Here is a 231,823-nt window from a genome sequence, read left to right on the forward strand (position 1 = left end):
TCCCTGGATTAGAGATGAGAGACATGAAACAAACAGGCTGCTCTCAGCCCGAATGTCTGCTGCCCTCTCCTGCCTGCTGCTGTGAACACACACATCACACTCCGGTGCCTCGTAGAGTAGCTGGTGCCGTGAAGCTGTTTCACTGCCAGAGTGCATGGTGTTTATCTGCATTTAATCTCCAGTAATGTGAAACACTGGGAACATGGTCACTCTTCTGTGCTCAGGCAGCATGCCTGTAAATTCCACCAAACAGGAAAAGTGGGAAGGTGCCCTGCCCCCAAAGATCCAGACTCACTGTCTGTCAGCTGGTTTGGTCATTTTATCAGTTTACATGACAAAATTTCAATACTAACAATGCAGGTTCTTCATTATGAACTCTGCTGTGGTCCTGTCATACCTCCTCTCTGCCCTGTGTTACATGCGCATCTTATTTTAATTCATGTTAGGCTCACATTTTTCAAAATAAAGCTGTGTTTAGGCAAGGCAAGGCAAATTCATTTGTATAGCACAATTCATACACTAGGCAATTCAAAGTGCTTTACAGAAGCATAAAAATACATTAAAATCATACATTTCAAAGAAAGAAAGAGATTAGAAGAGAATAGAAAAATAAAAATAAAATAGAATTAAAGGAAAATTAAAAATCAAATATACAGCAAACTAGCGAACACACAGAAAACCTGAGGCCAGTTTCATTTCCATCTTAGAACTGGTTTGTAGCCCTACAGCAGGTTAATCCAGCTGTGACGCATTCAGATCTGAATCTCAGTCAGTATGACAATCAGCTTTACTGGCCAAGTTTCAGTTTACAAAGAGAGAGATGGTTTCCAGCAGCTCCCAGAGTACTCCACAGGGTCAAAGACAAATGTGTTCAATATATACAGTGTACAGTTCACCCTGCTAAACATCTGTTTTGACAATACGTTGATTATCATGCAGCATTCAAAGGCTGATATGATTCATTTAGTTTTTAAATAAAGCCACTGATGGCTGGTATTTCTGGTAATTAGCAAAATATTTTTCTATTTCATTCATGAGACACTGAGCTTCTCCATTAGTCAAGCTAATGAAATCATTTCCTGTTGGCAGCTCCTGGAAGCAGGTTCTTAGCAGGTTTCTTTCTTAAATACAAATTAAATACAATCAATAACTGACAATAACTGTTCCTTTAGGGCTGCCAGAAGGCCTTCTGGGAAATGTGACGTATATTACTGCAGTAATCCCATTCAAGTCTGAACCTACAAACGCAGTAACAATATTCACTTTTGTTTTAATGGCAATCAACTTGTTTCCGACATTGTTTCCGACACAAGTGAATTTTTCAGTGACTTGCCTTGTGCCTTATTTTTTTAGGACATTGTTGGAATAAGTTGGTATTTCCTGGAAGCAGGCTGAAATATTCTTATCTAACAAGCAGATGTTTAAAACCTGTTTTAAAATGATGTTTTTAGGTCTTATTTATAGACAAAAATGACTGTAATGATAATTATTTAAAGTGAGTAAAGTAGAAGTAGACAATGCATGTTGAGGAAAGTGTGCACAACTCGAGATTAAATAGAATATTTATATAAAAAAGTAAGTGTTGTTGAAGAAATGCAGAAATATTTAATAATGTGATCTCAGATTTCCTTTAATCTTTAGTCACACATGGCATGCCAAAGCTAAAAGGTCTAGGTCTCTGGAGCAAACAAACCAGGTGGTGCTGAATCATTTCGAGACAAAAATAGCAACAAAAAACAACATGGCAATAAGATATTGCGAAAGGTTAATCAATGCTGACTTGTTGACCGTTGCCGTCTATGAACCTGAACAGTATGTGAGGAATAACCTCTCTGTGGATCACTGGTGGAAGGTGGAAAAACTGAAAAGTGAAGTGGAAAAAATGGAAAAAAAGAAAATGCTGCATTCAGTTTATGACCTAAGTAAAAGTAAACATGGAGGAGGTAAAATTTACTCAAGCGTATGAAGTAAACACTGAGGAAGACTTTAGTCCCAGTGAGCGAAGAGACCTTGAACCTCCAGTTTGCGAGATTTTTGTGCTTTCAAATCAAGAAAGAAAGAAAGAAAGAAAGAATAGATGTTCGAGCAGGTGAACTGTTATGTGTACTACACTGAAGCCACTGGAAGCCATAAGATTAGCAGACAAACTGCTGTTAATGGCCAGCTTGATTACTTTCATTTACTGCCACATCGGCCTAAACCCTTCTCTGCTGTTCTCTGCTCCATTGTGTCCCCAAATAATCTCACCACTGGACATGTAAAGAAGTAATCTTGAATCTCGAGTGCTAACTTGTTTCCCAGACCCCAGATCTGAGAAAAATTCCATCAAGTTTAATTGTCCCTGAGGAATGTTTCTGACCTCGGTCTGCAGTTACCGAAAACAAAACCTCTCAGACAAAAGTGCAGCACTGTCAATAGATATGAGAATAGGAACAGTGCTGCACACAGTCAGTGCAACCAGAGGCTGAAATACTGTACATTGTTCTAATTTCTGCTCCATTCAGCCCTATTTTGATTGACTTTCGGAGCAGCAGAGATCAAAGGCAGGAGGAGACAAAAGATGAAAGAAGATAAAAGAAGAGCTGCAGGAAAGACATCCTAGAGACTGTCACCTCGCCATGTTGCCTCCAGTAGAGTGGCAAACAGGTTCTCCAAAAAAAAAATCCTGAAATGGATGAGAAACTCTTTCAGCAGTTTCTCTTCGTATTGTTATGCAGTTTTCTGAAGGCTACCTCATTCAGGTATTTACAAAAGTCAGACCACACCATGGCTGCGTGGAAATGACTGTCTCCACTGATCTGTATTCTGCTTCCTGTCCACGCTGAGGAATGAACTCAGGGAGAGTGGCGTGGCAGACAGGAGATTTTTAATATCCTGACAGAAATTCTCCTCATGTTTAGCCTCTCCCGCGTCTGCCGAGCCTCATGTCCTTGAGACACGGTGTGCCAGATTCCTTCTGCTGTGTGTTTGAATTAGTCACCTCCCTCTGCTTACTGGTTCAGACTTGTTGTTGTCAAAAACACACAGGTAGGGGCGCCTCACCCCATCGGCCTACAGGACGCCAATGTTGGTAGATGATGTCGATGATGCTGATGCTGATGATGATGATGATGGCACTGTTACCTCAGAGCAAACTGTTCCATGTGCTTTTAAATCAACAACCTTCAAAGTGGATCACCTTAAAGGAGCATTGCAGCAATTTTACACATCAAGATTAGTTCACTTGTCATGATGAGTACTGTTCAGTCTGTGTAGTCTGTTCTGCTGTATTCCTCTGTGGCTGTGGATGACCTCTGTCAAGTCTGAGAAAATATCCCTGGTGTAACTTTAGCTTGGGCATGGCGAGTACAAATTCTTAACAGAGAGCCTGAATTACAAACTTGGACGTGTGAGGCTTTCATACTTCACACGTCCAAGTTTGTAATTCAGGCTCGGGTGGGCGTTTTCTAATAAAGAGATGCTATCAGATTGCATCACTGGAGTTAGATTTTGGAGTGTGACTTACATTAAAGGTGCCCTGTGGAGTTTTCAAACAAAACATAAAAACTGTGTTCACATCCAATCACTGTCTGTATCCTTGAGCTCCTTAAGAGTTGGTGCTATTTATATTTTAAATCTTGCATTGTTCAGGTCATTTTGTGCTACCCTCTCCTTCACTGCCTTTATTGGCACATTACTGGAGCTCATTGGAAGAGCTAGTGCGAAACCAACAGCAGGAATGTGTATCATGTCACCCAGATACTTGCATACCCTCATAAACATCCTTGTGCGCATGTACAACACTAACAAAACAGGCTCCCACTCATAAAAACATCACTAAAGAGCACTAACAGTTGCCAAAAACCTGCTCTCATTCCCTGAAGGTCCAACATCAATGTCCCTCTGCGTCTCATACTGACACTCACGGTGCCCTTGAGCGTCAGTATGAGGTGCAGCAGGCTCTCAACTAACTCCAGTGTAGACCACTAATATTAGATACTCAACTGCTCCGGCCATCCAACAAGTTCTCATCTCAGCAACTCAGAAGGCCTTTCTAACACATGGTTAATGCTATAGTTGCAGTTCAGTCTAGTCCAAAACTACTTGGTTAGGTTTAGCAAAAGATTGTCCAGCTTTAAGCTAAGCTGATGCTGTACAATTGTATTACACAAACTATGCATTCTAATTTCGCTGTTCAGCATGGTCCAAACACAGCTTGTATGCTTACACTACACCGATCAATCGACCAAAACTGGTCAACTTTTTCGGACTATTGATAAGGTGTTGCAACCCTGCTCAAACTGACCATCAGACAAAAGCTGGTGAGGTCTACATGTAGTCTCATTGTAAAACTGCCAACTTTTGGGTTAAAACTGCATTTACTCTGTGAAGAAGCCCCTCAGGTTTGGAGACAAAGACAATTTCCAATTTCAGATTGTTCAGTTTTATAATGCATCCTTTTCTCTCCATTTCAGCCCTCCATATACACCCAACAACGATCTTAAGTCACAATATCTTTGTTTTGCCATTTTGATCTTTTTTATGTGCTGTTTTTTTTAGATGACCTAATATTGAAATGCAGAGTTTTTTGCAGTGTGCAGTATGAAACTCATTATTCTACGTTCTCTTAGTATTAGAAGTAATGGCAGGGGGCCTGTGTGGAGCCACTCAGAGCCCCACAGACAGAGAGGTCTTCGGCCTGAGGGTATGTCTCCAATACTCAATACTTGTTGCTCAACAGGGTTGAAATGGTCACCATGCCTGTATCAGACAATGGCTGTTTCACCTTCCAGCCGCCCACTCTTTCTCAGCCCTCACTCACTGTGTGCGCTTTTTTCACATTCTTTAGAAACTGGAGGAGTGAACTGCTGCTTGCAGCCAGGACTGTGTGATTCAACTTTTGGGAAGTGGACTCCTTTGGGAATAGGGAGGAGGCTGCAAAGGTCCAACGAACTTGGGGGGAGTGACTGAAGAGGGAGGGTGTGGCGGTGGTTTGGGGGTATAAACAGCAAACCACCACCGCTGCCCCCTCCGTCAGAGCAACTTTGCACCCTGCACATCAGTCTGTGTGAGTCCGGCCCGCAGTGGGGGTAACAGGCTGGAAGTGCGTCCTCCTCCGGTGCAGTCCGGTCCGCTCAACTTGTCCCGCTGCATGCAAAGCAGCGACTCTGCTCTGCAGACATGGCACCTGTCCTCAGAATGCTTGCTGTCCTCATCGCATCAGCGCTGATGGGAACTGCGACATCGGCCCACCTCAACGACACGTAAGTAAAATAAAGTTTTTCAACATCTCATGCTGTCTGCAGAAGTTTGGATTGTGCGTTAAGCGAGTAGACGCCGAGCGCACGCGCCAGTATTTGCGGGAGATGCACGTGATGAAGTTAGGCAAAGGTTGAAAATCACGTACAGCGTGTTTGGTATCACCAAGCACTGAAATCCAGCATCGTCCCGCTGGTGAGGCAGAAAGTCCAGAGCTTGGCCTCAGGGTACTGTTATGCAATCTGGAGAGGCAGTCCCACCACTGTGTGTGTGTGTGTGTGTGTGTGTGTGTGTGTGTGTGTGTGTGTGTGTGTGTGTGTGTGTGTGTGTGTCAAAGTTCCCCCATCTGCTACCATTTACCACCATTTGATTATAATCTGCTCACAGCTGCTCATATTATTGGGACTAAGTGAAACAACAAGTGATCACTGATAAGGATTTATTTGCTTAATCCACTAAATGATCTGAAGTGGAGACCAACAATCAGCTTAGGCTACAAAACCAAACAGCTCTGATAAAGACAAGAACTCGCTGTCTCTGCATATTGATTTGTGTTCTGACCTTTGTGTTGCTGTCCTGTGTGTTCATCTGCGCTGTGGTCACCATGGCTCAAATGCCTTTCATAGTTTACCGTCAGAGTCAAACGACTTTTCATGCAACTTCCTCTCTGGCTAAAACGCCATCAATATTCTCAGCAGCACCACACAAAACTCAATTAAATGTGTCCTTTATTTCTCATTGGCAGCAGCAGGCCCCTGTGTGCCAGCAAGCCTCAAACACACAACATTCAGCAGAGTGGTTGATTGAGTCGAGATAATATGGTGGTTTAGGCTGTCCTTCCATGTCTTTTCCATGGAAAACATACTGATTTGCATATGGCTTTCCCAGTGGTGGAAGAACTACTCAGATCTTCTTTTACTCAAAAGTAAAAGTACAGAAGCATTGTAATCAAAGGTACTGATCTTATTAAATGTCGCCTGAGTAAAAACTTTCCTTCTTGAGTGGCTGAATAAATAACTGAGCAAGTTGCTTTCCACCACTGGTCTTTTTGCACATTTACACCTGTAATGAGAGAGGGCTTTTTTTGGCCACTTGGGGGCAGCAGAAACAAGCTGTAAGCAAAAGTCTGACATCTTTAAGGATTATCTATGTGTTTACATACATTTTCCTGTTTACACGTCCAACACACAGGGTGCACTCATTTGGACTTGTGTTTCATTTCCAACCCATGAATGTTAATTTTATCACAGACTCTCCTTTCACACTCTGTTTTGTTCTCCACCAACTCATGAGAAAAATATCAGGCTCTTTAGCTGCTAAATGCTCCCACTGACTTCCACTGACTGTATGCCTGCTGTTTGGTGCTGTGCACGTAGTTTACATTGTGTTTTTAGCTTTTTCACTACATACGGCTGCCTGCTGTGACAGGACATAACATCACTATGAGCACAGTGTCACTGAGTGAGCAGTAGCGTAAGTAGATGTGGAAAACCAAAGCAAACAGCTGAAAGATGCTAAACGCTCTGTAGAGCTGAGAGCTGCAGTCAACACCTTTCACTTTTACATAATCATGTGACTGACCGGTATTATAAAAGTTATGATTATAGCCCCTTTAATGGTATAATTCCAGTTTCACCACCACCTCATGGCTTATTTAATTTACCAGGTGACTCTAATAATACCTTTAGCTGCTCAGCCTCAGAGGGGACTGGAAAGGACAGGATTGCAAGAATTGATGTGAGAACATTACTGCAATCACAACAAGTGTAAGATTGTCCAAACAGAATGTTTATAATGTTAAACAGAAATGCAAATCTTAGCATCTGCAACACATCATATCCTTTTCTGACTCGTTCTATGTCCTTTCTGTACCTGCAGTATATTTGCAGTGACTGTGAGCTCCCAGGTGAGAGGAGGGAAACAGGAGACCCTTTGTGCCCAGATCCACGGCCCCACTGAGCCCATCTCTTTGACCATCGCCCTGGAAGTGGACTCTGGCAGCACTGTCATCCTGGAGGAGGCTGTCAAACAGGACTTTTACCGCTGCCTGAACTTCCAGGTCTGACTCAACACGCGTACACACACTGTGGCCATTTGCAGAGTGGTGTGAAATCTTTCACTTTGAATCTAAAACCCATTTGATTTTTGGAATTTGCTTCTGCATTTTCAGTGGCAGCAACACAGAAGGGAGAAGAACTTCACTTTTAATGTTTGTGGTGGTTAAATGAATGTGAGGTTTCCAGGCACAGCGTGCTTTCCTCTCCTCGTCCCGCAGCCGTCCATTGAAATGAAGGCACAAATACTGGAGTTGTTATGTACCTAATTATCCAGCCAGCACCATGACAGAGGCTGTCAACACGAATGGTTCCCTGTAAATTACTGCTCTGGTTTCTGTCACACCGCTGCTCACTGTTATGCAACTTACGGGCCTTGATCCATATTGATGTGAAACGACCCGCTGACCCCAATCAGCTCTGTGACAATAACACTTAGTTTCACTTCGCTCCCCAGATTTTGGCCCTGCTGCAGGCCTGGTCTGGTATTTGTCTATCTGCAACTAAACAAAGGCTGCTTTCTGCCAGAGGCTTACTATGTACCTGCATTCCTCTGGAAAACACCCCCTGCCCCCTACCCTCAGACTCACAACACACACATACAAAAAACAGCCCTCACGACATTTGGAAGTGGTTCCAGTCCCTGTTATATAATAGCAGCTCCATTAGCAAGTGAAAACATATGCTATGCAAGTATGACGACATTTCATAATTAACCTTGCAAAGTGGAAGAGGCCTGCTGTTGCTCAATTTCAGCAGAACTCAAATGGATTTGCTTCCAAGCAGTTATGCTAAACCATTATAGTTGACAGATGTTGCACTGCAAGCACACTCCAAAAGAAGGAAAATGCGCAATCTTGAAGTCAACTGGGCACAAGTTATACAAAACTAAATGTAAAAGTCTTCCCTCCCTTCTTTCCTCTCCTACTGTCCCTTCAAATGTCCCCTGGTCCTCTCTGACATGCATGTTTTCTGGTGTTGCAGGTCCCTCCAGTGCGCACCAAAACTGTGGCAGCCATTAATGTCACGATTCAGGGTGAGAGCGCCTCTTTGAGCAAGAAGACCAAAATCCTCATTGAGCCTCCTGCCTTCATCCACATCATCCAGACTGATAAACCTATCTACAAACCTGGGCAGACTGGTAAGAATTTCATGTTGTGGACTTATTACTCTGACCATGTCCACTAGGAGGACATGGAAAGTGCTGGAGCTTCCTGATGCTGCCGCTCTGCTGCACTCGTACTGTTCACACAGCCCACATTATCCTCTCTGCACTGCTTACCAATTCAGCTGCATTTGCAAAATTTTGGACTACATTAGAATATCTGCATAATGCTGAGCCGCTACTTGACAACTTTAGGAATTATATCTATATTCAGCAGACAGAAGAGTGGTAGTTCCTCAAGAGGTGTTGGTGGAAGCTGTGCTCATTAAAACATAAACAGAAAACATCAAATCACAGTTAAATACTCTCTGCACTTCCAAAAATGTAGATTTGGATTGTTTTTCTTAATTTTAATCTATTTTTTGGTATGTTATTGCCAAATTAGTATGCAGCCAGCTTGTGGTATTATTAAACTAGTATGATGCCATTAAGGTTACTTGAGATGTCCCTCCTCGTCCTCCCTGCTGCAGTGCGATGGAATATTCAGTGTATTTGCTGTATTTCCTGTCTGCCTTATTCATGTATTGTTGTGTGTGTTATATTTTGACATAAACAGACGTTATTTTTTTCCACTTCTTTCCTTTAAAGTCCAGTTTCGAATCGTCTCCATGGATGCCAACTTCATCCCTGTAGGGCGAGTGGTGAGTTTTATTTATTTACTTTGACCTTGCAGAATTCTGTGATAGTGTATGATGTGTGTAATTCCCACCAGTGAACTTTGTAATCTGGTGTGATTTCTGCCGAGCAGTCAGTGAATCTGAAGAGCGAGGTCTATTTTGGTTCAGGAGAGTGGGAGGTGAAAGGAGGGATGTTTGTTGATTTTGAAGACAGCGTGGGTGTGAAGCGCTGTGTGGAGTAGTGTGATAAACATGCTGTCAGAGTTCATTTGGCACACACTGCGTTTGACCCAAACATCTGAATCAATACGGGCTCAAGGCCTTTTCCATTTGTCTTGAGAGGCTGAAAACACAAAGGCGTGAATGTGAAATTCATTCAGATGTGTCATATGAAAAGTAGCTTGTTAGAAAGTAGTAAGTCCCTTCAGCTCTAAACGTGTGTTTCAGATGGTCCCATTGGAAACAATAAGGCCATTGTTAAGAAAACGTATGTGTGGTTTATACCCACACTGTGTGTGGCCGCTGCCTCCAACAGTTCATCCAAGATATGTGAAAAATATTCAAAAACCTAAAATGCATGTAAAAATATTCTGCATGTCATGGACATCATTTTACACACATCTCCATCCAATATTAGCCTGATGGTTTTAGTATCTGCAGAAACTTTGGCATCGTGACTACAATTTAGAATAAATTTACAAAGGTTGTCGGGAGTTTTTAGGTGTTTTGGCCTGAAAAGGTGAATCAGAAGTGTCTTGGATCAGATTTTCTGTTGACATGGTGAATATTGCTAACTACCCAGGTCTTCTTTTCATTTAAGAAAATAAAACTTCAGTGAGTTAAGATATGGAAAAACAGACAAGATAAGCTCCTGTAGATTCAAATTCTGAGGGTGTGATGAATGTAAACATGTTTCTACATGTAAAAACAGTAGAAAATTGACCCATTAATGGGTAAACTTTACAGAGGTCTCCTAACGACATGTGTGTATTGTGCACATTCTATGTGCTTTAATCAGTTTTTCCCTAATTGTTGTGTTTTTTCTTTCTTTTTCAGTACAAAGTGGTGGAGCTCCAGGTAAGTGATCGTATGAGAGACCGGCTCATGCAGCCTGCATGGCACCTCTCCTGCCAACCACTGACTAGTTATAGACCACTTACTATTACAGTGAAATAAAAGAGCATCCTTCACTAATGGGACAGATTTCTGAGTGAAGAGAATATGTGGGGCGTGAATCATCTTGAGGGGGCTGTGATCAAACAGTTCATGGATTTCATTAAATACTGGGATCAGATTAGTCTGCGTGAATCTCTGGAGAATTACAGCAATAATTGTATTTTAAAAATTTTCAGGAAGGTTTTTGATATGAAAATACTGTCATATACTATAATACATTTTGAAGCCCCATGTGCAGGATTTTATAACCTATTAACTTCGATAGCCCCCATTTCACAAAGAAAACGGGATCAGTACTATCCAGTCGAGGGACTAAAATGGGCTGAAAGATGCACAGAGGCCACACTAATCTTCACCAGCATTAGATCGTGTTTCTGCAAACAAAAACTTTTGCCATCAGAATAATTTGGACAGTGTTATAATTGCATAAAATTGAACACCTTGGGAATGGAGGAGGATCCATGTCGCCGTATTTCAGAGGATGAACCACAAAGCTGCTATTTGGTGCTTATACACTATGAAACATTCCATCAATCTACAGCGTATTTGTTCCTTCCTTCCTCAAATTCAGTTTTGAGTGCTGCAGGTAGCCATTAGCTCTGAACTGTGTCCCTCTGTCTTTATGTAGGATCCCAATTCAAATCGCATTGCCCAGTGGTTGGATAAGGCCATCGATAGCGGCATCCTTGATCTGTCCCACCCCATGATTCCTGAGGCGGCACAAGGAAGCTACATCATCACCGCCTCGACGGACAAAGGAGAGCAAATATCCCACAGCTTTGACATCAAGGAATACGGTCTGTTGCAGTTGCATGCTGAGGAAAAAAAAAAATCAGAGAATGTCTCACATTTCCCAAAATAATAACATTTGATCTGTGTTCGTGTTCAGCTGTAAGATTACTGATTCGGTTTCTTCTGCTTTAGTGTTGCCAAAGTATGAAGTTAAGGTTCATCTGCCCAGTGTGATCACCATCCTGGACAAAGAGGCCACGCTGCAGATCTGTGGAAAGTGAGTGTCCCACCTGAACAGGCCAGAGGTTAACACTGGCACTGAAGTGTAGGACTTTATCAAAGTCAACCTGAAACTTTAATTCTCCTGCCTCTCTGTGCGAGGACATATAAACTGTAAAGCTACTGCATCGTTTTCTATTTTCTAAAGACAGTCAAACCAATTTAAGACACTGTGTCTGAGCTCCAGGTCTCACTGTGTGTCTCCCATTGAAGGGGCTCACTGGCACCTGAGGGCCAGACACGTCATCAGCTTCCACTTTGAGCTAATGTCTGTCCACATAGCACAAGCTGTCAGCTGTGAGTGATGGAAGCTGTCTGTCCCTTTACGACATTTGGGAAACCCATTGTGCCCTTAAATTCGTATTTAACGTGCTCGCTAACGTGAGCTTTGATGTTACTTTTTATTTACGTGTGAGCTTGTTTGCCAGAAGATTTTGACCTGAAAGGCCTTCTGTGAATCAACCTAAAATAGGGACCAGTTCCTAAAAACAGCATCTGCGTATCCTTGTGTTTTTTTCCTGCAGATACACCTATGGGAAACCAGTTGTTGGTTCAGTGAAGGCTGTGTTTTGTAGGAACGCCATCCGGTTTTACTGGTATTCAAGTGTCCGAGAAAGTGACCAGTGCAAGACGTATGAACTGACAGTGAGTCTTCCAGATAAAAAACAAATTTGCAGTTGTCAAAGCTCTTCATTCATTTGATATAAATATATATATATTTTTAAATGAGCTTCTGTTCTTATCTTGTAGACGGATAAAAGTGGCTGTGCTACACAAATTGTGAACGTGACGGAGTTTTCCCTCAACAAGAGCATGTACGATGACAGCTTTGAAGTGAGCGCTGAAATGGAGGAGTATGGCACAGGTAGGCTGACTGAATGCCGGATGCTGTTCATGAAGTAATCAGCACTGGTTGCTGATGAGCTGCCTTCTGTTTGTTCGCTACCATCTAGGGGTCGTTCTTAAAGGCAGCGGGCGGACCAGCTTCAGCAGTCACATCAGAACTGTCTCCTTTGAGGATGTACCCGCTGCATACAAACCGGGCATCCCGTTCGAGGGAAAGGTAAAAAAAAATATGGTTGAATGCTACTGATTTTAGTAATTCCTTAACGTTCATGCTCTCAGGATGAATTCTAATAACCTGATTTAATAACTAGTGATCCTCTGACTTTTCATGAAGGGCCGTCATCATCATCATCATCATCAGCACTTTGCTTCATGACTTTGTGTTCAGTGCTATTTAGTAAATATTAGCATGTTAGCTTGCTGTGAAATGTGTCTTTGTACTCGTACCCCTGATTTCTTGTACTTATAGAAGCATGTATGCATTCACTGTGTGCATGTGCGCAGCTGTCTGTACTGTGTGCATACTGAAGCATGATCAAGACTTAAGGGGTGCACTATAACTAGATTCAGACTTTTTAATATTCACAGATATTATGGGAGCCTCCTGGATAACATAGCAATACTGTCCTCTGGTCATCAGTTTTAACTTTCAATTTTATTGCTGAGACATTTGTTTTATCCATCAGTTTGACCAATGGCTCTACCAAACACATCAGTCACATTAAATACACATACATTTTCATTTTCAGTCCTTCTGGAAATGCTGGAGAATGAGGATAATCAGTAGTATCAGTATCCGTAGTAATTAGTATATTGGGCAATGGTGAAGTTTTTGTCTCAACAGATTGTGCTTCTGTGGCTTAGCTTCTGCTTTCTGTCTTGTTGGCAGGTCAAAGTGCTCGGTCCAGACAACAAACCTGTCGCTGGTGAGCCAGTGTACCTGTTTGCCAGCAGCTCCCAAAACATAACGCTCACTACAGACATGAAAGGCATGGCTTCGTTTTCTTTGGACACCATCCTCTGGACCAACGTTGTCACTCTAAGGGTTGGTCACTTTTTTGGAGTTATTCTTTTTTCTGGACAAATGAATTCAGTTTAATCGTTCCATCCTATCGCTCATGTGAGGTGAACAACACAGACCTGATTTCTTATTAGATTTATCTATTTTTTAGATTTGGTTTAAAGCTTGTTCATAGTTAAAAATTAGAGGTTGACAGAGTGAAGGTTGTTGAGTGAAAGATTGACCTTTGACCTGTGGCTGTTTTGTTCGACAGGCGAGTTCTAGAAAGACGGAGGATAATGAGCCATACGTGGCCAATATGCGTAGACCAGAGTACAGGGCGGCCTACCACCACGCCGCAGCATTCTACTCCAAGAGCAGCAGCTTTCTGAAGCTCATGCAGGTCAACGAGAAGATCGCCTGTGACAAAGATGCGACTGTGCGTGTCCAGTTCATCATCCAGGGGGATGAGCTGAAGAAGGGACAGGAAGTCCTCGACTTCTTTTACCTGGTAAGATGATGAGCTACTGTCAGTATTTTAAGACCCAGCTGGTTCAGGCCGTATCTTAACTCTGTCACTGTCAGCACAGCTGTAGAGGGAAAATGGAGCAGCGTCCTGCTGAGTCTTTATATTTTTAGAAATCAATATGGCCATCGCTGTGCTGTTCAGAGTGTGCTTTCTATTCATTGACTTTGTCTCTTAAAAGGCTTTTTGCACAAAGGGGTGGACCTAACTGTGTAATGTGCCTGTGCTGTGTTTCCTTATAGGTGGTGTCCAGAGGTGGAATTGTGCAGCACGGTCGTGTCCCAGTGGCTGTTAAAACAGGAACTGGTAAAGAACGAATGTTACTGTAACTAAGACAGCTATCTTGAAGGAAAAGTCTGGTGATAGTCTGCATTTCTCTTATTGTCAGCAAATGTCATGAAAACCAACCAACAATGAATTGATGCTATGAACATGTTTTTTTCTGTGTGGATAAACCCACTGTAGTTTATGTTACTGTCACTACCTGCTCAGCATCAGATATACAGGCAAGAGGGACAGACAGGCTGGGACTATTGAGTGTATGTTTTGTGACATGGACAAAGATTTTGTTGGTTTTAGTCTTGTCTTGGGATTTGTTGACAATAACAGTATTAATCCTTTGATTTCATGGGGTGAACAACTCGAGGACAGCCTGAAGTAGCTAATTTGTGGGCCGGTTTCATTATCTTAATGGTTTAGGCACAATGTCAACCCTGGTGTTTTTTCCTGCTGGGGACCTACATACCTACATTAGCTTCAGGCTAACCTAGCAGATTATTATTTGCCCATGTGGAGAAAAGGTTGTGGTTTAAAATGTCTGGTTTGTTATGAGCAAAGTGAGAAAATGTATTTTTGTGTTTTATGTTTTTGAAAAGGGTCTCATGTCACATCTTCTTGTTTTTCTGTGTGTCTGCCTCAGTCAACAAAGGGGAGTTTTCCATATCACTCCATCAGGTTACAAACCTGGCACCGTTTGCCCAAGTGGTAGTTTACACTGTGATGCCCAGTGGAGAGGGTGTGGCCGATAGCCAGGACTTCCCCATTCAACTCTGCCTCAATAACAAGGTACAACCTCATTGACCCATTTAGACTTTTTCAACATACAGTTACAAGAAAAGACTCAAAGTGTGTATGATATACAATAACATATGAAGACATATGCATTGTCTAGTAGTTGTGATCTGACCTCTTCTAATCAGCTGTCAGACTAATGACCCTACTCTGGTGTCTCCTGTGCAGGTGTCTCTGAAGTTCGCCTCCCTCCAGGAACTTCCAGCAGAGAAGACTACACTGACTCTCCAGGCTCACCCAGGCTCCATGTGCTCCGTCAGAGCCATCGACCAGAGCGTCCTCCTGCTGCAGTCAGAGCAGGAACTCACTGTGGACTATGTACGACACCGATCCTCAGTGCTAGCTTGACCCATGTTAACATCTGCACCTCAACCTTCTGTTCTTACTGGAACTTGTCTTGTGTCAGAGTTGAGAGGAGTGGAAACAGTTCTAATTGATTTATGTACAACGTATAGTGTACACTGGCACCGTGTACCTGCTGCATACACTGATGGCTTACCCAGCTCTGTGTTCATGTGTGTTTTTGTGCAGGTGTACAACCAGCTGCCTCTGCAGAAGCTGTCAGGATACAACTATGAGGTTGAAGACTTTGAGCCATATCCCTGCTACCCCATGCCAGTGCCAGAGATAGAGCCTGACATAGAACCAGAACCGGAACCAGAGGTCCAACCACAACCAGGACCAGTAGTCCAACCACAACCAGGACCAGAAGTCCAACCACAACCAGGACCAGAAGTCCAACCACAACCAGGACCAGAAGTCCAACCAGAACTGGAGACTGTGGTCGACTTGGGGGCAGCTGGTCGAGCAAAGCGCTCAATCTACTTTGGACCGCCCAGTCAGAAGAATGATGTCTACAGCATCTTTAAAGTAGAAAATTGGTCATTTTGATTGGTTTTTAGAGCGTAGGCTACAAGAGCTGATCTGTCTGTCTGCATTTAGAACAGTTGTGGTCTTTATTCTGTGTTCACCATATGATCAACTCATTTCCAGTATGTGACTTCACAATCTCTAATTTGGTTTTATCCTCTCTCTGTCGCTGTCTCTCCTTCTAGGAAATTGGAATCAAAATCCTGACCAACTCCGATGTGAAAAAACCTTATAACTGCCATGAAAGGAACTATGAGTTGTTTTACTATGATGCTGGTATGTTTTATGGCTTTGCCACTGTTGATATTGACCCTCAAACAGGAAACTACCATTATACTGTAAACTTTATGTAGTAGATGCACCTGGAGAGATAGCGTTCCGAAAGGATTTGGGGCCTCACCCTGTTGAAGATCAAGCTGGAATGACCAAGGAGACTATTAGAACACACTTCCCTGAGACCTGGATCTGGGAGCTGGTTACTGTTGGGTAAGTTTAGTTGTGTAATTGTCGTTTTTATTTTTTTTTTTTTGTCCATGTGTTCTTAGATCTCTTAGACTCTCCGGTTCCCATGGCCTTCAACATGATGCCACAGAGTTCAAGTGGTGTACTGAGAGGTAAAGAGGAGGAGAAGAAGGAGACCGTCAGGACATTCTTCCCTGAGACCTGGATCTGGGACCTAGTTACTGTGGGGTAATGATAATATATCCCCTGAAAAGGGTCAACACATTAGAATTCATTTTCAGACATTTGTGCCTTTTAAACACTGACACTTCCTTCAGTTTCTTACATCATCTCAGATGTGTTTTCAAATTATGTCTTATTACGTCTTACCTGTTAGACTGATGATTTGTTTTTATTGTTTGTTCTTTTTATCAATTAACCATTTAGTTGAGACATTTCTAAAATGTCATGACAGTCAAGATATCCAGTTTACAAGGATATTAGACTGAGAAAACGCACATGGCCAGCAGTTTGTAAATGCAGGTTCACCAAAAATTGCTGAACAGAAATATCTGAACTGTTGGATGGTTTACCATGATATTCTGTACAGACATTCATGATCCCCAGAAGTAGCTATGACCTTTGTGACCACCAGCAAGTTGACGTCATCTGGCATGAGGTGGACATTTGTGGTTTGACTACCATGTCTCAACAACTATCCTGATATTTCATGTTGCACCACTTTCCGGGCAAAATTCCAGTTTATCCAGTACTTTGGTTATTGACGCAGCTGTACGTTACTTCTTTGCAACTTGCTAAATAGCAAACGCTGACACACTAACATGCTGCATTAAGCTGATGACATAAACATTATACCTGCAAAATATCTGCCTATTACCATTGCCGTTTTACACATGTTAGCATGCAGACATTAGCATTAGCTCAAAGCACAACCTCACAATGCTACTAGCATGATGGTAGAATTAATCATGTTGAATGAAATGTCTTGAATCCTTCAGCTTGTTTGTGCAGACATTCATGGTCCCCAGATGAAGCGTCCTAATGACTTTTGCAATTTCCCGTAACTCTGGAGATCCATCATGCTAACCATCATTGCAAGTCTCAGAGGCAGCCTCACAGAGCAGCCAGTGCGCCTGTCGACTCTTGATCTTTTTAGAAGTGAAGACATCGTATTTAATCTTTGTAGCTCAGTCAAACTCTCCAGAGGATAGAGCATTCCTCTTGCACCCCACCGAGCCAAACACACAAGATATCTCATCATGTGCTGAAACAGACTGTCACAATATTATCAAAGTGTATGTAATATCATGCATTCGTGCTTTCACCGATAGATGTTTAAGGTGAACTCTGTTCTACCTGAGCTGTTTTCAGTTTGGCACTTGCTTGTATGTTCGTACAGAGACAGTGGGTCAGTGAACGTGGAGAAAACGGTCCCTGACACCATCACCAAGTGGGCAGCTGGAGCTTTCTGTGTCTCCTCTGTGGGCTTCGGCGTGTCGCCTAACACTGGGCTGACTGCCTTCCAGCCGTTCTTTGTCAGTCTCACCTTGCCCTACTCTGTCATCCGAGGGGAGGTGTTTACACTCAAAGCCACTGTCTTCAACTATCTCTCCAAATGCATTATGGTAATTTCTTAAGGTCTTATAGATGGAATTTATTTAAATGGATTCATTAATATGAAAAATATCTGCTGATTTTTGTTTGTGAGTTTTTTGTCTTTGTTTCCATCTGCAGGTGAAGATTGTACTGGCTGATTCAGACCAGTACACCTTCAGAAACTGCGAGGGCTGCCAGTACAGTGTGTGTCTGTGCGGCGAGGAGAGCAGGACCTTCTCATGGATTGTAACTCCAACTGCCCTAGGTATCTTTAGATAGCTGACCAGAAACAATGCTACCTCAATGCCATTCCAGTTGGAATATTTTTATTTTTATTTATTTTATTTTTTTTTTTGCAAATCACATAAGCCTATCAGTGTTATTCACCTCTATGACATGCTGTATTTGCACTGTTAGATTGTGTATTGTATGTTCCTTTGGCAGGCTTAGGGTCAGGGTAGGGTAGGCCAAAGTGAATATGACTTGAATAATCTGTGCTTTAGTCCAGAATATCAGTAGGAAGTTCAATAGGAATTTACCAGAGTTTTTTGTATTTTTCAGTGAGTTCAGCAGCCTGAAAGATAAATCTATCTTTCAGTGTTCAGAAGTTATTAAAAAATCTCAGCATCCAGTTCGCTGCCACGGCTGCTGCTGCATTGAGGACTGGTTTCACATCTTTCTTTTCTCTGGAATTTGGAGACTAGATTACGCTAAGAAAAAAAACAGTGGAAAAAATAGATTAATAAATACAACAACTATGTATGTATTTTTACTAATTACAAAAATGGAATGAATTGCACATGAAAATATATCCAAAATGAAGAGAAGTTTGTAGAGAATTTTCAGGTCTCTCATAATTATTATGGGATGGAGGGGCTGTTTGGCCCTGACTACAGCCCACCACAATCTAATTAGCTGCTTTGTGAACTGGAGCCTTTTTACGTATTTCTTTAGAATGTTAAATATGTCTGACTAAATAGCACTCAGAGTTTTAAGAAAAAAAATCTTAAATGTTATCTATCAAATCACTTTTATTAAAAGTATTGCCAAATTCTGATTGATTGACACATTTGATCACCTCTGCCCACTCCAAACCTTTGGGAAGAGCACAGAAAAAACACATTTGGAAATCTCTTATATAAAATAACCAAAATGATTTGAAATTTGGCACAAAAAAAGAGGTTTTCATTTAAGAATCTGTCAGTCTGACAAAAAGCTTATTGAGGAAAATATGATTTCAAGGACTTCCTTTTAGCTTAAAAATGCATAAAAAACAACATTCATATTGGAAATAGTACTACAACCTAAATTTGACAAGAATAAAGCACGATGATGGTTTTACACTTGATGCACTGATTTCATACTGTAATGAAGTGAATGGTATGAAATGCATGAATGTGTATGAAACACACACTAAAGTCTAGTGATAATGTGCTCGTGTAGAGGCTTTTCAAGCCGAGACAAAGAATCGGGCGGAAAGACTAATTATAGAAAACAACTTCACTCAAAATCAATTCTAATTGTGATGTTAACATCTGTGCAAAATATCACCGGTTAGTTTCCATCCAAAAATATTGATTGAACATGATTTCAAATGGTGTCAACCCCTCCTTGCTTCCTCACTACCTACCCTCCATCTGACTGTTATACTGCTGTCACTAATAATATAATGCAATCCTCACATCTTTCTAATTAAATCCTGTTGTTGTTTGTTCCGTCCAATACCAAAGTTAGACTTTCAGTCATAAAGATGAGACAGAACAAGCTAATTAATCTGTATTAAGGGCACTGACAGCTGTTGCGTCGGCACTGCTGGAAGCAAAGACTGTTGTTGTAATGCTGCCTAGCAGAGGATTTCTATCAGCCTCCATCAGCAGGGATGGAGACGAGGCCCTGATGAATGTCAAATTGCGCTCCTCTTACTCCCCCTTAGAGGAATGCTGACAATTACTTGTACTAACAAGTCAGGTAGTATCTCTGACGAAACACTCAGAAACCTCTCCCTCGGGGGGTGATCTGTACTTGTCCTCTGTGTGAAGGTTTGTGGGCTGTGAAGAAAGGGAGGGAGGGAGAGATAGAGCAGTATGGGGGAGAGGCAGTATAATAAGGCAACAAATAGGGATTAATGAGGGTGAATAAGATAGGAAACGGGGGAGGAGAGAAAACGGAGAGGAGGGATGGAGGAACAGGGAGGATAATGAGTCGGATTGAAAAGCCGATGGAAAAGCTGTTTTGCCTCGGTACACAAAATGTGACAGTTTGACAGGGAGCGGGAGCGCTAATCAATACAGCCACGCTCTCAGAATAAGACTGTATGTGTGCACACAGGTCAGGTGAATCTGAAGGTCAGCGCAGAGGCCCTGAAGACTGACATACTGTGTGGCAACGAGGTGGCCACCGTCCCCAACCAAGGCCGAATCGACACAGTGGTCCGCACGCTGCTGGTGGAGGTCAGTGACCCTCAAACGCATCACCAAACATGGCACAAGATTGTAGTGTGATACGGTTAAAAACCCCTGCTAGCAGTGCTGCAGCTAAGAATTTATTCAGAATTGATTATTCTTTTACTTTGATACTTTCTTTGATTCGTTCAATTGATTCATTTTAATTGTCTGAAAAATGTCACAAACTCAAAGTGAGTCTTCAAATTTCTTATCGAGAGTAAAAAACTAAAGGATTAGCTCTGTAATAAGTTTACATGATACATGACAAACCATTTCAACTCATGAATGTCCTGAAATATCAGATTTTTATTTTCATCTCTACCTGTTCATTTTCTCTTCAGTACATGTAAGAAATTAGGTAAGACTTTATAAATACAATAATAACACCTGAGATTTTGACAGAATACTCAGACATGAACATATAAATAAAAACAGGAGATTGCTGTTACAAGCATAAATACACATTAATACAAAGAAGCATCAGGAAGGTTCCTAGTGTGATGTGCCAAAGTTCAAACAGTCACATATCCATTTAATAAGGAGGCCTACACTTGTTTTTTCTGGAGCCTTTAACATACATTGAACACACTTGTGTTACTCCTGGCTGCCTGCTCTGCTCTGTTATTTTATTCAAGTTATTTTACAGTCTTCATGTCCTAAAAGCAGTAAAAATAATGTTGTAATAATGTTGTCGACTGGCTCATCAACATTATATACCCCGCTTGTGGCCATTTGTTCCTGCTGAAGACATGCATCTTGAATAACTGGCCATATAAAGTATTATTACTCAAAAAGAAGCAGTCGCTTTCTCACCACTGGCTTCAGTAGTTCTTAACAAACGTTACTCAAAGGAAATAGTTTTTAGAGGACTATTTTCTGCAGTGGATTAATCCACATTTTGTGTTCTAGTCAGCTTTTGGGCCAACAGGAGGGTGTATGATTAAATCAAAACAAGCTGCATGGTAATGAAAGAACACGTGACCCAGTGTAACAATGGAGCTCTATGGCACAGAGGAATAACATGTCAGCCTGTGGTACACACACCATACTTGTTATAGGACTTGTTCTGATGCCTTTTAATGGTACTGATATCCTTCACTAAAATCACTCTCTTTGTGTCTCTCCACAAGGCTGAAGGAACGCCACAGATGGTCAGCCATAACGCCCTCCTCTGTCCTGCAGGTGAGCGCTGACAAACAGCCTGTGTATCAGCGTCTGTTATCTCACGGTGCCTCAGGGTGAACGGCCATGTGGATCCTCTCGTGCAGAAAACTTGATAAAATACATCTTTAACTGTCATTCTGTTGCGCTTGTACAGTAGAGGATGATTGATTGTCATTATTGTCAAGAAGAGTCTGTTTTTGTCAGATCAGAGATAAGAATGGAATGGATGGTTGTTGTGAAAATCCACCGAGTCAGAATAATGAATAGCGAGCACGCTAACCCACTGACTTTTAATCCACTCGTCAGGGCAAAAAATGACAAAGCCAGGATACCTTTATCTTAGCTTAGCATAAAAACTGTTAACCGGGGGAAACGGCTGGCTGTGTCCACCAGGAGAAAATCATTCTCTCATCTCTAAAACTCACTCACTCACATGATACATTTTATTTGTTTAATGGGATTTTATGAAGGATTTGTGCTAAGCTAACCAGCTGCTGGCTCTAGCTTCACATTCACTGTACAGACATGAGCGTGGCATCGATCCTGTCGTCTAACTCCCAGCAAGAAAGTGAATAAGCGTATTTCCTGATGTCAGACTGTTCTGTTAAGCTCTCTCCTTTGTGTGTCATTGATGTGTGTCTGTCCTGCTCTCTGTGTTGCCAGAGGGGCCTGTGGAGAAGAAAATCTCTCTCCTGATGCCTGAGATGTTTGTGGCTGGATCAGCCAGGGCCTCTGTCTCTGTACTGGGTTAGTGACTATTTGGAGAAGTCATTTCTTTGCTCAGGCTTTATTTTCAGCTTAAGTCCTGCTAAGAATAAAATCTTGGCAGGGTTTAATCTTGGAATCTGTCTCATCTCTCTGCTGTTGCTTCTGCAGGTGACCTGATGGGCCGGGCCATGAAGAACCTGGACAAGCTCCTGGCCATGCCGTACGGCTGCGGGGAGCAGAACATGGTGCTGTTTGCTCCCAACATCTTCATCCTCAACTACCTGAAAAGCACGGGTCAGCTGACCCAGGAGATTCAGGACAGAGCAACACGCTTCCTGGAGAGCGGTGAGTTGATCTGACCCCTGTGGGACTGCCAGTGGAGAGACAGCCCGTCTGGAGCATTGTTCCAGTCTGCGTATTATCTTTGGTTGAAAAGATCCATCAATTCCCAAAATGTTTTTCAGTTCCAGAAAATCATACCTTTGTATGGTGTCAGGTGTCTGGTTCAGACTGGTTTAAACCAGTTTAGAATAATGAATGTCCCGCTTAGAGTTGCCTGGCTGGGTTCAGACAGGGTCATCCAGCAACAAAAGGGGATGTGGCTCAAACCACTGAGCTGACCAATCAAATACATGAAAGTGACTGTAGCTATGTACAACTATGTAAGCTCAATGCCTTATATCCACTGTTTGCCTCACACTCATGTGTGTGTGTGTGTGTGTGTGTGTGTGTGTGGTGTGTGTGTGTGTGTGTGTGTGTGTGTGCGCGTGTGTTTGTGTGTGTGTGCGTGCGTGCGTGTTGTAGGATATCAGAGGGAGCTCACTTTCAAGCATGACGACGGTTCCTACAGTGCTTTTGGGAAGAGCGATGAGTCTGGAAACACCTGGTCAGTAAACCAGCCTCAGTAACATCATGAGTGAATGCTGCTTAGGATGCAAACACTCCATAATGACACTGTGTAAGAGCCATGACATTTACATTTTCTGTGAACATATAGGAACTGGTTACGAGCTTGAAAAGTCAGTTGTTACCCAACAAGTAATATTTCAGCTAATATGAGAACATCTCTGGTCCTATATTGTAATGTTTTTGGAAATAATGGAGCACATATCCTACACTATCACACATTATACAACTCTTTATTTCAAATAGTGATATTTATTATATTGCATTTTACATATTAAATAATTTCTAACACATTTAAATTTAATAAAAAGTCCAACTACAACTGTCACTAAAACTCCAAAACATATGAACCAAACTAATATGAATAGTACAATATGTTCATGATTATATAACTCATAATATGTTTCAGTTGCATCAGCGGTTATAGAACATTTTAAAAGCTTTGCTGCTAAACTGTGAACATTTTCAGCTCAAATCTCACACTTGGTTTGATGGGAGAATAAAAACGACATGCAGACACAGTGGGAGGTGTTTGGCACCAGCAAGGATCCTAATAATTTACTTTATGGGGAACCTGCCAGAAAATATTAATATTTGCATTTAATGGGCTTAAAGCACTGTGCCTCTGGGGATTTAACAAACCCTTTGCTGTTTGAAAGGGTGCTGGGCAGTTTGGCAGTTGTTGAGTGTGTGTGTGGGTGTGTGTTTGAGGTTCGGAGAAACTAGGGCTCTCAAGTGTTCAGTTACATTAAAATTCTATGAGGAGATTGAGTGGAATTGTCCAAATCACTTAAAATAGAACAAGGACTTGGTTTTTATTTAAAACTGCACTAATCAATATTTTTATACCAACTCACAAGACTAATTGTAATGTGACAGGCGATGATTATAGAGATGAACCCACAGCTTTTTTAGCCTCTTTTACCTCATTGTTTTGGTTTTCAGGCCCACAAACTCTCTCTCATCAACCCTGTTTCCAGACAAAGCATACAGCTGTTTTCAGTATAAATGCTCTGTTGAATGTTGTATGCTACCTTTTCAGCACCAAACCGCAAGCAAAGTTAGTGGCTAGCTGGGAACATAGTGGAGCACTTAGCTGCTAAAGAGCCAGATGTTTCAGCATGTGGTGGAGACCAAAGACAGAGCTAAAAGGAAGCTGAGTGTTGGACATGTGGTCACAAATAGGACTCAAAAGACTGCATATGTTGCTATCTGCTTGCTGTATCTGTAAATAAACAATTGGTGGCTAACATTCAACTCTATAAGGCATGCCATTGTTCTGTTTACAGCTTGGTTTGCTGCCCCCAAGAGGCCAAAAATTAAATGAATGCAGCTTTAAGTATTTTTGTGCACATTTTTAAAATATCAAAGTGTGAAACAGAGTTGACTGTATCCATACTGATTATAGAGCAGTACGATATGTTTACTGTAGTGCAAGGTAGCATGTCTGTAACTGGTTTCCTCAGAAGCATTATCTACGAGTATGTGTGAATACATTATTCAAATATACGGGGTGTGACTACTTGCTGCCTGTCTGTCAGCTCCAGCTGTCTGTATTCTGCTGGGCTCACGTGTTGCACAGAGGAAAAGGATTGTTTTGTTGTGGATGCAGCTCAGACCAAGTGCCCGATGTTGGTGTGAGGCTGGTTATGTAATTGTCCTGAAGCTGGGTTCATTTTGGGGTTACCAGCACACGCACACATGGTTAGATTTGTTTTCTAAAAACCTTCTGTGTGTGTGTGTGTGTGTGTGTGTGTGTGTGTGTATATGTGTTGTCTGTATGTGCGTGTATGTGACCCTGCAGGCTGACTACTTTTGTGATGAAGTCCTTTGGCGGGGCCAGACCGTACATCTTTGTGCATGCCAAGCACATTAAAGATGCCAGGCGGTGGCTTTCCAAACTCCAGCGGCCTGATGGCTGCATCAGATCTGTGGGAAAACTCTTCCACAATGGCATGAAGGTAATGAGATCAGTGTGAATGTGGTCATTTTAGATGGAAGAATTGGGTTTCACATCCGCTGCTTTCGGCCATTTGGAGCTCTGCATGGGTGAATTTCTCCTATAAGGCAAAATCACAAAATTAGCTTAATGTGAGGAGCAATTAGCATAGCGCTGCGAGTGTGCAGAGAGTGCCCCAGGCCTGCAGGCAAGAAACACACACACACACACACACACACACACACACACACACACACACACACACACACACACACAGAGCAGAAGAAATGCCCCAAACAAATTATTGCTAGCCAGTTCCTCACAAACTACAGCATCTCCTGAGTCTGATTAACGCCAAAAAACCATGGCGACTGTGTTTGAGGAACAGAGCAACAACCACAGAGCTTTTCCTAGGAGGGAGCCAGGTACCCCTGTTTTAGAAGTTATGGATGAAAAGCTTTTTCCAGGCACAAGTACTGGCTGAATACTGTGCACTATGTTTATAACTGGTAAAACACACCTATATATAAAAAATAGGACATCCAAGCATTTGCTGAAAATATTAACTCTTTGCCAATATACAAGCTGTTGACAAGCTTAAACTTGGGTTACATTTCGAGTGCCTTGTGAAGAATAGAGAGGTGTGTGTTTCATTCTTGAGTTTATTTTCTCAGGAAAGGAAAAAAGGAGCAAGCAGAACTCTGTGCGGCTTTGTTCGCTTAGATTTAATCAAGAGTTTAATAGCCAAGGTCCCTCCAATTAGCAGTAACTGAATCACTTTTGCCACCAAGTGAAAGCACACATTTAGTGCTCGATGACACTATTAAGTTTCACACATTGTTCCAGGGCAACAGAGCCTCAGACGAAGTGCTGTGTTGGAAATAATGAATATCTGTTGATGAAAAGAGCAAAATATGGGGCACTCTGGTTGCTTTGTGGTGTAAGGTGTCAGTCTTGAACCACAATGGCTGCAGTTTGTGCCCAGACTGGGATATTTGTTGCAAGTCATCCCCCATCTCTCTCCTGTCCTTTCCTGTTGTCTCATTGGCAATGTGGTCTGGCTAATAAAGGCATTAAATTCCCCCCAAAAATACTTTTGAAATAAAAAAGAGCTATGTGTGGAGAAATGGATGATGTGGGAGGACAGGAATAAGAGTTCTGAAAAGGAAAGAGTTTCATGTAAGGAGGTTGAAAGGAATCTGAGCTTGGCTGTAGGTGTATTGTAGCATCTGTGAGAACATACAGAACAATAAGAGCAAATGTTCTGAAAAGTCAAACAAAAACAATCTAAAATTTCCCATTTAGTGACACTGACTGAAAGGAAAGCACAAACCAATCTGCTTGCTCCTGCTGTGCTCCTGTTTCCAACAGGGAGGAGTGAGTGACGATGTGTCCCTGACGGCCTACATCACCGCTGCCCTGCTGGAGCTGGGCACCAACGTCAATGTGAGTCTGACGTGACTCTCCTCCTCCTCAGGCCTTCACGTTCACCTTGCTTCATTCTTATGACTGGACCGCCAACGCTCATTGATTTCTTGTCACGTTTGCTTACTGTGCTGGCAATTTTCTGCAACCAGGGTCCTGTGTTTATGTTGAATGACAGATGGCTTCATTAAAAAGAGATTGTAGACAGGACATTTTGTAGACAGCAGGTCAAACTTATGAGCATGCTCTGTAATGATCAGCATCCTCCAAAGAGATCTGGAAAGAAACGAAATGTGGCATGTTTCTAATTTCTGTTTGATTTTCTCTTTTTTTTTTTGAGATAACTTAAATACATTTTTGATGCGTTTCTTAGATGTCCGCAGTTCCTCATAGCTTTAAATAGTCCATCTCAGGGGCTGCGACTCTAATTTTTGGAATCCTCATCTTTGTGTTTTCCTGCGGCGTGACAGGACCCCATGGTGCAGAAGTGCCTGAGCTGTCTCAAGGAAGCAGTGGCCGGCCGGCTGGACAACCTGTACACCACCGCCCTGCTGTCCTACACCTTCACTTTGGCTGGAGAGGATGACATAAGGACCAAACTCATCACATACCTGCATCAGAAGTCCAACACAGAGGGTAAGACGGTAGAACCATCGGCAGCATCTGCACTTCTGACCTGAAGTCTTTAGTTGAAAATTTGCAGTTTAAACACAAAAAATGGCTGAAATAGTTAAGCAGTTGAAGTGGACGCCATGAGACAAATACTGAAAGTTGTGTAAAGAAAGGTGTAAATAGAAGTGCAGAGAGAAGTAGGAATTTGAGTTCAAGAGTGGGCATTGAAGGAAGTTGAAGCATCAGTTGCAGCTGAAGCACTGAAAGCAGTTGAAATGTCAGTCAGAGTGTAGGTGATGAATCGCGCTGACAGTTCCAGCTGAAGTGGAAGTCCTGAAAGATGTTAGCTGAAGTGTGACCACTGAAAGCAGTTGTAGGAAACTGAAAGCTGAAGAGATGTTTTTTTGTCAGGTAGCAACATGACAAATGATTTCAGTGTAAGCAATCAATTAATGCAGTTGAAGTGTCCGTTGACATGCTGGTGTTCAAAGTAGTTGACATTTTCGTTGAAGTGGAAGCACTGAAGTGTGTGCACTGTAAGCAGTTGAAGTGTCACTTCAACTGAAATCTGTTCAAATGACAGTTGACATGTAGTGAGTGAAAGCAGATGAAGTGTCAGTGAAAGTGGAAGTGATGAAAGCACTTGAAATGTCTCTTAACGTTAATGAGTCAGCCGTGTGATGCACCCACTCCAGGTGTGAATGTTTCATGCATTGAGCACCAATGTGTTCTTTAAAGTTGTGGTCTGTCATTTTTATGCTGTTTATACTATCTTGTGCTTTCTTTTTCACTGTAGTATTTATGTTCTTATTAGATGTCATCTTTGAACTTCCTTCCCTTTCATCTCACGATCTCTTTTTTTCAATGTTCAGGGTTATTTCATCGTTTGGCTGTTGGTATTATAAAAGTTAAACAGAGGAGATGGTCATATCCGTGATGGAGATTTTTAGAACCAGTCCTATCTAACACATTAAAACAGCTTCTGTAACAGACTTAACTGTATGGAAATGTGTAGACTGTACACCTTCATGTGCTCATTCGTTACTGGATGACTCCATTGCTCTGACTGGCAGGTGGCACCCGTCACTGGAACAGAGCGGGGGCTTCTGGGAAAGGCCTGGACTCTTTGGAGGTGGAGATGACCTCCTACGTGCTGCTGGCTCTGCTCTCCGGTTCAGCCATGCCAGAATTTGGTCTGGATTACTCCTCCAGCATCGTCCGCTGGCTCGCTCAGCAGCAGAACCCGTACGGTGGCTTCTCCTCCACACAGGTAGGACAGATCACACACAGGGGGTCTATGGGAAGCCTTTAACCCCTCTAACTGCTTTTAATGACACGTCTAACCTCTCTTCTCTTCAGGACACCGTGGTGGCCCTCCAGGCTCTGGCTAAGTACGGCGCTGCCACCTACAGTGAGGAGGGCAGCACTACAGTGACGGTGACATCATTAGGAGGACTGAACAAGGAGTTCACGGTGGATCAGAGCAACAGGCTGCTGTACCAGGAGGAGAGGCTGAGCGAGGTCCCTGGAGAGTACACGGTCAAAGCCCAGGGACAGAGCTGTGTGCTGGCACAGGTACGAGCAAGCACACGACGAACACAACCCGTGAAGCAGGAAGCTGTGACTGAAGGGAAACGGCGCCAAGTTAGGGATGAAAGAGAATATGAGGAGAAAAGAAGAATGACTGGCCGAGTATGAAGTAAAATAGAAAAAGGACATGATATCAGTAGATGAAAGCTGTATCACACCGTTAAAAACACTCATAAATATATACTGATAAGATATGTAAGTTCCTCTAATTTAGAGCCAAACCAACACATCAGCAGACTGATATCAACCGATAAAGTTTCAGAGCAGGAGACAACAGCATTATATTTTTGGCAGTATTTCAGATATATTTGACTTTATTCATTTATCTTTTTGTATTTAAAGCTGTAATTTAAAATTAGATTTTTGTTATCAGAAATCTGTATTGACCTCAAAACTTCACTATCAACCTTGCAGTAATCCTGAATACGTCATTCAGTGCAAGTGCTTCATTAAACACGAGCAGTTTCAGTAAAACAGCTCTTGATATTACACATTTCAGAGAAGTGGCTCTTTGATCCGAACCACATCAAGCCATGCAGGTAATGATCAGGTGTGTGTGTGATATTATAGTGTGGATAATGGATCTGTCTCTCCACAGATCTCCATGCATTACAACATCCCTCCTCCCCCTGACTTCTCTGCCTTCAACATTTCCACCAACATCATGGCCAAGTGCAACATCAGCCGGCCTCAGCTCATCCTCTTTGTGCATGCCAGGTAGTGTGTGTGTGTGTGTGTGTGTGTGTGTGTGTGTGTGTGTGTGTGTGTGTGTGTGTGTGTGTGTGTGTGTGTGTGTGTGTGTGTGTGTGTGTGTGTGTGTGTGTGTGTGTGTGTGTGTGTGATGACTGATGATTGGTTACATTTTTTTATGAACTGACCAGCACACACTAAGTTTGAGTTGACCTCAACAAATTGTATTACTGGTACTATTCTCTGTGAACAATCACTTTGGACTTCAGAGGAAACTTATTCTACTCGAGTTGCATCAGCAAGTAATAGAAAACACAGATTTAATGCACAGAAATAATATGACAAAAAGCAGCTGCGTGAACGATGTAGTGGCTATAGTTCACTGTTTAATAATGAGGGGAAATCTGCTGGCCTTCAATAATAACTTTGACCTTTACACAAACCAGCCAGCACACAGACCTTTGTTAAAGTTACACTTGCTACAACCACAGTTCATCACCATTTTTAAATACTGTTAAATGAACAGCTGATTTTTTTTAAGTTAAAATTCTAGAAAATGATTGCTTTAGTAGTTTCAGTAGCACACTGTACTTTTAGATGTTTGGCTTTATTCAGATTCCAGCTCCGTTTTCTCTTGATGCTCTTGAAGGAGCAGCTTTAGAACATTCTGTCCTGACAGCAAGAGAGAAATGTTACGTATGACAGAGCTGTAGAGACATAAATCTGCCAGATCACTGAGATTTATAATGTTCAGATATTCGTTTTGTATAATTTCAAGATGCTGAATAGTGTCAAATTTTGTCCATCTGCACCTTAAACTACAAGGACAATCCAAAGTGTCAGAGCAGCTGATAAACACAGCAGATGAAGTGAAGCTGCAGAATGTGAGTGTCACAACTGTAGTGTTTGACTGTGTGTGTGTGTGTGTGTGTGTGTGTGTGTGTGTGTGTGTGTGTGTGTGTGTGTGTGTGTGTGTGTGTGTGTGTGTGTGTGTGTGTGTGTGTGTGTGTGTAGGTACCAGGGCAGGAGAGAAGAAACGAACATGGTCATCATCAACATCAAACTGCTGTCTGGATACATTCTGGATCAGAGCTCCCTGCAGCTGGTCAGTTCTGCAACATCTGTGCAACATTCAGCTGTGTTTATGTGTTTGACTTTACTGACGGCAGCGTGTGCTTCTGCAGCTGAAGAGCGACCGCTCGGTGAAGCGTGTGGACGTGGAGGAAGGCTTCATCAACATCTACTTAGATGGGGTAGGAAACCCCGACAGTGACTGTGTCTTTGTTTGTGTGTGTGATGATAGTGACATATTGTTCATGAACATCAAAGTGCAGCCATGATGCTCTGTGTGCTGACTTTACTGTGTATATACTCAGTGTGTGAGGCTGCAGCGAACAGCAGAGCACACAAGGAGTGCTGTTCAGTAACGTAGCATAGCCGAGCAGAGAAATCCTCCTGTGCGTATGAGTGAAGAGTGATGTTGTAAAGAGTGTTTGTGCTTGCAGATGAGGAAGGATGAGACAAAGATCTACAGTGTGACACTAGAGGAGGATCAGCCGGTCAGGAACCTGAAGCCAGCCGTGGTCAAAGTCTACGATTACTACCAGACAAGTAAGAGCTGCATTCTCGTCTCGTGTGTGTTTCATGTTCCGTCTCCTTTCTGAAAATGATAGCGACACTGTTGTCTTTTCTCATTCCCCATGGTTGTGTATGTGATGTGTGTGTGTGGTCGTATTTGCAGGTGATGAAGCAGTCACTGACTACACCTCCCCCTGTGCAGAGAGTAAGTAACAGGTTATCTTTGCTGTATTTGATACATAACTGCTAACACCCCTGTTCCCATGTTACAGGCTTTGATTACAAAATTGTGTCTGAACCAGTAATCAAAGTGAAAATTACAATGAAATATCATCCCACTGGCTTCTAGATCATCTAGACCGTCAGTGGTGTAAATGGCTGGTTTGAAAATTTGTGCACAAATAGTGTCACTCATTGATCACAAAGTATATTACTTACTTGCTTTGGCTCAAGTTTCATTGTTTCAGTGTGCAAAATACTACAAATTATCCAATTTCTATATTTATAACTGTTGGCATTCCAAAATAAAATGACGATCAAATAATCAAACAGTTACTAATTCTCAGCTAAGCGGAGTATTAAGCCGTCATTTGATCAAGATTCTACAAATAGCAAAGACAAAAAATGTGCAGTTTATGCACAGGTCAGTAAAGTAACGTAAGACTGACCTCTGAATGTTTTCATTGTATTTATTGGGTGTGTATGGCTGTAAACATACTGTAGATGATGAAGTATAAAGTCTGCTTTTAAACTACAGTCAATCTTTGACTCATACAAGAGAAAACATGATTGTGCTTCACTGCATCAGTTCAAGTTTTTATCACTTATAAATCACCTAAAACAGACGGAGCTACAGGAATGCTGGAAATCACTAAATCACCATTTACACTCCCAACAAACACTCAATACATTACAGCATTTGACAGTAATCACAAGGAAAGAAATTAGATTTTTTTATTTTACCACTGTCATATATCGTGAAGCAGTGGTGGTGAAGTAATTAACAACGATGTTGTAGTTCTGCTCATTAGTATAAAATGAAGTTGAAATGCTTGTAAAAACATGTTGCATTGATCCACTAATATGAGGCGTCTGTATTCAGAGCTGAGCCTGTGATAAAGACGGCAGTTTGTTTGAAGAATTTAGTGCCGTGAGAGCGTGCACTATGGAAATGAGGCAGAACAATTATAAAATACTGTCAAAGTGGTTGGATTTTAGGGAAAAGGGGATTTAAGCTAAACGTGGTATTTATCTCTCCACTGCAACGTGTAAACAGTGTTAGTACTGATGAAAAGTGAAACGAGGCTCTGCTCACTAACGTCAGTAAATGTTGTCACTGATAATTGGCCTTGCAGACCAGGTCTGTGCAAACAGTGAGTGAGGCTGCACATGACTGCAGGTAGTTTCCAGGTAAATAAGAGACTGTTTACTTTCCAGGTGACACCATCAACGAGCTGTAAAACCCACAAGGAAATCCTGCGAAAAGCCCCGATGGGACTTCTTTCAGATGGAAGAATCACTGTGTCAGAGAAAGAAACTTCTAGATGTTTATTTTTTTTTCTTAGACCATTTCTTTCATTTTTTTTGTTTTTTTTTTACTTCTTTTAAATGTTTTTAGTTGTGTTTCATTGAGTGAATCCCACTTTGGTGTAATTTTAGGAGCAGATTTTTCCATTTGTTTTAGCTTTTTGATTGTTGTTGTTGCTCTTGCTGTCCCACGATAGGCTCGTCCTCGTCCTTCCACTTATGACCGTTAGTAATGAACCAGTAATCAGTCAGCACGAGAATCCACACAGCAGTCCCTGCTGTCGCTCTCCTCAACACTGGAACCTTCACATTAAAACCCGCCGAGCTCAAGACAACAGACGACGTTCTGTAACAGTTCTGCTTTTAATAGATTTGACAAAATCCATATTATTCATACGTGAAAGTAACGCATGAGACATACAGGGTACCAATAACACAGTATGGTCCGAGTATCGATTGAGTGTGTGTGTGTGTGTGTGTGTGTGTGTGTGTGTGTGTGTGTGTGTGTGTGTGTGTGTGTGAGAGAGAGAGAGACAGGATCTACTTTCTAGAAAAACAAAAATACAGTCTTGTGAGTGCTACGTGAGTTATTCTGTGTGTGTGTGTGTGTGTGTGTGTGTGTGTGTGTGTGTGTGTGTTTTCTGCTGTACCAGTAAAAAAAAAAAGGTAGATTGATACATCACTACCATACAATTTGAAATGTAACTGACTGACAATAAAATTTCTAAAATGACAAAAATAAGTAAAAACTGTACTTCTTTTCATACAATACTGTTTCATTTCAGAGTATTTTTTCCTCCAGGCATCCTCTTTACAGTATATTTAGTTTCCTTTCTTTTCCACATAGATAACGACAGTAACGTATATACCACCTACTATCAACAGACATGATTTAACAGCCTTGCCAGTGTTGAATAGTTTGGTTTGCACATGTTCACTGTGCAGGGAGAGTAAAGGCAAGGGGGACAGAATATATTAAGGTCTTTTCACTAGTCTTCTTTTCAAAGTAAACGTGTCACTATCTCAGGCACCACAACCATAAATTAGTATCACTGTACCAACACATGAAACTAAACGACAGTTCCACATGCTCCAAAATCACAGCCTAGTTTGTCCTCTGCTTCTACAAAACTGAAAACAGCATCTGTTCACTACGAACTGTTCACGCTGCTCATGGCCGATCGATAGATTCACAATGTGATGATCAACACTGGACGACACAGAGGCCAGGCGAGCCCGGCCAGTTACAGTCTGTTAAAGCTGAACTTTTTTTCTTTTTTTATATCCATATCATGCAGGCAGACCTCAGCTCAGTGGGGATTCAAAGAACTTTTCTCATTGATGATGGAATTAAGTGATGTTATTAAATTAAATAACAGATTTTCTCAGAAGGCAAACAATGGCAATCAATAATGACTAATGTAAAAAAACTATTATAGATCTTACAACCAGATTTCAGGAGGGTGCATAGTCTCATCTCACCATTTGTCACCATCTACTGTAGGAACCCATCACTGTGCAAATGCTCTGTGTGATTGACGGGATGATCTGAGGACTGATGAAGCTGGCAAACTAAGTTGTGATGAGTTAACCTTTCACTACTGTATGTACAAAAACATATCCAAGCTCCTTTTGAGCACACTGGTTTAACGTCCTTGTGGAACTTACTTTCTGCATCTCTGATTGGTTCTGATTTAAAGGAGCACTCCAGCGATTTTTAGTATTGCAAGTCGGGGGAACTTACGAGAGATGGATTAAAAAAAGAACGTTTGAAATTGATGCAGCTGATGATTGAAGCCACAGAAGACATTATTCAACTGTCCCCTGTGATGAGTAAACTGACTTTGACATGTAAAATTGCCAGAGTGTTCCTTTAATAATATAAATGAACATATTTTGTACACTAAGAGTTGAAATTAGAGCAGTGAACGAGCTGATCCCACTGAGCTCTGAGCCTTTCGGTATCTCTGCCTATGACAGGCAGACGTCCTCATGGTGTTGTAGAAAACCTCATGCAGACCTGTCCACACACGGCATCACAGCTCAGAAACACAAATGAAAATGCATTCACACATCGTAGCCTTCCAGCAAGGCTATGCTGGACTCAGACACGGCATCAATAACAACACATAGTCAAGGCACAGTTCAGAATTGCATTAGTCCGTGTTTTTCATCCTGTGTGGTCCTGCGTCGGTGTAGCGCCCTCTAGTGGTTTTGCTTCAGGCTGGCAGTGATGATGGCTGCTTCCCAGCTGTGTAATAGCATCATCAAGTTAGCTAAAGGCTACTTGGCAAATACAGCTTTTACTGTTGCGTGCGCACATAGGTATACAGTTTGCACCTTGAGTTGGCAACATAGCGGCATCAGACAGACAGTGAAATATTCATATTCGTCATATTCACAAGTACACTGAGAATGTTGCAGCTATGGTTAGACCAATATGCAGGCTGCCTGGGCTCAAATCTTTGAGTGTTGGATATCATCCAACTGAGAGGATGCAGCTCTTTTTATTACATTACAAATTAAATTATTTAAAGATTATTTAAAGGTATGTAGAGCCTCACTCGTTCAACCTAGCTTAGCACAAAGACTGCATGCAGATGGCTACTGAAAAAGCTGTCAAAGGAAGAGGTGATAAATGAAGTGTATTTCACAAGATGCCAGACTTTTTAGGAAATACTTTGACAATTTTTGGAAACGCACTTATTGACTTTCTGACCAGAGGACTGATAAATGTGAGCCAGGAGTTAGTTTAGCCTAGCATAGCACTGGACACAAAGGGAAAAGGTTAGCCTGGCTTTGTTGACAATTCAACAGAACCTGCCTACCAATTATACAAGTGAGCTATAACATGTAGTGAGTTTTACAACAGACCCAGGCTAGCAATGTCCCCTTGCAAGCTAAGCTAACTGCTGGCAGCAGCTTTATGTTTAGCATTCAGATATGTATATCCAACTGTTGACAAGAAAGCAGCTAGAGCTTAGAGAATGAAGCAAGGGCCAGGATGCTCTTAGCTTAGCTTAGCTTAGCTTAGCATAAAGACTGGAAGCAGTGGTAAAACTCACTGGCCCAACGAAGAAGTTCCAGCACGAAATTTGAGCTTGTTATATTTACGTTCTAGCTTTTAACATTCTTTCACCTCCTCTCTTCTTCCAGTCTCTAAGCTAAGCAGTCTCCTGGTTCTAGTATTCTATATTTTCAGTGCTCTGGGTTAAGTGGAGCCTTTTTACTAATATTTTAAGATTTTTTTTAAATATAGGCTACTGAGTAATGTTGATCAGCAGCTTCCACACTCACATTAGTACTGGCTTTTCGCAGCCTATATCAGTCGAACCATAGAGAGAACTGCAGAGTGAACTCCTGAGCTGTAGTCAACAAAAAAACTTTCAATTACTTTGGTAAGCCTGTGTGACGTAATGTGACTGGGACGTCGCTTAGTGATGCCTTAATGGACTGACAATTCTGCATTCAGTGTTAGTGTTCAGTCTCAGAGCAGCACTGAGGTGAGGTGACCGTGGATGCCATGTTTTACTGTGTTTCACTGTTACAGTCATGTGTGCTGGACTCTTTTTTTTTCGGACTAATTTCTATTATTTCTCATAGATTCATACATTTTGAATAAGATTCTTTTGAATATATTTTCTAAATTGATTACACCCTTTGATTGAAGATTCTTTTAAACTCTTTCTGTCTAAACTGAGCATCGCCATGATGGAACACTCAAACGAAACATTGGCATTACGTCATTTGGCAATTTTGTCTATACGTAAAAAGAAAGAAAGAAAGGAAACAAATGATACAAAAGATTCAACAAACAGTAACTACAAGATCTCCATTTGGCAATATAGAAAGGCTTTTTAAAAGTCTTTGACAGGTATACATTTTGGTTTATATACAGATGTGTGTGTAAGTGTGTGTGTGTCCTCCAAGGGCTCCCTTTTTCAATCCAAACAGAATCATGTAGAAAATGTGGAGGTGAAAACATCTACATAGTAAAATCAAAATGTGAGATTAAAAATGAAAAGTAACAAACAAGGCGCTGTGTCCGCAGTGGACTGGAAACAGGGAGGGCCTGTCGAGTCTGTGATGGGAGAGTCCCTGCCCAAACGCTGTGTGTCTCAGTTCATAAACTGCGTGTATCCCTCCGCTCCTGTGACGATCACATCCATCCAGATCCTCATGGCCTCCGCTGAGGGGGCCACCACGTAGTAGAGGCGGTCGTGGGTCTTCACGCAGAAGGTCAGGGAGGGATTCGGACTCTGGAAGACGAGACAACAAAGAGGACACTGGAATCACAGGCAGATTCATAGAGAACACCCTCTCTGCTTTCTCTCTGTTCCCTACGCTGAAGCTGATCAGGCTGCAGCTACAGATGTATAATACAGGCTGCTTTCAGCCTTTCACAAACTGCTTATCAGAACTGCACTAGATGTCAATGGAGACATCTTCAATTTAACTGACTCTAATGAGGCATTTGATGGAAGAACACGTTTCATAACTGGAGTATCAGTCTGTAGTAAAATTCTGAGTTTGGTGTCCAGTGAACTAAGTGTAGAAGCTGTCCTGCCCTAACTCGAGTCTGTGCCTCTAATCTAATCCCCATTATATTCAAGTCACAGTAGAGCTGACCACATTTTTTCTAAATAAATAAAATAAATGCTGGCTGGTGTCGCTGAATGCTTACTGCTGTTCTGAACATATTTCCAGAATCCTTAAAGCTGCACTGATGATTCTTTTTTATTAACAACAAACAAAAAGCTTGTAGCCTTAAACCAACAGTTGACCTCAGTTCCACAGAGCGTTTCAGGGCTGAGACGTCTTCAGTGCCTTAGCCTGTTCTGCTTTTCTGACTTTAACTTTATTGTTGGTTCAGCTTCACCACTCTCACCGAGCTCCCCGCCAGCTTCAGCAGGCAGCACTTTAAACCCACTGCACAGCACACTGGCTGCCCTGCACACAGGCTAGGTAAGTGACCAGGAACTGTAAGGCAACTGTTCGCTAACAGCTATGAACTACGTCCATGTCCAGTTTGCTGTGCTGTGTCAGGACTCTTCAAAAGATCTTTATTTATTGCTAAATTTATCCTCAAGATCAAGAAATAAGTTTCAGCCTCTGCTCCTTTTTCTATATCAATGTTACTTCCTATTATTTCATAGTTTCATAGAAAATGTTCATTTTCCAACATGGTAAAAAGGATTAAAGATCTTTGATGGTTTGAAGAGTCTTTGTGTATTCTGGAAATACTTTGAGAACAGCATAAAATCTTGTTAAAGGACCGTCTGGGTTTTTCAGAGGTCACCAGGTATTTATTTATTAGAAAGAACAGATACTAAGCCGTGTGACTCAAATGCAATGGTAATACATGAGGGTAATACAGTGGGCTTTTAATACGGAATTCAGCACAAAACAACTGAAGCACTGATCCAAAAGTACTGGTACTGTAAATGAAATGGTGTACAGCAACAACCGCTGCAGAAAAGCACATTAAAAACTGAAATTTACAGGTGTTTTCCCCATGAAATTGTTGTTATGTCTTTGGAAGCAACCACATAACTGCAAAAGAGATTTCATGCTTACATGTCCCACTCATCTGCGTCACTTTCCCTTTTTTAAAACCATCATCTTTCTGCCTTCGCTAAGTGCCCCAGACTTTAAAGTTTTCCCTCTGTAATGTGACATTTGAAGTGACAAGTAAAATCAAAGTTCCAGAGTTGATCAGAGCCACACAGTTAGTCAGAGTGCGGTGCATTGCGACAGGCCATCAAACACAAACACTGAGGATGAGGAGGCAGCGGCAGCTCAGCTTTATGTTGGAGATAAAAAAAAAATGACAAGACGTGTAAGGCTCAAGTCAAGCAGCAAGCAGCTCTGATCATAAAGAATAGAATTATATAAAAAAAAAAACTACACCTACGGCTCGAAGGGGGAAAAAGACCTCTTCCTGAACAGAGGAAGTGTCTTTGAAAATTAGTAAAAGGCGAGGAGAGCTATGAAACAGGGTCGTCCTTCTGTCGAGCCTTAAAATGACTGAAAACGACTTTGTGAGTTGAATCTGACAGGAAGTGCTGACCTTACCTGGATTTCCTCGCTAAGAAAAAAAAAGTAATATGGGTGTTTCCTGCTATACACACATTTAAATAAACAGATTCTTGTTTTCTAACCACTTGACTGGTTTACACTGGGAACACTGGGATGGACGGAGGGATCAAACAGGATTATAGGATTATGCAGTGACACTACAAACCGACACAAACTAGCACACTGAGTCATTAAATACAAGTCTTAACCATGCATCGACAGCCACTGGGCTGGCTACTGTCTCGGTCTATGGTTTGGACACACAGGGTTCAGTGAGGTGAGGTGGGTGAACACACAGCTTGGATACATACACTGGTCATATTCAAGTTGAAAAATCCCTTCTGTGACAGCAGCCGGCCAAAGCAAAAGCACGAACGGGGAGAGAAGAAGCAAAGCGAACAGTGTGCAGAAACATGTGGAAATGAAAGAGAATGTGAGATGAAAATAAAGCGTGGAATAGATGAGAGAGAACGATCGTTTTCAGAGTTCGTTCACAGCGTACCTTTGTGGCACTGCGGAGGTGATCATAATAGACCTCTTCTATTGCCTGGAAGTAGATCACGCCCTTCAGCTTGGTCTCATGTTTGTCTGCAGGAGGGAAAATAACACGTGCTTGTTTAAAAGGCTAAAACATATTGACGGCGGCAGACTTTTCTTGGCTGGGAAAGCCAAGGCGCTTCGCTTCCACGTCACATAGAATAACGACAGGGACGCGGTCGTTAGAAAAACAGAAGAAATCAAACTTTAATCATGACCAATTTATGGTTTGTGATGATGGATGGAAAAAGACAACCACAGCACTTTTTCTCTGTTTTTAAACCAATGGTGCTCTCATTGTATTTTCACACTTGACTGCATTCTTACGCTACTCTGGTACATCATTGCAGTTTGTTTCATCAGCCGCTGCAGAACTGCAGTAAGGAACCGGTGGGGAACTCAACACCCCTCTCTACCTCCAGGCACAAACACTCCACAAGCCAACTTAAGAGTAGTAGGTAGAAAGGCTGCGCTTCATTTCGAGGAATAACACTTTCCTTTTAATACGCAGCTATTATCTGCTAATGACCTCTTTAGCATTCAAATAGCCCAGCATTTGCATCTCATTTGACTGCATCTAAATTACCAAAACTCCGGTTGCGGTTGAGGTCGATTCACGTGAATTCGCGGCGCTCATGACTTATGCTCGTCACCTCTCGTTCCTCATTGTTCAAGGTCAAGAGAAAAGGGCAAGTGATGCATCTCAATCAGCCTCCTCAGAGATCGCGGCGCTGTGCGCATTTTAACTACTGCCAGAGTAATCTCAGTACACCTCCTCACCCTGGCTCGCTTTCAACAAGGTACGCTTTAAGCAGCTTTAAGCAGAACCTTCTGAGGACTTCAAAGGCCTGACAGCGAACAAGTGTCCCAGAGCTCACAGTGCACGATCAAATTACACGACCGCGCACGCTACATACTACATGCGCCGCTGCTCAAGGTCCTGAGGACGCATGTTCTGCCTGCCACTCATCCACGGCAGGAAATTTTTGCCACTTTACATATTAAAGCTTTTAAGCTTATTGCAGCGACTTCACCATTTTACAACTGTAACCTCTGACATTTCCATATCATTGCTCCAATATTTTGAAAAAGTCTCTTGTTGTGACACAGAAATAACCACAAAATCTTCTAATGCAAAGGAACTGAGTGCATCACATGTCATCATGTTAACACAGAGTGAACAAGTGAACAGGAACGGCTCGCAATCGAACGCAGAGGACTGAAATATAAATGAGAGGTACTCTGTCTGGAATATTTCCATTTCACTTTACTTTATGCCTACACTTTTGAATCAGTTACATGAGCTTTTAAAATAACCACCAAACATCACATGAAGAGGTTAAAATTAGCTCCAGCTCAACCACAAAATTAAAATGCTGTTTAAGTATGAAGGCATCAGTAATAACAATCCAATAACACACTGTCATATATATTAATACAAAAAAAAACACACAGGCATTTTTTCTGCGTTTTGAGTGCCTTTACATACTACACACACACACACACACACACACACACACACACACACACACACACACACACACACACACACACACACACATACACATATACACACACATATACACACACACACACACACACACACACACACACACACACACACACACACACACACACACATATACATAGCAACATACGTTTAATTAAGTGACATTTTTAATGCAGGACTTTCATTTGCAACAGAGTATTTTTATATTGCAGTATTGCTACTTTTAGACAAGTTAAGGATGTGAGTACTTCCTCCACCACTGAATGTGTGTGTTTTCAATTTCACAGCCAATCAAATGCAACATTTTTTGTATTGGTCCAAATAGAAGGCCATCTTTATTTTTTCAAATAGTGCTTGAGAAAGTTAGATCATTTTTGAGGATGAGACATTTATGCATTCAGATATTTGAATGAGTACTTGTGTACTATAACATTGGCTCCGACAGAGTGTGTTGCATTATGGGTTGCTTGTAGCTTTAATGCTGGAGTCGATCGGGTCTGAAAGTGTTCAGGAAGCCAAGTTTAACCTACAGGAGTTTCTCAAGGCTGCATAATGTTGCCGCTGACCAAATAAACTCGTAAAATCATCTGTCTGACAGCCGCATCTCCAGTGTCATAGAATGTCACGCTGAAGCTCAAACAGACTAAAAAAATCATCCCGCGCTTCAGGAGGCTGACAGGACAGCCTGTGAGAGTGTCACTGATGGACAAGCTACACAATTGTGAGATTCAGTCCGCTTTAATGTAAGTATTTCATATTTTACTACTTTTACAAGAGAAAAGGCTTCAGGAATGAGGACTGTGCTCTCCTCAGAATAACAGTGTCTCAGGGAAACTTTCCCAACAAAGCTAGAAAATGTCTTGACTTCAGAAAGTCTTTTTCCAAAAGCTGTGAGTAAAGGAGGGTTGTCTTATAAAGGGGCTCGTCTTACACTGGGGCCAATACAGCATCTTTAGACTTATGGAAGGTTGAGATATGGGCTTACAAACATGCATGAAAATGTTCTGTGGCCTAATAGTTCAGTTTTCTGCTTCAAAAACATGACAGTAATGACCCTGCAGCACCAAATATTCAAATAAGATCTTGCGTCTTAATGCTTCTTACCGACGTAGTAGGAGAAGGTCCTTTTGAGGCGGTCGAAGACGAACCAGCGTTTCTTCCAGGACTTGATCTTGCCTCCCATCTTCACCAGGTAGCCCTTGCACATCTTCTCTGTGAGGATGACGTGGTAGCAGGTGTCAACGCTGTGGCCCGACGACTCGACGTGGGAGCGCAGGTCGAACTCTTCCTTCCGAATGGGCAGGTAACGAGTCATAGGACGGGCCTGGACCGAGCAAAAGGACGGACACAAACACAGGAGGATAAACACGCAGCACCGCAAGGCAGGGGTATTATCATTGATAACAGAATAAATACTAATTGAAAATTAAAGACTCACTGTCAGTCAGACAGGCAAACAAAGTCAAAGTCCTCACATGTATGAATATTCAGATTGAGAATATGTTGTCTTGTTTACATGTTTGTCTTTAGTGTGTTGTGACGGTGCAAATGCTTCTCTGCAGATTTACATGTAAAGGAAAAGCTGAAACGGGTTACTTTGGCATGATATTGAATACTGGTACAAAATAGAACCAACCAGAGGCTTCTCTTAAAAATCCAGGCGCCACCCTCAGAGGTGTCGTGTGTAAAACAGGGCAGCAGAGACAGACACAGTCATTTTCCACTTTTCCACCATGAAGACTCAATTACGTCTCATTTTACTGACCTGAGAGAAGTTCTTGGCCCTCATCTTGACCTCCTTCTCCACAAGCTGCTGCCTGTGGAAAGTTTCATCCTGCAGTCTCTTCTCCGCCTCCTCCCTCCTCCTCCTCTCCTCCTCCAGCATCTGACGGCGAGCCAGGCTCTCTCGCTCCTGAAGGAGAGCGCGCTTTCATTAAATATTTGTTTGATCTGTGCGAGGGCTTTGCGGAGCAGCACGCGCTCTTTTTTTTCAGCAAGAACTCAGCTTGACATTCATGCATTTATGTTTGGGTTTCCCTGCTGAGAGCTGCTGGCCACCATGCAGCGGCCCCACAGAGAGCCGTTAGCTGGTTGGAGAAGTAATGATCTGCTATGAAGATACATATGTACAAGTCCCAACCTCACCTGTGCAATGTTATTGGCTGGGGGCTACACACATACACCCAAAGCTTGCAGGCCAGAAACATCCCACCACACACTTCAGTGGATCATACATGATGATCGAGGGGGAAGAAAATCCTGCACAGCATACCTGTAAGTGTTGTGTTTAATCTAACCCTGACAGTGAAAAAACAACAGATCCTTTCCTAACAATCTTTGATCCTCAGACCTTCATGAGGTAAATTTGCAAAAAGACGCGAGGAGAGAGGAGACAATGTTTTCACAGAAATGAGACGTTTCCCTTGAACCGTCATCTGACCCGTCATTGGTCTGTTTCTGATGACAGCGGCTCAGCTGGATCAGCTTTGCAGCGACTTCTGTTTGTAAGTTTTGAGTTTGTATATGTGCGCTATCCAAATAAGAAGGGTGGACAGTAACTCTTAACTCTCTTTTTACGTTATACAATAAATAGTTAAACATCAGCACATTTATGGAAAACCTACACTGATCTGTACGCAAACTGTGTACAGATCAGCTGAACTATAGTGGATGTCAAGGTCAAGAGAGGAGCGAGGACCAGGAGCGATCAAATATGGGAATGGGTACATAAGCACAGTCAGAGATTTGGACTTGACACCCTTATAAATAAGACTTTGTGGTGTGCATGAGCTTTGAAGTCATTTCATACAATCCTTTGAGTTTTAACAGATCCATAATTTGTCTCTATAGATCTGCTTGAGAGTCTGTAACCTTTTCCCTCTAAACCTCCCTTAAATCAAACTGAAAAAGGAGCTGCATCCTTACAGTGAAGAGGGACTGAACTAGGCTCAGTGACGCACTGCAGCTACATGTACCCAAAGAGAAATGTGAGAGAAAAGGCTTCAGACTAGAACATTGATTTAATCATCTTCCTTCTCTTCATCAGGACATAGGGATGAAAACGTTTGAAACACGAGGCCAATAAAAATGAATGAAAGCCTCCACTTGCTGTCCTGAGCCTTTATTTTTCAAATTCACATTCAAAGCTATTGACAAGAGCACTGCTAGAACTCTCATCAATCACCAGGTATGGACTGTGACTTACCCGGGATTCAATAAGTCTGGCTTTCTCCAGCTGCGCCTCCTTCAGCATTTTCTCCATCTCCTCAATCTTCAGCGCGTCCACTCCTCCGACGCTGTCCGACACAACAACACAGTGTTAGCACGCAGCCTTCGCCTGCCTTCAGACGGGTTCTGAGAGAGCACATGCTGGCAGCCCTACATTCAACAACACATCACTGAATATCAGCTCAGCTAACCTTTTACTTCAAAGGATGGTTCAAACGTGATCTGTAGGGGAGGTTCACTGACAGCATTTGTGAGGTCACTTCCCTACAGAGTGTATACTCTCTGAAAAAGCTGTTATTGTGCTCTGAGTATCTGTGTATAGAGATGTGATGGCATGCACACATGTTCTGCAGGTCTCTTTGTCCTATTTGGAAATATGCAGTCTGTCCTAACAGGCTCACAAACACGGATACATCCTGTGATGCTTTGTACACCTCTGACATGATATTCATTTCAACAAACTACTACGGACAGAACTTTGCAGAGTTTCTGATGCCACGCTATGAAGCCGTCAAAATGTGGCTCATAAGCTTTGCTGCTTTATCATTTCCTCCCTCCCTCCTGTCTCCACTGTGCACTGTTCATTAAAGAACAAATCCCATTAAAGCATCTCAAAAAACATGAGTAATAGTTTTTGGAATTGGACTCCTGCGAGCTATAAAAGCTATTTGAACAATAGGTGCTGCTCCAACATGCTGTGGTGAGCACCGTGGTAATACAGCACACAGCTGGGCCACATTAACAGATGGTCCACAAATGAGCCGACCTGTGGACAAAGACTTCACCTGGTGGGAGTCCGTGTGTCTCTTCTTAGGGTCTCATTTTAATACTTCTTTAATAGTACTTTAATATTCAGACTTCATGCAGTTGCTTGATATGCACACTGATATCTTGGGACTGCTGACGCTGATCGCCATCATTCTTATTTGAACATGTGGCGTAGTTCCTGATGAAATATCATAAAAAACAGACTCTGATAACATGCGCCCTCAATTAAATGATAACATTTAGTGAAAGTAGCAAATAAGAAAGAAAACCCTTGCTAAAGAAATGATACAAGCAGTGATACAAATGTAATTAATGCCATTAAATGATATTCATGGGGTCAGAGGATAGACTGAATAATCTGCCCATGACTGTGTGTGTGCCTCTTCCTTCACTCTACCTGGACATGTTATCTGGCGAGCAGGCTGAGTTGTTCCCCGTGGACACGCTGGTGTCCATGCTGTCGGAGCTCTCCAGGCTCAGGGTGTCATAGGGCTGCTCTCCAGCTGATGGGGGCTGGTGGTGCAGGATGGAGTGGTGAACCAGCGGGGGAGGGCCCATGGAGCTGTGGCCCAGAGCGGGACTGCAGGCCATGATTGGGGAGTAGGAGGGCGAGGAGGAGGACGAGGTCATGAGGTGGGTCTGGGAGCCGTGGAGCGCCTCCCACTGACACTGAGCCTCAGCCGCCGCTCTCTGTTTGAGCTCGGCCAGGCGACGGCGCTGCTCTTCAATCACCTGCTGACCTGGAGGAAGGAGGGCGCTGATCAGTGGATGGTTCAGAGTTTCAACTGAGATGGAAGGTGGAACGACTGAACTCTCAACCCACAGGCAACTCCATCAACAAGTCCGCCTGTTTCCTACAGAGCTGGGAGATCTGCATTTAAACACACATGCCAGCTACACAGCAGCTCATCCCAAGCATCCTGAACCAACTACCACCAGCACCAGCCCACAAACCACGAGATAAACCATGCACCACACATACAAGTATGTGCTCTCTCAGTGACACAAGCTCGGAGATTACTGCAAAAACCCGTGAAGTCTCATCACCACAAAGTTCAGCATCTATCCAACTTCTCATATTTCAAATCCATGCTGCTGTGCGCCTGATAATGGGCAAACACATCTGGAAAGAAGAGCCCAGGTCGATAACTCCAAAGGAGGAGCTCACTGAACGCTGAACATGCAAGATTTATTCTCCACCAGCAGGAACATTCATAGAAGATTGATGGAAGAAGAAAGGCTGCTCGATGTTGCAGACAAAAGACAAGATGAAAAGAAATCTTTGGGGGAGAGGAGTTAATGACACACCAGAGATGGAAGAGGCTGAGAGAGGAAGATGAAGCGAGTGGAGTTAGGTGAAGCCAGGGTCTGAAATTAACAGCCGCCAAGTGTCAAGTTCTGGAAAACATTAGCTTTGATGGATAAATCAATAAAGGTATCCTGCCAGACTGGCTTAAGTTTTGGATAAGACTTGAATTTTTTAGGTACTCAGTCTTTGGTCTTCACCTGTGCTGAAGCTTTCAAACTGGCTCCTGGTTGGCTGCCTGTTAACCTCTCTGTAAAGTGAGCAATCCTCTGCTTCTCTTTTGTCTGGTTAATGTTGGCTTCAACTTATCAGAATGATCAATCGATGCATGAGTTTACTCATTGCTCAGCGGTTCAAGTAATACAACAGACAGGGAGACATCTGAACAAGAGCTGCTTCCCTGCAGGCTTTGTGTTGACCCTTGGCAGGAGAGACCGTTCACTTCAGACACTGCATGTGACGCACAGAGGCACAGTGGACGAACAAACAGGATGAATCCCACTGAGCAAAGTGAAGACAACAGAAGAAATCATCAACTCCTGAACGCTGGGATCCGTCTACCTGCTGAGCTGCCCTCTATGGCGTTCTGTCTGGAGGTCTGGGGCTCTGTGGTGCAGCAGCGCAGGAAGAGTCAAGTCCACAGACAGAGACAAACAGACAGACAGACAGACATGAAGAAAACCTGAATGATGCTGCTGAATGTGACTAACTCAGGCTTCCAACCCAGCCCCCGTGGGTGGCAGCCAGCGGAGCTGAAACACCACACTGCTTTCCTCTGATCCACTTAGTCAAACAACACTACGGCGTGCGGAACAGAACTCTAAAACACACACACACACACACACACACACACACACACACACACACACACACACACACACACACACACACACACACACACACACACACACACACACACACACACACACACACACACACACACACACACACACACACACACACACACACTGCTCCATGACAGAGAGCAACCCAACATTATAACCAACACTGACCAAGTTGAGGAGATTATGCATCACTAACCACAACTGAATGTCAGTTAGCTGACGATCGCTCCGTCTGCTCGTGTTGACTCCAAAATGAAACAACACTGTTTACCATCTTGTAGCTTTCTAAAAGTGGAATCAGTTCTCTGTGCAAGTATAACAAGTATTCCCACATGCTCGCTGTAATTAGCAGTCTCTCTTTGCTTTCTCTGTCCCATTTTTTTGTGTAACACACTTGAAGCTACATTACATGCATAACTCATGCTATGTAAAATGTATTGTTATTATTGTAATAATTATTTGTTAATCTCTGAGGAATAGGTGCATCCAGGCAGTGTTCAGCTGGCGCTTAGTGGGTCATGAACCACTGAACTGGAAGATGAGAAGAAACGCATGTGTTTATTTAATGTCTGAATAACTGTGGCTGTGTATTGATGGCTGATTTGTGCTTTCAATTGCATCAAATCATTTCACATTACTGAGTAACCATGTGGAGCATCCATGTGGTGTTGTTAGTTATTAGTAAATGCTTAGATGATGATTGGTGAACACTGCTTTGTGGGATAGTCGGTGTTGGTTTGTGTTCAGGGGCAGAGCAGGTCACTTACCTTTCTGCTGCAGAGCGAGCTGTCTCTTGGTCTCAATGTCCTGCAGGGTTGCAGCCAGGTTCCTGGGCAGACTGCCAGTGCTGTTGGCTACCAGCAGGGGGCTCTGCTGGGTCAGAGGGAGCAGACATGAAAAGAGGGAAAAACATCAGACACAGGTTTATGTGCGGTTGAAATAATGATCTGGATTTAAGGGAGAATTGCGGTGGACATTCAAAGAAGACTATGATTTAGCTGCTGAAAAGGAACAACCTGTGTACCTTTGAGCTTGTGTTGCGTCCCAGTGTTGCTGCTCCGTGCTGCAGAGGGGATGCAGAGCCTGATTTAGGCTGATGAAGAGACAGACCTGGATCGCTGTCCAGCTTAGAGCGGAACACCTGCCCGAGGAAGCAGACAATGAGCATGAAGCAATCAGTGTTAGGAAGTGCCAATAACACATGTAAAAAAAAAAACCATGTGATGGCAGATGAGTGTTTTACAACAATGTTAGAGGTACAGCTGAACTCCACCATGGATGAGTTACAAGCACCTGCTGGATAACAGTGGTTAGAAGCATGATTAGCTGTGTGCTGATAGTGTTATTGAACACCGATGTGGTTAAAATAAAAAGGTGCAATTGATAAACCAAGGTCCAATCAGCGGTTTAAACTTCAGCATCAGAGACTGACACACACACACACACACACACACACACACACACACACACACACACACACACACACACACACACACACACACACACACACACACACACACACACACACACACACACACACACACACACACACACACACACACACACACACACACACTGTAACAGCCGCCTAGTCCCTTTCATTGAATAGCTCTTTGATCAGGGCCCCTTTAGTTAATGCTGCATTCATGTAATATGGGAGTATCAGTGTGGAATGACTTAATGTTCAAAGAAACAACTTGAAAGCGTTCACACATTCTAAGTTTCTTTAAGTGGTGATTGAAGTTTGTGGATTTCTGCTGCTCGAGGCGAGTGCTCTCACAAGTGAACACACGTAAACTGACTTCATGTTTGACACCAAAGCAAACAGTGAGTTTCCAGTCACAACAAACACTCCAGCACCAGCTGTGTCCTGGGCGTTGCTTTCATTTGTCACACTGAAGTGAAGACACCCTCTCTGTACCTAATGACAGGTTTTTTCAGCCAGAGTCATTCATCATCTCAAAGCATGGTGAGCTTGTAGTTTTCAAGAGGAAAAGACAGTCTTTTCCATATGATGTGAGTGCAGCATTATTAAACACTGACAGCCTGTAACACAAACATCCAGCAAAGTTGAAGGTTGGCAGAGGAGCAACAACACACACAAACAGCAGAAGAAGAAGTGGGAAGACATGAGGAGAAAGAAGAAAAGCCCTCTACCTGCAGCGCAGGCCTGCGGCCTGACTGTGACTTGACTGGCAGAGGGGGAGGACAGAGCTGGCTGGAGCCAGACATCAGCTCCTGGTACCACTGCTCTAAATCTAGCTTGGTCAGGTGAGGCCTACTGCCCTCAGACTGGTACTGGAGGACACACAGAGGAGCAGCAACGAGAGGCAGGACAGGAGAAAGGGTGGAGGAGAAAAGAGAGAAGACAAGAGGAGATTAGAAAGCATTCAAAGACAGTCGGAGGAGAGAGGGAACGCTTGTTTTATACACCCTCAGAAGCTGTAATTACGCCGTTTTTTTACTTTGAAAATGATTCTTAAATATCTTCAACATGTTATTGTTGTCAGCTGCATTATCCGTTCTCCCCTCCAGCTGCTATATCCCTACTTTACATTCTCTGTTCTAATTCTATGTTGCTGCTGCAATGACCCAGTTTCTCATAAGAACATTTAAGTTTTCGTCTCATTTCATGTTTACTTCACTTCAGCGATCCTTGGAGCCTAAAACATAAAGTATTTCCACGGTTTAGAATGTACAACATACACCAAAGATTTACTAGATTTATTTGGTTTTGGGAAAACTTCAATACACGTGATATCAAATGTGATGGATCACATCAGCAGTGTGACTGTGAGCCACCTCTGATGAAGCTTTGGGAACAATGGGAATGACTTGAGGCAAAGCTGCAGCACAACAGACAGTATGAGCTCTGACTCTGACAAATACAGTAAGATCACACAGTTTCCACGGGCTTCTATAGTGACAGGAGTGTATCTGTAAGAAAGTAAGTAGATAGTTGCACATATCCAAAAAATAATAACATTATATGTGGACAAATAATACAGTTCACAAATGTAGGATTGAGCCTTCTGTTGTAAGGTGTCAGACGCTGTGGATGGAATACAATTATGTGCCTTTATTGCCTTTCAAAGCTACACTGATTGGCTGAAAGGGGGCGCTATAATTCCAGGCCAAAGTATGACTTTGTGTCCCAAACCCAAACTACACATAATTCTAAGCAGGTTTTTCATATGTAGTGTCTTCACACTGGAAAAGCGACAATATGAATAAAAAAGGACATTCAAACTGATTTTTTCCTGTGCTGTTAAATGACATTTCAATAAAAAACAGGTTTTTGGTTGAACTGGTGACAGCCAGTAAACAAATGCAGCCAAAAAGGAAGGAGGGAAGGAAGGAAGGTAGCAGCAGAACACACCTCCACAGAGAGAGAGAGCGAGGAGCCGTGAGGAGAGGGGAGGCAGGAGAAGACGGGGTCTACGGCTCCAGACCGCAGGGGCTGACGAAGGGGGGAAGTAGGGGATGACTCCACCTTTGGCATCCCATACATCTGATTTAACTGGCCCACTGTCACATACTCCTTCCCATAGGTATCACACACACAGCGGGAGAAGGGAGAGGGGAGGAGAAAGACAGACAGCAGTGAAGACACTCGTCAGCAGCAGGAGGGAAACATATCATAACACTCAGTGACCTTCTGCGTCAAGACTGTGAGGGAAGGAGGGTCTGAAAGGAAACACTGAGCGTAATACAACACACAGCGGAGGACAGCACAAGTCACACACTCCACATTAGGGTTCGACTGATACACGGAGCCAGCGCTGGCCTCTGATCATACCGTCACCCCGACAGGCCACCATTAACATTCTCTATACAGGCAGAAATCTCCTTCCATGTATCTAGAATTACTGTGGGTCATGTTTTTAGGACTGGGTATCGCTGGGAGCCAATCAAAACCTGTTCAGATACTCCCTCATCTTAAATCTGGTCATCATTTCATCATTTTACTCTACATTAACATGAAGTACGGATGCATTTGTCAAGGTCTGCTTATTATGTCATTCAGAATAGTAAAGATAAATAGAATAACATGGCAGGGCTGTGACTAATGATTAGTTTCTCCATTGATTGGTCTGTCCATCATTTCCTCCATTAATCAATTAGTTGTTTTGTCAAAAAAATGTCAGAAAATGGTGAATAATATTGATCATCCTCAAATGTCTTCTGTCCACAACCTGAACATAAGAAGTTAACTGTCACAGAGGACTAAATAAACTGGAAACATTCATATTTGAGAAGCTGAAATCAGCGAATTTGGACATTTTTTCATTAAAAATTACTCAAAACTATGTATAAACAATTAAAATAGTTGGCAATTGATTTAATAGTTGACAACAAATTAATTTATCAACACATGTCTATACTCTCTGCTATTAAATACAGGCATAGAAATGCCCCAGAAATACCTTGTTTTGCAAGTGCAAGTTTACTAACTGCAGATATCAATACAACATACCAGCCTCTGGTTGCTTGAGAGCAAACCTGCATTCATCAGTCAAACCCCAATGAAAGCCTCTATGGCTGACAATCACAGATCCTAAGAGCAGCTGCAGAAGGAAAGAAGCTGCTCACACCACAGGCTCGTGCAGCAGAGAGCAAAGCCGACAGTACAGTCAGTTTGATTAACAGCAAACCAGCAGAGGGAGCAACATGACATGAAAATGGAAGGATGAGAGAGAGAGAGAGAGAGAGAGAGAGAGAGAGAGAGAGAGAGAGAGAGAGAGAGAGAGAGGGTCAAGACAGTAACCAATCAGGAGAGAGACAGACAGGAAGTGATGGTACCTCACAGGCGCCAGCTAATGCAGCATCTACGGCAAACGGGCGGCCATGAGAGGCGGGCTTGCTGCGTTCATGGTGGCCACCACTGCCGTACATCTTATAGACATCCGACAGCTTCATGTACTCCTGAGCACCAACAGCCAACGGCCAACAACAGTCAGACAGGATGAGAAGCGGTGAGGAACAACGCTGTGCCGTACCACTTACGTACAGCACATAAACACAAGCACAGAGCCAGGAGAGGTTACGTGTTGAGGAACAAAGACACCTGGCTGTCCACGTGCTGTTGGGACAGCGAAAAGGTGCATGGGACAACGGACAAACAGGAACACACCAAGCGACAGGAAGTGCATCACAACCGGCTGACACACAGGACGACACACACAGGTACCTTTGTAGGCTGTCACAACAACCAGTGATGTAGTGGTGAATGAGAAGATGATGACCTTGAATTGATAATCGCCACAAGGTACAAACAACCTCTAAAAAGCACTGATGTATGCTGCTCCAATTGACACTGGTTGCTCATAAAGACATGAGATTTTATGTGGCTTCCACTACATCTCTGGGCCCAGAACAGACAAAACAAAACTTGAACTGAAAGCTACTGCGCTGGCTTTTAATACAGTGGTTGTAAACTATTTTCAACCCAGCCAGGCGCAGTAAGTCACAGGTGCAATTAGAGTGGAGGTGTGACCACAACACTAACAGCACAATGGGTGACCTCTGGGGTGAGTGGCACAGACAGCAGAGGGGGAGCAGCGGGCTTCATGCAGGGATCATTAGTCCGGTTACCTCCGTGGGGCTGCTGGGGTACAACTGACAGGGAGGGGAGGGATGTAAGTAGGAAGGAGAGGCTCGACAGAGGGAATGCTGGGAGGAGTGGACATCCTCCAACAACAGGTCTGCCTCGCTGATATGGAGCGCTTCCTGTTTTAACAATTCGGGAATAAGTGTTTTTAATGCCCACAGAAAACGTATGGGACACTACATGCAAGTTAAAGCGAATGTGTCAAACAGGTGATCTGTCTCTTTGCTCTCCCTCTGCTTCAGACAGAGTTGTCCAATGTCTTAAACACTGTCAGCTAATGGAAGGACCATTACAATTAGTTTGCTCACACTGATCATCAACAGCTCCACATTATAAACACATAACCGCCAGAAATCGATTAGTCTGATTACGCCAGGTGTGCTGAACCGTTGATTTGCATTACACGATTACACACCAACACATCACTGCAGTTAAAGGAACGGGCCGAGTCAGCAAAGCTGCCCTGTGCTGTCATAGTGTTTAAGTGTGAGTGTCCGCTGCATACACAGACAGGTTCAGTCGTTCTCTCACCTCTCTCATCGCGGTGGAGGACTTGGGGAAGCTCTTTCCCCCCGTCAGGCTGTGGTATCTCTTCTCCAGGGCCGACAGCCTCTCCTTCTCCTGGAACATACACACACGTTAGCAACATTGTTAACTGCTCACTTTTAGAGCACTGCCATTATCTGTAGCTGTACTTTCCCTTCAAAATCCCCAGTCTGGGTGAAAGGTGATTCGGTGCAGTCACAGTGTGAGTACCTTCTGGAGCATTTGCAGTGTGAGGGTCCTGTCTTTGGCCAGCCGCTCACACTCCTGGGATGCCTGCAGGCCGAGCTGGTTGGCCTGGTTCTCCAGAGCAGACACCTTCTCCTAAATGAGGCAACAAAGACAGAATTCAATCTCTAGTGGCAGCAAAGACAATAAGCTTAGAATGTGTTGTATGACTTTCTAAATACCACAAGACTTTAAAAGCACCATGTGGCAACAGCAAATGTCTGTGCTGGCATTTTGTTGCTGTAAATAATGGAAATGTTGAGAAGAAATATTCAATTCCTGCGCTGACTCTGCAGCAAGAACCCAAGCAAAGTGACTCCAGATGGTTGAAGCTTGGTTGGCCGCTGCCTCTCTGCCTGGTATGTGAGTGCTCTGTGTAAGCTCCACGCTGTTTATATTGTTTACATAGTGATATATTTGCCATTGGCAGCTTTAGCTTGAACACAAAAAGCCCGTATTGTTGAAAGTATCCTCAGAGTAGTGTTGAACTGCAGATGGTGCGCAGCCTGTCAGTGTTTCCTCACCTTCCTCTTGGCCACGCTGCTGTGGTACTCTGCTCTCTCCTGCAGCAGCTGCTGGCTGATGGTTTCTCTTTCCTCCTCCAGGCTGCTTTCTCTCTCCAGCTGCTGAAACTCTAGGTCCTCAAACTTTTTGGTTCCTGCTTCCAGCGCTTCTCCATCCTGATGGAGGCCCACATACAACATCAGCGGTTACATCACGAACAGAAAAACACACTGTATTAGACTACACACTGCTCATTTCAAAGCCATCCACTATTCTCAGACTAGCGTAGCTGCTGACAGCAAAGCGAAGACACCTTGACTTTTACATTTGAAATAGTTAAAAACATTTTCTCAGCATGTCTGAAGCCCTTTTTTTGTGGGGTCAACTAACAGCACACCGTGCTAAGTTAAGCAGACAGCTGTGAAGAGCATGCTTCTACTGCAGCACAGCCACTGGTGTGCGTGTGTGTGTGTGTGTGTGTGTGTGTGTGTGTGTGTGTGTGTGTGTGTGTGTGTGTGTGTGTGTGTGTGTACTGTAATACATAAGGAGAACAAAACTATTCTGCAGCTTTCTTTAACTTGTTGCCATGTGACTCTCCTCCATCACTAGCACTGCACTCTTCTACTTAAAATGCAAAAAGAATAAACACCTACAGCTACTGTACAACTACCATATTGACTAATGAAGTTATAGAACAAATAGCACCTAGTATTGGAATAATCTGTGGAAAATCTTAATTACAAAATGCATGTATCACAGTGTCTATGTTCAAAAGAGTGATATAAAAACAGTGCTGGCTTCAGTGTAGATATACTAGTGTGTATTCCAGGTTTATCTCAGGCATTGTCCTTCCTGTTGTTGCTATGTCACTGTGGAGTTGCTCAGTTTTACAGCTGAAGGGAGAAGAGTGTTTGAGTCTGAAGGCTCTTAAGCAGCTCTCCTGAAGGACCCGACAGCCTGCAATGTCAGTTCACTGACATGCAGTCTGAAATGAAAATGACTCATTTTAGCAAGTGGGCAAAATGGGAACAAAGAATTCAAACTGAGACAAAAGTCAAACGCTTTGGGAGCAACTTTTGTTCTATGTTGAGACGTTATTCTAGATTGAAGCGTACCTCAGCTGTGCAGACTGGGCCTGGAGTCCCACCCTGCTCATCAAATAGTATCTCATACTTTGGTACTCTCTGAATATGAGTCAAATGAATGAATAAACTCTTAGATAGAGCTAGACTGAATCAAAGTGTCAGATTGTGCACACGGAGCATCACTGTCAACAGATAAATGCAGCCTACACTAACTGGTCAGAATTATTCAGCGTTTTTTCTGTCTAAGGTGGTAAACCAAACAACAACATTAATTTCCATGAGAGAAGTCACAGGATGAGAGCGAGGAAGACAGAGGATGATCTAGTCAGGCCTATGTTAATTGATTAGTGAGCAGTTACACATCTTAGGCGAGCCATGACAAGCCACAGAAGAGATGCAGATCAGATTCACACATGCAGTGCAGCGCGACCGGATCACATGACGCACGTTTGACCACAAATGCATCGCCAACAGCTGAACTGACCGGGAGCCTTTTGTGTGCTCCTTTGTTGACCTGAGGGTTTCAGTAGCATGTAGGTGTGACGAGGAGGAGGGATAATTCCTGCGGCTGGTGGCAACAGGCTGTCCATGAGGGGCACTGAGAGGACTGTGAAGGAGTGTGTGCGTACGTGTGTGTGTGTGTCGGTACACCATATGTAGTGGGCCCCTGCTAAAGGGTTAAAGGTGGTAGCACTGTGTGTGATGGCATGTGCTGAGTGCTGGCACATACAGTGTACTGCCCTTCAGCCTGGCAAACTATGTAACAGATGCAATGCTTTAGTTCTCCGCCTTTTAGGCTGATCATTGACCCAAACAATCACTGCCAAAGATGTGTGTGTGGTGATGGACTGGGTCAGGTTTTATAGATTCAACAGGGCATGCTACTGCAAACTGAGGTCCGTAGGTGGGGGGGTGGTCTAGGTGCTGCTGTTTCACTGACGACCCACCCTTTTGAGCTGTTCCTGCAACTGTTCCCGCAGGGACTCGGGACAGTTATGAAGCTGGTTCTTCAACTCAGCGTAGCCCTCCTGGAGGCTCTGCAGGGCCCGGCGCTCTGCCTCAACATTAGCCCTCTCCTAGAAAGACACAACACACACCCACACACAGAATGGATGGACGAGGGGAGAGAAAGAGAGAGAGAAACACACTGCTCAAAATCCACGCCATGCAAATAAAAAAAGCCGTAAGGTGTTAGCAACAAACACGGCGTGACAGATTTTTAGGGCTCGGCAGGGCACAGAAAGCAGGTGCTGAATTGTCGGGATTCACAGACGACTCACAGCCGGAAAAGCTCATTCCAACTGTCACATTTTACTAATGCAAATCAATTAATTTAGATTTAAGTAATGGATCTGAGGACTAAAATCACTCTGTGTGTCACTGATGACTATTGGCTGTAAATGTTCTGAACGAACCAATACCCACAAATAAAACATCAATAAAGAGTGAGAAAAGTGCCCCATAAATCTTGACATTTATTGGCCCACAACATTTGGAAACTCACTTGTTGAACTTCATGTCTCTTAGGTGTTGCTCCAGTTTCAAGGCCAGGAATCAATCAATAACCAACTTTGCTGTTATTGGCTGTGTTGGAGCTTGGCTGGCTTCAGCATGTCACGTTACGCCTCTTCATTTTGATGTGTGAAACTGAATAGGCTGAGAGGTCTTTGAAGACTACCAGCACTGACACTCTAAAGTAAAAGGTGGCTTCAGAGCACATCGTGTGAAGCTTTGAGTGGTTCTGAGACAACGCTGATTCATTCTGATACCATAATGCCAAAAATCTTACAGCCAATAGCAGCACGCAGGTTCAGGGAGAATCTACTAACTTCTGGGTTTTCCGAGTCGGATGCTGATCCAATTCAGGAGAAACATTCCCACATAAGATAACTAATTCCAAGATTTATGGTGTAGGAGTGGGGTGACACTGAGATATCGGATCAAAGATTTCAATCTGGGTTTACTGACTCAAACAATCATGGATGACACATTTACATTTGGCTGGGAACCCTGTGGAACCCTCACAGGAGACACAGACAAAACCTTTTAACAACCAAAAGGTCTACATTGCTGCAGTTAACATGTGGTGTGTGTAGGTGAAAAGGAAAAGGAATCCCCATAAGACCACTACAGAGAGCATGCTCGCAGTTTGAACTGTCCACTACCAGAACACCTTTTTCAGTCTCTCATGGAACCCGTGCACTACAGAACCAGAGTCTACAGAGTCCAAACAGCCAACAGAGGGCAGCTTTCCTGGCCCGCGGGGTCTGTCATGCACACACAGAAGAAAGGGGCAAGCACAGTGGATCAGAGATCTAGAAACTGTGAGTGCTGAAGAAGCAGAGCAAGAATTAGAGGTTAAATGTTAGTTAGCTACAGTTAGCTTAGAGTCCAGCTACAGAGACAACAGATGAGAGTGAACAGCTAAGGTGAAAACATGCACGAGACAATACCCGAGGATCCAATCCTTTACTGAGCCCTTGAAATGCTTTCAAATTCTGTCTGTGCAACACATTCAAATCTACCAGTCAAAGATGCTGGTACAGACAGGAGTGCTGACTCATGTGAGGACACCGACAGTGATGAACCAGCAGGGAACGCACGAGATGAGAGAAGACAGTTTAGGAGACTGTAAAAGCACAGGCAGTGAGTGTATGTGTGTGTCCGCTCTCTTTTCTCAGTGTCGAAGGATGTACATAACCTCAGCAAATATTTGAATCCTGTATACGTGAATGAGTTTGCTGGATTCAAATAAAGCATTTGTCCACTGCTCTCTGTACCTTGTCCTTCTCCCTCTGGATGGCGCTCTCCAGCTCGTCCACCTTGTGCTGCAGCTGAGCGATGATGTCCGTTTCAGCCTCTATCTGGTCGAGCTCCGCCTGCCTCTCGCCCTGCAGCAAGGCTCGCTCCATCTCCGCCTGGAGGACCAGACAAAGTGACACAGAGTCACCGGTGAGAGATCAGCCTGAGCTTCAGGCCTGCTCGGAGGAACAGGACCACATAGCAATGATGCTGCGACCATGGGGTGCATTCAGCTGTGGACACTTTGTCTCTTCTATACTGAAGTTTTAGTTCAGTAAAAATGTGCTGCGCTCTACCTCTTGTTTGGACTCCTGTAGTTGTTGCTCCAGCTCCATCAGCCGGGTTTTGAGCTCATCGATACGAGCAAGAACGCGAACCCGCTCGTCTTCCAGGTAACCCAGCTCCAGACGACCTGCACTGCCTGAACCGGATGAGTCCTCATGCTGCAGGGAGGGAGAACATAGGAGGTCAGGGTACAGGGTAGGAAGGGAGAGACAGATGTACAAACCTTGTGTCTCAGGTCTACATACAGTTTCAGTGAATTTTCCAGCCTACAAGAAACAAAATTCTCTTTTGCTACGAAATGATTAATTCAAGCCAATTCCAAATGACTGGATAATGGCACGATAAAGGCCAGTCTATTGGCAGCTTAAATGCAGAAATGCTGGCATTAAGAAACCCTTTCTTGTCACAACAAACAGAAAGACAGAAGAAACGAGGGAACAGATTGGTCAATGAGAATCACGCAGGAGCTAATGTAAAAACAGAATTCCCACAACTAAGAAGGCAGCCTGCAGCCCAACAAGCCAGTAAATGAGAATGAGAGCAGTGCAGAGAGTGGCTGAATGCAGCTCTGTGTGCAGCTGACATTCTTTTGCAGACTTTCCCCACAAATCCAGAAAATCAAGTCGAGTCATGCACCTTAATGTCTTCAGACATTATTGCACTACACCTTTGTCTTCACTCCTCATGCTTCTTGTTTTTCTGCTCATGCAGAGTCACTGATACACAGGACGTATGAGTTCCACAGTACATAACATGCATGATGTTCACATCACATGCAGCCATGCGAAATAATATTCTAAATAATAACAGCAGCTCCAAACAGGCACACATATCTCCAAACATCACCCAGTTTGATTGGATTTTATGTAAGGAGTCAATATGAGAAGAACGTTCTTGTTTGGGATGAATCCAACACTGTACTCTGTTTGAAAGTGTACAGATGAGTGGAAGCAGATGACGTAAAGAGCGAGAGCAGAGGACACGCTAAGAGCCTCGCAGTGAAGTTATTAACAGGAGATCCTTCAGATGGCTACATTGTATAATGCTTTATGTCCAAACAGCTGGGTGCTTTAATGGGATGTGAAAAAATCTGTGTTGATTTTGGGAGGTTTGTTCTGTCAAAGAGATCTTAGGAACAATGTTTCATGGATTAGATTTTCACTAAGTACATAAAGCATACAGTATGCTCAGATATGAGAGTTTACTGTGGGTGAACACATTCTGCTAAAGTGGTACTTCGCCTGTCTGCAGGATCCCGTGGAATCCCCTGAACCTCACTTTGGGAGCGCCTGTTTAGCAAAGCCGAGCACATCGTTTGCATATGCTGGTTCCACAGTGGCATGCAGAGAGCGTCTTTGTTGGGAAATAAGCTTTCCCTCTGACCTGTCTGTCTCCATTGTGCAGTGCGGATGCTGTGCTGGGAGCAGGAGATGTCCTCACCTCCTGATGAGTGCTCTCTGTACTACTACACTCCTCCTTCAGGTTCTCCTCATCGCTCTCTCTCTGCCTCTGCAGCAGGCGGAGCGTGGCTGAGGACGGCGTCCCTCCGAGGACATTCTCCATGGACGGTCTCCGGCCCAAGCCATCGGTCAGACCCCCAGGGAAACCTGTTCTCCCTGAACCCGGGGGCTCCAGGCCAGGGCTCTCTCCTTTGTTGTATTCAGCACAGAGGTTCAGGATGGTCTCTAGTCGCTGTCTCTCCTGTGAAAGACACAACCAAAGAAGGACATCAGATTAGGGTTGGCTCTTTAAATGTAGCAACAGAGTTTGGGTCGAAAACACAGTGTCAGCTGTACAGGAGTAAATATATGCTAACGGCTGCTAAGCTACCCAAACTATGTCTTGCTGACCAGTATGAACTTTTTAATAAAGAGCAAATATTCACTTTGTATTTGATATATCAATGTACAGCCACATCAGATTACATCCAGCCATGGTCAGGAATATGTCCCTGCCTCCCTCATTTCCTGTCTGAGTGCTGGTTGGTGGGGTTGATGACAATCTGAAGATGGCCAGCTCAGAGAGCAGGCCTGATGCTGACTGGCAAAACATAAAAATATAAGAAGAGATAAAATATAGAAAACAAACTATATCACTCAAGAAGAAAAAGGCACGACTGCCATCTCCCAAATATTCCATTGGAGCTGAAAAGGTGAAGTGAACTGCAGGTGTTCCAGGTTGCCTAGTAGTGTGAGAGGAATCCCCAAATGAGCACAGTGCCTCGTTGATAAGCACATTAACAGTAACATCAATCTGCAGGACATATTTTCCACCCAGCCTCAGTGTCAGTGAGAGCAGACATGGAGCTTGTCATGACTTCTCTCACCCCTGAAACAACACAGCAGCCCACGCTGCCCTCTCCCCGGCTGCTGCATGGGAGTCAGACTCCGTGACTGGTTGTCCAGCTGTCACTATGAGGGGTCAGCCCTATGGGAGCCCTGGCAGACCAGGCCAACGGGGTGACCTCTGAACTGTAAACGTCAGCTGCCGTACCCTCTGCTGCAGACACAGCGTCTCTGCAGAGCGACACCACACTGTCAGCTTTAAAGCTGCTCAGGCTACACACTCACTTTATAGAGCGACAGTAACATTTAAAATGCAAGAAAATGACATTTGCATCAGCATGAAAACAAAAGTTAATGTTTGAAAGAGCCTGATGAAGTGACTGATGGGAGCTCATGAGTGGAAGCTTGTGTGGGCTTGTATGTAATGTCGTAAAACCTCCACTGCTGAGCATGAAAGCTCGTTCTGACTTCAGAAACAGCAGTTTGACCAAAAAACAAAACAAAATAAAACAAAACAACCCCCAGCCCCCAAACTCAAGGTGCACTTACTAGATTTCTGCGGAGCTTTCAAAGGCTCTGCTCCACATAACAACAGTGAATGCTTTGCTTGTTAAAAGAGGGTGAGGGTCTGGAGCCAGAGGAGCACTGTTACTTTACGCTCTTATGATCGAGTTCAGGCCGTTTCTTTTCGCGTAGGAACACTTGGCAGACAAAATTGCTCTCACCCACTTCTAAATGCCCCGGTGTGTTTTCTCCCTCAGACTGCAGTGAGCACAGTTCTCCCACTGAGGGAGCATCTGCGTGATTAGGAGCTGCAGCCCCGCCGCTGGCTGTAACCTGTAATCTGGGACTGGTTAGCTTTTAACTGAGTGGGTGGGTTAAAGACCCCTTTGGGCTGTGGAACAGTGCTGTGTATTCACAAGAAAACAGTGGAACTTCAAACATTTACTGGCAAGTCTACAACTACTCATGAATCCTCCCACTCAGCATCTGCTTGAACGCGCACACGGATTAGACCACTCAGCGTTCTGACGCCTGTCTCGCTGTTGTCAAGAAAGCTGATTGAAAGCCAGCGCTGTTATTGTCTCGTTTGATTTCCAGACAGCCTTTAAGCTAGCAAGCCTGCGTGATGGATGAGGAGCGGGATCACAGACAGATTTCACACCGTTCAGTGTGTTTGGCCTCGACGTAAATCAACTTGACGCAGCATCAAATTGGACACCTGACGTGCAAACTGCGCTAAAATTATGCTCCTGATCAACTGCATGTTGACGGATATGCGTGAATCCCGTCTTTTCTGTTTTCTCACGTGTCTTTTAAATGCCAGAGGAGTTTTTATGTTTTGAGGCTGTCGCTCCTACAGGCGCTAAAATCCTTTCATTTCTAAGTCTATAGGTCTCACTGTAGATATCATTAGCAGGTCCCTTAGGACTGTGAGTGCTGGCTGGAGGGAACAAGGTGGTACACAACACGTCAGTATGTTAATCCAGACCTTTTTACTAGGTGCCAAGCTTCCGTGTCCCAGTTGGAAATACTCAGAGTTTTGGCTTGAACAACATAATTCCACAATAGTTCAATGAGGCTCTGCAAATATAGGCCTTTCTGGTTCTTCCCGATGATTTCTAACAAATATTTCCCCAAATATTGCAAATAGCTTCTCTTTCTTCTAATTAACATGATGAGTCTATTAAAAAGGTTTCCCATCTGGAGTCAACAGTTCACGAGCTTCTCGGTTGGAATAAAGAATGAAAATATGGGTTTACTCACTCTCATGGTGGACACTGTGAGAAGCCAACAGTTCGAGCCTTGAAATGAGGCACACGCTGAAGCCGAGACAGCTTGGTGAAGAGACAGATGAACAAATACTGGCCTTTTAAAGCCAGTAACAACCCCCCCTCCATGACAGCACCATAACAACACCCCCATCCACAGAGGGTGATGGTGGCAGAGCTCCACAGCAACGAATGGCGTCCCAAAAGCAGAATTTTAAACTTCGATATAGAACTACCATGAAAAAAACAACACTCGAAACATCTGTAAACACCACGGGCTAAAGAAAAGAAATGTACGAGTCACACAAAATAAGAAGAATCGGTGCTTTTAACAACATCCAATCTGATGTTCAGAGAAGCTTCTCACTCCCATATATTATATCTATATATCACATTGATTCATATCTGAGCTGTTTCAATGATCAGAATGTGGCTGCTGTGCAGACTGTATCTTCACTAACAGGATGCTAAACCAGCAGATTTCACATGTACAACAGTGACCAAAACACCAAACACCTGACCCAATCATATCCCACACACATCGCCCTGCATTCCACCTCGTTCACTCAGGTGTGCCAGAGAACTCTGAGGGGGGAAAAACACATTTCTATAGAACTCTGTAATGTGCTAAAGCCTGGATGCACGTGGGTTTCCATTGTTTGGAGGCCGTCCTATCCCACCTTATCCTGACCTGCATTGTTCTCATCCAAAGGAAGCAGATGTGTATCTGTTCGGAGCAGAAACAGCCTCTGTGAGCCGTGCTGTGCCACCAGGGCACACAGAGAAAAGCCAAGCACCAAGTGTGAAACCACCAACAATGTAAGGCACACAAACACATTAAGCCATGTTTGCTAAACACCTCCTCCAAAGCAGTGTAGTCATACACTGAAGTCATGTTTAATAACCATCTGTGAACACAGACATCAACTTTCCTTCCATGATTCATCACTCATGTCAGCCTTCTGTGCAGACTTTAAACAGCACCGACTGACTCAGTGCTTTCCTGTAAACAGCAGAACCAATTAACAATGAAAAATTGTTCCAAGACAAGTGGTCAACTTGACAAAATACAGCAATAAAACTTTAAAGTATGTAGGTCACATGAGGCGAGTGTACAGCTCATGTAAATCCCATACATGTGAGGTTTTATAGAAAGCCTTCGCGCAGGGTCAAAGTCCTCCAGACTCTGAGAAGGGAGGGGGTGAAACTTCCAGACAACCGAGAGTTTGTGGAGGAATGCCAGAGCGCTCCATGCTCCAACCTGCAGCCACCCCCAGACACCCGTTCACACATTCCACAGGCCTCCACGTCTCACCCAGTGGGTGGCTCAAGACAGCTGGGACCTTTGAGGTGGAGGCTGCTGTTGATGATGTGCCTTTCGACGTTTAGCAACTCCAAGTGTGGTTGAGGTGGGGTTTACGAAATTGGTCGTACAGGTCACAGCAGACAACATATGACAGACACAAACAACAACAGTGGTAACGCTGACACGCAAACTAATGCATATTCTCAGAGGACATTAATGCTGCTCATATTAATGCCCTACTGATAGCATTTTTATGGCTATTCGTGGCAGTTACTGGACAATGGTGCATTGAAATTATCTTTATTTTAAAGATTCTCTGGAGACAGTTGCTTTAAAGAAGTTCCACAGTTATGCACATCTTTCCAGATGTGAAATAAAAAGGCAATTTTAAAGCTCAAATTTTGCATACATAAAAACGAAAAACTCAATTTGCTAGCCTGATGTAACAATAAATTCTTTCATTTGTGGTGTGCAGGATACATCCCCCATGTGTTCAGTCTGAGAGCGCTGCTGCAAATACAATTACATAACTGAACTTACAGCGAGTGGAAGGAGACCACAAACTGCAAACAACAAACATGTCTCCTGGTGGGATACAATGGGCTTACTTGCTGTTTTACTGTTGTGATAAAATCATTGAAAATTTCATCTGTGACATACTTCAACACAGTGGGACAGTAGCAGTAGAGAGAGGAGTCAAGAAGTCAACAGACATGGGCAACATGGGCTAACATCAGGCCAAATAAGACGCTAGTCATACCAGACCAAGCAAGGCTGCAGTGTGTAAACCCCAGAGTGTATTTAACAGAGCAAGGGTGAATTCAACATTTAATTTGGAAGAAGAAGATTTCATCATTGAAAAGTTACACAATGTTGCTTTAAACTCATTAAGGAGCATTGTTTAGTCAACTGCTGTCTTATCTTTGTAGTATTTTAATGGATGCAGCGACGCTGTTTGGTTAAACATATTATCAAGTACAATAAAAGGCAGCAATTAGGAACACTCCCATTCATTTTGTCTCATATGAACTGCAGACTGTCTTCTAATGTGACATCCTACATCTCACTCAGTCAGTGTTTCTTGATTTAGTCAGCATGGTCTCCTCATGTTACTCTTCACTTTGCGTATTTTCATCCTCCCAGCAGTCAGCATCTCTTCCTCATGTCTTCCTCTCTCCCCCGAGAGTCAGTGTCTCCTGTTTTCTCGCATGCCCTTTAATGTTACTCCCTCCTCCTCGCCTCCTCCTCCCCGAGCACCCCGGGGCCATTCCCTGTCTGTGTACCTTTGATCAGAGCAGTTACTTCAGTGTGCAGACATTTTCCTCTTCGCCATGTTCACCGACGTCACAGGCGTAAACACGAATCTCACGCGCACTGTGTTTTCGAGACCAAACCGGGGAAGTTCAACAAAGCCTTATTCTCCACATCATATCTGCGAGCGCTCCGTAACAGGCTGCAAAACAAACCCCATTCATGATCAGACTCTGATCCTTGGGGGGTTCATCGCGTTCAGGTCCCAGAGGAGGAACAAACAGATGATCCAAACAAGAGATGCTCCTATCTTATTTTCTGCTGCTGCTATTTTTCCTCCCCCTGTGGAACACATAAGCATCAAAGCCAGGCAGGGGGAAGAGGACAAGGAGGCTCTCCAGCGGCAGCCAACCTCTCTCAACAATAAGCTGGTGGCCCTCCATGTTGATGTCACTGGCACTGATCTTAAAATGAAACTATGGAGTAGTTGCTCCCGGTGGGGGCGGCTGGCATTTAAACCGCCGAGGCCTCCGCTTCAGCTGGGATCCAAGCCCCGGAGGCATCTCTCTAAGTGAGGCCTGGATTCCCGTTATCATGTCAAACACTACCAGCATAGAGATGAGAACATCAAAGACAAGATACAGTGATTAAAGGCTAGATGGGAGTCATATTTTAGCATTCTCTAAACACCGCTGCTGATAATAAGCAGGCTTATGGCTTGATTATTGTTGTAGGATAGAGATAAGACCAAGTCTGCAAGATCTGGGGGCAGTTGCATCAGCTTTGTTAAGTTTAACAATTTGCTGCGCATATGAAATTGGGAGATTAAATTTCAATAACCCCCAAAAACTATAAGTCAACAGCAGCTGGCTGGTACAGTAGTGAACTGCTGCACTGTATATCCACGTGGGAGTGTTTAGCCAGAGGAGATTTACAGAGCATACCAGCCAAAGCAAACAGCAGCACACAGTTAGCCAGCTGTCACACTGCAGGCTGTACACAGCCGTCTGGAGCTCAACACACAGGTTATTGTGCGAGGAGCTCCGTGACGATTATGATCACCATTAGAAAAACTAACTGTTCCTGATGATCCCAAACAAGGTTTTTCTACATGCATTATGCTGAATTTTAATGGAGTTTTATGTAGTAATATAAGTAAGCTGGTTAATGGATGTGCAGAAAGAAAATGTTTACTTCATGACTTGAATGAATGTTTGAGCACTGTTATGCTTTTATTTTGACATTCTCAGAGCCCATTTTTTTGGCAGCATTAAGTTTCTCCTTTCTGTCTAATCTCGTCCTCTGTTTCCCAAACATCAATAATCCTTCATCTTTCCTCTAAAACAAACTCTGGTATCCATCATCATCATCATCATCATCATCATCATCATCATCATCACCACATGCCACTCTTCTGTCAGGGAGGCCGGCACCACAGCGTGACGTGGTGACCTCTTCAGCTCTCTCTGGAATCAGCTCAATATATGAGCTTCCTGATAAATCCTATTTCTGTCACATCATTTTTAATATAGTTTTGAGGCGTGATGAGAACATGATACTGACTAAATCCCACGGCAGCGACAGCTTCTCCTCCATGTTATTTCCATGCTAGTTCTGTACTTAATGAGGCAAAATGTCACTTTTAGAGGTTATTTTGTTGACTGTTTTCTCATTTATTTCATGTTGCAGGATTCTACTGAATCCCTTGGTTATGTCACTTCTGAATGCACATACACAGCAAGTTTCTACCTGCCTGTAAACACGCATAACATATTTCTCAAGCTCCACTCGTAAAATCCCCCATGTAGAAAAGCAGTCCGTGGGCCTGAAAGCTCCCCTTGTTAACGAGTGAGCCAGCGGAGAGCTTAACCACAGCATCACATGAAGGCGACAGGCCTCTCCAAACAGGACATACATTATCCAAACCCAAACCAGGAACATCCGCTGTCTATTTCGATCCAGTCAGAGAGCAGAGTGGCAGAGCTTTGTTAATATTAGCAGCGGCATTGGTTACCTTCATGAGTGCTGCCACGCTGTTGAGAAGGACCGGCTTCTCTTTAGCCAAAGTGAGCAGATACACCATGGCCTGCTCCCTGCTCAGACCTCGTCTCAGCGCCGGTACAGTCCTGCTGCCACCCGGCACACGATACCGGTCCATGACACACACACACACAGACGCGCATACACACACACACACACACTCAGGATCTGTCTACTGCAGCGCTGTAACAGGACTGGAAGATGTAGCTGCTCTCTGTGCTTCTACACGACTCCTCCCGTACTGTACTGTGATTTCACAACTGGCTGTGCTACTTTGGGACAGATGGAAAGCAGCCTACCCCCCCAACTCCCCCTCCACCCCCAACTCAGGTCTTGTGAGAGGTGGTGAGGACTCTGTAAACGGGGGCGGGGTTAGAGATCTTCATGTTTAGGGACTTCCTCGAGTGGGAGGAGGCTTGCTGGTTGATTCTAAGAAAAGCAAAGGGGCTAACTTTAGAGAAACTTTGCACTGTGTGCACTGGCTGGGCTTACCTGAAATAGGCTGATGAATTTAATCCAGGCCATAATGACTTTGGCTTCAGCTGTTAAAAGCAGAAAACTTTCAGGTGGAGATAACAGGTGTGAAATTATTTCTCTTTTGACTGTTCAGTAACGCAGCAGATAAGGGCACACTGAGGTGGGTTTGTCATGCATTTCACATCAAGGAGAAGCACATAAACACAGACCTGAAAAAGGTGGTAACGTTTTAGCTGGGGGTTTGAAATGTATTTGGACAGCAGCAATAAGGGACCAATTTATCTAAGCTGCTGACTAAACACTTAAGTAGTGTGCCTAACCTGTAGATATGCTGAGGTCTTTAAAGGGAGAGGAATTAGTATAATGGAGCAGGCTGGGTGATGAGGGTTTGTTAGTAGTGGTTTACAAGAAACATCAAGTCTCTGCACTGCAGGATTTATTTGCTACTGTTGCTGTGAGTACTGATTCCCACTCATGTATTTATGCATTCTCTGTATTATTGAGACAAATGTTGCGATATTGTTGCTAAGAATTTATTTTTTTCTCTAAGGAAGAAGAAAGAGAAAATGTACAAATGTTTGAGCTGCAGTGTTTGACATTTACTTGGACATTATTTATAAGGGAGTATGAAAGAAACAGTCATTTTAATCACAAACTTTGTCTATCAATCAGGGTTGAGCCAATAATGTAACTGCCTGTCGGCTCACTTACAGGAAATGAAGGAAACTGGTGTGTGATGAATCATATGTATGGAGTGGAGAGTATGCCTGAAAGGTGTTTCTCATGGTTTTCGGTTCATTTCCTCTTGATAAACTTTCAGCCTGATTGGCTATATAGCCATTAGTTGTGATGGGGTGAATTTCAGCTGTGGTACTGAGCAGTAAGATGACCCCCTCTAGTGGCAAGGTCACAAAACAGCAGACGGCACTGCTGCAGTTCTAACAGACTTCTAACAGTATTAAAGAATATGATCCAGCTGAAGCTTCACGCTGCCTCCTCTGCTGTCTATTCTCTGACCATCAATTCAATATTATAGAGGGAATAAAAGCAGCCGTGCATCAAGTGACATGATGCCTCCTAATCTGGCACTTGTTTTCAGTGGAGAAAATCCACACCAGGCACATGTGTCGGTGCCGTCTCAAGACTGGATTACTGCAGCTTTCCTTTGGACGGGCAGAGAAACGGATTTATCGCTGTCCCAGATCAAGACTCTGCTCAACTGTCTTATCTGCTGGAGCTGTTTAGTATTCAACCACAAACAGTAAAAATCACAGTAATCTGCCTCATGATGATTTGAACCACTGACATAAACATGCAAATGGGCAGGTTGATCCTGCAGTCTAAGGATAAGCTACTTTTTTGCTCTACAGTAAAGTACAGAAAACTGTGTCCAATTGTGCAAAAACTCCCCTTCAGCATGAACAAAGTTCCAGCCGCTGTCAGTGGGTTTATACAGCACTCTGTATCAGTGTAGGTGCAGGATATATTTGGCCCGTCTAGGTGGGCCGGTTTGGTGTCCCGCACAAGCTGCTGGACATATTTGGTTGTGCCCTGTAAGATGGTGGTATACACACATGCTGTTCTGTTCGGCAGCATGAGGGTATATTTGGTCTGCTGATCCTTGTGGACAGGAGCAAAGATTCCAACCATGCAGGAAAGCCTTTTCTCTGCGTCACGTACAGTGGACATTTGTGACACCCCGCTGGGCTGGAAAATGGCAGAGCACACACAAAGAGAGCTGGGGGGGCAGAGGAGACAAGGCAGACTGGCTCAGGTTGTTGGTGGCAGGCTGCCCTATGAGGATGATAAAGGCCAGAGTTTGACTTCCTTTTAAATTGCCACTAAATCAAGTCTCTGCCTCAGGCGAAATATTCTGAAGCTGCATCCTTGATATTTCAAGGGCAATTCCGCAAAAAAACTGACTTGAGCACAAAGACACTTGAAAAAGACTCATGCAGGCCTTTATCAAAGATGCATTAAGCAATCTGTGACCTTCACCGACCTTCAGCAGCAACCGGTCGGGACTGCAACAACAGATCTGCTTCTCTGCAGGACTCTGGCTGAGTCCACCCCCTCCCAGCCATCACCACACATTCAAGCCATGGCAGCTAATGAGAGGGGAAATCAAACAGGAGTTCTTCACAAAGACAGAGTGTGTCAAAATGAACTCAAAACTCGACTCAAAAATAGCAACTGACAAAGTGGGATTCCAGCTTCTTTGTCATTTGCTATTCTGGGCTCAGAGGGAAGCTTTCTAGCTTTCATAGCAGCTGAAATGCTTTGCACGAAGGAGGATTTCACTCTATAGGACGGAGAAAAAGTCACTTTACGCCTCCTCGAAGTAGACACACGTCAGTCTGATCCAATATGTTCATAAAGGTGACAGGGCAGCCTATGGTTGGCTAATTAAAACCAATGGTGCAATCTTTACTCACAGCCGAGTAAAGATGAGGTCATCTTTGGTGGACAGAGGAATGGTGTGTGTGTGTGTGTGTGTGTGTGTGTGTGTGTGTGTGTGTGTGTGTGTCCGCCACAGGCGAAGCACGCTGTGACTCAGTTCATATGCCAAGTGTGTTTGCCAAGACAGCGTGTCAGTCAGACAGACGGCCATGTGGAGAGAGCAGTGCCAGGCTGGACAGCTTGGATCAGATGGACACAGGAAAACAGTCCTCCCTGCAGACTGGTCATTAGAGAGGGCTTACCTCCAGGCCCCGGAGGACAACTGAATGAAGCTGAATCAGATGTTGTTAGAGGAGGTTTTCATGTCATTTGACTGATATGGGTGTGCATTGCTGCCTCCAGCTGATGTTTTAAGACTGATGCACATTATTAAAAAGGGAATGTTTTCACAAAGCTTTCAGTGTTTTGACTCTTACTTTTCTCTTGTCGGGATGGAAATGTCTGTCCATCTCTTAAATTCATATTTAATCTGTCTAATTCTCTGCCAAATGTACCAGTCTGTCTCTTCTACCTCTTCTCCTCAGTCTAAGATAATTCTGAGATGCTCAAGGTCTTTGGGCAGAGAAGAGGGATTTCTTTTCCTGTATTCACCCAGATGCTTCACATCACATATCACAGTAAGATATAACAAATGTCTTACGTTCAACATACATTATTTCAAATTGGATTAAGCGTGTTTATCCTACTTCAGTATAACCAGGGCTGAAGTATTATTAGATTAGTGAACTCTGGCGTGCTGGTTGCCATGGAAACTGATGACTCAGTGACTTCAGATCTGCTCAATTAAACAGCTAAACCAAACAAAGTTTTCAAATGGACTTTAACTCTGAACTGTGTGAAATCATTAGTGAAATCACACCAGCTAACAGTCGACTCTTTTCCACTCACGGTTGCATGTTATTTCACTGTGGGTTGCCGTGACTGCAAATCAATGCTTGCCAAAATAACGCCAGGAAAAAGCAGTTATTCGACATTTTTATGTCCATACGCTATGCAGACCTAAAAAACACTGGATTTATTACATCAATGCCTGACATGTCTCAGGAAACAACAACAACAACAAAAGAGGACCCTGCTATGAAACTAATGTCCAGACCTCAGTGACAGCTATGGCATTGATGCTCATTTTTAGCTATTTCTCCTACACTTTTTTAGTACAGCATTATAAAATGAGCCACTTGACATGCTGAATACACGCATCATCATTATTAACCCCATCTTCACTGGATAATGAGACATGTTAACAGACAAAGCTTCACAGTTTTACTGTAAAGAGTCCAGTGGATCGTCTATACAACTAGCTGTATCATATCAACATACTGTATGTCAACACCACCAAGAGTCAGTCAGTCAAATCTGTTGTCCCATAGGAGTGCAATATAACCATGTGCACTTAAAAACAGTCTGCAGTCACAGTGTGAAAAAGCAGGAGCAAGCCCGTGTTCAGAGTAAAATGCTGAAAAAAACACCTTCAAACGGGCCTTTGGCAGCGTCTTCAGAGCACCTTGGATTGCACTTTATCTTCTGTAAGAGGACTCTTCAAAGAATATGTCAGTTTCACCATTTAGCGTGTGAAGCTGAAGAGCTTTCAAGCCTCCTCTGAACCATGTTCTACATGTACACACAAGGCATTACTCGATTCAAAAATTATGTTACTGGTTAGATGAAAAAAAAACCTCTCATCATGGTTTATTTTGTCCTGGAGTGTGAGCTGCAGTTGAAAGCTCTGGAAAAAGGCAGTAAACAGTTACAATGTTACAATGTTTGCCCCACTGTTATTTTCAAGTTGAGGAATGAACTATCAAGCACAACATTTTAATAATTACTCCAGAGATTTAACTCATTGACAGGGTTTGGCCAAATGGGACAGAGGGTGCCTCTATCCATGTCTTTGCTAATATTCAATATTGTGAATCTGTGCTTTTAAAAAAGTAAGGGTATTTCCCAAAGTTTCGACTAATCACTGCGAAAAAGCCTGAAACTACAAATATTTTTGGTTAAGCACTTCATAACCAATGAGCTATGAATCAATTATACAATGTAATTAAACTGCATGTCAGCACCAACAGGCTAAAACCCATCCAAAGTTCAACAGCCTGATATTTATCAGCACATGAGTGTGAGAGTAGCTGCAGTCTGCCAGCAGCCTCCCGCTGCCTCTGAGCTGTGTACTCCTGTTGATTTCACAATAAGACTCGCTTTCCTGAATCAACCTCTCCGACACTCGCTGTTCACATAACTTTGTTTTTTGGTAATCAGTTGTATGAATGAGTAGCAGGCTGTGTGTGAAGTGATTTAAATGCAGACGCTCCTGGGCAAGAAAAATCTGTCATGACAGTGAGTCAACTGTGACTAATTACAGGCCCTGCAGCTCCACGCCCTGCCTCCTCAAAGAGCTGCGAGTTCCTGCCTTCGAAAAATACAATAACATAACGCGCTGCTGAGGAATCCTGCCTGAGTCTCAGGCAGCTCCGCCTGTCCCTGTACGCCTTATCTACCTGACATAAATGTGTTCTTGGCGTTCTGTGCCAGGAGCTATTTGCACATATCTAAGGTAAATATTTCTTTTTAAGTGGCCGTATGTTGTACAAGTCCAAAGGTTGCTGCGGCTTTCAACAAGAGCTTTCGACAAGATTTTGACTGATTGAGGTATGTGAAGGCTAATGTGAGCAGCAGAGGTGCAAATAGCCTGTGATATATATCAGGCCAAGAAATCACAGCTTAGTGTTTCTCCTACTGAGTGAAACAGCGTGTAGACCGTAATGAGAGACTAAAACTCCTTACTGAGGCCATCCTAATGACAGTCCTTTAGGCTGATTGCACTGTGGTTGATGGGGAACTCTGGAATAAGTTGAATCTATTGAACATGCAAAGAAAACAGTGGTAAAAACTTGCTTTTTGCTTTTTGATAGAGAGTTGAAGTCCTAGCCACTGTGCTGCCGGTTTCTGTCACTGAAGGGTTATATTATACTTATTTGACCTTTCAGAAAAGATGAAATGTGTTTCAGGCGGTTGCTGTTCATAGTTTAAGATAAATGAGCATCTCCTACAGTTTGCTGTCAGAATTTGTTGGAACATTTCATGATTTTTATCAAGCGAAACAAATACTTAGCATACACGAACTAGAGCTCCCATGAAATGTAGGTTGCAGCGTGTATATTACACATGAAGACTCTCTTCTCATGTCATCTCTCCATCTTTCCTGTAGAAACGGCTCCTTCGTGTTCATTCTCATAGGTCGCCTCTCGACTCGCCTTAGTTTGTCAACCTGATGTTTACAGTAACTTGCCCTGGTGTTGGGTTTGTGGTGAGTTATGTTTGATAAAAGCCATGTTAAGCCTAAACCTAGCCCCATTTATGCCCTCAGCACTCTCTCTGTCTTCTCACACTCACTCACTTTATTTTCCTGGGGTGAAACCGATGTCCAAGTGCAATGTTTGCAAACTTTTCCTGAACTGGCGCAGTCATGAGACATCTGTGGGATTACACAAATACCTTGACTTGTCCCCTAAAGTTTGCGAGACGAGCACTATGTGAAATTGGTCTCACCATAGCCCCAGGTTATCTCTGTGATGGCCAACCTAACCATAACCTAACCTGAGCCCTGACCATTAACTTGAGCGTCTCTCTCTCTCTCTCTCTGGCCTCGTAGCATACAGCCCACTTTGCTGCTAAGGGTTAAACACAGTCTCAGTGTATGGGTCTGGCGCCACCAACACAGTTTTGCTGCCATGCCTCTATAGGAGGTACCAGTGCACGACCTGTCGCGTCGTCTCAGTCATCCAGCTGAACTGCCGTCACTCAGTCTCACACTTTCAAAAAGCACCCATTTTGTAATTACAAGCGGGGCGGACAAACGCCTTCTCATGCAAGCATAAACACATAAAAAGACTTTTATAAGGACTTTGTCTCAGGAGTTTCATTCAGACTGGCAGACAAGGTCAAGATGTCTAACGGTGCTCCCCCCCCCCCCGTTCAGTTTAGGAAACAACAAACAATGCGGTTGCTATGGGCTCATCTGGGCACCGTGACACTGCATGTCAGCAGCAGTTTAGACAGCAGACAGCCAAGTTAGAGACAGTTCACTGAGATGGCTTACAGGCCTGGTTATTCCTCCTTTTCCAAACAAACATGGAGATACTGCAATTGTTACACTTCCCTCTTCCAGGAGGTCATACTGACTGAAGCCTCTGCAACAATATTTACGACATTTCATCGCTAACTGGAATTCATCTGGTGACAATCATAAAAATGAAATTCTGTTAGGTAGCTTAGAAGGTGCTTGAGGGAAGTTTCTGACCTGCCTGATGATCCTCAGTAAAATCCTCTCACGTCACACTGCAAAGATTTATTTTGTCAGATAAAATATGAAAAACTACTACCCAAACTACTTGAGCAGCATGATCCACAGCTCATCAATACCAGCATATTCACTACGCCTCAAAACACCAGAATAGTGCTAGATGAATACATTTTTCAAAATCCTTGTTCCCACCAGGAGTTTTGAGCAGGACTCTGATGAAAGAGGTCAAATGTGTTTTGGATGAATTCAGCACAGGATTGTATAAATGAGACTTTGGTTAAACAGTCATTTTACAGTCATTTTGATATGCTGGTGAACTTAACTAACAGGAACAGCTACCACGTTTACACTGAATTTTGTCAGACTTACTTTTACCCCATGGTTACAAACAAATACAGCTCCTACACATACACCAGGTTTGAACATGAATACATGAACCCTGAATTAGTTGTTGGATTTCAGTTCCTTGCTCAAGGGCACCTTGCAGAGATGAATGTAAACACCAGCTACCTTCCATTTACAGTCCCACACTCCTACAAATACAAAGTGGATCGTCCTCTGTTGCTCAGATGGTAAGCGCCTCTAAAATAAATTTGTGATTGAGGGCTATATAAATACAACTGCCGATACAGAAGTGATTAGTTGATTGACAAAATAATTAGATAAAAACTTGATAGTCGATTAATCATTTGAGCAATCTATCAAGAAAATAACAGCTTGTCAAATGTGAGCCCTATTCCCAAGACTGATTTGGAAACATCTCAATATCTGTCTAAACGTGAAAAACATAGCAGGTACAAACAACTTGTCTTGTTGTAAAACTGCCCCAGAGTCATGAGTAAAATACTATATTTGGCATTTGCCAGATCAGCTCAAGAAATGGGTACTAACCCTGTGCAAATCTGCTTTGACCTTTAAGTCAAGATGAAACATAAATGAAATGTTGCTGTGTGTTCCCAACTCACCAGCCTCTCCATTTCCTGCTCTCGAAGCCGCTCCTCTCTCTGTCGTCGGTGGTACTCCAGGAGTTCATCCTCGTTGTCACTGATCTCTGTGATGCTGTTCTTCCTCTCCCTCATGCCAGGGTGGAGTCTCCCTGCAGACATCTTCCTATGGGTCCTGGGACTGGCTACAGGGGACGAACCAGGCAGGGATCCCAGACTGTAAGCAGGTGACAGGGAATTCCCAAAGCTCGCCTTACGTACTCCACCTCCACTACCACCCTCCATCATCATAGAAGTAGGTGACGGACTGCGGGCTCGGATACCTCTACTACATGTTGACTCCTCGGATGTAGATCCAGACTTACGTCGGAGCCTTGGACTCTCTGGGACAAACTTGCCCAGACCTGAGGGGCTATCTGGAGTCCTCAATGTGGGGACTGTTCCTGGAAGCGCCCCTGGGAGTACCGGGACCCCTCTCCGAGCCATTGAAGGGCTAAGAGGTGGCAATTCTCTCATGCTGCTGCCCCCTCCACTGCCACCATTCAGCTCTATGTTTCTCCTGGCCATGCGAGGGCTTTCAGGGGGCTGCAGCGAACGTGGATGCTGCTGGAGTGGCGATCCTTGAATGATGTGAACAATGGGGTCCAGGGGAGGCTGGAAGGCTCTGGTGGGTTGGGAAAGCTGCCTGGAGGGGCTGGAGGTAAGGGAGCAATCAGCTAGACTGGTCTGCTCTCTGAAAGGACTGGCAGGCCTTTCTTGGAGCACTGTGGTTGTCTTGGTCCTGGGACTGGAGGGCGATGGGGATGGACAGGTGGGAAACTTGGGAGTGAGTCTGGGGCTACTTGGCACAATGTTTCTACTACTGAGAGATTCAGTAGAGGACAGAAGAGGGGTTTGTCGTGGGCTCTCAGAGCCATCTTGACCTAGCCCTCTGCGGCTTGGCTTGGGGCTTGGTGGAGCCTCGATTAAGACCTTCCTCTGCAACCTGGGGCTTTCCTGAACTTTCTGGCCCACCCCACCGCTGCTAAAGTTAGGCAGTATGGTCCGTGGCTGGGGTACAGGCGGAGGCTGGGTGGTGAAATTGTAGCTAGAGGAGCGTACAGGCACTGGCGGCAGAGAAGAACTCTGGTCCTGGGGTCCTCCACTCGGAGATGGGCTGGTAAAGCTCCCACTGCTGGCCGCTGAGGGTGAGGAGAGAGGAGAGAAGGGAGGGGATGTATTCTCATAGCTGGACCCCACAGACATGGCCCCTGGACTGATAGGAGGGGACAGCAGATACCGGCCCCCTCCATTGACCATGGGTGACAGAGGGGAGTGGGGAATGGGTTGGGCACCAGGAGGCTTTTTGCCCTCCGAGGAAGAGGGCTGTGGGTCATCCATGACTAGGGAGTCCATGATGTCCTGGAGGTCCTTCTCAATAGAGCTGACAATTGCACTGTGCTCAGACTGAACTCTCTCTCCCGGAGCTGGGGGAGGCTGGCTTGGACTGTCCTGGTGATTCCCATTGACCAAGCTCTCCGTGTCTGAGGGCAAGAAGACAGACAAAACAACTTTGTCTTATAAAACAAATAAAACAAATGACACAAAATAGATAGAAGTCATGTGCAATTGCTAAATTGGTGGTCTCTGGGAGTCTCTATCTTCAAACTGAGGAAAACCAGGAACAAATTCATACAATTTATCAAACCTCAACATAGCAAAACGTTGGAATGGCCTTCATTCCAAATTCCCTCCAAAGCGAACACATCAATAAAACGAAGGTCATTAGGCTGCAATCAGACCAGGATTAAGGCTGTGTCAAAATGTAGCCTCCTCATTCATTTCAGGAGAGAAATCCATCCACGGTCGGGGTCCTAACACTGAGGGCTCTGGCAAAATAACACCAGGTCTTACAACAATGGACCAGTGGACTACTATCTGAAGCAATACACCCCGACCAATGTAGCCCTTTGTGTTTTTCGCATAGAGCTTTGCAATGTCATTCTCCGTCTTTCAATGACTCTTACTCCAAGAGTGTAATCCTGTATTATCTATTGATTACCTATCATCTACAGTATTAGGCCTAATACAAATCTTCTGAATGACTTTACCTTACCTGTCTTTCCCTAGGGGTATTGAAGGAAAAAAAAAAAAGTAATACATACAGCTCAGTGAAACTACATGCATTTTCACAACTTTCTCATATTTGCCTATATTTTTCTTACAGGATGCCCTTCCCTTGATCACGTAATCCATAACTAATTTGGAGGCCATCCATAACTCCATCTATAATGAGGCCAACAGTCTGGGTTCCAGTCCAGTAAGGCTGACAACAATACTTGATGCATTTGTAAGGAAATTCTGAAAGTAAACTGCATTCCCCGACCTCCTCAGATAATTGAACAAAATGTCCTCAACCTTCATTATATTTCAGAGCATCCATGCCCAGCCATAACTTTGTCCCTGATATCTGACATATGTTCAGAATCATCACCAAATCCATGTTTTCCAGCTCAGTGTAGAAGCCGTGAATGACAGGTAAGCATGAGGGCAGAGGAGGGATCAGTGGCGAGGAAAGAAGAAAGGACACATCCGAGGAGATGAGCAGACTGACAGGCCTGGGCACTGGATAGGGATCAGGAGAAAATGTGCATAACCAAATTGCTGTGTGGCCCAAAAGCAGCATAGGACACAGGCAGGGTAATCTAATCTTAACCGTCTCTCTCTACTGTCAGCATAGTAGATTATTACAGCAGAAACACACGACCTCAGTGGAAGATTCACCAGCATGGCCTTGAGGCAGGGATCAGAGCACAGATCAGGTTTTATTAATGCTAAATGAAATCTGTTTAAATAGACTTCTTGTCTGTTTAAATGGAAACATGGAGATAATTGCAGCGTGGAGTCATCAGTACGAATGCTGAGAGGTGACAGAGGACAACAGAAGAATAGAGCTGTCATGTCCAACAGTGATGTAATAACATTAGGAAATCATAAAATAAATGACTGTAGGATTGATATCACAACCACAGAACAGACGAGAATTAAATCACACTAGTCAATTTTGTCTCTTCATGAAGATGATGTCAGAGAGATTTCCCATGAGCAAATCTGCTTTAAAATATACAAGCTTCACAAATAATACATTAGCTGTGCTTGCTCAACAGAGATGGGAGCAGCTTCCTGTCTTCTCCCCTATAATGACTGTGCCATACAATGAAGCTCTGCCTTTATGACAGCCTGACCACAAATAAATCCGAAAACATTCACATGCAAATTATACAGTGTTAAGGTCTGAGGACCGTCACAATAACGCATCACCGCACGCACATGTCACACACTGACTGTCACAAACAAGCCGGCTTGATGTTTATTTACAGGGCCAAAAACGAGGGGGGTGGGGTGACAAAAATAAAAGCAACCGTTTGCTGAGAGAAAGCCCGTGCAATGATGTCATGGGATACAATATCGCCTCGAGAACCCCATTCCAAACTTCATTTAAAAATCTGGCAATTTAATGTCGGCTTTCCTTCCGGTAAAACTGGGTGTCTGATAAAATACGACTCGAGACATTTTATTACATGTGAGGATCTTTACAAGTCGGCATCAATTCTAATCAATCATTCCATCAATAAGCTGTAGTTGCTTAAACATACGTCTTTCTGCCATTCCCTAAATGCCTCCTCAACAGAACAGTGATACTGTGATCAAAGCTACAAAAACTGTTTTTTCCCGAATAAAAAAAACATATTTATTGACAACCTGTATGCTGAATTAGCAATAAAATTGCAATGACTCAGATTAAGTATGTACTGATGTCTTGCGTCGTGTGCACCTTTCCAATAAAGCAAATGAACATAAAATCGACAAATTCTTAATGGAGTTCAGCGTGTGACCGGCTCGTCTCACTTCTCTTTCCCAAAGCTCAGGCATTAAGCAGTAGGGTTAACGTTACTCACATGAAGAAATAAAACTGCGACCCGGTGAGCGTCAGTGCGGTTCACCTGCTATATGACACACACTGAGGCCCACATCCTCCGGACACCGTTTACAGACCGGGTGTGACGGAGCCCTGCCGTGCCTGGCTCTACACACACCGAGGGAGATATGGAGATTCACTACCGATGTGATGTTTTAGCCGGGGTTGGGGTGCTAGGCACCGCTGCTGCCTACAGTACCGCTGGCGTCAAGTTATTTAAAACATAACACTATTTTCCGGTGGTGTGCTTCAAAATAAAACCATAATATGCTTGCTATCCACGTTGGTACTTTTGTAAATGCGCTATCATCATATCAAGTAAACAATACATCGTACATTGTAATGTCCATCTCAGCGTGACAGCCTTATGTAATCTAAGTCAGTCTTGACTGAGTGTGTTGAATAACAAGATTGTCACTTGTAGTTTGATGGGAAATTGAATACTTGCTTTTAAACCACACATTTAATAAACCCATAAAACCAAATATGAGCCCAGATCGCCCAGAAGAAAAGCTCTCTGAAACGCTCCATTCTCCTCAAATGAGAAATATAATTTATTTTGAAGGCACGATTGTCTTACTTCCGGTGTCATTGGCACCTTGACAAAGTGCTTCCTGTCCAGGGTGATGGGAACTACTGCGAGATTTATAGCGCTGCTTTAAGAAGTCACAGCCGTGGATTTTATGGCCTGTCACTGTTATTCTGTCTATAATGCAAATTTTGTTAGTTTTAGATGAGACACAAGAGAGACCATCAACAAAACACCCTTCTGGACTACAAATTGTGCTATTACACTGATATTTTACTGGCATGAGAAACACTGTTGTCATCCAGTTGCAGTGCCTGGCCACAATGCAGCTTCTCATAATTAGATCTGATCACCAGAGGAACACTTAAGCTTAAACGGGAACAATTTCCAAGGAGAGAAGAGGTTTGAAGACTCCCAAGGGCAGTGTTCTGTCAGCAAAATGTAAGTATCAAAAGTAAAGTAAGGTGAAGTAAAAGTACTCATAAAGCAAGAAAAAAAGGGGGTAACACTACATTTTTATTGACATTGTTGGATTATTCTGTGTGTGTAAGCAGCACTGGACTGTGGTAGTTGGTCATGGTAGAGCTCATTTTTAACTATTTAATATACTTTTTTCAACATGTGGAGGTGGCATACTGCAAACACAATAACAAGCAGCTGCATCACGAGCATTCAGGTCCTGCCCTTAGAACTGCTTTTTGCAGACTGTCAAGCGGCCAGTGGCAGATACAGCTGCCAAATTACAGGAAGATAAAGGCCTTCTACTGAAAAGCAAGGCCAACACACAGAAGGACGGTGGCCGGGTGCAGGGAGGGACTGCAGGGGAAACCCGGGGAGGGAGGCTGCAGAGATGGCAGACAGCAGAATGGAACGGGAGCTTTATAAATAGTCTCTGAAAAAGATACTGAAACACCAGCCGTGGGCCACTTTAAGTAAGCAGCTCAGAGCCACAAAGAAGTCTGCTGGCCTGACAGAGAGGCACAGGAAACATCCAATCACTGAAGAGGTGGTAGCTGAACGACAGCTGGTCAGTGGGCCGTCACTGTCCTGGCAAAGCTCGCCACAACAACAGACAGGTGAGTGTGACTGGCATCACAAAGGTACAGTAACACTGCAGTGCTTCACACAGTCAAAAACATAATACAGGAAGAGGACATTTTTAGAATGAACAGTACATTTTTCGCAAATGTACCATTTCAGGAACATAAAGGGACTTTGTAAGGGCAGATGAGCACCTTTTGATCATAACATCAAAGTATCTGTCTGGCTGATTTAAAGCCATTGATGATACGAGTTCAGCTGGTCAACGGAAACTTAAAACTGGTCTCTGCAAGAAAGGCTAATATTTCTAATACATATTTGCATTAAGTCTGCCTGAAGACAGCCTGAATGGGAAAAAAGTGAAATTACTACTATTACTACTTACAGGCTTCAAGGTGGTGCACTGGTCCACCACTGCAGAGATCCAACTTTAATGCCTGGCACAGAGCATGTACTGTATGGTACTCTTACAGAGTGGGAAGTCAGTGAGGGATCAGGTCTTTGACTCCAGTGCCTGGTCTGTCTCCACTGTCCGTTCCATCTAAACATCCTCCCCAGACCAAGACTAGGTCATTTCAATTCAGCAGATGAAGGGGGAAATCCAACACTGAACATAAGGAGGTACAGTTTCTCATTCCCTGGTAATTATTTTATTAGTTATACATTGTGGTGCTGGGCACTGAGATGTACTTTTATAGGGTACTGCTAAAGCCGCAAGGAATGAAACAGTGCCAAAAAATGAACCTTTATGTCCAATAAAAATAAAAAAGACTCAAAGATCCACGTCAGTGAATTATCTTTGTTCCATTAATGTGTGTGTGTGCGGAGCCAGCTGGCTCAGCCAGAGGAGTGAGAGTGCTCTATGGGCCCAAATACGCCAAAAATCCAGAGGAAGCTGAGAAACTTGTCTGTTTTTTTCCCTTTTTGAGAAACTGTCACTGGAACATGTTCAAGGAATACGGTGTCCTTTTCACTCTATACATTAGTTTTACTTCAACACTGAGCTCTTCACCCCAAAAGGTGAAAGAAGACAGAAAAGCAGGAAAATGTACATCTTTATAAAAAGTAAGTTAATTGGGTTTAGCTGGGTTTCCCCTCCATAATCGCACTGGCTTCAGAATTTATATACACAGATAACAAGTGTAATTTGTGTTTCCGAGTAGATATGACAGATATACAGAGATTATCATGGGAGTGGTATATGCACATTTCATTTGAATGCAACTCAGGAATGCATAATTGAGGAAAATGGTACGTTTCTAAACAACGGAAGGCTTTCATTGCTGGATCAGGAAGTCCTCGGCAGCCAGCATGCCTGTGCGCTATACTTATCCCCCAATGGCAGGCAGCGTCAAACGGAGGGAAATAACAAGATGCTATGACAGATCCCTGATCGCAGGGCCAGCCAAGAAAAGGTAGACTTACAGTTGTGCAGGTGCCAGGAGGGGCACTCAGAACACACACACACACACACACACACACACACACACACACACACACACACACACACACACACACACACACACACACAAACGTACACACGCACACAAGAAGCTGAAAACTTTGCCTGGAGACGCAGAGGAATGAGATGCTCATAAAACATGCATGGCGTAAACTCCAGCACCAGGTCCCAGCAGGGCACCAGTCAGGCTGCAGGGTTCAACGGGTGCTGCATTTTAAAGGCTGACTGAAAACAACGGTCCTGTAACTGAGCCGCGAAAAGGCATAATAGGAAATTTATGCATGTGTTTAATGTAGTTACAAATGTGATCATTTATTTTAAAAATGATCAGGAGTTTCTATTTGCTACATAATATTCAGAGAGGGAAAGTCATTGAAACCAACCCTTTCCTCAAATGTAATGTCTTTAAAGCAAAAAATATAGGAAAAAAAACTATTAATAATCAAAACAAAAGCAAAATCTGCCGAGAAATTCAAATTGCAGGCTAACAGCCATATATCACCCCAGAGTTGTATTATCACCAAATGAATCTCCTGTTCCAGTCCCAGCAGACTGCCTTGTGCTTCTGCACTTCTTCCACTCTAGTCAGCTTATAAAAAGAAGGAAAAATGCCACGGGTTTACTGCTGTGCAAACATCCTCCTGCAAAACACACTGCCCTGCTGCTCCACCTCATCACCCGTCGGTAACAATCCGGCCCATTCATTCACACAGGGCAAGCTGAAACTGGAACCTCAGGAGGGGACTTGTCTTTTTAGGCTTTATTATTCATGAGACAAAAGGTCAGAGTGTTTTTATTCACACCGGGCCTGTGTTTGTGGAAGAAGCACGCCCTGACATGATGTTTAAAGGAGCACTGCAGAGTGAAAACAGGCTGAAAATACTGTCAAATACTGAATAGAGCCATATGAGCATGATTGATCATACAGTACCTGGACACAGTCTGTAGTCCGCAGAGGAGATGCTTCCTCCCTGGGGCACCATGCTCTTCATCCTGAAGGCTTCTTCAGGGTGGTTGAAGCGGAAGAAGGCCGACTGGCCAAAACACAGCATACAGCCTGGAAAACAGCACACACATCATTAACTTTGTTTCACAGAACTCACAGGAACTGACAAAATGAAGAGCTTATAAGGAGTCAAGAGATAAGATACGCTCGATTTATGAAAACTGAAGGAAATGTGGCCTAGTAACACCCAGTAAACGGTGAGGAAGGTGATGCTAGAGTAAGATGACAATCTGTATGTGAAATACGAAGCTAAAGCCAGAAGGCTATCAGCTTAGCTTTGCACGACTAAACAGGGGGAACTGCTAGCCTGGCTAGCCTGGTTTCATCCAACTTTTTCATCCACTCACATGCAGACATGAGAGTGGCATCAATCTTCTCATTCAGCTCTCTGAAAGAAAGCAATTAATCGCATTTTCCAATTGACCAGCATCCAGGAACTGTGTAATAGCATCTGCACTGGACAGAGACACAAAGGACCATCATCATAGCCATCAGAGGAATAAGTAACAGACGTTGGAGTTGTTCTGACAGCAGCAGGGTGAAAGCTGTGCCATGTGCTCTAACAGGAACCAACAAAATATAGAGGCCAGGCTGACTCAGACCAGAGTTCAGCATCATCAACACAGCCACACGATGATGGAGGACACCTACAGTTGCAGCCTGTATAGAAGACTTTGTCTCACAATTTTTTTTTCGTTCTGGGAAGCAGGAAGCTCCATCAGAAGTGTGAATTAAAATTTAATTAGTAAAACATTCCCAACATCACATAAGTCTGTCTTCTCTCATTAAATGAAATCCCATCAGTTTACACAGCTGAGCTATCTGATGCGCCTCGCCCTGACATCCTGCCTCTGCAGGAAATACATCCAATCAAGAAGATAAGATGCTGTTTCGGTGGGCATTTAAGCCCACAGTAGACTAAATATATTCAGTTTGATACATGCTCATTAGCAAAGGCAAATGCAGCACTCCACACAGCCTAAAACTCATTTCAGGGTTTACAGGTGCAAGGTGAGCTCACTGCTATCATCAACACATTCAGGTTGATGGTCACACACACTTGCATTTGTTGTTGCTAGATGTTTCATTTTCAGATGATAATGTGTGGAGTGATGTTACAATGCAGTCAAAGCACCTGTTGCTAGCAGGTTTGACATATTCACTCATATATTAATTTGGTGTTTATAGCTTGTTTTCACTGCTCCAAAGGGGCTACTGAAATCACTTATTGGTTCAAGTTTCCCAATGCTGCTTTCATAAGTTACATATGGCATTTGCAGCTCAGAAATCTTCCCATGATTCATTATTACAGGTAAAGCCATTGTCCATGTGGTGGTTTTGTTCTCTCCTGCACACTGACTGTCAAGAATCAAGCATAACAATTAGCTGCTGGTGTTGTTTTTGATGAAGGTGTCTCTAGTGTGAAGCTGAAGGCACAGACCATCACTGCAGTGCTGATCCTCACACAGATTAGGTCTGTATTCACTAACACGACACAACTTAGGCCCAACAAACTCACTCGGTCTCTATGGTACCATCCATCACATCCACTCATCATCCTGGTTTGAAATGTCAAAGCGCATAATGCACATAACTAATTCAGCCTCTTCATGCGCTATGAGCTCGATAACAGATAAGCAATCTTATGTTTATTGCTTTCTCAATATAGCACCATTGTCCTGCTGCGATTACGACGGAAAGGTCTTCCGGCACAGGCACAGATAAGATCCTTGACTGTCGTCAGCGCCGAACACAAAGCCTAAGGTAAAGATGGAACCTTCTCCATTACATAAGAGGCCGCAGTGATGTACAACACCACCAGATGCCCTTTCATTTTGGACAGACACACACTGGGAAAAAACACCTGATCACGAGCTGTGGGCAAGGACACAACTGAGCGACAATTATGAGAAATAGGTGTTCAGTTTTGACAAGTGGTGCTACATGCAGCCCACAGAGGAGTGTTTTGTTTTTTTTTTTTTTTAATCAATATGTGTTACTACTTGCACACTGAGGTCTGGCAATTCCATGAATAAATCAGCTGGAGGTCAATGTTTTGTAGTAAGGCTGTGCAACAGATGGCTGATTATCTTCTTCACTCAGGTATCTCATCTTCGCTCACCTGACTAGACAAACGCACCTCGTACTGAGCTCTCAGAGTTCATATCAACTTTCCCAGGTCATTATTCACGTTTAAGTGGAGGCGCAAGGCTTTTGCACATGCAGAATGAAGCTGTAGTGTATTCAAGCCTGAAAACTCCACTTACTTTCTGACTTTTACTTCTTGGCTCATTCCTTTCAAATGGGGAAATGTGTTCATTTCTTTGCACAAGATGAATAGCTTGATGCTCATTAAGCTGTCAGTGTGACTCGCTCACTGCTGCGTGAGTGGGTAAATAAAAGCATGAGGGACCACAATACTGACTTTATGGCCCACAGTGCACTACACAGAAAAGCTTTCTGATTTCTGTGTGCTGGTCTCTGCCTGTACTCGTTTGGCTGTGAATCTCCAGATGATCAGAACACTCACTAAGTGGTTGGTAACATACAGATATTGTTTACAGGCACCTGATCTTGGCAGTCCCTTCAACAAAAACAAAGGCTAATGATGTTTTATAGACATTTCTGTTCCTCTTTATGCAATCAAATGTACGTTCCACATCCTGTCACACAGTTGGGTATTCTGCACATTTAGTTAAGATTTCATCAGCTTGTGAAGAATTGCTGACTAATAGAGTGGTGGTGCAAAGCTCCACTTAAATTGATACTTTATATTGGTACAATAAATGCCACATGTCTACATGAGCCATCCAAATGCAGCGCTTTGCTTATTTGCATTAGCATTTCTTTTTCACCATCAGTTTCTGTACGGAGAGTGAAGAGGCCGCTTTTTAAAATTTCCATCAGCGTTTCCTTCAGCGGTTACGACACTATCCTCAACATAATTTTGGTTGGTTTATTCCACAGCGCAAATTGTTTCTGTCGATATTTGGAAAATGAGTGCGCCATCAGTCATGAAAGGGAAAAACAAAAAGCTGCTGAATAGGATATTTGAAAGCAGTCATCAGGATGTTAATACTGTGGTCTGCAGAGCCACGTCAGCTCAGCCGCCGTGTCTTCATGCTCTCCACTTCAGCAGTCATCTGACTCCCTCACCTAGCTCCTGTTTCCTCTGGAGTCGGCCAGCAGCGCCATCCTCCCTCCACCTCCCTGACTCACGGCACACACGCCTGCGTCTGACTTGCATCAACATGATCTCACCGGTGAAGATCAATTCAGCCACTTCAAACAAAAATGCTGGTTAACAGAATGTAGCTTGAAGAGGCGTCTGTCTGACGCAGTCAAGACGTTTGGTGACGGCTGTGTTGCATGAGGAGTTTTACTAAAGGCATGTGAAAACAATGAAGATGGGTGAATAACTGCACGTATCGAAACTATGGGTTAATGATACATTGTACATAAATGGGCCTATCATTAGGATCAAATAATTATATCAGCTTTATTCATATTGGTGGTAGTGGTAGTGGTTGTCAATGGAAATCCCTTAAGATAAAAAAAAAATATGACAGTATTTCACACATGCAGATGTGTGTCATGTCCAGTCAGCTTCAGCCACCGTTCAGTTCTAATTAGCTAGCCTTAGCATGTTTACATGCGTAAACTAAGATTGTGAACATTGCTACACATCAGCAAGTCAACCCTGCTGCTGCGGTTTAGCATGCTACTGTTAGCATTTAGCTCAAAGCACTGCTAAGGTCAGCCTCAAAGAGCTGCTACAAAATATATAAAACAGGAAAGCAGCCAGTTAGCACGTTTAAACTAAGACTGTGAACAGAACAGCTGAACCTTAGCATGTTAGCAGTGTCATTGTGAGCATGTCTGAATGCTGCTTTCAGCATTCAAAGCACCGCTAAGCACAGCCCTACAGAGCTGCCGCCACGACTGCTGACTTTTAGACTTTTAGTCTTCTTTTCTGATGCAAAATTTCCATTAAAATTTCTCTCTCTCTCTCTCTCTCTCTCTCTCTCTCTCTCTCTCTCTCTCTCTCTCTCTCTCTCTCTCTCTCTCTCTCTCTCTCTCTCTCTCTCTCTCTCTCTCTCTCTCTCTCTCTCATAGCATTATACCTTTCCTCTTCCTTCCTTCTAAATTCATATGAATGGAGCAGTCAGTTCCTGTTAATATCATATAATATATTTCAAGTTTTAGCTTAGTATACAATGAATGTATGCCTGCATCATCACACTCAGGAATTGTGGGGAGTCATTAAAATCATCACATCCAACTGAAGATGAAATGAATCCACCTTAAAGTACTTGTTCTGGTGCCACACACATTCTTTCCCCAGATGCAATGTATTCAGCAGCATTTCCCACAGGCTGAGAGCTTATTTGTAGTGACAGAAGCTCTGGGAAGGTGCATTCATGTGCGATATATAGAGACTGGACCAACAGCGTCCACAATCCATACACTGAGTATCTGTGAGTAAATCACAGCCAGCACAGACAGCAGTGCTCAGTGTGGTGTTACTGTGTGGACACGCAGGCCCCAGCGGCGCAGAGGCCGCTGCAGGCTGATGGATGCTGGGAGACATTTCTCTTTCTCTACACTGTTCTCTCAGCACAAACTGCTGCTGGCAGCTGACACTCACTGACTGAGTCCTCTGCTGGCCCCGAGGGAGCCGACCTTCCACCTCAGCAGCCTATGGGCACTGTGAGTGTGTGGTCACTGACAGGAGAGAGGCCACCAGGGATTAACGCGTGATGAGTCAGCAAAGCAGAGCACACACATTATGCTGTATACACACCAAACACATGCTCATTCAGAAACAGTGGACTAACTGAACCGTCCACTAGCAGCAAGCTGCAGGCGCTTGAAAAAGTCCTCTCACAAGAGATTTTCAGATAAACCGATGGATTTAATGTTCCTTTATGGTTTAAGAGAATTATTCAACATCTTAAGCATGAACCACATAAAAACTGGTGGATTTACTGAAAAAATCCAGTCACAAAGAAAGAAAGTCACAAAGAAACCTAAAAGTTTGAAGATACGTGGCTTTCAAAGCACAACAAGGACAATATTCGACTGAAGTTTTGATGTAAATGTCACCAATTTTGATTTATTCTGACTGTCTATGCAGTTGTTAGCCTTCAGATTATCACTGACTGGAAGGTATGGTGAGGCAAAGTCTGTCGTCTATACACAGCATGTTTCAATATGGGAAAGCTATGCTAAATCACTTTAGATAACAAAAACTATATTCAGTATGTCTCACTTTCATGCATTATACCAGACAAACTCTACATACAGGGATATAGAGGGAAACTGACCTTTAAAAGAGTTGTTTCGATTAAAAACCAAATTTACAGTTGACTGACAAAGCAAAGCTGATGTTGTTAGCATCAGTAAACGGGCTGCAGCTGAACACATGCTATTTTCCTAATCAATCCATCTGATTTAAGCTTCACGTGGAATGCTGTCGTTAAAGTCCATTACTGGCAGTCTCTTGATGCCAATTAGTGCTCATCAATTCAGCCATTATAACACCACGCAGCTACTTATCATGATGGAGCCTCCCGCAGCAAGGACACACTTCAGGGAGTGTCAGACAATAGATCTCGACAAAATAAGGGCAGATATATGGTCCTGTGAGACACAGTGCATTCATCCAGGTCCCTGCAAGAGTTCAGGATATGTAGATGCTGTAAACAGGCCATGTATCATCTTCAGTGGGCAGGGGGTGGAGAGGGTGAGGGTCATAAATCATGCAGTTTTTCATTATAGAGCACCCACACACTGTTGACACAGAGAAACTGCAGTGCTTCATTTTGCAATTACAGGAATGAAAGGTAATTTAATGGATCCACTTGGTGTAAAGTCAATAAACTGGATATGACTGATGCACAAAGAGACGTCTGCTGCGACATTTCCAGCTTGAACAAGATTTAAGATCACCAAATAAAATGCTGCAGGGCGAGCAGGCAGGACGGGAGCTTGTCAATAGCTTATCTCGACTGTCACTTTATGGAAACAGCGTCTGTTTCTGGTCTGCAGTCTCCACCCAAACGAAGGGGGATTCCCACTTTATCTCCAGCACTGAACAGATCTGCTGCAGACATGCCATCCTCCCATTAAACAGACCGCTGGGCGGGGCGGTTAATGAGACCAGAGATGCCGAACCTTAACCACTAAGACCGTTATTTAGACTGGAAGGGTTTTAAGTGAAAGATGTTTGGGATGAGTCTATTTTTCTGGCATGTCTGATGGTTGCTCAACACATTTATGGCTTTATCTTCCCAACAGCTACGTAACAGGACTCAGTGAATCTACCCCAAGCTGTCCGGACATCACCTAGTTAGCAGGGAGTGAAGGTGATGACGTACAATACTGTACAAGAAAAACACGAACATACATTCCTTCCCTCTACCAAATCGTCTCCCTAGGTGGCCTGGGCGAACTCTGGTTTTAACGTGTGAGGCCTCATCTTCAAGGGTCACGTCTCTACGGTGATCAGTCATCATTGGAGCCAACCAGCTGAGGTGGCAGAGAGTGAACCTGAGGTGAGGGAGGTTTGAACTCTCTGGTGATCAGCTTTCCCCAGAGCAGGGCGGGTGGTCGCTGGGACATTTGGAAATTGTGTTTCAAGACTTCCAGATAGCCATGAACCGTCGCTTCAGTGAGGGAATGCAAACATGCTTGCTCTGGGTTTGATTAAGACAGAGTAGCACTGAATGGGCTTCTGCAGATTAAGATCTGCATGTTTTAAACTGCTTCTATTCAACTTTTTTATGCTGAAACTGCACATTTTGGTCTCTGCTGGTGCACAGATTGGATGAAAGCACTGGCATCCTTCTCCTTCCTATTAACATGGTTAAGACATGAATCTTTTCTGTCTTTCTGCACCTTCAGTTAAAGCAGCATTGATTGATAATCAGCCACATGGAGGCAGAAGAACAAGATGAAAATGTAACATTCATATTATCACCATATAAAGCTGACTAATGTGTAAACAAATGACTGCTTATTAACACATCCAGCAGACATGAGAAACATAAGCATCAGTGTTTTTGGCCACCTGAAGAATCTAAGTCCAACATACATTTTCCTCTTGTCTGTCACTTTGAGCAGCTCTTTCACATTACACGTCAGCAGTCACTCCACTTTGTTCATATATGCACACCGAATAGGACAGCTTTAAAAGTTTGGCAAAATGCTCATAAACGTTTGAATGGAAAAATAATTATTTGATAAAACACAAGGTTTTCTTTAATGACAGATCAGGTGTTGCTTTTTTCATGTCACAAGCAACAGAAATCTTCCTACAATAATTTCCTTGTTTCCATGTGTTGCTGTCTGTTTCATATATGGAACAGAATAATGCTCAAAGTAGATCAATTTCACCGTGACAATAGATTCACAGGGTGTCTAATAAATTGGACACATTTATTCAGCGTCTTGGTCCACAGTATTCATGCGCCCTGCTGTTGTTTGGCTGCCTTGTGAAAACTGCAGTCTTACACAACAGCAACATCTTGACTACATTATTCTAGACACCCACCAAGCCTGTGCTTTTAAGTCCCAATGAAATGAAACATTCATTTTGGTCTTCCATGGTAGCATGTCTACAACTATTTCTGAATAAATATAAAAGAATCTATAAAATTTGTTTTACATCTAAGTCCCATTACTTTAACTGTCTGGAGAGCAGAAAATCTGTTTTCTATCTCCTGGTTTTGACATGCCGCACTAGGAGGCATAAATACAAATTCTAGCCTGTACACCCACAGCGGATTTTTGAGCACAGTCTGTCCAGTTAATTCAAACTATATTTCTCTGCCCATGTTAAATCTGGTTAATACATTTAAATGATCCCTCCAGATGTGAACTGTCCTCCAGTTAGATACAGTGGTCAAAAGACACGATATTAAAGCAGCTGAGGTCAAAATATCTGACTTCTAGTCACTAGTATGCTCAGTCAAGCTCCTACATTTCCCATGATGCAACTCAACAACACTGTTACCTGTGTAACACCTAACCCACACCTACAGCCTGTAACGCAAGATTCCTGTTAAAATATTCAGACCTGAAGCCCAAACTTTGATACCCCTGCACCTGCTGGACAGGTGGAGGAGCACCCCTCATGACAGGAAACTGAACTTGACGTGGAAACGTGGTGGAGTGCCCCCTTAACTGAAGGAGGGAAATGCCCAAAAAATGCAGTTTTACTGGAACTTAAAATATCACTCCATGCAATTTGTGTTCAGTTCCTGTCTTATATTAGTGTTTCATCAGGAAACAATGGCTGTACTGCACATTTTTAATGATTTTCACTCTGTAAATGACTTTGGGACAGAATTCTTGTATTGTGATGTGACGGTTGTGGCTGTAAATCACTACAGTACAACACTGAATTGGATCCTTTTCCAACTGAAAGTGATGCACCTCACCTCACCTCACTCACTTCTATCAATCAGCAACAGTTCATTATGGCTGATTTGGATCCGTGCTGTTCCTGCTGGGTTTCATGTGCAGCTGTAAAATATCAGTTCCACATCTGGCACGACCATGTTGGCGTTACTTATTCAAAACACACGACTATCTCTTCTTCTCCTCTTTCTTCCCTCTTACATGAGAACACTGTAACCTGGGATAAGCACGTCAGGAGTCTTCCAGGAACCAGCGGCTCAGGATTCGCTTTCTCTACGGCTGATCTTAGCAGAACCAGTTGCGGTCGAGACTGAGATCTGTTTAATCAGCGGCCGTGCTCCAAACGCCAACAGGAAAATATGACATGACACATTGCCATTTTCATAATTACAATGAAGTCATACAGGAAAGGACAGGCCATGCCGGTAAGAGGGATTGGTTTCACATAGAGGAAGACGAGTGGAGGTGTGGGCGTGTGTGTGTGTGTGTGTGTGTGTGTGTGTGTGTGTGTGTGTGTGTGTGTGTGTGTGTGTGTGTGTGTGTGTGTGTGTGTGTTGTGAACCCCCCATCCCCTGTTAATCAGTTAGATTGATTCCCTGACCAGCGTGAGAGAAACAATTTCTCCCTCAACACTCCAGGAACGATCGGTCTAATCACTGTCTTCATCACAGTGAGTGCACTCTGAGTACTACTGCAAGAGCAGCATCTTCGAGCCCCACGCTGCGCTCCAGAGTGGCTCCACTTCCACCAAGAAAGAAACAAATATGAACCAGCAATAAGCTTTAACAGGGCCACATTAAAGTACATGAGGGCTATCATTCATTATGTCATCTTTTCAACCCTTCTATCTGCATAGAGCGTCCCACATGGCATGTCTTCAGGAGTGAGGACACAAAGATCATCACCACCATCCCACAAGGACACTATAACCCCATTCTCTAATAAAACTGCAGGGACACCTAAGTGGATTATAGAGCACATACTGTAATGCAAACAAGGATTGATAGACATTGAGCCAAGGTGAAAATCTATATATAGCACATGTCAGTCAGTAAAGCAAAAAGCACAGGGGCTGTCCTGTGCATCATTAAGAGTGACATTTTATACTTAAATGCATTATAAAAAAGAATCCCTATTTCTTGTGCAATGGAAAGAACATGTGTAATGTACGTATATTTCAAAAATGTGCTTTTGTTTCAGTTTCAGTTCAAGCTCTTTGTACAATAAGAATAAGAAAACTCACTCAAGGTGTCCTCTTCAAATTGTTTGCAGTCCAAAACCGAAAGAGATTCAGTCTGCAGTGATGTAAAACTGAGAACATTTATTGATGAATCGATCAGTTGATCAACAGAAAACACTTCTAACCTCTCAAATGTGATGATTTGAGGCCTTTCCCATATTTCTGTAAGGAAATGCCATTCGGTTGTCGACCAAGGATATCATAATGGATATTTTTCACTATTACACATTTTATAGACCAGCTGACTAACCAAACTGTCAATTTTCAATTACCAGTCAAAACTAAAACTAATCATGACAGCAGCCCTACAATGATATGAAGCTGAAGAATTTTTTTGAAAAATGTCTTTAAATTGTCAATCTGTTGAGGATGAATTAGCTCTCAATCAACCAATCAATGCCTGACGAATGGTTTCAGCGCTAAAGATGAACTCTAAAAAACATATCATCACCTGAGCTGAATATGGAATCCTCTTACTTTTCTCTTTTTTTCATAAATCACCTAATTTAAATTCAGTTCGTTGTATACTGCATCCTTTTGGAACGTATAACTGTATTTTTGCTATTGTTCACAGATGCACTGGAGAAGCTTGGCCTTGATAAAAAGAAGTGTTTTGAAGAAAAATCTTCTTACCACTTCAGTAAGGTCATTTTAAAAGTTATCTCTGTGGTATCAGGACTGACATTTGGTTTGACATCAATGTAGAAAAATGCTGAACCTCTTCATTGGTTCCACTCGCTAAGTAATTACTGTTATCCATCCAGTCGATCCAGTTTGGAGCATTCAGACTGGAAATCCTCCACTCAGCAGCTTTACCTTTCCTTAATGAAAGAAGCCGCCATTGTCATAGATTGTCAGGACTCCTCAGCATGTGAGATTTAAGTCTGGAAAGAAGATTTTCTCTAATCCTGTGTCAAAGTACTCTATATAAAAGTAAAGTAGATGGGATCTAACAGTAAATCAGGGACCATCTACTAAAACTATTGATTTAATACCAGAGCTGACAGGAATGATCACTGTAAACCTTTGTGAGTATCCCTGTGGGACCACTCAGGCCAATCGGCGTTAATGCCAAATCATGCCTCGAGCGTATTGTGGCATTAAAAGGAGAAGTGGTTAGCAGCCCTGGTCTGCTCAACCTATCTGAAATGTGTCTGTGGACCCAATATTCCATCATTTCTCTAATAACATCTCTGTGTTTTTTTTCTCCACTCTGGTATGACCACATTAAATCTTTCCACTGTGTCGGCTTAGCCTCAAGTACATTTCCCAGAAGATTAGATCAGAGGAACCAGAGGTGGTCAGAGCGAGAAGCTTCACATACTAGCAGAGTGAGTTCATGCACAGCGAGGAGAGTTTCTTCAAGTGTTGCTTCCACTTATCATGATATGACAAAGAGTTCTGTTATAGAAATACAGGTCAGTAAGAGCGGCTCTGTGGAGGCGCACATGACGGCTGTGGCTGCATGACTGCTGTCACATTATTCCCTCTGCAGCGCTCTGCCTGTCTGTGAAAACACGTCATCTCATGCACATGTTCACAGGACAGCGGAAAAAACACAGGAACAACACTGGTTCCGACCAGTCGTGCCAACTAAGCCGTCCCTGTTTGTTCCAGACTGACCACAACCATGAACTGGATCAACATTTCTGTGCAGCAGAGGAGTTTTTCCTGGAAAAATCCACAGGGTTCTGAACAGCTAAGGGCTATTGTTTGAATCTGTTTTGTTGGAGCAAGTAGTGCACTAACTAACTAACTAACTAACTAACTAACTAACTAACTAACTAACTAACTAACTAACTAACTAACTAACTAACTAACTAACTAACTAACTAACGGCTGTTGGATAGTTCTGACTCTTAAAGAGTGGAAAGCTGCCAGCAGCGATCATCTTCGGTAGCCTGGTTCCTGGTTGTCAAATGATCCAAACAGGTCTGGCATTGCGCTCGTTGCTGCTGGAAAACAACTGAGCCAATCAGAGCTTTGTAGGTGTGGGTTTGCGTGTGTGTTTTGTGGAATTAAGAATGAAGACATCATCCTCTGTGCCAGGCTCTCAAACAACGTCGGCAAACGATGGTATTTAAACTATGGCACTACACAGGCTGCTATAAGTCAGTTTACAGTAATACTAACTCAACAACAAACTAACAAAATCAGCACTATTGTCTTCTGTCGACATGACCGATGTTAACTTATTGCTATCAACCGCCACTGCTAACCACCTCGACTGAACATTTCGTCAACTGGACAAATTGCTATTGATTGCTCAGAGCAAAACGGTCCACAGTTCACAGACAGAAATCTGCCAACATGGACACAAGCAAAAAGGAAATGACCATTCAGTCTGTGTTTAAAGCTGCATTTCAGGGTTTTGTCAAACATCTTGGCCTTGTGGCAAAACCAGGATAACACACTACATACAAAGATGCAACCAGTCAGTGAACTGCAGCAATGTTTTCCTAAGCTTTGCTAATATTAACTAACATTAACGCACACATTGACATTACTGAACTGAGCAAGGCTTCATTTGATTTCTTACGACTTCAACTTTTCATTTGAAAGAGGAAGAAGCTGCTATTCGTTCTTTCAGAAGTCACATAGTCTGGCTCTAAAGTAGCTTTAAATCCCACATCCTGTAAAAAGAGCTCAGAGTATATGTCTAAAGCTATTTACAGCATACAGCACGGTCTGTTCTTCTGCGGAAGCCGAGAGAAAATCTAAAAGGTGCAGCTCGGTATTCGTATAAAGCTTTCCACTCAATAGCATGATGAAGGCTCTACACATATCAAACCTGCCTTTCTAAGTCCTGACTGTGATTCAAGGAAAATCACTGGAGCACTCTATATTTACGGAGCTTTGCTACACCTCGCTCCTGTCAGCAGAAACATGTTCTCCTCGCCAAGTCTCTGCAGTAGCTGCAACTTTTCATTCACTATTAGTTGGATATGAGGAAAAACTTTGGTCATTTTGTGATTTTATTGTTGTGTGCAACAAACAAAGGCATCACCACTAAACCACCAGCATGGGACGTCACTAAAGCACGGAAGAGCTGCAGACAAAGGGATGCCCAAAACTACGGCTGACGGTTGCTATAGAAAGCTGATGGTTTACAGCCTCAGCAAAGGCCAGAGAGTCAAACCCACCCGTTAATCAATGACTGCCTTCGCCGAGCCAGGGGCCATCAAACACAGACACACATACCAGAGGAAGATATGGGGCTGGTTTGAAAGGAGTACACAGGGGGAGGAGGAGGAGGAGGAGGAGGAGGAGGAGAGGTCTAACCCTGCATTCCCATCATGTGGGAATAACCGTCTGAACAAATAAAAAGGTCGGAAGAAATGATCACATGTTCTGAGCAGTCTGACGCCAGTGAGATGCCACGATGGAAGATATCTGGAGACAGTGGTTGCTCCTGGGCAGCTGCTTCACACACACGCTTTGGCGTTTATGTTGGCCAGCTAATTCAGTTTGAATGTGGGTCGCATACAAAAATCCACTAAATAGGTTGTGTCCTACCATGGCATTTTACAAAGTGTGATCTTAAAATTAGATTAGAAATATGCATCTTGTTCGAAAAGAATCTCTCATTCCTGACGTCTGGATTTTCATTTTTTGGTCAATTAATTTACAAAAATACAATAACGTGCATCACCAAACCATGAGGTCCCAAGTAACGACTACCACATCAGAGATGAGAAAGTTTAATGGTATTTTCAACAAGAAAGCTCACATTTACCATCCAAGCAAGAGCACTGCTCTGCTTTTACTGTTTGAAAGTACTGTAATACTACTACAAAGACCACGACATGCATTTAATTAACATGAAAAGAATGTGACAAATTGCATTTGCGATGAAAGGGTTCAGCCACTCGAACCAACCGAAGCAGAAAAAGACTTTAGTCATCAAAATCAATTCCTTACAGATAACACTGCACTCCAGCTATTTACTGCTGTACTTCCAGAAACTTATGGGCCTCACAGGAGACAGAAGAATAATCAAAATCAAAGCAGCAGAAGCTGAGATAATCTGACTTTTAGTCCCTTGTATGGGCCAAACCGTCAAAAAGTCCTAACTTAATAATGCAGCTGGTTAGCATCTTAGCGGAGACATTATACAGTTATCTGGACGGTCACAGGACTCCTCCTCAGGAGTACACTGAACTCCAGGTGAGGAATCTGCTGCCTGCCCCTTTAAAACTCTAATCAGAGCCTGACGCTCACATCATCTACATCCCACAGACCAGATGCAGCATCCAGCAGGCTGCGGATGCTCATCACAGCAACGTGTCGGAGGCTGCTTATCGCTTGTCCGAACAGATGTTCCCTGCCCCCCCCCCCCCCCCCCCCCCCCCCCCCCCCCCCTTTGTCAGAACAAGTAAAGCCAATCCGCTGCTGTTAAACATGCTCCCAGAGGCAGATGGCTGCAGGCCTGAGGGTCAATCAATATTAAACCTACACGTGGTTTAGAGGTGGGCTGTTGCTCAAAGTGGCCTAATGTGTATATTTTTTTTCTTTATATGTGACACCAATCGGTTCATTCCCAAGTCTGCTCTTGTTGCTAGATGTGTCCATGTTTTCAGGTGTGCTACTTCTCTCCCACTCTCCCTGAATGTGCACCGCTTGAAGGCATGTTGGGTTTGGATTGTGTTCTGTCTACATCAAATTCATAGATGGAAATGCAAATTACTGGTAACAAGCATGTCCAGGTTTAGAAAAAAAACAGTGAATTAACAAGTTTATCCAAGCTGCACAATTCCCCATAGAGTAACCACTTCATCACACATCAGGTGTGATTTAGATTGCTTTCTCATCAAATCAAAGCGCTGCTTTTTCACAGGTATACTCTCTGTAACCTTTTGTTTTAAGCTTCCTAAACACAGCTGCTATCTAGTTTTAGCGTCATTTGGCTCTGAGAAGACCCTGATATAAAGAATAAAGACAATTTCAAACATTAGTATGATTTCAGTGAGACTTTAGATTTGAGATGTTGCTGGTCTAGAGGTCTTTGATGAATACATACCTTCACCTATATAACACAGTGGACTCTACAGAGCAGTAAACTGAAATTTCACACGTTTATGTGTCATCACTGTCAGGTGCAGAGTGGCACGTTGGTAATTTTCACATTTATAAAATGAGAAATTTAAATTGTGACAGTCGTGTGCATGGAAACAGGTGGTAAATTTAGTGCACTGTACAGTGTTCATTTTTGCTTGTAAAAAATGAAGGCTGTTTTCTGTTCATCTTAATTGTTCAATACAACTATTTCGTTGCTGAAGTTGGGTCAATACTCACTCAATCAAACACTGAGCGTAAAACTCAGTTAGATATTTTGCATGTTTAGCCACACTTGTGCAGCCTTAGTGTGACAACATATTGGATGTATGGAACAAAATCAGACATTCAGCATACAAGTTACAACAAGAATGCATATGCAAAGATCTGAATCAGAGTTGCACCGCTCCAATCTGCTGGATTGGTATCGGTGCTGAGTATGAGCCATACGTGATAAATGACTGTTGATCAGTGTAATCATTAAATCCAGTATCTCCACTATCAGTTACAGTCATTCAGTCACAGCAGGTCACTGACTCAGTTCCAGATGCCAAAGCAATCCTTGGCTTCATAAAACAGTCTCCATAAAACTGATCCCAAAAGTCCCACACAGTGCGGTGTACAGATTTGAAATTCTGGAATAAGACAGCCTCGAAGCTGCATCAGTACTGGATATTGAGTTGAGGTATCAGAATTTTTTTTTTTCCTTAGGGGGCACTTATTTCAATAAAACTCAAGCCACCAAAATGTGGTGAGGGAGCAGGGGTTGATAGAAGAGGAGGTGTGTGTTTTTTTTGATGGTCGTGGTTCTCCAGTAACAATCACATTTGGAGAGCAGTTTGGAATTCAGAGTAAAGACCTGCAGTGCGAACACAACCCTGCTCAACTCAAGGCATTGGTATATTTGTAGTATTCAACCAGCATCTCATTTGAACACATTGCCTTGACCTCAGCGTAGTCAGAGGATGTATGGTCAAAGGCTGTGTCAACAACAACATGCAGGAACACACACTGACCCAGCATATGCACCCCAGCTGCTACCAGCCCCGCTCCCCTCTCTCTGCGCTGAGATGCCCCCATCATCCCTCACGTCTGACCTGTGCTGCAGGCCCGCTGGGAGCCCACATCACATTCACGGCAGCCTGATGACTGTTTGTAGAGGGGCTTCTCTCTGACTCCTCACATCCTCTCTTTACAATGGGGTCAACACAATGTGTCAGAGATGACAGATGTTGAGGAGGTGCAGCAGTGGAGAGAGAATGGCCACACTTCTAGAGCAGCGTGTGCAGCTCAGCGGCTCAGTGAGAGGGTCCCAGGTTTGAATGGTCTAATATGATCAGGATCATGGACCCAGAGGCCCCTGAATAAGGAGAATGTATGGAAGGAAAGCTCTATTCTATTCCAGTTGCCAGCCCTGGTTAGGTCACATTGGCAACCAGGAATAGCAGTGTAACAGTAGACAGACACAGTGGGGTCTGCTCATGCCAGGCTGGATGGGGGTATCTGCAGATCTGGCAGACTGTATATGTTTGTAGTCTATAAACAGAACTCACATGGAGGCAGGGGGAAGTTAGGACTTAGTACTGCTGACTGAGTGGCAGGAGACAGCAGCGTTGTCAGGCAGGTGTTCATGTCGCTGGTGTAGAGTGACAGACCAAACTCCGTTCACAAAAGTGTCAATTTAGAATTTTCTTGCAGTTAGACAAAATGTGCTCGCCTTGAAGCGAGACTTAAACACCTTCCTAATGTTATAAGTATATGTCAAAAAATCCGGCGAAAAAATGATCTGAAGCAGCTCTTAATACAAATTAAATCTGAACTTTTGTAATGCTCTGACACGGCCAGCAGTCACTGTCCAGGGTAAACTCTGGCGGACGTCGAAACTGTGAACAAGCAGGGACACTTGAATTTTTAAAACCTTGAGTTAGTTTTGTTTAGCCGGAATAAAAAGAGCCTTCTAATAATTCATGGAAAGCCGTACGTAATGTTCTAATCCGTGTAGTTCTTCAATATGAAAGCAGAAGATACATTTGTCAGATTTGTAAACGGAATTTGGCGAAAGTGGGAGTTCTGACTTAAATGAACAAAAAAAGACAAAGAATAACGTGAGCAATGAAGAGGTATTTCCCACATGTGCAACTACTGCCACACTATGTAAGCTAATCACATAAACTAGCCTGTAAAGAGCTCTTGAGTCCGCTTTAAATACCCTGTTACTAGTCTCCACAGCCTGTGACTACAATGACACCATCCGCCGGCGACCACAAACTAACAGCACAGGTGCTGAGAGCAAACACCAGCACAACCACCGCCTTTAAGCCAGCTCCACAGTGAAGAGAAACCAACTTACTTTAACTCCGGTAAATCAAAGTCCTCTCTCCCTCCGTTGTTTTCATCGCCTCTGCTCCTTTAAAAAAAACCACGTGTTTTCTCCGTTTCTGCGAATTATTGAGGAACAACAGCGGCGTTTATGGGGTTTTGTCCCGGCGCGCTTTTGTTATGATAATCCTAAAAGCCCATAGACTCTAATATATTCTGCAGATATGTGAATGTTCACAAAAGGAGCTGTCTGCTTGGCCACTCGTCACAACACGGGCTCATCCACTGACGCGTTGGTATATCCCAGTTCATTCAAACCAGTGCGGGACTTTCCAGTCATTGTGGTCTCTGTCCATTGTCTCCGCCGTTCGCAAGGACGCGATCTCATACTGGAAGAAACAGCTGGCTCTCAGTCGTCTCTCAGGCCGCTGAGAGACACAGGACTGTCAGACAGCGAGGACAGACAGAGAGCAGAGAGGAGGAGCAGGAGGAAGAAAAGAAGGTGGAGATCCTGAGTCACAGGGGGAGGGGGGGTGTAGCTAAAGAGAGAGACACCCCCGGAGTGGAGCATCAGCTGCCAGGAATTTAACAGATCACAAACACTTCTTGATTTATTCTTCTTCAGTTGTTGATCATGTTAATGTGAGACTGATTGTCTACTGTTTTGGCAACATCATGTCAATAAAGCTGATTTCAGCTGAGAGCATGCCAAGGTGTGTCTCTCCCTCCCTCCCTCTCTCTGTCTCTCTTTCTCTCTCTTATGTCCTACTTTGATCAAGATCAAAGGTGAGGCCTTAAGTATCACCAGGCATGTATTTGAAAGCCATAAAAAGACACACTAAAGGGAACATTCAGGAAGAAGTGCTCCCTCGAGACACATTAACATCTGTAATAAATATTATGATTGTGTGTGTGTGGCATCAGATTATTTGCTTGATTATGATGATCAGTTTATTTGTCTGTCCCACTGACCTCATATATATAATCAGTGTGTTCAAAGTGAAACAACAAGCATGGAAAAAGACAGGAAATAGTTTGGGGCTACATAGGGTCAGTGGTGGAAGAAGTGTTCAGATCCTTGAGTGAAGCAGCAATACATCAGTAAAAGTAAAGAATAAAAACACTCCATTACAAATAAACGTCCATCATGTTACTTAAAAGTAATATTATGTAAGTATTAAGTCAAAGTATTATGTCAAAATGTCCAAAAACTGTCAAAAGTAAAGTAGTCCTCTGCAGAAAAATGTCCCCCTTTAATGTTGTAATATGTTTATAATATTTTGTTATTAATATCGTTGATGCCTTCATGTGTAAGCAGCGTTTTACTGTTTCGAGGTGGACCTGTATTGAACTTCTTTGTACTGGTAGTTAAATCTAGACTCATGCATTTGTACAGAATAATGCAACTGTTTGACTATGTAGAGAGATGACAGCCAATAAAGACAGTTTTATGATCTTCCCTGTTCAAGGAGCACTCCAGTAATTTATCATAAAGTGTTCATAAAGCATGGATAGGCACAAGAGACAGATTTTTAAAAGAATGGTTAAATCAAAGCAACAGAAGCTGAGATATCCTGAAAAAAAAAAAAGAAAGAAAGAAAAACTTCAACCATCCTCTCCTGTCTGGTAAATACTCACATCTTTTAAACTCCACGAATCAAGGTTGTCCATCAAGAATTTGCAGTCTCCAGGCCCAATCATATGTATAACCCTGATGACACTGTTATGATGTCATCAGGGTTATTTTCTTTGACATAGCCCCTCCACAGCCACAGAGGAGCTTTTCACAGGCTTACGAAGCCCCAAGTGACAAGTAAACTGTAAAATTGGTGAGTGCGCCTTTAGTTTCCTTTGTCAAATACTTCACATTATCTACCAATCATGTCACCAGTTATTACTCTGCTCGTGGTATAAATGGGTTTAGATGTTTAGCCATGAACTGGCTCGTCTCAGTTTCTTCCTCAGTCAGTGTTGAGGTTTTCATCTGAGCCCTCTTTCAACCCGACCAACGCTTATCACATTAAACCATCAGCTCATCACACTTTGAACAAACTGGATTAGTTTCCACATGCCCTCTCATTATCTAGATTTCCCTCCACTGGCTCTTCTGATTTACATTGTAAATCCCGGTGAATTACCACTAAATGCTTGTCAAGCAGTTTGGAACAATACTGACTTGTTGTTGCATGGTTTTCTAGAAACTGAAACAAGCCTTGATTATTTTTTCACAAAGTAAAAAGCTCAGAATGTAGACGGCATGAGACTACCTGTGAGACACACCGCCGTCTAGTCATCGTTCATTATGATGATGCATCCTGGACCCTTCAGCACTTCACTGAGGGAACATGTACGTGTACTGCAATGCATTACTCATATAATGTGTACAACTCATGGGGGTGGTCAGTAAAATGTTGTGTAACCAATAATGTCTGATGCACTTCCTGCTGTAAAATTAGATCTATATCAGGCTGCAGTAACTCTTGTAAACGGCCAAACCGACTTCCTTTCATGACTACTTCAGGTCTTCCCACTGTACATTACAACTCTTCCAGCACCCTGACAGTGAACCCTGGTTTACCCTCACACTCATTCTTCAACCTGAAACCCCCTCTGGGGCTAAAGTGGGATCTGTCTGGGGTAGAGGGGCAGTAAAAATAGCCCTGTGTCGCTGCTCAGGTTACCCAGCCAGAGTCCAGGTTGAAATACCAAAAGACAGAGGAACACACTGACAGACAACACACAAGTTCTACACACACACATACATCACCAAGTCACATTTGAGCATTTGGAAAGGAATGATATCAGTTCATGTGGTCTGCACTGATTGCTCTATTAGTATCTTTGAATAGGTGGGACACACTGTGGTGTGTGATTACACAGCAGCAGAGGGGAAGCTCACATCCTGTGAGTCATGATGAGCAGTGTCCCTTTGACTCGCACTTGCTCCCTCTGAGGCTCTGATGTAAACTTCTACGAATTTCCATGACTAAACTGAATCAGTTACACACTTTGCAGTTTAACTTCCTCTGTGATTTCTTCGAGCAGCACTGAATGATGCAAGAATACACCTGTTTGTCAGTTTGAACTCATACCAGACAGTGACCCCCCCACCTAACTGATACATCATATACAGTATTTGTCTCAGATGAAAACTTTCTTTTTTCTTCCTGTGTTCCAGAGTATGGTGGAGAGGAACGTGGGACTCATTCTGATGAGTCCTCCAAAAGGGATTTTCCATTTTTTGAGCCCTTATTATCAGTCAGTTATTATAACATTTCACTTGGTTGAGTGTGGAGATGCAGGGGTATAGCAGCTTTACCTGATTCATCTTTACAACCAAGGCCAGTGGAACTGAATACAAAGGTGCCCATTAAAGTTATTATCAGAACTGTGTTAGATTTGAAAGAATAGTTTCATATATTCATTAAGTGAATTTTAAAACAATAGTCAGGTGCATCTGTATATCAAAACAGGTTTTGCTATAATAATTCCTAATGTCCACACTGGCCATTATGAGAGTCATTTCAGAGTGAGTGATGGAGTATAAAATCCACAGACCCCCTTCTGTGAAATCTGTATTCCAAAGTTCATCTGAGGAGCGTTGTGCAGTGTGAATGAGACAAATCAAGTTACAATCTGTTTAGAGCACAATTCCCTCTTTGTGTGGACAGAGTTTCCCAGCTGTGGAGGGAAAAACACCCTAACGAGGGAATTTAGTGTCAAAAGCAGTGTAACTTTGGAGGGTATTCCTCATTTTAGTTCCAGATAAACTTAACAATATGTTTTTGCACAAAACCAGGCCTGTGGATTTTGTGTCTCATCACTGAGATTGGAAGCACATCAGAATGGACCTCCTAAATTAGAAGAGGACCAGAGGAATGTTTACAGCAAGCAAAGCTGATGCATTTGTAAAAATAACCTGCTATTCTCTGACTTTGGGGATCTTATAACATATCTTGACCTTCCAATTCCATAATCAGCAAAATCTTTACAGTTTCACCACCTTGTGCTTTTCTGCTTTGTGGGTTTGTGTGTAGACAGATGAGTATGTCAAAGCATCCAGTTAATCTTTGCCTTTGTTGCCCTGCTTTCCCAGGAGGCTTTGCCTTCTCTGAAAGCAATCATTTACCTTTAAAATGCCAGGCATAATTTCAATAAAATACTCCACAGTGTCAATCTAAAATGCACCCAGGCCGTGCCAGATGGAACATCAGCTCATGTCTCCCTCTGGTTTCTTCAGTATCTGCATGCCTGAGCACGGCAAAGCTCACTCTGCTAACTTATTAACTCAGGCTGCTCTCCAGTCGACGGCTGTTTAAAAGCACAGACTGTGCATTTTGTTTTGCTGACTGTTACACTGCATTTTCACTGCCCAGGCTGAAAGCTGAAGGACTGATCTATGGCTTACAGTATGTGAGATCATATAAATCAGTTGCAAGGTGAAATTACAGCTGAGTTCAACAGAAACCACAGACCCGTTAGCGGCTGGACCTCCTAATGGACCTCCTAATAGCCACTTGTAATTAAAATAAACTAAACTGCTGCTGATTCACATTGCACTTCAGGTAAAATGTGAACAAAATGCAGTAACAGACACCATCCAGCACAGCAGAGTATATAATGTGACAGATGTTTGGGCTGATTCCTACCTTGTGACAGGCGGACGGGCTGTGTGACCTGGAGCCCGTCAATAGCACAGAGGTTCCCACAGGGGTGCAGCATGATGACCCCTGACCTGTTCTCTATGTAGCAGTGCTGGGCAGCCACTCCGGGGCCCTGGATGCTGATGTCCATGGGACCATGACCCAGTGTGGTCCGGCCTGGGGGACAGAAGAAGAGGTAGAGTCACATCTGATGTGGTTCAGTAAGTGTGGTCCACCTCTGATAATATACATGTACTATGCAATTTGACTAATTACATACAGTACATATTATGGAAGTGATCAGTACTATACTGGTGGTGATGGGGATCTTTTCATTTTTTAAATTATTTTCCAAGAGGTGATAACAGGGTCACGTCACCAGAACTGTGTGTTGTTGTGGCCCTTTGTGAAAGCCTATAAATGTTATAAAATCATTTAAATGTAATAAAGCCCAGAAACAGCAAGGTGAAAGCAATTTTACCTGTATTGTTCTAACTTAACAACAATAACATTATATTTCTGACTGCTCAATAACCATTTTTTACAAACTGCATAATGCCAGAGTGATCAGTAATATAAAAGCAGCGTCGTCAGAAGCTGATTTTGTAAACCTCACATCAGTTGTTTCATTATGTCATTTACTGAAGCTAACTGGTGTGTTGGCGTTATAGCAGATGTCTCACCCTCAGGCAGGGGCAGCAGAGTGATGGCTGTGCTCAGCCGTCCACTACCCAAGCTGACCAGGTGGGGGCGCTCTGCCTGGAACTTTAGCCCCTTTCCAGTCTCAATCAGGTCCAGCGGAGTGCTCTGAAGAGAAGGTCAAATGCAACAAATGAATAATACATTTTGAGTTTTTGGTCAGGATAAATTAGCCTTTTTTGTGTTGCTGTGGTGTTCAGACTGACTGATCACAAGCATTTTCTGTCTTATGCCAGAAAACTAAAGCCATTTGTAGAATATGTGGTACAATCACAATCACAGAGGGGGGTCTGCTTGATCTTAATGGGGGTACTTACAAAACTCTCATTTTTTGCCTTTTTTTTTTTTTTTTTTTTCTCCATTTTAGGACCATATAGTGTTGGATTTTTTCCTTTCAGGAAGATTTACACAGAAAAATCACACTGAATATTTTAATTACATTGACAAAACATGTATTTTGTACAAAGCAGCGATTTGGAAAATTTGTACATAACTCATATGTAGCTGCAAGTGTTACGGTATCAGTAACTGATCGGGAACAGGGTAATCGGGAAAGCCTCCACAAAGAAAATGTCAATCACAGCTTTGCAGGCATTTCAACATACTGTGTGTAATCTACTCCTTACATGTGAGGAGGTCACATCCTCTGTCTCCACTGACACAGCTCTGTCTGGACTATAAATGACACACTGTGAATTGGACCTAATCAGCAATCATTTCCTGTCCATTAGCTGAACTAAGTGTTTGTGCATGATGCAAAAAAAAAAAAAAAAAAAAATAGGGGAGTCACAGAAGAGAGACAACATTCATCTTTGTGTGTTACTGTTTCACTAATGCATCAGACCTGCAGAGAGACTCAGCCTCCGCTCTGGGGACGAGAAGAGGAGTCTGAATGTCTTCACTATGGGAGGTCATTTCCATAGCTGGCTGCTCTGGCTGTTTACATACTCCTCTACACACAGGGAAGTGTGTGTGTCTGTCTGCATATGTGTGTGTCGTCTCCCCCCTCTCCCCCTTGCAGCTCTGCCTAAAGCACCACCATGTGCTCTTGGCTCAGCAAGGGGGAAGGGATGTTGCCATAGCAACCGCACTCTGCAATTAAGAAACATGAAGCTCCTGGAGGGCGTTCAACGAGCTAACTTGTGATGAGCACTTTGCAGCACAGCGATGCCTGAATATAAAGACAGTTCTGCTTTTTAGTCATCCTCTTGCTGTTAGATTACTGTCGGCGTTGAGGTGAGTTCTGGCTGAGATGCAACAAAATGTGTTATGTTCTGTTTCTCTCCCTCCTACCTCCAAGGGTTTGACATTGTGAAATGAATTACTTCCCCTGTTGAGTAACATCCATTATACCAAAGACAGAAGAGAAAAACATATTTTGTCATATCAAAGGCATATTTACACCAGTCCTCAGGACTAATGTTCCCTTTCAGCTGACAGGGCGGTAATAAATCTAACACATGTATGGTGTGGCCCCATACATTTAACTAAACTTAAACAGTTATTTGAATTGAGTAACTTTGCGATACCGACCTCATTTTAGGGCTCAGAATTGGACAAAATGATGAAGCTGTCCAGAGGGTTCCCTGTCTGTTTGTCACATGATAGGGTCACGACCCCAGGGTTGAGAAACTTCGTATTGTGGTTTAACATTCATTTGGCATCTTTCATAATTCAGCATCATTGGAAATTCAGCATACTAGGTCAGTGGCAGTGAGGTGTGGCTCCATCATCTAGTATTCACTCTTCAGTAAATTAGTTTCACGTCACAGCAAATGAGTTTTCATCTGTGTAGAACTGACAGGCACCGTCTAAAGAATTGTTTGTTCACTTGTGCTGATAAAGCTCTGTGCCAGGTGAAGTGTTATAAATGAACTCTGATGGGTGTGGAGTCACCCACTGGTATGGATTTGCATTTTAAAACCTACTGTGGCCATGTTTTTTGTCCAAGTTTTGAGCCCTTACATTTCTTATTTCCAACCTGTGCGCGGTCATTGATTTAGCCTCTTGGCTGGTTAGCTATCCGTGAGTCCTAATAGGATTATCTGATTGTGGTGGTACTGTCGGTGGAGTGGGGTCAAGCTTAAGAGGATTGCTGAGATAGTCTGGTTGGGAGGCACTGGGAATCTTACTGGGAGTGATGGGAGGTGCCAGTGGGGCAACACTGCAGATTTCATGCTGCCTCATATGCTGTGTGCTGCTGCTCCCATGTGGTGCACACAGCAACAGTCTGCTCTGTTGTCTCTACATACAGATACATAGAGGACAATCAAATGTTTGATGACCTGTGATTTTTTATAGTACAAATCTGGACTCACAGATACTTCTTGCACAGCATGTTTCTATGTGCACTTTTTCCAGCTTCAGCATTTCTTTGTCACTTGTTTTTTTTTTTTCCTTAGATAATTTCTTATTCAGGACAGATATGAAAAACATAATCAGTAACAGTCCTCTGCAACAAGACTCACCATTTGTCTCTTAATAAGTGAAATCTTAAGAAGGCTGGAAGAAATAAAACTGCACATAATGCAGATTCAGCATTAGTTGAGCATTTTAGTGTTTTATTAGTTTTAGAATTAATTCAGACTCATGATCATGGTGAAGTTAATACTGATCGCAAAATAACTGATCGTAAACTGGATAAATGGATAAATGACAAAAACAAATTCAAAAATCTGATCTAATAAAATCCAGTGAAAATGGTGGTGCTCTTTCCAGCCGCAAGCAGCTCCACAGAAAAATGCCACAAATTGCTAAAATATACACATATTGTATATCTATGTACACATATCTGCATATATATAAAAAAATGAAGTACAAAACCTGTGCGTCTGCTGGTTTAACACACTCTATTGATTTAATGTAATCATCTTCTGGAGGTTTACTGAGACATGTCCTTGAACTGTTGAAAACGAGGTCAGTTTTCTTTCACTTGCCATCATGTTTTTGTTCATCACATACACCTGTTTCAAGTCTTTCCTTTCTTTGTCTGATTGTCAGCGGTTGGTTTTGTACCCAGCTCAGAGACAAATTTTCTTCACTGTTATCAATTCTTTGTTTACTTTTCAATCCTGCATTTCTACAGAAACGTTCTTCTGTTGAAAATGTGGACAAATTGCTGCAAATATTCCTGTTTTCTGTGCAGCGTCTGCAGCATCGTCCCAGTTTCCCTACAGGAATCATTAAAGTTTAATCTCATCGTGTTTTATCTTCCATTTCTCGCTCCCTCTAACTCCCATATGCACAAGAAAAAAGAGACCACACACACACACACACACACACACACACACACACACACACACACACACACACACACACACACACACACACACACACACACAATCACACCCCGCCCTCCCCTTCATGCCTGATAGGATTGTCAGACCCAGCAGGTGGCAAACACAGACATCCAATCTCCGGTTCTGTCTAATTACTGACTCTGGCTGAAGATTCCTGCTTTACCACATACTGACATATGCTGTCAGGACGCGTCCCAGCTGCACTGCCTGACCTGACCTGCTGTCTTCACTCAGCTGGGCCTTCCACTCTGTATTTACCAAAAAATCTGCCAGAGCAGCCGATGTGGTGACATTTAACATCAATGGACACAGTTATCAGACGATGAGAGCTCTCACTGTGTGTGTGTGTGTGAAGGGGTTCACACTGGATTCCTTCACACTGGACAACATGCAACAAAACTGACACACTGAAAACACATGACCGAGTTTTTCTCTGATGGTTGCCAAGTTGAGAACAATGAGGCCTCTGGCTCTCTCTTTCTCACTCATTCCCTTACTCCCTCTCCATCTCCGCTCCTATCTCCCACCTTCCCCAAACACACACACTCACCTGTAACACCTGGCGGGTTTGTCGTCCACACTCCGGCATGTTCCTGTTCAGGCGGTCCATGTCCACTGAGCTGTCAACGGCTCCCTGCGACACATGAAGATCCTGAGGGAGGAAATGAGAACATTGATGTGGGCCACAAAATGAGTAACAAGTGTCGTCATCTGTGACTTCATCTCTGCAGGACAGTTAGCGGTTAATGGTTATTTACTGTATCGAAATCTTGTGTTTTGCCTTCTCATGGTCGGCTTGTGATGTGGATACATCTGAATAAAGTGTAAATGTTTTAACAGTCTCTCAAACTCACATCTTTTTCACAACAATTTAAGAAAATTGCTCCACATTCAGCGGGATTCCCCCTCCCCATTCTGCCTACACACTAATTTGTCAAGGTGTGATTCATGCTGCTAGCACACAGCAGATGGTAACACACACACACATACACACACACACACACACACACACACACACACACACACACACACACACACACACACACACACACACACACACACACTTAACACACACATGCATTTAAATCTCTTAGTAGCTGACACATTCACTGGAAATCAGCCATTGCGGCTGTTCTCATGTCTCTCAGTGTCTATGAAAACACACACACACACATACACACACACACACACACACACACACACACACACACACACACTGCACAATTCCTCCCTTCTTGCTCAATCATTTTTGGGTATTTCCAGCAAGTCAGCACTGAACAAATGTCTATAAATATATTCTGTGTCTATATTGGTGCATGTGTGAAGTGTCCAGATTCTGTAGGAGGGCGACTATATATATGTGACAAAACACTTCGGCCGTCATTATGTGAGATGTGAGAAGCTTGTGGTTGTAAGGAAGCACAGAAAACCACACAGAAAGGTTGGAAAACACATCATTATAGCAATCACTGAGAATCAGAGTGTACCCGGAGCCATGTGCATGCCTAAAATGTTGTGCAGCAGGGATGGAAAATATGGTTCTGATGTACTCTGCCCTCAGGATAACAAAACACCGCTGCTATATCACCATATTTGCTCTTCTGACAGACCCGTGAAATGATATTCAGCAGAGTCAGCTGCAGGGAAGTAAATCACAAAACAGCCAGAGAATCAAAATACATCTTGAGAGAATTCTATCTGGAAATGCTTCAGAGCCATAAGAAGCTCTGCTCTGAGCCAGTAGAAGCAAGAATTCAGCCAACCACAGGCAGTTTGTCACCTCACGTTTCACTCAGGGTTTCTCAAGTGAGATTTCAACCAACTTCTTGCTGTCCTTTGTTGTCTCTACATATCATAATTACCTTTCTCCAGTTGTCCAGCAAATGCATCGCCTCCATGGCAGAGAGTTGCTCCTGGTTCAATCCTATCAGTGTGAATCTGATTGAGCGAGACACCTCACAGACTGCCGAGTCAGTTCAACACAATTTCCTCAACACCGCGTCTATCCAATGTAACACAGATTGTCTCTTTTTCTTGATCTCAGTCCTTTGTCTCAAGCTGCCGGTGCACTATCCTCCACAAACTCCCATTCAGGAGGTGGACCTGTTGCTGCTTGCTCCACTAAACTAAGACCTACATTCCTGACTGGCAGCACCAAAGTCCCAGATAACAGAGAGATGTGTGTTAGTGTGCGTGTGTGTGCGCGTGTGTGTAAAGGGTGATCAAAAGAGAGAAGAGAAGCAAAGAAGAAGGGAGGAAGAGAGAGTGATGACTGAAATGATTTGCTAAAAATAAAGGTCAGATATAAAGAGGTGAACACGTGGAAGCTCTGTAATGATGCACAGGTCAAGTGTAGTCGTATAACGCAGTAGCTCTCCATCAGGAAATGACTGAGCTATGTTTTCCATGTTGATTTGTTCATTTCCAGTAGAAAAGTATAGCATCATCAATCATGAATCCTGCATCACCATACTCTTAGTGCAGCTTTAACATTTCTGTTCCAAAATAGGTTGTTAGATATTCTCGTGTCACTTTAACAGTTAGTATCGGGACCATTTTGGCTCTTATTACTGACTGCATGTGCTCAGGTGAGTCACAGTTTGCACACTCCAGCTGAAGCTGAACTGTCACGAGAGCAGACAACAGATGTCCCCTGAGAGGTTCTGGCACACAGCAGTCCATCTGGATCCAGCAGCCGTGCATCAAACTCTGCTGAGACTACTGTGGTCGCTACTTTAGGCACTACTTCCACTTATCATGAATTATCATTTTCTACCTTGCTGATCATTAAAAGCATTTAAGCTGGTATAAATTGTGGGAGGATAGATGGGGATTGATATTAAGAATAAGTATATCCCATCAAAGTGAGAATGAGGTCTAGTCAAGCTCCAACTACTGGCCAAATGTCAGGTGTGCAGAATCACATTGTCTTGATCAGCATAAGACAAATTCATGTGATTCAGTTGTTGCTGGTGTTGTTGGCAGCTTAGAGAAAATGGCCGAGCCTTGCGGAGATGTTGATTGGACGAGATGTTGCATAATTCTGCAGGTAACGAACCAAGTTTGCCAAGAAACTGAGGAGGTTTGTTGGTTCAAAAGCAAATCATTCATAAGGAAATATGTGCTGTTTTGTGTGTTGCCATGCCTCCCAGAATATATTTTTATTGGCAGAGGATACAAACATTATCCAGTGTCGACATCTGGAGTCAAGTAAGAACAAGTCACCAATGATGACTTTGACAAACTCAGGATAAGCAGCAGAATTTATTGTGAACAGTTTCTTCTTTGTGTGTGGACAGCTCACAGCTGTGTTTGTGCTGGAGGAATGAGTGGGCACGGCAGCACGGTGCTTCACTTCATATCAGCTGAAACCACAAATACCCTTTATTGAATGTGTCCACCAGATAGCAGACGAGACAACTTCTTCTGCTTTCACGATGGACTGTTACAGTCAGCGCAGAGGAAGGTCAGGCCGAATCTATTTATGGAGCACTTTAAAAACAAACTCATTCTCAAGGTGGTCGGAGGTGGTCCAGCTCTCTAAATGGGAGCAAAATACCTCATTAGGGATTGGAAAGTGCACATTCTATCCAACAATGTTCTTATTTATTACTTAATTCTAACTGAATTCAGTTTTATTGGCGGAACAGTTTATTTCATGACTAAAATGCATGTGTGACTTCATAAAGACGACAGTCACCACAGCTGTGCCTGACCGGTGGGCTATTCAGTGATTTTTTTTTAAATTTTTTTCTTTTATGGAAACTGTTCTGATATTTTCCATTTTCTCTTCTGCCTGAGGTACTGCAAGAAATGAACAAATCATTCATACACTCACTGGATATTTTCCTGTGGAAGTTGTTGTTTTACTTTCAATGTCAGTCAAACAATTAGTAGAGCCAAAAAAATCATATAAGAAGCAGAAGCAAGAAGACACATTAGCCATTGAAGTAAGCTACTCAGCTAGCCTGCTTATTCAAAATACCACAGTGAGGAACTCATAAATGTGTAGAAGAAGTTATTGCCATTCAGATTTTCCCTTTGTATCTTTGCTGTTAAATTTCCTCTTTCTAAGTGAGGACCTAACTCCTGCATCGGGTGTTTGTTCCCACCACATCAAAGCTCATGTCTGCGCTGGGTGAGGACATCAGCAGCTTTCCTTTCTTCAGATCCAGAAACTCTCACTGGACACACAAAGAACTCTCAATCTCTCCATTTCTTTCTTTCCTGCCCTCCCTCTCTCCCTCTCATGCCAGGGCAGAAAGGCTGGCATTGTTTTCAGTAGGGCAGGCATGGATCCCTCCTCACACATGAGGGAATCTTTTTTTTTTTTTTTGATGGGGTTATGAAAGCGGAGGAGGGAGGGAGGCTCACCCTTTAGTTAGAATGCAAAAATGTCGAAGCAGGGAGGGAAGCTAGACAGCCTGCCAACCAGACGGTGAATAAAAGTGTAGATGGGATGAACAATATAGACAGATTATATCTTTCAGTAAACCAATCAACAGAACTGAAAGCAGTTTCTCAATTTTGGTCAGCTGTCCTAATAAATATAAACATGTTCAATCTTTTTTTTAATCCATTAATGTGTTATGTTTTAGCCTCTGGTGCAAATAATTATTTGAATTTCCCGCAGAAGTTAATATATTAAAATCTATTAGTAATGCAACATGAAATGATATAGACTGGGACAGACCTTCTCCAAATCCAAAGTATTAAACAAAACCAAGAACATATTGAAATTTGTCAGTTCTTTGAACCTATCAGTAGTGAGACTAAAGATGGAAAGGTCATGTTGTGATCATAATCAAATGTCTTCTTCGGAGCAGGAATGAGCAGATTTTATGTTTGTAGAGTATCAAATGTCTTGCCTGTGAATCATTCTGTCTCAATGGTGCTCGACAAAAGGCATGTCCCAAATGACAACGATGAATCCCCTGGGGAGCATGAAAATTGGCAGCAAATCCAAACTAGTTCTTGAGGTATGTATGAACAAAGTGTGGATCGAGGAGAGTTTTTGGTCTGACAGACACTGTGGGTGAAAGCTCAGGGGGTTCACCAAAATCATTTGAATTCATCCAGTCCAATGGTTGTGCAGATATCTACTCAAGACAAAGTGTTGGATGGTCAGACCAAGCAGCAATGGCCGTCATCTTCTTGGTGCCCGGCTGCTAATGGAGCAAAAGGCTTACGGTATATTAAGCTTCTAAGAGGGTGAAGTTGGTTTATCATGCTATACTGTAATTATTCCACATCTGTAGCAACCAGTCACCAAATGCTTGTAAAGAAAACATAGCATAGCCTCATTAAATGTCTTTACAATAGGCTGGTTTTACAGTAGAATTTAAGGGAAAAGGGCAGGAGAAGGGAGGTTCTAGTGGGCAAAGTGTGTCTGTGAGGAGCTTTGTCACGCTGTCTAGCCTCTCATCCAGCAGCACACAGAATCTGGGACAAATAAACTGGCCATTTAAACAAGCTAGGGGGCCACATGAGGGAATGTGGACATAATCAGGAATGTGAAAACAAAAGGATGGGACTTTTCCTACTTATCTCAGAAGAGCATGCATCCACCATTCCTTTTATGTCAGTCAAATATGTTGTATATGTTTCCATACTTAATATACTCATTGCATACTCAATATAAATATGAAGGCACAAACGTTCTGCTCCTACTCTATGCATTTATGACTGGACGCAATGCGTCTTTGCTCAGTTCACACATTTTGAACAAAACAATTCTTCATTTTATGGAAAATGTACATATAGTGTAGAACCACATACTACACATACTTGTATTTGTTTCTCATTTTCTCACATTTCTCTTAAGGTTCAAAAGGCACCAGAGACCAGTAGCCATCTCTCTGAAAGATCAGAGGTCACTGTTTGAAGTCAAGGAAAAGGTTACACCCTAAAGCTACAAAGATCTATGTTCTGCATGACCGCCTGCACACTCCTGCCAGCCTGTCTGCAGGTTTGGTCATGTGTTCAAATGATTTGGCCTGAGAATGGATGCAGTCTGTAGCTACAGGCAAGACGCTGTGTCGATGAGACACTTTATGATCACTGCAAAAAAAAAAGCTGAAGCACCGCAAACAGAGCTGAGGATTAAATGAACGGAGGTGAAGGAGGCATTGAGCTTTGCAGGTGTGTCACAAACTTCCTTGTAAACACACCTGGCTGCTTTATGGAGGTCCACCGGACAAGGGTCTGTGTGCAAATAATGGCAAAGTACACAACACCACTTGTAAAGACAAATAACTGTCTAGTCTTTATCCCTTAAGAAGCTCTTTTTCAAAAACACTGAGCTCTTTAGCCTGTAATTTAACCTGGGGTGCTGTATATGCTGGAAGCAGCCGTTTCATAATCTGACATTAAGAGTCCCACTGTGCTGGGAGGTTTAGTCCCCATTTTAAGTTGGTCTGCCTTCAAGAGAGGGCACAAGCAGATAATTAAGACATCTGTCCACTGTTTGGTTGACTTGATAGCAGCGGAGGCAATCGTATCTCATAGACAATGTCAATGCTAATGATAATAACATAGTCATACAATAAAAATATGATAAAATAAAATGATAAAAACACTTCTATGGATAGATGTGGCTGCAAATGTTTGAATTGGCATGCTAGCAGCTAACTGTCCAAAGTTAGGAGAAAGAAGTCTTGAGAAGCTGCAGCCTTTATTCACTGACAAACCTGCACTGTACACTTACTGACAACTAAACCTTTTAAAGTGACATCTTCACTGCTCAGCTCTTCCTCTGCTCTGTTCATATTCACCGTCACTCTCTGCTGTTCACTCTCTGTCACTTGCTCAATCACTACCCACACAAAGGAGCTACGCTACTCTTACAGTCCTTGGAGTCTCTTAGAGTCCTTACATGTGAGGTCTGCAGTTGGACCCTCCTCAAATCAGCAATTTTCCCTCAACTCTACAAAGCGTTTCACCCTCCTTTAGCTCGTTGTTTAGGTTTTATGGCCCACAGTTTTACAGCTTGGTTCGGCTCCCGCCCAGCAGGAGAAGAAACACAAATGATCCCATGGTCAAAGTGCGAGTTTGATCTCACGAGTCACGCAATCTGTAAATTTCTAGCCAAGCTGTGTATCATTTGATGCAAAATTAGACATTACTAAAAGATTGTGATTGCTAGCCAACATGTGGCAAATTAATTAACCATTGGAAAGGATGTCCAAACATTAATTTGAAGCAGCAGTGTTGAAGAGACGAGTGGGCTCCAGGTCAAAACTGAAACAAAAACTGGCCACAGCTTCTATCGAGAAAAATGTGTGTTAATTAATGCGGTGATGCACTGTCATTACCACAAGCTGTGGGCATCCAACATGGCTGCCAGAGGACGGAGCACATCACCTGCCTTCAAACGTGACAAAGAGACAAAAGACGAACAGCCAAATAGGCCAGTTTAAAAAGGTGTGTTTTGAGACAGGCTTTGAAGGTGGAGAGAGAGCCACTGCTGGGAACGTGTTGTGGAGGAGAGCTCCAGCAGGCAGCGAGCTGATACTTTGTGTCTTGGTTCTATCTTGTCCGGCCAGCTGACACCACACTGCTCTGCTTTGCTCACATGAGTTCTGATAATGATGCCTGTTGGTTAATCCTCCCTCTGAGGGAACATCTTACATCTTACCCTCCATTCCTCCACATTTCTCTCTGTCATAAGTCTCCCATTCCCTTATCATTTACACACACACACACACACACACACACACACACACACACACACACACACACACACACACACACACACACACACACACACACACACACACACAGAGTGGTGGATGTAAACCTGCAATTCAGGTAAACATGAAAATTGCACAAACTCTCATTGCAACAATAATGGTATAGAATCAGAGACAAATGTTGGGTTTCTCTGGTGGCCATCATCAGCATCACATCACAGCAGCTACAGCTCAGGAAACTGACAGCTGAAGATAAATGTTTGCAATTTCAGGCAGTTTACGGTCTGTATTCTGCAGTGTTACTTTGTTTTTCTCTGATAGAGGCAGCCAGAGTCAAATGACACATTCTGTTTTTAGAAACAAACCACAGAAATGCAGTTAATTTGCACCATGGGAAGAAGGGTGGACTCAGTATATAAGCTCCTTTTCAGGCAAGACAACATGCTGACCATATGCTGTGTTTAAGTTTACAAATCAAGAAGTTAATTGTCTAAAATGTTGCCGTTGATGATTCAATATACAAAGCAAACCCCTTTTGAGATGAGTGGTTCTTTCAGGTGAATTCACATCAGCTGAGTATAGTGAACTAATGGGATGAGATGAGGCAATCGATTTGGATACAACATCATAACAACAATGACAAGATAGTTAAACATCTGGAAACAACAACATAAATTATCGTCTGCTTTTATGGAACACACAGTCAGACAGATATTCAGCTCAAAGCTGAAAGTGAATTTTTGGCAGTGAGGAGGAGGCAGTATAGCTTACACACACACAACATGTATGTATGAGACCACAGTCTGACAACTCCCAGCTGACAGCCTTCATCTACCCTCAACTACAAAACCCCATGGTTTGGTCAGACTGAGAGACCTGAAGCCTCTTTCACTCAAAGCATGCTATTTGTTCATGTGCAAATGTTGCTCGAGAGAATGTAGCAGTTTATCCAAAATACTCCTCAAAATGCCAACGAAAATGTTTCTGGCAGAACACGACAGATATGGAACTGATATCAGAGTTATCGCTGAAACACACGGAGGCACACAAGTAAAAAAACAACAACAAAAACAATAGATACAGAACAGCACAACATGTCACCGTAGCAAAAATAAATAATAAAATGAATGATGGCTGCTACAGTCTGAGGTTCCTGCTATTGTTCATGCTGGCTCACTGTCATGCTGTCATCACTTACTGAGACAATAGAAAAGAGCTTTTGTTAATATTATAAGCAAATCCTGTGCTTTTCCTACAATGGCCCTGTTCACACCTCGCATTACGAGTCCTTGGTGATCTGATCACGAGTGGACAGCTCTCAGCACAGGTGTGAATGCATTGAGCTCTGATAGCTCAGATCATATGGAGGTGGTCTGGGCTGCATATGGCGACGTGTATGTCACTGTGTCCTGGGCCATGCTAAAGCCATCCTCTGTGTGAATGGAAGTACATTCTCACTCAGACGCCAACAGTGTCATATAAAAGTGCAAGCAACAAGAAGAAGCCACAGCTACAGGAAAAATGTGTTGTTGTGGATGAAGTACACACAAAACAGGCTGTCTGATTTCCATGTGGGTCGGTACAACAGAAACTTGAGATTCATATGGCAACTTCTTCTTCTTCTTTTGATTTCTGGCAGACAAGGCATGGGAAGGGCATTGCTGTCTCCCGCCGCTTAAAAACAACACAATTGGTTTTTGGAAACAGAAATGATGCACATGTTAATTTGCATATAGCGCAGGGAAGTGAGCTGCAATCACAAGCGCTAGCTTGAGACGCACAGTAATGTCAGGTGTGAAAGGGCCTCAGACAAGTCAACGTGTCTGTGTGAGGGCCTGCGGTCAGATGACGTCATTAAATTGCACACAGCAGAAAAATGCACTCATGTTCACGCACCACGCTGGTTATGATGTGAGAACGCAGATCTGACACTGGCCAGTGCCAACAGACTAGCAGACAAAGATGACAGAGGTTTCCAGAATGACATCAAACTCTGTCTTTGGTTGACCATTGATTCATCTGCTGGACCGGAGAACAACATCTGACCACTCATACTTAGCACTAGTCTCGGAATTTCCTGGAATATTTTAGAGGTGCATCCAGATGGGGGTTATCAGGGAATATACTTTGCAACATGTTCAATGGAAAAACAGGAAAGCAGAACTTTCAGACTTTAAGATGCTTTCTTTTTCTTTTTTAGGAATTCTGATCTAAAATTCTGAAATTTTGGCTCTTCACTCAGTGCTCTTCACTCCATTGCTGGCATCCAACCTAAACACAGCATTCACAGGCATTATGGGCTGATGCTGAGTAGCTCTGGTTAGTGGCGTCTTCAGTTGTGGCATCTTGGCTTCAAGAAACAACCGCTACAACAACAACAACAACAGAAACAACTCTCTCTTTTGTGAGATTTAACTATTTATCATGTTGCATATCCATCAAATCATGTGTCAGAAACTGTGTGGTAAGAAAATACTTTCTGTTTGCTTTTTTGTTTTGTTTTTTACAGATGCATAGCTTTATATAATGTAGATTATCTTACTTGCATCAGATTGAGAATATTTAAGGTCATGATTCATGTCAGAATAAAAGCATACTAAAATGAATCAAGGTACATTTCAAAACAAATAAACTGACCTCTAGGGAAGAAAAAACCTAGAATGCATTTGTATTTTTGCAGTAATGTAGATAGCAATACAGTATGGGAATATCTTGTCCCAAAGCTTTGTCTTTAAGCAACACATTTGTACTCAGGCACATTCCCAGACTCAAAGAAAGGCAGAAAAAGCATTTTGGATCAACAGGAGGAAGTGTGTGACAGATAGAGGAAGAAGATGACATACAGAGAGGCTTCATCCAGCAGTCTGAGTGTCACTATATGTAGACTTCCTGTACAGCCGGCCGAGCCAGGGACCATTTCCTGTTAGTGACACAGGCCAAGGCCTCTGCTGTGGGACAGGACTGACCTCAACTATGACCACTGCTGATGTTATCACTACATCTGCTCACGCTTCCACATATTAGCCTACTGAGTTCTGGATGAAAGTAGTGGAACTGGTGCTGTGGGGAAAAAGATGGCTGAGAATTACCTTCAGCTGATGATCATAATTATAGTTATTCTCTTATCATCATAACACATTCATTTTTTAATCAGTTTCATACTTGCATGTTGGGCAATATATTTCTTTTTCATATGAAGAGTTGTGCATCTACATTAGCATTTTAAACTAATGCAGCTGTTTTTCAACTATTATTTCAGTATCTTTCAAAATAAGCTACAGTATTCACTTCATTGTTTTGAGTTAGATGAGAACATCGATACCCCTCTCATGCTAGTCAATATGAAGCAGCCAGCAGCTGGTTAGCTTAGCTTATCTTTACACCCTTAAAGCCATAACTTGTCATTTATACAAGTTTTTGGAGGGATTCAACAAACAAGATAACATGTTAATTAGTGAGCTTGAGAGGTGCTGGTAGGAGGATTTTGTTACAGATCTAATTTGGATAATCATTACGTTTTTTTTAGCTCCCAGCTCGGCTCTCATCAACTTCTCCGGCCACAGCTGGTACATAGGCCTCTAGCTGTTTTCAGCTAAAAGCTCTGATAACCCCACTGTATACTACCACTAGACTAACAAAGTTAGCAAATAACTAGTGAACATAGTGGAGCATTTAGCTGCTAAACAGCAAGATATTTTTCTCAGGAGTTGGTGGAGACTGAAACAGAGCTAATAGGGGAGTAAACATTGGACTTCATTTCATCAGGTGACCTGACACACGACTTCAAACAGATGCTAATGCTGTTCTTTGTGTGCTGGATGTGAAACTGTACGGTGAAACATCAGCCAGCCGCATGTTAGCCAGAACAACTGTATGAGGTTGTTCTGCTGCCCCAAGTGGCCAAAACAAAACTTAATGCAGCTTTAAATGATGGAGACCACTTTCAAACTGGCATACCAGTTGGTGTTTCAGTGTTTTTATGAATGGGATGACTTAAGTAAAGCTTAATCTGGCTGGAAAAGCTCCTCGGCGACTGGCAGTTCATTGGTCAGATGTTTGGTGCAGGAAGGATATGTTTTGGGAAAAGCTCAGTTTTTAAATGAGATTTGGTTTGAGAAGTGCACTGGCAAACAGCCTGTCAGTGTGGTCTCCGTCCAATCAGTGAATAATGTGCTGAGCAAAACAGAGAAATGCTTCAGGGTTCAAAATAAATGCTTGAAACTGATTATGAAGCCACGCTCAGACCTTTTTACCAAAGGACGGTCATTCATTGGTTTGAATGATGAATTGCATTTTGTTCTGAATGATTACCTCAACATAGTATAGTATTTTTGCACAGATGAGACTAAGCCTAACCACCATGCATTAAAATGCAAATCTCTGCACAGTGAGGCACCAGTGTGTCCCTCGTAGCCTGATAGCATGAGTAAACACAGATTCATTATTCTGGCATCCAGCACTGAGCATTGGAGAGACGCCATTATCAGCCGGCAGCTAAACACACCATCTGCCCTGTGTCTGTGTCTCATACAGACACAAAGTGGTGTGAACACACACATGCATAAGTCTACACACACACACACACACACACACACACACACACACACACACACACACACACACACACACACACACACACACACACACACACACACACACAAACATACTGTACACATGAGTGGAAGGAGATGAGAGGTATACAAATGCTGTTGAATTCCAAACAGGAACAAAATAAGTGAGGAAAATGAATGAATAAAGCTCTCACCTTCTTCAATGAGTGCTACCGATACGTCCGTCAGGTTTACTGTCAGTTTTACTAAGAGTAAATCTGTGGTTATACAGCCTTGAAAAATGATCCTCAGGTAACTTTCCACAGATGAACACAGGTTGCACATAAATACGGAGGTATACAGAACAAATAACACCACATGAAAACCTGGCTGGCTGTGTGTTGTAGCATGTGTTTGTCATCAAAACTGTGAAATCATTGGCAGCAGACATGTGTGAAACTGCAGCGCAGCAGTTCTGGGGATCAGGGAGTCTGTCATTATCAGATTATTGTCTCCAGTGACAGTAGAAATTATACCTCAAAGTCTTCCTAAAAGAATACTTGTTGTCAGTATCCAAACCACTGTTATCCAACACTGCAAGATGGTAACTCTGACAAAGACACTGAGCTGGAGCCACAGGCAGTGATGACTCAGTGTTACTCTGACCGCCTCTTTACTCAAGAGTAGGAGTGGAAAGAGTTGTAAAATATCATTTTTCACTTTCTGAAAAGCACCCCTCTGTTTGTTATGATAAATTATTGCAAATTTGATTCATTGCCACCTCCTACTCAGTCAGGTTGCAGCTATATTGCATTAGCTCAACATTTCCACTTGCTGTGTTGCCGCAAGGAAGCTGTGAAAAGTTTACTCCACTGAATATCCACCTTCTGAGAGTCTAATAGTAAGCCCTGATGTATGTGGGGCTATAATAAGGCACACTGAAAACAAGCTGCTGTCCTTTGTGAAGGAGCAATCTACAAACTTCAGGATGAGACTTTCATACTCATACGACAAAGATGTCTGGACGTGTGTTCCTTTAAGTCCACTAAAACACATCTGAGCTCGAGCCCAAGACTAACAATGATGGTGAGCATGCTGTCGTGCCAACAAATGTTCAGAGCCAAGGGCTAGTAATATAGTGATAAGAATGGTGATGAGAAACATGACCAGTGAAGTCAGAGCATGTATGCTGTCTGTTATTGGAAGAGATTCGCTGAAGTATGAACCCATGCATGAATACATTGCTCAGCCACAAAAAGTTGGAAATCTATAAACAGGCTGGGGCTGGCACCACAGTGAGCCATTTTAGGCCCAGCAGCCCTAAATTAACAGGTTGTAAAGGTTGTAAAGCCAGCAGTTGTGTGAAGTGCCCGATAAATGTTTTCAACCAAGACAGGAAGCCCGGTGAAAAGCTCTCTTCTCCCACCTGTCTCCAAATCAGCAGCCTTTTCCACAAGATATTAAAGTGCACTAATCGATATTTGTACATGAACAATCAGTGAAATGATAATGAAATATAATGTGACCAGGGAATCTCATATTGATGAATTCAGAAAATGATCACCTTACTCTGCAGTTCCTCTCAGCTCTACGTAGCATTTCGTTGTCTTTCAGCTTCACTGTTTTCATTGAGTCTCATCAGCGTTATTCCCAGCAGTAGCAGCAAGATACTGGTGATACAAGATACTAAAGCTCTGGTAAACTCACTGTCATGTACTCACTGAGACAACACCAACAAATGAATAATTATGTTGCTCCATGTCTGCTGGATGTGTAAACAACATGTCAGCTGGAAGTGGCTAAAAAACTGATTAATGCAGCTTTAATATTTCAGATGTCAACAGACAGTGAACCAAAACCCAGGCTTTAAAGCATCTGTTCACCTTCATGAAACCATCTTCAGTGTCACACATGTATTTCTTATTTTCTGTGACAAATATAGAAACAGGATCTGCCCAGTTAGCAGTCAGCAGCGGACCACCAGACCCTGCTCTGGCTGGTTTGCCATTCGACCCATACAAAATACTGATGAAACAAGAACCACAGTAGCGAGAGTACATGACACATGCTTCTTCCACCTTGAGCAAACCAATGGGAGAAGGTGACTGGGAGTGTGGTATTCCAGTGGTATTCCATCGCTCAGTGGTTCCGTTGACTTTTGGCTCAGTGTTTCCCAAAGACGTGGAGCTGGACAGGCATTCCAGCCTTGGGGGGACAAAGAGGTTCTTTCAACAGCAGTAATCCTCTGGAGGAGGAGTGGGAACACTGCTGGTCTGCTGCTGCCTACTGGACTACAGGACTCACAGTGAAGTTCACACACACACACACACACACACACACACACACACACACACACACACACACACACACACACACACACACACACACACACACACACACACACACACACACACACACTGCATGACCACAACACATCAGAGGGGACATGTGTGTGGGTGCGAGGGTGAGACCGTCATATGTGGACAATACTGGGCTTTTGTCAAACAGTGGATGTGAGTTTAATATTAGAAGCAATATGACATAATTCAGTTACGTGGTCCAGTCAATCATTAGAGCTGCTGAAGGGAATCGGTGTGAATCTGAACAGATTGTGATGTGACATTCAAGCCTGGTGGGAAAGAATCTTGTTTTGTAGCTTAAATTTCAATGCTGAAATCTCTCATAGGATTGTAATGCACTATATTTTCTTATCATGATTATCTTATCTATCATGCATGGTTTGATATAATGATCACAACTCAATTTACTAGCTTTTTCTGGAGCTTTTAATTGCATCACATAGTCTTAACTGCCAGATGGAGTCTGATGATAATTTCTGTTAGAATCGTTCATTTTATCTAATCTTTTCTTGTCAAATATTGGACACTTTTATCTTTTCAACCACTAAAAATCCTGACAACTCACAGCACCTTATCAACCATGGAGGCAAACACGTGGAGCAGATACAGAGCAACATTAGCATTCATTTCAGTTGTGTTAGCTGTACACAAACATACATACATCAACTCCTGAAGGAAGTATCTGGCTCTTTAGCTGCTAAGTGATCCATTCTGTTCACTGGCTAGTAGCTCACATTGTCTGTCTGCTGTTTCATGGTGAGCAGGGAGTGTGCACACAGCTTCCAGACAAAAACAGCTGCCTGCAGCTGCTGGAGACAGTGTTGATGAGAGAGGTGAGATGGAAACAAACCAGTGAAGCTGTGGCCTATAAAACCAAAACAACGAGCTGAAAGACACTACAATGCTGATATACAGTAGGTCCAGCTGAGGTGGACTGCAGAGTCAGCTAAGAACACTCTGTGGGTTCTTCACCATGAAAAAGAGCGTTAAAGAGATTAATCAGTATTTTAGCACTAATGGAAATTTAACAAAAAAAAAATTGGATAGTCTTTTTGATCCAAAACAGAATGAATGAGTTAAATTCCTCCACTGAAACTTTCTGCATAAACAACATACCCATGCCTGATGTGTGGCTTCAGTGGATAAATCATATCTCTCCTGCCTCTAGCCTGAAGGCGGACCTTTGACTTCCACATGATACACAAACACACACACACACACACACACACACACACACACACACACACACACACACACACACACACACACACACACACACACACACACACACACTGCCAGTGTCACTCACCCTCTTCTCTCCAGTGTGATGCTCTCCTTCACAACTGTCAGCTCATTCAATAGCAAGCTTTGAAATCCATATTTTAATACGTGCAAAATCCATCCAGCTTAGTCGTATGTAGGAATGAACACTGTTGGTGGTAAGCTATGAAAGAAGGGAGTGACAGGGAGGAGGTGGAGACGGGGGAAGGAAGGGAAATAAAGGGGAGAGGAGGGGAGGCTGGAGGCAGCGTGGGATATCCCTTTGAGTCATGGAAACTGATCCAAAGAGCAGACATGCTCTTGGACAGCCAAACAGCCCTCTGTGTCTCTTTGTATTGTTCTGTCATTCAGCCTCATTACACGTTGAGGACATTCAACAGCCTCTGGAAACACTTACTGTACTTCCTCATAGGTCAATCTCTGGAAAACATGCATAATATCACTACTGAATACACACATTCTTTGTATTCAACACCCTCAACACACTCAACTTCATTTTCTTCTGTGGTGTTTTTCTTAATAATTCTTACTTACATATTTTATTTTAAGACATATTTTCATATTGATTTTTCTCACTATGCCTGCTTCTAAGCACTAATAACTTCATTTTAATTATTTTCTCAGATTGTATTCATGGTAACGTGTTGTTGGACCCCATATTTGCCAAACACACTGACATTTGCTATTCATATCTTGCCTTTTCTTGGATGTATCTCACTGTAGATTGCAATATCTCTGCAGGTTCATGCAGATGGAGATTGGCCATACAGAGCCACTCTGTGTGTGTGTGTGTGTGTGTGTGTGTGTGTGTGTGTGTGTGTGTGTGTGTGTGTGTGTGTGTGTGTGTGTGTGTGTGTGTGTGTGTGTGTGCATGTGTGTGTCCAAATAGGCCAGGTGAAAATAAGGAGCAGCAGCCAAAACACCATGAGATCATCCTTTACCAGACTGCTGCCTCTGCCAAATTCTTTGTTACCATGGTAACTCCTCAGGGAAAACACTGTTGTGTGTTCTCATTTTCTGTGTGTGTGTGTGTGTGTGTGTGTGTGTGTGTGTGTGTGTGTGTGTGTGTGTGTGTGTGTGTGTGTGTGTAACTGCAGCATATTCTTTACAGGCGTGGAGATGTAAATCGCCATATTATGAGCCAGCATTGTCTCAGACAGTCGTTATTATCAGAGTATGAGTATCAGGGCATGATCGGGGAATGAGGTGGAGTGAAGTGAAGTGAAGTGAGCAGTCTGAGAATGATTATGTCTTTGTTTTGGGATGAATCGCTGGCCTGAAGGCATGCTGCAGATAATAGACAAAGACAATGAAGGGAGGAAATGATGGGGGAGGAAAAAGAAAGAGGGAGAAATCTGCAGAGGTCATATCCCAGTTTGCAGATGACATGCATTCTGATTGGCTGCCTGTTTTATGTGCCTGAGCTGCACATGCTGCAGCTGTTGGAGAGGCAGACTGTACAGCTGTTAATGTGGATAACACAGTGGAGTGAGCCGTGTGTCAGGATGGAGTGTAACCCTAATTTGACCTGCAGTAACCTCAGCTGTCCAAGTGACAGGCTCATCCTTGCTACATCTTACCCATTAGTGATGAGTTCTCCAGGGCACCCAATAACATCATCCTGCTAAATCTAATCCTAGCTCTAGCTTTGCTTTGCTCTCTGCCAACTCCAAGGAAAAATATCTGACTCTTTAGCTGATAAATACTCCACTATGTTTCCCTGCTAGGTTCAACAAAACACTGAGCTGAGAGATGCTCGAGCTCCCTGCAGAGGAGAAGACGCTGTATACTGTAATACTACTGATAGCGCAGCTTTAAAGTGATTGCATCTTAAATATTGTGAAGAATTCTTCAGTGCACACAAAACCTGTGTGTGCAAAATCAATGCAATGCAAAACTAAATGACAATTTAATAAATCTTAACTTAATTATAGTTTTAATGTTTAAAATTCTGACTTTGACTGACTTTTAATTACATAGTCTATAATAATAATCGAGATAGCTTAGGATTAATGTGAGAGTATTTAGAAAATATTTTTCCTTCATGCATTATTATTTTATCATTTAAAATTAAACTTGAAAGCTCATCAAATGACTTCTAAATTGCTCCTTTAATTACAGCACCTCCCTCAGGTCATTTTGTTTTTAAGTGCTTCCATCATCAGAGCAGATCATGGCCTGAGGTCTCCTCTGTATTGAACTCTTTTAAATGAGATTTATTTATTTATGCCCTTCAGGCCAGTTATTGTTCATTCTGCAGCTCAGTGCAAACCTGTCTCCTTCAGATTTAGCTGAATACAGTCAACTAGTGTCATGTTAAATGAGTGGACACAAACCAATTAGCAGTTGACACCCATTCCAGTTTACACATGGAGGTCAATTACACATCAAACCACTCCACACATAAATAATCACCATCCTGACCCTGATGTTGAAACTGAGCAGCTGTGATGCAAATTGCCTACATTTAATGATGCTCTCACTCCTACTCCAAATTCCCAACCAACAACTGCCACATTCACTATTTTTTCAATTATTGCTTTATTCCTCTATAAATTCACTCATTTCCCATGGCTCTTACACTAAGCAGCCATGATGCACTGAAATTAAAGCTTATTATAGTCCTCTGTTGGTGAATATCCAACAAGGCTGCTCTCTCCAGGAAAAAAATGTGACTGCCTGATCACATTCAAGGTCAACAGTATCGCTAACAGCAGAAGTGGAGCACCCAGGGCACCCAGAGGAGGCATTAAAACCCAGCACAGGGGAGCCACTAAGAGAATGGGACTGGATGGATGCTGGGCATGGGGTTGAGGGTGAAGGGGGGCAGATAGAGTGCCTCTGTGCTGGCCTGATTATGCTCTCAACAGAATGAGCTCACATAACAAAGGATTTATTATCACTAGCTGGAGAGTTGCTGCAGTCTGGGAACTCCGCACAGCCGTTTTCTCTGCCAGGCACCCAAAAAATGTGGCCCAGCTCTGCTTTGGTCGGGTGGTTCAAACAACAACAAACCCTGTATTCGTCTCTCTCTCCCTCGGCCTATAAAGCAGCCAGTGTTTCAGGGGGCCGGGCAGAACGTTGCCTCTCACAGGCCCAAGCTTTGCTGATTTCCTCTCCACCTTTAACTTCATTCGTCCAGGTACAGCAACACTGTCTATCTGTGTTCAGGGGTCGCTCCAGGTTACAGAGAAAGAAGCTGAATTACAGCAATACTGTGTACATGTACAGTACCCCACTCTGACTAAATGTAAGATTATGATTTGGATTATTTAAAGTGGCACTAGGCCACATTTTAAAGTAGAAATAATACACTCTTCCATGCATAAACAATAAAACACACCCTTACTCAATGCAACGCACTCAGGGGTTTGGCTGCGACAGCCTTACTTGGTCTGGTATGACCAGTCGCTAATGGTGGCTAATGCTGGTAAACATCAGATGTTTCATACTTTTGCCAGGGCATATTTCTCCTGCATGCAGGTGAACATACTATCATTGAGTTAAGATGACAAACATGTTAGCAAACAGTTTTCTATTGACACAGAGCAACATTAGCATTCATTTCAAACAGTTTTTTGTCCATTGCATGAATGTAAGTCTAAAATTCAATCTCCTTCTAATTATGTTTCATTTGTACCAAATCCTGAGGGAAATACCTGTTTCTTTAGCTGCTAAACACTTCTGTGTTCGCCAGCTACTTGTTAGCTTTGTCTGTCTGCTGTTGGTGCATAGCAGGTCGTATCACACATGTTTCAGTCAAAACAGCTGCCTGCTTCTGCTGCTGTACACCAGGTTGGAGAGAGCAAACCAAACAATGGGAAACAATAAGCTGAAAGAGGTTAAAACACTCTGTAGAGCTGAAGGGTGACAGTTCTCTGTGGATGACCCTCTTCACACATTTGATCCTTTTTTAAAGTAAAACCTTTGATTACCGCAGCTTTAAAACTGACTTATTTAGCTCAGCGTGTCATCCAGCATGCTGGCCAGTCCTGCCAGTCTCAGACTTTACAGTCCGCAGACTCCACCTGACAAGCTCAGCCTAGACGAGTTGTGTCTGAGCTGCTGATAAGCCAAGGACACACTGCACTTCCAGAGAAGAAAAAAAAACATCAAGATCCCACACAGGACAAAACAATGAACAGTCTTCTATCATGAAAAGAAGTTGGGCAGCAGGTCATTAATCAGGTTTGAGGGTTTTTGCTGAGTGCATTCTTGGATTATCATAGCAAAAACACAAAACACACTCGTGGAAATATGCCATAGACTGCACCTCCTCCAATCAAAACTGCCAACCACACGCTCATGAAAACCTTTGAGAAATCTGAGTTCGCCCATACATACATCACTTTTATTTAGTTAGTGATAATAGTGCTCATAGATATCATAGCATAGCATACAACGTAAGAACCGCTGGAAATGGAACCAAACGTCACTTGAACACTAAAACCCATTATGTTAAGAATTTCTATTATATAAGCCATTCTAGTACATTATTAGTCAACCTGAAGCTGCATCACAACTTCAACTCCCATGAACCATCAGTTCATGCAAACATGAAGATATCATCATTCAGAAATGCATCACAGACACAGATTTTGTTGCAATTTTAACCAGCTTAGTGGGAGATTTTGTGACATGTTATTCAATGATCATCTGGATTGTGGCTCTTTATCACATTATCAAAAGCTTCTATATTACAAGTGCATGGAAATTAATATGATTACAGAAGAAATATAACTGCAAGTCATGACATGAAAGGCAAGTCTGTCACTGCTTTTAAATCAGACTGCAGTTCAAGTGTTAACCACAAAAGAGGAAAGATAAGAAGATGTTACAGTAGCTTTATGATCAAACCTGCCAACTGTCTGACACCTGCACTGTTTCCACCCACAGACGCACACACACACACACACACACACACACACACACACACACACACACACACACACACACACACACACACACACACACACACACACAGCTGCCAGTATGAAAACTGCAACCGGCCTTTAATCTTAAATGTGTGGAGTTTCTACTTTACCTGATGGAGTGGTGGGTGTGTGTGTTGGGTGGGATGCTCCAGTAACACCACAGGACTAAACAAACACACTGCTGCTGCTCATAAAGCCGGGATGGGAGCGCAAACTGCTGCTGGTGGCACAAAATTCAGAAACACAAAGAAAGAGACAAAACTCTGACTGGGATCCAAAGAGGAAGCTCCTTTCTTTGTCCCCTCTCTCTCTCTCTCTCTCTCTCTCTCTCTCTCTCTCTCTCTCCTGTTGTCAGGGTGTCTAACTCACTGCCTCTCCTCGACGCACACACACACAAACACCATCTCTCCCTGTCATAACACACACTGGGCTAAAGCCATGTGGCTGCTGACACACACTGTCTGGCTGCTGCTGGTCCCCTCCCTCTCACTCTCTCTTCACTCACATGCTCACTCTGTCACTCTCTCTCTCTCTCTCTCTCTCTCTCTCTCTCTCTATCTCCCCCTCTCCTTTGGCATTACTCACATTCGCAAACACACTCACACGCACACACACTCCTTGAGCACATGTACCCTCTCTCTCTCTTTCTCTCTCCCCCAGCTTTCCTGCCTGGTCAGCCTCGCCCCAACACGCGGGCACAAGGCGCTCATTCTTTCGGATAAAGAAATGCTGTGTTGTTCATGAAAACCTGCAGGACCGTGAACCAGAAACGGGCTTGTAGGTAAATAAGGTGGTGACACAGAGTGGAGTACAGTGAGGGAGCAACCCCTCACTGCAGAGCAGCCATTTATTCTCTCACACTGGAACTACTGTGAACGACTGAGCCATGTTTTCCCACATGTTCACCTCGTCACTGAATCTGTTCTGTTCTCATAAACGTGCTTTAGTTTATTGTTCTGTATCATTTAAAGACATTTGATTTCATTTCTTGACTTTAGCATTCGATTCTACGACTGCCTCCACAAAGACAAAGACTGTCTGTATATATACAGACTTATGTATAGGTCTACTGCTAATGAGTGAAAGGTAAGAGCTGGAAAAAACAAGTCATATCCTCAGCAGGCTGTTCATTTTTCATATGTCTTGAGCTACACTCGTATAATGGCTGAGATCTGGGAATGTGTGTGGATCTGGATGTAGATCAGGTTGACTTTGCCCTGAGTCAAGGCTAGCAGGCTTACAATGTGTAATGCCAGGCTGTGTGCCATTTCTCTTCCAGCTGGCTCCAGTAACTGTAGAATCTATATAGCACCACACACAAGCACGTCAGTATTGACACTGACTGCTCATGAGCTTAATCATATACACTCACACTCATCGGTACAAAAGGTTGCAGGCTGGTCTCCAACAGGGCAGATGCAATCATGGGCAGTGTCTTAAAGACGGTGTACCACATTAGCATGTCAGATTTACTGTCCCTCTCGCTGCCCCCATCTCCCCTCGCCTTCTCCTTGTCCTGTACACAAGCATCAACAACACCTGTTGCTGATTGGCTGGAGCAGTGTTGAGTGGCTGGTCCAAGTCATTTTGTTTGTTTCCCATATAAGGATTTTTATTAGCGCACACACAGAACAGAAAGCTAACAGAGCATGAGGAGATATTTAACAATCTTTGTCCAGAATGACCCACCCCACCTTTAAACCCCTCGGCCAGCAGGAGGTCCCTGCTACATGGTGTCTAATGGGGATAAGTGCAGTTCAGTGAACTATATAACAGTGAAATATTCACAGGAGCCCAAAGGCACTCTCATATATAGAACCAGCAATGTCCCTGGATTCAGTTTTCTGGGAGAGACAGATAAAAGGAAAAAACAACATGAAGGGTCTGAGTAAGCTTTGTAACAACATAATCTGAGCTTAGAGCTCCACTCAGCAGCTTTAGGAGCAACTAGATCTCTCTTCATTCAGACAGGTGTAGTCAAATGAGTGATCAAGATCAAGAGTTATCAGGGTCAAGAATAAACACTGACACACTTTTAAACATTGTTGCTGACCAAATTAAAAAAAAAAATCAGTAAAAATGCAAAAAAAACTGACACTGTTTGACGGTGTTAGCTTATGAAAAGTTCCTGAATGTTTTGGAGATATGCATTTTTCACAGGACAGTGATAATTGTGGGTTTTACATACTGAAATTGAACATTAAAATGAGACAATTGGACTGAGGAGTTCTGCACTGCAGGATGCTGCATATCCCTTTGCAGCTGTGGTTGTCCTGACTTGACACATGATGTTGCCAGAGTCCAGGCTGCCATGACAGTGACCACCATGTTGGCTCTATGATAGAGAGAATCAACATAAAAAGACTACAAATGTCCAGACGGTCACAAACAAGACTGAAGTCACACAAATATGAGCACGTTCAAATGTACCAGAGCAGATGCTGGTGTCTGAGCAGTGTTTGATGTGGTGAAGTTATGCCTGCACAAAAGTATATATGCATTTAAAGAGAGCAAAGGGAAGCTTGTGTTTCTGTGTTGCATTCACATGTTTCTGTTTTTTGAAGTCTGCTGGACTGTGTGCAGCTGTGGAGAGCAGAACCGCTGCAGACTGTCATCAGTGTTGAATGTTGGCTGGTTCCTCTCTGACCAAAGCGGATCTAACTGTCCTCTTCACTATGATAACACTGGTGTCCAGCTGAAAGCACTGCGTGTGTGCATATTGTTTAGCACATACCTGATGTGGAAAAGCTTCATTTTGAATTATATGGCAAACTGCACATGCCTAACATTCCTGAAAGGCTGGGTGGGAATTATCATGATTTATATGAAGCACACTCATCTGTCAGCCTAAATCACACAGCTGGGCTGTCACACAGGAAAACATCCCAACCAAACTGACGGAGATTCATATTCAACCTGTTCATCCAAACGAAATTCTGATGTTATGGTCGCCGGTGGGAACTCTTCTCTGCAGATACGTGCACAGAGTATCTGTAATATATCGATGTGGGCTGACAGGAGCATTAATCACTACTGAGATGTCTGGCTTTCTTGCTCCTTCTCAATTTTGGAAACAAGCTCTACCTCCCAGCATGACCACCTAGCCACAGTTTCAACTGCTCTGCAATGTCACAACAATGCATGAAGGTCTATTCTCAAGCTCGCTTGTTATTGCTCTAGCTCTTCCTGTAGCATCATTTTGTCTGTACAGACATATTCTGTAAATAGCTAGCTCACACTCCTCTACTGTGTAAACACATTTTTTGCTTTGCCTCCATAAACATCTTTTCCTGGCCCTTTACTGGACTAACGGGGCGAAGCCATGTTACATATTTGGATACGTCCCTCCTTCTTGTAATCCTTTTAGTACAGTGGGCTTGTAAAGTTTCTTGTAAACAAACAAAAGTTAAGCTTACTCTCAGTGGTTGTAACCAAAACGCACTGTGTGCATCCATGAGGTCTCACAAACACGCTGAAGGCATTTCCTTCCTCGTAAAACACTGGCGAAGAGCATTTTTTGAACACATTTACTCCTTTCCATCTATATTTGTGAGGTAGCACTGTTCTTCTCCCCTGCCTTTGTGGGTGTGTAGCTATGCTGCTGTGAGCATGACCGCCACCAACTGTCCATCAGCGCAACAGCAAGAAAACGGGACGCAATCGTTCTGTGAAACATTCTGTGTCTTGGAACAAACTGAGGCGAAAAAGCTCAGTTAATCTCAGGGGCACCGCAGGGCTGGGTGATCATTCTGTGCCTTTATTGTCACACCAAAGTGTTTCATCTGACAGTAAAGCTCTTCTGTATACCACAAATTTTGCTGGACTTTTAGCCTGAAGTACAGTTTTCCCTTCTCCATGCACCGTGGAAGCAGATGAAGTTATGCTGAAAATCCCCTCTCTGGTAATATAGACAATGTTCATAACTGGAGCTTTAACTCATTGCAGACTGACATGGCTGGTGTACAGCGTACAAACATCACATTCGTATTTCCGAAAGCTTTGTAATGAAAACACAACTCTCGCTCTCTGAGCTGAATATGTGAGAGACAGCCTTGAGCAGCGTTATGCATGCAGTGATTATACAAAGAGAAGTGACAAGTGCATATAAGGTCTTAAATTGTCTTTTACATTTCCCTTTTAGCATCTCTCTGCAAGGAAAGATGCTAAGCGGGGTGACATGGCACTCAGCCTCGTATCCTTGTCCTTGATGCAGTAAAAAGGCAGCAGACATGCAGTTACCATCACACTACGTGGATGAGCCTCCAGGTAACCACAAATTACTAGGGGTCAAAGGTAAATTTCTCTTTTATGTGAAAACACACACACACACACACACACACACACACACACACACACACACACCCTCACACTTAGCTAAACAGACGTCTGAGATGGTAAAAGCTCTCCCTCCTTTCATCTTTAATGAAAAGCATATTTGGTTCTGCTCCGCTCCTCCCCTGCACCACACCAGCACCCACGCAGCCATTCAAATCCTAACGCCTTTATAGAAACATACAGTGCAGCGCTGCAGGGCTGAGCTGAGGGAAACGCTCATTACGAACATCAAAGCACGAGATGGGCGCTGACTTGATCCTTTGAGATGATTGGAGTATCTCACTCAGTGAACAAAAAGCTTGGACGTCTCTGCACAGGATGGAAATTCAATTACCAAGCGATTCAAGGCCGGCAGAGGGGGAGGAATGTAAAGATTTGAAGGAAATGGGTCATCATTTTTTGCCAGGATGTGTTTGCAGTTGATGGGTGGTGGATCAGACTCCCACATGTTGCCCCTGAAGCCCGGGGCCATACTGTAGGAAGCTGCAGCTCTGTTGTGGGCCTACAATGTGCCACCAGAGAAACGATTTAATGAACAACACCATCGCTGAGTGACTGAGTATTCCGACAATAACTTCCACGTCAATCTTCATGTCATGCTCCGTCTTTCAACACCGAAATGTTGTTCCCGTTTTTGACAATGGCCAGCAGTGGTTTAATGTCTGGGTGTGCTGCTGTTCTGAGGGATTACTGAGAGTTTAGCTTCAGGCATCATTTCTTTATGATGATGTCTGAGACGCGGAGCAGGAAGCAGCAGAACACTAGTGCCACCTAGTGCTGCTCATGTGAACTGCTTCAACTAAGGCAGCAGCAGTGTTATTTGGGATAAATATGTTGCAGATAGATTACGTTTTTCTGTATTGCACTAATGTAGTGTTCATAACAGACTTCATTTTGATGTCGACACTTCACTGGATGTTTTAATGTAGATTTTAAAAAATGAGGACTGCTTTTGAGGACTGTCTTCCACCAAATCAGATCACATTATCTTTTTCATCAATCTCTTGGTTCAGAACTAAAAAGGTAGAATCATTTCAGCTACAGGTAATATGCAAACCAAGATGCATTATGATCAGTCAAATTTAAACTGATAAATCTGCCCGGCTGATATATCCACCACAGTTTCTATAGTGAAACTGAGCCACCCTTACAAGGGAATATTTTACATTCTCTTTTTGTATATAAAGTACATATATATGATTTATCGTGTATTTGTTCTTTTTCTAACTCTCCTTTTTATTCTTTCTGTCTGTAACAGCTACATTTCCCCAGTGGGGGATCAATACATATTTATCTTATCTTATCTGTATTGGTATATATGGTAGCCAATAAGTAACAGTAACAAAATGCAGTTTTTGAATAGAAAATCCCACTAAGCCACACTGAGCTTACAGTTCTGTAAGGAACAAATTGAAGGGATCTTTATTACAAATGAATATTTTGTGTTATGTAAATGTGCGTTTATGTCAAAAACAAAGACAAATAAACAGCTACTTCACTGAGGTGAAGTGAAGGTAAACAGTTTTACAAAGTCACTGACTTTAAGTCAGTACACCATCTCTGCAGAGTTCACTGGTCAACTCTAAAATGCTTTTTTCTTACTTTGAGAGCTCACACACAGCGAGGTGCACTGAGCTTCAATGCAAGTCCATCAGAATGAAACCAGGTTGCACATCGGGTTGCTTGTATGACATCTGAAAGACTCAAGTCTCAAAATCAAGTGAAGAAATGATACATTCCATTCGAAGTAATCACCTCTTACAGGATTGAATGTCAAAGAGATGCTGTTGACGAGGAGAGAATAGCAGACAGAATGTAACAGGGCAGTGTGAGGAGGGATCCAAACAAAAAGCTGCTGAGCACAGCTCGGCGGTCAGCCGGCCTGCTGCTGCCTCAACTGTCACACAGAGGAAATTCCACATGCGGACACAGAATTCATCCAATATCCTCTCTCTGACTTTCCTTCTCTCTTGGCTCTTCATACAGATAGTTCAGGGTGTAGTGGCTCAAACTGGTTCCTGTCTAATATTAATATTTTTGGTCCTTTGTACCCTATGAAGAGAAGTATAAACCATGCCTCCATGGTTCTACGCAGGCCTTCATGGTGCTCCAAAGAACCATTTCAAATGCAGGTCTGTGTGATGCTACAAGCATGTGCATTAAAACGCTGATAGCTTTTGCACAGTTTAACTGTTTGTGGAAGTGATCAGTGGCTGTGGGTTCACCTTCTGTGCTCACATGAAGCACGGCTGAATTTCAATGTATTATTTGATACTTCCTCTGAGTGCAGAAGTGCACATAGGCTGGAGAATCTCCACCATCTCACAGTTTATCTATAAATTCAATGAGATTAGGCTTATTTGATTCATTATAAATGCTGTATTCACAAACACAACTGAGGAGCTACTGAGGAGCTACTGACTGTCTCTTCTTCTTTCTCTATTGATTTGATTCACTCTCGCTCTCAGTGTACCCGCTCCTCTTCCTCACACTCTCTTTAAGTCACGGGAAAAGTGTCACCTCTCAGTGGACGGCCAGAACAGCTGCCACTAACAGGTGAGAGTGATGACATAAACAACACAATCTGAGGGTCACTGTGAATGACCCTCCGTTCAGTCTCATTCGCCGCATCATGCGTCATCTCAGCTTACGTTATTCATTATCGGTTGATGATGGCTGCTTCATTACCACTAAACTGACTCTCTCACACCTTCCTCCTGTGAGCCACCAACATGTCCTATTCCCAGAGCCCAAGTCCAGGCTCCTCTTAAGTAGCTAAGCTGTGCTTCCTAAAGTCTCCAAACCAAAGAAGAAGATGAAACTTACATGAGAGGAACGAAATCGTCGCAGCAGCATAACAGAATAAAGGAAAGGGAAAATAACAGAGCAAGTTCAGCCAAAGGGGAATATTTCACATACCCAAAGCAACTGGAAACTCATTTTGAGCATTTTATTGCTTTTGATGTGTTCACAGTTTTAGGAACACATGTGAGGGTTTTAGTCATATCCCCTTTTGCTTTTAATGTCTGTAAAGCACTTTGTAACTCTCATGATGAAAGCAGTGGATTAATAAACGCCGGAAACACTTGAGAGTCTTGACAGATGAAGACACAGAGACATGAGCATGGGAGTAAAGAAGAAATCATGATTTAACAGATTATACATGATGTGTAATTGAGTAAATAGTTCTAAGTTTAATGCATAATGCACCATGTCAGATAATAAGAGCTTTCTTCTCTTCACTGCCTCAAACCAGCATGAATGATAACAGTAGATCTGGAGTATTTACAGATGGTGCTGGAGCTGCAGCCACTGCTGCTGCAGTCCCTGTGCTGTAATTATCACCTCAGTGTCAGTACAGACAGAATTTCTCTTTGAACTGCAGGCAGGGCTGCAAATGAAGAGCTAACAGAGGCCCAGCACAGCCGCTCACTCACACACTGTGACTGGCTTTCTTAAAGCCACCAAGACACAGAGTGTGTGGGTTAAGAGTTATTGAACATGGTGAAATAAAGAGATGGTTAGACTTGTAATCTGTGACAGTTTCTCAGTAGGGTTTTTTCTTATCTTTCATGCTGCTGTGGAAGTTTGTCTCTATACCTCATGGGGATCACTTACCACTGAAAGAGAGCCTTGTTGCTCTCTGATGGAGCTGTCTGTGGATAATGCTCTTTCTTTCCTCTGTTTAATTATAGCATCTATTACTGCCCATGAATTTCCTCCAAAAGTTTTGAAAAGTAAAACACATCCCTTCCTGTGAGCCACATGATATCACCAGGAAGGAACCAGCAAGCATCTCCTAAAAAAGGTGCATTTTCCTACCTTGAAACGCACTTTCTTGAGCATCATCCTTAGATCCAGGCGACAGCAACAAAACTGAGATGTTAGCAAACTTTTCCACGCTCCATTCAGGAAAACTCCAATGAGTTGATCATCTGACTCCAGTCAAAACATCCAAAGTGAATGAGCGTGCGCTCTGCGGTGCGAGGTGTCTGCCTGCCGACTGTGTGTTTAACGGGCCAAAGACAACAGTGTCTGCTCCAGTGTCGCCCTGCTCTCCCCTCTCCCTCTCCCTCCTCTGAGACCCTTAACAGAGCTTATCAGCCTGCTCATTCATTCGGAAAACAGACACACCCTCTTTTTATGACTGGAGGGCTGCTATTAACAACCCCCTCCTCCAACAACACCCCACAGTCCAAATATGGGTGCTGGTAAGCTCTCTTGAACTCGTCCCCTGTGACCCTTTAAAGCCCTGCCCTCCCTCTGCCCCTCCAACTCTTCATCTCCCAGCGTTTACCCATCTGCTGGGCCGCAGCCTCTCAGCTCAACATCTGACTGTCCTCATCTTCACGCTTCTTCTCTCACACAGTCCATCTGTATGAAAACACTCTGTAGCACTCCAGAGCAAAAAAATTAATCATACTCCGGTAAACTCAAAACAATTAATTGTGCGTGGCAGGGACGATTACTGCAACGTCACATGAAAATAATCTGGAGTGAAATCAAGATTTGGGGACATCACTCAAGGATCTCTGCCTCGGGTCAAAAGGTTTTTTGAGTGAAGTTAATGTAATGGCACAAAATGAGATCTAACGTGACTAAAGAAACGAGGAGTGTTTTGACATTTGAAGAAGGCTTTGTTTGACCTTTGACCCCATGTGACTGCAAATACAAACACATAAAACCTTCACAACAGTCCACAGTCAGTGAGTCAGTCACCTGTTCACTGTCAGTGAAGCAGCTCCAGGCTTTAAACATATCTCAGATCAGCCAGCAGGTGCCTTATCCCTTTAAGTGCAGAGTTAAAAATGCCCAGCAGAAGCACATACACACATTTTGGACAATTCAGAAAGTTCCAGTCCATTTACAAACAATGAAATATTTTCGTGTGTGTGTGTGTGTGTGTGTGTGTGTGTGTGTGTGTAAGTGTCAAGCGCTGCTTCCTGGGGTTGCCAAGGTGGAACAAGTGGAAAAAAGATGAATCCTACTAACCCTGGTGATCTGCTGACTTTTCACTGAGTGCCACCGCAAGGTCACCGTTTTCATTCGTTAAATACTTCAAAGGAAGCTCTTCGTGTTAGTGACAGTAAGCAAATATCAGCGTGCTAACACACTACAGCATTTAGCTCTGCTGTGCCATCCTCAGAGTACTACTAGCATGGCTGTAGAGCAAGGGGGGATGGGCAGCCCAAGGCCAACATGATGCAAACATGAATCACTGAATGATTTCTGTTCATCTAAAAATGCTTTACTTTCACACTTTCAGGTTGAACTGTTCGCAGGTCTTCTCTCTCTCTCTCTCTCTCTCTCTCTATATATATATATGTTGAATATGCAGTTGAACAAGGCGTAGTCACCACCGGCAGTCAGTGACAGAGCCTGTACTCCAGTCATACAAGGCAGTTTGGACATGACACATGCATGTGGAGGTAGAAGCTGTGGCTCGCTGCTCAGTGTTTAGTCTGGCTTCTGTGACCCTCACAGCCAGTGCTAATGAATGATGTCTCACATGTCTGGACAGGATGAGTCATGAGGCTTAAAGGTGACTGTGGTTAGTCGTGTAAAACAAAACAAAATGAGATAAGTTAGATTTCTAATGAGTTCATACAGGAAACACTGTTGATACTATGGTATAATAGTGTTTCCAGGTGGCTCATTTAGCTGTACACTACTCTGCATCTTTTAGATGCTTAACAGAAGGTCACATCACTTCTTCAGGCACCAAATAGATGAAACAACTTAACACCTAATTCCTAAAATGGTCAGAGATAGCTAGAGCGTTCTTGCATTATTGATGATTCTCCACTAATTAAGGCAAGCTAATCAAATACCAACACAAACAGCCAAGTCAGACTTACATTTTCAATAATACATTTTATTCCATTAAAGATTCTTTTTTTCTAATTGTACACTGGAATGTTAAGATTCCCCTTCAGTAATTTAGTTAAAAATGCTCAAACTAGTCATTTTCAACCCCACATCCACACACAACCATTGCTATATTGAAATTTGGGGAGTACAAAAGAAAAAAAAAAGAACATGAAAGACAAATGTTACATTTTGAATAATGTTGATGTACTGTGAGAATGTAAGTAAAGGATGACTCGGTGGATGAACATGGCTGTCAGCAGCAGAGGTTACTGCCAGGGCTCCAGCAGTCTCTCTGCTGACCTTGGATGTGAGGGGAGTGGGTCGGATATCAGGCTGGCAGTCTCTGATCCCTGCTCCGTGTGTGTGTTTTTGTGTGTGCGTGTGTGTGTGTAGATTTCCACTATCATGCCAATCCACCTCCACTCCCATCTCAGATCTGAAACGCCTTGTGGGACGTTAGATTAGGAGTCTTGGATGTTGTTTCTGGGCTGCGTTCAAAGGAATATCTGAGGGCTGATCGTTGGACTTAAATGAACCAGAGTGAAACACGGCATCTCTTTTTGTGAGGTGTTACAAAAAAGATCTGAACAAATGCAACAGATGCAATAGTCAAATGTATTTACTGGTAGGTAACATTGCCCTGCAGCTGAGAATTCCTTACAAAGTCCTGCTCTTCACTGTCAAATTTCATTATCCGGATTAGTGGTAAACAATGAAAAAGTATACAGCAAACAGTAAAAAATACCAAAGTTAATAAAAATAAAAGGACACGTTGCGACAATTTTGCTGATGATAACCGCAGACAGAACAGACAATATACTGAGCACAGAGCCACATTTTGCTTTCCAGAAAAGAACCAACATTACCTCTCTACAAAAACTGAAAACTCAGTGTCCTCACAAGAAAAAAAAAATCATCTGAAGTGAGATATCAATAGAGCGAATCACAACAGTTTAACAATTAAAGAGTGACAGGCCTATAATGATTGAGACAGCTACCATTCTGAAGTTATTACGGATAAGAAAATCTGAAAGAAGGAAAGCACGAACGCTCGATGAACCACTGCGATGTGCGTGAAGAAGAAAGGCTGTGGAGGCTGCATGATTCTCAGGGGATGCTAAACTACCAGCGCTCATTCTAGTGGAGACTGATACAGCGGCCTCAGGTCCCTGTCCTCCCTCTCTACCTCCTGGCAGGGTCTTACTGATAGATGGACGAGGAGACGGCCTCTCCTGCACCCCGCAGTCATCCTCTACTTAGTCTGAAGTCCTCTTTACAGTTCTGCTTGGCGAACACAACAGCATCAGTGTAGGTTTCTTTTTCTGTGTTTGTTGCTTTTTCCTGTTCAATTAACTCTATATATAGATGATCCTCTCTCATACAAACATATAAATACACCACCGCTGCTCTGCTCCACCACAGGAAGAGGCTTGGCCAGAGGGCTGACGCAGTCCTGTTGATGTACACAGTCTCTGAAATAATATACAGGGTGGGCAGGCAAGAAATCTTCAATCTTTCTCTGTAGCATAGATTTGGACATTTTTTTTTGTTGGTGATTTTTTTGATTTTGATGTTTTCTTTGAATATTTTTTACAGGATTTCGTATTTGTCGACAACAAAGGAGGTTTCTGAGGAGAATCTAACGGAGCTGTCGCCATCTACGTGAGTCACTTTGGTAACCTGGGAAAAAAGAAAACAAAGGACGAGCATTACCAGCATGTGAGGAGCTGATCATAAGGAACATTACAGAGCACAGCTAGGCGTGAGCCGAGCGGTTTGACCTCTATATGCACTATATACAGACAAGGAAAAGGTCACCCTTGTGTTCTTAATTTTGGTCCTCCTTATGTACACAGATGAGGGGAGCATCATTTTAGAAACACCTGACTATAAAGTAGTACAATACAACACCATTATTAAGTATGACTTCAATGCAAAAACCTCTGACAGTGTCAACAACAACTTTAAAAGCTTCATAAAAGTCGACTTAAAGGCACAGCAGTTGTGTTTGGCTGCATTAGACTGTACGGGAGGACCTAATGAAGTGGCCACTGACTGTCTGTGATCTGTGGTTTCAGTGGTAAAAAGCCTCCAACCCACCTGGATGTCGCAGTAGTTGCGTTTGGACACAAAGGACACACTGATAGGGAAGAAGTCATTGGGCTGTCCGGCGATGCTGAACTCCAGGCTGCCTGTCTTGTTGTTGGCGTCGATGACGGGTAGGCACCACTCCAGAACATTTCGCCTGCTGTCGTGTTTGTACTCTCCATCCAGATCACCAATCACAGGAGCCCCCACACCAGACCTGCAGAGGAGCAGGAAAATGTAAAACAGATTTAAGATTCTGAACTGGCATGGATACAAACAGATGAAGACATATCCCGGAGGATCTTTCTTAAACTGTATAACACAAGTCTCAACATTTGGACCATTTATTTATTTAAGGAAGTGTGTTCTGTAATCATGAGGAGCTCATTTCAGCCTCATCCTATTCATTTAATGAAGCTACACGCCACAGTTGAAAGCTTGCCATAATGGCTTTAGACTGACATGAAGGTTTGGTGATGCCGTGAAGAGTGGCTTCAAATTAAAACTGCAAGATTAAATCACTGTTGTAAGTCAGATGAGTTAGATGCTATTTTCAGACACTTTTCAACAAGAACACTGTTTGTAGAAAAACATTTTCTGATCTCAGGTCTGAGGACAAACTGTCACTTTTACTGCATCAATAACTCAACCCACTCATTCAGAGCTTTTACATCTGATCAGGACTTACGGTACAGGGATGCTGATGACCACGTCGTTGAGCTCAAGGCTCTCCTCCTGCAGCTCATATTCAATGTTGACATCACAGCCGCTGCCACTCTCTGAAGGCCAGCAGTTTACTGCGGAAGGAACAACGCACTCATGTTATCAGTCATATGAGTGACACTGAACGACTGAAACGAACACAAGCAGCATCACATCAAAACTGGCCCAGATGAAGCTCATGCGCTGGCACTCACTGGTTAGCGGTATGAGGGACTCGTCTGTGGTCTGTAGTCTCCACTTCAGCACACCGACATCATTGTTGAGAGGGAAGGACTTCTCTGGGTTCTTCAGTCCAATCACTGATTCAGCTGTGAACAACTTCTTGTCCACATTGGGATGTGTCTGTGAAGACAGGAACATAGTTATCAACAGGACTGTCATCACTCGTCAAACAGAGAATACATACTGATACAGCAACACCTACAGTTTGGGTGGTTTGAAACACTGAAACTGAAGAGCAAACCTTTTCAAGGAACAGCTTTTGTTAGTAACTGCTGTTTTAGTATGCTTTTTTCCCCACGTCTTACCTTCCCGTTCCACCAGAGTGTGAAAGAACATGTTTATGTTCAATCTTCTCCTCCACCTTGTCTGTTATATTTCATCCAATTGGACACATTGTCATGCATTTGTCATGTCCTTACACAGGTGGGACAAAAATAGGTCCGTGTTTTACAAAAAAAAAAAAAAAAGTATATTATATACATCCAAAACCCAAAACGCTTCAAGGAAACGGCAACCATTTAAAATGAGAAGTGTACCATAGCCTCCTCATCCTCGAGCAAATAACAGTATTTTCATATTACTTAACTATAGTTTATGATAGTGTATAGAATAACACTGTTCAGCCAATGATTGGATTATGTGGTAGACCTACTTGCAGCTGCAGTCCTTTGTTGTCATTGTTGTTGATAATGAGGCGGATGCGTCCGTTCTTGTCGTCTGTGACTCGGAGCGTCACCATGCCCAGCACCTCCATGTTCTGTAGGCCGCCGTCACGGCCGCAAGTCAGCAAGATCTTCTCCTCCACACGCAGATGTACACTGAAGAGGAAACGCATCCAAACACACTTCAAGTATTCAATCAACCACACTGTGGACAGTCAAATCAGGTAATACTGAAGGAAGACTTGAGTTTTGAGTCAGTACTCTTATATTTGACCATTTGCAGGCCACAAATTGATCAAAGTGGGAAAAGCCTCAAAAACAGCATTTGGGCTATTAAAGAAAAAGTCCATTTTTGTTTTTATGAGTGCTGTCAAAAATATCGTGTTATTGAGGCGTTAAAGCAAATCAATTTTAACGGCGACATTTTTTTTATCGCGCAATAAACGTTCTTTGTGACCTAGTGAACTTGTAGTTTTTTATAAGTTGTGGCCACTGCTAGTAATGTTACAAAAACTACAGGATCCGATTGTAAACCGGAAACAAAAACAAAAGGCACGCCCCACGCATGTTTTGGTCTTGCCTGCTCACTAGCTGTGAAGTGTACAGTAGGCGGATGTCAAGCGCGAAACGCTGAAATGGATGCGAACAAGATTCAGAAAAGTTAGTAAAAAGTAGTTTCAGAAAGTTGCCAGATGGGTCGACTGACAAGACCAAAGCTTGGACAGAGGCATATGGATACCGCAACTAAAAACAAACTTACTGCAGCCATAGCCAAGTAATGTTCATTCTTTCTGGGAAGAAATAAGAGGCTGGGTTGATCAGCCTCTGGTGAATAAACAGAAGAGCATCATAGTCTGACTGCTTGTATGTTCAGAGGAAACTTAAGAAAGGAAAGTTTAAGCCATGGTTTAACTGCACTATAGGCTGAGTCCTAGTTTACAATGATGTGCACTTTGTAACTTTATCTTGTATCACCCTGTTTTGATCCCTTAGAAAGGGTTGTTGAAGGGGCTTTTTTGTAACCAAATATTTATTTTTTTGTCATCTGTTTATTGACAGTGTTAAATTGTGTGAGATTTAGTGTGAAATATAACACTCCACATTGTTTTCAATAAAAAAACATTTGCACAAAGCAAGCCTATCCACTTTTCCATGTTGATAACAGTATTAAAATGATAATTAATGGGACATTTAGAATAAATAAAAATGTGCGATTAATCGCGAGTTAACTGTAACATTTATGCGATTAATCGCGATTAAATATTTTATTCGATTGACAGCACTAGTTTTTATGAGAGTGAGCAGTCTCTTAATGCAGGACAGGAGATGCTTCCCCTATTTGTTTTGCACATTATTATTGTAGACAAATGACGGTGAAGGACAAATATCATCTCCATTCCTGTGGAAACAATACATCATTCTAATCATAAAAGAAACATGAATATTTCTCAGATCATTGACTTTATTACTGCTATACAAAGAACTTGTGTTCGAATATGACTCCAATCAGCTACTGCTGCATTCAAGTCTACGTCCCTTTAAATGTGGTGCAGGAAATGTATTAACTGATTGAAAATGAACTGACTGTAATGGCGTAAACTAAGTGACAGAATAGCCTTTGAAGTCCTAAAAATGCCTGATGAAGTGACTGAAATGTTCATTTACTTTGTTTAATTTCACATCCATTCAGTTACTGTTAAATATTTGCTCATCACATCATGTGACACCCACTTCATATTTACAGTATGTCATAATTAGGGCTGGGTCCAATCAGAATTTAGAGTAGACTCTGGCTTCTTGTTCTTGTAAATACTCAATGTTATTTATAGCTATAAATTTCTTGCTCACTGCCATGCCTGGCTTCCAACAGTGCTGTCAGCCCAGGTCATTTTGAGACAAGACTCGGCGTATAAAAGTTTATAGTCTACCATGCTGTCATCCTGCTCAGCTCTATACTTTGACTGACAAAATAAGATCAGTCTTGGAGGCTTCTGGACAGACAGTTCAAATGTTTACGGGGCGGCCCTAATCATAATGATGGGTTCTGACTCACAGAGCACTGTGAGCAGCCATGACACATCAACCCTCAAAAACATTTTTGACAGTTTTTTTTCCGTTGTCATTAGATTACCCCAAAAAAAGGAATAAATACATGATCATTAATACTTACTTTGATTATTGTTAAATAAAACTTTAATAGGGCTAAGGGTCTTCTACGCTCAAACACAATCTTCAGTACATGATCTGCTCCCATGTTACCACTTTTAAACTTGGATTTTTACACTCACATTTGGTCAGTGGAAACAAGCTCTGAGGCTCTAATAAAAAGCTATCAACTCCAGAGAAATAAACTATATTTAATCACACAGAGCATGATAAATTTGTACCTCTCCACATTGACTGGTGGTGGTAGAGCTTTAGACACATCTGAGCCCCTCTTTCCTGTGGTGGGCATGATGGTTTCACCCTCTGACTTGAGCTTGTCAACAAAGTTGTCCACCTCTTTCCCTTTAGCACCCAGTTTCAGAGCCTTACTGGGTCCACTCGGTCTGGAAGGAAAAAGAAGATACCAGCATTGAATAGTGTCCTCCAACCATTAACATCAGCTTCTAAACAATCCTAATCAAAGCTAAAATGATTGGCCACAAAAACAGATGCACAAATCCAAAACTATTTGCCACATTTGGAGCCATACCTGACTGGAGCCGGTGTGATCTTGGGCTTCTCAGGCTCGACAATGGTGTCTGTAATGATGGACCCTGAGGAGACGCTGGTCATGCCAGCGCTACCAAAGCCACCGAAAGCTGGCACCTTCTTTCCGGAACGCTCAGCGTCCCTCCTAGCCTGCTGCAGCTCCTTGGCCTTCCTCCTCATTTCTGCCTTGGCCTCTCTTTCCTGGGTCTGTGGATTAGCAAAACAACATTTTAAGTTTTTAATTACAGAAATCTGGTGCAGTGATAGGAAATTACTTTCAAGACAAGACAACCAACAAACGCTAATAGGAAGAAAAACATCTGCAAAATCGATTTTATTTCTATTACGGGTGTAATACAGTAAATTTCACCGTAGGGATCAACAAACTTAAATCAGAGACACACAACAGTGGGATCTCACCTCTCTGACAGCACGGAAAACCTTCTCCTCGTGGGAGTCCATCTCTGTGAAGGTGCGGATCTGAGCCAGGTTGACGTTCTCTCTGTAGCCAAGTGCCACAATCTCATCAAAGGCAAAGATCAGGTCAAAACAGTGCTCTGATATTTCGCTCTCCTCCAGCACACGACAGTATTCTGGGATCTGGAATGATGAAGAAATATTAATATGAGCCAGTGCAAACATTTTAACATTTGAGTGAGATGTAAGAAAAGTGACAGAACGATAATTTCTACATGACAGTCTGGGCTAAAAACTGCTGACAGTATCACGTATCTGATCCTGAGAAAAAACAACAACAACAACAACAACAACAAATAGACACTGTGTGACTCTTTAAGCATTGGTTCCTGCCAGGTTCTGAGAAACAGTAATGAATTCTATCAACAATCACTTATATTAAATGTCATCTTTTAATTACAATTTTTTTTTTTTCAGTTCCACTTTAGAGAAAAAGTCATAAAATAGGAAAATGTAAACAAAGTCAAAGCAGGGCAGCATAATTCTTTGCAACATGTCAGAAATAAATTAAGTTTGTGAAGAGAGTTACGTGTTAAGTGAGCTAAATACCAAAAGCTTTCCAGGATGTCATACTGTTGTCTCTGATGTTACCTAGAAATACAATAATTACTTAGTTTGTCCAATTTTCTGCTTACTCCCCAAATGTTATTCTCTTAATTCATCACAGTGTAGTTTTTAGTCATCAAATATCAGTATGAGGCCTTGTGTTCAATCTTGTACATACTTATTTTTTCTTGTGTTTTGTTTAATTTTGTCTGTGTTTGTCAAGCACTACATGACAGCATGAGTGTCAATTAAGATCAAGAAAGAAATAAAGTATTTCATAAATGGTTGAACCTATACATTTATACTGAATGATTACAGAACTAATGTAACAGTGATCAATTCTGTTTCTTTGAGCATCAAATGTGTATACTGTTGATTACCTACAATCCAGTTCCAACATGGACATGTCATTAATACGCACTGAAGTGATGGACGCATCTCCATGTTAACTCAAAGTAGACAATAAGAACTTGATGTCAGGTTCTGACAGGTTTCAATGACTGCATGTAACTGATGTGTGAAAAGGTAAACATCCATTAAAGCCATTTACGCTGATTTATAAGTAACTAACTAGACTACTACTACAGACAGAGGAATCATTAATGCAACGGCCAAGTCTTCACACTGTCCTGTGACAATGTTAACTTGATATCACACTTATGACAGATATAACTCTATTAGCGGAAACAGAAAGTCAGCACCGTGCTTTCTTACCACACGGGAGAAAAGTCTGAGCGTCTCCAGGTCCTCCAGGATGTTGCTGTTCTTGGTGGTGATGAGCACCATGTAGAGTTTCTCCAGTGGCTGGTACACATAGCGGACACTGTCTGTTTCCACAAAGGTATGCTGCTTGCCCGTGTTCATCAGTTTAGGGAATGCAGCCAGGAGACCCTCAATACGCGTCCGGGTCATTTCCACAAACTGCCGCGATACAATGGCCTTGCCGGCCTTGGTGCACACCGCCGCTGCCAACAGCACCTGAAGGTGAAAAAGAAACCTGACTAACAGTGCCTAAAGATCTTCAGTATCATAACAAATTGTACATTCATAGTTTCTTTGAACATGCAAATGTTGCTGAAAGGCAAAAATAAGTTATCGGCCTTAACTAAATTAAGTAAATTCATGCACAAATTAGGTTGACAGCCCCCATTTGATTTCAACTTGCAGAAACCAGAATTCTACTGATGTTGGAAAGACTTGCTCTCCTTAGGAATACACAGTTATACATCAGCAAATGTAATCAAATGTCTTAAGACAAATCTGTATGGCAGATTTAGCACACACAAGTCACTCAGCTAGCAGTTCTCCATATACTATTGGTTCACAGTACTATCCTGAGTCGTATTGGAAGAAGACAGAAGGAGAGACTGGCTGGTACATATACAACCTGACATTATTAAAGTAATTGCTGCCAAGGAGATAACGTGTATGCCGAATTGAACAATTGTCAGAAGCGATTTAAAAGATGTTAAGTTATTTTTATGATGGGTCTGTATGTGTGCAAACAGGCCAAAACAACTTTGAATTAACTGAATTTTTAATGGCGCTTGGTGAGACGTTCACATCACACTGGAGACAACGGTAGCTATCGTGAACAAGTAGTGTATGTTTCAATACCAGTAAGTTAACTTATAGAAAATTGTAAGTTTAGCTTACTTTAAGTAAGCTTGCTATAAATATACAGTTTACTTCATTTTGGTACGTTAATTAAATTAAGGAACTGCATTCATTCCACGTTGACAATGGCTGAAGTTGGAAATGAAAGACACTGACTATGGTGGCTCTGAACTTGATATACAAGCAACACTTGTGGTTAACACTGACAGCCCAGAATACATGCAGCAGCAGCTGGTGAACCATATTAATATAAAAAATGTAGATGTGAGTACGGTTTTATGAGAACGGTATCCAGCGTTGCCTGGTTAAGGACAATATGACAGCAGGTAACGTTAGCTCGGACTCGGCTAATGACAGGAGCTAACCCTAGCGCTAGCTTGTAGAGCTAGTTAACGTCAGCAATGTCTGCAAGCTCAGTGCCGCCTACTCACCTGAAATTTGACTCAATATACTAAAAACACGATTCATTTACTTGATTTAAGCAACTACACATTAGGTTACTGCTGTCAACCCAGTGAAAACCAACGTCTCGTTTTCCTCTTATTTCGCTCTTGGAGAACCTAGCTAGCTAATAACTAGCTTTAGCTAGTTGCCTGGTTAGCTACTGTTATGATAATTGCTAGGCCCGATAAAAGCCAGAGAAACATCTTGATTCTCGACTGTCACTCACCATTTTGGTCTCTTTCTATGGTACGACGATCTTCCGTCTATCGCTTTTCTTGCTTTGGTGATTTCTATTCACTGGAATGGCAAGGTGCGAATCTACAGCTGACTTCAACTTGTGTGATTGTTAGCTAGCTAGCGTCAATATGGCAGCAGCAGCAGCACAGAGCCACGTCTCCACCGGAAGAGCAGCGCTCGATCAGCCCACCGTGGAAACCAATGACGTGGGCCCCAAAATGTTGGCCTTGTTGCATAAATCCATCAGTCGCGCTGCTTCCACAGGCGCTCTTCCTCTTCCTTACAGTTCTCGGGTGGTGCCAGTTTACGAACTCCACATGTGAATGTGGTGAATAAGTGATGGTTGCAATCGGTGATGTGGCAGGTAATAAACTAAAATCTTCATTAGGCGATATCACAGACTCTTTTCAAAGTCTGTCAGACTGACTGAGTTTCACTTTCAGTACTTTTATGTGGCCATGAGTCATTCTTTTAATTTATTACATATATAATCTTATCGTGTTGGGTTATCTGGCCCTAGTATGTGTCTATCTGTGACATATAAACATTTGGTCCACAGAGGCAGGTGTACTGGAATATTGAGTCATTGCTCAATTCATAGGATATTTAACATGTTGCAATTTAAAAATGGTTTCTACCTGTTACTTCAGCTTTTATTTGGACATTACTCTGGACAAAAGTGTCTGCCAAATGAATTCATGTAAATATATAGTTATTCATTTACTATTTGGGGTTTATTTTGGTATCCTATGTGGACATAATGATAATAATAACTAAACATAAACTTAATAATTAAACAATGTAGATAGAAAAACATAATAAACTCATACATTTAAGCTTAAAACTATGTCACTTCTACAAATAGATTAAGAATAGATTACACAATAAATAAATTAATATTACACAATGAATATATTATCGAACATTTATTTCACATTTTCCCTCATACACACACCTTGAACGTTAAATTTCAACCAACCCATATTTGCATTTATAAAGGAGAGTCATTCTATGAGAAGACTGAAGTGCAATGAAAATTGGATTACATATGTTTAAAATACAAACAATCTAAAACACAGTGAATACATATATTCCATGAAGAGCAAAGAAAATAAAACACAATGATAATAAGCCTTATTGTTACATTTGTCATGATGTAGTAATTTCAGAATGTGACTCCAGTTCAAACATTGCACTTAATGTACTTGCATAGGAAAAACGGACATACAGGTCAACGAAGACAATAAAAGACTGGAAAATAAATAAAGCAAAAATATAAAATACAGAGAATGATGAGGCAATAAACAACAATGACAGTTACAATGTGCAGAGCTGGTTTCAGACTGGTTGCACTGATTGTCCAATATTGTGTCTTTTGTAATAAGTTGTATCAAAACATTTTTCTTTTTTTAAGTTTCTGCTGACTACAGAATATTTCACTGGTCTGTATAAACTATAAAGATCAACAAACTATTCAGCTCGTTCTGCACGATACTAGTGAAACGAGAGTTGCAGTGCCCTTCTTTGACCACCAGATGTCATTATTTAACGTGTATATGAACGATATGGAGGCACACTGTCAGCTCTATTTACTCAGTTTGAATGGGAGGTTTTAACACGTTTCACTGTCGTAACTGATCACCTTTGTCCAAGTAGACTATGGGTGTGAGTGCCAGCCATCTTTAATGATATCTGCTTCCATTCCCTCCCTGAAGACCGTCTCAACCTTTGTCCTTGGCAGTGGGCCTATCTTCTCATTGGATGTGGTGGATAAAGCTCTGACTTGACATACAAGAGCAAAGTTGGTAGACAGGTAGTATTTATTATGCCCACATCATCAGGTCACATCTGAAAAACACACTACCTTTAAAATAATCTCTCTGATTGAGTGTGTGTCCACAGTGTTGATCTTTACTGTCGTCAGTAAAGTGCTCCTCTTTCTCTTCAAATTTTTTAGTATTTTTTTTAATCAAACAAAATGTACAAACATTTCTATCCAAATTAGACCATCGTCTTAAGAATTCACTGCACAGATTAATATCATGAATTGTTTTGAAATGTACTTCCTTTATTTTAGGTAACAAATCAAATGACAAATATCTAGTTCTAACTTTAAAAGTGTCCACTATTGAAAACCTCTACAATAAAACTTTTCTGTTCACAGGAAGAGGAAGAAATTTTTTTTTTGTAATTGATGATCTCAAATTTTTGTTCCGACATTCTTACAAGTTGTAACTGTCAATAAACGAAATAGCAGATGAAGGTATTTCACAAGAATATCGTAATATTCCTTTAATCATATTTGTCAAAGTCACAGGAACAGCTAAAGATTACTATACTATAATCTATATACACAGTTCAAATTATTATTATTATTATTTTTTTAAATTTTTTTTAAATCAGTATGATGGCACTATTACCCAAACGCCTTTCTCCATCCAGTCTTTCTAAAGATATATATATAAAAAAATTCATAAAGATATAATAAAGATTTTGTCTTATGTAAAAGATACCTGTTTTTCAGGATTGTAGCATTATGTGGAGTGAAATTAGGTTATGTTTACAAAGCATTTCCCAGCAGAGTTAAACCTGCATACGATAATCTGATCATTTAACAGGCAAATTTAAGGCGTCAGAATCATGAAAGTAAATGAATTTCTCCTACTAAAAAGATAAGACGGTGAAAATAAATATGGTTCAGAAATGTGTGCAACCATCTTATTTGTTATGTCAATGTGACACTCTTGCATGCTATCCGAAACAGGAAACTAGTAGACGGAACACGGAAATGCCGTTGGCCAACAGTGACGTCACAGGCTCCGCGTTTATTCATTGCGGGTCTGTATAGTAGAGGGGCGTGCTGACTATTTTCAAGGATTTCATGTTTTCTGATATCCTCTGTGTCGAACAAAACGCCGTGTTGATTCGTGCAATACTGGCAGAGTGAACCGGATCAGCGACATGTCGGGAGAAGCAGTCTCTCCGGTAGGTTTTAATCAAAGTGACCCGGCGGTTAGCAACATGCATGAAGCTCCTTCAGTGCTCGTGGAAGGCGAGCGCCATTTCCGCATGCGCCTCATTTGGAGCGCGGTGATTGGTGCATCCGTTTGTCCGTATCAGTTCTCTGTTTCCCATTGGCCGATTAAACCGAGATGAACGTTCTGTCAAACGATGTTGGGAGCAAAAGCATAAACATGCTTGAGGCTTTGGAATGACACCGTCTTGACTACGTAGTAGATCCAGTAGGTTAATGAACCACGATAAAATATCATATGAATCTTTTGTGAACATTGTGTTAGCAGAAACCCCAAAAGATACCCTAAGATTAAGATCTGGTCAAAACTCTGTCCATGTCCATCTGCTCAAATCTTCCAAACAAGAATGTTCACGTTGTCCACTGACACATCGAAACAGAGCTGATGTCGGCGACTTTTTATGAGGCAAAACTTTGTTTGAGCTGAGATCTTTGTAAATTCGTTAGTTTACCGGGAAGCATTGTTTGCTGCCCCCGCCGGCTTTGTGTGCTTTGGGTCGAGGTCTGCAATTAAACTGTCATTTCTGTGTCTGCGAAACAAACAACTAAACAAAAGTTCAGTTTTCAGCAGATTAAGAACTGTTTGTTCATTACATGATGAAGTCATCTGACTCCAGCAAAGCAACAGTAAAATAAAACATTTTTAAATGCAGTTTTCAGACAAAAGAAGAGAACAAATGGCCAAAAAATCCATTTCACCTTGCTCTTTAGACACGATCAGAAGTTAGATATGATTTTATCCGTAATCACATAGCTAATGCATGGAGAAACATAGAAACTAACTGACTTAACTTTGAAATAATTTGATAAAACTAAGCCATTGAAACTCATTATGAAATGTAGAATCACAATCAAGTTTACAAGAAAATTTGTCAAGAAGATTTTCACTACAAGGATTTTGTGTCAGTGTTCTGATGCATAACAATAAACATAATGTAGAAAACGTAAGGATCGATAAAAAGAAGGTACCACAAGCCAAGAAGAATAAGTGCAAAATTAACACAAACATGAAATATATGCAAAAAATATTCTAAAAAATCTATTAATGACAGCAATGTGCAGAAGTTCACAGTATAAAGTATAAAGAATGTGCAGTATGCTCCATAGTGATCGTAGTAATACAGAATAAATGTGTTTATTGAACACAATGCTGTTACTCTATTGTAATTCATATGAAATGCTGATTGTAAAATGTGAGTTAATAAATGAGTTATTTTACATTGTATTCCAGCAAAATGCCTCAGTGACACTTTCCCTTCATAGACTCTTTGATGACTCCAATGACAGTAAAGGACACACTAAAAGCTGCAGTTTGCTAATTAGACATGTAGTCACCGTTTTCCAAGAGTAAATATTTTTTTGGCTGGCCTCAAGGGTAAAAAGGATTATCTCCGTTTGTACACACACAGAAACACGCTGATGTGCGATGTGGTTTTTATATCTTTCCATCAAAGGAACAGCAGTGACAAATATGCTTTAAATGTTCATTTTGCTCGTATCCTTCAGTCTCAGCCTGTGGCAGCCAGCCTGGTTTTGGTGGCTGATCGTTATCAATCAGAAATAAAGAGTTGAAGTTAGTAACCACACAACACTGCATATCAAAAACCCTGTGACCACACCTCCCACACAAGACCCTCCTCACTGCCTCTCCCTGCCCTTTATAACGGATGAATGAATTGGAACACTTATCTTTTGGGACCAGAGATATCTTGGGGTGGAGGTCCTGAAGGCGGGCGGTGTCTGGTAAAAAAGACCACTGTTCAGTATCGAAAGGCTACATGACCTCAGTCCTGCTTCTTACCAAGACACAGCAGGCAGTCCCAGCCACACAGCAGACACAATAGGCTCTACAGTGCAGACGCTCAGTGTGGACACAGAGTTATGGAGGAAGGACCTTACAAGTACATCAGGGTGAGACGAGCAGAGACAAGGTTTCAGCGCAGTGATGGAGAAGCTGTAGAGGTGGTGTTGATGTGTCGGAAATGTGAGTTTAAACTCTTTTGGCTGATCTCTCTTTTGTCTTGGCAGGATGGGAATGGCAAGGTCAGTCGGGTCATCCGGATTGGAACCCGCAAGAGTCAGGTACAGTACTTCAGTCTGAAGTTACTTCCTTTTTAAACACTTCACAGACTGGACGTCATTGCTGCTTTAAATGTTTTTCTTTGTTTTAGGTTTTAGCTCTAAGTTAAGCCGCACAGAGCTGCAGAGTGTCAGTTAATTGTGAATTATCTGATGCTCCTGTCCTCCATGCTGGTTCAGATACAGAGGAGCTGCTCTCACTGAGATAACATGGTTCAGGCCCAACAATGTTTTTTTTTAGATAACTGTTCCTCCTCCAGATGTCAGCGTGAGCATCTTACTGGTTTGATGCTCACTCACTCTGTGAATGGGTGAATATTTTACAACTATCAGTGCAGTTTGTGTTAAATCAAACACTGCTTTCTTCCTCTGTCTCAGTTGGCTCGCATCCAGACTGACAGCATAGCGGAAAAGTTGAAAGAACTGTACCCGGAGATCCACTTGGAAATAGGTGAGGATCATCCCGGCCTTCATTGTCTGTCAGAGGACCCTGTAGAGGATTTGTAGCTGTGTCACAAACTGGTCTGTCCATCTAATCTGTAGCTGCTTCTCTTTTGGCGTCTGAGCTCCACATTAAACCATATAGCAAATATGTTCAGGTCCTTTTGTTTACTTCAGTGTCCTGAGGGAGTTTTCACACTCAGCAGCATATTCAGACGTCACTGTAGCTTTTGTTCTTGCAGAGTAGAAACATGCAGTGTTTCCTCTTTCCAGTTACACTTTCCACTCTCTGTCAGAATGTGGTCTTGTGAAAGCTGCTTGTTGGTCATCCAAACTCTGCGGCAGAGCGTTAATTGTGTCTAAGCATATTTGTCCTTGCCGCTCATCCAGTTTGTCAGGTCTTTAGCTGTATAGACTGTTGAGATTAGCTGTTTTCATCACTGTGAGCACAAATTAACTTAGACACACAGTCTTGTCTTTTGCTTCAACAGCAACAGCAACAAAAAAAAATTAGTTTGTTAATGTCTCTTGGAAAGCGCAGCACTCTGCATCTTCGTCCATTCTGTATTCATGAATTGCCTCACAGGCTGAGTCAAACGGTCCCACAGACTGTATACAGCCAGGAGGGCGGAGGTGTCTTTAATGACATGCTGTTACTGGTTAATCATATAATCGACTCTCTTTACCCTCTCTCTTTCAGTTGCCATGTCAACAACTGGAGACAAAATCCTCGACACAGCTTTATCGAAGGTGAGGCCACAAATCAAACATGTTCACCTCTGCTAACATCTGCAAACCACAGAACCGCCACATGCTTCAGAGTTCACTTCATACTCACTGCTCATTGGAGGATTAGATTTGATAAATGTAAAGTATCAAACTAACAATAAAGTCACTGTTTCTTTTCTTTTTGAAAATACAGATTGGAGAGAAGAGCTTATTCACCAAAGAGTTGGAGAACGCTCTGGAGAGGAATGAGTGAGTGTCACTGGTGTCATCTGTGGCTGACACCACTCTGGCTTCACACCATTGTTTTACCAACACACACCAGCGGCCAGAGTTTCACTGCCAGGGCTTCACTTTGAATGACTTTTGCCTTACAAATAATTTGAGCCGGTACTTAACAAGTATGAATTTTAAGCATTTGTGTAGCAGGGAAATGTCTGACTATTAGTCTCAGTGACTCAAGCCAGGGTCATGTGAAAGTCCATGCTGAGAGAAACCCTTAGATTCCTTCCACTGCCTCAGATGTAGCAGGTGGCTCTTTGTTGTAGCTGCCTTGAAGAACACACACCACTGAATGGCTGTATTATGAACCATGGAGCATAATGGAGCCCGTATATGTGACTGTGTTCCTGCATGTCCCACAGGGTCGACTTGGTCGTCCACTCGCTGAAAGACCTTCCCACCACTCTGCCTCCAGGATTCACCATCGGAGCTGTGCTGAAGTGAGTGCACTCTCACAAGCAGTGTGCAGCATGTCTGTACAAAGGTTTGGTGAAAAACGCTAAATACAAGCATAAGATAACTCCACAGGGTCCATTACATTTACATAGTGGTCCCTATTATGAAAATAGTTTTCAACTATTTTGTCTAATCATCAGTTTATTTTTAAAAGACAGAGCATGTGGAGGACAGGAAAGGTTGAGAGCACAGTGTAAAACCACACCAGGAGCTCTTTATTGTGTCCTTCAGGCCTCACTGTCACTGCAGTGCGGTGGAGGAGATCATGTATGCGTGTGTTTGAACAGTCCCTGTTGGTCCTTAGTGGAGCTCAGCATAAGTCAGATATCACCTACAGTTCACCCTGCAGGTCATTATAGTATTTGCTGTGAACCTCATTGTGGTTGTCATTTCTCCAGCTCTAACCGCTCACTGTCCTTTGCCGACTGCTGCTTTTAGGAGAGAAAACCCCCATGATGCAGTGGTCCTGCACCCAAAAAATGTCGGGAAAACTCTTGACACTCTGCCAGAAAACAGGTACGGTTAAAGAGAAAATTCAACAAGTTGTGTTTGTCTTTCCGCTCACATCCACAGTTTGGAAAAGTAAACAGTGTCTCTTTGTGCAGTGTGATTGGCACCAGCTCGCTGCGCCGCGCCGCTCAGCTGAAGAAGCGATTCCCCCACCTGGATTTCAAAGATATTGTATCCTTTCAGAAAGCATTCAGTTGTCTGTCAGAACATGATAATAGGTGAAAGTAAGATGTGAGTTATGTCAATTTGACTCCACTCTAACATGCATTTGGCCCCCAGGGGAGAGTGCAAACAAGCCAGAATGGACGCAGCGTTTGTGTTTTCCTTAGCTGTCGTCTCTAGCGCGGGAACCTGAACACACGTTTGAAGAAGCTGGATGAGCAGGAGGATTTTGCCGCCATTATACTGGCTGCTGCCGGCCTCAAGAGGATGGGCTGGGAGACGCGGATCAGCCAGGTATAGTTCATCGTCATGTGAAGTCCTCCCCGTGAAGTCTTTGGGTGACGTTTCTCATCTAACAGTCAAACTGTCTGACTCTGTCCACTTGGTAGGTCCTGCCGCCTGAAGACTGCATGTACGCTGTTGGACAGGTAAGAACCATGGCCTGTCAATATGACCAATACCTACAGAAGAAAATAATAGCTGAAAATACTATGTAACATCCAGTGTTGTTGAGTAAAAAGTCCATGTGTGTGTGTTGCAGGGGGCTCTAGCAGTGGAGGTTCGGGCCAGAGATGCAGACATCCTGGAGATGGTGTCTGTCCTCCATGACACAGACACTGTGCTTCGCTGCATAGCTGAGAGAGCCTTCCTCAGACAGCTGGTACAGCAGACACACACACATTGTCTCATTTTCGCATTGCGTGAATATGGACGTCTTTGTGTATTCAATGTAACTGTCCTCTGTAGGAGGGCGGCTGCAGCGTTCCAGTGGCTGTACACACTGAGGTGAAGGACTCCCAGGTGAGAACGCTGAGTAGACGCAGACACAAACACGCAGACATTTTGCATGCATGCAATTAACCGTTTGCTACGCCCTGCCCCCATCAGTTACTGTTGCTACACCTGTCAGGCCTTCTGTTCTCACACACATATACAGTTTACAGCAATGATGGGTTCTTGATTTACAGTCACTGACAGATGCTATCAGCTATAGCTCCATGAGTTGGTTATCATAGTGCAGAATGATCATCCCTGTTTGGATGCTGTAATAGAAAAACATCCTTAGACACAGAGGTTAGATTCCTGCTTTATTCTTCAACTCTAACACAAGAGAAGACGCTCTGAGGACGAGGATGAAGTGAGGGGTTTGGTTGATAAGTTGCTGGAGTGTAAAAATACCACACATCGCTGCTCCAGTCTAAGGCTCTTCCTAATGTTACCTGTAAACGCACAAAGTGATGTGGTTAGAGGTGTTCTCCCAGGCTTTGAAGTAAAATTATGTTGGTACAACTGTAGGTGGTAAGCTAGTTAGCCATGCTAACACGCTAGCATTGACGTCTTGTGTTTCATCCACTCCTCGTTCCTCTTCTGTTTCTTATTTTGGGGAGGTCTCGCTCTTACAGCAGCCCCATGCACAGCACCTCAACTTGTTGAGCAGCAGCCCAGTTAGACTACCAAGCACCGATTAGACATGCTGTTCAGTGGAGGGCTGGAGCAAATGGTCAATTTCATGCCATGATTCAGTTTTTGAAAAAGGCCTGACTGTGAGTCTGCCTTCAGCCTGTGCCCCATCCTCACCCCGCTCACAATGAGCAGCTGTTTGCTGTTTGAACTTGGAAATAAAGCAGACTGGGTGAAAAGAAATAGTAGTGACTTTCATATTTTGTTCTAGAAGTTGAAGGTGAAACTTCTTAATGTCTCTCCAGCTCTACCTGACTGGAGCCGTGTACAGCCTGGATGGATCAGACAGTCTGAAGGAAACCATGCAGACCAGCATTGCTGCTGCTGACAAGGTAACAGCTGAGAGGCCACTGATCACATGACTGATGCATAAACATTAAGAGACTGGATGGAACACGTAATGAAGGTGAAGTTGTGTGTTCTTCATTTGTGCCACATACCAAACTTTACACTGATGATGTGTGTGACAGAGCCAAGAGAAGGTGGACGAGCGGGTCCAGCGAGTGGGCGTCACAGCCAGCAAGATCTCAGATGAAGACCAGGACCGGGCCGAGCGGCTGGGGCTCGACCTGGCCAACTTACTGCTGAGCAAAGGGGCCAAGGAGATCCTGACGGTGGCCAGGCAGCTCAACGACGCCAGCTAATCCGGCCCGGCTGAGGGGCAGGGCTCCGGAGGTGACCTCGAGTGCGTCATTCAGTCACAGCCTTGTGTCAAGTAAAAACTTGAATTCCTTTTTTTTTGTTGCACATTTCATGTTTGAGACAAAGAATGGTGACTTTCTGCTGCACCTGGTTAGCCCAGTCAATGCCAGATAAATTGTTGAGGATTTCAAACACTACTTGGACCAAAGTTGTGCTCAGTGTGGTACAGTGCTGCTAAACTGATTGTCTTTATCAGCTTGTTCAGGGTCACCGCACTCTGCCGCACTCGTGGTCCTGGTTCCAGCCTGTTCTTACACACAGTACCTCATGGAACCTTCTCCTGAGCCATGCAGAAACTGCCTTACTGGGATATCATTCAGAAACACAAAATGGCCTTCAAACATTGTCACAGCACTCACAGTACCTTCACTGACTGATATCCTCATGGTTAAACCCTGTTTTGTTTTTTTAAAACATGTCAGAATAGTAAAGAATGACACTAAGATTCAGCACGCTCATCCCTAAGCTAGGATGTGGCATCAGCGTCCATCTTTGTTCCCCCCAGCAGGGAAAAGTTAATCCAGTCTTCTCTAAGCTCTTAGCTGCATTCTCGTTTGGAAAAGCTGGCTTCTCACGGTACCACAGATGAGTTATTAGCACGTGGACACATTTTTCACTTTGGAGCAGACAATGCTGCAGTGAAATGAGGCTAATTTAGGTGAGAAGTTGAGAAATGTCAATATAAATGTCCTTCATTCATCAGCTGTAAGCTTCAATGCCAAAAGTCAACCGTGACTTTGCGTCTCCTCCAACTCCTTCCTGGTCATTAGCGCTCGATCAGCTCTCAGCCAGTGTAGTATTTTATCACTTGTTTAACGCTGCAGCAGTCCCTGCATCTGTTTTCAGTTTTCTGCTCTGATTTTAAATGTCTGTTTGAATGTGTCTCGGATGCAATAACAGCACAGATACAGCAGTACAGCACCATGTTAACCATCAGCTGTGAGCTTGTGAGTTTTAAATACAGTGTAAATGCGACAGTTGCGGATGAACAGTCGTATAATGGACAATTTAAAAGTTAAATAGCAGCGAACCTACTCACCTGCTTTCAAGAACTAGCTATAGGGTGAATTACTGTGGTGTTAGACATGTAAAGTAGCCAAATAGAGCTTATTTGATATAAAAAGATCTGATTATTTCTTTGTTTTACAGCTGTATTCATTACTCTGGATCAAGACTTGATTAATGACCATTAGGGGCTCATTCATGCATATGGTTCTTGCAGTTGTGGTGCAGTTTGACTGAATATTCAATAAATAGTACAAAAATGAACCTCATCTCATAATTATGACCTCTTCATCTCACAATTGTAATCATTTTCTTGCATTGATGAGATAAAGATGTTGTCATCATGGGATAGTATATGTATCCTCAGAATATACATTTTATCTGTCTGAGATCTTTCTCTCCTAATGATGAAATATGGATCTCATGCTTAGTTTTCTTGTAATTATGGAGTAGTTTTTTTATTAAACAATAATTGTGAGATATGGCTGTCTTAATTATGAGATGCTAAGTCAGAATTAAGAGATGCAGAAGTCAGAATTAGAAGAGCGTGTACTTTGGTGAATGCAATTGTATAGTTCATCAACAGCTATTCAAAATTTTAGCAGGTTATGTTTTTGTACATATTAAGATATAAAAGAACTCTGTATTTGCTGTAATGTTGCCCTGCAAGATGCTGTACTCCACATATCAAAAGTGAAGTGTTTCCAAAAGCAATAGATTTTCAACACATTGACCTTAATGAATTGCCTCATGAAGTAAATATATGTCTTGAATGCCACCGTTTGTCTTTCTACAGTTTCCATCAAAGTGCCATCTCAGTAAATGTATCATTTCTGCATATCAGCCTTCCATATCTGCCTCGTGAGGAATCACAGTAGACTCTGTATCATTCTGTGTCAGTACAGCCACTGTATAGTTAGTGTGATACCACTGAATTTCTCTTATTGTATGCTATACTTAATTTAAACCTCCTGACACAATGTGAGGTAACGTTAGCCATATTTGTTGTTCAGCTTTAATTTCTGCATGGATTAATGTAGAATGTCTCTGTATTTAGACTCTCCATCATAGTACTCATTGTTGCATCGGTGTGTTCATGACTTAACAGTGACATGGTATCATCAAGTGTCTTTGTTTTGCCACTTATGTGAACATCATGTCAAATTAAAGTGCTGATGTCAATAAACAATTGTCAGTAAAGTCCATATCTGCAGTTTTTGTGTTCTATGTATTGTAATTAATTGTATATCAGTGGATGGCTCAGACGCTTGTTACAGTTTATTTACACCTTAGACCAATATGTGTGTAAAGCACAAAATATCAGTACCACATACTCTCGACTGAATAGTCTACAGCCATGCCAGCAGCTGGCAACCATCCAACATTGCCAGAGTTCAAACCTAAATTACAGTTTTACTTCACCCAAATGTAGACAAAGGTAAGACACAACAGCTTATTTTACTGCTCATTTCAGCAAGAGTCACATTCTGCATGCCTGCATCAAGGCACTGATTGCAGTGAAAGACTTCGGGCCTGTCTGCAGTCCAGACCTGTCCCCCAGGACGTGAGGTCATATATCAAGCAAGAATGGGAAGAATAAATGTTGCTATTGTCTGTTTCTGAAAACCATGAATATGTTGAAACTTCACATTTCTTCATGTGCTTTCCATTCAAACATTATGTTTCAATTTACAACATCGTTGAAGTCTGGTTAGTAAAACCAGTGGTTAGGGTTAGGAAAAGATGGCATTTTGGCAGAAAATACACAGTTTGCTTGCCACACACATGGCTGGACTGCATCACTTTGAATCTACTGAAGAGATGTTGATATGATACATAAGCAATGTACAAATAGTACATATTCATGGATCGTAGATTGTATTTATTGTGGAGACCCTGCTGGTAACATGGCAACAGGCCCCTGTCCCAATGTTTCTGCAACATGTTGCAGGCATCAAATCCACAATAAGTGTAGATTTACAAGAAACAAGAAAATGTATCAGTTTGCATATTAAATATATTTAGGATTTGGAAGGATTTGCAAATCATTTTAACTTTTGTGGCTGTTTTACACAGTATACCGACTTTAATGGAATCAGGTTCTTGCAGAAAAACAAATCAACCAAAGAAATCAAATTTAAAACAACACACGTTGTTATATGTATTTCCCTCTTATATATGCCTTTACTGCATTATTTGAATGAAAAACATAATATGTTAAAATAGTAATTCAACATATGTTGAATTTCTATTTAAATTATTATGTATTATTATTTAATTATTATTATTTTATGTCTTTGCACTTAAAGTCTTCCATAATAATACCATATCTTATAATACTGTGATGTCTACCCATCTGTTCCAGGGATCAATTCAAGTTTCTTAATAGCATTCTTCATTGTTTTGTAATTGTTTTTTTTTTTCTTTCTTTCTTTCTTTTTTTTTTTTTTCGCTGGCTGACCTTGACGTTTCTATCTAGCTTTACTTGACTTTGTTTGTCACAGCACTGATGTTGTAGAAGCTGTATGTGATTTTAGCAGCGCTGGATCCTCATAGTCATTAACAAATCTGCAACAAGGTCAAATTTAACCAGCTGGGGACTGCACATCTCTCACATTCAAGCCTGTGGCAGCACAGGTTTGGATACAGGAGGTGCTTGTAGGGGTTTGTTTACTGTCCATTCTGATACAACTGCAGCAAAGCACACGGTGGAATGATGATCACAAAGGAGAAACTGTAGGCCGTGTGTCACAGCGTGGACAGACTGAATGTGCAGCTGATTTAAGGGGAAAACTCCAGCAAGCTTCACCAATACAGAGTCTGGAGTTTTTTAGTCATTGTGAAACATACATTTAGAAATGATCTTGGCTGATTATAGATAATACTTCTTTTCTGGTGAAGCACTCGTCAGTGCATCCTCTACCTTCCACACATGTACGTGTTTGTGTGGGCTGCAGACGCAGTGCTGGGCTCCAGGTCAGTCATTTGTGAGATGACTCCTGTGGAGAGAACAGCTTGGGGCTTCCTGTTACAGCGCTAACATCCCACTCTGCCCCATCACTTTCTCTCTCATCACACTTGAGTTTTTACCCTTGAAGGCTTGAATGATCCACTTGGCTGGCAAAGGAAAATGAGTCATGGCCTGCACTAATGGCTCATCTACTGTACAGGCCAGAAAAGTACTCCAGCGCAGGGTCTGACAGGTCTGACAGGGCGAGGAGCCAAGACTGACATCATCTTTTATATTCTGTCTTGGGTCACAGCCAGCATCTAGCCTCCACCCCTCTGAGGAGCTGCGGGGTAACTAAGCATCTGGTCATCTGCTGCAACTACTGTAGATGGAGAAACAGGAGGGGTGATGGCACACGATGGTGTGGTTATCCAACAGCAACAGCGTCTTTACTCCTCCATGATTATTCACATACAACTAAGAGTGTGCCTGCAACATTCATTCTGGATGAGGAGGTTGATTCTGGATGCATTCACAAACCAAACACAGGGATGTAGAATTTTATTGGATTTGTTCACCTTTACAGTATTTGCAGTGCAGGTGCAAACCAGACGGACGAATAGTAACCTGTTGTTTTACAATGTTATTGCTATGTAGAAAAATTCTGTTTTATTTCAGTCAGAACAAAACCAAACTACCAATGAAAACTACTGCTACAACTCATCCAATATGTTACTGACTCATGACAAAACATGAAAATGTGAGAGCTGTTTCATAAAAAGGATGCTTTGTTCTTCACAAACACAACACAAGATAAATTCAAGACTAAAATAAAACGTACATGAAGCCTACACACACTTCATCTTAAATTACACAACAGCAAATATTAATTTCAACAGAAATAACTTCAATAGCTGTACACATTTGGTGATATGTTCAGAAAATAAATAAGGAACACAGGAACAACATGCCTTCTTCTATCCTTCTGATGGTTCACTCGACAGATCAGTGCATCAGTTTATGGAAGAGAGCGGTTTGTAACTGTTTAATGCTGCTCCAGGACGTCATGTGAGGAGCATGAATCTGAATCTCATTCAGCAGAGAAAAGCCTTTCACATTCCTGTAGTAGCAGCAGCACATGTCTTCCCAACGCCTCTGTCATTGTCTGCCTGTGTCAGGAAATTCATGTTTATTGGGAAGTTTTCCAGATAGGTGCTGCATTTTCATCCTGGCTGAATTTGAAGATGAGAATCTGAAAAAGTTCCCCGTTGGACAATAAGCCAGATTTTAATAATGCTTCAGAGAGGAGAGCCTGTGAGGAGCAAATCAAGTTGGGATGCAGTCAGTAAAGAATGTGTTCACATGGCTTTAATTTTCACAAAATGTCATTTATGTCTGAAACAAAGCAAGGTGTGAAGTGCTCAGAATGCTCTTTAAATGTAGAATTAACATTTTCGGTTCAATGAGAAGACTGATTTCAGTCTCACCAAACTCACCAAAGCTCATTGTGTGTATCCTGGAGCTCTAATAAATGAGCCGAGTGTATACTTCCTCATAAAACATTTGCAAAGATGATTTTTGGAGGTATTTTAAATGCAGCATCATTTCCATCCACATCTGCTTGCTAGCAGTGTTTGTTGGCACATTTCTGCTGATCTTAGCATTAAACCTGCTGCTCTGTGTGACACCATTCACTGTGCATTGTGTCATCCATGTGCGTGCATGTGTGTCCTCGTGCATGTCCACTCATAGAAAAACAGCTCCATGATGCTACTAGAGGCCAAATGCTCCTCAGGGAACCTTGAAGCTAGAGTGGATTAGCTTGTGTTAGCATAAAAGGAGGAAGCAGGGAGAAATATCTCTCAAGGCTCGAAAATGTTATCAGCATTGCAAAGAAAGTCTTATGATGACTTCAAAACATGCAACTTTCTGCTATCATAACAAGCTACATGTGTGATGTGCGTCAAGTATCAGCCTGAGCAAACTTTCTGCTTCTGTTTGCATGTGATATAGCTTGCAATGTCTTTCTCTGTAGCCACGAGGGGGCAGTCAGAACACCGGGAGACATCACTTTAATTCAGAGAGGCACTCACAACAACACAGTCACTCAATCACTGGAACACTTTTCAGAGCTGCACATACACACGAACATCTTAAATGCAGTCGACACCTGAGATACAGAGCATAAATTCTTGCATGCTGTTGAAAGTGATGATCCTCTATATCAATATTTTTGCTTGTAACATCTGAAAGAAACGTTTATCAATAAATAAAAAAGGTGACTGGAAGACTTAAAATATGATTATTTACAGCTACTCTGAACCCTTGAACAACATTGAACAAACGCACACTGAACATGTGCTGGACCAGAATCAAGAAGCTACTGTATGATTGTCAATAGTGCAGGTTGTGCTGTTATAACTGGCTATTTCATTTTTACAGACACTACATAAATGGTAGAAGACACTGCTATACTGAATGTGCTACATGTGGCACAAAAGAGAGAAAACGTGCGGCCACATTATGCAGTTAGCATCAGGAAAGTCCCTGATGAAGATCTGAAGCCAATGCTGATATGCTGTCCGCCAGCCACTGAAGTAGTGCAAGCAGGACGAGGATGCCCTTTGAAAAAACAAACGATCAGTACCATCTGTTTCGATCCTGGTCAGGAGCCCTGTGGTTCAAGCTGAGTCGACAGCCCATGTGTACTTATTCACATGAATGATGAAGTGGAAATGCTGCAGGAGAGCAGTACTGGTATGATATAACACTCCCATTACTAATTCTCGAGTGTGACCGAAATCAACCTGCAACTGCCTCTTTTTCACACAATGCAAAGTCTTACAACAGTGGCACAACTTTGTTATTGATCCTTCACATCAGTGCCGTGTTCTGACAAATCAAATGGTTTCCAGTATCCTCTGTCAAAGGGACATGCTAACATGTCGAATGTCTAATATGTCGAATGCTAAGATTTAGCATGTGAGATATGCTGGAACTCAACATGTAGCATGTTAACATGGAACATTTTTCATGTTTGCATGTTAATAACATGCTATACCTAATGCAAACACATCTATAGTCACAGCATACATTTGAATGTGCCTGTCACACTCAAGGCTGTGTCTGAAATGACAATTTACCATCTGTTACTAGTGTCCAAATTGTGAAATTTAGCACAAAATGGTGCCCTCAAACATTTGCACAACAGAATGAAACATGCAAACAAGTATGAACAGGTTTTTTGCTGGCAATTCCACAATGCAATGCATCAGATTTGGCAGATAACCAAACTTGCATCTGTGCGACAGTCCACTTGTCAGTGATGATGATGATGACGTGCTGCTCACTACAGTGAATGAGTAAAGCAGGGACTTGTCTCAGACACAGCTGATGTTGACCATTAGCTAACGTAAGTTGAAGCAAGTCAACCAATTTTTGCTGAGTTTAGGGTTATAGTTAGGGAACTAAGACTTTTTGGCTTTGTGAAAATCAATCGAGTTAAAAATAAAACCTGAGTCACCTGAGCTGAAAATAAAGGTAGCTATACTTCCATGGTTTTGTTTTTTACGATGTTCCTTCAGTGTCACACTACTGCTATGGTCTTGTGTACTTCATGGAATACATTCATGTTGGTACAAATTCTTTTCCTCGCTGATCGTTCACAGAGCACACTGTTAGAAGACATGCTAATTTCACAACATTTTCTGAGACTGGGACGACTATATCGACACATAATGCAGCTGGGTATCGGTGAGAGCTCTCCCACACGGTGCGGCTGACACCCATGTTGCCCACACTAACGTTTCCCTCGATCTTCCAAGAAAAATAATAACAGGATGAAATGTGAGCGTGGACGTTTGTTGAAACCAGCCTCAGAGGGACACAGTCAGTTCAGTCAGGACTCGGCTCCTCGTCTTCAGGCGGGACGCTCCTTCAACAGTCTCTGCAGCTGTGACGAAGCTGAGAAGGTTCCAGTATTTTGGGGGCTCTGGTCTGTAACTGGTTGCTGCTGTCTGTGGGAGTACAGTGTGATCAGGCTGGGCAGAGTTCAGGTCAGACAGATGTCATTCTTGTAGAAGCGTCTCCCTCCAGTCAAAGCTGTGGTTTGGTCCATGTGTGAGGGGGAGGATGGGAGGGTCCACTAACTGCCACACCCCCGTGTCGCCCTGCTCCTCACAGGAGCAGAAGCCCAGGTACGGGATCTAAAGACCAACAGAGGGATCAATAGTCAGTTCCTCATGGAAATGACACATGCTTTGTGGGTGAGAGGTTAGGGTCAGGGGGAAGTCTACAGGGCTGGACAAAACTGGCAAAGCAGATTTACCTCCTACAGTAATAACATCTACCTTATGACAGTTGATTTGCTTTTTTATGGGTAAACTTGACTTTTTTGTGTTCTAAACCCTCTGAGGGAATTTATCTACATGAAACTATTGTGCTTGCTGGTGGCTCATTTGACATTTTGCACTCTGCAGCCATCTTGTGGCACAAACAGGAACCTGTTTCACTGTTTGAAAGTTATGAGAGAGGGTTGTTCAGTTTCTGTACTCTGGAATGGATTTGCTGTTCAATGCACCTACAATTGGCCATTATAATGAATTTCTCCCAGAATTATATTCCCCCAGGGTGGAAGAGCCTCTTTTTTAGATCTTGGTCCACCGGAAAATATCAGAAGTACTACTACTAATACTAAAATTCTAGTCATAACGATAAAACATATGTGTGTGGTTATATGGAATCCAATCAAAGATGTCATCAGGAGATATATCAAGGCTTCAACATTTTTTGACTTTTTGAGAATGGTGATTGTAAAATATCAATTATTTCATAAATCTTATGCTGATGCATTTACTCAAGTACCGTACTTCAATACAGTTTTGACGTAGTTGTACTTAAAAACCTGAATTTGCACCTCACTACATTTCTCTGACAGCCTCAGTTTCTTTGCTGATTCATATTTTCTGGAACATGTGGGGCATTGTTCAGGGGAAAAAATGAAAACTTCCGGCCGGAACTGAGTCCTTAATGTAATGTTCATCCTGTTTTAATGCAAATCAACTCATTTCAGGTCTGACTGGTTGAGCTCATTCATTACTGAAAACACTACTGTTACTGACAAAATGAGTTGTTGAGCTTTTCTCTGAAATATCTGCTGCCTCATCCTGCATTACACCAGTCAGCTTTAAAATGTATTGTTGAGAGTGATTTACTTCGTCTAAAATATGTTTAAAAGTCACATTTTAAAATCTATCTCCAGAATAAAGGGTGAGAAGATTTAAAATGCCTAAATAAAAACAAGTCAAATGAAAAACCTCAAGTGCAACATGCAAGGGAGCTTTTTCTTTCTCCTCTGCACCTCATGAAGACTAATGAAGCCCTAGAGCAAGTTCATGCTTCAGTCTGAAGCTTATTTCTCATAACATCCCACATTCTCTCCTCTCATGCACACTCCTTCGTCTTTTTGTGCCTTGTCTGGGGCTGTCATTTAAGATATCAGCTGTTCTCATCAGCTGGTCTTGTCTATCCAATAGCACAGTGACACACCTTCACCGTTAGCCTGTCATCTCGCTGCCGTCTTTTCAAATATGATTCTCTTTTTCTGCTTTAGTTCATTCACGCTGCTGTTTTCCACCTCCCAACCACCACCCAGTCTTCACAGAGTCTTCCGCTTCATCATTCAACATCCTCATCAGCCTAACAGTCTCAGCAGAGTCACCACCACCACCGGTGTCTGGACTCCATGCTGCTGCTCAGGGCGATGCCCCTCAATTACAAAATCTCCCTGTGGAGTCTGAGCAGCAAAGACCCTGTGATAAGACTGAATTATCACATATCATCTGTCATAATAAACAATTATCTTGACTTCATTCACTTCTCTCCTGCAATAAACTTCCTCACTTTGTTTTCTGTGTTGATTTTAATGTGCCATGGAAAATTGATGGCACAAAGAAAAGCAAAAAGTCATTCAGGTATCATCAAAGACAAAAAGCTAAATAATTTCCTTTCAACATGTTTTTCATTTAATGCATGAAAACATAAAATGAAATACATGTAACAGCAAGTGTTATCTTTCACTTGATTTCCTTCATTTTTTTTCATTTAGGCACTTTAGGTCTTCCCTAGATATGCTCTGTTTGGTAACTGGGAAACACATACAAACATGCCGACAAACACAAAAGCCTCACTGACCTGAGTAACAAAAGCATGCACGCCCAGTTTCCCACTAATGAGCAACCCAACAATGAACTGTTATCTGCAGAGCAAGTTCAGTCTCACAGGAATCCACAAACACCGTAAACATTATGGGACTCATTGTGAGCGTGCAAGAACAAGAAACTCTGCAGTTGCCTCCATGTTTACCAAGTCAGGTCAGAGTGGTCACACTGGACAAGCTGGAATTTGAGACTAAGCGTCATATGTGCTTACAGTCACAGAAGATAAAATGTCTTAAACAGAGCATATCTTTAGTGGTATAAACCCTGGCAAGAGATATGATTTTTATGTTGATCAGGTGGATAAAAATGAAAAAAGGTTTGAACATTTTAACAACTTGGTTTGATTTTTTCTTTCATTTATGTACATGGACACTTTACATCATGGAGTTTTAAGTGCATGCTAGTCACAGTGGGCACAGGGAGAGAGTCAGATGGAAGTAAAAGAAAAATCAGATGGACTAGATAAAAAAGAAGACATGCAGTGAACAGACCTTTCGGACTACTTGGATGAAGTCCTTGGCGCTCTGTGGGCTGCGGCCCTGCAGCTGGCGTGTGCAGGCCTCGAGGGAAGATGCGTGGGCTACAATCAGCACGTTGTTTCCTGCGAAGAGTGGAAACCCAGGCAGGATGCAACATCAGCAGTGGACAAACAATAAAGTAAAAGTTCACCTACACAGGCTCAACAACCTCTTCCAGATGCACCAGGAGCTCTGCTGAGCGTCTCTCACCAGTGTTTTTGCAGTCCGACAGGATATCTTTGGTCACTTGGTAGCTCCGGCTCATGTAGTTCTCATACGATTCAGACACAGTGAGCTTGCTGACTGGGATTAGAGGTCTATACAGAGACAAATGCCAAGTATTAGAAAAACAACTGTATGTTAATGATGATGCACAGGAACTGCTTTAGTTTTAGTTTCAGGTTTAGTTGTGTTGAGTGCCTTCCAGCTGAGGCATTGGTTGGCCTTGCTGTACTGTGGTTTGGGGTTGTCACTGCCACTGAAAAAGGATGAAATTCAACACCCATCAAACACAAAAGCAGAGGCTATCTACAGATACTTCAGTACTGCAGAGCTAAAGGAGCATGGCTCTGCAGGGCAGGCAGAGTGGATAGACAGAAGGGCTACAGCTCTACAGCTGCAGGCAGAGCATGTGAACTGTACACCGTGCAAATATTTACTGAATATACAGAAAGCACACACACACACACACACACACACACACACACACACACACACACACACACACACACACGTATATCTATCTATCTATCTATCTATCTATCTATCTATCTATCTATCTATCTATCTATCTATCTATCTATCTATCTATCTATCTATCTATCTATCTACACACACACACACACACACACACACACATGTATATATATATCTATATATCTATAGATATAGATATAGATATATATACACACTGTATATACAAATTCAGGTGCCACAAATGTAATGTGCACAACACTCAAAACTGATAATAAGTGATGTTAAAAAGAGAAAAATAAAACTGAATGTAATGATATTTGAATATGTTTTTGTATGCATCAAATTTTTTGTGAATCGTCACACTATACACACAGAGGCGGAGGTGGGCATAAAGCGATTAGAACTGACACCACTTCACTGTTTTGTTTCTGTGCATTAGAGCCACGGTCAAGGATCAGGGCCTGTTATCAGGGAGCAAGATTAGTGGGTCAGCCATCTGTCTTTGGGCTTCAAGCAGGTTTTCTGAAATCACCGAGTTGGCTCACTTTTAACTCGGTAAGATCACCATGGTAACCTACGCTGCACAGCTAACCTGCTTCAGTGCATGTTAACGTCAAAACAGGCCTTCCACTGACCAATCAGATCACTGGAAAAAGTCATCATTCCAAATCCTGGCACGCATTTAAGTACTTAGTAATTAGTAATTATGTCGCAAATGGAAAAATCTGTTTTTCTGTGAGCATGCATGCACTCTGGGTTTAAAACAAGACTTCTAAGTAACAGAGAAATAGTTAACCGCAATAGCTGCCTGTAAAACAGCAATGACCTATTATCAGTTGCACACAGTGTAAAGTAGCTGAGCAAAGGCTTATCTGAATCTACTGTTTGCTTCTTACAATCCTTCATTTCCCTGTGGGTATTGTGGTTTAAGATAATGTCATGTTAAGTACTCCATGTTCTTCATGTGTTTGTTGACCTTTCATGTGAAAACGCTACGAGCTGGATCAGTAAACTCAGAGCTAACAGAGCAGTGTCATGGTATCCAGGACATCGATGTGAGGTTCAGGAGGGTCAAAGACAGTCAGACCATGTTCTTTGTGAACGCTGCACACTTTTCAGCAAATACTCTAAGTATGAACTTACTTCACTTGATTTTTCAGACACAGGTTTACAGATTTGCTCGTAAAAAGTGCCAAAAAGTATTAGCTGCATGCTAGGCACACTGTAGCTGGGAAACCCATGAACAGCTGCAGGAGTCCAGGTGCTGCACCAACTGACTGATACATTTCCAAGAACACAACTTTCAAACTGCCTAAACAGGACAATGAAGCCATAAAACAGTTAGTTGGAAAATGTGTGTGCTGGTACATCAGATCATTTGATACTGTGAGGTGATGGATTCAGTGACCTGCACAGGGCTTGACTGATCCTGGTAAGATATTTCTATCACCTGTATGTTGTGTCCACGCTGAAGTGTGCTGCAGCCAGGTCGGTGGGAGGTATCCATGCAGGAAGGGAGTTCCCAGAAACCCACTTGGTCCATTCAAAAAGGCCCGGTTCCACTCGCACCTTCAGCTTCCCATCCTGCTGCAGACCTGTTTACACAAACATAATACATCAGAGCTCATCTTAAAGCAAACACTAGAATTACTGCTTTGTGGTTGTATGTCTCCCCCGTCAGTCAAGTAGCAGTTTACATCAATGTCTGTCCAGACAATGTAATATATGTAGTGAAGACTTTGAAGGAACTGAATAAAAGGTATTAACTGTATTTTTTTGGCTAACTGTAAGCTCTCACTATATTGACATGTATGATTCCAGTGAATCATTTCCTGTGAGAAGCATGCTGTCTTAACTCAGAGACTATTTTTCCAGAGGAGTCCAGAGGACTGACAGAGAGCTTCATCACATGGTGCAACAACAATCACCCGAAGCTCAATATCAGCAGAACCAATGAGCTTGTGGTGACTACAATGCTTCAAATATGCAAAGAAGCTACAACACACACATCTTCAACCCTGCAGCACAGAAGATCTAAACAATCGGATCTACGTCTGTACATCCCATTCTCCTGAGATACATTCAGGAGAATGGGATGTACAGACGGACAAATGGACAACCCCGACAGAATGCCTCTGGCCACGTCTCTCGCCACGAGGAGCCATAAAGACATGGGTCCTTGTGAAACCTCATTACATGCCAACATACTACAGTAATTTCAGTACAGTTCATTTGCTTAAGTTCGACATGATCACGCTCCTCCTGAGATAAATTTTTGTGATCAATAACTATCCCTGCTCCATGCCATGTTCTAGAGGAGTCTTACCTTTCAGGATGTTCTGTGCAGTCTGAACACATCGCAAGGAGGGAGAGCAGTACACAAAGTCTATCACTGTGTTACTCTCCAACAGGGCCTCACCTGGAAAAGCACATATGTAGCACACAGACATTTCACACACATAACAACAATAACAGCAGGTGTGGCACATCATTTGGATTCATATTGGAGACGCACCCACTAGTCGAGCCTGCGTGGACCCAAACACAGTGATGGGAGCGTCCATGTCATAATCTCTCTTGTCTCCCCACAGCGGCAAACTGGGAGGCATGTTCAGATTGGAACGCACATATCGACCTGCAGAACAGCAAAATGTCAAATGTACAGTGGTTTCTTTAAGGACAGTGAAGTACTCCAACGCTCCAATTTTCTACCTACACCTCTGACTTCTCACCTTTGCTGTCGGAGCAGAGGGAGAGCCAGTGTTTGCCAAACACCACATCCATCCTCTCACCGTGCCGACAGACAAACAGTGTCCGCTTTGGCTGCCGAGAGTGACTGCCACTGATCCGCAGGACCTGCTGGAAGTAAAAGCAGCAGCAAATGACGAGGCTTTGTGAAGGTTCCTATAGGTAATATCATGCATGTCAAGTTTTGAGGATATAGCATTAAATTAATTTTTAAAATAATTATCAGCTATGAACACAACTACCTGCATCGGATGGCAAATGAGACTGAGGGTGGGTGTGTCTCCAGGACTTGTGTTATCAGGGCGTCGGCTGTCCAGCAGTCCATCAAACATCCCTCTCTCCTTGGTCCTATCACTGGGCCCACAGCTGAAGAATGAATGGGATCTATGGTGGGCCAGGAGAACAGACCTCAGTCCAACTTCTGTTCATTGTACATGGAGGTGTGTTCAAATAAGAGTAAAAGAAACAGAGAGCGCTCTGCTCACCCGTGGAAGACCCAGGTGTCGGACTCATCGGCCAAGCTGACGTAGTTCTCAGGCAACAGACCAGACAGCCCAGAGGCCAGCGAGGTCCCGTACACCCAGCCCTCACTGGTGCTACCCTGATCCAATGGAGACATGAAGACAAAATCGCCGGGAACCAGCTCCAGCTCATCCTCGTTCTGAGGCATGTAGGGATACATCACCCGCAGGGTCTGCAGAGACGAGTGCTGGCTGAGTTATTGACATTCAGATCAAATATCATATGTCAAAATGTCTTGATTCTGTACGTTAATAGATATCTGTGACCTCAAAACATGCACAGTCAGCGGGAATATTACCGACCTCATGGTTTGCAAAGCGAATGTCCCGGGAGAACAGGACTGCCAGCCAATCGCAGCCGAGCTTGACTTCAATGCCCTTGGCCAGTTTCTCCAGTGATGGGAGGTGATTGGTGGGGAAGTTGTAAGCCAGAGTTACGTGAAGCTGCTTCTTATGAGGCTCCACATGGACTTCTGGAGTTGAAAGATGACATGTTTTACAAAATACAGTGTGTCACACCAACAGTTCACCACAAGACAGCACAAAATCTGCAACTTCTGTGATCTAAACAACAGAGAAAAAAATCTGATCATGACACTGCAGCAGAATAAAACTGCACAAAGCATCACAGATGAATCCTGACAAGACTCAACATGTCCACATCAGATTCTAATGACACGCTCTAATCCGTCTCTTTACCATGAAACAGAAATATGACAGAGCATAAGCGCTAACGCCACGGCTCTAATCTGATTTGGCACTTAGCTGCCTGAAATACTCTTTGGCAGTCAGTCTCATTTTCGCCTGTGTTTAAGAAGAATTACAGTGACAGATTGAGTGAGTGCTTTAATAACCCAACATGACCGCCATCCTGACCAATCATTCACTGCCACAGCTGGTCACCACACATTACATGGTGAATATGATAAACTCTGAGCTCGTGCTTCCTACCTGCCTTCCTGGCAGCTTCTGTTGCGAAGTCGGCTGCAAACTGCTTGAGGATGTCGGCCACCTGCTCCTCCACGAAAAGGCCGATGAAATTGGAGGATGTGTAAAGCTCTAGAGGAAGCGGGCTGGGAAATCGACCCCGCCACTGCTGGACAGTGGCCAGGAGGGCCTCGCATAGAGCTTCCACTTTGTGGTCTGCACACTGTTTGTAAGGAGGAAGGATGATGGGAATGAACAGTTAAGCCCATGGAAATGACACATGACAGGACCATTATGGACAGATATTTGACATCAGGTGCAGGAAAGGAAGCAGTGGCACTGCAGAGAAAGTTAGGATATGAAGAAAGAAAAGTATTTTCTGTGAAGTATTTCGCTGTTAAAAACTAATAAATGAGCATTGTGAGTGTGAAGAACACTCGCCCACACGTTTAACAATAAATCTTGTACATTTCTTTAGAACTGCCCTCAATAATTATGAGATAGAAAAATGAATTTGCATGATTTTCAAATGTTAGACAGTACACAAGCATAGAATGACAGCATGCTAAAGGTTTTTGACCTGGTTTGTTTGTATAGCGCATGCACACGAGGAGCAATGCATGCATGCAATTAACATTATAGGCATCAGTTTGTGACATTTAGTGGCAGTAGGAGCATAGCAATGCCAACGAAGGCATGAAAGAAGACCCCTAACAAGCAAACATGGAAGTAAACAAAGACGGGTTTAAAATATTTCAAATCTTGACTTTGCAAATACCTTATTTGGAAACGCACTCAACATGCTTATTAAACCTTGAAGATACAGTACACACATGGTGAGTGAGCTCCATGGGGTACCATTATGTTGGCACATCTATTCCTATTTGCTCACATGCTGTATATCAGGCATTTGCCAGATATAAAATCAATCCCTGCACTTCAATAAATAAAAATGTAAAAATACAAGGAAGATATTAGTATTGTGTTAGATAACTGTCAAATTGCTATCACATTTACGTCATGAGGTGCATCTCAGCTGAACTCTCCTACTCACCATGAAGAACTGGCAGAGGGTGATGTGGGGGAAAATGTTGTGGGCTTTGTTTTTGCCACAAGTCACCCGGCTCTGTTGCCAGAAGTGGGAGAGCTGGTTCTGTAGAGGTCCGCTGGGGCGCAGGTAGAGGACAAACTCCCTGGGCAGAGGGTCATCCAGGAAGGGGTCATCCACATGGGAAAACAACCTGGGGGGAGACAGAGATGCACCAAGGAATGAAGAAAAAGTCTTCCGTTTGCACAGTTTTCAAGAATCATAACCTTAAAAAAGACAATGACAGAAGATGAGGAGGCTGCTCTTTAATAATAAATACAACAAACAGATTTGAAAATCATAAATCATCTGCAAAATATAGACCCTACGCAGCGTGTACTGAACACATCCTGACCATAACTCTTGTGACACCTGTCTACAGCAGAGGGCAGTATACTACACATTTTCCACTGACTTGTGACGTGCATACTGAATGCACTGTACACCTATTGTTGTTTTAACTCACCAGTCACATGCTGCTTGCACACTGCGACCTCCTGTTGATACCAGGGCTTTCAGTCTGTAAAAGAGCACAACAGAGAAAGAAAAAAAATTGAATGATGTCCTCCACAACACTGACAATGTTCCCCGCCAACTTACTGATCTACAGTCTGAGGTGTGTGTAGCAGGCAGCAGCAGCATAGGACCGGTAGGTGCAGTGTGACAACGGGGAAGCTGGAGGAGAAAGCTCTGTTGGGTATCTCTGTCTGAATGAGCTGAGCAGCAGAGAAACACATTGATCTTGTTGTCTGTACAATAGTTTGAATCCTCTGGAGTTTTCTGGCAGCCGATGGCAAATAAAAGGAGAGCTGGGCCTTATTGGCTGCTTGTCCTGTCTTAACTGACGATTCAAAGATAGGATTTTTCTTATCTTCCTATTACAGAAGCAACTTCTAAACCCATGGCTGTGTGCTATCTTATCTCAGACCTCTTATCTTATCTTAAGAAATTTTAACTGTAAACTCGACTCTTCAATCGGCACCTGTCATGCCTTTATCTGCGTTTAGAGCATTCACAAGCCTGCCTGTATCCTTGATTAGCACGTCATATCAACAACTCTCGCTTCACTTGTCACAGGCCACAGACAAGGCTGCGACGTTAAAGACAGATCTGCCACCTCAGTCTGGATATCACCCTCAGCAAAAATCTAAGTGCATTTGTGATCAGTACGACCGCTGACAGAGCCCCATCCGTCCTCATAGGCCTCTCTAGAGCCAGACGTAGCTCCGCCATCCCAGTCAGGATGAATTGTCTTTCCAGTCAATGTATACCCATCTACACAAGGTCGGGGAAATTCATAATATTTTGGTGTTGACGTTGTTCCCTATCCTCTTGTCAGTGCCATGCAGACCTAATGACAGAGTAGCTTTTTGAATTAATGACAAGGTTTCCCAGTTAGGTTGGTTTTGTAGCAGCTACATTTTCTTAAATGCAGTTAGGAAACATCATCCTGATAAACAGGATTTCAGACTTAGGAAGTGTCTGTAATGAGGTGCCTGCTCTGCATTAACACCTACATGGAAACTCTTAACTCTGTAAACAGCTGGAGTTGCAAGTGAGGGCTTTAAAGGAAATAACATGGAAAAGTTTTTTAAATGTGTTGACTGAACAGAACTGCCACTGGAGCTGGGTACACACAGTGTCGCTGGAAAAGGAAAACTGGTGAATTATTCAATATTTTCCTGGTATGAGTGGCTGAAGTGAATATCTAAACAGAAATTCAGGAACCGTCAACTCAGACAGAAAAACATTACAATGTCGAATGGAAAAGAGCTGAGAGACGACTGCATGTGGCAGTGAGGGGAGCAACAAACTACATTTTCTGACAACGCTAAAATCACTTTAAATTCATTTAAATGCTTTAGTATGCACCTCTATAAATTTGATGCAGTCAGTAACACTTCCACTTTCTTTAAAATACGAACATTACATCAAGCACAGATCAACAGAGAAATCCATTTGTCTTACATTTGTAAGACTGTGCAAATAAATGTACAGCTATATAAACTGATTTTGAACTTTGGAGGAGCTTGGGAACAGAAAACACACCACTGACATGCTACCAGCTTGTCAAGGTGTTACAGCAAATGGGTTTAGTCCTTTTGTTTTTACTGTTTTATAACCCATAGGAGAAACCTCTCTGCGAGGCAGAGCAGAGCGAAGACGCTGGAGGAGAGGGTGTGTGAGACTACTGAACCAATTACATCTCTGTTCACACAGTATGCCAAAAGACATTGCTCAGAGCTGGCAATCATCATTTGAGTTTCAGCTTCAGGTGGAAGCCGACAAACTGTAGCAGCGAGCAAGTGGACCAATCACAGTTGTAGGTGTGTGCATTGCTGCGGCGTGACATTACTGTTCTAGGGAGGTGCACATAGAAAAAAATCCATTAATCCCCACCAACTCCTTGAGAGGAAGGCTTGACTCTTTTGCTGCTACATGCTCCACTAAGCTCACCAGCTAGCCGCTAACTTGTCCACCTGTTATTTGGTCCTGGGCAGGTAGCATGAAGTGGATTTATCAGAGCTTTTTCTCTCTGAAAACAGCTTCCTGCTGCTGATGCAGCATTACTCTGATACATACATCAGTTGAACAAAAGTCAATTTGTTATCATTAGAGGTGACAGTAGCTCTCTACAAATGGTTTTCATCTGTATCTACAGTACCAACATGTTGAGGTTGTACTGAATAATGCTGCTGAATTCGTGTGACATGAATTTCAGAATTAACGCTCTACCATGGCTGTGGTCATGTTATACTTTTGCATTTTATTTCTAACCATGCACAAATGTGCCTTGGCTTTAGGCATGATGATGTCATTCTGTTGGTGCATCTACTGCACTGACAAACATGCAATACGTGTGTGGTAGCTCGAGCAGATAAATCTTTGATTTATGCAACAACTACAGCCTTTCCCATGGCCAAACTGAAGTCATGCAGTTTAGAACACATGAAACACTTTCATTTAAGCAGGATATTTTTAGCATTCTTTCCACTCCCACCTTTTGATACAAAAGGTCAGAGGACATTGTAAATTTATGTCATAACCAGGAACTGAGAAAGACAAAATGTGAGTAGAGCGCAGGCTATATAACAATATGGATCACAAGTCAGAGGAAGCGTCAGTTCCTTGTAAGCTCCCTCAGAACAGCGTGGAAGATGATACATAGCATGTGTAGGAAGACATTAACATAGATTCCCTTCATGAGGAGGAATCGATGTTAATGACTCCTCTTAACCGTGATGAAGGTCTCTGTTACTTGTGAAGGAGTTTTTCATTCATTTGAAGTGTGTTATTACGTCAGCGAGGAAGCTCACAGTGCATATTAACATTTTCTGCTGTTAGCTATGTGTGCTCTCTGCTTTCTCTGCTTGAATAACTGAAAAGATGAATCAGTCAAGAAGTCACAGAAAACATAATACAGTATTTTTCACAATGCCTAAAGAGGTGTGAATTATGAACTAACTGGCCTCTAACAGCTTTCTGATTTGAATAAAGGTATTTAAGTCCTGATTACACAAAACAAACAAGGTTGATGCTGATTCATTGTTACACAAAGTTCCATTTACTGGGTTGTGTAATGCAGTTACAGAGACTAAAGACCGGTTTAAAAGAAAGAAGCTAAGAGAATAGTGATTTATCCATTCAGTGCCTCCATCCTTACCCCAGCAGCACCTGGAGGCTCAGCTGATAAGCAGGAGAAGGAACAGCAGATCAGATTATTCATATTAGAGCCAAAGAATCTAATTAGCTGCCACTCAGAAGATAAGCGCTTGTAACATGCTAATGTGGTTTTCATCTCTGGGGAGCAAGTAGCTTCCTCAGCACTACATGAGCTGTTCCTCTGGGATGGGATGGGCGGAGGTGCTACAGAGAGGCGTGTGTTTGTGTGTTGGCACACATACAGTTTATGTGTGCATAAATGACTGCATGCTGACATTGTATTGGGATTTGATTATTACAGGACTTCAAAGGTGGATGCTAATATTCATGGACTGAAAGACAATGATTTGCTTACAATGATAATAATCTGTATTATAATCTTGACAATGGATGATTTTAAACAAAACTGCAGGGGAAAAAGTATTCTGTTAGAGTGTTACTATTTAATACTTGTCACATGCATTTTTCCTTATCTGGATAACATGTCTGGATACAGATCACATGTTAATACCAGGCATAAATGGGGTTCAATCGTCGTATTAGAGTATCTGTTAAAATATGAGTCACTGAACCTGGGACAGACATATAGCTCGTTTCAGTCCCGTCTACATGTGTTTTGAATTTTAGTACTAGTTTTGATATTTTTGGATTTAAGTTAATTGTGGCAATCTCAAGTGGATTCAGCATTTGGCCTCAAGCTTAGGTTGGAACAGCCTTTAAAACACAATTAAGACCTTCATGAGACACTAAAACCCTTTCAGAGTGAGTCACCTTGCAGGCAGGACAAGGTGGTGTTTTATAGATGTGACACTGATCCAATACAATCATGTTGTATCACATCAGCAGAACACAACCCTGATTTTTTGACGCTATACTTGTACTGGAAGGTCAAGGCAAAACCGGTCTGTATACACAAGACACAACCACCACATTTTCTATGCAACTTCACCACAGTCAGCTCAGTGAGCAGCAGTTGTGACCATAGCAAAGACTGTCAGAGACATCAGAGCCAGCTTACTGGTGTGCTGGCGACTGCTTGTGTTTTATGACGCTGCTGTGTCCCACAGGTGTAGACCTACATACCATTACATATGTGTGTGAGAGAATCAGAAAGAAGGAAGAGAGCGTGAGAGGCAGCGGCTGAAGGAAGCTGCTTAAGGAAGGGACTTAAACCACTTCAACGCACACCCACACAGCAGCAAACAGTAAATTAAGCCAGAGACTAAGTAGGGCTTTGCTGCACACTAACACCTGGTTAAAATTTAGCGTTACTGAGGATCCAATGTCTGACCGAAATACAACAGGCTTTTACAACATGAGAAAGAACTGAAAGAGAGAAGTGGGTCCTGTGATACACAGACATTCAGTTTGTCACCATGTTAGTCAGTGTGCAAGTCACTGACTGTAAATAGTCACTCAAATGTATTTTTACTTTGTGTCTATAAGTAAATATCACGGTTAAAAATACAGGAAATTTACAGGAACATATGTACATGGAAGAACAGCCGGAGACGGGTAAAATTCCAGAGAATCCCAGGAAAAACAGGAGCGCTGACAGGTCTGTTCATATAGTCCACACTGCTTAAAGGTGGCAGTGTGCGTATAATTCCTAAACTAGGCCACAGCAACATATCATTCCATTATGTAAATGTGGTCTATCACCAGAAACGCATCAATGAATTTGTCCTCTGAAATATGACCACAGCACAGTGGTTATTTGTCAGTTATTGGAAGCAGAGGAGATTATTTTCCCTGGATTCAACTGCTGTTGCTAATGTTAGCATGTCTAGCTAACTATCTTACTAGCCATGGTAGTTACCTAACCAAGCATTACTTCCAAGACCAAGGAGCATTTTACCCTAAATTATATGTGAGGTTATGTGTGTAAAAAAAAAACAAAAAACAAAAACTTGTTTTCTAACACCTGTGGGAATGACAGTTTGATCTTACATTTTTCCTTATTATAATTACATTAGTAATACAAAAACAATACAGCAGTTACCTTTAGCTTCACTCTTAGCATGATATCAGTATGTAGGCATTTAAGCACACATTTAAAACAGTTTCACAGGGTTCTCATTCAAAACAAGTTGGCTGGAAAGATTAAAAAATGTAACTCAACCAACTCAAGTAGCTAATGTTAGCTTAATTAGCCAGTTACATAGCTGTATTTAAAAGGTTACACTTGAAATTAAACACTTATAAATCCTGTTCATTTTGAAGTTGCTTGTGCACGATTAACAATTCAGTAAATTTAGAATTATGTATTCACTTGTTACATTTTGTTTTACAAGGTTAGGAGAGCAATGTTTAAGTCAAACATGATGTTGCCTTACACCTAAAAGTGCAGCATGCAGCTTTTTCCACTAAGCACCGGTATTGGGTGAGGACTGCTACTCAGAGTCAACAGACTGCCAAATACAGATTTTGGAATTCGATGGGGAAAAAAGTGGACTGGTGCATCCCTAATCAATACCTCACCACCCACATCCAGGAGTCAGCAATGTGGAGGTTGTTAGCATACAGGCCGCAGAGTAAAACCATACCACTCATGAAGCTATCCACTAAATTTCCAAATATCCACTACGGCATCTATCTTTGCACAACAGGCTGTACTTAGAACATGTGTTCAAGAAAAATGTACAATCACCCAGGAAGTCACAGAAACACCTACATCAACAAGACTTTGCTGTTGACTTCTCCAGCCTCAGTTAATGACACTACATTCAGAAAGACAAGAACGATAACAAGGCAGAAAGCATTGCTTGGCAAGACAAATATATGAATGTAAAATGTGTGAAAACACTTGAACAATTCTCAGGATTTCTGGGACGAAGTGAACAGATGAGTTACAACTGGATATTTGTGGCTGGCACAGAGTCTGTTATGTCTAGTGAAAAGCAAACACTACATTCCACGGTAAGACCCTAACATGTGGTGGCAGCGGCGTCTCAGTTCGCAGATGCTTCGCTGCATCAAGACCTGTATTACTTTCAATCACCTCGCGATTCTGCTTTGCATGAGAGAATCCCGCAGAATCACATCAGGCACTGAGTTCAGAGGCTAAAGCTGAAGCAACACAGGGTCATACTGCACGGCATTAATCCAAAACATCACAAATTCCATATCGGAATGGTTGAAAACTACAGTTTTAGAACAGTGAAGTCCAAAATCCAGAGCTTGTACAGGCAAGTCCTGCTTGGGAGCAAACAAACGTCAGTGAGCTGAAGTGGATTTATATCAAGGACAGGGCTAAAATTCCTCCACAACACTGTGTGAGAAAGTACTACAACACTTATTGCTGCTAAATGTGGCGTAACCAGTTTACTGAATCTAAATGAGACATTACTTTATCGCACAGGGACGTGTGATACTGCACAACTTGCCTCAGTAAATAAATCATCTCAGGATCCATGCTGCCATGCATACTGTATACCACATTTTGTGGTTCTTCACTCCTCTTTGTGGGTGTCTTTTTGCTACTGATGTTTTCAGTAAGCTTTCAGGCTTTGATAAAACTCAATGCAAAAATGGGGTCAAAATACATACAATCACAAGGGTGAGCAACTGTTAGCAACTATGGATGATAAGAAGTAAGTATTATTGAGTGAACTGCCATTCATGATTTTCTGTGGTTCTTTATAACTGAATGACCCTTGCTCCACGTGTTTTACATGGTTACCTCTGGTTCCTCGTGGAATAATTTCAGTTCCTACCTGCAGTACGGTAGAAGTAATTCTTTATACAAGACAACTGTAACTGCAGGAAAATTCATGTAGTTGGTACCTAAATTTAAATTGACTTTTTTCTTTCTGTACCTGTTCCTGAATCATGACTTAAAAATAACCACAGCAGAAAAAAACTCACAAAACATATCTATTTGGATTCCCCATGACAACCCACATTTCCTTTTTCTGCTGTTCCCTCTCAGGGTTTCCATAGCGGTGGTTTGTTGTTTCATAAGGCGAGTCCTAAGATGAGTCAAACGTTTCGATTAGAGGCTAGTGGGGACACAAAGAGGTTCCCTTGTAAACACAGCAACTTCAGCAAGGAGCCCTTTTAGAAGGAAACTAGTTTCAGTTTGAATCATGAAAGAAATCACACCTAGTGTGTTCAGAGGGCTGGTGGTAGAGCAGGCGGGCCTCAGGTCTGCTGATTAAGGCAGGGAGAGATCAGTCAGGTCTGACGGTAACAGGGCTGCCTCGCCAAAGCCTCAAAGGCCAGCAACTCACCACTCCCTCAGTCTTTATAATGACAGTGCAACTTTGGACACGCTTTCAACGCTTGACACTCGGCTCGGTTTAATGCTGTGAGCAGACGGCAGTGGCTTCAAGCAGTTGCAGTCACAGCATACAATCAAGCTGTCAACGGAAATATCCTCAGAATCACTATTTCTTTATCCGATGGACCCCAGTCTGTACAAAAACTGGGTATTGGAAAAGCACTGGAGGGACACTTAAAGTGTCGACATATTTAAACAATATGATTTAGAAAAGCCACCAGTTCGGTTAAACAGTGACTGTCTTCTCCCGCTAGTTTTAGTCCTACATTTTTAGTGCGTTAGAAAGACTGGTGGTCAGATCCTGATTCCCAAAGATAACTCTACTTTTACTATATAGCTACAAATTATGGACCAGAAAATGACAGACCAACTGCAACGACAAGCATACATGAGGCATCGAAGCAAAGTTAACCTTTCAGCTTCATGGCAATAGGAAAATATCAGGTTTCAACAATGTGGGCTAATACTGATACTGGAGCTCTTGCTAGCCAATAATTTGATGCATACGTACGTACAAAATACTTGTGTATCAACAGAAGTTGCAGTTTTGCCATTTTCGGCTTCATTTCCAATACTCTAGTGGATCTGTATTCTATCTTAGCCCGACAAAGTGTCTTGAAGACCATTTAAAGCCTGACAGGGGTTTATGCTGATTTGCCATCAGACCCACAGTTAGATGAGAATATTAATAACATATATTTTATCTGTGCGTGTTCAGTGCTGTCATGATGATCTTAACCTCAGCTCAGGGAATGAAAACAGGGAGGCTAGCCTCCAACTCTTCAAAAACTTGCTGCTTGCATGTAGTCAGCTGGCGAGCTACAGTAATCAAACTGCATCTCATCCATTACCAGAGAGGTGGATGACACTGACTGGCCAATGTCAATCGAGCTGTATCAGCCAATCAATTTCTTAATTAGTAATTTAACAGAAAAAGAATTATCAATAAATCATTTAATACATTTTTTAAGCAAAAACTTGAAAAAAATTAACTGGTTTGAGCTCCAATTTTCTGGTTTCCTTTTTCTTCTATGGTAGCAAACTGAGTATCTTTGGGTTTTGTACTGTTATTCTGACTAAACATGACACCTCTATATGTAACCACGTAAACTGTGATGGGCATTTTTCACAATTAGCTGAAGTTTTGTAGACCTAATGATTAACAAACAAGCAAAATAATTGCTAGATTCCATAATGAAGATAACCCCCAGTATCAGCCTTGAATATCAGAAATGTATTAGAAGTCCAGTATCCGCCTCGTGTGTTTGTCATTTTCTGCTGGTTACCACTCCCTGTGTCCCCATGATAAAACGACTGCTCCACAGCTGTTTCACTGCCTGACAGGCCCAACAAAGACTCTTAGAGGCTCTCCACCTGTGAGCAGACAGAACAGTGTGGGCTGACTGAATAAAAAGTCTTTGTCGAAAAAAGTCCCTTGATGATAATTTTTTCTCATCAGTAATGAAAATAGAGAAAGAAAACGCTAAATACAGCCTGTTGAGGTCTGCACTGTTTCTTTTCTCAACCTCGCAATGATGTTGTTTCCCCTCAAGCTGATTCTATCTCTCAACAAGTCAAACTCAGTTTCTGAAACATTACATGCATTTCTGGATGAAAAAATATTGCTGCTTCATCTTAAGCACAAATTTGTTCAGATGCATACTGACATGCCACTACTCTAAACAATTTTGTCACCTAACACATATAGAGTCAATCTGTCATCATAAAGGCATTTATTGTGAGAAAACCACTTGCTTGCTCTCGCCCACAGAGATGTGAAAGCAAGTTTTCCAACTGTAGAGAGTCTTCTGTTAACTGCTTGACTCACAGAGACAGGAAGAGAAACAGACAAGGCAGTGAGCTACACACCCACGCAACACAACACTGCTCAGACCTATACATCATGCATGATGTTTAACTTTCAAACTAATTACATTACAGCACGGCCTGGAATACAATAGGTAATCATAATAAACAAAATGTATAGAGAGAGGCGAGACGCCTTCATCTGAACAATGGCAAAAGCTTTACACCAAAAGATAAAGGAAGTGGGGACAGAGGTGAGACAGTGTATGGGCTTACGGAAAAAAAGACCCTTCTCTAAATATTATCAGTATAAAATCTACATGTGATCAACAAAAGTTTCCAGTTGTTTTCAAACATACATGATTATACATAATGCACGTTTGGTATGTAGGATTACTGTACTTACGTAGGAGGTGAGCGCCAATACTGTATATGAGTCTGTATATGAAGTATACAGATGTACTGTATATGAGTCCTACTGATTTATTCCCTATATATGACCTACATTGTAGAAGAAAACACTATGTTGTACAGTTAGCTGCCCTCTGTGTTTAGTTATTCAGTGAATTACATGCAAAATGCCAAAATTCATGGATGGTTAGACAAATGATTTTTTATGGGCTATAGTCTGAAAGGTGGAAATATAACATCCTGCTTTACAATCGTCCAGCTAAAACACTTCTGTGTGCTATTTCAGATAAAATGAAACTTCTGGAGATAATAAAACAGGTTAGTCGTAAAATACTTGCAGAACACAACGAAAGTGTCAACCCAGGCCAAGTCCGAAATCACTTCCTGTTTACTACAGAGAACACTACATTTACTTTCCACCATTTTATGAGTCTGAGCATGTAAATGTATACATGATATAATGTCCAAGAAGATTCAGTCAATTGAACAAAACGTAGTAACCACAGCTTGCACGCTACTTTCTGCTACCAATCCCACAATGCAAGGTGTCACATTTTATATATACGAAGGTTACCACTGTGATAATGTTGGAGTCCGTACTTGTCATTCAAAAAAATACTTTTCAGACTGGATTTGAAAGTATCAACAGACCTCACCGCTTGAAGGTGCAACGGTAGAATATCAAGAGATAAAGTGGCGCTTGGTGGGCAAAGGCTCGACCACCAGACGAGTTCTCATAGTTCTTATTAAACTGAGGAATAGTTAAGAAACTGGCATCAAGGGAACATAAGCGATGTGATGAAGAAGATGGAAAACTAAAGCTGAGGTATATAAGGGAGCCAGCCTAAAGCCTTACAGGTAAGAAGGAGGATTTTGAAATCAACTCTTGCATGACCCGACAGCCAAGGCAGTGACATCAGTACCAATATTACATTATCCAACTTCTTACATCTTGCACAGACTCTGGCAGCTGCATTTTGGACCTTTTGGAGAAATTTGAGACCTTTTGTTGCTGTCTTAGTTAGACCAGAGAAAAGTGCATTACAGTAGTCTATTCTCAGTGTTATGAAGGCATGTACTAGGATTTCAATCTCTGATTTTGAACAAAATGAGCATATTTGGGCGTATTTTATGAAGGTGGAAGAAAGTTCATGTCATATACTTGATGTGTGGCTCAAATGTAAGACAGGGATCAGATACTATTCCAGGATTCTTCACTGTGTGGGTTGGAGAAACTGTGCGGCCATCAAGATTCATGCAGAACTTTGTAAAAAGCTATGTCAATGTAGCTGTACCAACTATCAACATCAACATCAATGCTGTGTGCATTCAAATGCAGATTTTTTTTACTTGTGACAAGCACGTCTCTCATTTAACCAGCTGGAGGAATCACTGGCCGAATGATTGACTGTTGGAGGAAGAAAGATGTGTGTGTCCTTTGCATATCAGTGATGGTTGTGTTGTGTTTTTTGAAGATGTGACCCAGGGGCAGCAAGTAAAACAAAATAAGAGAGGCCCGAGTACTGATCCCTGTGGAAGGAACACTGTATTTAATCTTGGAACAGGAAGACAGTCATTCTGTATGTAAGGAGTTGTGTTCTATTACTCAAATATGAACAAAACCAAAAAAAGTGCAAGCTCCTTGAGACCAGGATGGTTCTCAAGATGATGCAGGACAGCATCATCGTCCACAGTGTCAAAAGCAACACGTAAATCTAGTAAGACAGCAAGACAGATTGCAATCAATAGGTCATTAGTTACCTTAGTGAGTATAGTTTCAGTCTATGGATGGTTATAACTGGATAGATGGGCAGTGAGTCGGCTAGCAGCCACCTTTTCTAACAGTTTAGATATTAAGGGAAGCTTTAAGATCATTCTATAATTGTTAAGAGGTTGTGGATCCAGGATGGGTCTTGTAAATAAAAGCACTGGGAAAGACACCTGAACAGATTTATTGATGATGTCAGGAAGAAGGTTTCCTATGGTTTCCTAACTCTGAAATTTCATCCAGGGATTTTGAGTGGGCCATAGAAGGATGACACAGAACAGCAATGTAGAAACGAGGGACGTTTATGTTGGGCGAGGGCGGGGAGACAGACATTCAGCATGTGGTCATTCATACTGAAGTCAGGAATGAAATGAAAGCAGCCAAGGGAAATGGCCAAAGGTTGGTTGTGGGGCTGATGGTGGGTCTGAGAGAACAATCTGTTCCCCAGAGGTTAACAGAGCATTTATCAGAAGTCTGTTTTCAGGGTCGCTGACTGTTGGCCGATTGTGCCATTAGACCCTGCATGTACTAGTGCTGCAGAGGTGCCATTTAAAATGTAATATCAGTGATTCAAGTTGAGTGGGCGCATTTTTGACAAAACCGTTTGTGTCGTCCAAATAAACATACTGCTAATGAATGAGCCACTAACTCACAACGGATAACTGCAGCATGACATTTACTCTTGACCTTGAGGATAGGAGTTTGACAATAAGCCATAATCAGGAGCTGACAGTAATCAACATCAAATAATTGAAAAGCTAATGAATGACTAATCTAAATCATGTGACGTTAGCTGGTATGTGCTGCAGCTACAAAGCTTTTCACATTCAACAAATAACTGTTTCTTCTAAAAATAAAAGCGTTGAAGACACTACTACTGATTGACATTTGTTTGATATTTCCGTATCTTACAGTAAATGATTAATCCAGAGCTGTATAAAATATTATTTCCTTTGATTATTCAATCAGATGTCTTACATCTACTATGTAGTGGGGCTTTGTTGTCATCATGGAATACACTGACTCACTGTTTAGAAAAGAAATCCCCTCCAACACAAGAAAACCTGGGGTTGCCTTTTCTTACATTCTGTACTCACATCTTTAGTCATGCATTTTCCCACACAGTTGTAACCCCCCAGAATGTTCCAAATTGACCTTAAGAAATATTTTGTGACTGACATTTATATGCCCTTCTATGAATCAGAGATGAGTCATAAGGTCCTAAAAATTAAAATCAGCATTGTGCACATAGCTGTACTACAGTGTACAGCAAAAATGTCAGGCTGCTGTGTGCACCATACAAAGCAGCTGCTGGATAGGGTGAGATTAAACTCTGCTTAGGGCCCCAGTAAGGCTCGAGGCAGCAACACTCGTGTGTCTTCTGCTTCATATAGCGGCTGTGAGTACAGAACACTTGCAAAAACATGTTTAAGTTTAAATGAAACTGAAAAAGCATTGTGGCATAATTCTGCTGAGATGTACAAATACTGCAACATTATTTTCTCTTGGAATAGTTTGACTGGTGTGTTCAATAATTAAAAAAAAAAAAAAAATCAAAAGTAAACAGTTGCCAGGGCCAGGTGTCGTGACAGTGGGGATGGCAGCTAATTTGGGTTGCTCTGAGCTCGTCCCTGCACTGTCTGACAACTGCTGAACATGAATCTGTTTCGCCTGCTCTCACACAGTAATGCAGCACATGTGGAACAGGCCCTGACGCCACCAACTGCACAGAGACATGTCTCACACACTCCAGCTGATTCACTGGGCTGATAATGGCTTTTTGTTAAATATGAGAGCCAGTCAGTTTGGTTTACTTTGATGAATATGACACGTTGATTCTATTCTTACTGCAAAATGTATCATATTACACCATCTTTCACCTCAACTCTGCATATGATCAGATTAAGCACACACACATGCATCTATTTCACCGTAATAATTAAACTCTCTGTTGGTCTCATGCTGTTTATCAGCTGTCCAGAGTACCCAGACCACAAACGGGCCCACCCATGGAAAAGGAAACACACACACACACACACACACACACACACACACACACACACACACCACCCACTCGCGGGAAGCCTCATTCGGCTGAGCAGTTCTGTCACTGTGGGAAATCCCATGGCTCTATGTCCTCTGACTGCACGCATCCTCATACTTCCTGTTTACACACACACACACACACACACACACACACACACACACACACACACACACACACACACACACACACACACACACACACACACACACACACACACACACACACAAGAGGCAACCACACTCAGGAGTGCATGTGTGCAGGAGCTGTAAGCAGTTCCATCAAAGAAAGATTACCCTCTCAGATTATTTCCTTTAATTCATTTCAAAGGCTTGAAAATATATAACTGTACAGTATTTCATGAGAAAAAAAAAAACTGACTAAGATTAGGGGAAAGTTAAAAAAAATAATGATGATAATTATTTAATAATTTTGTGCAGCACAGTTTAGGTCTTTCTTGTCTCCTACCACTGATCTTATATATAATAAAACTAGTCTCAATTCAAATTTAAATTGGGTGTCTATGAATAATTTAAGTTACCACTTTCTAGTAATCCATTCTAAAGGCTTTTTACATTCTAAGTATTTATTTCATTAATGGTTCATAATTCATTTACGACATCTTTATGAATCAGATAAAGCCAAGAGCCTCTGACCACTTAAGGGGCCAGTACACTCCATTAGAACGGCTTGTTGGATGGCCAAATTTCTTTCCCAAGCTCTCTTTTTACAACTTTACGTAACCATTTTGGCCTGTTTCCTTTGAGCATGGCTGCTCTGAACACATTTCTGACTTCTGACACGGTGGGACAACACGTCAGACAGGCCAGTTCATCCTGTGTTGCAGACCATCTGGACCAAATACTTTAAATAACATCTTACTCTTTACAGCTGCAAACTTGAGGAATTATTCTAAAAACCCTGTATTAATATTTTCTTAACATTTACAATCCCAGATCACTTACTAGCATTTGCTGTTATCTTATAAGAACGTGAGAAACCCCTAACCTGTAAATAACATATTTCTTACTACATTTTATCAGTGACTTACCTTACAAACCCCTTCATGAAGGACGCTTCAGTAGAAAATCTTTCAATGAGCTTGTTGTTTAGCCTCATTACAACAGAAAAGAATCCCATCCCTGTCAGCTGTTCCTTGTTTAATATTGCCAAAATGAATTTCTAGTGTCATTATGGTCACTGGCAGCAGCAGGAAAGTGCTCCATCCAACAAATACTGGGTGCACTGATATAAGCTATTTCTCCTCGCTTTGCTTTGAGTCCCTGTGGACTGCAGCCACTGTTCAGCCTGATCTCACAGGGAATTTATACTTTTAAGAGCTCACTGCTGTAAAAATGTGCACGGGTTTCAAAACAATGAGCCTCGTGTGCATTCACAAACTTATGAAGTACTACTTTCACCAAAATAACTTATTGTGACCTAAATCTACTGATATAACTGAACCTAACCTGAAGCCAAAAACTGAGCTAAAATTAAAAAGAAATAGGTCTGGTGGCAATTTTGTGCTAATTATATGAAAACACAAATTGGTAATAATGTTCTGAAAAACTGGGCCAGCACTGTCTGAACTGTGTAATGTGACATATGATACAACATACATATTTTTTTTGATTATTATGAATTCCGACGAAATAGCACAGGTCAGGCAAAAAGGTTAACTAGGTTAAACTCTGAAGAATTGACATACATGTACCGCTGACCACACTGCACGCTGCTTCCAGCCCAACGCGCTGCTGAAGAAAGCAGCAGAGCAGAGATGTCTGTGCAGTCTGCTCGACAGTGTGGTGAATGGGTGGTTTTTCAAGGTTGCTACTAAGCTGCTTTAGTAACTCTGGTTGTATTGGCAGAAGTGTGTGTTTGTTCTCAGAGACTTTGTTCCTATACTGAGCCAGCATTGTGATGTGTGGCGGATGGGGATACAAACTTCCGTCCTCACAATAATAGAACTGATAATCTTTTTCCTGTGTTACTGTACATTGTTCCAGGGAGTCTCCAGCCAGGCAAACGCACACACATGCACGCTGCTTTCTGAAGATCAGGCCCATGCAGTTATTTTTGGATTTAAGCTGCTGTTGGCATAAATGTTGGGCCAACTTTACATATACAGGGTTTTCTCCAGAATTTTCTTCTTTGCCTCCTTGATAACATTTATTGGCTGAGATGTGAGCAGTCACACTGACGCCACCATAAAATGCTATGAACAAACTAAATCATGGATGCATTCAAATTACTCTGCTGCCTGAATGATTGACGTTAACATGCAGGGATGCAAATGTTTCACACTGATGATGAGAAGATGGGACATTTGCTTAGAAATATATAAAAACACACACACACACACACACACACACACACACACACACACACACACACACACACACACACACACACACTAAAGACTCACAGTTTTAACTTTGTCATAAAAAGTGTACAACATTAAATAAATGAAAGACATAATGAAATAATCGTATCAATAAATGAGCTAATAGATTTTAACAGAACGCTAAAACCAACCTCATGATCATGAAACATTTCATCATTCTTAAGTTCATATCTACAGTGTTCTTGGAGCTCATTTTTATTTCACGATAGAACGTTTCATAATAATTCATAATGTTCATTTTCGTATCACTTTACATGACAATTGTTACTCATTTCCGGTGAAATATTTATCATCTAAATTTGACACTGAATTTACCCTGTGAAGAAAAGACAGGCTAAATATAGACTGCACTTAAGATTTTCCTAATTTAGGTATTTAAATAATATGTGTGTCAGTCATCAATCGGAAAATTGGTTCTAATATCCACACTGAGGTATCTGATGTAATCTCGTAATGTATCTTGTAGTCGGCGGGGTGGAAATAAATATTCTGTACAGAATTCAGCTGCTGATCAGTCTTGGTAAATTTGCAAATCTGCAATCTGCAAATCTAAAAAGATTGTTGTTTTACCGTTCATCTTAAACACTGCAGCACCATAACTGAAGAGTGACGAAGAGAAAAGCTTTCAGGATTTCAGGTGAGTTTAATGGAATTTAACATGACGTTAACATGAACTTGATTTAATATCATTCAGTGGAGTTAATGAACTCCCATGCTTTGTCCAAATTTCATACAGGGCTCTCTATTATATTGTTTGTATGACTATCATCATATACATCTTTGCTGTAATAACAATAATCTCTCCTTTCATTTATCTTAACATGCTACTCTATATTCATTTGATGATTTATTTCAGAATAGTGTATTTATTTAGCTATCTTTTTTACTATTCACCACTTTCAGGGTGCAAACAATATTGGCAGCAAGACCTTGACCTTGAGCTGAAACCTGCCACATTCTTCACAGAGACAGGCAGTGTTTATTCCAGGGCCCTCGTATGGTAAGACATGTTAGTGTGCGAGTGTTTTAACCACAGATTTCTGAACAGGGTTCAGCTTTGGCTCTGCCGTGCACTGACTTGTGCTTCTGGCTCTGCTCTGCCTCCAGCAAATATTAGTGGAGCTAAAAGTCTAATCTGCCCGGTAATAAGATAGATTCAGCCCGCTTGTTATTCACGGTCCAAATTCACTCTGGGTTTCGAGCCTTTGGCTGAGGTCTTCTGGGAAACAATAAACATCTTTTCTCGACTCGTTTCTGTGTTGTTTGTCCTCCCAACTCGTTAATCCTAATTGGTCATTACTGGAAAAAGACTACCGCTCAAACCCACTGAGAGTGTTCAGTGTTCAGACAACTTATTCACTCACTGAGTCCAATTATGTACACATATTCAGACACAAACTAGTTCAAAGACCCACCGCAAAGCAGAAACTCTCCCCCCTCATATTTCACCGTTACAAGCCTGGCATTGACCTACCAACCACTTTTCTCTCTGGCCAAGAACATTCACAGTTCTGTCATGACTGTGACAAACTGAGTGATGCCGTTTACAGTTCTATGAATCTACCATCACATCTAATCCACTCGTGTGACTGTAGGTGAAGAGATTCAGTGGTTCACACTTTGAACAGGTTGTGGTTGTATAACACCATCGAGCTTTAAAAACTCTGTTCAAGCACTCAAGAGATCACAAACAGCACCTGAAAGAAAATGGAGAAAAACAAGAGTGCAAATTCACCACATGATCAAGAAGAGCCCTTCACTGTTTGTGACGAGGCTGCACACACGGCAACACAAGCGCACGCTTCCAAGATAATCACAGAGGACAGTGGAGGCAAAAGAGTATTGTTCTCACCAATTCATCCATTAATCACACCAGAACATAACATGTTATTAAAGTGGCAGAGCATAAACTCCAAATGAAGTGCAGTGGCTCTGTGTAGGGTAGACCAGGGCACAACAAACAAATAAAAAATGAACATGACAGTTATCTGTCAGACTACATTTTCCCCCCGTTCAGTCATTTACATGCCACAGTCTCACTGTTCAAGAGGAGACCTGTGCTAAACACAACTGTTCTCATCCCACGCAACATACGGGAGCATGTGTGCCAACTGCAACACGCGTACTGTGCTTACTGACAGACATTAAAGGGTATCTGCAGTATTTTTAAATCTGGGCCCTATTTTTACACATTTGGAGTCAAAATAACTAATAACTACTAACAAAAAGTGTTGAAACTGGTCCTTTACATTGCCTCAGACTCAAATCAGACTGCTAAAGCTGCAACATAATCCTTGGAGACAAATGTCCACTTCAAGTGTTTGTTTGTGCCACTGACAGGCTCAGATTGTCATTCTAAGTGTCTGACATCATTATGGACAGGATCCCCACAGAAACAGACTTTTTTTTTCACAAGAAAGATCCTTTTTGTTTAACCAGAAGCAGCTGCCATTTGCTCTGTTCAAAGCCACCAGACCCCAGTGACAAAACCTGAAGTTTTACCTCACAGAACACGGGACGTGCTGGTTTTCCGCTGCCTCGACTGGTTCGTTACTTTCTGTTACTCAGTGAGTTTGATGTTTTAACATGTTTGTTCACACTCAAATGAAATCTTTAAAACACAAAGTCAAGTGTTCAGAAACTAAAGATGCAGTTGAAGGGATCCGATCTGTTAAATAAATGGCTTCTAAAACAAAATAAATGGCTTAAATAAATGCAAATCAGAAAAATCTCTGAAGCTATTCGCAGGCCGTCTCATCTTCCTCCACCTCCTCACATCATCTGGATTTAAGAGGTAGTGGAAATATACCACATGTTATCGGTGCACAGTGATCGATAACTTGCAGAAAAATTAGAATAAATACATTTATCACATTCATTCTGGCTTTTTCCAGTTTACTGCAGTTGATTTGTAGTTTTTTGTCAATTCTGAATCTGATAATGAAATAAAATGCTTTTCCAAGCCCAGTGGAAAAAAAAATCATCCTGTACTAACATTAAAAAAGGCTTCACATTCAATTTTTTTTTTGTCATTATGAAGACCAACAGCAAATGAGCAACATGATGCTCTGTAACCTTATATGTAAACACCCATTCATTTTATTTCAGTGCTTCCGTGCAGCCGAGAAGGGAACTTAGCTGAGGTGGAGTCAGTTCTATTTTTGAAGTGTCTTTCTCTTCAGCTCAAAGTATTGATTCCTGAAAGACATTTGTAGAATTTAAAGATATCGACATGTGCAGTGCATTACTGGCTAACTAATGGGGAAGGATCCCTCACAATGACGCACGTCTCTGTATTACTGCGATGTCTAAGGGTCTGACTGTCTGCATATAAAAGCCTTTGGCCTGATGCTGAGTGCACGAAGCTCTCCACGAAACACTGAGCTGCCTTTCCCGTCACAGCACCACGCCTCACATGTAGCTATAGAGGAGATGTCATGTAACATTAGAATTTCTTGTTTTTCACACTCTGATGCTCTGCTGCACTAAGATTCACAAAGATGTGGAAATTCATCGCAGTGGTCTGAAATTCACAAATACTGAGGAGTACACATCAACACCAGCAATATCCACATCCATTAAGGCCTGTAATTAAATGTCTCATCAAATCTATTTTCCTCCCCAATCATTTCAATCCAGTCATCCAGCAGGATTAGCGGAGCGCAGTGGGAGGGAGAATGCAGCAGGAAGCCGGTCCAAGATGGAGGAGCTTCCTGTGGTGTCTCAGTGAAGTGCATGTGAGACGGCAGGAGCTGGAGGACGCTGGCTGCTGGAGCCAATCCAGTCGCTGTATTGGCAAAGGTACTACAGGCACAGATGGCTCAGTCATCACTGAACACACACACACACACACACACACACACACACACACACACACACACACACACACACACACATAAAAGCTGAAGAAGATGACACATGAACACACGGACATGCAAACAGCAGCAAACGAGTACCGAGCGTGTTCGTGCACAGCCACCCACACAATGAAATATGTGAATGAACACACATGCGCGTGGACACACACTCACACACACAAGTCCACAACAAATTGGGCATGAGATTAAATGCCACATCAAATCTACTTTAGTTCCTGATCCTTTCAACCCCGTAGTGCCCTCTTTTACAGAACCAAAATAAAAACAGCAACTGTGTTCACAGATTAGTCCTGTTTGCCTGTGTGTGTGTGTGCGTGCGTGCGTGCGTGCGTGCGTGTGTGTGTGTGTGTGCGTGAGAGGCCCTCTGACAGTGACAGAAGAACCATGGGACAAGGACACATTCCTCTTTTCCAACAGCTAACCAGACTCAGCAGTGTTGTCAAAGAAAGCACGAAAGCAGTCTGATTTCACTTATTCTGCGCTCACAAAGCCCACCGGGCAGCTGCAGCCTCTGAATTTCAGCTCGCACTCAAAGACTTACAAACTGAGAGAGGGAAAATACATTTTTAAAATGTGCTGGAGAGCGTGGAGAGTGGGTTCATGAGCAGGGGCAATAAGGCAGGGGCTGAATAATGATGATTTGGAGGCTGAAATTGATATTTTTGGAGAGAACTGGCTGCTGCTGCAGAGAGCTGCACTTTCATGCTCATACTGTCAGACTGAAAATGAATGACGGAATTTCAGGATGGAGGAACCTGTTAAACATCATCATGTCTTCCAATAGACAACTAGTGTGTAACGATTCCACAATAAATATTTAACAAAGTGGACCTAAATGAGTTTCTGATGAGCATTTTCTAAGAAAATATAATTATAGACATATTAGAAGTGATGTACTGCAGAATCCTACGCAGGGCTGGAGTCAAGACAGCAAGTCTACATACACAGTTCACTTCAGCAGGGGAAAAAAGCATCCTTCATCCATCCAATACATTGTTTCTAAATTGCTACAGCTGAAGGCCAAATGAACTTCAACCAGGCCCGTCCTGCTCACAGACACAGTGAAGCCTCTCCCTGCTCTGTCCCTCTCTCAGAGGGACAGAGCAGCACCATCTTTAGGATTCTGGGTAGAGGCCGATTTCAGACTTTCTGACATTCTGCCTGACAGGGTCTATTGTAATCCCCTTTCTGTGATAAATGCCTGCAAACAAAGGCTTTGCTTACTTTCACTGTAAGCAAATGTTTGGAGCTGGTTATTTATTTACCTGACCTGGGCTAATGTCAAATGTTCTTGAGTAACCTTAGTGTGTGCTGGCAAGATGGCCTGATACAGGGACAGTCACACTGGGAGAAGCCTTGTATCAAGACAAAAAGAATATGGGATTGCTCATTTTATGAACTCTGCATTGGTTGATAATAGTTGGCTGAAAGCTCTAAAAATGTCTCCATTTACAGTGTGCTCTGGTAAGGACATGCACTATATGTTCACTGTATCTCGTGTGTGTGTCGTTTCATGACAAGAAGGTGAAATGATACGAATGCAAAAAAAAGTCCCAGTGAAGACCCGTTCATCTGAGCAGAATTCAGACGACATCATCTACTAACACAACTGTACAAATAAATAATGGTCGGGCTATGAGAGGAAACCACAAAATTGGACTTTAACTGCTAAAAACATTGTGGCCAGAACAGCTGACACTGGGAGCTTCATATAAAGAGTGATTAGTCTGACCTTTGCAGTCTTTGAGGACTGCTTAAAGAGGAGGCTCTGCTGAACATATCACACAAATTGTCAATGACTCATTTGAAAAATTTCATGCTAGGTGTGAGACATGGGGACATTCTCTTCACTGAGGACAGCAGATGACACTGTCTTAAGGAGACCTTTGAAATGTAAGGCGCTGCACATAAGAAAGACTCTTAGAGGTAAGCTGGAGGGAAACATGCCAACACTGCAATAGTTATGAGCCTCGATAGTACAGACTGTTAATAAAGATGGATGACGCGTCGCCACTTCCTCCCACTGTACAAAGAAGTCAAACTATCAAGCGTTGCCATCTTGTGCTGGTGACATGACCCACGGTATCTAGGTCCCACCCACACACTGGGCCAACTGTCAGTCATGATGGAAGACCTCCATTAACCAGCATCAAATAACTAATTCAAACCAAAACTCATCAGAAAAATGAACACTTGAACGCACATCAGTGTGATGCCTTTTTAGTTTGGCCCATGTCCCATCTGCTAACATGGAGGGTCAGGGTTTATGACCTGGAGCAAGACACCAAGAGACATCAAGATATTTCGGCTTCACTTTGGGGAGCTGTCATCCATCTTTACGTGCAGTCGGTGCTCGGTAAAGTTGGAACTAATCTAGTTATCTTGCTATAAAAACAAATGTCAGTGTGTCATAATGACAAGAAAAATAATTCTACATAAGTATCAGCCTGATCACGTTATGAATGACTGAAGCTGATTCATTTAGTGTGTTTCTGTCTCCCTTAATTTGAATGAAGACAAGGTAGGTCTTTGAGCCACATCTGAGCACATGACTCGCGATGCACCGTTAAGCAGGTAACAAAAGAAGAAGATATGCAGATGACTGTGAGAGAAAGACGTCAGTGTTCTGCTGTTTGTCTGCGCACCCTTTTCTCACAGTAAGAACGGAAACCGGGCAGAGTTTCTTTGTCATGGTGGCAGCTGTCCTTGCCTAACATCAAGCTCCGGAGGCAGCTAGATTGAAGATGATGTCATATTGTTGGTTGACCTTACTTAACTTAAGGTTTCTTAAGAAATGATGACCATGTTGTAACTTCCCTTAGATATTATCTGTAATGCACAACAGACCACCCTACTGAAACCTAAACCACAGCCTGACTGCTACATTTTTATTCTTCTTCTCTTTAGTTTGTTTTCAATGATTGTTTAGAACCTAGAACTGGAACAAATACCCATTTACTTCTCTGCATATTAGTTTTACTATAACTTGTGGGTGGGAAGCCAGTGAGGGATCTCTCCCTTTATCACTGTTGGCACTTTTACTGGTACAAAGACTCTTCTTCTCAGGTAGTGATTGTACCATTGCCAGCCACTACAGCTGATGGTTTAGAGCTCAGAAATAATGTCCACTTGAGTCTATCGAGTCGAGTGTTTGCAGTGGTGGACAGGAAATGTATACCATGCAGCCTTCACTCTCTTGCAAACACTTTTCCTGACCATCAGTCGTCATTCCAGGTTGACTTCCACAACAGCCAAGTCCTGACGCAGCTGCATTACAGATACAAGCATGTTCCAAGGACTCCCAAACTCAGAGGAATCCATCTGTAGGACAAACCCATTCAGTGACTTGATTTGTTTTCATGAGTAGATCCACATTAATGCAATGACCTGTTTTTGAATAACACCAGTATAGCAACACGAACATGAAAACTGACGTTGACAGCACCAGCTGCCGGTCACAGCAAAGTGATCTGAACACATCACATTTGTGCCTGACGTTACGCTCTGACAAGACTGTTTCTGATCGGCGTGTCATGAAAGCACTGAGCTAAAGAGAAAGAAACAGTGTGAGACTGATGGAGGAGTGGTGTGGCTGGGAGGACAGCTGTCAATCCCAGCAGCCTCCAGGCTACAGGAAACCTGCTGCTGGCTCAGCAACTGGAGGCAGACAGCTGTCCTAGAAGCTGCTTACTGAGGGGAGCCAGATACATGCGGCCAGTTATTAACAGCCAGAGAACATTAGCTATCTCCACGAGCAGAACCACACCTAGTGGAGTTAATATGTGTATAATATGTGTTTGAGGTGCATAACTCAACCCTATTATAGGGTTGAGTTATTTATCTCAATGATGTGTGATGATGTGTCAAACAAATACTATTTGTTTGACTCATCAGCCTGGCCGAGGAAGAAAACGGTGAATTGATAAAAAACAAAATGCAACAAATGGTAGTGAAAACACACTCAGCAATGAGCGATGAGGAGACTGTGACCCTCTCCAGATGAACTCATGAAATCAACAGAAATGTCATACTTCCATCACATATTCCACATGAGAAAAATCCACATGGATCTCCATCACCTGAGCCTTGACTGGCACTCTTTTAATGAAGTCATTTTGCTGCTCCCTCTTCTTCTACAGTAGTTTGATGGCACCGGACTACAGAATTGATTATCTTGACCCATCCGACTCATAATGTTAGCATAAAAGCAGTGGATGGAAAACATGCACTGCATAATACATCCTACTGTTATATGAATGACATTACAAAATGCTTTATATATATAATGAAGTCTAAATATTTTGGCAAAAAAAAAATACTGAATTTTTTTAAATTGGGTACTTCAGGTATTAAAATGTTAAAATTTCAAGATAACAAGAACTGGCCAAAGATATTTAAAAAAAACTCCATATAGCTAAACGTCAATCCTAGCTGACAAGAACACTTGTCTCTTTTCTGCTGCTCATGTAGTATCTCTCCATCTGTGCCTGAGGCCACAAGCTGATATTGACACAGAGCCTCTAGTTCCACGAGTCAAACAATGAGCGACTGTGAAATCAGCTCAGAACAAGAGCAAGATGAGCACTGTGGGTCACTATGAACCTCTAAGACCGTTATGGCAGATATCAAGCCAGAAATACTGCATGCAACAATTTGACTATAGGATGGAGCAGTGAGACAGACCTTTGAATAAACTATAAGTAGCAGAAGCTCCTCTTGTGTGAGGTAAAGGACATTTGTTTGTGGGTAATTTGCAAAACAAACGTGGCTGCACCGGGCAGTCGCTCTACCTTCAGTTTCATACAGCCACAGTGAGATACCTGAGTGGAGACAATGGCTCCATAATCTGATAGCGCTGTCTGTTTGCCTGCTTCCGGACAGAGCCTCAAATGAATCACGATATGATCACCAAGCTGCAGTGGAAGTGCACCAGTGAGCGATGGCAGCTATATCCAGACAGTGATGCACCTCTCCTATTTCAGGAAGGAGACTAACGACATTTATATGACCTTGTTAGCGGCTCCCTGTTGAGGCCGACGTATAATGATGACACGTGGAATGTAATAGTAGGTATATCATTTGGACTTAAAAATCATCTTCAAATGCTCCCAAATGGCTGGGACCCATTTGTGAAGGCAGAGTGAAAGAAGAATGAGCTCATATTCATCTGCATTTCAAAGATACTGGGCTAAAAAACAAGGAATTGACTCAATAATTCATGAGAGTTACCAACTCCACAGCACTTTAGTGTGCCCATCGCTGGGACGTACACTATGCAGCTGGATATAGCACACTTGAACCCACGTGCCGTGTTTAGACATTTTCCTTTCTTCCCTCAAATCAGCAAATATGCTACCCTTGAGCTGAGCTATACAGAAAATACATTTCCTTTGCAGACAGCTGTTGAGAAACGGGAGAGAAAACACTAAATCAGCACTGAGGGTGCAGTGCAAATACGGCACTGTAAATGCAAATAGGACGAGTGTTGATCTGTCACGTTGTTTTCCACTGCACATCTGGGGCTGAGAAGATACAGAAATTGTGCCTTCCAGCTCTCAGTGTGACAGAGTGCAGTTTTACGTCCAGCATAGCAATTGTAAAAACCCACATTATTGACATAAGAAGTGAGTGGGCGTCCATTTGAAGGAAGAACTCAAATCTCACTGCTCAAATCAACCTACAGCAGCCAGTCGACCCAAAATGAGGCCACGTTCTGTATGACACAGGTTACAAGTTGGCCTCTGGATCTCTAAGACTTAGTTAAGTGAGTAGGCGCTGCACCGGTACATCAGTGCGAAACACTGCAATGCGAATTCAGCCCAATTTTAGCTGCTTTAAAAGTGCTATCAGGCATACTTTGTGAAGTGTTATGAAACATCTTTTGGATATCGTCTACTCTAGCAGGGGTATAAGAAAAGATGACACAGTTTCAAATGCAGACAGCAAACTTCAATTATCGAGCTAAAACTTAAGATCTCAAGATAGAGATCCCATCACACTAATAAGACAGCTGTTGGTAAAATGAAAGCAGGCTGTGGAGACGGTGATGAGGCTGTTTCTGCCCAGCGCCACGTGAACCCACAAAGACTCACGACAAGCCTGAGGAAGAACACGCCGGAGTACGAGACCGATCTGAGCATTTAACCACGAGAAATCTCAAAGTAGCAGCGCTGCACTGAGCATTTGTGATTACTCTGAATGAACGTGTTGTCAAGACAAACGTTTGGTTTAGAAATTTCAGTTTAGAACTCTAAACTTCTTCAAACTGATTCATTTTTCCACTTAAAGCAAAGCTGTTCCACCACGGACCCCCAGAGTCACCATACACTGATCAATAAATAACACCGATGTGGTGAAATCATTAAAATGAAACGCAAAGAGAAACATAACCTCCTGTTGGTTGACAAACAAGTAAAAGGCTTTTTATTTTTTCCTGTCCGACTAATCATTTGATAGAATAAATACAATTCAGTTTTCTATTTTTCATTCACTAGTTTTTTTATTTTCCAGCTCCTTTGTTTTTGTTCCGTCTTCACACACATTTAATCATTGTTCTTTTCTTTTTCTTTTCTCTCATCTTGGACAATGGAAATACGTCTCTTCTTTTGTGCTACTTTGGTAGAAAACAATGCGCTCATGTAGAATCACATCCCTCCTTATAAGAAGGTGAAAGAGAAATGAAGCCTTAAAGAGTGAGAACGTCAACCAAATCAACTTCTAAACACACAAGGGTGTTTTTGAATGGAGCGATGCCTGAACAATACGCACAGCGTGTGACACATCTGTTCCTGAGCGAAACATTTCTTTGACCTGGGGTCCACACTAACAGTCTCCCTCTCTCTCGTTGCTCTGAGGCAGCGTACAGGGATGCTAAGCAGCCCGGTCAGTGTTCCGGTAAAAACAAGCATGACTCTGCTCGTTTCGTGTCTAATTGACGGCTGCATCAAGAGCGGGCTGACCTGCACGAGGCTGTCGTTTACAAAGCCGAGGGGATGCACCTTGTGACTTGCTGGAAGCCTTTTTTCTCCCCAGGGATGAGAATAATGTGCACAATCGATTTTGTTTTCAGAGTGATTCAACTTCAGTCAATGGACATTAGACCTGCAGCCATTTCCTGGTTTCAAGACGACGGAAATGTCAGTTATTAACAACGGCAAGATGGATTCTCAGGGCTATGTACAATAACTTACGGGAGACTGTGTTCCTTTGACGTGAGAGTGTGGATTTGATGAGATCTTTTGCGAGTTTTAGATCTGAAATTTAATTAAAAGACATTTCAACTGAAAAAAAATTCTTATTATTACACAATGTTGTTTAACAGAGAGATGACAGGAAATGAAGAGGAGGTCGACCAGCCCTGACACAAACTGGGGACATTGTGGTGGACAGTGTCTTTACCACTGTGGTTCAGGGGCATCCACCACCATGTTATATTTAAATCTATTTAGAGCCAATGTAGGCCCTGGTGTCATCTGAAAATCCTTGATACTGGTCTCAATATTTATCATAGTGATGCTGGTACTGACAGTTTTAGTTTCATTTTAATTCCAGTGCTAAACAAAATGTTTCCTGAATTCCTAGTTTCTGGGAATAGAAAAGTGTTGTAATGTCATCCTAAATTTCATTTTGTTGTGCCTTGCACTTCAGTGGGGGGTATTTGTAAGATGCACCGCGAAACTGTGTGAAACCAGCGAGCTCAGCTGAACAGAAAACCACGACATCGAGCAATCTGAGGAGCAATGCCCAGAAAAAATGTGGATAAATGTTAAAAAGACTATTTGCTGACTTTGTAAAACGCGGCTGCCTCACAGTAACATTAGCTTGTCACTCAGCAGAGGAGGAAGTGTGAGCGAACGGTAAGTATACGCCACCGTCGTTAGTTACAGGACAGAGTTCACATTAAGCTTCATGGGTCGTGTTAGAATGAGTTCAACCCACTTACACGTTACTTCACATTTCCTTAAACTTGATTTCTTTTTTGAAAAAGTGACAGTCCTAATATGTAGGGCAGTCTCCCTGTTTGGGCTCATGAATTACATGTGTTTGACACACATGTGTTTGGTTGATGTGTTTGACGTGATGCTCGCTCCTCCACTTGCAGAAAACGTAATATCAAGTAGTTACAAGAGTGTTAAATAAAGAACCACGCCACGATACGACCGGTTCATACTCAATACTTCACTCACAAAATATTCATGTTAAACACGCAAAAATCACATCAGCATCATTTTCTATGTTTTTCAGTGAAAATGAAAGGCAAAAAATACCTTTCTCATGACAAACGTGACTAATATCTCAAAGGCAATCTGTCAAAATAATCGCAATATCATTTTTTTTGCACATCACTCAGCCCTCGTACAAGCTCTATTTCACATTTCGGCCTCAACTGCATTATTAATCATGTCCTCCTGTGCTGATATGACTAAACTCAGGCCAGAGGGCATCCACTCCCCTGTGTGAACACTGATAGCAATGTGGGGATGCCCCCGGACCAAAACAATGGCGTGACTACAAGAGCAGATAAATTTGATCTTTCTACACAGAAATAATCCTTTTAGAGCAGAACCAGGACACCTGAAGTTGGTCAGGAAATTTAGTGGGTCAGCCGCTCAGGAAGAAAAAAGCGCTGGAGACGGACAGACACAGAAAGGGAGTTAATAAGTGGCCGTGTCAAGGCCAAGCAGTCATGGGCTGATATAAAAGAGGTTGTGGCTTCCCTGAGGGAGTGTGTTCTAGGCCAGCGCTGGCCTGCCGGGGGGCCCATCATCATCTGCTCTGTCCATTCAGCAAACCACAGCACACTTCCTCTGACATACACACACACTTACACGTACACACTCACACACACTTGATGTGTGACATCTGTCTGGGTGAAAGGGGTGGAAAGACTTGCATGGTTAAATCTATGAACTAAAAAAAAAGAGAAGTGCTGCGAGATTTCCCAGAGACTTCAAATAATATGGACAAAAATAGGTTTAGCTACTTTCACTAATTAATACAACGCAGCGCTGATCCCACCATAGACGCTTTACGCAAGCGTTTCCATCTGCTGCTCCAACCGGCTGGTGGCACAGAGGCTGCTCCTTGGAAAATCCTCTGGTACACAGGAAGTGATGTATTTTACGTTTAAGTGTTTTTTTTGTTTGTTTTTTTTTAGAATAAGAAGTAGAGGCTCTGGGAGTCAATGACAGCCATCATAGAGTACATGGAAAATGATGTCACAGTTATGGCCGTAGCATCTGACAAACAGATGACCTCTGAGAGCTGCAGTGAAAACGCAGAGAGCCAGGGGAACAGCACGGCCTGCTCATGTTAGCTTACCACAGACACAGCAGTGCCGGTGCATATATGCAGAGATATGCAACAAGAAAGTGCTGTACTGAAATGCCAACGACTTGCAAATGTGTTCTTAAAATGTAAAATTTCCCACCCTGTGCATATTTGTGCATATTTGATCACATTTCTAGGAACCAAGAGTCAGAGATCAGTCAGCCAAGCAGCAGAAAAGCTGTGATCACCCTCCCGAACACCACCCAGCCTGCACTGAACAGCCAGCAGTTAGCAGCTAGCTGCTGAACACAGTGGAGCATTTAGCAGCTAAAGAATCAGATATTTCTTTCAGGTGTTTGTGGAGACCAAAAAGACGACTCTGAATAAATGTTATTGTCTGCTGGATGTGTCAACAGACATCTGTTTGCTCATCCGCTCAAGGTCCCACATCAACTTCAGAAGATGTCAACGCTGTGTTTTTGCTTGTTCTGCTGACCCCAAAAACTTTGAAGCAGCCTCTGAGCGAGATGGTGGTTTACATTAGCATGTGAGCCGACAACAGACATCTTGATATCTTTCTATGTAACACACACTCTGCAGTATTGCAGCTGTTACATCATTATAATCAGGTCCCACTGCTGCCTCAGTGCCCATTCAATCAGTAACTTCTGATCAGGGCCAGGAGTCCACTCCTCTGTGCACACTGATTGATGGAGACAGGTCCCACACCGTGGACCAGGTCCCACACCGTGGGCCAGGTCCCACACCGTGGGCCAGGTCCCACACCGTGGGCCAGGTCCCACACCGTGGGCCAGGTCCCACACCGTGGGCCAGGTCCCACACCGTGGACCTCTCTGTATTAATACAGGGGTGAGAGAGGTCTAATTAGCATGGCTACTGTTCCTTAACCTATGGGGTTTTAGCAGTTTAGCAGCACACATTTTAAAAGGGAAAAAGCTACAAGCATTCATTGTGTGCAGACTGCTGGTGATCTACAGTAGTGCTGTGTTTACAGTGAGTCTACAGCCGACAGGACGGATGTGAACTCACTGATCTGGCCAAGTCAAAGACAGTCCCTCCATTCAGAGAGAGCAGAGGACACAGGGTGAACCGTATGACACCCCTCCACTTCAGTCATGACTTCATGACTCCTGACTCCACTTTTCTCAATAGTTTGCGTATGACAGCTCCTCCTGAACACGGCTGAAACGTCGCTGTCCTCCTCACGGCACATCGGACTCAACTGAAATGAACTCAAATCATTCATGTGAAGGAGGCACAGCATTTCTTTAAATGAACTGTTTTCAGTCTACATTGAGAGTTACGGATAAAAACTTAGGTTAAGAGCGAATAAGGAAAATAAAAACACGTTTTCGGGGCGTTTTTCTTGTATTTGAAGCTAACGTTGCACTTGTGTTAACTTTTATGTTGTCTTCTTTATATATTTCATCTCTTTAATTATGCTCTATCGTACTTTCTTCGACTCTAGTCTTCTCCTCAGCTGTGTGTGGTTGTATACAGGGCATGCCAGCTAACTGCGCACACCGAAAACCGATGCGGGGAAACGGCGAGTGTGGAGGGATGCTGCGTTTGACCGGTCCGCTGCCGGAACTCCCAAACAAACGCTACCGTTACTCTCGCTCTCACGCCGGCCATCTCCCCGCCAGGTCCCCGGGCGACCTCTGACGTGCATGTAATCCTCCGGGCCCCACAAACACACACATACACGGCGGTTAGGTCAGGCTACTTACGCCCTTGGTCTGGGGAAGCCCATGGATAACAGCACGTCCAAGTTGGAGCCACATTTGACTGAGCCCGGCCGGTTCTGCCGGAGCCTCCGAGGGAGAATTTTACTATAAAGGTCCTCTTTGGCAGCCATGGTCCACTAAGTCACCCAGTACGCGACGAGCCCGATGCAGTCCACCAGCAGACCTCCGGCTAGTCCACGAGCGACGGCTGGCTCCGCATGAGTGGAGCCGTAAGGGCGAGTACACGGAGCGGCGCTGAGAGCAGCGCTGCGCGGCCAGGCTGAGCCCCGCTACTCCGCCCACTGGAGGAAGCAGCGAATGAGATGTGCTGAAAACATGGAGCACGGTGACAGGACGCACAACACAACAAAACACAGAGGATCCGTGGGCTTTGAGGGGAGAAGAAAGGCTTGTACAGCGTGATTTATGTTATGTCAACTAGTTAGACTGAGTGGCTTGAGCCTCAGCTATCATCTGTGTGTCCTGTGGGTGAGGGGCAGGTTAAATCACATACAGGCTACATATACATGACAAAGCACTGATGGCTATAAAAATGCTTTTAATTTGTGTATAAAATTAGATTCATTACACAAAGATAATGAGATCACGTCTATAGAATCTATACAATTGGTGTATTACACAAGTAAAAAAATAATATTTTTACATTGCTGGATGATGAATCTGAGACATGGGCTTTAACTCATTGCATCTTAAATGTCCATGAATGCCCTGAATCTCCTAAAACTTTAAAAGGTACAGATTGGCTCATTTTCTGAGGACAGAGAGATAGCTGATGTTTGACTAAACATTATTGGGTCAATCTGGTAAATGATTACACAAAGCATCATCAGAGAGTAAAGATCCCAATAGCAACCCTGATCACTTCTTATTTGTGGCTCACACATAATTTCATGTCGGTGATCTTGATCTTTGCTGTCCACCGCGGTAAGACGTCCTGTGAAATGACAGTCGGACCAACTGAAGGCCACACTGTGCCATATCCCACCGATGGCTGGCCTTGCTCAGCCTGGCTGGGTCGTGGGGAGATGTGAGGTTAGTGTTGGCCGCGGACAGTGCTGGCAGATGGGTTGTACGGTGTGATGACACAGAAGACACAGCCTGCCTCCTGGAAAGCTTGCCTCATCTCCACCTGGTGGGCCAAACACAGACTGCATCAGACAGCAGGGCATTGATGTCACATTGACAAATACAGAATTGAATTGCTAATGCGGTCAGGATCTGAAGACTTAAGTCACCGTCTCAACATGCAAGAAGTCAATAAGCAAAGACGGTCACGGTCCTGTCTCATGACACTTTAGGGAGCCGTGTAAGAACTTGAGCTTTTGCATACTGTGACTGAGATTGATATCTTTTGATATGTGAGGGAGTCCATTTGGTCCCAGCCATGAGATACTGCACATTGGAAAAATGTTAGTTATGGATGCAGAGCAGAACACAAGTTGTTTGTTTTCTTTTCAACTCATCTAAATGCCAGTGTGAGTGTGAGACAGCTGTGATCACAGAACAGATGACTTCCACCAGATGGAAATATTCTCACTACTTTTTAGTTAGTTAGTTTAGAGTTTAGTTTAATTTATCTTAGGTTAGGTTGAAGTTTAGGGTTTGGCTTAGGGCAGTTTTACTTACTCAATTAGGTGCTTTGTAGGTTATAAATGCTGCTGCATAATATATGCACTGTTTCAAATCTAGGCGTGTTTCTAAACAGAGATGGCTTATCAGGATGTGCCATTTCAGATATCTCCATTATGTCTAATTTGATTGTATTTTTAAATATTATGTTAACTACTTTTTTTAACTACTATGTGAGTAAACTGAAACTGAAAGTGAGAATCCAAACTCATGGCCCCAGACAGGCATAGATAAGGAAATGTCAGCTAAAGACAACAACTTCCTCACAGTGAAGCCTTACCAGTCTTGCATTATCCAGACACAGACCCACGACGGCCCCCCCACTGCCTGGTAACTTCACAGCCGAGCCAAACTGAAAGAAACAGCAAAAACATTATGAATGCACAAACAGAACTAGACTTACTGCCTCCGCCAACCAGTCAAGCTGCAGTTTACATCCACGTCTGTCCAGACTCACATAATATATGTAGTGAAGACATGAAAAAATGAATGAAAAGTATTGAGTGTATTTTTTGGCTAAATGGAAGTCATCTCTATATCGACATGTATGAGTCCAGTCGAACATGCTGTCTAATGAAACACTTCATAAATTTATCCTGACACTTTTGTGTCAAAGTCATCATTAGCATATGAATTCTTGAGTTATTGCCAAAAACAAGTTTTTGACCAAATAATTCTAATCAGTTCATCCTTCAGTCCAAGTTCCCTCAAGGCGTTCCTGATACTGCGTTGATGATACATACAGATGGAAAGCCTGAGAACATACTGCCCCCAGCCCCGGCCGTCCCCAGCATGGAGGCATAATAACACATACACTGCTCCTCGCAGGCAGTGGAACCTCTGAGCACCAACCTGTTTCGCCAGCTGAACCATCTTAAGATTCCCAGGGCCCAGACAGCCATCAGTGTAGACAGTCCTGTGGGATATGTTGTTACTTGAGCTGTGAGCGTTACTGTAATATGAATGATGGCCACATCAGAGCATACAGTTTACCTCCGCAGCTCAAAGTTCTGGTCCATCAGCTGTGCCAGACGGTTCCAGTCTTTGTCCTGCAGAGCCAACCTAAGGGGAGAACATTTTCAATCAGTGTTAAGGTAAGACAAAGCTTCTTTAAACTTCTGAAATGCCACCGCAAAAACTAGGTACATATTTATCTGCAAAGTTGCAGCAACACTCTGCATGTGCTATTTCTTGGAACTAACAGTGCAAAAATATTTTACACATTGCAGAAAGCCCAAAGGCACTTTGAGACTGTTGTGCAAAGACTAGACATAATTAATCCGATGGTTCTATGACAAAACCTCGGTTGTTATTTATTGCAAAATTTCTCAAGCAACAATCCACTTAAAGTACTGAAACCAACCTGGCTTGATCAGTGAGCTCAGCAAAAGTCTGCATGGCCTCAAGGACCAGAGGCTCTCCTGTGGGAAGACAGACATGAAAGTAGTTCATCAAACGAACCAATGTGTTTCCAGTTTTAGAGCTCCTTCAAGGAACAGAAAGACGGAAAGATGAAACATGGCCTAGCATGGCATTTTAAGAAAGGCCTGAAGAACTTTTTTGTCTATTTATCAAAAAGTGAAATGTGATATTCAATACAGGACAAGACCACCAGTCTGCAGCCATGCTCACAGCTCTGTGAGCTTAGTGTGTTAGCACGCTAATATTTGCTAATTAGCACTGAACACAAGTGAGGCTGATGGGAATGTCAGTAGTTAATTAAATTTGACCAGATGATGGCATTAGAGGAAAGCCAGGGGATCACCAAAGCTGGGATGATTCATCCTGATCGGGACATGAACATCATGTATGTGGCCAGGCTCCCTGGAAAGCAGTACTGACGTTGAGTAGATTATCCTGGTGAAATCAAGTGGCAGTCCATCCAATAATTGTCAAGACATTTCAGTCTGGACCAAAGTGGCAGACTATAGCTAAAAATATGATATATGTGACATATCATCATCTCCTTTTCCAAATATCAAATCAAAATCACATTGGTCACACAGCTCGTTTGTGAAGACTTTTCACCTCGTGAATCAAAGGAAAGCAATGAAATATTTAACGTGAGGACAAACCACTGAGCCAGCGCTGTCTGATGTTGCTGTGGATGCGTCCAGAGTCACTGGGGTCACTCAGGTAAGCCAGCCAGAACGGTGGGAGCCCAGTCATGTCCATAGAAACGTAGTTCCCTGAGAATGGCAAACACACACACGTTGGAAAAGAAATGTGTATTTATACCATCTTTGTAACATGACGTGACCTCAGTACCGTACCGTACCATAGCCCTGCTCTTCCATGAGCGTCTTGCTGAAGTCCATGTAGACTAAGCCTTCATAGACCTGCAAAGACAGAGGGGCCAACAATTCATGCTACAGTAGACATTAGATGAAAGATAAGTGACATGTCGTGCAGTCCAGTACATTAGTGTCGTACTGACTATAACTAACCTGCACAACTCTGTCCTGCAGGCCAGCAGTGATGAAAAGTTCATCAGTCTCCACGTTGAGGATGAAGTTAGCTCGAATCGGCTTTGGGAGATCCTGGAGCGTAAAACAGAAGTATAGAACAGAGAGACCATTTGCATTAAGGTGGGAAGAGTCACGTGGTATCAATTTGGCCATTTACACCGTCACAGCGTGAGATGGTATAAAGAGCGGCAAAGGCCACAAAGGGAGGAGCTCGTGGTGGATGAACGGATCAGACACAGGACGTTCATCCATGAGACTGGAGTTTCAGTCTCATGGGAAACCAAGAATCAACGCTGCTGCTTTTTTTCTTTCTTTTACTTTTAAATGCTTACATGACGTACTACTTTGAGTTTTCAGTTGCAGTTTGGTTAGGTTTAGGCACCAAAACTACTGTGCAGCACTGTTGTCTATGGACACATAGGCGCTCATAGAATCTGCCAACATATACGTAGATAAAAATCTTTTGTATCAATTTCACATTGAAAAACAGAGTACAGGCTGTGTGTCAGCTTCCACGAGGCTCTACAGTGCTGCTTCCACTGTGTGCAACTTCACCAGATCTGGAGGGAAATCTACTGAATTTGTCACTTCAAACAGGAGAGACTGATGTTTTCCTCAAACTGAGGTTGTCAGAGGTTTTGATAAGAGCAAACAGGGTGACAGACTAATGATAACTCTGCTGTCTGAGAAACAAATATATACCATCCTTACATTATCTGTGATGTTGTAGAATTTCATAAGACACTTCAGGGTAGCTGAGACAATGGCACTGTGAAAAGGAAGGATCGTAAACATGTAAATTATTGAATTCAGGATGTGTAGTATTACCTTTAAAAGTATTACCTGGTCTATGCAGGCAGGAAATCATCAGCTGAACTATTTACCTGCTTCCAGCGAGACCCTTCATTAAAACAGAGACAAATCATTTCATCATCATCACGTGACATTTCCACATTTCACACTGTGTGCTGTGAACTGGTGGCCTTTATTGCTTAGACACCGGTATCTGAATGGATCCTCACCACTTGCCGGGGGATGTTGGTGTCATACTTCAGGGTGAAGTTCTGCTTTGTCAAAGCAATACTGCAAAAAAAAAAAAAAAAAGCGGACACTGAATGAGCATTAGCAGTGTCCTTAATAAATAAAAAGCAGAGACCACAGTGAAAATGCCATTTTTTGTTACTTGTAGAATGTTCCTTCACATCTTAATGTGCTTTATTAAATCCACTTCACATCACAGACTGCACAATATATTTATACTGGTGGAAAGCAACTAACACATTTAGTCCACTACTGTGCTTGAGAACATCTTTGAGGTATTTGTACCTCAGTACTAGTGCTTGAGTGTGTCCATGTTTATATAGTTAGCATTATTTCTCACGTTCATTGAGAATAAATGTCCACAAAGTTGCTTAGAAATCATCGAAAAAATTCACTCTTTCTAATTGTAGAATTTGCCTGAAAATTGGTCATTTATGAACTATTTTCAATTGCAAAGGATAGCCTGGATGTTGGGTGCGTTATAGCCGTATCCATGGTGATAAATATGAGCAGAGCAGCAGTCACAGCTGGAGGTAAAGAGGATATGCTGATGCTCATATTTGAATCAAATCAATCAAAGACGTTATCCCAGATGCGAGATGATTGTGCACAGCACTGCAGAAACATATCTGCTCCTGATGAAAAATACAGTCTCTTGTAATGAGACTTACAAAGGCAATGTTTCACATGTCGGTCTAGTTTTATCTCAGTTAATTATCTCACCCTTGTTTGGAGCAGAACTGGTAGAACTTCTTACAGGTAGCCTGCAGCAGCCGCAGACCTCCCAGGTACCTACAGTGGATGATGAACAGGACACTCTGAAAAACACGACCATCTCTGCCATGGACTTTAGCTCATTGTGCACACACACGCACACACACACCCTTCTTTCCTGCTGATGCAGAACAGATCTTGCAAGCTTCCAAACTCTGTGGGGTCATTGAGTGGATGAGGGACTAAAACCTGCAAAGTCACAGAAAGTCACATGACCTTTGCACAACATGTCTCTGATGAAAGTGTTTAGCTTATGAGTGCATAGGCATGTGTGTGTGTGTGTGTGTGTGTGTGTGTGTGTGTGTGTGTGTGTGTGTGTGTGTGTGTGTGTGTGTGTGTGTGTGTTACCAAAGTCTGGCTCTCCACTAGAGTGACCTCAGCCCAGAAGTTAGAGATGGACATGGCGATGGTCTTCCCGTTGAAGCCGTCTGAGGGATTCCCCATTAAACCAACCCTGTGAGTCATCACATATTTGGAAGTATATTCTTTGAGTGCTCGAACATTCGAGGCTCTTGTTTGGAGTCATGTAGGAACAACAAGCCGGACAAACTACAGTTGTCTGAGCTATATTCAAACCAAATGGAGTGACAATCATTTGTGTTGGTGCTCTCTGACCTGGCAAATGATGCCTGCAACAGACTCAGCATCCAGAGGGAAACTGTGAATACACTGTTGAAATCGGTTCAAGTTTACTTTTCACACCGGAGTTCAATGATTTCAGTGAGTGACTGAAGCCTTTTGCAGGACAGAGGAAGTGTTGTGCTGCTCAGTATAAAATGGCGTGGTGACTGCTCTCTCTTTGAGAACAGCGTTTCAGAAAATGTACTTAAGCTGTAAAGAAAAACTGTAAAAGTAACCTTCCTTTCTACGACCAGTAACATGTACTCAGATTCATCTCCTGTAGATTTTACTCTGAACTGACAGCAGATATTTTGAGCTAAAGCAGAAGACATTAAGGACTGAGTGCCCCGTTTGCAGCTGATGTGATATTACATGATTTCTGTAATGATGGCAGCTTTCAAATGTTAAAATATTTAAGCATTTTCTCTTCCTGCCACTTGCAAAATAGCGTAGTGCACTTTCAACACACTGTAATATGCTTTGCAAGTTAAAGGGGAACTCCACCAATTCTACACATCAAAGTGTATTTGCAGGTGTGGAGTACATCTCTTGCTTTGTTGATTAAAATCTATGAATTTGAAGGCATCACTGTGTGAAGAAACAGAGCATAGCTGGTGAACTTATTTCAGGATACTCACCACTTGTCCAATGAGCTGGAAGCCAGTAGGAAGTTTCATCCCAAACACATCACACTGCTTCTCATTAATGAGCCACTCCTGAAGACACATGAAAGTCTTTGGTTTACTTCATCAATTCATGATAACGTACTGATTCTGTGCTAAGATCATGGGTTTTGGTGGGAAATCTAACACACACCAACTTGTCCAAAGCTTATGGTTAAGTTATTTGACAATCAGAGACATGTGGGTGTAAGTCAATGTCTCTTGAAATAACATTCACAAAAGGATTCATTTTTTCTGAAATAACACTCATTGAATTCGCAGTTACGAACCCAGAATCGTCCGAAGCTCCTGTCCGTGGCTTGAGGCTGCAGGCTGAGGAAGTGAGACAGGCAGGGCAGCGTGTCTCCCCGGATGCAGTAAAACACCACGCTGGCCAGCCGGGATTCTGTCAGCCCTTCCTGGGGTTTCTCCAAAAAGCGAGTTATCCTGATTAATAAAACTACAATAGATTAAAATCAAATCCACAACGGAGTGACGTGCAAAACACATATCAATGAAGTTCTGAAGTGGCACACACAACAGTATCAGTGCTGCAGCAGCATGTTGTGCCTGATGGGACTAAAGGAAAAACTTCTTCTCGCCTGTGGGTGTCAGGGCAAACCTCCACGATGCCCCTGGAGCTGCTTCTTTCACTTTCTTCCAGCTCGTAGAATATGATGAGCTCTCCAGGCTGCAGCACAGACACAAAGGATGGGCTACTTAAAATCTATCATGACATCACCTCTAAAAAAAGGCCAAGAAGAAAGTATGCGACAGGTATTTTTTCAGTTTCAGATTCCTTGTGTTTATTATTGTAGTACATCTCACTTTTGACCTGAAGAAGCGGATCACTTGAGCGATGTCAAAGTTCTGGTCTGCACACAGCATGTCTCCTGCAATCTGCTTACACACAAAAAACCTCACTCATTCAGTTCAAATAGAATACACCTGCAAAGCACATTTAAATGTAACAGAGCAGCTGTGTGATTGGACATTCCCCAGCATTCACAGCAGACAGATTCATCGTACCACCATGATGTCGTCCTGCAGCTTGCGGCTGCGTATGACCAGCTGCAGGTCAGCCACGGCCCCGAGACGGTCCTCCAATGTAGTGCTGCCGTCGTTTACCACATTTTCTACTGGGAAGTCATTGGCTGTGGCCCAGCGCTCATAGTGCTTATACCTGCTCAGTGTAACAGAAGAAGAAGAGAGCAGGAGCAGAATAAAAGCTGCTTTGACAAGAAACTGTCACAACACTGACTGGGTCATGCCACAGGTAGAACTCACTTGTCTGCATTAGTGACCAGATACACTTCTGTGAACAGCTGCCGCCTGGAGAGAGGTCAGAGATGCAATTAGACATTAACCAGTGAACGTTTTAGAGCGACTGAGGATGCAAAAGAAGACTGAGATGATGATCTGAAGACAGGCATGATCATGTTTGGGCCACGCGCCACTCTTACGCACATGTTGACAGTTTCCCACCAAAAGTCAAGGATCTTCTTTCCTCCAGTGCCAGGAAGTAAGGCCTTTGGTACCCCGGTCAGGTGGCTGTATAAGCCAGTGTCATCATTCTGGGAGAGGAGGAAAACAGTCAGACTCAAATACAGGTTACAAATCACCATAATAACAAATCACATCATGTCAGTATGCAACAAGGGTAAACATGCCTGATGCTGGCTGCGGGCCTCACAGCTTGTTTGCTATGTGGCAACAATGTTGGTGATACTGTGATTAAAACAAAAAAACAAAAAACAAAAAAAACCCTTATCTTTACTTTCTTGGCTATTACAATGCAGTATGTGTGTTCCCATCTAAACAACGGACCTCCACACCCAGTGCAGGTGATGTGTTAAATAATGTGTCTGCTCCCATGTACTGCATTACAAGTCATATCCACGTGGCTTAGACATCGCAATCAATGGCAAATGAAGCTGTGGCTACATCATATAAGCATTCAGCTCAAACTCAGGATCATATGTAGACTCTCAGGTGTTCATGGACGCAACACATCCCACTCTGCTTTCGAGGAGACAACGTCACGCCAGACTTAATGAAAGAAACTAGCTCAGTTATGTTGTCATTCTCTCTTGGTAAAAACAAGCATTTGTTAAAAATGCTTAAGGCTACCTTTTTAACCTTTGCATCTCCTTCAATAATTCGGCATATATAGATAAGTCAATAATCGGCATTAATTGTCATACAACCTCAACTTTCAAGAAATAATCCCTTTTGAATTCCTACATTATTCCACCACAATGCTCGGTAGGGAACAGTGAAAACCAGTGTGAGACAATCGTAAAAATGTCATTTTAGAAAAATTACGGAATGTTTATTAGATCAAATGCAAGCCGGAAGCACCAGTGCATCCTCGCGATTACAAAAATGTCCAAAGTGGTGGTCTAACAGACACACACGCGAGCCGACAGGTATCACCAAAGCTAAGTGTCAGATTCTTTAAGGCAGTTCGGCTTACTGTGAGGCGTACAATCAACGCTTGACAATGCGAACTTTGTACTGCATAAGTTATCCCCTCTCTACTGCGACATTCAAGCTACTTACCTTAATTTGTGTCTCTAGAAGGGTGCCGTGGCCGGCTACCAGCAGGATACAGATCATTACTGAATCTTCAGTTTGTATTTAGATCAATAAATAAAATGCAGAGGTTCACCTACAAGATCTGCGAGACCCTAATTCTTCAAACGTCAATGAAACTGTGTACTTCCGCTAAGAACCTTCAAAATAAAACCTACTCACTCCCACGATCTTCCACACAATCTATACTCACGACTAAAAAAACTACAATAAAAAATCAGCTCTACATCTTTGAACCAATTTATCAGCTTTAATAAACACATCAGACAGTGGTTTATGACATGTAGTATATTATTTGATTTTTTTATTATAAAGACATACATAGCCTACCTACAATGCATTGCTTACCCACCCCAGTTTATTTAGTTAGTTACATTGTTGCAATGCAATTACTGTCCCCAGTGAGGTTTCATGAAACATACAAAAAATCCAAAGCAAAGTTGAATTGAACTATGAGCTGGATGACAAACTCGGCTTCAACTGGTCAAAGTGAGATTGATGAAAGATGAAAACAAAAAGCATGAATACAATGTTTTTCTGAGACATTAACAAGAGTGCATTTGATACAGAGATGCACAGTACTGCAGAGGTTAAGAAAAAGAAACTGACGCGAGTAGTTCGTCTGGTTTACAGCTTACTGTACTGGAGATTAATGAACAATCATAATGTTTGTGGAGGAAGGCATTAAATGAGGGCTTAGTCAAACTGACTTGACTTCTGAAACTTGAGTTGGTGTTTAAACTTTCCTCTCTTTTCAGGTGCATCATCTTAGTATCAATGGGTTGTATATTCACCAGGCAAAGGACTTCAATTCTATAAAAAGCTTCAAAGATAATATTGAAGGGTGTCATTTAGCAAAGAAGCTGGATTTGAATATTAATGACAATATTCCCATTATTTCTCCCCATTTCATGCACACTCGACCACAAATAAAGTATCTCAAAGCATTTCAAGTACTCTTTTGGCCCATACGTGGTTGTCTTCAAATACCCAATGATCACTGGCAACAGGCTTCTCACTGGGGATCTGTGCTGGATGATCCCACAATGCCATGCTGTCGCAGCAGGTTCCTCAGGATCTGATTCTTGGACTTCCAGTCTTCCACCTGAGCAACAACACAGATAATACAGGAGGAAAGTACAGAGAATGACTGATCAGCTGACTTCTGATTTTCTATCAGGAATGCAATGATCATGACTAACACATGCTGAACTGTCGAAACTGGCCACATAATTGGTCTTTTATTAGAATGAAGCTATCAGCTACATGCTTTCTAAGTGACATCCTAGCTCTAAACAAACAAATCTGGGAGTAAACAAAGCGCCATGACTGCAGTGGCATCTTTGTGGTAATCCAGCAGAATAACACTGTTATTGAAAATATAGGAATTGAATGCTACTGAAATAAACTTTATGATCTAAAAACTATATGTTGTAAAAGGTGGCTGGATGCAAAAAATTGTTATTGCAACCCTAAAAATCAGAGACATGTTATCTCTGAAATCCACATGTTTGTAATTCTGAGTGACATCCCAACAGCAGGTCATTCAGCAATAGCTATCATCTAATTACTGGAAGACTGTGGAGGTCACCAAAAGTGTTTTAAGGACAAATAACTTGCACATTCACACACACTTCTTATCATTTCCATCGTCAGTGTACGTGTGTTCAGTTCACCTCTGCCACGGCAGTAATGACAAGGGAGCTGCTCTTTCAACCTGACTGACACTGATACAAATGGTCAACATTTCAAATCTTGTACAGTGGCAAAAGGTAAAGATACTTAGCAGCTTTAGTCCCAGTTTACTGGCAAACAGATGCAGACATATACCTCCTGTCTCAGTAACTGGTTGTCAATCCGGAGACGATCAAGAGTGCTTATATCTTCCCCCAGCTTCAGGTTGCTCTGTCGGAGTTCCTTGATGTACTCACAGGCTTTGGACAAGATTCCTCCTTTACTCTGAAACAAGAGAGAGCAAATCAGAAATGACCGTGTTTTTTGTTTCTCAGTCTGTTCCGTCGCAACTACGTGATGTTTTTCATTTTGGGAATACTAACGGTTTAACGGTGGGAGTCTGAGTGGCCTCACCTGTCCTGTCTTGGTGTAGTCAATGTTACAGTCTGGGATGGCCTTTGACAGCTGCACAATCCAGTTGTTGATCTTGTCCCTTCGCCGGCGCTCAACTGTCAGAACAAAATCTGAATTTGAGACTTTGCTGTCATTCATATTTGCTCAGATATTTGGAGTAAGATACAGCCATGACGTGAACTTCTCAGGCTGGATGTGAGCCTGACCTTCGTTGTGCTGGGCTCGCCGTTTCTCATCTCTGGAACCCCGAGGAGCCTCTTGCTTTCTGGAAAACAAAGACACTAAGTTCACTAAACTTGAAGACTGTCTACATTTAGCTAATACCGATCACTTTTAAATGCAGAAACAATGCAGTGATTCTGATGTAATTACGCAATGTATGGCTGAGTGCGAGGTGCAATTGTCCTTTGATTGGAACCCGTCAAAACCTCCTGGGGTGACATCATCACATAAAGCTGCCCTGTCAAACAAAAGCCTACAGTCAGCTGCTGAGAAAAAGTATAAACATATATACAGTATCTTATAATCGTGAAGCCTTGAAATGGCCTCACACACAGGCAGTGATTACCTGTAGGTGTGGTCTGGCCCAGCAGCGTGTCAGAGGCCTGCACTGTGGTCACCATGGTGCCAGTGGTGGCGTCTGCGATGCTGGCGGGGTAGTAGGTGTACTGCGTCTCTGTGCTGCCGTCTCCCTCTAAGCCCTCAGACTGGGAGAACACAGCCTGACATCAAAGAGACATAAAGTCCACAGCTAGTCTTGCAGTGTTCAACAGGTGCACAAGAAATGAGATCAACAACACTGCTGCTGAGTCCAATTCATCCACCTCATGTGTTGACCCTGGACCTACAGCCTGTTTACAGCAGGTGTTTGACAGTGTTTCAAGTCATGTGCTGAAGATTAGAAATACATCTCCTGATGGTAACACACCCACCAACTATAGGCTGATATCCAACCTTTCATTCATCAGTAAGATACTGGAAAAGATAGTTTCAGTGCAAATTTAAGTTCTCCTAATATCCTGGAGGACTTCCAGTCAGGCTTAAAAACACACCACAGCACTGAAACTGCTCTGACGAAAACAACCAGCGACCTCAGACTAAATGTTGACTAGCATTATCGAGTGGGTTTTATTCTCCATCTTATTTACATTCATTTATCCTTGTTTTGATGTTCATTCTGTCCTTTTTATGTGAAGCTCTTGGTGCATGTGATTTCTTTGTTGTAAAGCCCTTTGAGCTGCATTTCTTGTATGAAAGGTGCTCTACAAATGAAGTGGTTTATTATTAGTATTATCATCATCATTATCAATATGCAGCACAATGCTTGCACTGTTGAGCCCAGCTGTGATAAAGGTTATTCTCACCTGTGTGACAGTCTGAGTGGTTGCGGGGAAACCAGCGACCAGGCTGACCGCCGCAGCGCCGTCTGTCTGACCCTCCAACTGGCCATCTGACACCTGGATCACTCTGTAGGTCACCTGGAACACAACCCATTACACTGAGTGGTCAATATTTCATCATCACGAGGTGACAAAAACGCAACTGTAGAGCACACAGATACAGAATCTAAATCTAACTCCTGCTTTTAGGTCTCCATTACATTAAGTGGGTCATGAGTACTGAGACCAGGAGGTACAGAGAGTGGCACAGTTATCAAGAAATGAAATCACACACAAGATATGTCTGAGACACTTGATAAAAGTCGCATTACATGTATTCAATGACAGCCCTTCCATCATGGCTGTCCATGACTGACTGACTGACTGACTGACTGACTGACTGACTGACTGACTGACTGACTGACTGAGCAGGTGAGTGATGAAGTTACACTAGTGGTCAAAGTCTAGAGTTAGAGTTTCCTTGTTGGCTGTTGCTATTTCAAAACTAATAGACATGAACAGCTCTAAATCACATCCTCAGAGGCCAAAGCGCTGCTATAGGTCAATTCTTGCACAAACTGTAGCCTGGCTGATAACAGCAGAAGCACATTTCTCTGTGCCAGTCCACAAGTGATGTTCCTCTGCTCTTTCCTAATCACACGTAAAACTAATCTTTATAATGACCTTGTGAATTTAGAATGTAAAGCTTTTTATGGAGAAGATGGGCGTTGCTCCTTCTGCAACAGTGAAGATAAAAAGAACATGGCCTCTGCAGCGAGGGGCTTCTCCTCCCCTTTGTGTTTGACTTTAGACACAGCTGACAAATATGTGGAATCAGTACATAATTTAAAAAACAAACGGCAGTTATATGATTTGTAATGATGGGCCCATTTTGATATTTCATCAGGGTGGGGGCAGGAAAAGCAAAAGGGATGGTAAGCATGAGATGCAGATTCCGTCATTTATCAAAATCAGGTCACTCATATTGGATATAATATATCATTTGTATTGTTTGTAGGAGAGTCTTCTTGCAGGATTTGATCATATCTTGTCTTTGTTTACCTACGTTGGTTTACATGTGTCTTGTTGGTACTTGTGTGCTTTTTTCTTCCTCTTTTACAGCTTAGAGGTGGATTAGGCCTGCCAGACCACAGGAACCTTGAAAACAATGACACCTAACTTCATGTTTGACGTGATGTTCACCGCTTTCGATGACTATCAAAGAGTGTGTAGTATCTCCAAAAGGATTATCCCAGAACCACATTTTCTGCATACAGACTTACATAAGTGTATGTGTGATAATGTGTAACATATGGCAGTGAATTTATCAGCTCAATGATGTCCTTGTCAAAACTCTGTCCTACCTGTCCGCCAGCTCCTTCTGTCTTGAAGAGATATTTGATGGGTTGGTCAGTGAAGGTGGCAGCAGACTGAATGGTGGCAATAGCTGCCGGGTCCTCTGCTGTGGCTACGGACCCTGAAGGGGCACAAAGTGCAAGGAAGTGATCCACAGTAAGCTCATCCCCACCATGTTTTCATGGTTTAAATGTCGAAGTGAAGGCAGCCACAGCGGCTTTGGAGAGGCTCACTGGATCCAGCTCAGACACTTCAGGGTCCTATGATGAAGCTCCACCAATGAACTAATGAGTATGAGACATTCAAAGACCCTGTCTGAGACTGGGGCGTTTTACTCATGAACGCACATACAAATACCGTAACATTGCCTTGATGCATTTTCAATAGCTTTAGACAGCTTTTCTATTTAATGCGTAATAATTAAGTTAATGAGAGTTTTGTTTGTTTGTTTGTTTGTTTGTTTTTACCTTCCTCGTTGACGGTAACACTCCCATCTGGTTCGGGGCTTTTCTGTTGGCTGCACGAATTGAAACACAAGAGAGGAGTCGTGTTGTTGTTACATTAGCTAATCATTTAACGAACGACTAGTGAGTCAGTGAACTGGTAGTCTGCTCTATCAACGTATTTTTGGTGTTATTAGCTGACAATGGCGCATGTTTCTGCCCCACTCACCTCTTCATTTCTGCCGACAGTCTTGGACGTGGAGACCGCCTTCAGTCGCTCCCACAGCCAGACTGTGAAAGAAGTTCATAAGTTTGACAAAAAGACGGAACAAACTTTGCTCGAAACGACAGAATGTCGACTATTGGTAAGACTTTAAATAACAATGAGCCTCAAGCAGAGGATTAAGCCTTTAACGATGTTAGAAAAAGGTTGTTGGTAGCTAGTCGTCAGGCTGTGCGAGCTGATTCAGGGAGAACGTTACCATGGGTGATAACGGAAACTGTCCGTTTTTGCCTTCAAAATTAAAGCTTTAAATTGGAGCGTGCCAAACAAAAAACGCGTGGTTGTTCATATAAGCGAGTACAAGTGGTATTATGGAAGGGCGTTTTAATTAAACTCGAAATAATTCCTACATCTGACTTGAATTATGACATTATACTCTCTCACTCAGATTAATATAAACATATATTTTGCTTGATGGATTTGCACCGGAAACCACGTTTCATTGTAGCGAGCTCGACACGGATCCTGCCTTTCTGCTACATTACCATTCGGCCCAGCGGTTTTACAGATGTTTAACAAAACACTTTCCTTTCCGCAAGCTTTGTGGAAACAATGTCCGTAACGATAAATACATACACCGTAAAATTAAATTGAATAGGTTACACTATGCACGCACAGCTACATTGTGGTGAATAACATTTCAGTCTGAACAAAGATCTACTTACACCGCAGTGGTCCCTCCCCCGATATTTGTCAACAGACCAGCGTCGTTGTCGGCTATACGCATGCGCAACAGGAAAATGAAGTTACCTGCTTCCAGATCAGTTCCTAAATCTTGACTTCTATATTGTACATAACAAAGTAAAATTAACATCTGACTCACGGCCTGTAGTTGATAATGCTACAACCTCAGTGGCTGTGAAATACCGGGTTACAGCAGAGACTGACAGCCTGAGTCGTGTGCGGTGAATCCTGAGAACCTGCTGCAAAAATATTATTATTCCTGAGCAAAAGAGCAGCTGCTAAACTGAAATTGGTTACCCGACAAACAAAAAAAATAAGATACATCTGAGTTACAATGTCATGGATTAAACTTTGCTTTTCAATGTGTCTCTTTGTAATGTTTTTGAAAGCACTCTAAAATACCAACTATATTAATGCAGCATATTTTATGATCATATATGTTTGGTAAGTGGGACGTTTCAAAGGCTATATCACGAAACACTGCCAGAAATTAGTTATGAGTAACAACCGGAAGTGGCTACCTTGACGCAGGGACGCTCCAGACAGACAGACTACAAGTGGCCGAAGGGGTTCACTGTTGAGGCGCGTATCAGCGGGTCGTCCGGCGGCGTCGTTGCCCGAAATTCTCGAGAACGTCAACTGCAATACTAACAATATTTACAGGTTTATGACTTAAAAACGCCTCAGAGAGAATGAAATGAAATGAACAGCAAAAAACTCCACATGTGCCTTTTTTGTTCTATCACAGCTAATCTGCCGTGCCGACACACAGAAATGATTATTCACAGTTTTATTAACCAAACACGGACAACTCGAGGTTATCTAATGAAATCATGGTGTTTGTGAGAGTTTTCAACAAAGTAAAGACAGCAGACGAAGAAAAATGCACTGGACAGCGCCCGTGGTTTGATCCCGGGAAGGGAGAGAGAGCAGCGAATTCTTCAGAGAGAATTGATGTTCGAAGTAACCACTGAGCTAAACCAGTACGTCAGGATCAATGGGAAACTGGTTTTATAAACATGACTCATTCTGCTTCTGTTGCACGACCACAGATATGAAAGGGGATCAACTGCACGAGGCAGCTTTGATTTTTTATTTATTTATTTATTTATTTTTTTGCATTGTACACGCGCGCGCGCGCGCGCACACACACACACGTATAGTGCTGTGCAAAAGTTTTTGGCAGGTGTGAAAAAATGCAGTAAACTATGAATGCTGGGCATCTTCCGATGTCGAAGGGAAATAAGCTTGATGTGTCTTTAATCTGCTGCACTAAGTTTTGGTTGTTTCTCACCCAGTTTTAAGTCTCCTACACAGCAGTTTCTGTTTCAGTTGATGACTGTTTCAACCTACATGTGAAATTGATGATTACGAGCGCCTGTTTGGTACAATACACCTGACTATAATCCTACACAATCCCTGACTTTGTGCAAGTGTACCTATAAGAACTGATGAAGGTTTGAAGGCAAAGGATACTAACACCAAACACTGATTTGATCAAGATTTTTATTTTGTTTGCGCACTTTGCATTTTGTAATAAATAAACATTTATTTAGATTTTGAAAGCATTCTTAGTTTACAGCATTTTCTCACACTGCCCAAAACTTTTGCACAGTACTGTAAATACAGAATATATATAGTATACAAACACACACATACTCAAACACACACACACACACACACACATATGTGTATATACATGTGTATATACGTGTGTGTGTGTGTGTTTGTGTGTGTGTGTATGTATGAATGGAGTTTAAATATTTAATTCATTCCAACTTTTCATCAAATCATTTATTTATACTGCAAGTAAAAGGCACTCAAATCGTACTTCGGTAAAGGAACAAAGGTATTATCAACAAAATATTGAAGTAGCAAAAGTAAAACTACTCATCATGCACTGTTCTTGTTTTATCTTGTAAAGTGTCCTTGAGTATCCAAAAAGGCACTTTTAAATAAAATGTACTATTATTATTATTGTCATCATCACCATTATTATCATTATTATTATAGTCCATGTCGGTAGAACCTAGAGAGATGAGGATGAAAAAACGACAAATGGATGGATGAATAGTATATAACGAAACAGTAAAGGAAATCCACATATACACAAATTTATGAAATTTAAATAAATGAAATAATATAGAAATAAAAAGAGGAAATAAAAAGAGAAACAATAGCATCTAATTGTATCAAAATGTTGAAATAAACTAGATATGTATTTAATATGGTCCAGTTATTTGTTATTTATTTGTTTGAGTATTTATATATGTTTGCCCTTTTATTGCATTCCATATTTATTATTTATCTCACTGTTTTTTTGGAGCATTAATTTCTGTATTGATTTATTAATTCACTGATGATTAGGTCACTTCATATCCTCCATAAAAGCAGCCGTTGCTGAATTAGAGCACCATAATGTGTGGTTGCATCAAGCCTTTCTCACAGCTCTTTCACTTCCTTCACATAGGAACCTCAGCTTGATTCTCCTGCTGCTCACTGTGTCCCTCTGGTGGTCTTCTCATGATATTCTTGTCCTGTTGCAGGAACAGCACTGCAGCTGATGTGGTGATCTGTAGGCCTGTTTGGTTCCACAGTGGACCAGAAAGAAGTCCTGGAGAGAGGGATGAAATGGATGTACTAACAGTCTTTAAGAGAAAGACAGTCAGCAGGTCAGAGCAGAGGGAGAGAAAACACTGTACAGCACCCAGAGTTTGATCTCAGGGAGGAATTGAACCTGAGCATCACATAGATGAGAGGAGCGAAGGAACCACTGAGCTACACCAGCACATGAGCAACAGCAGGAAAACAGACCTTATCAAGGCTGCTGCTGTCTGGCCTGAAGGTCCTAAAGGGACGTTGCTGCACAGAAAAAGATCTACAGAGCTGCAACAGCACTTTAATTCTATTGAAGGAGACATTAGTGTAAAAAGCAGCTATTGTGGTGCAGCTCAGAATCAGAGGGAGACAAAACACTGGACAGCGCCCGTGGTTCGATCCCAGGGAGGGAGAGAGAGCAGCGAATTCTTCAGAGAGAATTGATGTTCGAAGTAACCACTGAGCTACACCAGTGCGTCAGGATCAATGGGAAACTGGATTGATAAACATGACTCAATCTGCTTCTGGTACATAAGAGACATGAAAGAAGAACAATACAAATACATACAAATACCGTAACATTGCTTTGATGCATTTTCAATAACTTTAGACAGCTTTTCTATATAATACGTAATAATTAAGTTAATGAGAGTTTTGTTTGTTTGTTTGTTTGTTTTTTTTTACCTTCCTCGTTGACGGTAACACTCCCATCTGGTTCGGGGCTTTTCTGTTGGCTGCACGAATTGAAACACAAGAGAGGAGTCGTGTTGTGGTTACATTAGCTAATCATTTAACGAACGACTAGTGAGTCAGTGAACTGGTAGTCTGCTCTATCAACGTATTTTTGGTGTTATTAGCTGACAATGGCGCATGTTTCTGCCCCACTCACCTCTTCATTTCTGCCGACAGTCTTGGACGTGGAGACCGCCTTCAGTCGCTCCCACAGCCAGACTGTGAAAGAAGTTCATAAGTTTGACAAAAAGACGGAACAAAATTTGCTCGAAACGGCAGAATGTCGACTATTTGTAAGACTATAAATAACAATGAGCCTCAAGCAGAGGATTAAGCCTTTAATGATGTTAGAAAAAGGTTGTTGGTAGCTAGTCGTCAGGCTGTGCGAGCTGATTCAGGGAGAACGTTACCATGGGTGATAACGGAAACTGTCCGTTTCTGCCTTCAAAATTAAAGCTTTAAATTGGAGCGTACCAAACAAAAAACGCGTGGTTGTTCATATAAGCGAGTACAAGTGGTATTATGGAAGGGCGTTTTAATTAAACTCGAAATAATTCCTACATCTGACTTGAATTATGACATTATACTCTCTCACTCAGATTAATATAAACATATATTTTGCTTGATGGATTTGCACCGGAAACCACGTTTCATTGTAGCGAGCTCGACACGGATCCTGCCTTTCTGCTACATTACCATTCGGCCCAGCGGTTTTACAGATGTTTAACAAAACACTTTCCTTTCCGCAAGCTTTGTGGAAACAATGTCCGTAACGGTAAATACATACAGCGTAAAATGATATTGAATGGGTTACACTATGCACGCACAGCTACATTGTGGTGAATAACGTTTCAGTCTGAACAAAGATCTACTTACACCGCAGTGGTCCCTCCCCCGATATTTGTCAACAGACCAGCGTCGTTGTCGGCTATACGCATGCGCAACAGGAAAATGAAGTTACCTGCTTCCAGATCAGTTCCTAAATCTTGACTTCTATATTGTACATAACAAAGTAAAATTAACATCTGACTCACGGCCTGTAGTTGATAATGCTACAACCTCAGTGGCTGTGAAATACCGGGTTACAGCAGAGACTGACAGCCTGAGTCGTGTGCGGTGAATCCTGAGAACCTGCTGCAAAAAACAAGACTCTTATTATTCCTGAGCAAAAGAACAGCTGCTAAACTGAAATTGGTTACCCGACAAACAAAAAAATAAGATACATCTGAGTTACAATGTCATGGATTAAACTTTGCTTTTCAATGTGTCTCTTTGTAATGTTTTTGAAAGCACTCTAAAATACTAACTATATTAATGCAGCATATTTTATGATCATATATGTTTGGTAAGTGGGACGTTTCAAAGGCTATATCACGAAACACTGCCAGAAACCGGAAGTCCTAAACGGTGCTATCTTGACGCAGGGACACTCCAGACAGACAGACTACAAGTGGCCGAAGGGGTTCACTGTTGAGGCGCGTGTCAGCGGGTCGTCCGGCGGCGTCGTTGCCCGAAATTCTCGAGAACGTCAACTGCAATACTAACAATATTTACAGGTTTATGACTTAAAAACGCCTCAGAGAGAATGAAATGAAATGAACAGCAAAAAACTCCACATGTGCCTTTTTTGTTCTATCACAGCTAATCTGCCGTGCCGACACACAGAAATGATTATTCACAGTTTTATTAACCAAACACGGACAACTCGAGGTTATCTAATGAAATCATGGTGTTTGTGAGAGTTTTCAACAAAGTAAAGACAGCAGACGAAGAAAAATGCACTGGACAGCGCCCGTGGTTTGATCCCGGGAAGGGAGAGAGAGCAGCGAATTCTTCAGAGAGAATTGATGTTCGAAGTAACCACTGAGCTAAACCAGTACGTCAGGATCAATGGGAAACTGGCTTTATAAACATGACTCATTCTGCTTCTGTTGCACGACCACAGATATGAAAGGGGATCAACTGCACGAGGCAGCTTTGATTTTTTATTTATTTATTTATTTTTTTTTTTGCATTGTACACGCGCGCGCGCGCACACACACACACACACACACACACACACACACGTATAGTGCTGTGCAAAAGTTTTTGGCAGGTGTGAAAAAATGCAGTAAACTATGAATGCTGGGCATCTTCCGATGTCGAAGGGAAATAAGCTTGATGTGTCTTTAATCTGCTGCACTAAGTTTTGGTTGTTTCTCACCCAGTTTTAAGTCTCCTACACAGCAGTTTCTGTTTCAGTTGATGACTGTTTCAACCTACATGTGAAATTGATGATTACGAGCGCCTGTTTGGTACAATACACCTGACTATAATCCTACACAATCCCTGACTTTGTGCAAGTGTACCTATAAGAACTGATGAGGGTTTGAAGGCAAAGGATACTAACACCAAACGCTGATTTGATCAAGATTTTTATTTTGTTTGCGCACTTTGCATTTTGTAATAAATAAACATTTATTTAGATTTTGAAAGCATTCTTAGTTTACAGCATTTTCTCACACTGCCCAAAACTGTTGCACAGTACTGTAAATACAGAATATATATAGTATACAAACACACACATACTCAAACACACACACACACACACATATGTGTACATACATGTGTATATACGTGTGTGTGTGTGTGTGTGTTTGTGTGTGTGTGTATGTATGAATGGAGTTTAAATATTTAATTCATTCCAACTTTTCATCAAATCATTTATTTATACTGCAAGTAAAAGGCACTCAAATCGTACTTCAGTAAAGGAACAAAGGTATTATCAACAAAATATTGAAGTAGCAAAAGTAAAACTACTCATCATGCACTGTTCTTGTTTTATCTTGTAAAGTGTCCTTGAGTGTCCAAAAAGGCACTTTTAAATAAAATGTACTATTATTATTATTGTCATCATCACCATTATTATCATTATTATTATAGTCCATGTCGGTAGAACCTAGAGAGATGAGGATGAAAAAACGACAAATGGATGGATGAATAGTATATAACGAAACAGTAAAGGAAATCCACATATACACAAATTTATGAAATTTAAATAAATGAAATAATATAGAAATAAAAAGAGGAAATAAAAAGAGAAACAATAGCATCTAATTGTATCAAAATGTTGAAATAAACTAGATATGTATTTAATATGGTCCAGTTATTTGTTATTTATTTGTTTGAGTATTTATATATGTTTGCCCTTTTATTGCATTCCATATTTATTATTTATCTCACTGTTTTTTTGGAGCATTAATTTCTGTATTGATTTATTAATTCACTGATGATTAGGTCACTTCATATCCTCCATAAAAGCAGCCGTTGCTGAATTAGAGCACCATAATGTGTGGTTGCATCAAGCCTTTCTCACAGCTCTTTCACTTCCTTCACATAGGAACCTCAGCTTGATTCTCCTGCTGCTCACTGTGTCCCTCTGGTGGTCTTCTCATGATATTCTTGTCCTGTTGCAGGAACAGCACTGCAGCTGATGTGGTGATCTGTAGGCCTGTTTGGTTCCACAGTGGACCAGAAAGAAGTCCTGGAGAGAGGGATGAAATGGATGTACTAACAGTCTTTAAGAGAAAGACAGTCAGCAGGTCAGAGCAGAGGGAGAGAAAACACTGTACAGCACCCAGAGTTTGATCTCAAGGAGGAATTGAACCTGAGCATCACATAGATGAGAGGAGCGAAGGAACCACTGAGCTACACCAGTGCGTCAGGATCAATGGGAAACTGGTTTGATCAACATGACTCATTCTGCTTCTGGTACATAAGAGACATGAAAGAGGAACAATACAAATACAAATACATACAAATACCGTAACATTGCTTTGATGCATTTTCAATAACGTTAGACAGCTTTTCTATATAATACGTAATAATTAAGTTAATGAGAGTTTTGTTTGTTTGTTTGTTTGTTTGTTTTTACCTTCCTCGTTGACGGTAACACTCCCATCTGGTTCGGGGCTTTTCTGTTGGCTGCACGAATTGAAACACAAGAGAGGAGTCGTGTTGTTGTTACATTAGCTAATCATTTAACGAACGACTAGTGAGTCAGTGAACTGGTAGTCTGCTCTATCAACGTATTTTTGGTGTTATTAGCTGACAATGGCGCATGTTTCTGCCCCACTCACCTCTTCATTTCTGCCGACAGTCTTGGACGTGGAGACCGCCTTCAGTCGCTCCCACAGCCAGACTGTGAAAGAAGTTCATAAGTTTGACAAAAAGACGGAACAAACTTTGCTCGAAACGACAGAATGTCGACTATTGGTAAGACTTTAAATAACAATGAGCCTCAAGCAGAGGATTAAGCCTTTAATGATGTTAGAAAAAGGTTGTTGGTAGCTAGTCGTCAGGCTGTGCGAGCTGATTCAGGGAGAACGTTACCATGGGTGATAACGGAAACTGTCCGTTTTTGCCTTCAAAATTAAAGCTTTAAATTGGAGCGTGCCAAACAAAAAACGCGTGGTTGTTCATATAAGCGAGTACAAGTGGTATTATGGAAGGGCGTTTTAATTAAACTCGAAATAATTCCTACATCTGACTTGAATTATGACATTATACTCTCTCACTCAGATTAATATAAACATATATTTTGCTTGATGGATTTGCACCGGAAACCACGTTTCATTGTAGCGAGCTCGACACGGATCCTGCCTTTCTGCTACATTACCATTCGGCCCAGCGGTTTTACAGATGTTTAACAAAACACTTTCCTTTCCGCAAGCTTTGTGGAAACAATGTCCGTAACGATAAATACATACACCGTAAAATTAAATTGAATAGGTTACACTATGCACGCACAGCTACATTGTGGTGAATAACATTTCAGTCTGAACAAAGATCTACTTACACCGCAGTGGTCCCTCCCCCGATATTTGTCAACAGACCAGCGTCGTTGTCGGCTATACGCATGCGCAACAGGAAAATGAAGTTACCTGCTTCCAGATCAGTTCCTAAATCTTGACTTCTATATTGTACATAACAAAGTAAAATTAACATCTGACTCACGGCCTGTAGTTGATAATGCTACAACCTCAGTGGCTGTGAAATACCGGGTTACAGCAGAGACTGACAGCCTGAGTCGTGTGCGGTGAATCCTGAGAACCTGCTGCAAAAAACAAGACTCTTATTATTCCTGAGCAAAAGAACAGCTGCTAAACTGAAATTGGTTACCCGACAAACAAAAAAATAAGATACATCTGAGTTACAATGTCATGGATTAAACTTTGCTTTTCAATGTGTCTCTTTGTAATGTTTTTGAAAGCACTCTAAAATACCAACTATATTAATGCAGCATATTTTATGATCATATATGTTTGGTAAGTGGGACGTTTCAAAGGCTATATCACGAAACACTGCCAGAAACCGGAAGTCCTAAACGGTGCTATCTTGACGCAGGGACACTCCAGACAGACAGACTACAAGTGGCCGAAGGGGTTCACTGTTGAGGCGCGTGTCAGCGGGTCGTCCGGCGGCGTCGTTGCCCGAAATTCTCGAGAACGTCAACTGCAATACTAACAATATTTACAGGTTTATGACTTAAAAACGCCTCAGAGAGAATGAAATGAAATGAACAGCAAAAAACTCCACATGTGCCTTTTTTGTTCTATCACAGCTAATCTGCCGTGCCGACACACAGAAATGATTATTCACAGTTTTATTAACCAAACACGGACAACTCGAGGTTATCTAATGAAATCATGGTGTTTGTGAGAGTTTTCAACAAAGTAAAGACAGCAGACGAAGAAAAATGCACTGGACAGCGCCCGTGGTTTGATCCCGGGAAGGGAGAGAGAGCAGCGAATTCTTCAGAGAGAATTGATGTTCGAAGTAACCACTGAGCTAAACCAGTACGTCAGGATCAATGGGAAACTG

General features: G+C 42.4%; 7 protein-coding genes and 2 long non-coding RNA genes across 16 annotated transcripts; 2 read left to right on the top strand and 7 right to left on the bottom strand.

The window, feature by feature from the left end:
• The first annotated feature begins 4,929 nt into the window (after positions 1-4,929).
• On the top strand, positions 4,930-32,984 carry LOC139336874 (alpha-2-macroglobulin-like protein 1). Of its 3 annotated transcripts, none has more exons than XM_070971168.1 (36): positions 4,930-5,243; positions 7,117-7,297; positions 8,277-8,433; positions 9,046-9,098; positions 10,131-10,151; positions 10,879-11,047; positions 11,175-11,259; positions 11,786-11,906; positions 12,012-12,126; positions 12,215-12,324; positions 12,997-13,152; positions 13,382-13,618; positions 13,876-13,939; positions 14,553-14,698; positions 14,873-15,022; positions 15,236-15,574; positions 15,760-15,850; positions 16,120-16,264; positions 17,436-17,661; positions 17,771-17,897; positions 19,961-20,082; positions 21,207-21,258; positions 21,904-21,987; positions 22,117-22,293; positions 22,753-22,834; positions 24,659-24,815; positions 26,165-26,239; positions 26,689-26,854; positions 27,904-28,100; positions 28,190-28,405; positions 29,019-29,137; positions 30,125-30,215; positions 30,295-30,363; positions 30,616-30,721; positions 30,852-30,893; positions 32,126-32,984. In XM_070971168.1, exons 1-36 carry the CDS (start codon positions 5,161-5,163, stop codon positions 32,146-32,148), a joined length of 4,554 nt encoding a protein of 1,517 aa, XP_070827269.1. In that variant the 5' UTR covers positions 4,930-5,160; the 3' UTR covers positions 32,149-32,984. The 3 variants fall into 3 exon arrangements, with proteins under 3 accessions (XP_070827269.1, XP_070827271.1, XP_070827272.1); XM_070971170.1 differs by lacking the exon at positions 16,120-16,264 and adding an exon at positions 15,928-16,060 and having other exon boundaries at positions 5,013-5,243; XM_070971171.1 differs by lacking the exon at positions 16,120-16,264 and adding an exon at positions 15,931-16,060 and having other exon boundaries at positions 5,026-5,243.
• Positions 32,560-137,079, bottom strand: phldb1b (pleckstrin homology-like domain, family B, member 1b). Of its 4 annotated transcripts, XM_070971164.1 has the most exons (25): positions 137,032-137,079; positions 108,609-108,710; positions 104,744-104,867; positions 104,067-104,237; positions 82,305-82,430; positions 74,405-75,906; positions 58,929-59,246; positions 57,557-57,703; positions 57,239-57,376; positions 55,406-55,534; positions 53,394-53,549; positions 52,855-52,965; positions 52,630-52,719; positions 52,083-52,217; positions 49,867-50,028; positions 48,645-48,785; positions 47,512-47,628; positions 47,255-47,357; positions 46,204-46,248; positions 44,734-45,076; positions 43,546-43,636; positions 42,106-42,252; positions 41,445-41,664; positions 38,796-38,881; positions 32,560-36,474 (listed from the first exon to the last, which is right to left on the bottom strand). In XM_070971164.1, exons 1-25 carry the CDS (start codon positions 137,056-137,058, stop codon positions 36,334-36,336), a joined length of 4,872 nt encoding a protein of 1,623 aa, XP_070827265.1. In that variant the 5' UTR covers positions 137,059-137,079; the 3' UTR covers positions 32,560-36,333. The 4 variants fall into 4 exon arrangements, with proteins under 4 accessions (XP_070827265.1, XP_070827266.1, XP_070827267.1 ...); XM_070971165.1 differs by lacking the exons at positions 48,645-48,785; positions 49,867-50,028; positions 52,083-52,217; positions 137,032-137,079 and adding an exon at positions 109,921-110,021; XM_070971166.1 differs by lacking the exons at positions 104,067-104,237; positions 104,744-104,867; positions 108,609-108,710; positions 137,032-137,079 and adding an exon at positions 99,449-99,569.
• Positions 137,080-139,063: 1,984 nt separating this feature from the next.
• LOC139336318 (coatomer subunit delta) lies at positions 139,064-148,973 on the bottom strand. The gene is made up of 10 exons (XM_070970381.1): positions 148,780-148,973; positions 147,207-147,470; positions 145,890-146,069; positions 145,471-145,676; positions 145,163-145,324; positions 142,766-142,931; positions 142,086-142,233; positions 141,857-141,965; positions 141,181-141,385; positions 139,064-140,760 (listed from the first exon to the last, which is right to left on the bottom strand). Exons 1-10 carry the CDS (start codon positions 148,780-148,782, stop codon positions 140,671-140,673), a joined length of 1,533 nt encoding a protein of 510 aa, XP_070826482.1. The 5' UTR covers positions 148,783-148,973; the 3' UTR covers positions 139,064-140,670.
• Positions 148,974-151,593: 2,620 nt separating this feature from the next.
• LOC139336882 (porphobilinogen deaminase-like) lies at positions 151,594-160,855 on the top strand. Of its 2 annotated transcripts, none has more exons than XM_070971181.1 (14): positions 151,594-151,775; positions 153,853-153,906; positions 154,282-154,354; positions 155,045-155,094; positions 155,267-155,322; positions 155,715-155,792; positions 156,247-156,324; positions 156,414-156,489; positions 156,661-156,774; positions 156,870-156,908; positions 157,022-157,141; positions 157,228-157,281; positions 158,187-158,273; positions 158,412-160,855. In XM_070971181.1, exons 1-14 carry the CDS (start codon positions 151,752-151,754, stop codon positions 158,583-158,585), a joined length of 1,077 nt encoding a protein of 358 aa, XP_070827282.1. In that variant the 5' UTR covers positions 151,594-151,751; the 3' UTR covers positions 158,586-160,855. The 2 variants fall into 2 exon arrangements, with proteins under 2 accessions (XP_070827282.1, XP_070827281.1); XM_070971180.1 differs by lacking the exon at positions 151,594-151,775 and adding an exon at positions 153,665-153,735.
• A 2,294-nt stretch (positions 160,856-163,149) lies between these two features.
• LOC139336677 (ubiquitin-associated and SH3 domain-containing protein B-like) lies at positions 163,150-206,850 on the bottom strand. Of its 2 annotated transcripts, none has more exons than XM_070970851.1 (14): positions 206,591-206,850; positions 175,780-175,833; positions 175,281-175,467; positions 174,251-174,449; positions 173,603-173,772; positions 173,264-173,472; positions 173,021-173,162; positions 172,763-172,889; positions 172,546-172,665; positions 172,357-172,449; positions 171,481-171,625; positions 169,545-169,651; positions 169,308-169,417; positions 163,150-166,803 (listed from the first exon to the last, which is right to left on the bottom strand). In XM_070970851.1, exons 1-14 carry the CDS (start codon positions 206,716-206,718, stop codon positions 166,666-166,668), a joined length of 1,929 nt encoding a protein of 642 aa, XP_070826952.1. In that variant the 5' UTR covers positions 206,719-206,850; the 3' UTR covers positions 163,150-166,665. The 2 variants fall into 2 exon arrangements, with proteins under 2 accessions (XP_070826952.1, XP_070826953.1); XM_070970852.1 differs by having other exon boundaries at positions 172,763-172,886; positions 206,591-206,823.
• Positions 206,851-207,127: 277 nt separating this feature from the next.
• gkup (glucuronokinase with putative uridyl pyrophosphorylase) lies at positions 207,128-216,499 on the bottom strand. Its single transcript, XM_070970574.1, is given in 22 exon segments — positions 207,128-207,737; positions 208,518-208,589; positions 209,090-209,153; positions 209,231-209,299; positions 209,601-209,658; positions 210,313-210,426; positions 210,516-210,576; positions 210,685-210,777; positions 211,417-211,474; positions 211,590-211,606; positions 211,728-211,788; positions 212,470-212,538; positions 212,630-212,709; positions 212,869-212,974; positions 213,607-213,857; positions 214,094-214,250; positions 214,406-214,494; positions 214,632-214,703; positions 214,833-214,986; positions 215,091-215,135; positions 215,271-215,377; positions 216,366-216,499. Coding segments are annotated over 22 exon segments (1,950 nt in total). The 5' UTR covers positions 216,423-216,499; the 3' UTR covers positions 207,128-207,641.
• Positions 216,500-216,621: 122 nt separating this feature from the next.
• On the bottom strand, positions 216,622-222,664 carry usf1 (upstream transcription factor 1). Its single transcript, XM_070971190.1, has 11 exons — positions 222,613-222,664; positions 221,894-221,955; positions 221,689-221,738; positions 221,230-221,342; positions 219,851-219,964; positions 219,055-219,208; positions 218,859-218,946; positions 218,693-218,751; positions 218,487-218,581; positions 218,229-218,357; positions 216,622-217,503 (listed from the first exon to the last, which is right to left on the bottom strand). The coding sequence occupies exons 2-11, from the start codon at positions 221,899-221,901 to the stop codon at positions 217,414-217,416; spliced, it is 900 nt and encodes a 299-aa protein (XP_070827291.1). The 5' UTR covers positions 221,902-221,955; positions 222,613-222,664; the 3' UTR covers positions 216,622-217,413.
• Positions 222,665-223,749: 1,085 nt separating this feature from the next.
• Positions 223,750-226,889, bottom strand: LOC139336778 (uncharacterized). Its single transcript, XR_011602492.1, has 4 exons — positions 226,838-226,889; positions 226,119-226,180; positions 225,914-225,963; positions 223,750-225,245 (listed from the first exon to the last, which is right to left on the bottom strand). It is a non-coding gene; the product is annotated as an uncharacterized lncRNA (long non-coding RNA).
• A 1,471-nt stretch (positions 226,890-228,360) lies between these two features.
• Positions 228,361-230,854, bottom strand: LOC139336771 (uncharacterized). The gene is made up of 4 exons (XR_011602491.1): positions 230,799-230,854; positions 230,080-230,141; positions 229,875-229,924; positions 228,361-229,484 (listed from the first exon to the last, which is right to left on the bottom strand). It is a non-coding gene; the product is annotated as an uncharacterized lncRNA (long non-coding RNA).
• Positions 230,855-231,823: the final 969 nt, after the last annotated feature.

The sequence above is a fragment of the Chaetodon trifascialis genome, chromosome 9, assembly GCF_039877785.1.
Source record: "Chaetodon trifascialis isolate fChaTrf1 chromosome 9, fChaTrf1.hap1, whole genome shotgun sequence".
Classification (NCBI taxonomy): domain Eukaryota; kingdom Metazoa; phylum Chordata; class Actinopteri; order Chaetodontiformes; family Chaetodontidae; genus Chaetodon; species Chaetodon trifascialis.

Excerpts from the sequence above, each read along its gene's own strand:
- LOC139336874 (XM_070971168.1), top strand. The coding sequence starts at position 5,161 with ATGGCACCTGTCCTCAGAATGCTTGCTGTCCTCATCGCATCAGCGCTG. Across the intron at positions 5,244-7,116 it reads TCGGCCCACCTCAACGACAC|TATATTTGCAGTGACTGTGA; the intron begins GTAAGTAAAATA and ends CTGTACCTGCAG. Across the intron at positions 26,855-27,903 it reads TCAGAAGTCCAACACAGAGG|GTGGCACCCGTCACTGGAAC; the intron begins GTAAGACGGTAG and ends TCTGACTGGCAG.
- phldb1b (XM_070971164.1), bottom strand. The coding sequence starts at position 137,058 with ATGATGCTCAAGAAAGTGCGTTTCAAG. Across the intron at positions 82,431-104,066 it reads GCCCGTCCGCCTGTCACAAG|GCTGTATGCTGTGTTTTGGC; the intron begins GTAGGAATCAGC and ends GCTGTTTTCCAG. Across the intron at positions 75,907-82,304 it reads GGACTACAGACTGTGTCCAG|ACACGGAGAGCTTGGTCAAT; the intron begins GTACTGTATGAT and ends TCTTGCCCTCAG.
- LOC139336318 (XM_070970381.1), bottom strand. Across the intron at positions 142,932-145,162 it reads CCACCAGTCAATGTGGAGAG|TGTACATCTGCGTGTGGAGG; the intron begins GTACAAATTTAT and ends TTTCCTCTTCAG. Across the intron at positions 141,386-141,856 it reads GTCATCAGCATCCCTGTACC|GTCTGGTGTGGGGGCTCCTG; the intron begins GTAAGTCCTGAT and ends GCTCCTCTGCAG.
- LOC139336882 (XM_070971180.1), top strand. The coding sequence starts at position 153,706 with ATGGAGGAAGGACCTTACAAGTACATCAGG. Across the intron at positions 156,325-156,413 it reads GACACTCTGCCAGAAAACAG|TGTGATTGGCACCAGCTCGC; the intron begins GTACGGTTAAAG and ends CTCTTTGTGCAG. Across the intron at positions 157,142-157,227 it reads GAGCCTTCCTCAGACAGCTG|GAGGGCGGCTGCAGCGTTCC; the intron begins GTACAGCAGACA and ends TGTCCTCTGTAG.
- LOC139336677 (XM_070970851.1), bottom strand. The coding sequence starts at position 206,718 with ATGGCTGCCAAAGAGGACCTTTATAGTAAAATTCTCCCTCGGAGGCTC. Across the intron at positions 173,473-173,602 it reads TTCGCTTTGCAAACCATGAG|ACCCTGCGGGTGATGTATCC; the intron begins GTCGGTAATATT and ends TCGTCTCTGCAG. Across the intron at positions 169,418-169,544 it reads GTCGGACTGCAAAAACACTG|GAAACAACGTGCTGATTGTA; the intron begins GTGAGAGACGCT and ends CACTCTTCGCAG.
- usf1 (XM_070971190.1), bottom strand. Across the intron at positions 221,343-221,688 it reads TGTTACCGTCAACGAGGAAG|GGTCCGTAGCCACAGCAGAG; the intron begins GTAAAAACAAAC and ends GTGCCCCTTCAG. Across the intron at positions 218,752-218,858 it reads CGCACTCAGCCATACATTGC|AAAGCAAGAGGCTCCTCGGG; the intron begins GTAATTACATCA and ends TTTGTTTTCCAG.